General features: G+C 41.5%; 1 protein-coding gene across 7 annotated transcripts; it reads left to right on the top strand.

Annotated features, from left to right (window-relative positions):
- Nucleotides 1-53619: 53619 nt before the first annotated feature.
- On the top strand, nt 53620-215105 carry RBM47 (RNA binding motif protein 47). Of its 7 annotated transcripts, XM_060655177.3 has the most exons (7): nt 53620-53750; nt 53899-54057; nt 177164-177289; nt 202244-203400; nt 204269-204475; nt 207361-207557; nt 212511-215105. In XM_060655177.3, the coding sequence occupies exons 4-7, from the start codon at nt 202275-202277 to the stop codon at nt 212748-212750; spliced, it is 1770 nt and encodes a 589-aa protein (XP_060511160.3). In that variant the 5' UTR covers nt 53620-53750; nt 53899-54057; nt 177164-177289; nt 202244-202274; the 3' UTR covers nt 212751-215105. The 7 variants fall into 7 exon arrangements, with proteins under 7 accessions (XP_060511160.3, XP_060511163.3, XP_078302303.2 ...); XM_060655180.3 differs by lacking the exon at nt 177164-177289; XM_078446177.2 differs by lacking the exons at nt 53620-53750; nt 53899-54057 and adding an exon at nt 54445-54577.
- Nucleotides 215106-265203: the final 50098 nt, after the last annotated feature.

Here is a 265203-nt window from a genome sequence, read left to right as displayed (position 1 = left end):
GGAGAGAGAGACAATCCCAAGCAGGCTCCACACTGCCAGCACAGAGCCCAACTCGGGGCTCAATTCCATGAACCGTGAGATCACGACCTGAGCCAAAATTAAGAGTCAAATGCCTAACCGACTGAGCCACCCAGGTGCCCCAAGATTTTATTTTTAAGTAATCTCTGCACCCAGCATGGGGCTCCAACTCATGACCCTGAGATCAAAAGTCACATGTTCTACCAGCCAGGTGCCCCTTAGAATTTTTAAATTTAAAGCCACATGTATGGGTAGGGTAACATATTAAACAGCACAACTGCAGAATTTAAAAAGGCATCAACAAAGAATTAGGCAAAATAAAATAGTTCTGGTAACGTAGAAAGATGAGCCTCTCAGATTGTTAATAAGATACCCAAATGGGGAAATCCATAATAAATCAAGAGCCACACTACAATTTATGACAAGTCTTTATTTAACAAGATGTTTCATGTAATTTACTGTGCTGCAATGATGTACAAAGGTGAATTAGAATGATAACATCTAGGAAATGTATTCCAAAATGTGAGCATGTAATTTATTAATATCCATATATTTACTCCCAAGTATATTCATATAATCTTAAATAATACTGAATGGGGCACCCCGCTGGCTCAGTCGGGTAGGGGGGGACAGGCAACTCTTGATCTCAGGGTTGTGAGTTCAAGCCCCACATTGGAGGGGTTGAGATTACTTAAATAAATAAAACTTGATAAAATAATAGTGAATCAAATTTCCATTATAGTGAATCCTGGGCTTACTTCCAAAACAGAAGTAACTCCAAACAGTGGCTTCAGAGGTGACTTCATTTTTTTTAGTGCCACATTTGATTGGTGAACGAACTAATCCAACAAATTTCTGGAGCACAGGATACGTGAGGATGAACCACGCAGAGATAGGGAGAACATATTAAGAAGAAGAACGAATCTGGGGGAAGGCCTTGAACTAGAAGGAACTGAAAGAGAACCACTGCAGAGGAAGAGGAAGACAGAGCAGAGCACATGAGGAGAGAGGTGGGTGAGTACTCAATCCTTTGGGACCTTTCGTGCCAGCAGATGGAGTTTGAACTTTCCCCTGAGTGCAAGTGAAAGCCATCGGAAAGTTTTAAGTTGGGGGGTGAAAAGGGATAATGAGAAGATCAGACTATTATAAAGAATCCGATGATTGAAAATAAAATAAATGATGAAAACCTGTCTAGAGAGAAGCATAGTAAACAATCTGAAAACGTGAAGGCAATTGAGTAATACACAAGGTCTTTTAAGAATGAAATAGATTTTCATCATGTTCCATGGCATAACCCCAAGATGTGTTCCAACAGAACAGCCAGAAGGATACTTTAAAAAGTCAGATCCTATCATTTCCCTGCTCAAAACCCTCCCGTGCGTCCCGGTCTCACTCAAGTTTAACACTGGCCTGCAAGACCCCGTATGGCCTGGGCCCCACCATCTCTCTGACCACATCTACAATTTCTACCCTCATGCCACTCCAACCCCATTTGCATCCCAGCTGTTCCTTAAACATGCCAACCATTCTCTTTAGGAGAGCCGTTGCACTTGCCGTCTCCCCTGCCTGGAATTCTCTTTCCATCACATATCCCCATGACTTCTTCCCTCATTTTCTTCAAGTCTCTGTTTAAATGTCATTATCAGTCCCTGACCAACATACATAAGATAGTATCTCCTGTCCCCCACGAGAGTCCCTCTTCCTCTTAGCTGGTTTTCCTGTTCTCCGCAGCATGTATCACCAGCTGATGCTCTGCTTATTTATTTGGTTGCTGTTTCTCTCCCCACGAAAACGTGAGCTCTGTGAGGGCAGGGACTGTGATTTGTTGCCTACTATATCCTCCACACTGTAGGTGTTCAATGGTTATTTGTGGAATGAACAGGTGAGTGAATGAGGGAGGCGTGGACTTGAAGGCCTCTCCAACTCCTTCCTTAACTCACTGACTATAGTTTGGGGAGCCAGGAGCGGCACCCCATGGTCTGCTACTTTATGCAAAAGCTTCCTGTCACCTTCTCTTGAGGAAAGTTTCAGGAATTGTGGCCGATCTCTCCCATCTTCTGTTTCTGTCCCCACCTCAAGTATCTGCAAGGAACTGTGCCAACCCTTTGCCCAGTACCAACTCTTTCCAGTGCCAACCTCCTTCTCCCCTACTCTCCTGCTGTGCCGAGGATGAGGGAGGCGACAGGATGGCTGGGAGCCATGAGGTAGATTGGGCGGGGTGGGGGCAGCATTTGGTGGCTGCAGCCCCACTGCAGAGCTTTGGAGCTCCTCCAAGCATGCGCACAGGGCAGCCACCATAAAATTGTCCCCCACATCCTTCATCCCGCCCGTTCAATGCATAACTGCCAGTCCTCTGGATAAGCGTCCCTACGTTAGTTGTAACACAGAGGCGTCACGTGTCAAATTCACCTGGTGAGCTCTTTCTTTTTTTTAGATTTTAAAGGAGGAACCAAGCAAATAAGATTTTTAGTCTGTCTCAAAAGCACCAGTATTTTTTTTTAATTTTTATTTATTTACTTATGTATTTATTTTAGCACAAAGTAAAGAAAAGAGTGTGGATGAGGACTCAGAAGGTCTGGATTTGAATCTCAGGTTGTGACTTGGCGCGTCCCATAGTCTCAGGCAAGTAACTTAAACTCTACAGGCTTCAGCTTCCCTTCTGTGAATAGAAATAAATATTTGTGCTCTGCCCAACCCCAAGGATCTTGTGAGGACCAGGAGACAATAATAGGTGCATACTCTGCGGACTATATAATACTCTTCCCACATAGAGATTGTTATGAACAGAAACATAATGGCGGCATCTCTCAAATGCCTGACAAAATGATAGAGTGATCTCTCTTCATCCAGTAATGAAAGGAAAGTTCAACAGAGGTGAGGAAAGGAACTTCAATGCATTTTTGGACTTTGCATTTCTATGGAAACCATCAGCACACTATTGTCTGTAGAGAGATGCTCAATTATCAATGTGTTTTTATGGGATGACAAACTGACTACCTTTAGTCATTTAAATTATCTTAGCCAAAGAAGGATGGATTCACACAGTCGTGGTGACTAGTTTAAATTATGGCTCTCAAAAGAAATTTACTTTTTAAAACCGTTTGCTCTGGTTTTGTATAGACATGTGTGTATGTGTGTATAAGCATATAAATAATGCTTATTTTAAACCTGTGCATCCAGAAATGCTTTTAAATGTACTTCACATATTTTTAACCCAAGCAAGCAAATAGCTTAATTAAGATTGACGTACACAGTTCAATGTTATGAAGGAAAATGTCATCATCTGTTGAAGAGTATGAGGGAGACTTGAACCTGGTGTTCGTTTGTCGTTTGCAAGCATGAGACTTCTGTGCAGGTTAAGAGACATGGTAAGACTGGTCTACTATTTCTGGAGGAAAGAGTAGGTAGGCACAGGTGAAAACCCAAATGAAAACTCTATAGCTGGGCACCTGGCTGGCTTAGTTGGTAGAGCATGTGACTCTTGATCTCCAGGTTGTGGGTTTGAGCCTACATTGGGTGTGGAGATTACTTACAAACAGAATCTTGGGACACCTGGGTGGCTCAGTCTGTTAAGTGTCCGACTCTTGATTTCAGCTCAGGTCATGATCTTGTGGTTCATGGACTCGAGCCCCCTGTTGTGCTCTATGCTGACAGTGTAGAGCCTGCTTGGGATTCTCTGTCTCCCTTTCTCTCTGTCCCTCCCCTGCCTGGGTGTGTTGTCTCTCTCTCTCTCACTCTCTCTCTCTCTCTCTCAAAATAAATAAATAAATAAATAAAATCTAAAAAAACCCCAAAAAACTCTATAGCAAGTAGAATTAAATGAGCTATATCTGTCTCTCCTGTACAGTAAAAGGACTTGAGACTTACCAAAGAAAAAAATCTGAAACAGCCTTGGGTGGTTGATTCTGAGAATTAGGCAAATCTGCTGTGCTGTGTGATGCCATGATGAAGCCTTCTTACTGTACTCCAGTGGTCAGTTCCCAAAGGGTTATCGTCCAGTTTGGGAGTGGGCCCCAGCCTTGGCATCTTTATTCACACACTTCATGATTCCATAGTTCATCTGCAGGATGGGGATGGGGAAGAGCACTGAATCCTGCCTACAGTGTGGGCCTTGGTTACTATGGTGCTTTGGTGACCGATCAGTGCTAAATTGTTGAAATAAGGGTTTGGAATTTTATCTATGAATTTCAAGTGTCTGTAACATTCCTATTGGCATAGCATGGAAGGCTAATGTGGCGTATCCTGCAAAAACTGGCACATTTGTAAGGGTTTCTGAGCAACTACCTGGGTTTCTCCTATTTTGCTAGTTAATGTTTGCTCTGTTTCCGAAGGGATCCGGGTGTGTCTGGTGGTTCTGCCTAAGGTGGTGTCACCTAAGGTCGTCATTCTGTCCTCTCAGGAGCTGAAAACATCACACTTCAAACCTGCACCTTGACTCCCGGTTGTTCATTATGTTTGGCAGCCTATAGACCCCATTGTCTAACGTGCACGTTTTCATCTTGCAACACATGAAGCATGTGAAATGGAATATCCACATAATATAAATTACAATAATCAGCTCTTGACAGATTTCTGCAAAATGTTTGTGGATAACTTCCTCGAATGTCCTGAGACATTCTACAAAGAATCATTGTCAATGTTTCAGAGAGAAAGAAAAACGAGATTGCTATCTATACTATTTCTTCATTCTAGTATTGCATGTGCTTGGAGGCCAACCAGATTTCTAACAGGGTCTACAATGTCAGCCAGAATGTACTGAATATATAGTAAAGGCTAAGATTGAATTTCCTTTGGCTGACTTAGATAAGCTGGGCTTGGTGTTAGTCTGGGGGGAGGGAAGGAGTCACCGGCCTAATAATATAATTCACTGCCCTTGAATAAATCTTTTCTTACTTTCCTCTTCAATTTGTGCCCATCTGAGCTTTTTATCATTCCAGACAGTTAGGCAATATTCAAGTGTATTAAATGGCATCTTGTTTGAATATGTTCTAAGAAAAATTACCACGAACAAAAAATGAGTCGTTAAATCACACAAACTTCTCTATACCATGAGAAAATGAAGCAATTTAAACAATTCCTTTATACTCTCCCTAAATTGTACAAAGGTGCGGAGTTTCCCCAATGAGACTTAATTTTCTTATATCAGTCCCCAGATAACATTACTTTGTTTGAAATTCAGACAGACAAGGATATTTTCTGTTTGATGAAAAACAATTTCTACTCGTAAGTTGCAAACAAAGCTGCAGGTTCCCATGTCATTCCCAGACCCAGTTGAGCATACCTGGAAATACTCTCAATTCGGCCCAGCATGTCAAGAAGCACGGGCTTCTGGGACATTTCTTGGGCCACGTCTAAGGTGAGAAGGACTCTTCAGAGCTCTCTGCACCTATCTCCTGGCTGCTACTGGCAGAGGCAGAGCCACTATTGCTGACACTCTAAACTCTTCTTTTTTTTTTTAAGTTGATTTATTTTTATTTATTTTTTTAATATTTATTTATTTTTGAGAGAGAGAGACAGAGACAGAGAGACAGAGAGAGACAGAGTGCAAGCAGGGGACTGGGAGAGAGAGTGGGGACGCAGAATCCAAAGCAGACTCCAGGCTCTGAGATGTCAGCACAGAGCCCAATGCGGGGCCCGAACTCACGGACCGCGAGATCATGACCTGAGCCACAGTCAGACACTCAACCAACTGAGCCACCCAGGTGCCCCAAAGTTGATTTGTTTTTGAGAGAGAGAGAGAGAGAGAGAGAGCAAGTGGGGGAGGGACAGGGAGAGAAGGAGACACAGAATCTGAAGCACGCTCCAGGCTCCAGCTGTCAGCACAGAGCCCAACTCAGGGCTGGAACTCACGAACCGTGGAATCATGACCTGAGCAGAAGTTGTATGATGAACTGACTGAGCCACTCGGGTGCCCCATCTTTCTTTTTAAACAATGACTGTTGGCAATATCCAGGCTCTTTCTCTTCTGCCATGGAACCTTTCTTAATGTCCAGGAACTGCCAGTGGTCACCGGCCCAGCCCCCCTCCCTTAGCATGGGCTCCAGGATTGGAATCTTGCCACCAAAGAATTCATGTTTCCTCAGTTCATGGTAAACAATCACCATGATCGTGTGCTTTTAACTGTTTAGGAATTCCAACTACCTTCTTATATACACACCTTACAGGGACAAATTTTATATGTGATTGAGGTGCTATGACTTTACCATTATACCTTGGACCTAGACAATTACAGTTTATTGTTTAATTCATGAAACTAAAATGATATATGTTTCATGAGTATAGACACCTGGGTCTGGATGGGGTACTCAAGGTAAGTCTTCAGTCTCAAACCAGAAACGTACGTTAGTTACCTTTCAAAGATAGTGTCTGTCTGTCCTTACCAATCTTGGAAAAAATATAAACAAAAAAATTGGCCTCATTTTTTTTGTATTAGTCTGACTTTCCCTATGCATTCCCTATCCCAGTGGCCCTCCTTGAGAAATGAGGAGGCAGTGACCTAAATCTTATCAGCATTCCTTCTCTTGGTTGAAGACTTTCCCTAAAGATAATTTAGTCTGATCACACCCCTTGCTAGAGATGAGGGAATGAAGCCCAGAAAATCTCAAGGAGTTACAAGTGTTTTATGGAGAACCAAGAGTGAAACCTCAGTTTCCCTAACCCTGTGCTTTTAGAATCATGTTATCATATCTGTGTGTCATAAAATCACCTTGGGCACATGGGCAAAATTTTACATAGAGCAATTGTAGCCATTCCTAACCACCCTCTGGAGTGTTGTCCTTGTGCTAAAATAGCATCTGTCTCTCTTCTACTGCTTGCACAAGGCCAGTGCATGTAGACAAGCCATACTTTCCCTGGAGACTGCATTCTGTTTCTGCACTCTGAGGAAGGCTGTGGCCAGGAAAGATGTGGAATAGGGCAGTGGTCTTCAAGCATTCACACCATGGTAAGAAGTACATTTCGTATTGTAGCCCAAGTCCCAAATAATATGACTATGAAGATGCAGGTATGTGTATAAAATACACCTGAAATAAATTCCTCAGAAAAACACCTGCCCTTACTAATTCATTGCATCATGTTGTATTCATTAAATAGATATAGATATAGATATAGATATAGATATAGATATAGACAGATAGTTTGTGACCCACTGAATTGATTTTTATGTGCTTTTTATGAATGGGCATGATTCTGTGGCTTTACTCAATGGGGACGTGCCTGGCTTGCCTCGTCATGTTATTCCTGCCCAAAATACAGCCAAGCATATTTCTTAACGTGGGACCCAGCCACACCCTATAAAACATTTCATTGGGAGTAATCTTGGTTGGTAGTCAGCATGATCAAAGGATTCTCCTGTGGGCATATCCATGGGTGTGTCCCAAGCGAGCAGATGTTGTTTGAGGACCAACCTTTTGTCTCCTTTTTCAAGCTGTTTAATTGTCTTTTGAGTGTATCCCCCCTGCCAATCTCCCTAACCCAGCAGGAGCGATCAAGAAATGGTTGCACACCAACCTGTTCTGTCTATGCTGGGACCTTGAGCGAGTCACTTAAACCCTTTGATCCTCAATCCCCTGATCCATAAAAGGAAAAAACTAATTCTACCTCACAAGGCTGTTGTGAAAGGTGAATGATACATTAAGTGTGAAACTGCCTTCTCAACTTTAAAGTAAATGTTAGGTATAATTATAATTTCACCTGTAACACTGTAGGCCATGACGCATTAGAATTGCATGTACAAATGACACACAAACCGAAGCTCTGGGTGGGTTCCTGATGCTTCTACAACTCTGATATTTAATAAACTAAGAAACACAATAATACATTCTAAAAGCAGATCATTAAAGCTGTCCGTATCTCCCTGAAGTTATATGTTGCTACCTTAAAACCTATTGACTTAAATTCCTAGAGACAGAAGGTAGAACAGCAGTTACCAGGAGCTGGAAGGAGGGAGGAATAGTGTTTCATGGGGACAGAGTTTCAGTCTGATATGATGAAAAAGTCCTGGGCGTGAATGGTGCTTTGGTTGCACACCAGTGTGAATTCACTACGTACCACAGAATTATACACTTAAAATGGTTAAAATGGTAGATTTTATGTTATATATACTTCACCACAATAAAAAAGAAACAGTGACTTAAAACCACACCTTTTTTAAAAAAAAGTGTCCTTTATTTATTTACTTTGAATTGTTTATTTTTGAGAGAGAGAGAGCATGAACAGGGGAGGGGCAGAGAGAGAGGGAGACAGAGGATCTGAAATGGGCTCCGTGCTGACAGCAGAGAGCCTGATGCGGGGCTTGAACTCACAAACCATGAGATCATGACCTGAACCGAAGTCGGACACTCAACCGATTGAGCCACTGGGGTGCTCCCAAACCACACCCTTTTAGAGTTAGGATTTAGGCCGGGCTCTACAGGTTCAGCCCATCTTTGCCCTACGTGGTGTCTCCTGGGACAGTTCAGCTGGGACTAAAGGATCCAAGATGGCTCCATTTACCACTTTGGTGCTGGCTCTTAGCTGAGGTGCCTCTGTTCTTCTCCACATGGCCCCTCAGCCTCCAAGTCTTCTCTCTACATGTGTCCTCTCTACAGGAAGACAGACTGTACTTTTTTACAAGGCAGTAAAGAGAAAGCAGTAAAGTGAGAGAGAAAGCAGATGCTCCAGACCTCTTCAGGCCCGGGTTTGGAGTCCCAGAAAGTTGTTTCCATCACATGCTGTTGGTCAGGCAAGTCCCTGGGATGGCACAGACTCAACGTGAAAGGAGACTACGTCTAAGCATAGATTCAGGGAGGCTTGGAGCATTTAGGGTCATTTTGTAACAATCTATGACAGCCTCCATGCCAAATTGCTATCATTTCTAGCATTTCTCTGTGTTCTGCCTTATACTGAATACTGTTCTGGTGCGATACCTACAGATTCGCAGATGGGGTAGTGGTTGAGAGGATGGGCTTTGGCATAAGGCTTCAAATGTTGGCTCTGCCATTTATGGATTGTGTGATCTTTGGCAAGTTAGTCATCCCGTATCTCAGTTTTCTTACCTGTAAAATGGGGATAGCAATACTATTTATCTCAACATGTTGCATCAGATGAGTGAACATGAGTAAAAACCTTAATGACAGTGCCTGCCGTAAAGTAAGAACCACGTAAGAATTTGCTGTTATTGTTTTTGTCTCTTTTGTCGGAAAGAAAAAAAAAGAGTTCATTTGGTGGGGAGGGAATATTTAGGGCAAAATAAGACAGAAAAGCTGGAAACACTTGCTTGGGTACACAGGACCTCCCTGCCTCACAGAGTTCTCACTTACATCTAAATCCCTTGCTGACATCTAAGCCTCTTTTCTTTTGTTCTGCCCACAGGAGCCTTGGAGAACAGCTGATCAACATCTCCCCATAATAATCCCCTGAACACCTGAAGACAGCTGTGAGAGCTTAAAGAATTGCTGAGGCTAATCTGAGCATAGGTAATTGAGTTGATGATATGTTCAAATGCATGTAAATCTATGCTTGGGCACAGTTAGTGAGTTATAGTCACCTCACACTTTTCACCCCCTTAGGAGGCTGGAGCATGGATCTTGTCTTCCCTGAATGCAGTTAGGGAGCAAGGCTTCTGAGCAGATGCCTGGGAAGATACCTGCTGAGCTCACCAGTGGCCCTCATACCTGATAGGCACTTTTCAACCCCCAGCTTCCTGGGCATCCCGGTAACATTGGTCATCCTCTCCTATTTTGGAATGAAGCAGAACATTGTGATGTTTTTGAGTATTGGAGACAGAAGTCCTGGATTCAAATCCTGCCCTGCCATTTACCAGCTGGATGACATTATGCAAGTTACTTCACTGATCAGTTTCTTCATCTTCATTCTCATCCTCATCTATAAAATGGGATTGATAACTGTACTGTATTACTGGGTTGCTTGAAATATATTAAAAAATTTTTTTTGGTAAACCTCTTAGCACATGGGGGAGAATAGTAAGAATTTGAAATACTTAAAAAAATTTTTTTTACATTTATTTATTTTTGAGAGAAAGTGAAACAGAGCATGGATGGGGGAGGAGCAGAGAGAGAGGGAGACACAGAATCCAAAGCAGGCTCCAGTCTCCAAGTTGTCAGCACAGAGCCCCATGTGGGGCTCAAACCCATGAACCATGAGATCATGACCTGAGCCAAAGTCGGATGCTCAACAAACTGAGCCACCCAGGTGCCCCCCTCCCCTAATTTTTTTTTTTTAGAACTCTTTTCCATTGACTTCCAGGACATAGTTCTTCTTCTGCCTCTTGTACTACTCCCTCTATGCCTCTTTTCCAACCCTCTTCCACTCACCCATGAAAAATTGGCAGTTCCCCAAGATTCTATCTCTGACTCTCTACTTTTCTGATTTTGTATAACCTCCTATGTGATTCATGCCCTTGGTCTCAGTTACTATCTACACGCGGATACCTTGCAAAACTTTATCTCTAGGGTAACTTTTTGTTGTTGATATCTCTCTCTGGATAGTCCAACACTCCTTAAATTCAAAAGATCTAAAACCAGGACTCCCACCCCTGTCTATGATGGAGTAGAAACTGGTACCAGGTTAGCCACCCAGTGTTGTTTAAAAAATACTAAACTGGACAAAATATATGAGTCAACTGTTCCAGGCAGCACAACTCTGTGGTCCCTAAGTGAAGAGAAACTCAAGACACGAGCCCCAGAATCACTCTGGCCCTTTATCTGAGGGCAATTTCCCAACCAGGAAGCAGTGAGGTAGAGAACTATCTGAGTTGAGCAGGCAGAGATCAGAGTTTGGGAGTTTGGGGCAGCTGCACAGCTGGAATCTGTAAGGTAGAACACTGGACAGGAGGGAGCTTTGTAGAGGGAGGGCTCTAAAAATCTTGGCAGGGGGGGTCTTCTGTGAGTACTTGGCTAACATCTGTTTGCACATGTGTCGGGTGAGACAATGCTAGGATTACCAGATTCCAGCTTCTGTGAGGTTGAAGGCTGAGCAGGGATATTAGAGTTTGAGCAGTTAATAGGGGTCATCAGAGTTTGGGCTTAGCCCAACTGGAAAGCCAGATTAATAACACCTTAGGCATCCAGCTAAGATACCAGAAAATACACATTTTAAAAATAACGACCATATTCTAGAGCAATAGTTCTCAGATTGCTGTCCCCTGACCAGCAGCAACAGCAGAACCTAGAAGTTTGCTAGATAGTCTGTTGGAAATGCACATTCTGGGTCCCACCTCTGATCTACTGGATCAGAAACTCAGGGGAAGAAGCCTAGAAATTTGTGTTTTAACAAGCTCTTTAGATGATTCTGATACATGCTAAAGTTCAAGAATCACTGCCCTAGAGGAAGACCTGCACTAGACCTGCCCTGACAATGCCTGAAACTGAGCCTTCACAAGAGCCACAGGGGAAACAGATTGAAGATTGAACACATTAAATTAGAGGAGCTTGGGAAGATATCTTGGGCTTTCTGAATATCTACACTAACAAAGTGGGGGGAGGGGGGAGAAAAAAAGAAAAACCTACACAAGTGCAAAGTGGCCAGTCAATAATTGAATTACCTACTAGAACAAAAATTAAAACTTTTCAAAGGAAGATAGCAGAATCCAGAGTCTAAAATTTCTACAATTTATCACCTGTTTCTTCCAGTATTACCATTAAAAAATTATTATACACCCCAAAAAATAAGAAAAATAGAAAATAGAAATTGACCCTAAAATTACTCAGATTTAGTAAACTTACTTGGATTTAGTAAACAAAGACATTAAGCAGCTATTATAGAAATGTTCAAAGAATTAAAGGCAAATATGTTCAAAATAAAGGAAAATGTGATCTTAATGAGTAAATAAATAGGGGTTAGGGGATCTCAGCGGAGAAATAGGAACTATAAAAAATAAGCCAATGAGGGGTGCCTGGGTGGCTCCGTTGGTTAAGCGCCCGACTCTTGATTTCTGCTCAAGTCACCGTCTCATGGTCCTGGGACCCAGCCTTGCGTCAGGCTCCGTGCTGAGCCTGCTTGGGATTCTTTCTCTCCCTCTTTTCTGCCCCTCCTCCACTCTCACTTTCTCTCTCTCTCAAAATAAATAAACATTTTTTAAAACAATAAACAAATGAGAGGTGTCTGGATGGCTCAGTTGGTTAAACATCTGACTCTGGATCTCTGCTCAGGTCTTGATCTCAAGGTGGTGAGTTCAAGCCCCATGTTGGGCTCCATACTGGGTGTGGAACCTACTTAAAAAAATAATAATAAGCAAATGCAAATTGTAGAACTTTTCAAAATAAAATAAAATTACAAAATTTACTAAAGTTTTTAACAGGAGGGATGCCTAGGTGGGTCAGTCAGTTGAGCATCTGACTCTTGATTTTGGTTCAGGTCATGATCTCACAGTTCGTGGGTTCGAGCCCCATGTCAGGCTCTGTGCTGACAGCACAAAACCTGCTTGGGATCCTCCCCCTCTCCTGCCCCTCCCCTGCTGCATGCACGTGCTCTCTCTTTCTCAAAAATAAATAAATAAATAAATAAACATTAAAAATAAATAAATGGGGGAACCTGGGGGTTCTGTTGGTTAAGCGTCTGACTTCGGCTCAGGTCATGATATCGTGGTTTGTGAGTTCAAGCCCTGCATCGGGCTCTGTGCTGACAGCTTGGAGCCTGGAGCCTGCTTCAGATTCTGTGTCTTCCTCTCTCTCTGCCCCTTCCCCACTTGCACTGTCTCTATCTCTCTCAAAGATAAATAAATGTTAAAAAAAATTTTTTTAAATAAAAAAATAAAAAATAAAATAAATAAATAACGGTTTTGAAAGGAGAACGAAGATGACAGAAGAATCAGTAAACTGAAAGATCAATTGATAGAAAAATTATCCAATGTGAAGAACAGAAAAAAAATTGAAGAAAATGAATAGATCATCAGAGACCAGTGGGACAGTATCAGACATTTATGTAATTGGTGGCCCAAAGGAGAAGACAATGAGGATGGGACAGAAAAATAATTAAAGAAATGATGGCCAAAAATATCCCAAAGTTGATGAAAATGTCAAGATAGCAAATCCAAAAATTGAGCCTCAGGCAATATAAATATAAAGAAAGACATACGTAGGTCCATCATTGTCAGATCTCCAGAATATAAAAGAATAAAAATGAAAGCAGCCAGAGAAAAATGACACATAACATATAAGGCAATAACTATGTGGAGATGACCAACTTCCTGTCAGAAACCAAAGAGAACAGAAGACAATGGCACGATAGCTTCAAAGTGCTGAAAGAGTGTAATTCCAAATTTAATACCCTCCCACTCCTCAATTGTTCATCAATCTCTATTCTCCATTTGAATTACTGGTCACCATCCATTTGCTTTTCCAAGTCAGAAAACTGGGAATCATTCTAGATACCTCTTTTTCTTTCCCATCCTTAATCATCCAGCAAATCTTGACACTGCTTTTAAAACGTCACTACACTAGTCCCACCTGTTAATCCCCACTTTCATTGCTCTAAGTCAGGTTCTTGCTAGCTATAGCTTGAAGCTCAGTTTCAGAAGTCGGATTGCCTGGGTTTGAATGTTGGCTTTATATCACCTGTGAGGTGCAACTTTGGACACATCCTTTGACTTTTCTGAGTGTCGTTTTCTTGATCTGTAAAACAGGAATAATAATAATAATAATAATAATAATAATAAATCTATCTCTGTGAAAACTTTTAAGGATGCTAGTTACAGGGCATCTGAGTAGCTCAGTCGGTTAAGCGTCTGACTTGATTTCGGCTCAGGTCATGATCTCACAATTTGTGGGATTGAACTCTGAGTCAGGCTTTGCACTGACAACACAGAGCCTACTTGGGATTTTCTCCCTCTCTCTCTGCCCCTTCCCCACTTGTGCACCTGCTCTCTTTCTCTCTCTCAAAATAAATAAACTAAAAAAAAAAAAAAAAGAATGCTACAGTTACAAACATCCTTCAAATCTCAGTCACCAACAACTGCAACTCATACTGTATGCCCACTGGAAGTCAATAGGGGCTCTGCTATCTGTTTTTCGTGCCCTGGAACCCAGACTAACGGAGCAGCCACTATCGGGAACTTTGCCAGTTGCCATGGCAGAGGAAAAGCAAGAATCTGACAAATTATATTCTAGTTCTTAGTTCTGAAAGACCCCTAGCTCTGGAAGCTTCCACCATTTCATTGGCTGCACTAGGTCACACGGTCACATTAAAAGAAGGTCAGATATGTGCAATTTTACTCTGTACTCGGAACTAGGATATTGTAGTAACTGGTGCTAGTGTCGAAATATTCCTGGTTCTCCTTTTGAGCACATGGCGCTCAAGGATGGCGCTTCCTTGCCTCCCTGAAGTTGGCTGTCGCTGTGTAACACTTGGGCAGAAGCTTCCAGAGCCCAGAGACAATGAGTCACATTCACTTCTCACAGTTGTGAAGATCTCTTCTCATTGCTCTGAGGTATATATTGAAACGAAACCTCCATTATCCTGGGTTTCTATGTGACTATGAGGAGAATTGCCCCCAGCCAACCTACATGGGACATATGGCATGAGCAAAGTATTTTGGTTGGTTTATTTTGTTTAATTATTTGGAGATTGTTTCTCATCGCAGTGTAATCTAACCCGTCCTGACTAATACGTTACCTTTATAGGATCGTTGTGAGTATTAAATTAGAAAACATATTTCAAGTGCCTGACACATGGTTAGCACCCAGTATGTGTTAGTGATCACCATTCTTGCTCGAAGCCTTGGAGTAACGTCTTGACCCCTGGTCTCCCACCCTGCCCCGTTTACTCCAACTGCATGGCTACCAAAGCCATCTTCCTAAAGTGCGAATCTGATCATTCCACTCCCTTATTTAAAATCCTTCACTGTCTCCTGACTTTGATAAAGCCTAAATTCCCTAGCAGGGCTCAGGACCTTCCATGGCCTGGACCCTGCCTGCCTCTTCAGTCTCATCTCCCACTAATCTCCCAAAGACCCCTTGGGATCCAGCTACATTAAGCAACTATTGTTGCCTGTTCTTGTTATTCTCTTTCTCACATTCATATCACCGCGAATACTGTTTTTCTGTCTGGAGTACCCTTCCTTCTCTTGCCCATCAGGCAAACTGCTTCTCATTTAAGACAGCTCAAAAATAATCTACCCTGATACTCTCAGAAAGAATTAGTTACAGTCCTCTATTGTGCAATAATTATTTGCTTGTCTATTTTCTTTTTTAATTTAAATTTTTAAAAAATGTTTATCTACTTTGAGAGCGAGACTATGTGTGCATGTGAGGGCAGGCAGAGAGAGAGAGAAAGAGAATCCCAAGCAGGCTCTGCACTGTCAGTGCAGAGTGCAACTCGGGGATTAATCCCACAAACCATGAGATCATGACCTGAGCCGAAATCAAGAGTCAGATGCTTTACCAGCTGAGGCCCCAGGTGCCCCTTGCTTCTCCATTTTCATTAGATTGTGGCGCTCAATGGGAAAGACTGTGCCCACTTCATCGTTGTAGCCCCAGTGACTAGCACTGTGTCTGGCATGAGCCAAGTGTGTACCTAATGCCTCTTTATTGAAAGAATGAATAAATGAATGTTTATTATATTTATTGAAATTCTGTTTCCGATATAATTCATTCATTGGGACATACCAAGGTGGGCAAAGTTTCCAATTTTTCTTCTTAGATATGGCAGAATCTAAATAGAGAAAATGTGGGGCACCTGGGTGGCTCAGTCGGTTAAGCATCTGACTTTGGCTCAGGTCATGATCTCAAAGTGAGTGGGTTCGATCCCCGTATTGGGCTCTGTGCTGACAGCTCGGAGCCTGAAGCCTGCTTTGGATTCTGTGTCTCCCTCTCTTTGTTCCTCCCCCGCTGACACTCTGTCTCTCTCTCTCTTTCTCAAAAATAAATAAAGATTAAAAAAAATTTTTTAGGGGCACCTGGGTGGCTCAGTCGGTTAAGTGTCTGACTTCAGCTCAGGTCATGATCTCATGGTTCATGGGTTCGATCCCCATGTCAGGCTCTGTGCTAACAGCTCAGAGCCTGGAGCCTGCTTTGGATTCTGTGTCTCCCTCTTCTATGCTCCTCGCCTGCTCATACTCTGTGTCCCTCTCTCTCAAAAATAAATAAACATAAAAAATTTTTTTTTAAATAGAGAAAATGTTTCTAAAATAAAAGCAGTGCAAACTAATTTGCAATTCAATATTTTTTATTATGAAGATTTCACTACTGATCCCCAAATTCAGTAATGTGGTTGCCACATAAGTGATAGCCTAATATAATAAGTAGAGTTAATAACTGTTGCATAAAATGCTTATTTTTTTTGACATTTTGACTACCTGAGATACTTTATATGACTATATCTATATATTTTAAGTAGGCCCAACATGGGGCTTGAATTCACAACCCTGAGATCAAGAGTTGGATATTCTACCCACCAAGCCAGCCAGATACCCCAACAATATTTTTTTTTTTTTTCAACGTTTTTTATTTATTTTTGGGACAGAGAGAGACAGAGCATGAACGGGGGAGGGGCAGAGAGAGAGGGAGACACAGAATCGGAAACAGGCTCCAGGCTCCGAGCCATCAGCCCAGAGCCTGACGCGGGGCTCGAACTCACGGACCGCGAGATCGTGACCTGGCTGAAGTCGGACGCTTAACCGACTGCGCCACCCAGGCGCCCCAATATTTTTTATGTAATGAAAAAAATGAATCATCAGTGGATAAAACATCTCAGGAATATAGCTCTTATTTGTATTTTCTGGATGTACTTTTACAGATTGTGGCATTCATAGCCTTGAATATCTGCAGTGACTTTTCTGGAAGGAATGCTGCCCTTTCTATGGCATATTTGCACTATTCTTTTAATCGCGGTTTTCCTGAAAGCTCTTTGTCTCTCCTGCTGAGAATGGTAGCCTTTTTCTTTCTTTCTTTCTTTTTTTAATGTTTATTTATTTATTTTTGAGAGAGAGAGAGAGTGTGTGTGTGTGTGCGAGCTTGAGAGAGCAGGGCAGGGGCAGAAAGAGGGATACGGAGAATCTGAAGCAGGCTCACAATGTCAGTGCAGAACCTGACATGGGGCTCAAACCCTTGAACCATGAGATCATGATCTGAGCCAAAGTCAGACGCTTAACCAACTGAGCCACCCAAGTGCCCCAAACAGTAGCCTTTTCCTGTTGAGTTTTCAGAACCTTTTACTTCTACCTCTACCATAAAGTCCATAACCATTGTGAAAGGTAGAGACTGAGATTTTTCCAACAGAGCTCTCCCTTTGTAAGTCCATGATTTGATGTCTGTGGACCAAAATAAATTCCAGAACCCTTATGTTGCCTGCTGCTATCAAACTAACATGGTTCTACAAGGTGGACATATCCCATAGCAAGGTGTCTGAATAAGAGAACTCTAAAATCCTAAGAAATATATTTTCAAAGATTTATAAAGATCAGATGGAGCAGAGATTGAGGGGAAAAGGACATGCAATAATTAACATGAAAAGGAACCTTGAAATCTGGGTATAAACTGACCTGTGTACGTCATGTGGAGTAGAGTACAGGGACCCAGAGTGACTTGGAGAAGGTATTCACACACCAAATTCTCTGTGCAGGTTAAGTCTTCAGAAAAAAGAAAACGTGGCTAATGAAGAGATAAGTGTAGCTCCCAGTTAAGGAAAGTCGTGACTCAACTTTAAAACTTCTGAGAAAGAACTGTGGCACCACCCACGTGAGCTAGCCCTCAGATCTGCGAGGCAGGGTGACTGCACTTAGCAGAGGGGAGGAAAGAGAAGAACAGAAACCCTAGTTCTGGGAAGGGAAAAGGACATCTCCCAAAATATTCTCTCTTCTCATACACCAAGACAAAAATGGCTTCGGCCATAGTTGATGATTTCCAAAAAGGAAATTGAAAATTCCCCAAAAGAAAGAGTTTGAGCAATAGCACGGCCATGTCAACATTATTTGGAAGACAAATTATGTGAGGTGCTAATCCACTGACATTTTAGGTTTAAATAGTCTGTGGCATTATCAAGGGGACCTGTCCAGTGTTCAGTATTCTGTGTCTATAAGAAAACATGCTCCCAGCTGAAAACAAGGCTGGAGTATAGGCTGTTTTTCAGTTGTGGTGGCTCGTGCACCTCTTTCAAGTGCATAATACCTTTAGCAGAATCTGTCTAGCCACACAGCAAAGAGGGACTGGTACATTAAACATTTCATGATCAATGAACAGAAATGTCCATTTTTATTTTTATAAAGAAACAAACTGAATATATACAAAGGAACAACAAAAGGAACATAGTTCCTGAGGTGAGTTCTTTCTTGGATGGTGTCTCAAACCCTGAACATATGAATTGTTTATTGTTAGCAATGTACTTTATAGAGAGGCCATATCAGATCACATAACAAAATTAAATCTTAATTAGCAAGGTGTTCCCAATGTTGATCAGTCCAGATTGATATAGTAGTTGTCAGTCTTCCATTCTTTTTTCTTTTTCTTTTTTTTTTTAATTTTTTTTTTTTTTAACGTTTATTTATTTTTGAGACAGAGAGAGACAGAGCATGAACGGGGGAGGGTCAGAGAGAGAGGGAGACACAGAATCTGAAACAGGCTCCAGGCTCTGAGCAGTCAGCACAGAGCCTGATGTGGGGCTCGAACCCACGGACCGCAAGATCATGACCTGAGCCGAAGTCGGATGCTTAACCGACTGAGCCATCCAGGCGCCCCTTTCATTTTCTTTTTAAAAATTATTATTATTACTATTATTATTATTATTATTATTTAGAGAAAGAGAGTGTGAGTGGGGGAGAGGAGCAGAAGTAGAGAGAGAGAATCCCAAGCAGACTCCTCACTCAGCCCAAAGCCCAATGCAGGGCTTGATTCCACAACCCTGGGATCATGACTGAGGTGAAATCAAGAGTTGGTTGCTCAACTGACTGAGCCACCCACATGCCCCTGGTCTTTCATTCTCTAAACTTGTTTCAGGTAATAGACAAGGGGATATGATTACTATATTATTTCAGATAAAAAATGAACAAAAGTAGAAATGATGGTCTCTGCGGAAGTGTCTGCGGATATTAAGTTAGGATTTCAGAGATTGGAAGTGTTCTCTCACCGTGATTGGTACTGTTCTAGCAGTTGCTTCTGTGGTAGCTTGAGAAACAAATCAAATATTTGGTCTAGACATTCATTTCTCCAGCTGAGTATTTTTGCGTTTTCAAGTTAAAACCTGAACAACTTTTTCAATTTTAGAAAGAGTTAAAAGGCCGCCTTCATTTTGAGTAGTAATATTTGAAAATAGCAGTTTTTTCCAACAACAAAGAATTCCCCAATTGTTTCAGAGAATGTCTGAAACACCAAAATCTGGAACCACTGGATTAGTTTGGGGTTTAGGAGTCCTCTGTGACAGAGAACTAGGCCGAGTTGAAATTTTGTTTGCACAAAAGACCAGAGATAAAGGAAATACATCTTCAAAATACACTTGAAAAACATTATGCCTTAAGAGCATGCCAACATAAGGAGTCAGCAGTTTGGTGAGACTGAGGATTAACAGCTATACAGCATGGTTTCTATGATTGCTTAGTAATGTTCCTGAATTCAGAGTGTATTTTGTCTCTGATTCGTGTGGGTCGAGCAGAGGGCAGTGTAGGGGTAGGGGTAGGGGTAGGGATGGCGGTATGTGGCCGTTAATACCATATTCCAAAAATATTGTTGACTTTACAAACTTTTATGATAATGCATAATTTGTCATAAAACTGAAAATAATCTTAAAGCAGGATGTAAGTTTTTAAAAAAATGTTTATTTATTTTGACAGAGGGGAGAGAGAGTACACGAGCAGGGGAGGGGCAGAGAGAGAGAGAGAGAGAGAGAGAAAGAGTCTCCTAAGCAGGTTCCGCACTGTGGGCACAGAGCCCAATGCAGGACTCAATCCCGTGAACCGTGTAATAGTGACCTGAGCCGAAATCGGGAGTTGGGTGCTCAGCTGACTGAGCCCCCCGCCCAGGCGCCCCAAGATGTGAGATTTTTATGTTGATTCAACAGATGTGTTGGTTAAAATGTACCGCATGTTGCATGACAACCATTGGGGTCCCTCTAGACTACTTTTTTGAAGGAATCCAGGGCAGGCCTTTTAAATTGATAGATCCCAATTCGTAATAATTAAAATCATTTATAACTACAACCTCAAGAGAAATGATAAAATTGAAACCTTCCCATCGAACCACTAGTCACTCTCAATTCTTACTCTACAATGATGTCTGCTCTCTCTTCCAAGTATCCACCTTTGTTAGCAGCAAAAGGGACATAGCCAACCTATCCCGTGGTCCTTTTCTATGGGACGGTAAAGTCTGCCTGCTTTCAAAGTAGTGGCTACTATACCACCACACACTGTAACCGTGATCAGAAGGAAGCGTGAGCAGAATAAGCTCCCAGAACACGTAAACCCTCTTAGGAAGTGCTCTGCTGGTGCATAGACCCTTTTAAGTAGATTGAACAACCCCTGCAACAGCTTATCTGAATCCTCCACTCAAAGCTTACCCTGGACGGTAGGGTCAGATTGAGAGGTCAGTTTTAGAAATGCGTCTGCGAGAATATCTGCCCCACACTTCCCCTGAGCCAATAAAGTTGCTCTGGTTAGATCACTAGACTTTGAGCAGGTACCAGTGACTTTCTGCCTCAAATACATGCCCCTCAATCCTTTAGATTTCATTGCCATGACTTCACAAAGAGGCCCATTATATTATCAGAAAGCTCTAGATCAGTGGTTCCCAACCTTTTCTTTAATAGAATCTCCTTATTAACATGAGTACATTTTTCCTGGAAAATAAAGGAAAAGAAAGAAAAAAACTTTCAGACAGAGTTCTAGCAAACTTCCAACCAACTTGGACTAAGATTCAAAACAAATATATGAACTCTAAGCTCAAAGACAAATTTTCCAAAAATCAGTAAGTCCTTATCAGGCAAGGCTGAGGTACAAAAAGATCTAAATTATCGCTGTACGTAATTCTAATATGTAAGCTCTTTAATTCAAACTGTATTACTTAAAAAAAAAAAAGGTAACATTTCATCTAGGCTTGCTGTTTCCCTCCCCTCTAATTATGTGCCCAAATAAACAAAATTGTTCATATTCTTGTATATAAAATCACTTTTGCAGTATTATATGCTGTTATTATTCATTATCACATGAATAATATCATAGAGTGTAATATTACCAGGATTGAGTGGCTTTAAGTTTTAGTCCAAGGAAGAAAACCTCTTTAACTAGCTAAATATATTGGCAGCCCCTGGCCCCTCCTGGACACAGACACAGGCTGTTTCTCAGCAGGAAACAGTCCCCCAGGTACCATATTGTTGAATACAGATAGTTATTCACTGACTCCAGCATTTTCCTGGTCGACTGCACACTGTTGATAGGCAATGCTCAAGCAATTTGGTGTTGTCATTGCTCTGGCTTCTGACCACAAAGAGCTCTGTCATATCTGTTGAGAGCCATCTCTGGAAGGAGAGGGCCCAAAGTCCATGATCGAAAATAGCAAGCGCTCTACCATTTACATGTCCCAATATCATGTGAACCTCAGGGGACCCACATTAAGCAACCAGAACAGCAAGTATATTGTTTGAATATGGAAGATCTTTTCAATCTTAGCTGAATGTCCTCATAAAGTCCTTGTAGTGACTGCTAACCTTGTTACCACAGAGAATGGGACAGAAGCCAGATTTAGCCTTTGCCTTAAAGAATCCTGGTTTCCAGAGGTCCATCTCTCTTCACTACCATGACTAAGAATAAGAACATCCCTAATTATGTCCGCTGCTACAGTTGTTAGTAAATGTGAATGACCATATTGATACCAGAGTGTCAAAGCCAAGCTTAAAGTAAACAAACAGAATGTTTGTTATCTCTCTCTTTGTTTATCTGACAAAGATAAAAAGTTTAGAATGACGTACTCTTCTGGGGAAAGAGTGGGAAAACAGGCACTCCTATACTGTTGGAAGGAATGTAAATATGTACAACTTCCACGGAAGACAACTTGGCAATAGGTGTCAACACTGCACCTACTTTTTTTTTTTTTTTTTTTTGGTACATACTTTTTAGCCAAGCAATCCCACTTCTAGAAAAGTATCCTGCAGGGGCACCTGGGTGGCTCAGTCAGTTAAGCAACCAACTTCAGCTCAGGTCGTGATCTCCTGGTTCACGAGTTCAAGCCCCACGTCGGGCTCTGCGCTGACAGCTCAGAGCCTGGAGCCTGCTTCGGATTCTGTGTGTCTCTCTCTCTGCCCCTCCCCTGCTTGCGCTGTTTCTCTCTCTCTCTCTCTCTCTCAAAAATAAATAAAAGCATTAAAAAAATTTTTTTTAAAGAAAAGTATCTTGCAGATAGCCCCATAGACATGTAAAATGACATGTGTACGAAGGTATTAATCACAGTATTATTTGTAATAGGAAAGTTTGAAAACTAAATGTTCATCAACAGGGAACCGGTTAAATAAATGTGGTGCTTCCACCCAGTGGAATGCTCTACAGCCATCAAAAAGAATGAGACAGCTCTCTATGGGATAACATGGAAGGCTCTCCAAGAGACATTGCTGAGGGGAGAAAAGCAAGGTGCTGAACAGAATACAATATTATCATCTATGTGAAAAACATATCTGTGAAAAATGTTTATGTGACATATTATTATATAAGTATTTATACTATAGTTTTGTATAGACTATCCAGGAAGATATATAAGAGACTAGTATCAGGGATTGCTTCTGGGATCTCAGTATTTGGATGCCTAAGGTGAGAGGAAAACACTTTTTATCTTTTTTTTTTTGTACCCTTTTAAGTTTTGTAGGATTGCTAATTCGGTAAATAAAAAAAAAAAAAAAAAAAAACCACAATTTGAAAAATCCATGCCACTGTCTTATGAGAGAGTTAGTTCAGCCAGGGAAGAAGAAAGAAGCCTTAAGTGGCTCACTTTTGCTACTTCTTAGCAGCTCTGATGAAAGAGGAGATGGGGAAATTTTTTTTGCTTACCAAACACTTAATATAGTGCTTCTCTGTACCAGGTCCTGTTGTGAGCACTTTACAAATATTTAATTCAATCCTCACAACAACCCTATGAAATAGATGCAGAAAACCAAGCATAGAGAGATTAAGGCCACACAGAAAGCAAGTGTCAGAGATGGGATTTGAACCCTAGCAGTGTGGCTCTATAAAGATGCTCCTGTGTATCATGGTATCATGGTGTGAAAACTAAGTGATGTCATAAATGTGAAAAACGTGGCCTTGATCATCTTTAATATAGTCAACAAAAATAGTCATATCTGAATTAATTCAGAGCCCCGCCCCATTGTGGGTGTAATGTGCAGAGCCCATTCCTTCCCCCATTTTAAGGTGACAGGACTTGAGCCAATTCCCAGCATTCAGCTGGTGTCTATACTATAAAACCTGAGCTTAAAGTCCTATGGTGATGAACTTCACCAAATTACATGTGAAGGAAGAGGAATGGGCAGCTTTGCCAAAATGAGTTGATAAGGCAGAGAGATGTAGTGAACTCAGAAGAAAAAGGAGGAACTCAAATCTTTGTCCCGTTAAATTAGGTCAAATAGAACTTCCAAATCAAGTCATCAAATCAATGCTCCAGTTAAAACAGAGATCAGTCATTATGTTCAAAATACTATTTTAACATTTATAAATATGAGAAAGATAATAAATATTTACCATAGACAATTTAGAGTCTTGTCTTATACTTGGTTCACTCAGTAGCTCAGAAACTTATCTCTTCCTTCCTCCAACGGGCTCCTTAACAGTAGGTAGATCGTCTAGTATTTTACACATATACATTATCTCTAATCCTCAAGGAAGTTTTCTGAGGAAGGCATTTGTTGTAGGCAAAAATTTTAAGATGGCCCCCAAAGGTGTCTCACCTTAATCCCTGGCACCTGTCAATATGATGCGATTCTACTCCGGTGATTATCCTAGGTTCTATGGCACAGTTGACCTTAAGAAATGGAGATTATCTGACCGAGCCTGGCCAAAAAACATGAGCTCTGAAAAGCAGATAACCCTTAAACAGCTAAGAATAGAAGTCCCAGACACTCCAAGGGGTGTGAGAAGGACTTGATGTGTAAAGTCCTAGTTTGAAGACAGAAGGGCCACGGGAAAAGGAATGTGGCAGTCTGAAAGAGCTGAGAGGGACCCCGGGCTGACAACCAGCAAGGAAACAGGGACGCAAGCCTTACAACTAACAGCAAGGAACTGAGCCAAGAACAGGAATGCACTTAGAAGAGGAACCTGACCTCTGGGTGAGAACAGAGTCGAAATACCTGATTTCGGCCGGGGAGTCTCTGACCCAGTCACACCATCTGGGACTTCTGACCTGCACAATTGTGAGGGAATAAATGGGTGTTGTCCCAATCCTCTAGATGTGTGCTAATTTGTTACACAGCAGTAGGAAAACCTAATACATCAGAAAAACTAATACATTAATGCCCCCCTTTTATAGGAGGAAACCGAAGCTTAGAGAAGTTTTAAGTAAATTGGTTAAAACTACCTCTCGTATGTGGCGAGGGCAGGATGTGATAACTTAGGCCTGACTTGAGGGCCAATTCGCTTTTTTCCTCTCACTGCAGAACCACCTCTGACAACCTACCCAGAAGGGCTGCTAAGGAATGAGTTAACCAACCAGGAGCCGCAGGGGAAAAGGAATAAAGCTCTCTCTGCCTGAGGAAAGGATGAGTCAGATCCTTACTTATTTTTAGAAACCAAGACGAAACTTTGAACAATCTCTTGGGTTTCTGCAATAATCTGGACCCAAGGGAGTGGCCCCTACTACCTGCTTGCTTGGTCACCTGAGATGTATTGGTGGGTCTCCTGCTTAACCCACAAGCACTAGGTGACTGATTTCCAAACAACCGAAGCTGAATGGATTTAGACAGATTAACATTCTAACAAGCAGGACGCAGTTAGGGGGAGAAAAAGCAAATCCTGTGGCGCTTGTTAACATATTGAAACACACATACACAAACGCTTTCAATAAAACCCCTCTCTCCAAGGCCTGGCTTTGTAAATATTAGCTTTATAAAGGCAAGTCCGTTTAAAAAGGAGGACTTTTGAAGAGCAGTTACCATCAGGATCTGGCCCCAGCTCCCTGTGTGACCTTTCCTTCCTCTTTCCAGTTTATGCCACTCCAACCACAAGGCCCCAGGGCATTCTCTTGAATGTGCCACACCCCGCACTGCCTCAGGGCCATTGCACTTCTGTTCCCCCTGGCCTAAAACATTCTTCCTCTAGTGACTGCCCTTAATTCACTCAGATCACTGCTGGAATGGCATCTTACTAGAGTGTCTTTACCTGATCATCTTATTTGAAGTAGCTATGTCCCCCAGCTTGTCACTCGTTCTTTCCCCTGCTTTATTTTTCTTTGTTTGCTATCATCTGTCTCTCACATTAGAATGTAAGCTCTAGGAGGGCAGAGAGACTTTGTTTTATTTGTTGCATTCCCAGTGTCCAGAACAACTCATGGCACGTAGCGGGGGCTCAAATATTTGTTGGATGAATTAATGAATCAGGAACAAAAGCATTGCATTTGTTTAAATAATTTGTCACTCCTGAAGTTTCCCTGCATCCAATTTTTTTTCTCTTTTTTTATAGCATTTGCTAACCTGTTCAATATGGAAAAAATATTTGATCGTATGGTTGTACAAAGACCAGAATGAAAACCTAGAGACAAAGGGGCACCAGGCTGGCTCAGTCAGTACAGCATGTGACTCTTGATGTCAGCCCTACGTTAGGTATAGAGATTACCTAAAAATAAAATCTTTGAATGAATGAATGGATGGATGGATGGATGAATAAAACTAGAAACAGAGTCGTCTGCGCTCACCCGATGGGGAACTCGAACTTTTATGAACTATGAGATCATGACCTGAGCTGAAGTCAGATACTTAACCAACTGAGCCACCCAGACGCCCAGGAAATACCAGTTTTAACCCTGCCAATATTAAATGTAAACTGAGTGTGTAACTTAGGGCAAGTCCTTTAACCTCTCTAGGCCTCCAAGAAACCAAAATTTCTTTGAGGTCCTTTTAAGGTCAGGCCTCAGTCACTGGCAGCGGTGGGGGCTGGGAAAGAGCTGGGTCAACCAGATGTTCTGGTGTTTGCAAGATCTTAATCTCTGTCCCTACAGGGCCTTGGTCCACCTGTTGTTTGGTAGGGGGGAGGCTCAAGAAATTTTGGTTCAGCAAATATTTTCTGAGCACTTGCCATGAGCTATGTGCTCTGGGAGACCACAGGAGCATTGCAGACAAGGTCCTTGCCCTCTTACATTCTAATGGTAAGAAACATAAATAGATAAATGGAAAATGAATCAAGACTCATGATGATTGCTAGGAAGGAAGTAGAAGAATGCTCTAAGAGAATAGCAGTTAGGAACTATTGAGTTAACTTGGATCAAGGAAGACCTTTCTGGAGTATTTAAGCTGGGCCTTAAAGGATGAGAAAAATGCAGTCACATCTAGGCCAAGGGAAAGGCAAGCACAGCCATCAAGGCCTGAGAATGGGAGGGGTTATGATGTTCTATAACCTGACAAAGGACATTGTGCAAAGGGTGTAGTGTTTGTGGGGACAGTGGCTTGAGATGAGGCCATGAGGCAGACACCCTTAACGTGACATGAGACCATATACGCCATAGTTAGGGTAACCGATTGTACCTGTTTGCCCAGAACTGAGGAGTTTCCTGGGATGTGGACTTTCAGTGCTTAAATCAGGAAAGTCTTAGGCAAGAGAGGATAAGTTGGTCACCTTGGCCACAGTGGGGGGTTATACTTTACCCTGTCTGCAGTAAGCAGTCACCGAAAGGAAAACCTAAAAATTTTTAAATTGGGAAATGATATGTCTTGATTTCTGTTTTCAGAAGTCACTCTTGGCTTTTGTGTGGTGAATGCACTGGAGAGGAACAAGATGGAAAAGGAGGAGGTCAATTAGCCAGTTATCGAAATCTTCCATGCGAGGGGGCATGGTGGGTCGAAGTAGACGGGCAGCATTGAGGCTGGAGAGATGTGGGTGGGTAGAAGACACACTCTGAAGGTAGAGCCAACCAGACTTGGGCTTGTAGGTGGTAAAGGAAAAGGAATTAGAGGTGACTCCCGGACTTCTGGTTGTAGTAACCAGGTGACTAGTTTTGCCAACAGAGGGAGATCTAAAAAGGACCGGGTGTGGAAGTTGGGGTATGTAGAGGTCAGTTGGGAGGAAAATGTGACGCCAGAGTGAAGACACTCTGATTGTTATATGTCCAAAGCATTTTGTAAGCAGTAGCTAATTAGTTCTCATAACAGTTGTTCTGAGTTGTTAATTACCTGAACCCCATTTTACAGGCTCTGCAGAAGCACAAGTGTCTGTAATTTGCCTAAGGCTAAAGTAAATTATAGAACTAACAGCAGCACCAATTAATTCCTGGTAGTCCAATGCTCTGCCAATCTTTCAAAGAGTAACTCTTTTGGTTAGGATGAGTACATCAAATGGTATTTTGGAAGACTAAGGCATGGATTTTTGAGGTCAACAGACCTGGAGTCATGTGTTGGTTTCCCCACTTATTACCTGTGTGACATGACCACGTACATTAAATAATATCCTCGAGCCTTCAGTTTCCTGTGAAACAATATTTATCAAGTCAAATATTAGACATGTTCTGACTTTCTGCTGTATCCTCTGTCCAGAAACAATTTTGCCCAGAAAACCAACTGTCATCCTATTGGAGAGACCATCTCTGATCACTCTATAATGAATTGGGTGTCCCCTACCCAAAGACACTCTCCCCTTTAGCCTGGTTCGATTTCTCTTTATAGCACTTATTTCCACCTGAAATATATTATATTATATATTCATTTCCATAAGGTCAACAATTTTGTCTGTCTTGTTCCCTGCTACATTCCCAGAGTCTGGAATGATTCCTGGCACAAGTGAATGTTCACTAATATCTATTGAATGAGTGAATAAATTAAGTGACATTATACATATAAAATAGCACATGATATGGACACATGGTAGGAACTTAAGCAGTTACTATATCAGCATAGGAACTGAGGCAGCACCTGGGTGGCTCCATCAGTTGAGAGTCAGACTTTGGCTCAGGTCATGAACTTGTGGTTTGTGGGTTTAAGCCCCACGTTGAGCTCGCCGTTGCCAGCCCGGCAGCACGGAGCCCGCTTCAGATCCTCTGTCTCCCTCTCTCTGCCCCTCCCCTGCTTGCACTTTCCCCAAAATAAATAAATATTAAAAAAAAAAAAAGAATAGGAATTGAGCAACATATTCACTTTTATATATTCCTTCTCTAAGAAGCTGTTTTAGCAGTGCTTCTTTATGTACTGATATTAAAAACAAGTTGGTATGCCTGTCTGGCTCGGCGGGTAGAGCATGTGACTCATGAGTTTGGGTGGTGAGTTCATAGATCCTACCTGAAAAAAAATTAAAACAAGTCTTCAGCTATTATTGAAAAGGTATTTACCGATTTTATATTTCAGTTGACTCATGAACAGAAAGGCAGTCTTTGCTAGTCTGTGGTGATTCCCATTATCATCTTGTGGATTACAATTATGTGGTCATGAGAACAAACTACTTAATCACGCTCATGAAAAGTGTGTGTAAGAACAAACAAAACTGACTGAGAGTCCAAAGTATGCCACCACCACTTAGGGATGGAAATCAGACTTTAAATTATTTTTAAAATTTATTTTAGTTTAGTTTCTGGGGAGAAGCAGAGGGAGAGGGAGAGAGAGGGAAAGAGAGAGAATCCCAAGTAGGCTCTACACTGTCAACACAGGGCCCAACACAAGGCTGGATCTCATGAACCGCGAGACCATGACTTCAGCCAAAACCAAGAGCCAGATCACTCAACCAAATGAACCACTCAGGCACCCCTGGACATCGGATTTTTAAGCAACTGAGATGAAATTTGAGTTATAGATGTTTTGTTATCTGTCAGACCTCTCAGGAAAGAATGGACAAGCTACAAATAACGTTTCCTCTATAAAAATACTCAACCTCGGGGCACCTGGGTGGCTTAGTCAGTTAAGCATCCGACTTCGGCTCAGGTCATGATCTCACTGTTCATGAGTTCAAGCCCCACATCCAGCTCTGTGCTGACAGCTCAGAGCCCGGAGCCTGCTTCAGATTCTGTGTCTCCCTCTCTCTCTGCCCCTCCCTGCTTGCTTGCACTCTCTCTCTCTCTTAAAAATAAAAATAAACATTAACAAAATAAAAAAAAATAATAACCTCAAAAAAAAAAAAAAAACAAAAAACCTGAACCTCTCAGTAGTAATTTTATTGCAAAACATTCATTCTTAATTTCTGTAACCCAGGAATAAATATGGTTCTTACCATTTTTCTTTTTTTTTTTTTTTTTTTTGGTTCTTACCATTCTTATTACTATCTTTCTTTTAACCCCATCTCCTTTAAATATTGGCTCAATGCCACCCTGTAGGTGAGACCTATCCAGCCCCCAAACCTCATGGTCTCACTTACATCTACTCTCTTTTTTGAAACCACAGCACTTGCCACCTTAAAGCTGTTATATAATTTCCTTGTTTATGATATTTATTGTTTCTATTCCCTTTGTTAAAATGTAAGGTTCACGAAGGCAGGAATTTTTATCTGTTTTGTTCAGTTAGGTATCCCTGGGGCCTAGAACATACCCTACCACCTCATTGATGAGTGAGCAAGACTTACTTCCGCTCCAAGGCTTAACCAAACGTCAGGTTGTTGGGGGTTGGGGCAGTCTCTAGTCTCAAGTCACATCGGATGGGTGTCGCAGCATGGCTCCTGCGCAGTGCTGGTGTGACGTCCAGGCACAACAGCAGCAAGGCTGTCACTGCCTTGGTTCACTCCGATGTGTGCTTTCTGTCTCTCCCTCCCACTCCCCAGCATCAGTCTCTACTTGGTCCCTAGCCCTCAGCTTCGTTATTTTCCCAGCCATTTCCACTAATTAACTGTCTCTTGCCCCATCTTCCCTTCCCCTAAGAATAGGAGAATAAATGAATGAGCTATCAACCAATGGACCAGTCAACAAGAATTTACTATCTGCTACATGTTTAGCACCAGCAGGCATAGAGTCTAGTCTAGCAGTTGAGCCAACAGTGTTGGGATCGGACAGACTTTGGTGGAAACCCTGCCTTTGCCTCCTACTAGCTGGTTGGTTAGCTCCAGTTTCCTCAGCTGTGAAATGAGGAGGATGAGAGTGTGTGCCTCAGAGGCTGCTCTAAGAAATGAATGAAATAATGAGTATGAAATACTTAGAATATTGTCAGATACAAATGAAGCAGTCATAACTATTAACACTTTTTTTTTCTTTTTTCTTTAATTTATTTTTTTAATTTACATCCGTGTTAGTTAGCATACAATGCAAAATGATTTCAGGCGTAGATTCCTTAATGCCCCTTACCCATTTAGCCCATCCCCACCCCCAACTCCCTCCAGTAACCCTCTGTTTGTTCTCCATATTTAAGAATCTCTTCTGTTTTGTCCCCCTCCCTGTTTTTATATTATTTTTGCTTCCTTTCCCTTATGTTCATCTGTTTTGTCTCTTAAAGTCCTCATATGAGTGAAGTCATATGATATTTGTGTTTCTCTGACTAATTTCGTTTAGCATGATACCATCTAGTTCCACCCACGTAGTTGCAAATGGCTATTAACTCTTTTTTTAATAAATATATATATATATTTTTTAATTTTTATTTTATAGAGAAAGCATGCATGGGAGAGGGGCAGAGGGAGAGAGAGAGAGAGAGGGAGAGAGAATCCCAAGCAGGCACCACACTGTCAATGCAGAGTCCTACACAGGGCTAAAACTCACAAACAGTGAGATCATGACCTGAGCAGAAATCAAGAGCCAGATAGATGCCTAACCAACTGAACCACCAGGGTGCCTCAACTATTTTTTAAAAAATTCTGAAGTTTATTTAGAATCCCAAGCAGGCTCTGTCAGCACGAATCCCGATGTGGGGCTCAAATTCATGAATTGCGAGATTATGACCTGAGCTGAAACCAAGAGTTGGACGCTTAACTGACTGAACCATCCAGGCCAGGTGCCCCAAATATGAATTCTTAAGATTAATTCTGTCTTAGGGCTCTGCGAGGAATAGGCTATATGTCTAAGACTTGATCCTCGTCTCCCTACAACTTCCCAACCCGTGAGTCAATTAGCAAACAATCCAGGGCTGGACATATGACCTAGTACTAATGTGTGTGGGTTAGACTGTGTAAAGATCTAAGGATGTTGGGAAAAAAGAAAAAAAAGCCAGTGCCAGAGATACCGATTCGTGGTATGTTTAAGAGGCAGAAAAAACACATATTATTAGATTTGCGGTACATTAAAAAAATTTTTTATATATAGTATATTTAAAATATATATCCTAGATTCATAATGTATTTAAGAGGAAGAAAAATGTATGAATTGCAAGGGTTATTAGCCTATAGAGGCTCAATGTATCGTAGCCGTCAAGAACTTTGGTTCTCTGGAGTCACACAACCTGGTTCAGCTCCCAGCTCTACCCTTATTAGCTGTGTGATGTTGGTCAAAGTCATTTAATCTCTCTGTGCCTGTTTCCCCATTTGTAAAATGGAGGTGATGATAAGAGTAACTATGTCCTAAGATTCTCATGAAAATGAGATTAATTAACATACGCAAAGTACTGTGAACACTGCCTCGCATTGATGGCAAGTACCCAAGTGTCAGCTACTATCATCCCACATTTCTTTTCTTTTTCTCCTTAAGTCTTCACTAGAGAGGAATAGTTTAAAATGCCAAACGTGGGTTCTTCCATTATTTACTCCAATATTAAGTATGTGTTTCTTTAACTTGAGTTACTTATAGTATGTCGGTAGCAAACAAAACAAAACAAAGAAAACACAACCGTCCTTAAGAGTAGCCTTGCGGCGCTTGGGTGGCTCAGACGGCTGAGCATCTGACTTTGGCTCAAGTCATGATCTTGCAGTTCGTGGGTTTGAGCCCCGTGTCAGGCTCTATGCTGACAGCTCTGAGCCTGGAGCCTGCTTCAGAATCTCTGTCTCCCTCCCTCTCTCTCTCCCCCCCTCCACTTGCGCTCTGTCTCTCTCTCTCAAGAATAAACATTAGGAAAAAAGTCGTCTTAATGCAATGATGCCAAATCAGGATTCTGTGGTCTGCAGAATTCAATTCTTAAATTCTGAAAATGAACTGGGCTGTGTGTGAAGATGGCATGGGCTTAGATTATGTATTAAGTGGGGGGGGGGGGGCTATGATATTGCCTCATATACCCAAAATATTAAGCTCTGAACCTTTTGCATTTATAGTATAACTCTTCTTCCTTATGGATTCTCAAACTTTTTCACTGGCTTAATTTTTTTTTTCCACCCAAAGAATTACCATTTAATGCATATATGTGGCACATACCTAAAGCATGGGCCTTATTAATCTTTTTTTCTTGTCTCATATGTTCATCACAATATACATTTTTTATGCATGTTATCTTAAGTTTACAACATTGTTCCATTGGTCTACTACTCCTGATGGTTTTAGACTCTATTTGAATGAGCATTGCAGAGAAGTAACCAAAATAATTTTTCATATGAGCTGCTACTCAAACGGTATTTAAAGTAGTTCTGTCTCTCTCACTTCAAATAATCAAGTGCATAGAGATGTTGGGTAACATGTATAAAATCTTTCATAGATAAAGATGCAAATGCAAAGCACTATTATAGATTCTGGCAGGTCAAAAAAATCTTCCTTTATTTTGAGGTTACTAACAGTTATCTTCTGTTCTGAAAAATAGGTATAACTTTGCAATAGAGAAAACTTAACCAAGTAATCAAGGTTAATATAATCACTAAAAAAGTATATCAGCATCCTCCTTCCCCTGAAGTGACGCACCAGGGACACATCACTTCTGTGATTCTCCTGCCAAAAGGGCAAACGTTAGTCTAATCATGAGTAAACATCAGACAAACTCAACTGTGAGACATTCTATAAAATAATTAGCTGGTATTCATCAATAGTATCAAGGTCATGAAAGAAATGCAAATCCTGGGACACCTAGGTGGCTCAGTTATTTAAGCATCTGACTCCTGATTTCGGCTCAGATCATGATCTCATGGTTGGTGAGATCAAGCCTCACATCTGTACTCTCCTTGCAGAGCCTGCTCAGGATCCTCTCTCTGTCTCTCTCTCTCCCTTTCTGTCACGCATGCACACTCTCTCTCTTTCTCAAAATAAATAAATAAACATTAAAAAAAAAAAAAAGAAAGAAAGCAAAAGCTGAGCAATTGTTCCTCCAACCATTGCGGGTTGGAGGAAACCAAAGAGACAGCAACTAAGTGCAATTGATGTAAGAGCCCATGTTGGGTCCTGTGTTTAGTGGGAAACTAATGAAATTCAAATAAGGTTTATAGTTTAGTTCATAGACTTGTATCTATGTTAACTTTCTGGCTTTAATAATTGTACTATAGACGTGAAAGATGACGTCATGGGAAGCTGGGTGAAGGGTAGCCATGAACTCTCTGTACGAGTTTTGCTACCTTTCTCTAAGTCTTCAATTCTTTAAAAACGAAAAGTTAGACAAACAAAAGAACTGTGTCTGACTTTAAAACCCAGACTCTTAACCACTAGAATGTAGTTAGATTTCTAGCTCCAAGCTGTATAGGGATAGTTTGATATTTGGCTTCTGGAGCTCCATTGCAAGACACCTGCCTGGTCTCTCAGAGGCTGGTCCTGTGTTGAGGGTACCAGGGAATAAATAAATAGGAAAAAGAATAAATCATATTTCAGCTTCAATTAACCTATGCACAAATTTTCAATCCCAGAACAATTAGAAAACATGTCAGCATCCAGATAATAGCCAGTACTTATATGGCACTTACTATGTATCAGGTTCTTCTCTAAGCATGTTGCAAATTTTAATATGTTTAATCCTCATACCAACCCTAGGACGTTAGGTAGTATTACTTGTCCCTAGACTACAGATGATGAGATTGAGACAGATTTTAAGCGACTTGCCCAAGGTTACAAATCTAATAAATGGGAAAGCCAGAATTCAAACCCAAGCTTCCTAGCTCTAGAGTCTGTGTACTTACCCAAGATTCCACACTGCCCTCCGTGTAGATTTTGTGCTATTGGAAGTTTAATTTTGAATTACCTGTGATTTGAGGAGTACCAATGTCCGTCAGTGTTTAGGGGCTTGAGGCCTGGACCCCTTAGGCCCTAAACCATGTCCAATCACGACAGCTCAAACCCAGTGTCCAGGGTTGGCAGAGAGGGCACCGAGGTCTCAGGCAGTCTAGCAGTCTCTGGCTCATCTAGCTTTGCTCCAGAAACCTGAAGAGAAAGAATTCTCCACCCAGACCCTGGGCTCAGTTCTCCATTTTAGCAGTGGGTTTCATTTTGTCTACACAAAAACATAGTCAAATTTATGCTGCACAATGAATGAGTGTGCCAAGCAAGAATTCCATCTCTCTCTGATATTATCAGAACTGAGCATGCAAGCCAACAGGTTCCCAAAACAATTGGTGGATCCATGCAACTAGAACAACAGAAAACATGCTAATTAGCATGGTTGGGCCAGAGAGGGTGGAAGAAAGCTAAATTTCTGTTCATAAAGTCTGATTCATTTAGAAAAAGACAAAGTCACATGCCACCAGATTGGGATTTGTGTTCCCTGCGCCAAGGAGAAGTACAGAGCCTTCATACTCTCAGAGGTGACTAAGCCATTATTTCACTGGGAACACCCAGAGCTGTGGCTTTGCACACCCCCCTCATTGTAATTAGCTCTTGCAAACGGGATGAAGAATCGAACACGAGGCGGTGTGCCAAGCACTCAGAATTGCTTGTTTTCTTTTCTTTAAGGAAACAGAGAAGAGGGCCATGTCTAATAGCCTGTTTCTTCACGGGCCCTGGCGCTCCGTGCAACGAGAAGGTAGTTACGCACTCTTCTGTTTGAGAGCGATGGGAGGGTCCTTCCAGGAGACCTGGATGGCACATGCTCGTTTGAGCCGGCGTTGGCGGGGTGAATGTTTAAAATCCAGTTTTGGGGCACGTTGAAGGCTGATTTGTAGTGTTTGCCGATTTCTATAGTGTAAATACTTCTACCCTGGCCGATTTCAAGCTACTAATCTGACATCGAATGAGGAGTTGGGAAGAGATATGTATAGCGCCCCACTGTGTATTCTTTCCAACCATCCTAGTGCAATTGATGTAAATAGCCTTAAAAAGAGATGATAGTAAAATGTAATGAAATAATTAGGAAGTAGTAAATTTTGAGAATTTACTTCATTTTTATTTATTTTGAAAGTTTTTTAAAAAAATGCTTATTTTTGAGAGAGAGAGAGAGAGAGAGAGCACGAGAGAGCACGTGTGTGCAGGAGTGGGGGAGGGGCAGAGAGAGAAGGAAACAGAGGATCCGAAGCAGGCTCTGTGCTGACAGCAGCGAGCCTGATGCGGGGCTCAAACCCACGAACCATGAGATCATGACCTGAGCCTAAGTCAGATGCTCAACCGACTGAGTCACCCAAGTACTTGTTACTTCATTTTAAATGTAGTTTATTTCATTTAAGTTTGTATCATTTAATTGTAATAATGGCTGTATTTAGCAACTGGCTTACCCTTTGTGAGAGCCAGGACAAGGCGGCCCCAGCACCACTTTGAGCCCTGCGGCAGGGCCGCTGTGGGGCGCAGAGGAGCTCCAATAGATCTGTCACTCGCCCATTCTCATCCAGGGGCTGCTATTTCTCGTTCTGGGAGAATAGTCATTCTAGCCCGCCTTGCCTTGCTTTACTCAGTGACAAAAGAGAGAGAGACGATCACCTCCGTTCTTGGTTACAGTGTCCATAGGTTATCTAATCCAAGCATCTGATTTTACAAAGGAGGAAGGTAGGTCTCAGAAGAGCCACATAATAGTAATAATAATAGCTGGTGCTGACTAAACTCTCACTGTCTGCCAGCTGCTGTGTGAGATACACTACAGGGCACGTCGTCTGAACCTCACAAAAATCATACAAAAGTGTCCCCGTGGCACCATTGGCATCATCGTTCACCAAAAAGCAGCTTCTTCCTTTTGACTTGGTGTTTGCATCACACAAGCTGCCTTCCATTTGTTCTCGAGACTTAAAGACTTTTTGAAGTCTTATGGCTTTATCATTTTTATATACCCCGCCATACCTTGCACAGAGCCTTCCGTACAATATGTGCACAATGCATGTTTATTGAATTTCAACATTGAGATATTTAGGCTCCAGACCCAAATATGCTGCTTGAACTCTTGGAAAACACTGCCTCCGTATTCCCTGTCCCTGCCAAAAAAAAGGCTTTTAGAATGTTGGTATTAAAATACACATATTATGAAATTTAGCATTTTAACCATTTTTAGACGTACACTTCAATGATATTAAGTCCATCCATATGCTGTATAACTTGCACCGTTATCCATTTTAGAAGTATTTAAAAAAGACATCCACCATAGTTTTTACTTTTTTGTTTGTTTATTGAACGAGTAACATATGCATGTGACAAAAATGTAAACAGTCTGTGAGAGTTTGCAGGACAAAGAAAGTCTTCCCACTCTAGACCCCATTGCCCGCCATTTCTCCTCTCTAGAAGCAATCAGTAACATTTTCTGTACGTCTTTATATGAGATGAAAACGTGAACCCTAGAGCTAGCTGGCCTGGGTTTAAATCCCAGCTTTACCACTGACTAGCCATGTGACCTTGGGCAAAGAATTTAACCTCTCTGTGTCTCTGTGAAATAGAGATACTAATAGTACTTACCTCCTGGCGTTATTTTAAGGACTCACGAATTCATCATACATTTAAAGGGCTTAGAATCGACTGACTCCTAAGAATAATTCTCTGGCATTATTATCCTCCCAAAGACCTTAGCGCGTATGCGAGTGACATACAAGTGGGTATGTGTCAAAAGTCAGTGTGAGAGCACTGAAGGGTGAAGGATGGGGTGAGTCAGCATTTTCCACCAGGAGAGCATTGTAGGGAAGGTAGGAGATTCGTGGACTGCCTGTGGGGCTGAGCAGCTTCCAAACCTTCAGACTTTACCTCTCTGGGCTTTTGTTTCCTCACCTGTGAAATGAGAACATTTTACCAGACGAGTTCTAAGGTCCCTCGCATGTTTAGCATTCTGTATCTGTCTCTAAAAGTTTTGCATAGGGGCGCCTGGGTGGCTCAGTCGGTTAAGCGTCCGACTTCAGCTCAGGTCACGATCTCGCGGTCCGCGAGTTCGAGCCCTGCGTCGGGCTCTGGGCTGATGGCTCAGAGCCTGGAGCCTGCTTCCGATTCTGTGTCTCCCTCTCTCTCTGCCCCTCCCCCGTTCATGCCCTGTCTCTCTCTGTCTCAAAAATAAATAAACGTTAAAAAAAAAAAATTAAAAAAAAAAAATAAATAAAAGTTTTGCATAGTGCCAGCACTCTCTCAGGGAGCTGAAGAAGTAGTTAATAGGTGGGGAAAAGAGTTCCTCAGACAGGCATTGATAGCTCAGTGGGACCAAGACTCCCGGGTCAACTGTGCCACCTGCTTGAGTCATCTGGTTTCCCACATCCTCTTTTAAAGGAGCTCTGCGCTGTCCCTCCACACTAAGGTTCAATTTCAAGCTAACTTGGCCCCTTTTTAAAAGGCCCGAGGGATTCTTTGTTGGCCTTGATGACTCATAGGGACGGTTCGCCACCTATTATATTCTGACTACGATCCAGAATTTCTGCACTGGTAGAGTATTGAGTCTTTTGCTTGTTTTTTTTAAAAGGTAAAATTTACCAGCTGGTAATCTGTGGTTACTTTCTGGAATGCTTGGCCAGATGGCACTTTCAGTGATAAAACTGTGTCGCACAAAGAGGTTTCGCTGCGTTCTAGATCTTCTCCGCACTGTTTCTCAGATATCAACATTTCTGCTCAGTTTCTGAACCCAGAAACTTAGACATTCAATAATGAAGACTGACAAGGGAGGCTCCCAGGGTCTGATTAGCCTGGAGTCATCATTTAGACCCTTTTTGACTAGACAGTCAAATAAGATTATACAGATTTCTATTTGTATACTTACTTTGGGAACATGTAAAAACTCACCATTACTGCTGTTTTTACTATTGCCTTATTACCATTATTATTGTATTGATAATGAATGTTATAGAGGAATTTGTATATTGTCATTTGCAAAGTTTATTTATTTATTTATTTATTTATATTGATTTATTTTGGAGAGAGAGCAAGTGGGGAAGGGGTAGAGAGAGGGGCACAGAGAATCCGAAGCGGGCTCTGAGCCGACAGGCTGACAGCAGTGAGTCCGATGTGGGGCTTGAACATAGGAACCACAAGATCAAGACCTGAGCCAAAGTCAGAGGCTCAACTGACTGAGCCACCCAGGGGTCCCAAAGTGTATTTAAACTATTACCTTATTTTGTCTGTATTATTATCCTTTGGGGAGGTTTGGGAGAGTAGATAAGAGAATAAGCTTCGGAGTTGTACCAAATTGGGTTTGAATCCCAGCTCTGCTCTTAGATTTCATTAGACTCCATCTCTGTATCTGTATATAAATCAGGGATAGCCATACCCAATTTATATGGTATAAAGTTGGTACATTCGGTGACATAACACAAAGAGCCCAGCTCAGTGCCTGGCACCTAAAGTAGCCGATAAGTGGTAGCTGTTCCTACTGTTGTTTGAAGTAGTCCTTTTTTTCTGCACAAGGCAACTGAGGCTCAGAAAGATAAAGCTCTGTTTTAATCGTAGGTCTTCTAGATTCAAAACCCATCTGTGTGCTCTCCACAGTGTGACATTGCCACTCAGAACTCTCCTCTTATGCTAAGAGTGCCTCGCTTAGTTATTCAACTTGTTGGAAAGGTAGTTGTTGGGTTTTTCCTTGTTTTGTTTTTTTTCCTTTTTTTCTGACTACCATTTGATAGTTCCCCGCCCCCGCCACTCTTTCTCTTTCATTTCATAGAACCCAAATAAGGAATTGGAAATGAAGAGCAAATAGAAACAGTCCTTGGGTTGGTTTCTGACTCATCGTCTTCTACACAAACAGCTCCCAATTACATTCAATGGCCTACCTCTTTGAAGCCTCTGAATGTTCCCTTAGATCTTTGGAGCTGGAAGTTCTCTACTGTGTCATTTAGTACAGGTCCTCCGTGAATGCCGAGAGCAAAGTACCCAGGAAAAGTCACTGCGGGAATTTCAAACTGGTGAAGGAGCCACAACTAGAACCCACATGTCCGGGATTCCAATCCAGGTTTCTTCCTTCTTCTTCTTCTTATTTATTTATTTATTTTTACATTTATTTATTTTTCAGAGAGAGACAGAGACAGAGAGACAGAAACAGAGACAGAGTACGAGTGGGGAGGGGCAGAAAGAGAGGGAGACACAGACTCTGAAGCAGGCTCCAGGCTCTGAACTGACAGCACAGAGCCCCATTCGGGACTCGAACTCACAAACCGCGAGATCACGACCTGAGCTGAAGTCACAAGCTTAACCGACTGAGCTACCCAGGCGCCTTTCTTCTCTCTTCATTTTGCTCTTCAAGGAGAGTTCTCTCTCCTCTAACCTTTTACTCAACTAATGCATGTTATTTGCATAATCCCATATGATAGACTCCAGGATCATTTTAAAAATCAGCAGGTTACACAATTGTGACACTTGAGACATCACAGTCATAAGACTAACTAGGTTTCTTTGGAAATCATGCTGTCAAGATGAGAGTCTCCTCCCAAAGGTTTTGTTCTGGTCTTAGGGTGTAACAAGAGGCTTTCTCGTGACAAACCTAAGCCTTCCTGCTTGGGGCTGAATTGAAAGTAGGACAGCACTTGCCAATCCTGTGGTGTTTCTGTCTCCCTATGGTCCTGACCAATGTTAGGAAGCGTGAAAATTAATCCTATACTTGTAGCCTGCCTCCTTCCCTCCCTCCCTCCCACTCTCCTTCCCTCCTCCTTTCCCTCCCACCCTCCCTCCCTCTCTCCCTCCCTCTTTCCCTTCCTTCTTCCTTCCTTCCTTCCTTTCTTTTTAAGCCAAGCACACTGCTAAACCCAAATTTGGAGGGTTTCCAGAAGTTAGGCCTCTTTAAACTCAATCCTCTAAAAGATCCTTTCCCTTCTTTCTCCCACAGTCATAGTGCCTACCTCGCAATGCACCCAGAGGCAGTGAATTTACACATTCACGAACGAGGCACACAATTTTGAGTTATGGTTCCTGACAATTTTGACCACAATGACCTAAACCAAACAGCAATGGTCATCAGGGGTTTGAACTGGATAGAAATTATTATTTTTCATTATTTTTTTTTAACATTTATTCATTTTTGAGAGACACAGAGGGAGAGACAGAGCACAAGCGGGGGAGGGGCAGAGAGAGAGGGAGACACAGAATCCGAAGCAGGCTCCAGGCTCTGAGCCATTAGCATGGACCCCAACACAGGGCTCAAACCCAAGAATGGGGAGATCATGACCTGAGCTGAAGTTGGATGCTTAATCCACTGAGCCACCGGGGGGCCCCTGGGTAGGAATTATTTTAAACACTTCTTGGCGTTTAAACCTAGATTTCATTCCTTACCATTTGTGAGACCTTGAGCAAGTCACTTAACTTCTCTGAGCTTCTGTTTGTCCATCTGCAGACTGGCAACAGTAATAGCTCAAAGCTATGGAGCTCAAGTTTGTAATAATCATCATCATAATATAATAACAGGTCAAATGTCTCTGATGTGAAAAATAAATATGTGCTACCTGCCTGGCACATGACAACCCTTAAGCACTGCTGACACCCCTTCCTTCCTTGCTTACTGAGTCCTCTACGGCCCTTTGCTCATTATTGCCCCCTTCTCCTCCTCTTCAAATCCTCCTTGGTTCTTTCCTGATTTCCACATACAACATGGTGGATGGCTTCATTTTCCTGTGCCAACTCCCATTTCTTACACTTCAGGATGCTTAGTTCATTTCCATTTCTGCTCAGCAGGGAAGACCAACTTTCCTTCTCGTGGCTCTGGAATTTGTGTTTCTGTTTGTTTGTTTGAAGTCTAACATCATAGGGGATCAGCCCGCGCCTTCTATCCCTGCTAGGCCTGGTTCTTCGGAGGGGTCGGGTCTTCCTTGGCAGTGAGATTTTAAAATAACACTGCTGGCCAAGCATAGAAAATCAGCTGAAACCAGCCTTCCCCAAAGACCAGCTATCTGCTCATCCAACAGTTTGGGATTCCTCTCTGGGATTATATCTCCTTTTGGGAGCCCCCAGCTTACTGCAGGGCTGGCTTTTACCCTGTGATAAAAACTACAAAGATAGCAGCTTTCTTAGGGACTGATGGCATCTTTGAGTTGCCCCGGGCTTATCTGCAGCAATTTTTATGTGGCCATCGCACCAGCCTTCAGGCCCCTCAGTCACTGGTTTTTCACACCCTTGGAATTTGCTCCATAGATTCCTAATGCCCTGGACAAGTCTGCCTGGAGACTCGCCCAGCATGGACAGGGAGCCCCTTCTTTGCAATAAGATCATAACCAGAGTAAGTACCTGGGAGGGTTAAGGAAAGGTTTCCTAACCTCTTCTCAAGGCAATTATTCCCCCTTACCCAGGAGTGCTGGGTCAGGAACATGGCTTCCAACTTCTTGCTGTGTACACAAGGATTATAGCCAGGAACCCACAGCACATGGGTCATGTATTCATTCATCAGATATTTGTTGGGCTTCTTCTCTGGATAAATCACTCTGCTAGGGCCTGAGTTGACTAAGAAGGAAGTGTGGTTCCTGGTGAGCAAAGTAAAATATGCCTACACAGAATTACAAGGCCGCATGATGCAAATCATAAGAGACATCTGTGTAAAGGACCAAGGATCTCAGGGGAAGGAGGCCCTCACCCTGTAGGTGGTGGAAAGTGGTGGAAGGAAATGGCATCACAGAGGAGGTGACTGTCCAGCAGAACCTTGAAGAGGAGGAGCTCAACCAACTGCAGACATGTGGCTTAAGGGTCGAGACGGGGAAAGACTGAAGACACTGTTTGGTATCCATCCTTTCAGAGGTAGGACTGCAGACAAGGACTTGAATACAATAGCTAATCTGGGAGATGATTCCAGGAAACAGCAATAGGGGAATGGGGAATGCAACAAGGGATAGAAGGGAGGTGTGTTATCAGGACAGTTGCCATTGTGGAGAGCTAGAGCTCAATCCCTTTTGGGCAGCTCTGGAATTCAGCGTAGTGTAAAGCAGAGTTATCACAACAGAAGGCAAAGAAGCTGAGGGGCGACTGGGTGGCTCAGTCGGTTAAGCATCTGACTCTTGATTTCAGCTCAAGTCATGATGTCACAGTTCATGAGTTTCAGCCCCACGTTGGGCTCTGTGCTGAGAACTTGGAGCCTGCTTGGGATTTTCTATCTCCCTCTCTCTCTGCCCCTCTCCCCACTCACACACACACTCTCTCTCAAAAATATATAAATAAACTTAAAAAAAACCAAACAAACAGGAAGGCAAAGAAACTGAGATGGAGGGAAAGGTTTCCAGGAACAGGTCCTGCTTGCCCTGTCTGGGGTGTTCCCACAATCAAGGAAAAGCTACAGAATGAGAGATGCTGGTATTTGCAGCAACTTTTTATCGACAGGTAAATATGGCCTGATGTGGGTGAGGTCCCCATAGCGTCTGCCATAGGAGACCAAAGGCATATGGAAAGAGCATCATGCATTATAGACCATTCAGTGAAGAGATAAAACTGAAAAGGAAAGTGGGAGTCAAATTGTATACCTTGCTGGGGGGGGGGGGGTGGATCTTTTCTTTTTTTAATTTTTTAAATGTTTATTTATTATTGAGAGACAAAGAACATGAGCATGGGAGGAGCAGAAAGAGAGGGAGACATGGACTCTGAAGCAGGCTCCAGGCTCCGAACTGACAACACAGAGCCCGATGGGGGGCTCGAACTTACGAACGGTGAGATCATGACCTGAGTCCAAGTCGGGCGCTTAACCGACTGAGCCACCCAGGCGCCTCTGGATCTTTCTTTAATAGGGGATGGGAGTCACTGAGGGATCTGGGCAGCAGAAGCTCTGACAGATGAGCCACGTGCCCCGTCAGCAGGACAGGTTGGGTATGAGAAGACAGAGTCACACAGACACAGCCCTGCCAGCACATAGGCGGATGAGTCTGCAGCACTTACAGGGATATGAATAAATTGTTCCCTTTTCTGTGTTCCCAGGCAAAGCAGGGTCCTTATGCTATTGTAATGACTAGCTGTATACGTCTATGCTTACACAACCAGACCCTCGGCCTATGGGTTGTGATTTCTTTACTATCTTGAGCCCAACAGCGAGTGCAGGTCTATATGGCAAAGACTCAAAGTATTTGATTGATGGACGACCAGGTTGCTTTATATTCATAGCTCTACCCAGAGCCATTCATTGTGCTTGTAGCAGGATTGTCTTGGGTCCCAAAGGCTCCAGATTATCTCTTGCATGCATTCAGGAAGTAGACCGGAAAGGTGGTGCTAACGCGGTGTTCTGGAGTATTTTAGAACTCCTTCCGTATAAACCCAGAGCTGGCCACAGAAGATGCTTCCTTCTAATCTTTGCTGCTCCATCAAGGCCTTGGTGGAACTTTGTCTAATTGTCACTTCCACGGAAGACATTTTGCCACAGTCCCAGTATCATCACAGGAGGCTGGACTTTCCCTCTGACTTTGGCCAACTAAGTGGTGTAGGCCCTGCTTTCTGCCTACATCTGACAGCAGTGGCTTCTGGTTGCCAACCAGAGAAAGAGGCTATCATTGTCATTCAACAGGAGGATAGTTTTCTGAAGTGGCTGTGTGACCTTTTCAGAAAATCCCCACGGAAAAGGGAAGTATCCTAATGGTAAACAAGAGGAAAACAGAAAGAATTCAGTAGCCAAAATCATTTCTGGAATGGCACTCTGCACCCAGTGATTCTGACCCAGATCTTAAGGTAGAGGAGAATTAATAGGATCCCACCATCACAGAATTCACAAAGAACCTCTAGAGGTCACATTCAGTCCACCCCCTTGCTGTAAGTACGACCAAAATACATTCATTAAAGGGCTGTACTTCAAACATTTTAGGAAAGAAAATGCTGTATCTTTTTCCACTAAGGATCCCAAAAATATTTTATGGGTAATAAGCCCTTTGAAGAAGTAATAGAATCTATGACCTGAAAACTCATTTCATAGCTGAGGAAACTGAAGCAGAGCCAGTACTGAAACATTGTCCCTTGATTCCCAGTTTGGAAACTTCCTTCAATCCCTCATCAAGTATTCCTTGAGTGCCTACTGTGAGGACCTCTACTCAGACCTGGAAAACACAGCTTAACAAGATAGTTTCTACATCCCAAGGAGGGGACTGCCAATCTAATAAGAACAGAAATATTTGCATTTAATTAACCATAACTAAATGTCACAAATGTTAAAATAAAGACACGTTCAAATGCATCTTGAAGTCTTACCAGGGGTCTTTTTTTGTTTAAAAAAAAGTGGGTGCTAATATTTATAACACATTGCTCAAGTTTCTACTTTCCAAACCTTGTGTCCATTAAGAAACATATTCACTTAGGCTCGCATTAATGACAATTGTGTAAATCCCTGCATTTTATTTTAAAAACAGAACACATATGTTCCCACCTCAAATTTGCAGTGTCATGCTGTTATTTTTCCAAAGAGTTCAAAGGAGTTGAGCTGAGGTCCATTTACATTTCTACTACCTACAACCTTGGAAACATGGCCACTGTGCTAAAGAGAATGGAATCAGGGGCGCCTGGGTGGCTCAGATGGATAAGACACTGACTCTCCATTTCAGCTCAGGTCATGATTTCACGGTTCGTGAGTTTGAGTCCTGCATCAGGCTCTGCACTGACAGCACGGAGCCTACTTGGGATTCTCTCTCTCCTTCTTTCTCTGCCCCTCCCCTGCTCACATTCTCTCTCTCTCAAAATAAATAAACTTAAAAAAAAAACCTATAATAAAAATAAATAAATAAATAAAAAAATATATATATATAAATGGAATCAGCTGCTAAAAAAAAATCTTACTACTTGTCCAGATCTGTTGTAAAAAAAACCACAATGAAATACTTAATATGAATGGAGGAATAATATGGGTCACTATCTCATGGGCTGGTTGTCATTGCCAAAGTAATGGGTTGAGGTTAGAATGTGATTTCATCTGAGCAATACTGTGTCAATTAGGCCCCGAAAGAAAGATATTGGTAGACTATATTGGTACTTACAATTCTAGAAAGAAAATGTTTACTTGTCTTACCAAAGTTAAGAAAGGAGATACTGCCAAGAAGAGAGCTTTCTGAATAGTAAACCATAAGAGAGAAAATGCTGCTAGGGACAGATAGGTACGTGTATGAATTTCACTAACTCCACCATTGGTATTTTATATGACTCTTCATTCAAGAATTGAACTTGAAAAAAAAAAAAAAGAATTGAACTTGAAGGTGTGGGTCAGTGATGCATTGTAGTAAACATCCACTGAGGTTCTGAAATTCAATCTCCTTCCACTCCCCTATTAATGCAGTCAGTAATGACCTGGTTTCAACTGTCTGCCCCATAGCTGGATTCTGTGGAGCATCTGTTCTAGTCAATTTGTGAGATGGCCCACTCTCCTACCTGCAGATCTCCAACTCTCCCCACAAATCCCTATTTTGATTGATGGCAACATGAAGCTAGAAACCTTGGAAGTTGTTGCTTCCTGTCTCCCTCTCACTGCCATCCACTCCCTTCTTCCTTACCACATTTAATAGGTCATCAGATTCTTTCAGTTCCATTTACTCAACAAATCAGCAGGGTCAACGGCAGTCAAAACACTCTGGCTGTTTTAAGCAGAAAGGGATTTAATATATGCAATTAAGTGCTTACACAATTGTTGGAAGAGTAGGCACTCAGCTGGACCTTGAGGTAGGACTTCCACAGGAACACTGCAGAACTGACCTGCCAGGGAAACTACTGCATGTGCCACAATCAGGAAGGTGGGGAATCAGAAGACCACCACTGGCACTGTTGAGTTCAGGGACACACCAATTTTGTTGCAATGAGGGATCAGAAAGCTACCACTGCCATGTATGCAACAGAGCCATGCTATGTCTGCTAGTTCCACACCAGCAAAAATAGTGCCTGTACCCTGTGCTGTGTGCTCTAGCTACAAAGCTAGAACGGCACCCTGGGATGTTGCCACAAGAACACTTCACATGTTTATGACTGTGCTTGCTGTGAATTGGCCTCTTCCTCACTTCCACCTTTCAAATCTTGCACAAATGGATCTGTTTGTCAGACCTCACATTCCATTTGGAACTTTAACTGCAAAGGAGTCTGGGAAATACAACTTTAGTTTCCTAGCCTCTCAGTACAGGAAGGCATATACTGGAAAGAGAGTGAAATGAGATAATCCACCGTATACACCACATCCAATATCTCTTGAACAACCATTGCCCTATGGACCTTGTCATCTCCTACCTGAACTATTGCAATTTTCTCATTACTAGTCTCTCTGTTTTCAAGTTGTCCCCCCTTCAATCCATCCTCTGTGGACATGGTGATCATGTCCATTTCCTGCTCAAAATCTTGTCATTCATAATAAAGGCCATTTTCCTGTTGAGTCTCTCTCTCTCTCTTTCTCTCTCTTTTTTTAAAGATTTGCTTTTTTAAGTAATCTTTGCATTCAAATGGGAGTTGAGCTCACAACCCTGAGATCAAGAGTCCCATGCTCCACTGACTGAGCCAGCCAGGTGCCCCTCCTTTCATGTCTCTTAGCCATCTGGCCCCAACCCTCCTTGCCAGCTGTAACTCCTGCCACCTCACTGCACCTCCAGGCTTCTGTCACACCAGATGCTAAATGTTTTCACCACCCCTCCCCCATCTTACCGTTGTTCATGAAGTTCCCCTTCATTTTCTTATTTTTAATTCAAATGTTACCATGTCTAGGAAGTTGCCCTTACTCTCCTCCTCCACACACAGAAATAATGGGTTCTTCCTGGTATTTTGCATACACCTCTATTGCCCTCCTCCCTTTGTATTTCATATAGTTATATACATATCTCTCTTTCCAGTGCAAGGGAGTGGACCATGTTTTTATTCGTCTATGTGTCTCAGGTGCATGACTCTTGGTAGATGTTCAGTAAATACTCGTTGAACAAGTCTAAGTGAGACTGCCACTAACTCCCCGGGCTCACACATGGTAAGGCCATCATCTGGTGGCCTTACCTGTTGCTATGAAATGTTAGTTCCTTGAAGATAAGGACCATATCTCATTTATTATTCTATATTTAGCTGGACACACAGAACCTGACACATAGTAGATACTTGATAAATATTTGTTAGATAAAACAATGGATGGATGGTTGGATGAATAATTGTAACAGAATACTGATATGGGGCTGTTTCCAGCACCCCATTTGCAGTAACATATGGAATCTTCCAAACACTTCTAATGAGGTGAGCACTGATGAGGGGTATTAAGCCTCTGAACAGTCAAGTTGTTTGCCCACAGTCACAAAGTAAGTGGCAGAAACAGGATTCAGACTCAGGCATCAGGTTCCAGACTGTGTTCTTTTATTTATTTATTTATTTACTTACTTACTTACTTATTTAGCACAAGAGCAGAGGAGGGTCAGAGAAAGAGGGAGAAAGAGAATCCCCAGCAGTCTCCACACTGTCAGCACAGAGCCTGATGTGGGACTTGATCTCACAAACTGTGAGATCATAACCTGAGCCAAAATCAAGAGTCAGACACTTAATTGATTGAGCCACACAGGCACCCTCAGACTGTGTTCTTTTTTTTTTTTTTTAATTTTGCCTGACACGGGGCTCGACCTCAAGAAACCATGAGATCATGACCTGAGTTGAAGTCAGATGCTTACCTGACTGAACCACCCAGGCGCACTCCCAGACTGTGTTCTTAATTACATGCTTATACTGGTGATGGGTGGATGAATGGATGGATATATAGGGGTATTCCAAGCAGAGAAACAATAGAAACAGAGGGAAGAATATTCATTTTATTTTTATGTGGCTTTTACAGTCAGTAAATTTAGCCACACCTGCAATTAATTCTGTCCCATAAAATACTCATCCCCTACAGTATATGTCAAATTAAAACTTTATATATACACATATATATGTGTATATATATACATATGTATATATATGTGTATATATATAATTACAGTTATATATAGTGCATATATAACTATATAACTACATATATATATATATATATATATATACATATACACATTTATTTTTTTAAGTAAGCTCCATGCCCAACGTGGGGCTTGAACTCACAATCCTGACATCAAGAATTGCACGCTCTACCAACTAAGGCAGCCAGGCGTCCCTAATCATGTTTTTGAAAACTTCCTTGCATCCACTCTCTAATATGACCCTAAATCTCAGATTCTAGATGAGTTAAACCCTACCTCTTTTGACATACATCTACTTCTAAATATTGATGATAACCTTCAAATGTATATTCACATTTACCCATTCATTCAAGAAACGCTTCTTGAGTGCCTACCTTGTGCCAGGCGCTGTCTTTAGGCTGGGACTACCACTACCAGAATGCACGCATATAGAATATGATCATCATAGACATATATAGAATCTTTTGCGAGGCCATAGAATGTAATGGTGAGAGTCACAGGCTCTGCCGCTGTCTTGTGGTGGGATTTCAGCAGGATCTCATACCTGTTTTGTGGGTTGGTCTCTTCATCTACGAAGTGGGCCTAACAACCGTCTTTATGTCATGGAGTCCTTGTGAGGATTAAATAGTTAATACATGGAAAGTGCTGGCAAATATGCTTGTAAGCACTTACTAACTGTTAGTAATTTTATGTTGACAATTTTTTCTGCTAAGTTATTGCTGAATGACTGAGCTTCTTGTGGGAGGCTGTTTCCCATGATAAAATAAAAAGAAGTCTAAAGGTCTCTGGTGGGGAATACGTCTTAAAGGGATATAAAGGAATTAACAGCATCTGTTGCCATAACAAAATCATGTCTTGGTCTCGAGTGGGCCTTTAAGGGCCTATAATTTACATCAGTGTTCCTTCCATCACAGCGGGCAGGTGGGGGCGGGGAAAACCTTCCTTCTAAGCAGGCGGCTCCGCTCTGGCAGAGCTATTTGTGCAGGAAGGACGAAGGTCAAGGGGCTCCTTGTATTGAAGGTCTTTCTCAAAATGAAGGATTTGGCTTCCAAGATTAATGTGTGGAGTGAACCCCTGCTATACTTAATTCCCTTTTTTGTGAACTCAGTACATTTTTAAAATTCAGTTAGGGGCCCTCCCGTAGTGTGGCATGGAAACCACGAAGCCAGATGCTCTTCTGACCGAGTTCTCAGTGGCCCTCTCTCATCCTTTGACCTACACGCTGATGACTGTGCTCTACACTTAGTGGCTAGGCCAAATCATTTGCATTAAAGAGTGCCCAGGATCCAGTGTGGATTTGATATAAAAATCAAAGAAAAGACTCAACAGTCTTCTGTGAGGTAGCCAGTGGCCACCACACGAGGCAAGGAGAGGGTAAGGAAACTGCAGGCATGAGAGATCTCTCCGGGTCGAGTTGCATGTTCTGGATCAAAAGAGGGTTTATTTTCTGAATAATTTCTGTTGGGTAAACTATCAGCAGCCCATAGAAAGTTTGGGTTCAGGTTGGTGACTTTATCCTATCCGGCAATAATTTTTCTGTTTCAGGTAAAATTAGGGAAAATGAAGGAAACAGAAAGTAAAACCATTGAGAAGACATTACCCTTTTTCATACTGTAAGAGGGTACCTAGAAGGTCAGCTCTTACAAGAAAGAGATAACAGAAGCTTCTCTCTCCCAAAAAGTCAATTCCTTACTATGACCTCACCATGGTTCCAAGGAATTGCTTTGTGAAGAAATAATAATAATAGCAATAACAGCAAAGACTTAAACAGCAATCACTACATGCTTATTCTAAGCTCTTTGCATTTATTTATTCCATGCATTACTTAGGCCTCACCTGTACTGTGTTAGTACAGTCTTCAGTCTTTAAGAAACACATATTGAGGGGTGCCTGGATAGCTCAGTTGGTTAAGTGTCCGAGTCTTGATTTTGACTCAGGTCATGATCTCACAGTTTGTGAGATTGAGCCCCGCCTCGGGCTTTGTGGCTCACAGCCTGCTAGGGAGCCTGCTAGGGATTCTCTCTCTCTCTCTCTCTCTCTCTCTCTCTCCCACTCGCTTGCCCTCTCTCTCAAAATAAATAAATAAACATAAAACAAAAGAAACACATATTGGAAACTGAAGAGTGTTTTTCAGCCCTGTGCTTTTATGTGTATGATCTCATGTAATCCTCAAGATGGCCCTATAATTAGGTATTGCCATCAGCAGGAACCTGAGGCTTAGGGACACAAGTAACTTGCCCAGGAGCACATAACTGCCAGGACACAAACTTTGATCTCACAGACTTCAAGCCCAACCTGTTCATGTTGCTGCCCTTTGGTGTCTCACAGAATTGGAGTCTGTAGGGTCAGCATATTTCGCTTTCATAGGGCACAGATCTTTGATGGGATTCATTATGGGTTTCCATGCCTCCAAAATGGGAAGTGTCCAGGACCTCTGGTCAGAATCTCCTGGCCCTCTCCCCATAACTGTGAGCTAAAACCGTCTTCTGGAACTTCTTGATTCTGCTCCCTAACTGGGTATAAGAATAATTTAATCAGAATTCTAGTGGTAGGGAATAGTAAAAAGCAGTAAAAATCCTAACTCTGCTACTTGCTAGTAGCTTGAAACAACTCTTAAGAACCTCAGTTTCCTGGGGCGCCTGGGTGGCTCAGTTGGTTGGGCATCTGATTTCGGCTGAGGTCATGATCTTGTAGTTGGTAAGTTCGAGCCCCACGTGAGGCTCTGTGCTGAAAGTTCAGAGCCTGGAGCCTGCTTCAGATTCTGTGTGTGTGTGTGTGTGTGTGTGTGTGTGTCTGCCCTTCCCCTGCCCGGTCTCTGTCTCTGTCTCTGTCTCTGTCTCAAAAATAAACATTAAAAAAAGAAAAAAAAGACCCCCAGTTTCCTAATCTGAGCAATAGGGCAATACAAATGACTTGTACTTTACTCATACTAATCTCATGCGGTTGTGACCGTCAAAGATGGTAATGCATCACTGGAGGGGCAATGGGGATGAGTGGCTATTATTACACCTTCGGTTTGCCTCTGTTGACGAGGATGTCTTGGAATAGTGTTATTTGATCTAAGATTTAAATATGGGAAGGAAGATTCTTTGTGAGCTGTGAAGTAGTTTTTTGGGGGTACAAAAGGAAATGCCATTTTTTGAGTACCCTCCATGTGCCCAGAATTGTGCTGAGATTTCATTTCTCACTTAACTCTCAAAGAAATCTGGAGAGGTAGGTGCTGTTATTTTATAAATGAAGATACCGTGAAGCTCAGAGCAGCTAAGCAATTTGCCTAGCATCACATAGCTGAGATAAAACTGGGATTCGAACTCACAGCTGTGGGATACCCAACTCTATGCTGTTTGTGCTCACTCTAGCACACTGCCTTATAGGCAGAAGGCAAAGAAGGAAGCAGAAAGCAAAGCACAGGGGTCTGCAGACTTAAAATGCCTTAAGATCATGGGATTTTCCTGAGAATTAAAATAATAATAATAATAATAACAAGAAGAAGAAGAATAACAGGCATCAAGGCTCAGCCACAAAGAAGAAATGATGAGAAAGCTGATATTTCTTTTGTTATGGCCTGCTGCTTAAAAAGTTAGTTTATTTTCACATATTCCTGGGGAGGACAGTGCAAAGGAGTTAGGAACAAATATTATAACCGTTTAATGGGTGGCACTGGGCAAAACTGAGAAAGAAGCAGAAGTGCCTGGCTACATTTTAGAGAAAGTAATGGACTAAGAACTCCACAAGGACTTGCTTCCAGGGACTTGTGCCTCCTCAAGAGCCATCTTCTCTGACCCCAGCCCCAGTTCACCTGGAGTCCGTGATCTCTACACTTGCATACTCACTGGTATTCTTCCTGGTCTTAATCCCCAGGCTTTGGCCCAGTGTTTCCTATGGAAAATCCTGTTTTCAGGTGGAAAAATCAGTAAGCCTGAGAATATCCTCTCTTGAATCCTTTAACTCAAAGCATCCCTAACAGTGAAAGGTTCTTGAGACCACATTCCAGATACTTCTGGAAAAGAAAAGAAAAAATCCAGGCTAATGTAGAGCTGGAGTTTTTATATTATATTAAGGTTTTGGAGCCCTTGTTCATGCCTGGCCGCATCAACCCTTAGATACGGTAAGAGAACCCTGGAGTAGTCTCACTGCCTGCTGTTGATAGTTCATTCTCACCTGTATTGACAGGGAATAAACCTAAACCCAGAAAATGTTAAAAAAATTTGTTAATGTTTATTTATTTTTGAGAGAGAGAGAAAGAAGAGAGAGAAAGCGGGGGAAGGGCAGACAGCGACGGGGGAGACACAGAATCCGAAGCAGGCTCCAGGCTCTGAGCTGTCAGCACAGAGCCCGATGCAGGGCTTGAACCACAAACTGTGAGATCATGGCCTGAGCCGAAGTCAGATGCTTAACCAACTGAGCCACACAGGCTCCCCTATGACCCAGAAAATGTTTAATTGATCGGAGTTAAATCTTACCCCATAGGGAAGATAAAAATCCCAAAGGGATCTAAAATGTTTCAGAATTCTTTGCTGGTTTTTGGAATCATTTTTCCTAAAGGCGGCAAATGCTGCTTTTAGATTTAACTAGAACTGGGAACGAGTCCCCGCCTCACTAGGCAGTGAAACCTGGAACTAATTGACCTGAGTGTCTTCATCTGCAAAATGGGGATAAAGTAGCTCACAGGATTGATTTGTAAGATCAGATAAGATGAAGTGGGTGAAAGTGTTTGGTAAAGTACAAAGGGCCTCATGAATGTAAAAGGGATTGTGATTTCTTTCTTTCAAGGTGAAGCTAAGTGGAGGAAAAAGGGTGTCCTGTTGGCACTGATCACATTTTTTAGCCTCCAGTAATCCCCTTTTAATATTTATGAGGAGTGTAAAAATTATTTCCCCCTATTTCACACTGTTTTTCAAATAGCAAAGACTATTATTTGGCCAGCAGCAGCTTCTAACTGAATAGGGTAAGTAACTTTCCCAGGGTCAGACAGCAAATCAAGGGCCTAAATTCAAATTAGAATGAAGCACACATCTAGGGTTGATTGCTGGTCCTGAGTTTTCTACTAGTGAACTTCACAGAATGCACAGGCCAATTTATCTCCATGTGTTTTGTCAATCTTGCAACTTTTAAGTGAGATGAAAATCAGTTGGACACTCCTTTACAGGAACTTTACTTTCCACTGTATGCAAGACTGTCTACAATGTAAACTGTGAGCAAAAATCTCATCACTGGAATCTTCCAGAAGCTGGGAGAAGTTTAAAAAAAACCCTGCTCATGGCCCTACAGCTAGCAAATAGCAGGGCTGCGTCTAGAGCCAACTTCTAACTCTGATTATGCCCTTGAAAAAATCCATAGTACAAAAACTACTACCAGTACTACTGCTAATAGCTGCTAAATATGTGCCAGGCACTGTTCTAAGCTCTTCTATGTATTAACTCATTTAACCAGCAAAAAAACCCCCCTTTTTTTGGACTAGTCTTTCACTAAAATAGCCCAATGACAAACAGTCCTTTTTTTTTTTTCTCAGTTGGTGACACTGCAACCCGAAATCACAACTCCGTTTTAGGTTCCTGGTGGTGCCTGCTTCCTCTTCTAGTTTGTTTAGTCACAGAATTCGATTCCTGTTGGCCGGTTACGCGCCTACAAACAGGCTTAGCGCTCTATTGAAATGCGTGAGGCTCCTTAACTCTTGTATAAACAGGTAATGCGAAGGGGTGGGGCACAGATTGCGGGTTTCTTTGGGATGGGGATGAGGTGGGGGTTAGAGCCAACTCCCCAGAGATCAGGCAAGGTTAAGGGAGGGCTTGGCTGCTGTTTTTAAATGCAGTGTTTTTTTGTTCCCTTTCTAGAAACCAGCTGTAACTTTAGGTCAGAGCGCATTAAAATGAGCCACTTCTGAACGAGCAGCGCCCAGGCCCCAGGCCCTGCTGCGAAGGCCCCGGCAAAGGTCAGGGTTTCGGCCGCGTGACGTTCCTTCCTGCGCGCGTCCAAGCGGTGCTGTGCCTCAGGTAAGGACACTCTGGGAGGTCCCCCCCTTCCTTTAGGCCCGCCGCGGGGCTCGCTGTGATCCTACCTGGTTAAACGACTTTTTGTACCAGGGGGAAGAACGGGGGTGGGGTGGTACTGTTCGGCTCGTGATTCAGCAGCAGGTTCCTTATTCCTCAAACATGGTTCTGCTTGATTTCTCTGAACAACCCGAAGGGGGCCAGACGTCTGAGGACACATGTCCTCAGGTGGAGCAGGTGCCACTTGTGGGGCCGTTTCTGGGTGTCTGACTTGGATGTGACTTTTTGAGCGCGGGGAGAAATCTGTCTGGTGGAGTCCCCAAATCTCTCCCATCCAGGCAGGTTTTTTTTTTTTGTTTTTTTTTTTGTTTTTTTTTTTTTAACCTTCAGCAAAGGTATCTGCGCTCCTAAAACAACAGGAATGTTGCACTGGCCTTTAGCCAGCGGTGGCTCAGCGAGCAGGATAAAATTTCAGTGCAGATTTACGGGAAGTTGCCGGTGTCGGGAGTAAAAATCTGGTTTGGTGAGTTTAAGGGAAGGGAGTAGACGAGAGACAACCTTGCTACTGTGAGGCGAATGGCCTCGGCTGGGGGAGGGCTGCGGGAGGAGGGAGGAGGGAACAGGGAAGAGCTCGGAGAGCAGACACGGAGCGCTCCCCGTGCGCAGCGCCGGACGCAGCCGGGCTCTCGGGGCCACTCGTCTCCCCCGGGTGCGGACCCGGCGCCGCTCGGCCAGTGGAATCGCCGCGCTTTCAAGTTCTCTCGCTCCCGCCAGGAATTTAGCCCCCGAGAGCTGCCTTCTGGTTATCGCTCCTGCTTCCCACTTTGGAATGTGCAGTTTGGGACAGTGAGAAGCCGGGGCTTAGGGAGTTGTCCTCGTTGAGAGTTTCTCTCCGCAGGTTTCCAAGGTTAAGAAATTCTGACAAACTGGAATTCCCAGAGTCTGGGAGTTGAGCCTAAAACGATCTGTTGCTTTAAGCGGCGCAGTGGGGAGTAGCTGGACACTCCTTATTTTGGTTTTACATTAAAAAGAGGGAGGCCGAGAAGATGTTGTAGGTTACTTCCTAGCTGTGTAAATTGCTACCGGGCTGTGAATGGTGTTAATTTCTGAAGTGGGCGACTCCAAATACATAACAAAGGTAAGGTGGTTTTTTGGCAATCCTTCTAACTACCTTCCCTTAATCTTACATTTGGGTCCCAATTTTGAATTTTTTTTTCCCTTTTTCTTCTCTCTTCAGCCCTGATCTCTCTCATTGTACCACTCTCCCTTCAACCCTGGTATATTTAGTGGGAAAGAAACGGTTTATAAAAAGATTTTAAAAGTGCCAGCTTCAGGAAAAGCAGAAAATCCTATATAGCCCCATCATGTTTCCTCTGATGGAACCTTTGATGAAGCCTTTTTCATACAAGAAACGTTTTGTTTTTTTTTTTTTCATCCTTGAAAACACACTATTGGGCCATCCAGTGGCACAGGTGACTTTTAGAATCTGATTCTTAACTTGCGATTGAGGAAATATTCATGACAGGCATCTATCTCATTGAAGTGTTAAGGTTGGGGGGTGGGGATGGGGGGAATGCCTTCCTGCAGTAGTTTACCTCCAAAGGTAGCACTGAGTGGAGGCTTAGTTGTTTAAAGTTACAAATTCATTCTGCATAAAAGTGTAGGGCTGATGAATTATGACAGCCGACAAATCACCAGTCACCGGATATTTAGGAAATCAGTTAGAATAAATGACGTGGAATTTTGCAAATAAATGATTCATTTTTTAATTAGTTAAGAGTCCATCCACTCTTGGGTACTGTCCCAAGGCATTTGAGGATGTGGCTTCTTTCCTGAGGCTTATCAAAATGATAGAAAGATAGTGTCTTCAAGGTACTTACAGGCCATACTGGTTTGTACGGAAAAATCAAGCAATTTCTTTCTGGTGGCATCCGAATGACTCACTCCGTTGTCTTTAGCAGGAATGCAGATTAGAAATGTTTCTTTCAAAGTTCTTTAAAAGTTTTAATGCTGGAGTCACACACATTTTTCAGGGGAGAGAAAGCAAAGGGTTGGCCACACAAACATGAAGAAGTTGCCGCAGTTTTAAGCACAACTGCACTTAGATCAAGAATGTTTGAGAACTGCAGGTGCCGATTCTGAAAGGTGAAAGGTTGTCAGTGGCGTAAAACACAATCTCTAGACAAGGCAGTGAGATAGCCCTTTGTAGGAATTTGTGTTGCCATTAATTTAAACAATAATCTTTGTCAGACTGATGATCTGAAATCTTAGAGGGAAACAAAACCAACTCAGTCTGAAAGGGAAACAGGAGGAGGAAAAGAAAGAAATGGGGGTTTTTGTATCCTTTCTTGCCTACCTTATCCTTCATTCACCCTGTTCTGATAACACATACCGTTGGCCTCTTTGTCTTAATAACTGCGTACCGAGAGAATGAGGAATCAGAAATTTCACAAAAGTCTAGCTTCATTATTAATGTTCAGTATTTGTTAAATGAAGAAATAACCTGACAAAAACAAAGCGTAGCTAGCCTACCTGTCATACTTCTTTACCTGACGAGGCTACTCTTAAATTCATCTGTTCGAGGGTCTTTTTGAACGTATGCCGAAAATAATCAAATTTTGAGGATATTTTGGCTTCCTCTTGGTTACTGAGTTTTCTGAAGCTTGTAGGATTGAAAATCTGGCACCGTCATTATATTCCAATCTCTATAGTTTTAATAGTCAACATATTTGTTTTTGATTCCCAACTGCGCTTGCTGCTCTAGGTTAAATTTTGAAAGGATTCCACCCAAAACAGTTGGTGACACTGAAGATAGACTCGAGATAGAAAGCAACAAAACTGTGCTTCTGGACACATGTCCTAGATACTTGCTGTAACTAATGTTTAAGACTACTCACATTTTTTTCACCTCACATGATAAGAACATTTAGATTAGACTGTTCTCTTTGGTTTGTTAGTAATGGAACTTGCTCTAGGTAATCTAAACAAAGATTAGAAGGTTAAAGTAGAAGAAATTATTATTATTATTTTTTTTACAAAATACCTTTGCTTTCCAAATCCTACTCTTGATCTGAAGATTAAAAGTAAATCATGTCCCAAATGATTGAGTTTTGGCTGCTATAGGAAAGTATTTGCTTGTTTCAGACAGGATTCCGCCTCTGCATTTCTAGTGTCTTCTGATTGTTTAGGAATAGGCAGAGGAATAGATGTAGGGGTGCTGGTAGGAGGACAGAGATCTTATAATTGGACTGGGGTTCAAGTGAAATTGTGATCAGGTTTTCCCAGAGGATGCATAATTCTAGGAAAAAACTCACTCTGAAGAGGGCTTAAGTCTGGGATTCATTAGATTTAGGAAAAGGATATATTTCGCCTGAATCTAGAATTTGTGTGCTAAACATTAAAGTTACGATGAAGATATGAATGCAGCTTAAAAAATGGTTGTTAGGAGGGGCGCCTGGGTGGCTCAGTCGGTAAAGTGTCCGACTTCAGCTCCGGTCATGATCTCACAGTCTGTGGGTTCCAGCCCTGCGTCAGGCTCTGTGCTGACAGCTGAGAGCCTGGACCCTCCTTGGGTTTCCGTGTTTCCCTCTCTCTCTGCCCCTCCCCTGCTCATGCTCTATCTCTCAAAAATAAATAAACATTAAAAAAATTAAAAAAAAAAAGTGGTTGTCAGGGGCTCCTGGATGCCTCAGTAGGTTAAGTGTCTGACACTTGATTTTGGCTCAGGTCATGATCCCAGGGTCATGGGATTGAGCCCCGTGTCGGCACTGAGCGTGAAGCCTGCTTGGGATTCTCTCTCCCTCCCTTTGTCCCCCTCCCCCATGCACTCTCTTTCTCTCTCTAAAGTAAAAATACATAAATAAATAATAAAAAAAAGTGGTTGTCAGAATAATTCCAAGTTAAAAGTTATATTGGGACGTTTCAACCACTGGCCTGATGAAGACATGTATTTCACCTCTTAGGCGCAGTTTCTGTGTCTTATGATGGTGTCGATTTTCTGGTTTAGTGTTGTAAGAGCTATGTGTTAGTCCAAACAACCACCCGCTCAGAGTAATGGCTTCGAAGAACAACTGAAAAAGGATTTTCAAGAAGGGCAACGCAGGAATGACTTGGGTTATGAGGTGGGAGGCCTTTAGATCCTCCAGAAAAGAACTGTCGTGGAAATGGCAATAAGTAATTGTTCGGCTGGATCCTCAGGTTGTAGGAAACATCTCAGGTTAGAGGGATTTAGGGGGAAATGGCACCCTGCCACTTTTTGTGTGTGGTCTGAATCGTCTTGTCAGTAAAACTCTCCTCAAGTGGTCTGCACTTGATTTCTGATGGTTTCTGCTTCTCTCGTAGTTGCCTCTTCCTCTATTCTGTCAGCATCTGCATGGGGAAGAGGGGAGGGACAAGATGTTCTCCCCTTGAAGTCAGTGTGCCCCTTCTTTTCAGAAACTTTGTATATTTTGCCCTGGAAAAGGTGAGGGAGGAATTTTCCAGTAGAAGGAGAAAGATGTCTGGTGGAGGAAATGGCCAAGAGACAGGTGAGTTCCAATACTGTTAGTAACGTAGAACTCACCAGAAAGCTCACATGGAGGTTTATCAGTGCCCTCAAACTATTGCAGGGGAACTGGCAACTGTAGGGATTTGAGGCTCATCCCCACCCCCTTTTGTAATTCCAATGTTCCTTGCACACTGCAATAGATGCCTAGTTTGAAAGGGTTCAAGATATCATCCCTGGGTAGGACCATAAGTCAACTGATTACAAAAGGAAGACTCTCAACTGTGTTCCACTCTTCCTCTACTTTCTGTGGTGGTTTAAGACTCCTGATTTCTTAGCCTCCTGAAAGAAAAAAAATCACAGTTCAGTTGATGGAACTTATGTGTATAATATGAGCATTCTGTTTTGTTGTTGTGAATATCCCGTTGTTGTCGTCAGAGGAACTTAATTTATGTAAAATGATTTGTAGGTATGTTTAGACATACGTGTACAGTTTATATGTTTGTAAAATACAAAACATTAGGTAAACTGACACTCACTATTCCAGAAATGATTGACTGTAGTCTATAGTTGCTCTCTTGGTAAACTCTGTCATGTTGTAAGAGTGGAGTCGTTTTAGAAATCAAAAGTACAATCTCTACCTTTCTGAAGGCTATTTAAGAAAGATGACGTCAGGAGAAGGCAAAGTGCTAGTGTAATCCTGAAAACCCTTTGTGATTTGGGGAAAATGTCAATCCTTTGGCCTCAGCAGATTCCTGGTAGTGCAATATATATATATTTTATTTATGAGTCACAGCCATTCACATCGATCAAGAAAATAAGCTCCAAGTCTCCTCAAATCATGATATTTGTCTTTGGGGATACTGTAGTTTTGTGGTTCTTAGGAACATGGTGGCCCAGTGCCCAGATCATGGGAGGTGCTCAGTGGGTATACGTTGAGTGAAAGAGGAGTTTCTGATTTTTTAGCCTCCGGATCGTGCTTTGCTTTCGCTAATAGTCAATTTTGCTCATATTCCTTGAGTTTCCACCATGTGGGGAGAAAGACAATTTGATCCCAGAAGCTATGGATAATCCACAGGTGGGTGAGCAAGAGTTAACTCCATGTGCCAATGGGCAGTGGGTGGGGAACAATGAATGTGGTGCATTGTGCACTGAAACAGGAACAGGATGCCTCTACCTGACCAAGGAAATGCCAACCTGTGAGAATTATAATAAAAATATTTACCTTTCAGAGCACTGAGACCTGGCTCAATCATTTTTGTGACGCATTTCACATCATGCCAAAAGAAAAAAAAAAAAGTAATAAAACAAAGGAGATTTTTTTTTTCCAGGTGCTACTTACTTCTCTTAGATCAGTTGATTGCCATCCTGAAAATGTATATTTGGGCCTTTCAAGATCAAGTCAAATATTCATGTTTCTAAAAGTAGGGATCCATGTCAATGGCGATAACAGCACCGCGAGTTTTGAAAAGACAGCTTAACTAATATTTGTTGTCACTTATTTTTAAAAATAATAACATGGTCCTCAAAGCCCTTGCCAAGATTAGGCCCATCTTCTCAGTAGCCTTCCCAAGACAAAGTTGCCTTTGTGTAACTGGAACTGGGAGGATTTGGTGGCACAGAAAACTCAATGGGGCACTGCAACTTATTATTACCAGAAAATTCAGTGGCCTGGTGTGTGTGTGTGTTTATCAGCTGATATCTCTGATCTGTTTCTCCATGCAGATGATCTCACTGTTTTAGACTTCCCAGGCGAGCATGTAGTGCGCGGGAATTTAGTGCGCGGGAGTTTAGTTAGATTATAGAAGGGAAAAGCTGCAGCATGCTGGTGCAGAGCGGAGCTCGCCTCTGTGGGTGGACTAGTTTGTTCTCAGGGTAGTCAGCAAGATTTTGGTCACACGTGGAGAGAAAGAAAAGGTGGTTAGCCAGAGTGAAAATGACAGTTTGGGGGAAAGGAATGACTACTGTGCCTAATTCAACCTTCTTGGCAGAGTGGCTAAAAGCATGGACTGCCTTGGTTCGAATCCTGGCTGTGCCACTTATGAACTGGGGGGACGTTAGGCAGGTTACCTAAAAAAAACCACAAAAAACACAAAACAAAACTGTCCATGATTCAACATCCCCAACTGTTGTTGTTATAGGGTTACTCTACAGGGTTGTTATAAGGATTAAATAAATTAATAAAGGATTAAATAAATTAATTACTGTATGAGCAGAGGTTAGAACAGCGCTGGGCGCATGGTCAATATACTATGGTCCGTAGTCAAAGTGATATGTACATGTGTCATGTTTGGGTGCATTTGTGTTTGAATTCTTATCTCATGACCCTACTCCATGTAAGAGTTTTCTTTCATGACCTCTTGCTGGTTGGATCCAGGATTCTCTTCCTAACCTCATTGTTTGGCTTTGATCAAGTGACCATTGCCATTGTAGATAGGCACTTTTTGGCTAAGTTTCTTTTGGTTTTTGTGTCTTAGTTGTATGGAGAAAATGTTACTTAGAATCACCAAGGTACACTTTTTTTTTTCCCTTCTCTCTTTTGGTAAGCTATAAGATGTTGATTAGGAACAAAAGGGATAATACTGTTATATCTGTTGGTGAGAGACTGCCGAGCGCCCTGCTGAAAACCGAATATAGGTTCTTAGAGATGGCTAATGCAAAATAGGAATATTCTGTGTAAAAAAAAAAAAAAAAACCTTAAGTACATCGAACTTAAATAATTCCTGTTGCAACTTTTGTTGGTTAGTATTAATTCATTATAATCATAATATATACTCTGGGACTTTCTTAGAACTGCCATAATGCCTTATCTGCCTTACAAGGCATTTTATATCATTTCTTACTTTTGTGCATTCACTATTTTCTCTACCAAACCCAAATTAAGTTCCTTGGAGATAGGATTTGTGTCTGAATAATGTCTGTATACCTCAATGTCTCTAGTTTATAGTTGAGAGCCCAATAAATAAGAATTTCTTTGCCCAGATATATTACCATCTAAAATAATGGCATTTCTGCATTCCATGGGTATGTATTATACATTTTTTTTAAGGTAAGCTCTAGGCCCAGTGTGGGGCTTGAACTCACGACCCTGAGATCAAGAGTTGCATGGTCTACCAACTGAGCTAGCAAGACACCCCTGTATTATACACATTTATTTGAGTAACTTCTTTTTTTTTCCCCACAAATTTACCAAAAATTGTTACATAGAGGAAATATGGTGGAGCTGTACTGAACTCAGACAGGACTGAGCAAGAACAGAAGCCCCATCCACAGCCCAGCCTCCTTTTTTTTTTTTTTTTTAAAGTTTTTAAATTTATTTTGAGAGAGAGAGAGAGAGACAGAATCCCAGGCAGGCTCCATGCTGTTAGCGCAGAGCCCCACACGGGGCTCGAACCCACAAACCCTGAGATCATGACCTGAGCTGAGATCAAAAGTGACACTGAAGCGACTGAGCCACCCAAGTGCCCCTCACAGCCCAGCCTCTGAAAGCATGGCAGGATGAGAGAGGCCAGGGGTAGGCAGGGGGTGAAGTTTTACAGTGCATTGTTTAAAGTTTATACCTCTTTTTTCCCTCTTGCTCTTTAATTAACATCCTTTAAAAAGCTCAGACTTGTTACTAGGTAACTCTGAAATAGGGGAGAAAATGCATTTTCTTAAAATTAGGAGGAATTTATTAATCATCGTTAGGAAAAAGCACATTTTCCCCAAATTAGAGAAAGTGAACAAAGAGATCCGAGAGAGGAAATAATGTCAGGTGAACACACATCTGTGAACCACAAAGGTATGGTTTTGTCAGTGGGCTGGTGCTATACTCTTGGCTAAGGAAAAGTGGTGAGGAAGGAGGACAGATGATCCCCAACTGTTGAGAGATTGCCTCTAGTGAAAATCCTATTTGCAGAGCAAAGGGAATCCAGTAACAAGTAAACTCTTCCCACTTGGTGCAAACAATAGTTTGGCTCAGGGACCTCCTTTGCTCTTTGCCCTTCATTGTGGGTTCCGGGATCTACTTCAAGTTATATGTAGATTTGCCAGTGAGTAAACAGAAACTACCAGCTCAGATGGTACTAATGAGCCCTGGGATTTGTGCCTTACATTTGCATTTGCTCTGCCTGCATAGACAGCACTCTCAGTGCGGACACCAAGCCTGGGAAGGCAGGGATCTTGGAATATTTTCCCAGCACCCTTCCCAGAGTGGAACCTAGGGGTCATTCCCCTAGTAATTTGTCATGGGTCTTGCCCTTTTCTTTCTTTCTTTTCTTTTCTTTTTTCTTTCTTTCTTTCTTTCTCTCTCTTTCTTTCTCTTTCTTTCTCTTTCTTTCTCTTTCTTTCTTTCTTTCTTTCTTTCTTTCTTTCTATTTTTGAGAGAGAGAGAGAACGCGCATGACTGAATGGAGGAGGGGCAGAGAGAGAGAGAGGTAGACACAGAATCCAAACCAAGCTCCAGGCTCTGAGCTGTCAGATGCAGGCCTTGAACCCATGAACCATGAAATCGACCTGAGCTGAAGTTGGACGCTTAACCAACTGAGCCACCCAGGCATCCCTCGATTGAACCTTTTTCCACTGACTAGAACTAGTCAGTGAACTAGTCATTGGAACTGCAGAATCTGCTTTTCTGTTCTCCTTGTTTTCACCTTTGCCCTCACCCATACACTGTTCTTGACACATTGCCTAGAAGGATTATTTTAAAATAGAAGTCAGATCATGTCAGTCTCCTGCTGAGATGTCCCTGTCCATCTCACTTAAAAGCCAGTGAGGCACTATACTTCTTTACCTCTGTAATTTCATCTCCTATCACTCTTCCTTACTCTGTTTTAGTCACAGTTTCATGCCTCAGGGCCTTTGCACTGGCTGCTCCCTCTCCCTGAACCATTTTCCCCAAATATCTGCATGACTCACTTTTTCACCTTCTTCAGCTCTTTGTTCTTCCTCCTTTTATCTAAAAAAGCACTTCCTCCTTCCTGTTGGCACTATCTCCGTACCCTGCTCTATTTTTTTATTTGGTACTTTTTAGTTCATTGTCTCTTCCCCACTACAGTGTCTGTTTCATTTATTGATGTATCCCAAGTACCTTAGAGTGGAGTCTGCCACAGAGTAGGTGCTCAGTAAATATTTGTTGAATGAATGAATAAAACACACAGGCTTATACACAGCACGAGTATGACAGCAAGTGTAGTATAACTTGAGTTAGAGTTCTACTCAAGATACAACCATGAATACATCTTTCTGAATAAACATGAATTTTCTCCCAGATTTCCTCTGTGAAGCTGCCATATTTTCTCTGGTTTCACTCTTTTCTGTGTCACCAGGAGCATTTGATGGAGGCTGATGACTAAGTAAAGAGCAAGGCAAGGCTGAGTGTGGGGATGGCGCAATCATTTCACCGTTTCCAAATCAAAGCCTCGTCTTTGGCAATCTTTTTGTGATTTCCATCTGATTCTTACAGCCCTGTTTTGAACCAGTCTTGTGAATTGCATGCCCTACAGATAATTACACTTGTCTAACTCATGTTGCTGTGCTGTTTATTGCTTTTTCTATTGTCATTTAATTATAATGAATGATTGTTCTGAAAGTAACTGTCAAGTTTGTTGTTTTTTAACTGTCTCTTTTGACCTTTGAAATTTTGCCAAATGCCAATTGCCGCTACAGGATTCCATCTAGATTTTTCTTGGTTGCAGAGCTTGCAAAGGTACTTTGCCTTGACATGGCCTGCAACAAGAGTGGTAGTGTCATTGTTTGCGTCTTTGATATTTCCCCAGAACCTTTGCACAAAACCTCGGTCTTGCCTTTTACTGAGTGGCATAACAACTCTCTGACCTGTTGTACTTGTTTGCTGGCCCCAGCTTCACTGTCTCCTTTTGCACGGTGACCTTGGTTTGGCAAAACTGCATTTCTTGGTCCTTGGTGGTACAGCTCCCTCTGTGTGTCCTCATGCCTTTTTTAGAGCTATACTTGGACCGGAAAGAGCTTATCCCATGGCTGATAGAATCCTGTGGCTACTAGGGTTGGAAACATTAGAACTGGCCCTTGAAGGTGAGTACACCCTCCAGCAAGGTTCTTCGCATTAAAGAAACAAAACAAAACCATAGTATATAAATTCTGCTGAAGGTACGTGAAGATCCTGGATTTAGTTGCTTTTGACTGGTGTTGATCCTGGCTTGTGGCTGAGTTAGAATTATTTGGATTTTTTTCACTTCCAAGTTGATTTGGAAGCACTCATCACAATTGATAGTGACTGGACAATTTGTTGAGCGATTGCAAAAAACTAAATACACCTAATAAACAGCTAATAATTAATAGTACTTTCTGAAAGTCATTTTTTATTTACTATATGTACTGAATGGGACATTAAAAATGAACAGCACATAAATGTTACATTAGACTTATCTTAACAATGGCCTACGTAGACAGCTGCTGGTCATTATTTATGAGTTAGAAAAATTTATCAAAATATAGACCCAGTAAGTAGGTACACTTGAAAAAAAAGATGAATATGAATTAAACTGGTTTAAACCAGGCAATTTTTCTTTTCATTTCTTTTCTTTTCTTTCTTTCTTTCTTTCTTTCTTTCTTTCTTTCTTTCTTTAATATAATTTATTGTCAAGTTGGCTAACATACAGTGTATACAGTGTGCTCGTGGTTTTGGGGTAGATTCCCGTGATTCATCACTTACATACAACACCCAGTGCTCATCCCAACAAGTGCCCTCCCTCCTCAATGCCCATCACCCATTTTCTGCTCTCCCCTGCTCCCCACCCCCCCATCAACCCTCAGTTTGTTCTCTGTATTTAAGAGTCTCTTAATCGTTTGCCTCCCTCCCTCTCTGTTTGTAAACTATTTTTTCCCCTTCCCTTCCCCCATGGAAAGACCAATTTTTCTTATGTAGACACAGACTCAGCTATTATTTATTGAGTAGCTGCTATGTGCCAGACACAGGGTATCAGGTATGCTGTGGAGAATAATAGTCCTCTGCCCTCTTAGGGCTTTCTTTGGGCATGGAGATGGGATTCAGTACTCTGAAGGAATTACCAGGAACTATAAAGATGATAGGTGGGATTCTCCTAGCCAGGTGGTTCAAAAGAAGGCTCCTCCGGGGAGGTGGATGCTGGAAGGCGTCTGACGGACAGAAAGATCCTTGCTGGATGGAGTAGCGTTTATGAAAGTCCTAAGGTTGCTTCAGAAAGCTTGGCATGTCGGGGTCATAAAGAAGGCCGATGTTGCTGCAGTGGTGCAGTGAAGGGCAGGGGATCATGAGGTAGTTTGGGGGTTACTGAGACCTGGAGTATGTAGGCCCTTCAAGACCATGGGAGAAGAGTTTGCGCTTTGTTACTCTTGAGCCCAGTGGGAAGCCATGAAAGACAATTTGCTAGTTAAAAGATAACTGGCAGCTGGGAGAAGACTGGATTGAAGGGAGGCAAGAAAGGTTGGCCCTGGAGGTGGAGGGAAGCGGGTTGACTGCCTGCGATTCTTCTGTGCCTGTTCCTGCCCTCTCGAAGTCTGTGTTTGGCAGTGGCAGGAGTTCACCAACTGGCGGAAATAGCAGTATTTGGTGATGGCCCGGATGTAGGGGTGAGGGAAGGAATGAGGATTCTGGCGTGAATTCCCAGGTCGATGAGGAGACTGAGGGAGAGCAGGTTTGAGGGGGGCAGAGAGAATCAAGCATTCTGGTTTGGGCATGTTTACTGAGACACCTGTTAAACCCGCCCAGGGAGATGTTGAAAGTTTCCCTTTGTATCGGATGCCGCCAGCAAAGCAGGAGGCACCTCTTCTAGGCAACTATTTTGCATTTTACTAGTTCTCTCCTTCTCACTATGGCCAGATTTGCAGATACAGGTTAGGTGTATGACCTGTATTTATATATTACAAATGACAGAATATTATTTTGCAGATACAGGTTAGGTGTATGACCTTTATTTATATATTACAAATGACAAAATAATATTCTAACACTGAGTATCTATTGTGTATAGAAAACTGGTGGAGGGATGGGTTAACATTAAAAAATCTAGGGGTGCCTGGCTGGCTGTGTTGGTAGAGCCAACAAATCTTGGGTTGTGAGCTGGAGCCCCATGTTGAGTATAGAGATTACTTAAAAAAAATCTTTAAAAAACATTAAAAAATCTTAAGTATAGTTTCAGCTATCAAAAATCTTCTAATTCAAATTAATCCTATATGTATTTAATATTTCAATATTGAATATACGTTTGACATTTGCTTTATATATTTAACATTATATGTCAATATATAATAAATATAAATGCCGATATAATTGAATATGACATGCTTAATATAGAAAAGATATTTAATGTGCATTATGTACTAGTCTATATTTAATAACATTTAATATTGAAAGCTAAGTGTAAATCGTGCATGAACAAAGAGTTCATCCCATATTATAGAAGATAAAAATATTGCAGGATGTAACTGGATTTCCTTGTGAGTTACAACCATTTAGGGGCATGCAAATTCATGCTCTAAATGTCAACATATAAAAATGGATCCATTAAAAAAATGGATCCTCTCTCTCTCTCTCTCTCTCTCTCTCAAAAATGAAATAAAAACGTTTAAAAAAAAGGGGGTGGCGCGCCTGGGTGGCTCAGTTGGTTAAGGGTCCGACTGCAGCTCAGGTCACAATCTCACGGTTCGTGGGTTTGAGCCCCACATCGGGCTCTGTGCTGACAGCTCAGAGCCTGGAGCCTGCTTCAGGTTCTGTGTCTCCTGTTCTCTTTGCCCCTCCCCTGCTCATGCTCTGTCTCTGTCTCTTTGTCTGTCTCTCTCAAAAATAAAATAAAAACATTAAAAACAATTTTTTTAATGGATCCATTTAGAACATGCAAATATTATTTCTTGTCTTTCTCTACCTAACTTTCCAAAGGGTCCTCTGTACTTCTGCTTATTATGTGAGTGGAAACTGGAAGCCAATACAGACACACTTTATTCATTTTTAAAGTTTATTTCTTTATTTTGAGAGAGAGAGAGGGAGGGAGAAAGTGAGTGGAGGAGGGGCGGGGGGGGGGGGGCGGAGAGAGAATCCCAAGCAGGCTCCAGGCTGTCCATGCAGATCCTTACATGGGCCTTGATCCTGTGAAATGTGAGGTCATGACCTGAGCTGAAACCAAGAGTTGGACACTTAACCTACTGAGCCACCCAGTTACCCCAGACACACTTGAACGTATATTGTGAAAGGCTGATTTGTATCTAGCAAACCCGAGTTTTGAATTTGTAGAGCGAGCACTCAGAGTATGATTACAAATAAGGCATACGGCTTTTGGAGCTTAGAGGAATGGAAGCTTTATCTGTTTCAGTTCCACCGCTGCAAGCCCTCCTCCCCCACCAGTGGTTTCTCTAGAAAGAAAAAAAAAAAAAAGACTGAGTGTATATTTTTAAATTTGTAGGACTAGAATGCTATTTAAAAATACTGGAAGACTTCCGTCTAAAAGTAATGTTTTAAAAAAACATGTTTTAAAAAACTGTTTTAGAAAAGTAATGTTTTAAAAAGTCATCAACTATTAGGGGTGGTGGGTGGAGGTGGGAGAAGAGGTTACAATGGACAGTGTTTTGTAATCATGGCGTAGAAACTGTCAACGGCTGCAGCCTTGCATTCTGGTGTGTCAACAGCCGTGGAGCCCCTGAGGCGTAATCAAATTTATTATTGCTTAATTGGGCCAAGTGGTGTGGTTTGGATTTGTGCATAAGATGGGTCACTTACCAAAAGGATATGTAGGTTTCACATTCATTTAAATTGTGTTTTTGATAAGAAAGTTACTCTGGTGAGGAGCTGCTATAATGTGTACCCTCAATAATCACAAAGAGTAAGAGGGAGGAGGCGCCTGGGTGGCTCAGTTGGTTGAGCGTCCGACTTCGGCTCAGGTCATGATCTTACAGTCTGTGAGTTCGAGCCCGGCGTCAGGCTGTGTGCTGACAGCTCAGAGCCTGGAGACTGCTTCAGATTCTGTGTCTCCCTCTCTCTCTGCCCCTCGCCTGCTCATGCTCTGTCTCTCTGTCTCAAAAATAAATAAAAACATTAAAAAAAAAAATTAAAAAAAAAGTAAGAGGGAGGCTTGTGTTTGAGTAATTGCTGAGCTATTTGGAATTGAAAGTTAAAACCAGAAAGTAATAGTGGCTAATAACGGCTGACATTGAATGAGCACTTACTGTATGCCAGGCATGACCTCATTTGATTAACGGAACTACCCCTAAGAAGTAGATCCTACTATTATTATTATCTTCATTTGGCAAAGGTGAAAATGAGGCACTGATGGGTTAAGCAACTTGCTTGGTAAGTAGTGGTCAGGATCCAGATTCTTGTAAAGCTTCGTAAACGAGGTCAGGTTTGGGAAAATCCCTGCACTAGGACCAGTCTTTTTATCAAGATCTGCCACTGACTTAGCAGATAAGTGACCTTGGATATGGCACTTCACCTTACTGGCTTTCCATTTCCTTGCCTTTAAGACTGGATAGATAACATTAACAACTCAGGCAACAACAGATGTTGGCGAGGATGCAGAGAAAGAGCATCTCTTTTGCATTGTTGGTGGCAATGCAAGCTGGTGCAGCCACTCTGGAAAACAGTGGAGTTTCCTCAAAAAATTAAAAATAGAACTACCCTACAACCCAGCAATTGCACTACTAGGTATTTATCCAAGGGATACAGGTGTGCTCCCCCATGTTTATAGCAGCACAATCAACAATAGCCAAAGTATGGAAAGAGCCCAGATGTCCATAGATGGATGAATGGATAAAGAAAATGTGGTGTATATATATATATATATATATACACACACATATTCACAATGGAGTATTACTCGGCAATCAAAAGAATGAAATCTTGCCATTTGCAACTACGTGGATGGAACTAGAGGGTATTATGCTAAGCAAAATTAGTCAGAGAAAGACAAATATCATATGACTTCACTCATATGAGGACCTTAAGATACAAAACAGATGAACATAAAGGAAGGGAAGCAAAAATAATATAAAAACAGGGAGGGGGACAAAAACATAAGAGATTCTTAAATATGGAGAACAGAGGGTTGAAATTAAATAAAATTTTTAAAAAACTGGATAGAAAGGAGGGAGGATTCGGGACTAGACATGCTTTGCACACCCCAAATTTCTCTAAGTCCTTTTACTTTCACAGTTCAAATATGTAAGAGGTTTCTCCTAGGATATCTAAAGGGAAGATCAGGGTGATAGGAGTAAATGGAGGGGAAGGGGGATGAATTACAAGGGCAGTTACTTTGGCATTGAATCATAGGAAGAAAACTAGGTTTTCTAGGTTGGATGGCTTGTCCATATCTTGCAAAATTCTTATAGACTTGATTCTTGATTGCTATCCCATTTGGGATAGATAATATTGTGGGCATATAGGGTGATTCTAGACCAGTGCTTCTCTTCTGGGGAGGATTGTCCTCCCAGGGGACTTTTGGCAGTGTCTGGGGATATTATTGGGTTGCCACAGTCTGGGAGGGATGGGGTGCTATTGGCATCTACAGGCAGAGGCCAGGGATGGGGCTAAACAACCTGCAGTGCACTGGACAGCCTCTCACAACAAAGAATTATCTGTCCCCAAATGTCAGTGGTGCCCAGGTTGAGAAACCCTATTGTAGACTAGTCTTTGCTCTCCACAACCTCTGCAGTCCTATACAACTTGAGCAAATAGTGTTTCTTCCTTTAGTTTTTAACACCCATCTCTTTGCTGAAGATTCAGGGTCAGAGAATGAGTTTGGGCGACAAGGTCAGGACAAAGTTGAACTGAACTCAGTTCTTTAAAAAAATTTTTTAATCTTAAGTTTATTTATTTTGAGAGAGAAAGAGAGAGCAAGCCCAAGTGGGGAGGGGCAGAGAGAGAGGGAGAGAGAGAATCCCAGGTAGGCTCCACGCTCAGCAAGGAGCCCAACTCGGGGCTCGATCTCACAACCACTAGATCACAACCTGAGCCAACATCAAGAGTCAGACACCCAACCAACTGAGCCACCCAGGTGCCCCAGAGCTGAACTTCGTTCTTAGGATGCAAGTGTTTGCCAGCACCCCAATTAAGTTTGAAAAAATCCCCAATTAACAGTTTATTTTTCTCTTTGCCACAGGTTCAGTGCTTAATGTCAGTCACTGCACCCCCTTCTCAGGTTCTGAGAATTTTTCCTTAGTACCTACTCATCACCAAAACACTCACAAAATTTTGCTATGCTTTCTTTTCTTTCTTTCTTTTTTTTTTTAAGAGGCATCTTGGCATTTATAAATTTCTAACAGAGCTGGGTTTTGAGAAAGTTTGTTAGAATCTTTTCAGACTGAAAGGTACCTTCAGTTGAAAGCTTTAGATTAAATCCTATGTTTTATCAAGTCTGTATTTTAAATTCATTTAAAATGAAAAATCCTTATACATTGCTTTAAACTGAGAGAAGATCTATGTTAAATAAATACATGCTGGTATACAGGCACATTTAGAAAGACAGCAAACGTTAAAGGATGGTTAGAAATGAACTCCATGTACTAGGCTGACATTTTCCTTTGAAGAAACATTTGTGTTACTATTTGATGTCCTGGAGATTTGGGGAAGAAAGATAACTGCATTTAGGTTTGCAGTTGTTCTTAGCTGAGGGAAGCTTAGTTTATGGTTTATGTAGTTATTATAAGAAATTATTTACAATCATGGAATACCCTTTGTGTTATGCCAGGTCAGGTCATGTAAGGTAATTCCTGGAATTTCTAGTTACAGTTTGAATGTCAGTTAGGTTCAGGACCCTAGATACCATTATCTCTACACACACACACACACACACACACACACACACACACACCATTATCTCTACACACACACACACACACACACACACACACACACGTTACTGATCCGTTGAGTGAATTACATGATGAATGAGTGAATTCATTCAGATTCTGGGGAGCTTATCTCCACTCTCCTGCCTTCTATCTTTAGGGACAACTGGTTCTACCATTTACTACCCTTATGTAAAGCTAACTTTTAGGCTTCTAGTTGTAGCTAATTTAATTGAGCCCTGGCTCTCTTGTCCCTTCATGCTTTTGACATTTGAGTTCTCTTTTATCTCAGTCTTCATCTTTCTGTTCTGAAAAGGTATACATCTTATATGGAGAACTAATATCCCAAGTTTGATTATTTTAGTTGCTTCTCTCATGATTGTTTTATATATATATATATATATATATATATATATATATATATATATACACACACACACACATATATACACACACACACACATATATATATATATATATATATATATATATATATATATATTCATGATTATCTTTGTGTTGGACAAATTAATCTAAGATGCCATATGGTTTTTCTCAAGTCTTGAATAATGCTTTTGACTTGACTTGCAAAACTATTCTTGAAAATGCAGTGTGTTTTGTTGGCCTGTTTGGTAGTAATAGCTCTAGCCATTTATTCATTGGGTGCATGTAGGTTCTGTACCAGGCATTGGAGATGCAAAATGGATTAGAAATACTCTCAGTTCTTTTATTTTTTTCTTTTTTAATGTTTATTTATTTTCGAGAGAGAGACAGAGAGAGACAGAGCGTGAACAGGGGAGGGGCAGAGAGAAAGAGGGAGAGACAGAATCTGGAGCAGGCTCCGGGCTCTGAGCTGTCAGCACAGAGCCCGACGTGGGGCTCGAACCCATGGACCGTGAGATCATGACCTAAGCTGAAGTCGAAGGCTTAACTGACTGAGCCACCCAGGCGCCCCAGAAATACTCTGGGTTCTTCAGGAGCTCACAGACAAGGTGAGACATGTAAACCAACAAACAAAAAAGTTCTTTTGTTCTTTCTAGAATAGAGGTGTTTGTTTATTTGTTCATTGATTCGCTGAAAACTCTTTGTTTTGTGCCTACATTTATCTTCTAGGAATAAGAATAGATCTGCTTTAAAGGAGTTTGTGGTCTGGTACAGACAGACAGACATGTTAAAAATGAAATATTCTAGATGCTACTGGAATCAATAGCATCAGTTTAACCTGAAGGGGAGTAGCAGGGCAAAAGGGAGATTTTAGGGTCCTCATAAAAATAAGACCCTTAATATATCTAACATTTACATAACATGTCTTAAGTGCCTAGTCCTATTCTAAGCACTTTACAAAGATTAACTCATTTAATCCGCATAAAGCCACTATGAGGTACATACAATTATTATCCTCATTCCACAGACCAGAACCTTTCTGAAGTACAGAGAGGTTAAGTAACTTGCCTCGGGTTACATAGCTTGGTAAGGACGGAGCCAGAGTTTGAAACCGGGAAGTTCAGCTCCCGAATTAGAGGTGATTCTTGAATGAGCCTTGATAGAGGCTCAGAGATATGGAAACAGGTAGGTAGTTGCTATTTAGGGGGGAATCCCTGAGCCTGGCAAGACATGAGGCGAAGATGTGGGAAGAAAACAGATCACAAGGACTTTGTCTCATGGGCAAAGCGTGTACTTTACTTCATAGAAAGTTAAAAAAAAAAAAGGAAACTAAAATGGAAGAAAAATTACCAGAGTTCTACTTAAATTTTGTGCTCTTTTCCTTTAGGGTCTTTTGTAATGTGTTTGAGCCTCTTTTTTTTTTTTTTTTTTTTCACGTAGTTGTCCTACACCACCCTGCAATTCTGTCTATGACCGTCCCTCACTTTAGCTCACGTAATCTACACACCAGCCCTGCGCTATCCGTGGTCCCCATCTTACAGAGGTGGGCACCGAGGCTCCGTGAGAGGACTGCTGAGCTCACGTGGGACCCACAGTTTAATCCAGGCATTGTAAATTGAAGTTCTCATTCTCTCGTGTCTTTCTGTTTCACACCCGCCTCCCCAAACAATGTGGATATAAAAAGGATAGAAGTGTATCCAAACACTGCAGATAGCTCACATGTTTCGTGTCATCTTGTTTTTCCAAATCAGCGATGACAGCGGGATTAGCAGGCTGACTCTGAGGAACGTACGGATAAGACGCTCACCTTCATTCGATAGCGCCACGGTTGTGGGATTTCTGCTGCTTCCAGTTACTGCATAACATGTGCGCGCCCAGAGTGTTGCTTCCATGCCAGCGTTCAATTGTACCTGTTTCTCTAACAGTGGCTTTGGCAGGCCAGCGATTATCAGAGCAGAGACTCTTAGTGCTCCAACAATCTCTAAATTCAGGATTTGCATGTTTGCCCAGCACAAACAAGCCTAGTTGACAGGAGAGAGAAAGAAATCCAAGTCTAAGCTTGTTTCAATCTCGATGGCGAAAGAAAGGGCTTTTTATGCTATTTTGTACACACTCTTTAATACTTGGCAGGGTTGGGCCCCTGTGCAGGGGCATGAGACCTTTTGCTACTGGGTTGGAACTTCAGAGCCTACACCCTTGAGGAAATTACTCTTCAAACCTGCTCTTCCCTCAGGTGGTAATGAATGTTCTGCTTACTATATCGATGAGCATTTACTGGAGCAACTACTGGGTTTGGGTCATTCTGCTAAATTCTGGGGCATTGTAGGCGAGCAGGGCAGTTTTCCTTTCCTCCTGTTCACACCCCACTGGGGATAACTGTCTTACGCTAAAGTACTGTGCTATAACAAGGCATGTGATCTGAACAGGGGAGCCCAGAGGAAAAGGGCAATCAGAGAGGGGAGATGGTCTTTTAGCTGGATTGCTTGTTTGTTTGTTTCGGAGAGAATTCACGTACCATAAATTTCACCATTTTGAAGTGTAATTCAGTGGTTTTTAGTGTATTTGCAAAGTTGTGTAACCATTACCACTATCTAATTCCAGAATATTTTCATTACCCCAAAAAGAAATCCCATGTCAGGTAAGCAGTCACTCCCCGTTTCCCTCTCCCCTAGCTCCTGGCAACCACTAACCTACTTTCTGTCTCCATGGGTCTGCTTATTCCGCACGTTTCTTATCAACAGAATCAGACAATATGTGGCCTTTGTATCCGGCTCGTTTCACTTAGCATATATGTTTTCAAGGTCTGTCCATGTCGTAACATGTATCTGCTCTGCATTCCTGTTTATGGCCGGAACTATTTCACTGTGTGGACATACCACATTTTCTTTATATATTCATCAGTTGATGGCCATTTGGTTTCAACTGAATTTTGAATAAACAGAAAGGTTTTGCAAGACATACGAGGGAGCGTGGATTTTAGGGTGGATAAGACCCATTATTTTCACGAACACGTACGTGTGTAGCACAGGACTTGCTGACTGTCAGGCACGTTTGGAACCCTTTACAAATACCGACTTTTTGAGTTCTTTGGGTTGTAACCCGGTGAGCTGGCATATGGAACGACGATGCACAACAGTGTACCCAAATTACCGGCCAGTAAGTGGCGAGCTGGGGTCCAAATCCAGGCATTCTGGCTCCAGAATTCGTTGCCCAACCACCACCTAGCTATGCTACAAAGGCGCATGGTCGCGGGGCAAAGCAAGCCCAGTCTGTGGAACTGTCCAGGTGGGATTAAAGGGCAAGCGGGTGCAGGAGAGAGTGATAGATGCAGCCAGACACCTGGGTGTCCTCCACCAGCCGTGTCCTCGTGAAAGACTCATCGGATGTGTCATTCTTCTATTTGAAAACTGCTCCTTGTTCTCTGTCTTTCTATATTAGTTCCCCAATACCAACCATTTCCTACCACCTTTGCAATTCTTCCCATGCCTATATTTCACCTATATCATTGTTTAATTAACGTTCTTCTTTAAATCAGCTCACTTTTGTTTTGCTTCAATGCATTTACTTAAAGTGGAACATTATCTCACTACCTTAAAAGAAAACCCAGTACTTTTCTAATGTGCGTTTAAGTAAACCACACCGCTAAAATGAAATGCCTTGGAGTGCCTGGGTGGCTCAGTCAGCTAACTCCTGATTTTGGCTCAGGTCATGATCTCACAGTTCATGAGTTCGAGTTGCATGTCAGGCCCTTTGCTGACAGCACGGAGCCTGCTTGGGATTCTCTCTTTCTGCCTCTCTGCCTCTCTCTCTCTCTATCTCAAATAAATAAATGTTAAAACAATTTTTTTAATTAAAAAGATAAAATGAAATGCCTTAACTCATTAGCACCTAAAGCAACATGCACACCAGCAGGTGTTTCATATTGATTGAGAAATTGGGGCTTGTAGGATAAGGTTCAAAGGCTGTACTGGGCCTTCAAAACTCAGTTTCAGCCAACATTCCAGCCCCTTATCTAGCACTGATGCCCCATGTGGCTGTCACGTCAACCATGCTTCCCTCCTCCCTGGACTCATCATGCTTTTTCATTATAATATATTCTTCCTTTGACTGTCTCTCTTGCTCTCCTCTGTCTTCTTCCATCTTCCTTTCTTAGGACTAACTCAAATAATTCCTCCTCTCTAAATCTTTTCAGGTCGTCTGTGTTCCTGCAGAACTTGGCTCTGAGATGTCTTGTATAATATTTGCTATTACTTGTTTAGTATGTCTCTACCAGATTGTAAGTGCCTCAAGGTTGGGAATATTATTTGTTGAATGAATAAATGATTGGTGAGGGCCAAGGAGTAAAGACCTTGAATGTGATAGTATCATGAACTACAGCATTCCTAAATCATAGATTGTTTTGAAACAAACCGTGTGATCAGCACTCTTTTTAACAAAGCTAAGTGGGTTTGGTTGTGTGTGGAAGTCAAATGAAGGGGTGAGATCCTGGAAGCAGGGAGAGAAATATAAATTAAAATAAAATATAAAATACTTGGTGCCAAAAAGGGGATCTACTAAATCTGAAAATATATATACCTTATGAACCAGTGATTCTACTCCCAGATATATTCCCAACAGAAAAGTGTATGTATGCGCACCAAAAGAGAAGTTTAACAATGTCCTTAGCATATTAAAAATATTTCCAAACTGGAAGCAACCCAGATATCCGTCCATAGCAGAATGAATTTAAAAACCGTGATCTATTCATTCAATGGGATACTATGTGTAATGAGAAAGAACACCTGTTACTGGATGTACGAACATGCTGAAAGCTCACAAACACAATGGTGAAAGACGCCAGACCCCCCCAAAATGTATACTGTAAGATCCCCTTTTACATAAAGCTCAAGAACAGACAAACTAATCTGTGGTGTTAGAAGTCAGGATAGCAGTACAGCCTGGGATGGATGGTGACCAGAAGGGGCCACGAGGGGCACTTCTGGTGTGTTGGTGACACAGATGTGTTCGGTGTGTGAAAGTTCATTGAGAAGTACTCTTAACCTGTACGTTTCCTTGGAGTGTGTTGTTTTTCAACCAAGAGTCTATATTTTAAGAAATGGAAAGAAGATAAAAGCAATTAGCAAAAAAAATTTTTTTTTAAATAAAAAGCCTTCTTCCAAAAAGAAATAAACAGCAGTTATGAAAAATAAGCAGAGAAACTAGTGGCAAATCTAGGATCCTGAGCGGCTTCTCTCAGTTTTCATTTGGCTCAGTTGCCTTAGGATTTATTATTGGCATGTTGTGACTGGGAGAGTAATAACTATTAACAATTGCGTTTTGTTTTACAACATTTGAATACTGTAGGGTCATTATTCCTTTCCATCTTTAGAACATCTTTATGAGGGTTCATTATCATCTCCATTCTCCAGATGGGGAAACTGAGGTCCAGAGAGATTTCTTAATTTGTCCTAAGTCACAGAGTTGGTAAGTGACTGAACAGAAACGATTTCCTCTGAGTCCCGTTCATGACTTTGGGCCACCTGCAGTTGGCAGTTGTACTTGGACTTTGAGTCTCCAGGAATGCTAAATGAGGGGAGAGTGGTGAACGATCTACATGATAAATCCACAATGGAAGCTTTGTAATTAATTATGTCAAGCCAACAAACAAGCAGGCAAAGCTTTTTTGACATGTGAGTTCAATCCATTGTTCTTTTGCTGCTTTTCTGCTTAAATAATTAGGGGTCTTAAGTACAAATTAAACGACCTCAAGGTAACAAAAAGAGCATGCCGTCGATTTGATTGAGTTGTAACTGAAAATGTTTTTGGCTGCTTTCATTTAGCTTTCAGCAAACACAAACTTTCCGTGAGTGGTCATGGAATCCTCTAGCCTGTTTTCAGTTGGACAGGACCACAGGGGCTTTCTGGTTCAGCATTCCATCCAATGCAGAAATGCTTCTGCAGCGTTAGTGATAATCGTGATCTGATAAATGTGTGCACCAAGAGCTTTCCATGCGCCAGGCACCCATTACGGTTCTCTGAGGTTGCTGTTATTAATATCCCTGTTTGACAGATGAGCAAATAGACTGAGGGAGGTTAAGCAATTTGCCCTAAAACACACAGGTAATTACAGCAAAACAGGTCCAGATACAGGTCTTCCTGATTCCAAACTTGGAGGGTTTTGTTGCTGTGTTACTTCACTGCTTCCATTCTTTGCCTTGAATTCCTTCAGTGATCAGTGCATCCTTACTTCCGGGAGATACTGTAGGCTGGGAATGGAAAACCCTGCTGGGAAGTTCTTTCTTATACTTAGGTGGAGTCTTCTTTCTGTTAACTTTCATCTATGGGCCCTAGTTTTGCTCTCAAGAGTAATAACCATTTAAGATCCCTCCTTTCCAGAAAGCCATACCTCCAGCAATTAAAGGCGTGAGGGGTTACACTAGTTCTGGAATGATGAAAGGGCTCCAATTATCTCTTGGTGTACAACCAACTCCCCCATATCTTAGTAAGTCAAATAACCACCAGCCAGTACCTGTCATCTCTCATGATTGGGCATGACTTGGGCAGGGCTCAGCTGGAAGATTCTTCTGCTGTGTCTGCATCAACAGGGATCTGTTGGTGGTATTCAACTTGTACCTAGTGTGGTCCTAGAATCCAAGATGGCTTCACTCCGGTCTGGCACCTTGGCAGGGACAGGCTCAAGCCTCTCCATCAAGTCTCTCCTGCAAGTTAGCTGGATTTCTTACGTGTCAGCTAAGCACTCCAAGGGTGAATGTTCCAAGAAAGGACATCAAAGCTGCCAGTCTTTTCAGGCCGGGGTTTGGAAGTTGGAACAAGTCTCACTTTCAGGTCAAAGCAAGCACAGGGCCCACTCAAGTTCAAGTGGAGGGACGAAAACTCCACCTGTCAATGGGAGGACTGTTGTCAAAGGTTTTGCAGCCATTTTTAATCTGCCATACTGAGGATCAGCTGCATTCAATCCCCGTTTTCCTGGGTTGGAGGTGGTACTGCCTGTTTGGGTTTGAAGGTTCCCCTGCTGAAATTACTATTTTCCCTATTTTGGGGCATTTGAACTTTAAGGACTTCTTTTTCTAATAATTATTTTAGTTATATGGCATAGTCTTTATCAGTACTAATTATTTGCTGAACTTAAAGATGGTGAGCCCATTAATATTCCAGTACTACAAGGACAGACCCTCCTTCAGGCTGGCAGACAAAGGACTTTCTGAAAGAATTCATTTGCAGTTTAAATATATGTGAGTAGAGGACAGAAGGCTGCTAGAGATTGGGTAGAAAAAGAATGTAGAAATCCTAAATCTAAAGAGTTTTCATAACTGGCTCGATTTATACTCTTATCCTATTACATCATTTCCTGTCTTTCATTTCTGCAGAGCATTTGCGTGATGTTTTGATTCTCGGAAACAGCATTTCAAAGTTCTGTAACTTTGGTCAATGACATGCATACTTTGTTCTCCGTTGGAAATTGAGGCAAAATTAAATGGTTGTTCCTCTACCTATATTAGCAGAAGGAATTAATTGAAATTGTTTCTAATCTTTTGATCCTTGTCACACTACTCTGCTATGCAATAATACACTAAAGAATTTCCAGAAAGCAACTGGGGACCTAGCATAGCTCTCTGCCTAAAAAATATGCTGTTTGTAGAGTTGTGCTACCAGCTGGTATGCTAGCTTGATCGAAAGGTGCTGTTACAGAACACAGAAAATGCTTTATGCAGAAAGAAAATCAATATGCTTTGGATAAGAGATGGGAATTTTTGTCTCCTGGTGCCTTGTTCTTTATTGCTTGAGATCCTAAGGAAAATCTTGTATGAAGATTCAAAAACTGAAATAATAGGCTTTTCGTGGACAAATGTTAATTTCTTTTTTTACTGACGTAATCGTTACTGCAGGAATAGAAATGAGTTTGGACACACATTTGATGAGTCTACTTTGTTTTATTGAAGCATTTCAGACCTACTGAAAGTTACAAGGAATGGTATACCAAATACCCCTGTGTCCACATCCCAACATAAGGATGACCACATTAGAGAGACATGTGAAGCCCCCATGTGAACTTCACCCCATCCTCTTCCTCTCTTCACAGCAGTGGCCTCTACCCTAACTGCAGGATTACCATTTCTTGGCATGACTATCTTGCCTTTACTGTATATCGTATATACACATAAATAATACTTAGACTTTTACATTCTTTTTTTTTTTTTTTAATTTTTTTAATTTGTTTTTGAGAGAGAGGGAGGCAGAGGATCCAAAGTGGTCTCAGCGCTGACAGCCGCTAGCCCGATGCAGGGGCTCGAACTCACCAACCGTGAGATCGTGACCTGAGCCCAAGTCGGGCACTTAACCTACTGAGCCACCCAGGTGCCCCGACATTCTTAATATTTGGGGGAAAAAAAGTCAAAAGAAGAACAATCTTTTGTGACACTTGAAAATTACATAAAATTCACATTTTGGTGTCCATAAATAGTTTTATTGGCATTCAGCATAAAGATGCATCCTCCATGGCTGCTTTTGGGTCAAGTAGCAGATTTGAGTAGTTGGAAATGAAACTGTATGGCCTACAATGCCTAAAATATTTACTATTTGGCCCTTTACAAAAAAAAATGTTTGCTGACCCTAAAAAAGTGTTTGCTGATGCTATATTCACAAACACAGAGTAAATAATCTGACTGGGGAAAGATTGATATGTAGGTATATGTGCCTTGGCCAGGAGCAGACTAAAATGGACAAAAGGCTTAAAAAAAATTTTTTTTTTAATAACCTAGAACCTTTTTTTTTCTCTTGTCTCAGGAGACCAGCAATGATTGACCTTTCCCCCTCCCAGCCCACTGAATGATTATATCTTATTCCTTTGCTTTAAGCTTTTCCCCTCACTCTCACTTTTCCCACTCTCATGCCTACAAAACCAGCAAATTCCATTTGTCCTGTGACAGAAAGAACAGCTTCAAGGATAGTCACCTCCCCCCCTCCTAGAATTTCTCAGTTTAGCAATGCGCTTTGCCTGTGTCTCTGATTTGGCACATTGTGTTCCCTTGCACTTCCCTTGTCTTCTGACTCTTAGAATTCTGCTTACCGCACACCAGGAGATCACATCTACGCTGGCTGCAGATAGATAGGTGAAAGTCAGCAAAGAGTGACTGCACAAATGATCGTTTAAACATAAACTATGTGAAGAGTTGATGAGGATGTTTCCACTTCTTTTGTAGAGAGAAAAATGGTAGTAACGATACCTCTTCCCTGTTTCTTTAATAGTGGATCTTCCCCTTTCCCAAGCCAGAATTATGCAGATAATTGTCCCAACTGATGATTTTCTCTAGTAGTAGCTGAATAGTGCTCAATAGTGCAGTGCTGAGTTTCACGGGCTTTGAAGTCAGGCAGTCTGTCTGTTGGTTGAGAGACCTTGGAGTTCTCTTTGCAAAGGACAGGCGGATGGTGATCTGTGGTGACTGTCAATACGGGTAGAATACAAAGAGTAAGGATACTTCAGTCTCAAGGTGCTTTTAAGAGAGTTAGTGGATTAAAAATGAATGATAGAAAATGATAAATACTACAGGGTAAAAAATCAAACCAGAGTATCACAAAGGCTGTGTAAGAGAGGTACAGAAAAGGGATTAGAATGGGAAGACAGGAGAGGTGGTTTCCCTCTGGGGACAGTCTGACGGGCTTCTTGAAGGAGGTGGCAGGGACAGAAGGATTTGGATCAATGGAGTTTAGAGGAAGAATATTCTAGGCCACAGGGACAGCATGAACAAAAGCACTGAGACAGAGATAATCAGGTGACAAGTAGAGAACGGGAACTAGTTCAGTTTGCCCACGTATGAAGGGAGGGAGAGGGAGGGATGAGAATGGACGTGAATATTAAGGTCTGGCTAGGCAAGGCCTTGAATGCCAAGGAGAGGAGTTTGGCAGTAATGACAACTGGTATACTCCTGTATGTGTGCCCGTGTAATGGTAGTTTTTGAGTCCGAGCTCTGTCTCAGCTCTAAGAAGACTGCCGTCCTGCAAGGCCTTGACTTTTCCTATCTCGGTCCAATGTCACTCCATGCATATTTGCTATCTCAGTACAAAAAATGTGAAAGACACTGGAACATGTTGTTTTATAAAACATCTCTGAAAGAACCAATCTGAGAAGCGTTGCGCAATGGCCCTCATCTCTCCATTATCGCTCTCAAATCAGGAGAAATATCTCTGACTATAGCAGAATATGCTGTCTCTTGTGTTCCTGACTCTTCCATGGTCTGGCTGAGAAAAGAGGCCAGAGTGGAAATTTTCATATTTGAAGTGGGTGGAGGAGGGGAGGAGAGACAAAATGATTTTCTAAACTATTCCTTTGGATCAGTAGGGATGTACACTTAGCAGAGTTTCAGGTACATCTCAAAGTGGCCTTCCGTGGGCCTCTTTGCTTTAGTCAGATATTATTTAAGGTTCCCGTTTATGAAGATGGGTCATGAATGAAAAAATTATTTAATGCTTTTCTTTTTTTTTTTTTTTTTTTTTTTTTTTTTTAACGTTTTTTATTTATTTTTGAGACAGGGAGAGACAGAGCATGAACAGGGGAGGGTCAGAGAGAGGGAGACACAGAATCTGAAACAGGCTCCAGGCTCTGAGCTGTCAGCACAGAGCCCGACGCGGGGCTCGAACTCACGGACCGCGAGATCATGACCCGAGCTGAAGTCAGACGCTTAACCGACTGAGCCACCCAGGCGCCCCAATGCTTTTCTAATAAAGTGTGTCCCACATTGTTTTAATTGAAGTTAAATTGGGTAGGGAGGTTAGTGAACCAAACTGAAGTTCAGAATGCCATTTCAATGTTGACGTGAAGGGGCAAGGACTCTCGAGTGTGTGCAGCCCGAGTCGTGCACCAGAGTCACTCTGGGTGTGAACCTGGGCATCTGCATTGTAACCACCACCTGAAAAGAAAGATGGTTTGAAAAAATTTTTTTATTGTGGCAAAATACTCACAATGTGAACTTTACCACTTTTACTGTCTCTGGAACTTTTTCATTTTTTCTCCAAACTGAAACTCATTAAACCGTAACATCCCGTTCTCCTTTCTTCAGTGCCTGGCAACCACCATCTTACTTTCTGTCTCTGTGAATTTGACTCGCGTGGGTACCTCAGAAAAATGGAATTGCAGGCTATTTGTCTTTTTTGTGACTGGCTTGTTTCATTTAGTATAATGTCCTCAAGGTTCATGCATGTTGTAGCACGTGTCCGGATTTCCTTCCTTTTTAAGACTGAATGATATTCCATTGCCTGTATATGCCACGTTTGGGTTATCTACTTATCGGCTGACGAACACTTGGCCTGATGACCCTTTTGGCTATTGTGAATAATGCTACTAGGAATATTGGTGTGCAAATATCTATTGAACCCCTGCTTTCAGTTTTTTTGGGGGGGTATATCCCTAGGACTGGTGTGTTGAACTTTTGGAGGAACTGCCATATTGTTTTCCCCAGCAACGGCACCATTTTACATTCCCACCAAAGGTGCGTGTTCCAGTTTCACCACATCCTCACCAGCACTTGTTATTTCCTGTTATTTTTTTTTTATTTTTTAATTTTTTTTGGTAATAATAGCCGGTCTCATGGAAGTGAAGTGATTTGATTGAGATTATTCTTTTTTGTACCAAGTTCTGTAAGAGAATATTAATTCACAAAGTTGTAAAAGTTACCTCACAAATGCCAATGAACAGTCAGAAAACCACCTTGAAGGACACAATCCAGCTGTGCATTACCAACGAGTTACTTAAAAGTGAGTGATACAGATCATGGATGAGGAAAATAAACTGGTTATTGAAATCATGCCTTCCCCGTATTCCACATTGATGCTAGATTTTGCAGAGTCCCTGCACCTGAAATCTAAGTCTGAGGGAGAGTCAAGAAAAGGGAGAAAAGAAGATTAAGTTTTTTGGTGGGGGGGGGGGGGGGAATTGGACTTTTATTTTTTAAATATTTATTTGTTTTGAGAGAGAAAAAGAGTGAGAGAGCAGGGGAGGGGCAGAAAGAGAGGGAGAGAGAGAATCCCAAGCAGGTTTGGTGCTGACATGGGGCTCTATCCCATGAACTGAACCATGAGACCATGGCCTGAACTGAAATTAAGAGTTGGACACTCAACCCACTGAGCCACCCAGGCGCCCCTGGACTTTTAAAGCAAAGGTCAAAGATTCTGCATTTGAAATCTGAGTGGGAAATGATGGAGGTGAGGAGGCACTATTAAGAACAAGTATAGCACGACTTTTTATTAACAGGCACTTTTCCTGAGTTGAAACATATTTTTAGAAGTGATTCCCCCCGGGATTACCATAATGAATCTCTCCTAGGCATTCCCCTCCTCCCCAAAATATATATGTATATAAACTTAGATTCAGTTTCCACACACATTTACTAAACACTAAATTCTTGCCAGTCCCTGAACACTGTGTGCTCCTTCCGCCATATGTCTTCACATGGGGTGTGTCTCCTACCTAGAGAGCTCCCTCCAGTGTCTCTCCATTGGGGAGCCCTTGTGGAGTCACAGGTAGAACCCATCACCTGCCGAGGTAATTGTGAAATTTCCTCCCACATCTGCCACTCCTTGATTTTCTTACCCAGATGCTGTTGCTTTTTTTTTTTTTTTTTTATAATTGAGATGACTTTCATATAACATAAAATTAACCTTTTTAAAGGACACAATTCAGTGGCATTTGGTACATTCTCAATGTTTTGCAACCATTACTTCTATCTAGTTCCAAAACATTTTCATCACCCTAAAAAGACCCCATATCCATTTAAGAAATCACTCCCATTCCCTCCTCCTCTTGTCTCTGCAAACCACTAATCTGCCTTCTGCCTCTCTGGATTTAACCTATTCTGGATATTTCCTATCAGTGGAATATACAGTGGTCTCTTGTGTCTGGTTTTTTTCAGGTAGCACAATGTATTTGAAGTCTATCCATGTTGTAACATGTATGAGCCCTTCATTCCCTTTTAAGACTGAATAATATTCCGTTGTATGGCTATACCACGTTTTGTTTATCCATTCATCTGTTGATGGACATGTGGGTTGTTTCTACCCTTTGGACTATTGCTTTTTTTTTCTTTTTTTAATGTTTGTTTATTTTTGAGAGAGAGAGAGGCAGAGAGAGGGGGGGACAGAGGATCTGAAGTGGGCACTGCACTGACAGCAGCGAGCCTGATGCAGGGCTTGCACTCACCAACCATGAGATCATGACCCGAGCCAAAGCTGGATGGTCACTCAATTGACTGAGCCACGAGACGCCCCTGGGGTGATGCTTTTTAAGGTAATCACAGCTAAGCTCAGTGGTAATCACCAGCTGAGGCAGTGTATCTTCAGTCTGGAAACCAGGGCCCTTGTCCAGAAAAGAGGGACCTCTACTAGGACTGCTTAGTGACCCCAGATGAGAGGTTGCAAATGGGCAGGTCTCAGGCAAAATGCGGCCTTGAAGATGTGTTTGATTTCACATGCACTGTTATCCTGTTCTGTATTTAAACCTTGAATCAGTTGTCCACACTACATTTAAAAGATTCCCACCCCTCCCCCACCTCCCTCTCCCTTCCTCTTTCTTTGTTTTTCTCTCTCACACACACCTGAAGATTTATTTTTTTCCTCGATTTTTTTCTTAAAAAAATTTTTTTTAAATGTTTATTTATTTTTGAGAGAGGCAGAGCATGAGCAGGGGAGGGACAGAGAGAGAGGGAGACACAGAATCCAAAGCAGGCTCCAGGCTCTGAGCTGTCGGCACAGAGCTCCATATGGGGCTTTAACTCACGAACTGCGAGATCATGACCCAAGCTGAGATCAGATGCTTAACCGACTGAGCCACCCAGGTGCCCCTAGATTTTTTTTTCTTTTTAAGCCATTTCTACATCCATTGTGGGGCCCAAACTCACAATCCCAAGATCAAGCATTGCCTGCTCCACCGACTGAGCCAGTTAGGCACCTCCTGAATGTCTGTCTTGTTAGAAAAACAAAAGCAAAACAAAGCTTTGTCAGTACCTGAACTCTATCCACCTGGCAACTGCCAGCTGGAGTTGGATGTGGGCTACCCCCTTGTGCCCTTGTACTTGGGAAAGTCGTCTCTAGTTTGTCACAGGCCTGGCCCTTAGTGAGGCCAAAGGTCAGGACATTTGAGTTGCTGTTTTTCTCTAATAACAGAGTTGGAGGAATGTAAAAGATGGGCTCATGTCTCTATCAAAAAATGCAATTCATTTGAAAAGAAGATAAAAGTGGCTGCTCCCTCCACTGTCTTTCTTGACCCTGTAGGTACTTAGAATCATGTCCTCCATTTTACCAGGTATTCATCATCTTCCTAATAACAGAATTTTTTTTTAATTTTTTTTTTAAACGTTTATTTATTTTTGAGACAGAGACAGAGCATGAACGGGGGAGGGTCAGAGAGAGAGGGAGACACAGAATCGGAAGCAGGCTCCAGGCTCTGAGCCATCAGCCCAGTGCCCGATGCGGGGCTCGAACTCATGGACCGCGAGATCGTGACCTGAGCTGAAGTCGGACGCTCAACCGACTGAGCCACCCAGGCGCCCCCCTAATAACAGAATTTTAAAAACCTGTTTTATTGAGATATAATTCATGGTTCCATATAATTCACCCATTTGAAGTGTGCAGTTCAGCGGATTTTAGTATATCCAGGATACATACAACCATTGTCACAATTTTGGAACATTTAAATAAAACTGTCATTTAACATTAAATAGTGACTTTATCACAGTCAATTTAGAACATGTTCATCATCTCAAAAAAAGAAACGCTTTGGTTATTACCCTGCTATCCCCTCTATCCCCCTTCCCCTCAGACCTAAGCATCCACAAATCAAATATCAGAAAAAATTTTTTTAAGTTTATTTATTTATTTTGAGAAAGAGAGAGAGCACACGCTTGCCTGCACCTGCTTGTGAGAGAAGGAGGAGACAGAGAGAGAGAGAGAGAGAGAGAGAGAGAGAGAAAATCTCAAACAGGTTCCATGTTGTCATTGCAGAACCTGACGTGGGCTTGATCTCATGAACTGTGAGATCATGACCTGAACTGAAATCAAGAATTGGACACTTAGCCAACTGAGCCACCCAGGCATCCCTCAAATACCAGAATTTTTGATGGCACACCTAGAAGGGATTGGAAGGGAACATAACACCAAACATGTCAGCCAGAATTCCAACTCAACTGCTGTTGCATATGGTGGTTGTTAGAGTATGATGATGTCTCTCATTGCCAATGAGAGAGAGAGAGAGAGAGAGAGAGAGAGAGGTATTGAGAGATTATAGCACTTCATTCTTGCTTCTCCTTGTCACCTGGAAGCCCTGGTTTCTGCCCTGCTCACTCTTTTTTTATAAATTAATGATGCAATCTTCTCCCTTGGGCCAGTGAATGCAGGATCTTTCTTTGGAGTTGTAATTGTAGCACAATAATTTATACTTGTAAGCAGCTCATCATTGCATTCCAAGACCAACCCAGGCAGCTGTCTCTGACCAACAGCCGAGAAAATAGACATAGTTGGAGCAAAAATAATTTTGCCCTTTTTTTTTTTTTTTTTTATTTATTTTTGGGACAGAGAGAGACAGAGCATGAATGGGGGAGGGGCAGAGAGAGAGGGAGACACAGAATCGGAAACAGGCTCCAGGCTCCGAGCCATCAGCCCAGAGCCTGACGCGGGGCTCGAACTCACGGACCGTGAGATCGTGACCTGGCTGAAGTCGGACGCTTAACCGACTGCGCCACCCAGGCGCCCCTTGCCTTTTTGATCAAAGTCTGGCAGTTGTCACAAAGCTGCTTCTAGGCTCTCGTTCCAGCCGGTGAATTTCAGGAACAAAATCATTAGGTTTTTTATGTTTTAGTGCTTTTTTTTTTTTTTTTAATGTTTATTTACTTTTGAGAGAAAGAGAGAAACAGAGAGCAAGCAAGGGAGGGGCAGAAAGAGAGAGAGACACAGAATCCAAAGCGGGCTCCAGGCTCCGAGCTGTCAGCACAGAGCCCAACACGGGGCTCAAACTCACGTATTGTGAGATCATGACCTGAGCTGAAATCCTGAGTTAGAAGCTTAACAACTGACTGAGCCACTCAGGCACCCCCTGGCATATGGTCTTAATACATGTTTATTGGCGGGTGAATGTTTGGAACCATGGAGAAAGGTGAGCGAAGTCAGGACCTCTGGTCTCTTCCATTGTGTCACCCCCACCCCAACCTCACCTTGAGCACTGCCTGTGGCCCCTCCATCTCAGCCCCTAACCCCTTAGTACCCTCTTCCTAACTCAGCAGTGAGGATTTCCCCACTTGCCATGAGTATTCCCATTCATTCTGCTCTTCCCTTTGCCCCTTTCCCACTGCTTGTCTGTCCTGATGCCTGCATCCTCTTTATCCTCACTCCCAGTTCAAGACCTGCCCCCTCCACAAAGCCCTTTCCAACCTCCCCAGTGCAGGTAGAAGCCTCCCTTCTCAGCTCTTCAAGTGCTTGGTGTATATCACACGTTTTAGTACTTAGGATGGCAGCTCATGTCAGAGTAGGAAATTCCCTTTGGTTATATTCAGTCCAGACCCCTCATTTTGTGGATGAGGACACTGAAGCCCAAGGGAGCCTTGTGACATGGCCAAGGTCACACCTTTATCTGAAATATTCATTCGTTGCCTAATGCACAGCCATTCTGAAACCTGCTTCCCTCCCCATCATCTCGTATTTACCTGCAGTGAGGGTGTATGCACTGTCTTCTATAAGGAAACCCACAAAGCACCCTTAAGAGGGAACACAGATCTTCCAAGATGGCAATGGAGGGAGTCACCAGTGAAGAGGAATGCCTGGGCCTCCTAGCTGTGACTTTTATTTCCAAGGACCACCTTCTTGGCTCATCAATGACATTACCTCCACCCGGCTTTTCTCAGGAGCACCATTCTGACTTTAAAACTTGAGTGTAAGCTGGATATAGGATGCCTGAGGAATAAATGCAGAAAGTTACATGCAACTAGGTATTCTGGTTAATGAGATAAGACTTTTTCACTGTTGCTGATGGCTGGACCTCTACGCCCAGCTCCTTCCCTCTCATTTCCATGAAATAGGGGTTGCCATTAGTCCAGTTATCCAGGAGCACCCTCCAAAAGCCTGACTCTGCACCCAAGGGACAACCTCAGATGGCAGGTTCTGTTCCTGGTGATCAAAGTCTCATCTTCCAGATTCTTTTCTGGTTTGAGAAGCCTCTTATGTTTCAGGGTGTGTAACATTAGGAATAGTCACATTCTTTAGGGAAGATGACCACCATCCCCACTACACAGCAAGGTTCTTTATCCCAAACCTCAACAGGACAACCTGCCTGATTACAACACGGCTATCTTCACATTCAGCACATTCTGCAGAGGAGTGGGAGGTGGGGGTAGGCCATTTATGGCACTTCCCTAACGTGTAGTCTCTAAGACGTATACCCTCTCTTCTCTTTCTTACGGCTTTCTGTCTCACGGCATTTAGCACAGTGCTGGGCATTTAGTGAACCCTTGTTGAACTGAGTGGATTTGACACATCAGGTATACTTTAGGGAAGGAGCTTGGCGTGGGGGTGAAGAGGCCAGAGGCCAGAGATGTGGGTCGCGTGGGAAGGGATAAAGGATGCCATCCTGCTTACCAACCTTCCAGACTATCAAAGAATGCCTCCGCTTTTGTCCCCCAGAATGTATTCATTCATTCACTCATTCAGCAAATATTTCTAGAGTGCCTCCTATTTGCCAGCCATTATAGTTGGTGCTGGGGATCAGCAGTGAATAAAAATAGCCTCTGTGTCTGCCCTAAAGAGCTAAGTTTTTTTTTTTGCCTAGTGCTTGATGGGTGACCTGTCATGATCTCATTAGTTACAGTAGGAGCATAGTTAAGAAACTGCGCTTGGTCATGTGGTGAGATACCTCTGTCTTCTGGAGATGCCTGGATTTGCTTGGATTTCATTGCGAAGTATGAATGCTAAGATGGATTTTGCCCCAGAAGCCCCACCGATGCGGTTATTCCGGTTAACCAAGAATGCCAGAATGAGGCAAGGAAATAATAGGCAGTTGTGTAATGTATGCACTTTTTCTTTACCCAAGACCTTTAAAGATCAGTTTATTAGAGCCTAATGAAACAATTAGGTATATATATGGGGTAATTTAATTGCTTCTTTACTTCTGCAATAAAAGTCGCAATTCCTGATGATTGCAGACTTGCTCTGAGGCTCTGAAATGAGAAGGATACGTAAGAATTAGGCTCAAAGGAACTTGATCTTATTTTCCCCCTTTCATTTTTATTTGGCACATGAATTTCATTCCATACAATTTTTTATTTTTTATTTTTTTTGTCTGTGCACATTAAAGTTTTAAAATAAACAGCAGCAACTCTGTTTTCCTAGTTTAGCTGACATGGAAACACCTAATCCTCTTAGTTTTCTTGATTTTGCAAACAAGGATTTGTTGGGATAAGATCTTTAAGTAGTCCAGTCACATGGGCTAGGTATTCATTTAATGACCCCAAGTACGACCTGTTAGAAAAGCAAAGTAATGAATTAATAATGTGCCTCGCAGTTATTTTGTCTGCCTTATTTTTCAACCACAGGTTGCACGACATGAACAGAAGTAGTGAATGGTAAGGTATTCACCCTGTAAGTAGGGAATAGTCACTTCACATGATAGCCTGCGCTCCTTTCAGCTTTCTGACCTTTCCATTTTGAGCATGGGGAAAAAACCTCCAACCAGCCCCAAGATCGATAACTGTGCGGTCCAACACACAGCTCCTGGTGGCTACCGAAAAGTGGCTAGGGTGACTGAGCTGAATTTTTTATTTTCATTCAAACTAAAAACGGAAGCAATGTAAAGTATTTTTTTTTGTTAAATGCAATTTTATTGGGAAGCTTGTAAATATGTTTGGAGCAGCTTCGGTGTGTAGATCTACTTTTTCAACTGTAAATTTTAGGTTAGTAGGGATTATTTCTCATGAAAATTTCGCATTCAAATTGGGATGTGCTATAAGCGTAAAATACCCAAATTTTGAAGACTTTGTGAAAAAGTGAATGTGAAATATATCATTTAGTAATTCATACTTATACATACATATTTTAAAGTTTTTTTTTTTTTTTTAAGTGATCTCTATACCCAACCTGGGGCTTGAACTCACAACCCCGAGATCAAGAGCCACATGTTCCACCGACTGAGTCAGCCAGGTGCCCCTTAATAATTGTTTATCTTGATTACATGTTGAAATGATAATGTTTTGGATATGTTGGGTTGAAGAAAATATATTAAAATTAATGTTGCCTGGTTTTGCACTTTTTAAATGTGGTTACCATCGGGGCACCTGGGTGGCTCAGTCGGTTGAGTGTCCGACTTCAGCTCAGGTCATGATCTCACAGCTCGTGGGTTCGAGCCCCGTATCAGGCTCTGTGCAGACAGTTCAGAGCCTGGAGCCTGCTTCTGGATTCTGTTTCTCCCTGTCTCTGCCCCTCCCCCTGGTCATGCTCTGTCTCTCTCTCTCTCTCAAAAATAAATAAACATCAGAAAAAGTTTAAATGTGGCTACCATAAAATTTAAAACATAAGTGTCTTGCAGATATTAATACAGATCAGCATTGGTCTGTTGCATTGGAACGAAAGGTTCCATGTCATGGTCCACAGGGCTCTTACCAGTTTACCTTGTGAGAACATCACAATGAGCTCGGTTAAAAACATGAACAACAAATTCTGTGCCATAGCAAATCACAAAATATATTTAGTATTTCTTTTTTTTTGTTTGTTTGTTTGTTTTTTTTTAAGCTTGTCAAACCCAGGTGGTCTTTGGTACTTTTTGACTGCAAAACTCCATCACATATTTAATTCCACGCACTCACTGTGGGGGAAATCTCATAATCTAAACTTTGCAATTTTAAACAACTCAGCTGGTTAAGAGAGCCACTCAACAGTATGGTTTAATCAATCTAGTTATAGATAACTCTATAAAGCATTTAAATAATATGCTATAAGCAGCATAGCGATTGTGGTTGAAAGCTCCAGGCGGACCTGGGCTTGAATTCTAGATCTGCATTTTCTAGTTGTGTGACCTTGGACTAGTATTTTAATGCTAAACCTTGGTTTCCTTATCTATAAAATGAGACAATAATGGCCCCTACATGATAGCATTGTTATGAGGATTAAAAGATATAACCCATGCAAAGTGCCGGACACATGAGATGTGTTCAGTTTTTGATTAAGTCTTGTTGATTATGAAGTTCTGTTATGGTTGTTGTTGTTGTTGTTACTATTGTCCTTATAAAGTAGCCACCATTGTCCTCAAAGAACCCTACCTGCCATCTTGCTGTTGGGGCCTGGAAGGCTGTGTCACACCTGCCGTTCACTTGCAAGCAGTGTTTTGTGAAAATTACTTGCTCTACCTGCTTTCCTTGTGCTCATTCTTGACCTTACCTTGTTCTTTTCTCCTTTTTTGTTCTTTGCCCCCTATCAGCCTTTGATCCTGAAGCTTCTCTTCTCTTTGTGTATTCTGTACTTGGCACACTGCGCATCTCTACTAAGGTTTTATTAAAGAGTATGTATTGAGCACTTACTGTGTGCCAAGTTCTCTGGTGGGTGCTGGGGATACAAAGGCTCCTGCCTTCAAGGCACTTACTAAATAGTCAGGGAGAGAGCTTACAAATCAGGATAACAAATGTCACAAGGCACCTTGATAGAAGTTGACAGAGAGGCTTCTTGTGTGCACAGGGGCAGTAATGAGATGGGTGCTACCAGGGTGATGATTAGGAAAGACTGAAGTGACATACGATTTGTCGGTAAGTGAGCAGATATCGAGAGTAGGGCCTCAGGTTGGAGAAGAATCAGGCAGAGGGCCTGGGATAGACACACGAAACAGCCTGCAGCCAGAACAGTATGTTCTGGAGATGTCAGTAGCTTAGAAGGAATAGTCGGGTCACCGCACAGAAGGATGAGGTTGAGACATCAGCCTGGAGAAGGGGCGGAGACCTGGTCCCGGAGGACTTGCTGTGCTTTGCTAACTAGTTGGTGTTAAGTATGACACAACCGTGATCCCAGTTTTGGAAAGATCACCTCAGCAAGCAGGACTGGAGTCAGGGGTGGAATCCTGTCAGGAAGCTACTCTGAGAGTCCGAGTGAGGACCCAGTGCCAAGAGGTTGACTTCGGGGTAGAGAGGAGGGTCCAGATCTGCAAAGTCAGGGTAACGCTGCGGTGGTGGTGGAAGTTAACCAGACTTACGGTGGTGATCATTTCGTAATGTATGCAAATATCAAATCACTGTGCTGTACACGCTAAACTAATACAATGTTCTATGTCAACTATCTCTCAGTTTAAAAATATTAACTAGGGGCGGCTGGGTGGCTCAGTCAGTTAAGCGGCCGACTTCGGCTCAGGTCATGATCTCGCAGTCCGTGGGTTCGAGCCCCGCGTCGGGCTCTGTGCTGACAGCTCAGAGCCTGGAGCCTGTTTCAGATTCTGTATCTCCCTCTTTCTCTGACCCTCCCCTGTTCATGCTCTCTCTCTGTCTCAAAAATAAATAAGTGTTAAAAAAATTTTTTTTAAAAAATATTAACTAGTTTCTCTAAAAAAAAAAAAAAAAAAAAAAAAAAAAAGACCATGTCTGGGAGTGGGGAGCGGGCTCAGAAGCTTTGGTGACTGACTGGGTGGAGAAGGCAGGGAGGGAATAGCAATCTGATGCCAGCTGGAATTCCTGCACGGTGGCTTGAGGGATGGCGACCCACTTGCTAAGGTGGGCACAGGGGGAGGGAAGCAGGCCTGGGGGATAAAGAATGAGGTCCGTGTGGGGTATAGTGAGGGCAGTTGCTCTGCAAAGCAGGGCTGGGGAGGGAGGCTGGGCCCAGGGCTCCGGTGCAGCTGCTGCTGCTTCCTCTTGTGCTTTTCCTTCCTGCGAGACCGTTACCACTGATGCCACCAGCAACCCTCCCCACCCGCACACACACTCAGCATGCCTTCAGGGTTATCTTTTAAAGCACTTTCTTTCGGGAGCGCCCGGGTGGCTCAGTCGGTTAAGCATCCAACTCTTGGTTTCGGTTCAGGTCATGATCTCACGGTTCGTGAGTTCGAGCCATGTTCAGGCTCTGTGCTGGCAGTGGGGAGCCTGCTTGGGATTCTCTCTCCCCCCTCTTTCTGTCCCTCCCCTGCTCACGTGCTCTCTCTCTCTCCTCTCAAAATGAATAAATAAACTTAAAAACTTGCTGTCAGGGTTGTGGGCTCTCTTCTGACAGGGGACAGCTTAATCTCACTGACCCCATCCTTATCCTCTCACAAGCAGATTGTACCAACCAGGGAGAAGTCTTCCTCCAGGACAGAACCACCTCTGTGTGATGCTCTCTAATTCTTCATCTCCCCAAATATCCCTCTGCAAAGCTCAACACTCTCTAGTGGCATCTTCTTGTATTTAGAATAAAACCCAAACTCCCTACCATGGCCCGTGAGCCCTTTGCTGTGGGATCCCTGGCCACTTTCCCCATTTTGGCTGCCTCAGCTCCCCACCTCCATCACCAGACTCCAGCTACAGACTCCTGTTCCTGGGCTTACAAACAAAACAAACAAACAAATGTAATTGTTCCTTTTGCAGGACATTCGCACTTGTTTGTGCCTAGAATGTTCTTTCCTCAGATCTCCACTAGTCCCCCTCCTTTTCTTCATTCAACTCTCAGTGCTGATATCTCAGGCTCACCTTCTCAGACTCCTCCCTGTTCATTTCCATCCATTGCCCTGCTCTCTTGACTTCACACAACTTCCGCTGCCTGAAGTGATAATATTTGATTACTTAGGTGTAGTCGTCTCTTCCTGATAGTATGTAAGCTCTTGGTTTCCGCTGTTCCCAATACCTAGCACTGTGCTTCCACATAGCAGGTGCTTATTAGGTATTCATTCCAAGAGCTTGAAATCTGGGCAGAACATCCCTAAATTAAGGTGTTCCCCCTTCACCCCATTGCCCCCCGGGGGGGCCGCCATTTCCAATAAGTTGTTTTGAAACACACTCCAGTTTCTAGAGTGATTTCGTCTCTTGTGGGAGGAAGGGGAGACAGCGACCCCAGTCAGATTCCCAGTAGGAAACAGATGTACACTCAACGGGATAATTGAGGAGAAATTAATAAAGGGATTATCAGGGCTTAGGGAAACCAACAAGAGATTGTAAAGTACTGCCAAGAACCCAAGGAAAATAGTTAAATGAAGGAGGCCCTGTCAGGAGCCGTGGTAAAGAGCTGTAGCCACCCTTTCATCACCCAGAAGGGAGAGAATGAATACCTTGCTCTATTCCCAGGCTCTTGTCTTCTGTCTGTGCCTCCATTGGCTTAATTCAGTGGGGTAGCAGAGGGTAAGGGGCTCTGGTCCACATGGATCAGCCTCCGGGGACACAAAATGGTATTGGAAAAAGGGTGCCGAGTACATGTGGAGGGGCAAAAACAAAAAATCATATAATGTTCCTGCCATTTACTTTGTCACTTAATCAAACACTGTTTCGTTCTGCTCTTTAATTATTTTATACACTTCCAATGATGTCAGTGAGAGAAAAGTATTGGAAAACAGAGAACATGCTTACAACTCCTTTTAACGTGATGCATCATTTATGGCCACAATCCTAGGACTACATTTGCTTTCTCAGGCAGAAAAAGTAGGGAAAGGGACAATTGGTGAATCTTCCAGAGCACTTTCTTTATCTCAGCTTACTCTGTTCTGGGCTGATAATATGACTAAAGCAATGGTGATGCTATGTTGTCCTGCCAAGGAATATATTTTGGAAGCAAAATTTAAAAAAAGTTACTTAATTTGCGTTAAAAAGGCAAAGTGAAGTTCTAACATAATCTGTCCTTTGCCATTTGTTGAGAGCTTCTAATGTAGATCACAAGTCCCAAAATATAACAAAAAATAATAGCTGCTACCCCTTTTGAGCTCCTACTGTGTATCAGGCACTGGGCTATTTGACATGACATCAACAGTCTCATGGGGTTGGTATAATTAATGCAGTTTTGTATTTGAGATGGACTTAAAGTCATCAGCAAGAAAGGTCAGATCAGGAAGCTAAGGGCCAGGTTCTTGCTGCATGCATGGATAGACAGCCTCAGAGTTGGGCTGTTGGGGCTGTCATTTGAAGTGGAATAAGCATGGGACTATGGAGCTGGTCAACTGGGAGGATAGGACTGAGGGTGGTCATGGGTCATTCTGCCAGGCTGTGCCATGGGAAGTAAGCCACTACAGAGAAAGATGAGAGAAATATGTGGGAAAGGCAAGCGATGGCAGCTGACACCATCAGGGAATGCCAGTGAATGCAGCCCCCAATTGGTGACTCACTGGGGGATGTTGGCTGCCATGATTTCAAGACCCTTCTCCATCCAACTGGAGATCAACTGTCACTCTGCTTATGGTCATAGGGCCTCCACCATGTGCCTGAGGTTCCTCATTTGGTATCCAAAAGGTTAATCTGCAGTGTTCTGAGGAACTCTTTCAGATGAGGAACTATTTCACATGTTACACTGTTTAACTATCTTCAATAACTAAGAGATTGTATTAGAAAATTAAAGAAGGAAAATGAGGAAGAGAAAAGGATTCAGGCACACAGATAAGTGACCTGGATCCTAAGATTTATTTTATTTTATTTTATTTTGTTTTATTTTATTTTATTTTATTTTATTTATTTTTTAAATTAAATTTATTTATTTTTTAATTTACATTTAAGTTAGTTAGCATATAGCGCAACAATGATTTCAGGAATAGATTCCAGTGATTCATCCCCTATGTATAACACCCAGTGCTCATCCCAACAAGTGTCTTCCTTAATGCCCCTTGGCCATTTGGCCCATCCCCCACCCACAACCCCTCCAGCAAATCTCAGTTTGTTTTCTGCATTTAATTAAGTCTCTTATGTTTTGTCCCCTTCCCTGTTTTTATATTATTTTTGCTTTCCTTCAAGCCTCATGTTCATCTGTTTTGTATCTTAAATACCACATATGAGTGAAGTCATATGATATTTGTCTTTCTCTGACTGACTAATTTTACTTAGCATAATACCATCTAGTTCCATCCACGTAGTTGCAAATGACAAGATTTCATTCTTTTTGATTGCCGAGTAATACTCCATTGTATATATATACCACGTCTTCTTTATCCATTCATCTGTCGATGGACATTTGGGCTCCTTCCATACTTTGTTGTCAATAGTGCTGCTATAAACATGGGGGTGCATGTGCCCCTTTGAAACAGCGCATCTGTATCCCGTGGATAAATGCCTAGTAGTGCAATTGCTGGGTCATAGGGTAATACTGTTTTCCAGAGTAGTTGCACCAGTTTGCATTCCCACCCGCAGTGCAAAAGAGATCCCTTCTCCACATCCTCGCCAACATCTGTTGTTGCCTGAGTTAATTTTAGCCATTCTGACTGATGTGAGATGGTATCTCATTGTGGTTTTGATTTGTATTTCCCTGATGATGAGTGATGTTGAGCATTTTTTCATGTGTCTGTTAGCCATCTGCATGTCTTCTTTGGAGAGTGTCTATTCATGTCTTTTGCCCATTTCTTTACTGGGTTATTTGTTTTTTGGGTGTTGAGTTTGATAAATTCTTTATAGATTTTGTGTACTAACCCTTTATCTGATATGTCACTTGCAAATATCTTCTCCCATTCCATTGGTTGCCTTTTAGTTTTGCTGATTGTTTCTTTCGATGTGCAGAAGCTTTTTATCTTGATGAGGTCCCAATAGTTCATTTTCCCTTTTGTTTCCCTTGCCTCCGGAGTGGGAAGTTGCTGTGACAAGATTTTTTTTTTTTTAAGTGGAAGTAAACACATTTCGAAAATATCCTTAAGGTGGAATTATTTGATTTCACTCACTAATTAGTTGGAGAAAGATTTCATAGTAGAGAGAGGCCTGTGATATTTGGTGTATTAGAGTTTGAATTAGAATTAGAATTTGCTAGTGCTCTAAAAGTATTTCTGGTTTCAAAAAAAAAGAAAAAATTGAATTTGCATAAGATTTTCTGTAATGGTCAGTATGGGAGAAAATGCTCCGTATTTCTGCTCGTCAATAATTGCCCTAACATCCACTTTCCCAATACAGTTAACTCCAAGACCATTGGAGAATATGGCAGCAAAGAAGGATCCCCAGGGAAAATTGCTTCAGAGGTTTTCCCCAGAGCCTCCTGTTAATGTGGCTCTACACACATGTGTGGTGAAGTACTCTGATCTGAAAGGCCTCCTCAGAGTGGCCCAGTGAATTCCTGAGTTCTTCCTGAAGTCAGAGCTTAGTTTTTATAATTACTTCTATGTTTTAAACAGAACTTTACCTACGTAGACAATCTGAACGAGTAGATTGTGTTTAATCGAGGGTTTTTGTTCATTGATTGCGGCAATTGTGTTTTGAGGGCCTACTGTGTACCAGGCATTGTGCCAAGTACTTTATGAACATTACCTTCATCAATCCTCACAGCGAGTACTGTTCTAGCGCTGTTTCCGGATGGAGGAACTGAAGCACAGACAAGTCAGTCTCTTGTTCTCTTGATATAGTCTAAATAATATGATAACTCGAGAAGTCAAGGTGAAAGAGAAAATTCTAGAACAGGCTAACAAAGGTAAGCTCTCAGATGTAAGAACGATGAAATGTAAGTAAGCTCTGACACGAGGTAAGGGTATAGAAAGAAAAAGCTGAGGAAACTGAAAATGAATAAAAGTAGAAAATGGCATCAGGGAGATCATTTGTTGAATAGCTGTCATTTATTGATCAGGGAGAGAATTAGTGTGTGTGTGTTGGTTTCTTTACCAGGTAATAACACAGTGGCCCTACCTCTGATGATAAGATTTGTGCTGAAGTAGGAGAAAACTGTCCCCCCCCCCCCCCCCCGCCACGTCCCCTCCCCAAGTTTGAAGGTGTCTGTGATAAGGCAGAGATCTGGGGCTTTTGGTTTCTTGTTTGGCTGCATTCCTGTCTCTTTGTAACTATCAGGTTATCCCATACATCTTTTTTTTTAAAGCATGGAACACCATAGAGAGGACCAGGGAAGGGAACACGGGATTTTTTTTAAAAAATTGGGAAGCAGAAAGAGAGAATAAATGGTCGAGAGGAACATCTTTATTTTTTCATGGAAGCTGACCAGGTGCCTATTATACCGTCTGCATTTGTTTGGACTGACACCTGAGCTGTTTCCAGAACTGTCTTCATGTAACTCTTAACTTTGTGGTCTTTCTGAAGCTGATGGCAAAGGTGGTTAATCTGCAAACCTGCTGTTGGCCAAGGACCCTTGTGAGTAGGCGTTTCCCGGTTTGAGGAAGTCCCTGTGGCCAGTGTGAGACGGAGGTCACTAGCACGCAGAGAGCTGGAGTTTGGTCGCAGTGATTGGCTAGATGGCATTTAGCCTTTTTTCCCAGAACTGAAACTGGTCCCAATCCATTTGTTGGCTCAGCACTCGAGGAAGGCTATTTCAGGAAGTGAACCCAGGAGGAACTAAGAACACAGTCATGTGTTCATGAGTGACTCACTTAGGGTTTCTACTCCAGCATGTGACCTTCGGGCCAGCAAATGCTTGGAGTGGGCTGAAAGTTAACGATTCGTTGTGGGAGGGGGAAAGCCCTTTATTTGAGCAACTCCCTTCTGTTTCCTGGAATGACTTGAGTGACAGGTAGCATCCAGTGTGAACTTTGGAGCCAGCCTGTCTGAATCTGATCTCTCAGTGCCACCAGCTCTGTGATCCTGGGAAAGTCATTTAATATCATCCAACCTCAGTTTCTTCATCTGTAAAATGGGCATCATCATAATGATACTTCGTAGGATTATGAATGTTATGTAAGATAACACATAGTGCTTATAGCAGTGCCTGCCACATGATAATTATAAAGGTTTAGCAAGAAAGGGAAACAACCAGCAATTGCTAACCTCAAACACAAATGATTTCTCATTGTGACGTTGATGTTACATTTATTTTGTATTTTACAGTTTGTGAAAAGCCTTCATATATATTATGTCCGTTGATCAGAGAGGATACATCAGAGGACAGTAGTTAAAATGTTTCACATTTATAAGTAAGAGGCTGATGAGAGCATGCTCTAGGAAAGATAAGGAGAAAGGAATTCATTCCGTTGCCTGCTGTTCACCCCAGGAGGAGTTGAGGAAAGGTGGCCCCACCAATGCTGATTGCATACCCTGCCTCTTAGCAAGCTCTGTGGGCCTCCAGGGTAAGAGTGTTTCCCTAAGACTCCTCCTATTCAGAGGAGAGCCTGGACCACTGATCTGGGTGGGGGTAAAATGAGATGAACTATTGACAACCACAGACTCTGAGAAGCTCTCTCCTTCCCACTGGGGCTGTTTGCCAAGAGGCAGCCGCCAGGCACACAGAGCATCGGAGAGGTCACACCCTTTCTTTCCTTCCTGGATCCAGGCCATGGAAGCTTGTTATGTGTGAGAAAAGGCGCAGAGAAAACCATGAAGAAACCAGCTTTTTCTCCTCAAAAGAGAAAAATTCCAAATGGCCAAAAAGGCACTGTGCCCTTGGCCAACAGGGTAGCTTCCCTTGTCTTCTGAGTACTAAAACCAGGACAGTCCCGGGCAAACCCGCAGGGGTTGGTCACCCTTGGCGCACAGTAGGCCCGGATCAAAGTGGCCCAAGGGGGATTAAGGACAAAGCTATAACTCAAATTTCAAAGCCGGGTAATTTGGTGAGATTCCTTTGTAGATAGCCACTCAGCTGATACTTCCTTATAGGTAGCTATGGTAATAATATTCCCTTTGTGAATGATATTGTTTGTTGAGTGGTTGTGTGAGGCCAGTAGCCTGCCCCCAGGTTAGGGTTTCTCAACCCTTGGCACAATTGATATTTTGGATTATTGTGGGATGTTGTCCTGTGCGTTGTAGGATGTTTAGCAGCGTCCCTGGCCTCTACCCACTAGACGCCACCAAAGATATCTTCAGGCTTCGTCAGATAACCTCTGGCGTGGGGGTGGGGGGCACGGTGGCGCCAGCCGAGAATCATTTTGCTCCAAGGTTCATAATAGCTCCCACGTATTGGGAAAGGGACCACCTGATTATCTTTGTAAACTGTCTTTTCATTTTTTGTTCTTTCCTCCCGTTTTGCCCCTGTTTATTTTTATTTTTGAGACAGAGACAGAGTGTGAGTGGGGGAGGGGGAGAGAGAGAGAGAGACAGAATCTGAAGCAGAATCCAGGCTCTGAGATGTCAGCACAGGGCCCTCTGTGGAGCTCGAACTCATGAACTGCCAGATACGACCTGAGCCGAAGTCAGACACTTAATTGACTGAGCCACCCAGGTGCTCCTGCCCCTCCTAATATTTTGATAGCTGCCTCACTCTTCTTGCTCCTATCGGTCACGATCATGTGATGACTTCTGGAATTCTAAAACATACCTATAGAACACAAGTTGGTCTAATAGTCTGGAAGAAGTCATTTTGTTAAGATTTTTTAGAATCGGTGGAAATTCTTCCTTGCCTCAGCTTCTTCATTTGTCTCAGAAGGGTATCCTCTGAGGTTCACTGGAATCAAGCAAATAAAAGTCTTCTTAGCAAAACCATAATTAAATTTGATCTTCTTACTGGAAAGCTTGTTTCCTTTCATGGTGCCAGCTTTGCTCAGGTGGCTTCTGAAATAATGAAAGTATAATCTGTGTAAAAGTTTTTAAAAGGAGCTCCTTACCTTCTTGGAGAAAATTTAAAATCTTGAAAGTCCTGGGGCGCCTGGGTAACTCAGTAGGTTGAGTGTCCGACTTGGGATTTCAGCTCAGGTCATGATCCCAGGGTCATGGGATCAAGCCCCTTGTCTGGCTTTGCACTGAGCGTGGAGCCTGCTTGAGATTCTCTCCCCTTCTCCCTTTCCCCCCACCCCTGCCCCGACCCTCCCCTACTCACACATGCACATGCATGCATGTGCTCTCTCTCTCTAAAATAAATAAAATGAGAAAAAAAATTTAAATCTTAAGTCTAATGACCCAGAACACCTGCAGAGAGGCTACAAAACTAAAGACCGTTTGCACAGCCTAGACTCTTCCACCTGTCCAGTCAGGTCCTTTCTTTCTAACTACTTAAATGAACAAATATTCCAAACACTGTTCTCCAGTTGCTATAACACCTCTGTGGCAAAAGATATCTGATCCACCTTTTGGCCTTTAAAAAATGAATACTTAAACCAAAGATGTCTTGGGGTGCCGGGATGGCTCAGTCGGTTAAGCATCCCACTTTAGCTCAGGTCATGACCTCGTGGTCCGTGGGTTCGAGCCCCGCGTCGGGTTCTGTGCTGACAGCTCAGAGCCTGAAGCCTGCTTCGGATTCTGTGTTTCCTCTCTCTCTGCCTTTCCCCTGCTCGCACTCTGTCTCTCTCTCAAAAATAAATAAAACATTAAACCAAAGATGTCTAATACTATTTATAAAGTTTTGCAGAAATGGAAATTTCAGTTATCTTTATTAGTAAACTGTTCCAGTTTTTGCTTACCCTCAAATTCAAAGTTTCTTCCTTTTCTTCCCCATTGAAGACAATTTCGTCTTCATGATGTGTGTTTTATTAGAACAAAATTTAATCTCTTATAAAAATAACACAGGCCACGAGAGGAGAAAAACACAAAAGGAGAGAATAAAAATCATGTGTAAAGCCACAACCCAGAGATAATGCAGATAATGTTTTTGGAATTACACATCTTTAAAAAATGCTTGTAATACATGCGTATCGCATTAACTTTTCTCCTGTTCGGTTCTCACTAGGGGTAGAAAACACTTCCACAATTTTGTAGTGAATTTTAATATATTGTACTTTTAAATGAATGAACAAGGAGTTTCGTAGGAGAATTAAATTGACACAGAATGCATAACGATGAAGACAGAACTTTTTCACTATTAAATTGTTTTATCCAAATAAACTAGGTATGGATATCAGCCATTCTTAGTTTCTTCAGGAATTTCTTTATTCTGTGCAAGTAAGTATATTTATAGCTTCTATTCCCCTCTCCCTTTTTCCACAAAAAGTAGACTATTAGGAGAATTGTTTTGAACTTGTGTTTCTTCACTTAGCAATACATTTTGGAGATCTCTCCATCTCAGTACATCCAGGACTTCCACATTGACATTAAAAAAAAAAATAGCCACATAGTATTCCATTGTATGGATTTACCGTAATTTATTTAACTAGTCCCCTGTTGATGGACATTTGTTTGTTTTCCAGTTTTTTGCTATTAAAAATGGTGCTGAAATAAATTATCATGTATACATGTCATAGCATAAGGATAAAATATATCTGTAGGATAAATTCTCTAAAGTAGAATTGCTAGATAAATGAGCGTATGCAATAGTAATTATAATAGATAAATGGATGTATAATACGGTAATTAACAGATATATAATATAATATGGATAAGTGTCCTCCATAGGGGTTGTACCAAGATATACTCGTATTGGAAATGTATGAAAATACCAGTTTCCCCACAGCCTTCCAATATATTATGCTAATATGTTGGTCTCAGACTTTTGGATTTTTGCCAGTCTGATAGTGAGAAATATTTCATTGTATTTTCAATTTGCATATTTTCTGAAAGTAAAGATTATTTGTACTTTGTCAACTGATCATTTCCTATGCCCATTTTTCTATTGCTGTATTGAGCACTTTAAAAAAATGTTTATTTCTTTATTTTGCGAGAGCCTCATGCAGGGCTCAATTTCACGAACCATGAGATCGTGACCTGAGCCACCCAGGCACCTATGTTGATCATTTTTTCATTGATTTGTATAAGCACTTTATATATTACCAAAATGAGCCCCTTGTGATCTAAATTTTGGATATTTTCCTTTAGCTTTTGATTTTGCTTGTGGCTTAAAGATTTTTTGTATGTAGTTGAATATATCAATCTTTTCTTATGGCCTTTGGTTTATGAGTCATAGTAGAAATATCTTTCTCATTTCAAGGTTATGAAAGAATCTTCCCATGTTTTCTCATAGAACTTTTGTGGTTTAGTGTTTCACATTTATATATTTGATCCATTCGACATTTTTCCTGGAATGAGATAGGAGGTGGATATTCAACTTTGTTTTTTCTAAATGAATATCAAGATGTCCCTGGATATTCCCTGGCTCTACTGCCATGATATTCCTCTTCTACTGTCTCCTAATTTTCCATGTGTTCTTGGATATATTTCTGGATTACCTGTTCCATTCTATTACTCTGACTACTTATGTGCCAGTATTTGATTTTTCCATAGAGGTCTCTATTTTATCATTCCATTTATCCCTCTATTGATTTACAATTCTGTTTTTATCTATTTATTTATTTTAAATGTCCGCTTATTTTTGAGAGAGAGAGAGCAGAGGAGGTGGGGCAGAGAGAGAGGGGGACAGAGGATCCGAAGCAGGCTCTGTGCTGACAGCAGATGTGGGGCTCGAACTCACAAACCATGAGATCCTGACCTGAGCCGAAGTTGGACACTTAACCAACTGAGCCACCCAGGCACCCTGCATTTACCCTATTTATGATTAGACTGCCTGTAAGTCCATTATCCCCTCTCTGACTTTATGCTACTCTTTATAGCATTTAAAATTTCTTAAATATTTTTTTAATATTAAAACCCCGAAGACATTATGATTGTTTGATATAAACAGTGTTTATTTAAATTTGCCGTTTTTCTTGTTCTTCGTTCTAACCTGCATTCTCTGGCTTTTCATTTTGGCATCCTTTAGTGGCCGTCTACTTGCAACAGACTCTATTTGAACATGTCATTACTCATTTTTGAAAGGTATTTTCAATGAAAATAGCATTCTCAGTTTATAGTTTTGGTTTGTTTTCCAGTGCACTGACATTCTGCTGTTTTCTGGCTTCCATTGTGGTGGATGCTACGAAGGCAGTTGTTAGTCTCAAGTATTAATCCTTTGAGGATAACTGCGTTTTGTAAAACAGGCATAGTTGATGTTCTGATAACTTCCATAGCTGGAGTCTGTGTGAATTTAGTTTTGTTTCCTGTATTTCTGCGGGTTCTCACTCTTGTTGTCTTGATGCACCTGTTTCTTTTTGATTGGATGCTGGATCTTATATTTGAAACCGTAGTTGTAGAAATAGTTTGAGGTGTAGCATATTAGTTATGATCACACTTGATCACACTGTTTATTTATTAAGGCTTTATACTGTGTTGCACTATCTGATAGTACTATTTGTCCTTCTGTCAGAATTTTCCTGATTATGAACCTTAGGATCAACCTGTCAACTTAGTTCTAAACCTTCCCTCCTTAAAAAAACACTCCAGGGGCGCCTGGGTGGCTCAGTCGGTTAAGCAGCCGACTTCAGCTCAGGTCACGATCTCGTGGTCCGTGAGTTCGAGCCCCGCGTTGGGCTCTGTGCTGACAGCTCAGAGCCTGGAGCCTGTTTCGGATTCTGTGTCTCCCTCTCTCTGACCCTCCCCCGTTCATGCTCTGTCCCTCTCTGTCTCAAAAATAACGTTAAAAAAAAAAAATTAAAAAAAACAAAAACAAAAAACCCCACTCCATTATTACTCATTAAAGGGGAACATGTTAAATTTATGCATTGATTCAGAATGACATCTTATAATGCTACATATTCTCATCCAAGAATATGTAGAGATAGCACTTAAAAAATGGTGTTGGTATTTTTGGGCATTTTATTCATTTTGGGACTTCAGAACTCTTCTTTGAGATTGGAACAGAAGTCAGTGTTAAGGTATGGTTTAATATATAAATAACCATTTTAGATTGCCTTATGTATAAAGCATGATAACTTTATAATTGATACTACGATATTAGACTTGTGGCCTCTTGATTCTCTAGCATTAGCTTTTATTTTCGTACCTCTCTCATCTTGCCCCATACTGAGTCATGTTAGACAACCCAAATCTCTGACTTTATCTTAATTCTGTTAGGCTAGCCTGCATTTCTTTGATTTTGTCAGACACTGGATTGCAATCCTTTCTTCAGATGTCTTTGCTGTGCTATTCACAATTTTATGTGTTACCCAACAAGCATGCTTGCTATGCTTTTACAGTCTTGGAGTCTGAGACAATAGAGCACAGTGCTTAAGACAGCAGGATGTGATGTGTCACTGGCCTGGCCTGAAGTCTTGACCGGGCATCCTCTAGCTTTGTGAACTTGGGCTAGATACTTAACCTTTCAAAGATCTCAAACCGTGAGATCATGACCTGAGCTGAAGTCGGACGCTTAACCGACAGAGCCACCCAGGAGCCCCTCTCTGCGCCTCTTCTTGGATATGGCTACTTTTCCAAGCCTGTTGTGCGACTCCCCACCACCCCCCCCGGCCCCTCTGGACCTGCCCATAAGCCAGCAAGTAAAAGGTTAATTCCTACTCTAGCAGGGGCATCGAGGGGCATCGAGGGGCCTGCTCCAGCACCAAGCTGGCTGGTGGATGTGTGTCAGTGCCCTTGAGGTACTCCTGCTCTGAACCACACTACCGTGTAGATAAGTGTCATGCTGAGCACTGCTTACCATCACAGAGGCCGCTCAGGATGAATGAGAAAATAACTTCACAGCTCATTAATGAAACTGCCATTTGGTATCACATCAGAAACACTGTGGAGGCTTAGCTGAATCCATTGCCCCCTTTGACAAAGTACAGAATGAGGAATGTTGCCTCTGTGGACAAATGGAAGACTGAGGTTTCTAGAGGAAGGGTTTCCAGCCCCTGCCCAGTCTCACTCCCAGTGCCCGACCTACCCAAGCCACCCGTGCCGGGGTCCTTCTTCTAGGCATTCGGCTCCTGGGGCCCTTGCTTGGAAGCTCTTCTGCCCCTTCCCAAGCGTCCTCTGCCTGCTGAGGATCCTCAGACCTCAGAGGCCCACAAGCCGGGTGCTACTTTTAGAATACTTTCCGTTGCACTTGGGCAAAAAAGATTTTTTAGTAGGGCTTTTGAACATCATTCCTAACATTCTTTCTTTGGAACGGGCATTCTGTGTTTCAAAAAGCAACTTATGAGCAAAGTTTTCTAAAAAGCAAGAGAGAGATTTTTCTTGCATTCTAGAAGGAAACTAAGTATGGTATATTTTACTCTTCCCCAGGTGCTGTTGATTCCTTCCTGTTGTTTTGAGGTTGATGGTAAACTCATAGACATATTACCTGTGCTGTTTATTTCTCCTCCTTTAAAGCCACACTGTTTCCAATCTTCAGAGGTTCCCTGTATACTCGTTAGGATAGTCTAAATAGCAGTAGCATATAGACCCCGAACGTCGGTGGCTCACTCAATAGAAATATATTTCTTGCAGTCGTGGTATGTGTGCAGGTTGCCAGGGTGGCTCACCGCCATGAACTCAGTTGAAGATTCAGACTGAGAGTGGCTTTGTGTTTTCCAACATGTGATGTCCAGAGTTGCCTGGGCATTGCCCAGTCAGCCAGATGCGGAAGGAGCCTAGAAGAGAGGGTGTGGTAGATTTGAGGGCCGGGCACCATGGTGTACGTCATTTCCTCTCCATCCATTGGCTCGAGCTCGGTCAGATGGTCACTTGTAACTGCCTTGCTGTGGTCCGTAGAAGGGAGCGACCTCCATACCTTGTATTTTTTATAGCGTCCAAATATGTCAGGTAGTTCCAATTGTGAATGTGCCCTCCTGGAGGATGTGCGTAGGGGACGTGCCCCTGCAATGCCATCCCTCTTTTGTTTTAACTTCAAGAAGTAGCCTTGGGGTGGGCTAGAGAGGATAATGTTACGCAGTGCATGTCCGTCAGAGAAAGACCAATACCATGTGATTTCACTCATATGTGGAATTTAAGACACAAAACAAATGGACAAAAGAAAAAAGAGAGAGAGAGGCAAACCAAGAAACAGACTCTTAACCACAGAGACCATTCTGATGGTTACCAGAGGGGAGGTGTGGTGGGATGGGTGAAATAGATGATGGGGATTAAGGAGGGCACTTGTGATGAGCAGTAGGCGGTGTATGGAATTGTTGAAGCACCGTGTTGTACACCTGAAACTAATAGAACACCGTGTGCTAACTATACCGGAATTAAAATAAAAACTTAATAAATTTTTTTAAGAAGGAAAGGAAAACAACCCAAGTAGCCTTGGTTAACAAAGCCACACTGGGAGGCGTGTTTATTACCTTTCGGGATTAAGCAAGTCCAAAGAGTGGACCACGTGGAAGGTTAGCACGTGGGCAAGTCCACCTGGGGTTCTGCCTGCTGGACACCATCTTCTCTGAGTCCCATCATACATGCAGTGGGTGAGGCCTCCGTTCTGTGCCCAGCGGAGCATTGACTGGCCATGTGACTTTGGGCAAGTCTCCTGCCTAAATCTCAGTTTTCCTATCTAGATCAGCTAGTAGATATCTGAGGTATTTCACTGGTTTATTTCACTGGTTTAAGATGGCATAATTCTAAGAATTTGGCCTCTGGAGATCCTGCAGAATAATTACAGCAAGCCACAAAGTTTAGGCAGAATTTTATAGCTGTTATAGCCAGTCAGTCATGAAAAAAAAAAAAAAGCCAAAGAAGAGGAAAGTACCACAGATCATCAGAGCAGTCGTTGTTTAAAAGCTTATGAAGCTTTAAATGCTTGTGAATGCTTAAATGTTTATGAAGCAAATGGATTTATTTGGAGTCAGCCTCATTGAGTGGTGAACAGCTCAGAGGTCAGCAGTCACATTAAAATGTACTTTTGATTTTAGAAAGGGCTAAGGAATGCCAGTCTAATATAACACATGGACCCGTTCACTGGATAATTTTAAACTACCTGCTTATGCTGCCTTAACATTGAACTTCACCTTCTTTGGAATATGGCATTTGGACATTCACACCCACCAAATATGACTCGCACCCCTTGCAGTGAATTCTTCATTGATGTTGTCTTGTCTATAAATAATATCACTTCTGAGCAGTCCTGTATATTGAGCCAATACTATTCCATATGGAAAAAAACATATCAGTGAAACCAGTGTTAGTTTCTAGGGAGTAGTCATAAGTAGAAAGGAGGTGTTTTGTGGGTGATTTATATGTCTGTGTATATGTTAATCATCATATTGTAAGGAACACCGTATTGCGCACATGAAAACTTCTGTACACTCTGGCCTGGAAAGGGCCATCCTGGCTGTTGAAAATATTGAGAGTTCATTTGCTTAAAGCAATGGTCTAAGAGTCATGGTAGCATTCAGAACATTACCATTAGCTTGGGCTACGTGACATTAGCTGATCTGAGTATTATGTCATGTGGGATTTCATTGGGACGGGATATAAGCTTCTGGGACTATACCTGGTAGGATTTGGGGCAAAGGAATGAAGAAAAAGGGACATTGGTTATAATAAAAGCTGTTGTACTATTATTTCTCAAGACATTTTTTTAAACTCTGAATCCCCAGTATATCACATTGCATTGAATATATTGCCTCTTATTGGGCCCACGCTCACAACAGGCTAAATAAATTGCCAAAGAACTGTGGTCAACAAACTTGCCCAGTGAGTAGAATTCCTCGAACAGTGGTTAAAAATGAGAGACTTCCAGACCCTTCCTTTGGTGGGGCAGATGCGGGAAGTCCAAACAACCCCAGGAATCTGATTTGGACAAGTTCTTCCTGTGACGGGCAAGCTTGAGAAACACTGTGGCAGGTCCCCCACCTTTCAGGAGAGGGCGCTACCATGGGGATGAGAAGTTCTCCCAGCGTAATGAAAATAAGGTTACTTTTGGGAAATGAATATGTTCTCTCTCAACCTGAGGTGTACAAGGAGAGGCAGATCATGTCAGAAGAGCATGGAATTAGAGCTGGAGGAGAGGGATCTAAAATTTAATGGCACCCACCTCCTTGATGTGGTGCAACCTCAGTCTGTTTCACAGTTGGCTGATGTTATCATTGGGACTGGGGACCTTCTAAAGTCCAGTGACTTTAGAAGTTCCTCTCCTGATCTGTGTGCCAGTAAGCCCTGTCAACTTTTACCTGTCCAGCTTTTTCTGGGCTTCCAAAGGAGGACCACTCCTCCCTCTGATCGGCACAATTTTTCTTTAATTATGTTAATCTTACAGCTGTGGAGCCAGGCAGACCATGTCTTTAAAGACTTTGCATGTCTTTAAACCTGGTAGATTTTGAAGATTGTCCCTCAGGGGGCTTGCTCCCTGCATTGTAATCTGTACAGATTGTAAAACATGAAATTGATTTAATAATAGCTTAAAAAATTTTTTTTAAGTTAATTTATTTATTTTGAGAGAGAGAGAGGGCACAAGCTGGGGAGGGGCAGAGAGAAGGAGAGACAGAATCCCAAGTAGGCCTCACGCTGTCAGCACAGAGCCTAATGTGGGGCTTGAACTTACAGACTGTGAGATCATGACCTGAGTCGAGGTCAAGAGTTGGACACTTAACCGACTGCGCCACCCAGGCACCCTAATAATAAATAGCTTTTAAAGGGAGTAAATATACACACTGGCTATTTGAGAGATGTTAAAATGTAAAATTTGCTGTGTGGTAGAGTGGAAGAAACAGGTTTCAAGTTATTGAGTTGATCATGCACTGTGGACCTCTAAGAAGTGTTACTGACTAGATGGATGAATGAATGGATGCAAGACAGAGATTTCTGATCTCCTAGTGGATCTCTCATTTTAAGACAATGAAATAATGCCAGAATGACCAAGCTTTAAGGCTCACCCTACCCCTGGGAAGCCTTTTTTAAACAAAATACTCTCTCTGAGCCTCAGTTTCCTTCACTGAAATTAGGCCTCACAGTTCCTACCTCGCTTGGTTGTTGAGAGGATTAAAACCAGACACATGGTCTCTTTTAATGCAGCGTCCAGCACATAGCAGGTGTTAAAAATATGGCAAATAATGAGAGAAAAGGGAACCGTGTCAACTTTTGATTTGTTATGGTGGTCAGCAGAGAGGACATAGATCGATACAATGCACAGAATATATTCAGACTTGAGATGCGTGGCTGGGGGTGGGGGGAGGCGATGGGGCCACCCCCAGGCTGCACTGGGAGCAGGAAGAGGCAGGGCGCATGTCGTTCTACTTGAGGAATTGTAAGCTCCTATCCGGTTTAAAAATTCAACCCAGCAAGAACACTTTGAGCTCTGTGGGTCATCCGAGGGTGGGAAGAAAGTGCTGGGCCATGCAAAATCTCATGCCTCTGCTGGAACACCTGTGCCCTGGGAAAGTGGAGACCGCCACAGTGCAGAATTTCCATGCCCTTTCATTTTCAAGTCTGACCTTACCGCTTGACACATTTTAAAGGGGGGGAATTCTGCACTTTTCATGGAGGCGATTCAAATTCTGCAGGGGATGTTGGTGAAACCTTTCACTGTCAGTGACCCTGGCCATGGTAGGAAATTGCTGGCAACTCTGAAAATTCTGAGTGGTTGGCTATGTTTTGACAGCATCGTTTCAGCTGACTGGCCTGGTTCTTAACTGGTGTGCTTCTAGGAGAGTCGGGGGTAGAAAATGAGAACAAGGTACTTACTGCCTGGAAGTGAGTGCCTGGCTATGGGTGAATGATTCACAGACCCACTTGCTAATCCACCTAACATCTATTATAAATTTGACCAGAAAAAAGTAAACATTAAAAGTAAAAAGTATGCTTAAAAGACAGTTGACTCTGGAACAACACGGGTTTGAACTGCAGGGGCCCGCTTGTACATTAAGTTTTACCATAACACAGTACAGAACTGTAAATATATCTTCTTTTCCTTACGATCATCTTAACATCTTCTTCTCTCTAGCCTTCTTTATTGTAAGAGTACAGTCTATAAGGTATATAACATACAAAATATGTGCTAATTGACTGTTTATGGTATCCGTGAGTTTCAGGTCAACAGTATACTGTTAGTAGTTAAGTTCTTGGGGAGTTAAAAGTTATATGTGGATTTTTGGCTGTGTAGGGGGTCAGCACCTCTAACCCCCACGTCGTTCAAGGGTCAGCTGAAGGAACACTGAGTTATCTATTTCATTTGTGCTGCTAGCAGGAATGAGGAATTGAGAAATCAGGAACAAGTGTTCTTTCTACCCAGTAATGAAGGGCTGACTTAGCAAAACAACAAAAATCCAACTTTTGCGCCACCAAGAGCCTTCCCAATTTGGGTGGGACCTGAAGGATGGCAGAGGGGATATTTCACGAAACTAAAAAGAACTTTGCTGAACTAAGATTTTCTCTGCCCTTGTGTTGGTCACTCGCATGAGCAAAGTTAGAATCTGTATTTTATATTTAAACAACTCAGTCTTTCTTCCTGGGCACTCTTGACTCATTAAAAAAGTTTTTTTAGGGGCACCTGGGTGGCTCAGTCGGTTAAGTGTCCGACTCGATTTCAGCTCAGGTCATGATCTCACAGTTTGTGGGTTCAAACCCTGCATCGGGCTCTGTGCTGACAGCATGGAACCTGCTTGGGAATTCTCTCTCTCCTGCTCTCTCTGTCCCTCCCCTGTTTGCTCTCTCTCTCTCACTCTCTTTCTCTCTCTCAAAAATAAAAACATTAAAAAAAAGTTTTTTTAGATAAAGTCTCCAATGTTCGGTTCAGATAGTCTTACTTGACTCTCTCCTGCACTTTGGAGCTTCAGTGTAACCTTTTAAACAGTTTAAAAGTTCAATAAGAATAAAAAAGAGAGGTAACAGCTCAAACCCAGAGAGAGAACATGTCATAGGGCAGCGTATAATGAATTGCCAAATAGATTTGCCCAGGCAATAAGGCATTCACAGTGCAGAGGTGAGAGAAGACCTTGCGTATATCTGCTGGGGAGGTGCTGGCCAATTCCTAGTTTTCTGTTGTGAAATTCAAGACTCATTCATTCATTCAGCAAATATTTATTGAGCTACAAGGATGTGTCAGGTGCCGTGCTGCATGCTAGGGATACGTAAGTGAGCACACAGGCAAGGGTCCTGCCCTCATGGAGATCACAGTCTGGTGGGGGACAGCCAGACGGTGAACACATAAACCCACCAGTATTTATGTATGGATCACGATGAGGGCTACAAGGGAAAGCTTACACCAAGTAAGTGAATTGGGTGGGGGGAGAATAATCCAGTTGGGCATGTTGGGGAAGGCTCCCCTGAAGAAGCAGTATTTGAACTGAGCTCTGAAGACTGGAGTTTACCTCAAGTACTCGTTGAAGTAAGAATACCGCTGGCCCAAATTAAGTAGCATCTTTTATTTCCATAAATAGTGAGTTTTGCAGGGAGGAATAAAAGCCAAAACACAATTTATACTTGTTTCATGTTGCGGACTTCAGGATAAAGTCAGTTTGCAATGAGCGTATTGTGTCCATGCCTGCACAAACACACACACCCTGTCTACTTACACACTGTCCTGCTCACACCCCACCCACAGCTCTCCCATCCCACTTCACAGGGTAATTTTATAAAAGAGTGTGGGAAAATCACCCCAGGTCTACCTCAGCATTTCTCAGAAGCTCTTGGGGAGGCTTTTAGAGAGGTGAAATTTGTTTTTTAATTTTATTTTTTATTTTTTAAAAAATTTACATCCAAATCGGTTAGCAGATAGTGCAACCATGATTTCAGGAGTAGATTCCTTAGTGCCCCTTACCCATTTAGCCCATCCTCCCTCCCACAACCCCTCCCGTAACCCTTAGTTTGTTCTCCATATTTAAGAGTCTCTTGTTTTGTACCCCTCCCTGTGTTTATATTATTTCTGTTTCCCTTCCCTTATGTTCATCTGTTTTGTCTCTTGAAGTCCTCATATGAGTGAAGTCATATGATTTTTGTCTTTCTCTGACTAATTTCACGTAGCATAATACCCTCCAGTTCCATCCACGTCATTGCAAATGGCAAGATTTCATTCTTTTTGATTGCCGAGTAATACTCCATTGTGTACGTATGTATGTATGTATATGTACATACATACGTACATATGAATGGATAAAGAAGATGTGGTATATATATACATATACATACCACATCTTCTTTATCCATTCATCCATCGATGGACATTTGGGCTCTTTCCATACGTTAGCTGTTGTTGATAGTGCTGCTATAAACATGGGGGTGCGTGTGTCCCTTCGAAATAGCACATCTGTATCCCGTGGATAAATGCCTAGTAGTGCAATTGCTGGGTCGTAGGGTAGCTCTATTTTTAGTTTTTTGAGGAACCTCCATACTGTTTTCCAGAGTGGCTGCATTAGCTTGCATTCCCAAAGAGGTGAAAGTTTTGATGGCCAGAAGTTTTCAATGCTCTCTGCCTGAATGTGGCCATGGCTTCCTAAGATGTCCATTGTGCTCCGGTTACTGTCTGTCCCTGAGCCCTCATTAGATGGGGTCTTTGCTAGTCCAAGTCAGACTTCATGGGTGACGTCGCCAGCTCACTTTGGCCATTTGCCTCGCCGAAACCTGTTTCCTGGAGCCATATCAGGAAATAGTTGAGGTAATAATTACTTTTCAGCTCACACTGACATCACAGATTAGAGACAGGATGATATGGTGGCCGCAAGCCAGGGACTGCCTGGGTTGGAATCCGACTTTGCCACTGCCTACCTATGTGGCTGTGGACAGCTCACTTCTCGTCATTAGTGTAAGTCTGAACCATCCTTGCCTGAAACGCACTGGGTTAGATGTGGTTTTGGCATCAAGAATATTTCAGATTTTAGAAAGGTAATGTGTTGCACGTACTCTACATTGCTTAATTCTGCCAGCTCGGTCTGGTCGGGGGCAACATCGTGTGATCAAACACATCACTATTTCTTCAGCAAAGCGTGTGGCTACTCGGACACATTGGAAGAAAGGAAGTCTGCAGAGTCTCGTTAGAGTCTGGGGAGCCTAGGTTTGGTAGCTAAAATGACTTCTGAAAAGTACTCGGTTTTCAGAGTCGTAGTATCTTCCTTCCAGGTGAGGTGAGGTGTCTGTCTCGGGAGGACTCAGTGAGAAGACAGAGGTAAAGTGCTGAGAACAAAAGGCACCATGCAAGTGTGAGATGTTTTATAAAGTAAATTCATCTGTTATTACAGAGCCATTGTAGACCGACAATGAATTCAGTCTACAGTGTCATTTTCTTCTCTTTTCCCTCCCAACAAATGGGCCTTGACTATATGACAGGCATACTGGTAGGTGCTACAAGAAAACAAATGGGAACCAGAGAGGGCCCTTGCTTTACACTACCGTCATGGCACCTGTGGCCAGATGCACTGCCTGCTTTCTTTTTTTTTCCCCCATGATTGCTTTGCATAGCCCATTTTTTCTTAGGTATTTTCCATGCTGGGCTATTTGAATTCTGTTAGAATCAAACCATCCCCAGACACACTGTTGTGCTTGGTATGTTGTCACATGGCATCTTATTTATTTATTTATTATAGATTTTATTTTGAAGGAATCTCTACACCCAACGTGGGGCTCAAACTCACAACCCCGAGATCAAGAGTTGGATGCTCCACCAAGTGAGCCAGCCAGGTGCCCCTCAAACTGCATTTTAAAACGAGAGAGGATAGGAAATTGTGACATATGACACAAGTAACTGGAAATGATTCTCAGACAGGAAGTTATAGTTGAGACACCATGAGCGGAAGTATAGTTCTGTTGAATGAGCCCTGATGGCAGGATTAAGGGCAGTCGTTACTCAGGCACACTTCTGCTGGGCTCATTCCACGGGCCTGGCACCGTGCTGGGTCCTGAGATGATGGAAACGGATAAGGCACGCCCTGTGCATCCTTTAAGTGATCTGGTGTTTGCTGATGTTCACGCTCTCTGTGTGAGCCTGGAGAAGCCAGCCAACCCCTCTGACCCTGTCTCCTGACCTTCAAAACAAAAAAGCTAGAGTAGGTTATAAGTTTTTTGTTTTTTGTTTTTTTTTAAGGCTCCATTTTACCTTCAAAAGTCTGGTCCTAAAGAATTATTGAACTGGTTTCTTGGTCAACCACTGCCCATCACTCTGGGATTCAAGGAAAGGATATGGACTTCTGTTGCAATAAGAGAGGCTTCATTCAGGGAGACCTTAAGAAGGATTTGTTGAAGTGACAGAGTGTTGGAACATGTTTCGTTGGGGTTTATTATCTCTGCAAGCAGGGATATTTCACTTCTCAAATAATGAGTGTTGACAAGTTTACCAGACTCTGTTTTAGGAGGGAAAGCCTTTCTTTCATGGAGCTTATATTTCATTAAGGCAGAGAGATAATAAAAAATGATTATAGAAATGAATACATAATGTAATTTCAGATAATTATAAGTGCAAAGAAGAAGAAATAAAGATAGGAAAAAGGAGAGAGAGAGCGAGCGAGCAGGGTTGGTGATTGGAGGGTTGTTTTCTAAGAGTGGTCAGGGAAGACTTCTAGGAAGAGGTGATATTCGAGCAGATATCTGAATCCAGTCAGAGAGAAAGCCAGACAGGGAAGGCTGGGAAAGGAACTTCCAGGCGTGGGCGACCCTGAGTGCTGAGGCAGGGAGGTGAGAAAGAGTTGGCAAGTTGGAGGAACAGCCAGGAGGCTGGTGGTGTGCCCCAGAGGGTGTGAGGGAGTGGGAGAGAAGCAGAAGGGAAGCAGAGAGGGCCTTGCAGACTTCTTGGGGGAGAGAAGTCCTGGGAAGGACTTTGGATTTTATTCCAAATTAAGGAGAAGCCATTGGAAGGTTTTGAGAAGGGAAGTGACATATATGATTTAAAAAGAAATATCACTCTGCTGGAATACGGATTCAATAGTCATTTATCAGGAATTAGTAAAACCCTTAAGTTAATTTAGTCCAGCCTGATATTACTGTATGTGGGCTAGATGAATTTTTAAGTAGATATTGAAATAGAACATCTATATCCTTACCTTTTTTTCTCTATATTTCTTTAACAAAATGTCTTCTTTGAAGATGGATTGCTTTCTAAAGGGAAAATGTTGCCATTTTTGAGTTAATGCTTGTGCTCTCTTTTATCTTTTTTAGTGCAACTTTTGAAAAGGTATGCTATTCAGTCCTCCCTTCCTTTCTTCTTTCTTCCCTTCTTGTCCACTTCTTTCTTCTCTCCCTCCTTTCTTTTGAACAAATGCTTACCATTTCATAAGACGTCTAGATTCCCGACATGCCACTGTTAATAAAAGCCAGTGTTTGGGTCGGGTTGCTTGGGGGTGGCCGTGGCGGTGGTGGTTTTCTTTGTGCAAAGATACCTCGGAACATTGTACAAAGATGGTGGAATTGCGATTTTCAGTTCTGTTTTCTTGACACCCATCACGTCTGAGACACATGCTTGCTTCTGGTACACTGATTGCATGTTGCAAAAGTGAAAGCGAGTACTAGATAGAGTATGTTAAAATGAAGCAACAATTTAAATGGCGATAAACCATCTTTTGAACTTGCCAGCCTCAAACCATATATGCATTTTGTGGTAACCCTCTTTTCTTAGTTATTTAAAGCGTGGCTGTGACGCAAGCTTGTGGTGGAAGCCGCCTACACGCGCACCCTCAGCCCCCTTGAGAAATGTCTGTGGGCAGGCTGGGATTGCTACCTGAATAGCTTCACAACTGTCCACTTTGTGCTCCGGAAATACATATCAGAGCCACAAGAGGGCAGCTTGTGCAGTGAATCTAGGGGTAGAAAGTGCTGCTCTGTAGACTTAGGATACAACGGCGAAGACTTCTGAATTTTTCAAAATGTTTCTGGCATAGGGAAACTTTTTTATACTACTAGCCAACTTTCTCTATTCAAAGAGGCGATGTTTTTGGAAATTAAAAGATTTAAGGCAAGTTCTTTCACACAAATCTATTTTCTCCTCTTCGGAATAAGTATCCCTTTCCCCTCAAATGCCCCTTTTCCCGGCCTTCCGGTCCTCTGTCTTTACTGAAATATAATTTCCATTTAATAAAATTCACACATTTTTAATTATATGTGGAATATATACAGCCCTGGAACCACTGTCTCAATTAAGATAAAGAAGTTCCATTTCTCAGGGCACCTGGGTGGCTCAGTGGGTTAATCGTCTGACTTCAGCTCCAGTCATGATCTCACAGTTGATTGCATTGACAGTGCAAAGCCTGGAGCCTGCTTCCGATTCTCTCTCTCTCTCTCTCTCTCTCTCTCTCTCTCTCTCTCCCTCTCCCTCTCTCTCTCTCTCCCTCCCTCCCTCTCTCCCTCCCTCCCTCCCTCTTCCTCTCCCTCTCCCCCGCCACTCCCCTGTCCTGCTTGTGCGCTTGCTCTCTCTTTCTCTCTCTCTCTCAAAAATAAATAAACATTTAAGGAGCGCCTGGGTGGCTCAGTGGGTTAAGCGCCCACTCTTGGATTTGGCTTAGGTCATGATCTCACTGTTCATGAGTTCAAGCCCTGCATAAGGCTCCACACCGACAGTGTAGAGCCTGCTTGGGATTCTCTCTCTCTCTCTCTCTCTCTCTCTCTCTCTGTCTGCTACGCCCCTGCTGTGCTCCTCTCTCTCAAAATAAATAAACTAAAAAAAAAAAAAAAAGAAATGTCCATTCTCTCTAGAAAGTTCTCTTGTGCCACTTTGCAGTCAGTCTCCTTTTGCAGGCCTCACATCCCCTTGAATCTTTAATGTTTGAAAATTTTTACCTGAGACAAATCATTTTGTAAATAAAGTAATGGTCATGTACAAATAGTAGGGCTTTTCTAAGGTGAGAGTTCTGGAGAGACCAAGGGAATCAGAAGCAGTTCCTTTCTGTATTTCTCTCTCTCTTTTGTGTGAGCAGGGGCGAGAGAGGAAGAGAGAGAGAGAGAATCTTTAGCAGGTTCCATGTTCAGTGCAAAGTCCAATGCGGGGCTCAGTCCCACAACCCTGGGTAATGACCTGAGCCGAAATCAAGAGCGCTCCATCAACTGAACCATCCAGGCATCCCCGAAGCAGTTCCTTTCCAAGGCAATTACATAAGTTTTTACTCTGCGGTTGTGGTTGTTGTTTTAATGTGGCTAATATTCACTGAGAGGGAGGACTGTCATTAATTGCACAGGCATTAATTATCCATTTGTTCTCTAAAGTTTATTTATGCTTTCATAATAGCTAACACTTAACTGCACTTAAATACTTACTTATATTAATGAGCTCAAGGAAACCTCCCAATAACGGAAGTGCCATTATTACCCATATTTACAGATGGGAAACTGAGGGACAGTCCATGTGTGGCTTTGATGGATTAAAAAAAAAAAAAACCAGTGGAGTTAATTTCCTGATGTGAATTGTAAGATAAATGAAATTCAAAACGTCTTATGAAATGCATGTTCTCATTGATCAAAGCAGTGCCTGGCTTGAGAAAAAAAAAACAAAACAGCGCTTTTCTTTATGTACATAATGTCCCTGGACAGTGTCACCCATGGCCACGATTGGACACCGTGTTGATTCCAATTTTGCATCCCTGACCTTCACCACCAAGCATCCCTATGTCTGTTTCTTGGTTCCTGCCTTGATGGGTCACCCTGCCTTGAGCCTCTTCTGCATTGTGGTCAGAGCGATCTCTCTAACATGCGGTTCTGGTAATGTCACATTCCTGATTAAAATTCTCCAGTGGTTCACTGTGTGCTAAAATGTGAACTCCTGGTTCCTTGCCTTGTTCAGCTGTACACCCTCCTGCTCTCCGTGGCCCATCCTCAGTCCAGCTAGTTGTCATTCTTCCAAGATGCTGTGCTCTCTCATGTCCCCACACCCAGGGACTGGCTGTTCCTTCTGTCTGGAAAATGCCCTCTCCTCGTCAATCATCCCTGTCTGCCAGGCAAACTGTTATTCATCCTTCAGAACTTGGCTGCCACCTTCCTCAATTAACCTTGACAGAGTTGGGATCGTCTTCTTCTCCACTTACCTTGCCCCTTGCGTATTATAGCCAGTGTCCCATTATTTGATAATGATCTCCCCTGACCTCTGTGCATTTCTAGCCTAGCTCAGTACCTAGACTCCCCATCCAGACCACCCTGTACCGTACAGGCAGAGAAGACATCTATTTTATTCACTGCTGCTACGCCTGGTGTCTGGCCTAGAGCTTGACCTGTAGTGGGTGCTCAACTAATCATTTACTGCAGGCATGAAGCGTGGATGTTTTTAAAGGTCAGAGGGCAGTGGGTTAGCCCAGGGATTGCAAACTGAAGGGTCACCAGCATTATCAAGCCATGGACCTATTTTGTGTGGCCTCATAGTATTTTTGATACCTGTAGACAGAGCATGCGGTCCCTGTTTACTGTCCACCCTATACCTATTTCTTGCTCGTAGTCTACTTCCCTTATTTGTTACCTGCCTGGTCCCGGGACATAAGGCTGAGGGGTGTGGAAAGGGGAGCAGTGGATTAGTTTGCTAGGGCTGTTACAACAAAACGCCACGGACTGGGTGGCTCAAGCAACAGAAATTTATTTTCTCACAGTTCTAGAATTGTGGAGGCTGGAAGTCCAAGATCAAGGTGCCAACATGTATGATTTCTTCTGAGGTCTCTCTTCGTGGCCTGCAGACAGCTGCCTTCTTGCCGTGTCCTCACATGGCCGTCCCTTGGTCTATGTGAATGTATCCTAATCTGCTCTTATAAGGACACCCATCATAGGACATTAGGGTCTACCCATATGAACTCATTTAGCCTTAATTACCTCTTTAAGGGCCCTGTCTCCAAATACAGTCACATTCTGAAAGGCTGGGGGTCAGGACTTCAAATGAATTTGGGTGGGGGGACACCATTCATGTCATAACAGGCAGATGGAAACACAAACTCTCAAGTACCGTGGTCTTTGCCTGGTGTCTGAGGCATGTTTTATAACAAGTCGATAAAGGCAAAGGCAGGAACCATCAGAGAGCAGTTTGCTCACCGAGGCAGAATCTGGACAGACGTATCACACACCTGCTCAGGTCTCCACTATGATCACTTTGACCTTGGGACCATATTCATGTTTCTTAAATAACTGATATTCAGTGAAAACAACAAGTAGAATTTAGGTGCTTTTCAGTTTGGAAATATCTGTTCTTTCATTCTGTTCACTCCACAAACTGACATCCAGGCTGCAAACTTTGTCTTTGCTGCGGGTTCAACGGACAGTAGAGGTAAAAGCCGTATAATGTCACAGCACCGCCTCCGTTTGCTGTGAGCAAACAGCCAGGCCCTTTATTACCCTTGAAACCAGCGCTCGTGACACAGGTTGCACTCAGAGAAGCAAGCCGAACGCCAAGTTTCTGTGGGTCAAAGTTCTGTCAAACACTGTATGTTAATCAAAAGCTCAACCTTAGTTAATTAGGCCATTTTGTCGGGAAGAACTTTGGAACAAGTGATTACTGAGTTGCATGGCAGGAGTTAGCAGAACTCAGTATTTTGTTTCCCAGCACTCGGCTGTGGACTCGTGGTCTTTCTTGGAGGGGACGGGAGTGAGACCTGTTGGGTTTTATTCATTCTTGGTGGAGTGGTAGCATAATAAAACCTGCCGTACAGAGCTTAGGTGATCGAATGTATTTACTTAAAGATGAAGTCGAACTTTTAAAATACTAACAGCTCACTATGCTTTAAAATTTTTTGAGTGTTTGGTGATTTACCCTAAAAGAGCACAAGCTAGTGTGCCTCTGCAGAAAGTAACTTGTAAATGCTAGTAATCATAGCTGTCTTTCACGGAGTGTTTTCTTTCATATGGGGCCCTAAGGGCTTCATAGCTATTGTCTTATTTATTGTCGCAATGTCCTTAATAGGTGAGTAATGTTAGGCCCATATCAGATGAACAAAGGAAAGCTCAGAGAGGTTGAGTAAAATGCTTAGTGTCACCCAGCCAGTAGGCAGTGGATCTGAGATTTGAGCACATGGGCAAACCTTTGAGCTTCCCTTCCCTGTTAACACTCCCTCTCTGTGCATTTCCCCCTTCTCCTCAGAGTCCAGTTTTCTTCCTTGAATGTCTTTTTAGCTAATGTGAACCCGAATAGCCTTACAGAATTGGCAAAAGTACATGTCCTATTTTCTCTGTGTATTTGGGTGAGTGGAAATTTCCTATATGGTCCGGTTATGTGGCTTTCCTTGTACCATGCACACACAAAGGTCATGGGATGATAGTAAAACACAGTATTTCTGGGGCTCCTGGGTGGCTCAGTCAGTTAAGCGTCCGACTTCGGCTCAGGTCATGATCTCGCGGTCCGTGGGTTCGAGCCCCGCGTCCGGCTCTGTGCTGACCGCTCAGAGCCTGGAGCCTGTTTCAGATTCTGTGTCTCCCTCTTTCTCTGACCCTCCCCTGTTCATGTTCTCTCTCTCTCTGTCTCAAAAATAAATAAATGTTAAAAAAAAAATTAAAAACAAAAAACACAGTATTTCTTCTTACCCGCTCTTCCTCCAATCCACTTGGCGGCCACTAGTTCCATGCTCCTCATTAGCCATCTCTGGGGCAATAGTGTTACCCTTTCCATTTCACAGTTCAGGTAACAGGCATTTGGGGGACACCTTACATCGGGTCACCCAAAGGAGATCAGCCCCTCCTGGGGCTCACTGAAGAGGTTTGGTAAGTCGGGCTGGTTTCATTTTCACCATGGCTCAAATGAACATAATCCAGGGGTGGGGAAAAAGTTGGCGAACATTGCATAGTGACATTCAAATGCTAGTCCCTTATTATTATTTTTAAAACCAGCACATACTGTTTTTGCCTCTGGAGGTTTGCTTAGTTTAACTAGGTCAGAGTGCTCTGTATGTGTACAAGCACGAATATCCCAGAGGGCTCCCACAATCGCAAAGAATGGCAGAAGCTACATTTCAATGACTTTGTCGAGAAACTCTTTTAATACCCATTTTTTCCTGTAGTTTTTACTGCATTTCATCCACTCTAGAATGCATTTTCCCTTCACAATTTAACATGTCTGAAATTGGGATGCATCTTATGGAGACTTAGATTCAGTGAAATCCAGCATTACTCTGAATAATCCCCAAATTGCCAACATTAAGTGTTCTCTACCTCCTATTTTTCATCGAATACACATTTTTTTGGTTTTGGTTTTTGTTTTGTTTTTGTTTTTTAGGGTAGGGAATGAATATTTTCCTGTTAATGAGCAAATCAATAAGAACTTTGTATCTCTTGGGGCACCTGGATGACTCAGTCGGTTGAGTATATTGGCTCAGGTCATACGTCATCTTGCATTTTGTGGGTTCGAGCCCCGCGTCGGGCTCTGTGCTGACAGCTCAGAGCCTGGAGCCTGCTTCTGATTCTGTGTCTCCCTCTGTCTCTGCCCCTCCCCTACTGACGCTCTGTCTCCTTCTCTCTCAAAAATAAATAAACATTAAAAAATTTAAAAAAATAAAAAGAGAACTTTGTATTTCCCAAAGAGAAAGATTATGATTCTAACCCTGAAAGAAAAGCTAACTGTTTTGAGATTAGTAGCCCTGGGACTTCATATGCAGTGGTGTTGGCCCTCAGGACAGCCCAAGTGAGCTCATGGAACAGCCTCCCGGTCAGCCAGTCCCTCAATTGGACGCTCCAGGGTCTCCTCCAGCAATCCAACATCCTAGGATTTGCAACTAATACTTCTTGCTGGGCTCCCGAATGATTTGTCAGCATCCATTTATCTGTGAACGAATCCAAACTCACATTCATGTTAAATGCGTGGGAAAATAGAGTCGGTGTCACAGAATGAGCAGGATTCCTCAAGCACATGGATGTGGCTTATATGGGCTTTAAGATTTGTAGAACCTCCACCTTATCGGGCCCCATGAGTGATAGTACACTAATCCTGAAATCAGGAGGATACAGGTAAATTGGTTAACAAACATTTTCTGAGCACCTACTATGTGCCATGCTCTGTGCTAGGTATTGGGTAATTAGGAGATTAAGACAGAAAGATTAGATTTCTGCTCCCAGGAAGCTGGTCTAGTAGTAAAACATTAAATGCAAAAAGAGGAATGAGTGAGTCGAAGGACTGTTAAGTTCAGGGAGGACCTAACTTACTTGTCAGTAGGAGGTGTGGCCACCAGGGAAGGTTTCTTGGGATCTAAGTGGTGTTGTAACTGAGTCCCAAAGAAGAAAGAATGGTTTGTTTGGCGGAGGAAGCTTGGGGGCAGGTGGTAGCGACTATACCAAATGAGGAACGATGTTTGTGAGGGTCTCAACACAGGGGAGTGTCAGGTTCAAGGAGTAAGCATGACCTGATGGGGCAAGAGGCAGAGGGAGAGTGGTTTCAGATGACTAGGTGTCTGTTGTAAAATAAGGACTTAGTTCAATTTCTGGAAGGATCTTTAAAACCCCTTAGAGATTGCTTTCAAACTGATCAGGTTTTTTGTTTTTGTGGTTCAGACATAAATCCTTCCTTCTCTATCAGCCTTATTTCCTAGAGCTGGATCCCAAGTCCTGTTTTCTTGCCAGTCCTTTGAATTCTCTCCAAATCTATGTTCTTAATTTCCCTCACCACCTTCCCACAGGAAGGTGATCAGCTTTTAGTAAGAGTTTGTTTTTCTCAACGAACGTGTCTACTTCTCTTTTTCTCTGCTTCCTTGGTGGCGTCAGGAAGGGTGATCATTGGCATTCTGTGTGATCCCCCCCCACCCAAAGGCCAGATTAAAAAAAAAAGAGAGAGAGAGAGCGAGAGAGAGAGCGATAGAGAGAGAGTTTAAATAGAGCAGACAGAAGCCAGCTACTTGACCCTACTTCCACTTTTGGACGATTGTGAGATTCTCAGGTTTCAAATCACAGTGACATTTTCTATCAAGAGTACTGCTGAGCTGAGGTACTTTGACCAGTAACTAAATGGCAGATTCAGGAACTCATACATGTATATGTACACACACACACACACACATATGTACACACACAGAACCCTAATTCCACTGAATCGGCCATATCAAATTTGCCCATTTCTTAATCAGGGTGAGTTTGAGGTCGTCATTTTTTGAGAGGTCCGCTTAGCATAGGGGGTGACTAGAGCTAGACAGATCTTTTTAATAGGCTTATAATCTTTTTTGGAGATTTGTTTGTTTGTTTTTTACCTCTGTCTGAGATAAAATGGGCCTCTTTTCTCCATACAGAAGGAAAGAGAACCACTGGCCATGATTGATATGAAGAAATTTGGACTTTTAGTATGAACTTTTGCTGACCTCTTTGGCCAAACCTCTTAAAAAGTTAATGTCTAGATCATTACCTGATTTTTCTCAAGCCACAGGAAGTTTGTGCTTCCCCCTCAAGATACAGGCACCAGAAGTTAGGCGACAGAGATCCCCAGGAAAGGCAAAGAGGAAAAAATTATGGAGTTCCTGATGGAAATGTTATTATTTTTTAAATTTTAAAAAATGTTGAGAGAAAAGGCGGGGAGGGAGGGTGGACAGAGGATCCGAAGTAGGCTCCACGCTGACAGCAGTGGGCCCGATGCAGGGCTCGAATTCACAAACCGTGAGATCATGACCTGAGCCAAAGTTGGATGCTTAACCGACTGAGCCACCCAGGCACCCCTCCTGATGGAAACTTAAAAAAAGTAGTAAGACATTTTGAGTGCTGACCCTTTCCTGAACATCTTGGCCTAGATTCCCCTTCCAAGTAAGTTAATAAATTAAGAAGTGTTTGGGGCGACTGGGTGGCTCAGTCAGTTAAACATGTGACTCTTGATTTTGGCTCAGGTCATGAGGTGGAGCCCTGAGTGGGCTTTCTGGGCGTTGGAGCCTGCTTAAGCTTCTCTCTCTCTTCTTTTCCTCTGCCCCTCCCTCATGCACTTTCCCTCTCTCTTTCTCTCTCTCAAGAAAAGTGGGTATTGTTTAACCTACAACTTGAAAATTGCAAGTTGCTTTTGAAAAGGAGGAAGAGGTAGGCATCATCAGACAGTGTTTTCTGTAGTAACATGTTGTTCATGTTTCTGAATTATACCTCTCATTTAGATTACAGATTTCCTAGAAACTACTGTTCCAAAGTCCCTGAAAATGACCAGAAGGTGTACCTTTTGGAAAATGATCTTCCCATCTCCACCCCCCCGCCTCCATCCCCAAAAGACAGGCTATAACTCAAATAGAACATAGGTAAGTTTCCAACTGTTGCACAACTCATGTGATCCATAGGAAGGAAACTTGCTGAAGAACATATATACACAAAGGTCCCACAAGTGAGTTGAAAGAGATTCTCTTTTATCTAGTCAGCTACTGATAGGGACCTGTCACACAATGACCCCGTGCAGCTCAAGGCAATCCTTAACACACAACTTTTCTGCTTCCTCAACTGAAAATGAAGGGATGTTTTCCTATAAGATACTGCTTCATACTATTTGCTTTGTGCCGTATGACTTACTACTACACGGGGTTGGCGGGGGGGGGGGGGGGGCGCGCGGGGGGGCGGGGGGAAAGACCTGTAATTTAATTTGCTTCTGATTAATAAACCCACAAAGGACACCCATAAGAAAGATACCGGGGCAGGTTCATGAGGGATACAAAACATGATCAGATGTGATCCTTGGTCCAGAAGAGTTTAAGAATGAAAGTTTAGGGGCACTGGCTGGCTCGCTCAGTAGATGCAACTCTTGGTCTCATGGTCATGAGTTCAAGCCCCATTGGGTGTAGAGCTTCCTGAAGAAAAAAAAAAGTGTAAACATTTAGTGAAGAAGAAATATTAACAATAAAACAAGGGTGAACAAGCAACATCATAATTCAAATGTTTAATGGTGTTTTTGAAAACACAGTAGAAATTTAGTGATTCTCTTTTCTCACCTATATCCAGATTTACCAGAGTAAACTCACCACCTTCTTGTCTGGACCTCTTACTTTCTTTTCCTTTTGTTTGATCTGACCCAGTTCAGCGTTAGTGCTAGTTCAGGTATGAGGCCCACCGGTGTTGAGAACTTAGGCAAAAGTAGCCCTGAAGTCCTATAGTTTATAATGATCAGTATGTAGTTACCGTGATCATAGAAGCTGAAGACCTTTCTGAGACTTGGTGTCAGAGTTAATTGGGCCCAACTCATGCTTAGTCTGTTGTGGATACAGTCAGTCAGGGACTTCATAACAAGGCATTCCTGTAAGCAAGATGATACTGAGTTAGTTCTGTTTTCTGGACCCAAATGAACATATGTTTGGAAAAACTGGTTTTCAAAGGGAAAACTGGTTTCCACAGGGAGTGTGTGGTTAATCCCAAACTGGAAGATTTGCCCTTTTCAAATGATTTCATTCATACAGGCCAAGGTTTCATAGAGCCAGTGCTCCTTTAGCAACCTGCTCCTAGAAAACTTGCTGTTTGCAAAACAAAGTGACCTGTTTTCAAAACTGAAAAGATAGAAAGGGGATGTGGGCTGTGACTCAACCAATAACATACAGCAGACAAGCGGGTATCTGCCTACAAAAGGAGGACTGTCTTCCTAAAGGGAAGAGGTTCGTTCCCACCATCGACAAGGAAAAAGAAAGCTGTGGACTTCAACCAGATGTGTGTGTCTTTTGGCAGAATAACAGATCAATGGTGGCAATTACGCTTTGTAGGAGGGTATTTGGTGCTCTGGAAAGCAGAGAGAATGAATACTCCAAGGTTGTGAGGCTGGCATCTGTGGCTAATGACAGCATCGAACCCTTAGGCAAATTTTATGGGTGACACTCAAATGTCAGCGCTGAGTTTCCAAGAACAAGTTCTTCAAACCAGTCATTAGACACGCATCACAGGTCTGTGGAGTTGGAGGCTCGTGAGAGGCTGCACATTGACTCAAACAGGTTTTACCCAGGTGTGTCAACAGTTCCTATAGCAAGGACGGGGGGATCCTCCTATAGAGGGAAGATCTTCCTATAGAAGATCTGACGTTCACTTCAGCTGCACTCGTGGGTGTCTGTGGTACCAAAAAAATAACAGTAATGGAACAACTACATTTCTTGCATCAGGAATGGCAAAATTTCGGGGCGCCCTGTGTGGCTCAGTTGGTTAAGCATCTGACTCTTGATTTCAGCTCTGATGCACGATCTCACGGTTTGTGGGTGCGAGCCCCGTGTCAGGGCTCTGTTCTGATGGTGTGGAGCCTGCTTGGGATTCTCCCTCTTTCCCTCTCTCTCTGCCTATACTCTTCTCTGAAAATAAAATAAATAAACTTAAAAAAAGTTAAAAAAAAAAAAAGAGACTGGCAAAATTTCTGTGTCTGCAAAATAAATGAGGTTCTTTGAAACTAAGATCAAGATCAGCAAAATACAAGGGACATCTCAAGCAAAGTCAGGCTGGCATGAAAGGGGGCTTAACACAGACCAAGTCTTTAAAGCTAGGTATGTCGGTACCTACTGATCTTTGTTCATTTCCATTTGTGCAGTTACCAAGTGATTCTTTAAAAAAAATTTTTTTTAAATATTCATTTTTGAGACAGAGAGAGACAGAGCATAAGTGGGGGATGGGCAGAGAGAGGGAGACACAGAATCTGAAGCAGGCTCCAGGCTCTGAGCTGTCAGCACAGAGCCCGAACCAGGGCTTGAACTCGCAAACCACGAGATCATGACCTGAGCCGAAGTTGGACGCTTAACTGACTGAGCCACCCAGGCGCCCCCAAGTGATTCTTAAGATCATAAGAAAGACATTGTAGTTAGAAAGAACCCTAGAGGTGATGATGAAAATAATGACAATTAACATTTATCGAGTGCTTACGTGTGCTCCACACACCAAAGAAGTCTTTTACTTACATTGTCTGTTGCTTGTATGGCCTCATTTAATTGACAAAAATACCGTCAAGAACGTGTCGGGATTCCTATTTGGCAAACTGAGGTTTGAGGGAGAACATGCAACTTGCACAGGATCACACGGTTAAGCATATGGCAGAGCTCGCACGCACGCCCAGGTGGTCTAGTAGCTCATCGGAGGGCTGAGGGATCGGCAGAAAAAGGCATGCTCGTTGGCCAGAGGTCATTGAGCAGCCAGAGTCCCCGGGACTTCTCTGACACATGCTGAAGTGAAAATGACAAAGGGATGTATTCAGAATGACAGATTGTATACTCTGAAACAGAAACTGTGTAGAGTTTACTATGCAAATTATGGCCACTCTGATGGCCTCCATGTCCCCCCTCATTAAGGAACTGGCTGTAATTCTTCACCAGGGTTAAGAGCACAGTCGGTCAGATCTGGATTCCAGACTGTTCCTGTGTGCCCCTTGAACTGTTTTGTTTTGTTTTTTTTGTTTTTTGTTTTTTTTTGCTCTGAGACATCTGCATGTCCTTCATTTCAGTCGTTTTAAGAACTCAGAAAAAACAAAACAAAACCCAGACACCAGTGCATGGGTCCCATTCACCAAGACTCTGATTCAGTTGCTCTGAGGAAGAGCCCAGCCACCAGTACTTTTTTGGAAAAATTTGCAGTTGATTCTCATGTATGTCCTGTGTGGTCAGGCTCTCGTTTAGGCTTTGCTTCTTAACCTGGCAAGTGGTGGTATATTACTTTTTCCAGAGAAAATCATTTGTGCTCTCTAGCAGCTGTTTTTGTTTTTATTTTTCCTGTGGTCTGTGAAGATGGATGGGGCCTTAAAATCCTTTGGTTCCTTGCAAGACAGATGTCGCTGCTTGGGGCAGTCCTACCTGCGAATTGATCCCCTGTCTGTAACACCCCTACGTGTCTTGTGAACCACACCTGTACATCCTCCCTGCAACACTGCTCAGAATATATGTTTAATAACGTTACACCTAAAATCTTATAGATTGCAGCAGGCTGCCTGCTGTTGGTACAGTTGAAAGAGCAAAGGAGCATTTTTGTCTTAGGACAACTCCCACCATCTGTATGTGATAGCCACTTAAAATACACCCAAACAAACATATATATATTTTAGTTCCATTTTATATCTGGGCGAGGTTCTCAAAAATCTCATCTGACCCTTAATGAGATACGAATAGGAATGGACTAAGAGGTTGATTTGACCAGTATCTTGATTCTAAAGTGAGGAAATCAAGTCTAGGGTTTGAGAGAGAGGAGGCCCATTGAAATAGCCAGGCCTAGAACTCAGGTCCCTTGATGCTAATGGTCTGTCCTCGGCATCTTGCTGCCTCACTTAAAACTTCCTTCTGTAGGGGCATCTGGGTGGCTCAATTGGTTGGGCTTCCAACTTTGGCTCGGGTCATGATCTCGTGGTCCCTGACTTTGAGCCCCACATCGGGCTCTGTGCTTACAGCTCTGTGGAGTCTGCTTTGGATTTTGTGTCTCCCTCTTTCTTCTGCCTTCTCTCTCTCTCTCTCTCTCTTTCTCTGTCTCTCTGTCTCTCAAAAATAAACATTAAAACAAAATTAAAAAGAAAACCTTTCTTCTGTAGCCTTTCCTCTTCACTCATACTACCACCTTCCTAGTACTAGTCATAACCAGCTACTGCATAACTAGTTATGCAATAATTATTGCAATGGCCATGGAAGGATCAAAACCAAGTATTTCCTAAAGGAAAACCAAAACCATTAGAGGGATAGCCTTCTCACTAGTCTCTGAATGTATATATCCAGTATGCAACCTATTCTCTGGCTTGCTGTCAGATTTGCCTTCCTAAAACATGTTTTTCTCCAGTCATTATTATTCTGCTTAAACCATTAGGTGCTCCTGTTATTCTTGAGAAAGTCCAAACTCCCGGAATCCAAAGGTCTTCTCGTCTAGCCCCACCCTCTCCCTGTCCCCTTATCTCCCACCACACCCAACACAGTCCTTTCTTCTTGCTGGGCCAGCAGCCTCCCTGTCCTAGAACCAGGAGAGCTCTGTCCAGTTCCTCTAGTCTTGCTGTTGTCTGTGGAGCTCACACTCTGTGTCCTTTCCTCTTTACGTGTCCCAGTGCTATCTTTCTAGACTCAGCCCAAGTACTTCCTCCTCCAGCTCACCTTTGTCACCCTATCTGTATCAGGAGTGACAAATAGGTTTTATTATACATTACCAGGTGCAGGCAGTTGAAGATATGTTGCATGGAGAATGTGGGGGGCCGTCTGTACTCAGAGGGAAAGAGCTCTATGATCAGTCATGGTTCTTGTCCTGGACACAAGAGGGAAAAGTGACAGGATGTATGTTACAGGTTTTCCATCCAGACCTAGAACCTTTCTTTTAGACCTGTGATGTCCAGTTGAGTGGCCCCTAGCCACACGTGGCTGTTTAAATTTTAGGTTAATTAAAATTAAGTACAGTTAAAAGTTCAGTTTCTTAGTCCTATTACCTACATTTCAGGGGCTCAATAGCCACATGTGACTACTGGCTATCATACTGAGCAGCAAATGTTTTACCCATATAGTTATATAACAGTGTAAGACAGAATATTATTTGTTTCATGTGTGTACTTTGTTTTCTCAATGATATTGAAAGCCTTTTATGGGCAGGAATCCTCTCGTCTACTTCTTTTGTATTTCTAGAGCACGTAGCTAGTGCTGGGCACATTGGAAATACATTGTAAGTATTGGTTGACTTGAATTTTTAGTACTGATTTGGCAATGTGCTGAGTAGAGTAGTGAAAAGAGAACTAATTCGGAAATCAGGAAAGTTTCTGGCCCCAGTTCTTCTGCCAATTAGTATGTGACTTGGAATATCTCATTTAATGTGGAAGTAGGTCATAGTTTCCTCAAGTATAAACAGTTAAAGACTAGGCTATCCCGGAGGATGTTCCAGGCTTGCAATTTTATAATACATATGGTGTGTTCACTTTTAAACAGAATGTATGTATATATGTACACACACACACACACACACACACTGAGAATGAAAACTTTTAAAATATTCTAGCTTATTTTAAAACTTGTTTATCTCATTTTGCAAATATAGAAGACTAGCATTTCAGGGTTTAATTCCCTGCCAGATCTACAGCTGAATTCTTTGAAGAGAATTACAGCAAAGGCGAGATGACCCCACAAGTAGAGAATGTCAGACATGGGCAAGTGCGACGGAGAATAAGATAGCCTTTGTCAGCAAGATGTCAGACAGACATCTACATTTTGACATAACGTTTGACACTGTACTCGACCAAACTGTGTGCAGAAGTCACCAGTTGACCCCGCCTGCCCTTTGCCATTGCTCTAAGTGAGGAACCAGCAAACTGTGGCCCAGTCCACCGTCCGATTTTATGTTTTGTATGTAACTAAGAATGGTTTTTACATTTTAAGGGTGAGAGAGAGAGAAACAAACATAATAAAAGAAAACTGTATGACCTGCAGAGCCTAAAATATTTACTATCTGGCCACACTCACGGACCAGTCACCTTCACACACAGATCCGACCACTTTTCAAAGCCTGTGTCTCAAACAAAAAGGGAAAAAACTTCCATGTTCTCTGTGCTTTAGAGAACCCTGAAGAGGAGGAAAGGCAGCCAGGCTGCTGGAGAGTAGGCAGACCCCTCAGCTCTGTCCCCTTTTGTGTCTGAAGCAGGCAGGACACTGTCCTGAAGGTGGAAAGCCAGTCTTCGGAGGCAGTCTTCCAGTCCTGAGTTTGGAAGTTTGATGAGTCACGGTTTCTGGCTGTGTCCTCCTTGACAGTCAGCATTCACAAGAATGAATTCTGAAGACACCTTAAAGGGGAAAGCTTTGAGAATCTACCTCCTAAGCTTATCTAGGAGAGAGCCCAGGCTTGCCTCTCCTGCCCGGCTCCTTTCAGCGCTGGGGTGGGGGTGGAGATCTAGATGGAGTGAGCAGATAAAGGGACTGAACTGGGGAGGCAGATCTTGCCAGCAGGGCTTTGGGCAGGGTTGGGCCAGTGTCTGAATTCAGACAGCAGCCTTGGCAGGTGGGCCTGAGGCGAACTGCAAAGTGGACAGCTTTAAAAGTAAAATAATGACTTTTAATGACCTCTTTCCTTTGGATACCCCACGGCCAGATGTTGGGGCCTTTGGTTTCCCAAAACCTTTCCACCTAGGCCTGTTCTCTAGGCTTTCACTAAGTCTTGGTTTCTAAAATGCGCCTCTTCTTAATTATCTAACATTGCATTGGGGGTGTTTTTTCATTTCTGATCTACCCAATTTTTCTCCTCCCCTGTCCCATTCTCTCCTCTAGGCTTATTTTCAGAGCTCTATCACCCTTGGCTTCTGTATACACAACGGCCCCTAGAATAACCCAGTGGGCTTCACATCTAATAAAAATCCAAATTTACAAAACAAAATTTGCAAAACAAAAAAGATCTGAAACGTAAACCTTCCCTTTGTTAAAGAAATTTCCCCCATATGAAAGACTGGTATTTCTCTCCCTCTCTTATGTTTACCACTTTCTCCATTACTATGTCATAGCTATTGGTGATTAGGGGAAGGCCCCTAGTTGGCCGCAGGCAAATTCAATTTTGTATTTACAGATCCTGTGGCACAGTTAGCACATACTCTTGCCCCCATGCTGGATCATAAGAAAATTTACTTTCCAGTTTGTTTACTGTCGAGCCTGAGCTCATTAAATATATCCAGTGGCCTGGGTCATGATCGTACAAAAAACAGGACCTTGGCTTACTTACAACAATGGTTGCATTTGCTTCAGTTAATACAGGTTCATTTGGAGAAATTCCCAATTTATTCTCAAGGATGATTCTAGCTCCGCACCAATCTCCCAGTGGCTTCCAATTATGGAGTGATGAGCAGTGCCTATGCGCTGCTGCCCTATTCTAGAATTCCCAGCTCCTACAATGCTGCTGTCATGCCCAAGGGGAGCAACCATTAGGAAAGTTGGCTCTGTGTCAAAGTGCTGATGGCCAATTCTGGATAGAACTCCTGACTTGCAGCCTTGGGTTTCACCATTGCTGTGATAGAACACACAGCTCTGTGTGTGTGTGTGTGTGTGTGTGTGTGTGTGTGTGTAAGGGAGAGAGAGAGAAGATAAGTATCAGAAATAAAATTGCAAATATGTAGAAAAACCATCATTTTTGGGAATCTCTCATTTAGAGTTCACTGTAAGCCCAATAGTTACAAGCTGAGTGGGTGGGTTCCAGTCTTACCTTCCACCAGTAATTAGCTTCACTTGACTTCTTTGGGTTTCTCTGTTTCCTCACTGTAAACTAGGGATTGTAAGAGTACATGCCACATAAGATCTGGGGGAAACAGAAGAGATAGTGTATGTCAAGAGGTTACCACTGGATCGTGTATACAGCGGGTGCCTAATATTGGTATTAATGTTTTAGCACAGATGTGAGGGGCATGGTCTGGTGCAGTGTTTCTCAAACTTCTGGGGCTCAGTACGTCTTAATAGGCAAAGAACACTTTAAAATGCTCAATTAACTTCAAATAAACACCAGGTAAGCAATAAGTGATTTTTAAATTATAAGTATGTCCCAAATATTTCATGGATACTTTTACGAAATTACCATCTGTTACTTACCTGAAACTCAAACTTAAGTGGGCACCCTGCATTTTTTGTTTGCTAAATCTGGCGGACCTACCTTTGCATTCTTAAAAATTATTGGGGAACCCCAAGTGCTCTTCTTTTGTGGGTTGTACCTGTTGCTGTTGACCACACTAGAAATTCAAACTGAGAAATTAAAAATATGTATTTAATTCCTTCAAAGATAACAATAGTCAACTCTTATGTTAAAAACACCAATAATACTTTCATGGGAAAAAACTGTTATTTCCAAAAACAAGTAAATGGTGAGAAAAGTACATTGTATGTACTTTTGCAGACATCTTTCATGACTGGCTTGACAGAAATGAGCTATATTCTTTTTTTTTTTTGTCTCCCAAAATATTATGGTTTTCTTTATTTTTTTAATTTAATTTTTTTTTAAAATTTACATCCAAATAAGTTAGCAGATAGTGTAACAATGATTTCAAGAGTAGATTCCTTAGTGCCCCTTACCATTTAGCCCATCCCCCCTCCCTCACCCCCTTCAGTAACCCTCTGTTTGTTCTCCATATTTATGAGTCTCTTCTGTTTTGTCCCCCTCCCTGTTTTTATATTATTTTTGTTTCCCTTCCCTTATGTTCATCTGTTTTGTCTCTTAAAGTCCTCATATATGAGTGAAGTCATATGATATTTGTCTTTCTCTAATTTCACTTAGCATAATTCCCTCTAGTTCCATCCACATAGTTGCAAATGGCAAGATTTCATTCTTTTTGATTGCCAAGTAATACTCCATTGTATATATATACCACATCTTCTTTATCTGTTCATCCATCGATGGACATTTGGGCTCTTTCCATACTTGGGCTATTGTCAATAGGGCTGCTATAAACATGGGGGTGCATGTGGCCCTTCAAAACAGCACACCTGCATCCCGTGGATAAATGCCTAGTAGTGCAATTGCTGGGTCGTAGGGTAGCTCTATTTTTAGTTTTTTGGGGAACCTCCATCCTGTTTTTCCAGAGTGGGTGCACCAGTTTACATTCACACCAGCAGTGCAAAAGAGATCCTCTTTCTCTGCATCCTCGCCAACATCTATTGTTGCCTGAGTTGTTAATGTGAGCCATTCTGACAGGTGTGAGGTGGTATCCCATTGTGGTTTTGATTTGTATTTCCCTGATGATGAGTGATGTTGGACGTTTTTTCATGTGTTGGTTGACCATCTGGATAGAAATGAGCTATATTCTGCCCTCATTCTGTTGATACATGTTATTTTTATAAAATTATATAAAGAAAATTCAGCCTCATAAAGATATGTAGCTAGAAAAAGGAAGAGTATTTTTGTAGCCTTTTTCAGATCATCATAAACATTCTTCTTTGATACTAAATACAAACTCTTAAGAGATGGTTTCTTACGGGCACCTGGGTGGCTCAGTGTCTGACTTCTTAGTTTCAGTTCAGGTTGTGATCTCACGGTTCATGTGTTCGAACCCCGAACCAGGCTCTGCGCTGACAGTGAGGAGCCTGCTTGGGATTCTCTCTCTCCCTTTCTCTCTGCCTCTTCCCAGCTTGTACTCTCTCTCTCAAAATAAATAAATAAACCTAAAAAAAAAAAAGATTTCTTAAAACAGATGGTTTCTTAAAAGTTAGTTGCAGGGGTGCCTGGGTGGCTCAGTCAGTTGAGTGGCCGACTTCGGCTCAGGTCATAATCTCGCGGTCTGTGAGTTCAAGCCCCGCGTCGGGCTCTGTGCTGACAGCTCGGAGCCTGGAGTCTGTTTTGGATTCTGTGTCTCCCTCTCTCTGACCCTCCCCCGTTCATGCTCTGTCTCTCTCTGTCTCAAAAATAAATAAACGTTAAAAAAAAAAATTTAAAAAAAAAGTTAGTTGCAGTATAGAATCAGAAACAGTATCAATGAACTTTTCATACTCTATAACATTAAAATCCACTGGTTTATCTTGTACTTTGAATGGCTCTTTTACCCACGCATGATTCTGTAATATTATGAATTGGTCATTTGGAAAACACTGGTGTACTGAGTGGTGAAGATCTTCTAAATATGGACACATTTCATTATATGGCATTAAAAAAATCACATTTGTTAATATAGCAAATAATCTCATCAGAGAAACCTTTCATTATTGGCAAGCGGTCAAGTGCATAGTGGCAAGTGCGCTTCTGCAAAATTTGAACTTTTGGCTTGAAAGCTTGAAGTTGGAAACAAACGCTATCAGTTATGTTCTTTGACGTGACAAGCCCACTTCATTCATTTTCCAGAAAAAGTGTGCCAAATGTACAAGTGGGAACAACCATGGTTTTATCTATCGGTCAACCATGGTTTTATCTATCAGTCATTCGTTCGGGTAAAAATGGTGTTCTATAAGACAAAAGCAGCTATCATTCACTCTGTACCCCACAAAAGTGATTTTCCTTGAGACTATCATCATAGTTGGTATGCAGCAAGAGAGCCATGTGCGTATTTCCCATCTCCTCACACAGAATATTACAAAGATGTACACTCGAGAGCCAAGATATAGTAAAATTAATCTTTTCCTGCATCATCAGGTACATTCTTGAGGATAGTGGGCTTTAAAAACAAACTTTTGAGTGCCCAGCGGTGAAAAATGTTGTGATTACTAGTACACTTTGTTGTCTGTGCCTGATTTTGTGCTGCCTTACCCGCCTTTGCTTTTACACCGTTAGTGCAAATGTTAACTCAGTGAAAGAGGCACAAATATTAAAATTATTATGAAAATAGTTATGGCCTTACAGACTTCTGCAAGAGCCTTAGGGTTCTTCGGGGTGTTCAGAGACCTCAATTTGAGAACTGCTGGTCTAGTGGTTGATGTCCTAGTGAAAGACAGTGTTGGACAGAGAAGACTCCTCATGTGTTCTCCTCACTTGTTCCAACCTCTCCTTCCTTGGGCAACTTGGGAAAACACCCAGGGCCGTTGTGACACCTTCCTTGGGTGTCTGAGTTTAAGCTGGAGTGGGGGGTGAACAGTTGCTGAGGCCACACTTGCAAGGTCCAGAGAACTGAAGAAGCTTGAGTGATTCAGGGGAGTGCCAGGTCTTTGGCAGGGTCTGAGCGACTTAGCAGCTCCAAATAAAATCTCCACCTTCTGCTGATTCTTCTCTCCTATAACCTAGTATCCAAGGGAACTCAAAATCCCTTCCAGAATCTGGAACCATCCTGCAGAACAAATATATGCTAGACTCAAGGATATATATCCAAGCTGGAAGGGAGCCTCTAGAACTGACAGATGCTTTGCAAGCAGCCCAGGGCAAGAGAGTAGCACTTGCCAGAGTTAGATTCTTCTGCCCTATTGGAACTTTGCAGTTAAAAATTTCAGGGGTGGGGTGCCTGGTGGCTCAGTCGGTTAAGTGTCCAACTCTTGGTTTTGGCTCAGGTCATGATTTCACTGTTTGTGAGTTCGAGCCCCACGTTGGGCTTTGCACTGACAGCTGCGGAGCCTGCTTGGGATTCTCTGTCTCCCTCTCTCTCTGCCCCTTCCTCGCTGTATCTCTCTCTTTCAAAAATAAATAAATAAACTTTATTATTTTTTTTATTAAAAAAAACACAGAACTTCAGGGGTATACCTGCACACTGACATAAAAAAAATAGAGCAAAAACTCAACTTAGAAGTGTATGGCTGGAGGGGCACCTGGGTGGCTCAGTCGGTTAAGCGTCCGACCTCAGCTCAGGTCATGATCTCATGGTCTGTGAGTTTGAGCCCCACGTCAGGCTCTGTGCTGACAGCTCAGAGCCTGGAGCCTGCTTTGGATTCTGTGTCTTCCTCTGTCTCTGCCTCTCCCCTGCTCATGCTCTGTCTCTCTCTGTTTCAAAAATAAATAAAAACATTAAAAAAACTTTTAAATAAAAAAAAAAAAGAAGTGTATGGCTGGAAATGGGGAAATCTTATTATAAACATTTATTTTGTACAGAAGGCATGGTTCTTTCTCAGGGACACAGAGTTTTAGTCTCTGAGCACCATGAAATATAATATTTGAATATAATAGCACACACACCAAGTGCTATCTATATAGAACAGGGAATTTTAACACAGCCTGCCGTGTTTAAAATCAAATATCAAATTTGCAGCCACAGAAGACATGACTATAAACGGCTTCCTTAAGTGGGGCAATCCATACTGTCTATTTGGTTTTGTGGTCAAACGAGGGCCCCTGTATTCGAGTTTGCCAATAGATTTCCAAGTGAACAGGACAGATTGTCTTTGGGATAAGAAGCAAAGGTGGCCGGAGGAAGGTGGAGAGGACAAGGAAAAGGCGTAGAGTAGAAAAACAGGGTCAAGCAGGTTCTGAGCAGAACACAGAGTGGCAGAAAACACCCGCAGGTGGCTCTTGATTGGGGCAACAGGCACGTCCCTGGAGTGAGCAGGCTGCAGTGTGCTTGTGTCACATGAGGACAGCTCAGGCAAAGGGCAAGGATGGAGACCTCTGATTTTCACTTCTGTCCTTATCAGTTGCCTGCCCATGGGCAGTCTCTCCGAGTCTGTCTCTTCCTGTGCGATTACATTAAATGAGGTAACATGTATCAAGTACTGGGTAATTGCAGACATTTAGTAAATGATGCTTGTTTCATGGCACAATTTGATGGTTAGCTTATTTGCTACCTTGTCTTTATAACCCACTTTTCTTATCCTTGTTTGAATATATATATATATATATATATATATATATATATATATACACACACACACACACACACATTATATATTATATATAATATATATATATAATGTATAATGTATAATGTATAAATATATACATTAATACAGTAATACATAATAATGTATATATATACATTATATAATGTATAACGTATAAATATATATATATAATGTAATATATATATATATATTTTATATATATATATATATATATATAAAAAAGTGCAAAGCAGCTACATCAAAACCCCAAACTCAGGCCTTTGCTTATACCTGAAGTTTACTCCATCAGGGCACTGCTTTAGATTCAGATACTATGTCCTCACATTTTTTTCATCAAAATTCCAGTATGTTCCTTAGTCCTAAGCCCTGGGCTCCATGCATGGGTGCAGAAGTGGGTACTCTGGTGGTCTAGAAAGCAGTTGACGTACACACAAAGAGTGGGGTGCCGGGTGACATGGGATACGTGACCCAAGAAGGGCACTGATAAAGAAAGCCTCCTAGGAACTGGATAATTTTCCCCCAAACATACAGGTTTGTCATTTGGTGGAGATTTGCTCCTGTTGGGTTTGCCTAAAGAAAGGCACACAATGGGGCACCTGAGTGGTTCAGGTCATGATCTTGTTCAAGTTCAAGCCCTGCGTCAGGCTCTGTGCTGACAGCTCAGAGCCTGGAGCCTGCTTCGGATTCTGTGTCTCCCTCTCTCTCTGCCCCTCCCCACCCCCTTGTGCTCTCTCTCTCTCTCTCTCTCTCTCTCAAAAAGCAAATAAACATTAAAAAAAAAAAAAAAGGCACACAGGGATAGCGGTCGTCAAAAGTGAGTTATAGGGGTTGAGTGAGATAGATCCTAAAAACAGAATAAGAGGAAGACCAGCCAAGACAGAAGAAGGAAGGAGATGAGGAGATGAGCGATCCCAGGGGAGAATATGCCACAATTGGCAGGTAGAATTGACTAGAACAGGTGGGGACATTGGGGCACTGAGGTACATTTTAGGCCCGGGCTGAGCTGAGGCAACCCTGGCCTGTCAGGAAAGCCAAGCTGCAGGACGCCGTCTGCAATTGCCCTGAGACCAGCTGAATCTCTGCGTCTCGGGTTCCCGCCAGTAGAATCTGGATGATAGACTAACATCCGACTTCCCTCCCTCCCCAGAGTGTTTGATATGACACATGAAATAATGGAAGAAATGGGATGAGGAGGATAATTACTCTCTGCCACATTTCCATCATCTGTCTCTCAGGGAGGTCAGGCAGAAAGGGAAGGAGGGAAGGAAGGGAAAAAGAAAAATGAGAAAGGAGAGAAGGAAAGGGAAAGTGAGGTTGTGTTCAAGGGCGGGTGGATTCATGAAGAGGAGAAATGTAAAATCAGAAGGACTCAGGCCGCTGGCTGGGAGGCCCCTCACGGTGCCCCTTGGGAGGCAGACACCCACCCTGCGATACAAAAGACAAAAGAGAAGTGAAGTCACTTGCCTTTAGTCACAGCACTAACCTGAGGCATCTATAATAGGAGGAAATGGAAAATAAAATGGGACCTATAACTGTAACGTAAGGGGACAAAACAATTTGCAACAACCCTTAAGATTTGGAAATCTTGAGTTTTGAAAATGTGCCATTTTCTAGGCTCTGAGATTGGGAGAGCTCTCAGTTCTTTGGGATATCTTTCCTGGTTCTAGACATTTTATTTTATAGATGAGACATTTTTATTTTATAGGCTCAAAGAGGTTAAATGATTTGCTCAAGGTCACACAGCTAGTGTGTGGAAAAGCCATGATCTCAGTCCTATGTTTGGTTTTCTTTCTACTCCACTAGACATCCTAAAGATATGAAATACAGAATTTTGAGTATCCCTGGAGACTGGGGTAGGGGGTGGGGACAAGAGAATGGGGTTTTCTTATTTGCCTAACCTGGCTGTGTGTGTGATTTCAGAGCGAAAGTCGATTCTTTATCTTCTCCTCTAGACGGCCTTGGGTTCCTTTTAGCGAGTAGGCTTGACACTTGCTAAATAATTCTACTTTCTCGTTTCTCAGATGTCCCACTCAGAGCTCCAAGAGCAGGTAGATGTGTGTTGCCCACATGGGCCCCAGACTCCAGCCATCTCCGTATGTGGTTTCTGTAAAACCAGGCAGCTGATCCCTGAGCACCTTCTCTTTATCGTGTTAACCCTGGTGGTACCAAGAGGCACCTGACATTCTGGGTATGCTAATAATTCAGTGCCAGCAAGTTTCTGTTATCCTCCAGTTGTAATTGTTAACTTGAATGGAATGCAAAACTTCTGGTTCAGAGCAGAGGTTGGCTTTTAACTGTGAGTTACTTGAGGGATATGGAAAACGGGGAGTACATTTTGTTGATTGTGCAAGAAGGGTTAGAGAGGCTTTTTTGAGTTGTATTTTCTCTAATAAATAGAGAGAGGTGGTAAATGTACAGTTGCTACTGTGTCTACAGACTCACTGGTGAACTCTACCCTTTATTAGCTCTTGCCTTGGACGCTTTTTCAGGTTAGCAAGCCAAGACTTGCTCGGAGATGAGAACAATGAGCGCAGTATCGTAATGCCGTTTTAACACACACACGTACACGCACACACAACTTGTAATGCTTCTAGTGTCAAGGTTTATTTCTGCAAGCCCTTCCTGCCGGCCTACCCCCACCCCTCACAGGTTTGGAATTTTTTTTTTCCCCCTTAAGGGGAAGTGTAGAAATAGAGCCTGCCTATTCATTTGCATCATTGTACATCACACGATATCTTTGCAACCATTATATTGTGTTCTCTCAATGGTGTTTGCTCTGAGGGTGGGACACAAGGCTGTTTAGTGTCTCGTAAAACATTTACCAAAAGCACTGAGCCATGGTTTTGAAGGGCATTCCGTTGCCAGAGTGTGGGAGGAGAGAGCAAGCAGAGGAAAGAGAGCTCCAGGTGTTTGGCAGGTACTTGTTTCATACTTTGTTATTTATAAATATCTAAATTTTCAGATTACATACAATTTGGTTTGCCTTCGGCTGAACGGGCGGGAACGGGGAGGGGAGGAAGGGGCAAAAATAATTTCTTTGCAAACTGTATCTCGGAGTCCCCGGATAATTGTAATCTTCACTTTCAGTCAAATGGTGTTTTCGGTTTTACTAGAGGGACTTAAATGTCATGGAGAGTGAGGTAAAATCTTCCTGTGCTTGAGGTTTTCCAGTGATCTGAATGAGATGTTAGTGAGCATTTGCTTTAGTAAAGAATTTGGAACCAGGTGTGGTGTTTCTAGGAGGCGACGTGTAACCTTGTGATTTGCACTTCGGTGTGCCCCGTGACTCATGCCATTAAAAGCTTTTGCTAAATGGTGGTTCTGGTTTCATGAAAATACTTTGAAGCTTTCTTTCCTCCTTACCTTTTCTGTTAAGTTTGGACAAGATAGCAAATTAAAGGTCAGCTTGAAAGACTGCTTCTTATCCTCGAATCTGTGTTTTTAGAACATTCTAGGAATGACTATATGCAGTTCATAGATTAATTTTGGAGAACTAATGACTGAATACTTCTTGGAAACACTAAGTATTTATATTCTAGCTTTTTTTTGGTAAAAAAAATATGAGTATATATGATAAAACTAGAGCCTTAACCAAATATTTACATTTGATCAATTTTTATTTTTGGTAAAAAAAGTACGAGTATATATGATAAAACTAGAGCCTTAGCCAAATGTTTACATTTGATCAAATTTAATAACAATTGCAGATACCTGGGGACATGTTAATAGTGGCTAAAACCCAAACAATAAATAGGAAAAATGTAGGAAAAGAATAGCTTCAGAAGATTTCTGTAATGCTCGAGTTCTCAGGGAAAGGAATCGCAGTGTAATGTATTCACTATAATAAACACGGGATCTTTGGCCTGTTTGCCCTTTTAGTGGGAGACGAAAGTATGAAGACAGTACTGAAGTTAAGAGGCCATTGATTTTGGAAAAACATGATTTGCCTCGTGACACTGATAGTAAGGAGCCAAGAGTCTTTCTCCTGACAGGTTCCCAGTCCATTGCAAAATGGCTGGAAGAAACGATTGTTTCAAAATTAGAGGAAACCTCCTTCATGGGGAAAACTTCACTGTGGCTTTGTGTATTTAGGCAAATAGGACTGAAAGTAACAGCCGTGGAGGTCAAAAGACATCGCATTCACCTGAAGGATAGCAGATTTGATTATTTGTATATGCGTGTCAGAAAATCAGGTTTAACAGCCAGCAGTTTCACTACCCTGACTACCGAAAGTTTATGTGACTTTTGACAAGCGGATTAACTTTTTCTTACCACTCTGAAGATTTCGAAAGAGAGGGAAGAATGCTTGCTCTCTACTTGTCTGTCCCTTGGTTGCACTTAGATGATGAATAGTCTGTGAAACTTTTCACCATGTATGATGCCACATAAATCCAAACTAGAGTTTAACCAGTGGAGGAGCTCATGTGTTAATTCTACTGTAGCTGAACTAGAGGGATGAAGTTTTATGTGTGAAATCTTAACAGATGAACAGAAAGACTCTGGGGAAGAAGTCTAAAAATACACCCTTTCCAGATGCTTGTCATTCCTTGTTTCCCTTTATGTCATTGGGAAAATCCTTATTCAGTGTAGCTCCTTTGTTTAGCTTTTTCAGATATTGAGTCCCAAAGATCTACACGGAATTGTAAGAAGCTATGATCACCAAAGGCTATGTTTGTACCTCTTGCTCTCCCTTACATGATAGTTTGTTAATGGGCCAACTCATAGGTCAGATTAAGTCCTGAATACATTGACTCCTAGCTCTGTCATTTTAAACTTTGCTGCTATGTGATATGATAATAATGTTTCTATATCAGGTTTGCTTTAAAAGGCAGATAATTGGATAGTCTCTCCACAAAGGTTGTTGTCGTCTGTTCCTTTTTTCCTTAGAATGCAAGTTCTTGATTTGTATATGTCATGAAGGTGAACGCTTCAGGGACAATAATAGGCCCCAAATTAGGTGGCAGTTTGCAACATTCAGTACTGCCCGAGAAGTTGGGGCTGCTTTGGCTTGCTTGGACAGAGTTGTCACACAGAAGCGTGGGTGGGTGACAGCTACCTTTGCAGATAATTTTGGGTAACTATACCAGGAAAGTCACATTCATAGGAGCTAGGGGTCAGAACTATGCAGGCAAGATAGAGGAATCATCGTAAAGATTTGGGCTGTTTGGGGCTGGTTTTGTGTTGGTAGCATGAAATGAAAACTGAATACATATAGTTAGCTGAACAATGAGTAAAAATTCTTCATTTGTCAAGTAACTCAGTGTCTTAAAGCAGAATATAGTCCTCATCGCCACCAAAATTCATGTCATTAAGTTCATCAGGGCCTCACTGAATGCCTGTTGACTCTTGATTTAGGCATCTTTCGATAATTCAGAACTCTGTTGGCTAATGATCACTCATGCATTCATTCTCATTCAGCAAATACTAAGGTCTCACTCTGGACTTGGTTTTCATTTCTCATTGCTTAAATGGCACTTCTTTGAAGTGACCTCCTGAATTAGGTCCTATGCTTTCCCCTTTATGATAGTCATCACATTTGTTTTATACTGTTTTTTTTTAATTATTTTTTAAAATTTATTTTGAGAGAGAGAAAGATGGAGTGTAAGCGGGGGAGGGGCAGAGACAGAGGGAGACACAGAATCCAAAGCAGGCTCCAGGCTCCAAGCTATCAGCACAGAGCCCTACTCAGGGCTTGAACCCACGAACTGTGAGATCATGACCTGAGCTGCAGTCGGATGCTTCACTGACTGAGCTACCCAGGTGCCCCAGCATTATAAGTTTCAAGTGTACAACAGAATGATCCAACATTTGTGTATGTTGCAAAATGATTTTATACTTGACTCCTCTGCTAAAATCTAGATCCCCTTAGGTCATGGATAATGAGTGTCTTCTTTGCTACAATTATCTCCAGTGCTTAGTACATACTAGGCATGCAAAAGATAGGCACCAACCCTACAAATAAATGCATGGGAGAAAGCAAATGAGAAGGACCGGGATCCTCAGAGACAGGCAGGTGACAGAAAGCAGTAGCCACAGATAACAGAGAAGGGGCAAAAGCTACCGTCATCAGTATAGAAGCAATAGCTCCTGAAGTTATAGCTCAGTCTCAGCCCAGCTTGACGATATAAGTTTCTAAGGATAACCTTGGTTCACCAAGAGGAATGTACTCAATATTGTCTGTTTAAAATGATAGTGAAGACTGTAAATCATTTCATAAAGATTTTCATCGAAGAAAGTAATGGTTTCCTTACTTAAGTAACCTTTGCTTACTTAAGTGGATGCAATTATTTGGAAAATTTCATATATGAGTAATTCTTTATTTCTACAATTATGAGGTACCAATGAACACATTTATCATGTACATATATATGTAAATGTAAAAAGAGCCTGGAAGAATGCACAAGAGAGAAACTTCCATATAATAAGACTAAGTCCAATAAATGCTTTGAAAAAAATATTATTTTAAGGGCACCTTGGCTGGCTCAGTTGGTGGAGTGTGCAAACTCTTGATCTTGGGATTGTGGGTGTGAGCCCCATGTTGGCTGTAGAAATTATTTAAAAAATGAAATCTGTTAAAAACATTATTTTAAACATTATTTTTAATTAAAATAATTTAATAATAATATTTAATAATTACAATAATTTAAAAATATTTAAAATATTATTTGAAACATTATTGAGGTGTAACAAAGGCAGTAAAGTGCACAACTCTTAAGTGTACAGCTTGATGAATTTTTACATACGTACGCACCTGTGTAACAACCACTCAGATCAAGGTACAGAACATTTTCAGTGTCCAGAAGGTTCCTTTGTGCTTCTCCTCTCTGTCACCCCGTGGCTCAAGATGATCATTATTTTGATTTGTCCTACCATGGAAGCAGTATTTGTAAAATAAGTAGCTTTGGCTGTTCTTGAACATAAAAATGAAACCATATGTGCTTTTTTGTACCTGGTATCTTTCATTCAATATTGTGTCTGTGGCATTTGTCCACATTGTGTCATGTAGCTGGAATTTATTCCTTCATTGCTGCCTAGTGTTCCTTTGTAAGAATAGACCACCATTTAATATGTTTGGGGGATTGAAAAACGTGGCTATATGGGCTGAAAATCATTCCCTGTGTGTGCCAGTGCTTTAAAGTTAAGTGATCTCAGAAAGGGTGTGGTTGGAAGTGTTATCACCCGGAGGGGTGGAGAGAGAAAAGTCTGTTTCTGGGAGTATATTTACTAAGTAAGTGCTCTGTGTAGGGTGTTTACTTAACTGACTCCATCCCCCTGGGAGGCGACTGCCACTTTTTTACAGATGAGGAAACTGAGCTTGAGAAAAGTTTCATGACTTAACAGTTGATCCGACCTAAACACGCAAGCTGTTGATTACACCAGGGGCAATCTGGTCCTGGCAAAGACCATGCCAGAGGCCACTTCGTTATCGAAGACTTCACTTTCTTTTTTTTTTTTTTTTTTAGCATTTATTTTTTATTTTTGAGACAGAGAGCGAGAGCGAGAGCATGAGCAGGGGAGGGGCAGAGAGAGACAGAGACACAGAATCTGAAACAGGCTCCAGGCTCTGAGCTGTCAGCACAGAGCCCGACACGGGGCTTGAACTCACGGACTGTGAGATCATGACCTGAGCCGAAGTCGGACGCTCAACCGACTGAGCCACCCAGGCACCCCGAAGACTTCACTTTCATGCAGCAGTGCAGGAAAGCTGGCTGTTGACCTGACTTCACTCAGGCCATTTTCTCTCTCTTTCCCCTCGAAGTTGGTTTCATTATGAAAACGGGCTCCCTTATGTAGTTTTCATTCACTGAACCTTTGCTTATGAATCATTATTTTTGCTTATGAATAGTTATTATTTTCAGATGCACATGGTATTCTAACATCTATATATAGCAAGTTTTGAGAGTTCTTTTTTAAGATCAGGTTTTAATATTTATGGGTAAAGAAATATTCAGTAAGAAAGGTAGGTGTAAGTTTCAAGTCAGACTTGCTGCGAAATTTCCTGGGAGACAAAGGTCGTGTCTTTCACAATGGGGTTAGAAGAGCTTCAAATTCTAACTCACACAAAGCTCTGGGTGCTGATCCCATGGGTGTCAAAGTCCGACTCAACTGAATATCTTAGAGATGAATAAGTTTCTAAATTTCCTTCTCACTACTACCTACCTCAACTTCCCAGCCTACAAATATGTGCATTCACAAATATTCCATTCTAACTTCAAAAGTTACTGGAGACTTGCTCAGAATGTCCTTCCCTTAGAATAACAAAAGGAGGCATATGACCTTTAAATTTCTTTACGGTGGTGGATGAGAGGGGTTATGTTTTTAAATTTGCATTAATATTCTGGGCTCTTTGGTGCAGTCAGGTCATTTCAGCAAGGCACCCTTGCCCAATGGAAGACAAGGAAGCATCTGGATAGTGTCTCAGTCGAAATTCTACGTCACTTTTAGAAACAGCAGTCAGTACATGCAAAGATTTTTTGCTTTATTATTTGCACAGGTAATGACAGCCCCTTTCTTATGGGATGCTTGAGAACAGTCATCAAAGATTTGATTCTTTTTAAATTTATGAACAAGCACAGGAAGAATATCTTAGATTTGTATACTTCCTTTTTTTTTCTTTTTAAACATTTGTGTTTTTAAAATATTTATTATTTATTTGGGTGGGGGGAGGAGCAGAGAGGGAGAAAGAGAATCCCTCGCAGGTTCCACACTGTCTGTGCAGAGCCCAACATAGGACTCCATCTCATGAACCGTGAGATCACGACCTGAGCTGAAATCAAGAATCAGATGCTTAACCACCTGAGCCACTCAGGTGCCCCCATTTGTATACTTCTTAAAATACTTTTTGAATTTTGTTTACCTTTTATAGAAAATTTTTGAGTTGTAAAATATGCCCGTTTTGTATGTGAGAAAGCTGAAATAGAGAGGCCAAGATCATACACCTGGTTAGTGAAGGAGCTGACATCCAGATTTTCTACCTCCACTGTTCCCAGTTCTTCCCACTGGCCCACACTGCCAACCACACAGTGTTTGGTGAGCTGTGTCAGCCATTAAAGACAGCACTTCTTCAACAACACTCTTTGGTCTACGATGGCTTCTCAGGTCATACTATTTGGGTACTTACTATGCGTCAGTCATTGTACCAGGTGCTTACAATCTTATAAAGGCTCTACTGGCTAGGGATCATTAACACCTTTTACAAATGGGGAAACTGAGGCACTGAGCGCTCAGGGCCTTGAACAAAGCCACATCATTTAGTAAATGCTGGAGTTTACCTTTACCCTCAGATTAGTTTTAGTATAGGAGCACTAAAAAAATTGTTGAATCTTAACTTACCTCAATACACCCTCCTGACAAATGGGCATTTTCTTTAGAACTAAACAAAAACATGTCCTGGGTTAGACTCAGTTTAAAAATAATTATTTTTTAACTCTTGGAGCTATAGGAAAACCAGATTAGATTGCCATGGGGTCAAGATGTGTGTAGAGGGTCCTATCCATCAGTGAGATTGTGGGAACCTCAGAGATGGGGGTGCTGGAGAAAGGGCAACTATCTGGAACAGAGATGAGTCCAGGTGAGGTAGCCTTTCCCCCTGAGTCTTGCACTGCCATTGTCCTTGCTTATTTATATATTCATTCAACAAGTATTTACTGAGGACCATTGTCCAGGATGGTTGTAAAGCTTAGAGATGATGTATGTAAGGTGCTTAGTTCAGGCTGATACTCTGTAAAGGCTTTGTAACTGATAACGTAATCATCTGTGGAAGAGAAAGAATGAGAATACCCTAGGCTTTGTTGGTAGCCATTTTGGTTACAGCCAAAACAACCCAGAACATTGCAATGGTTGGAGAAAGATTTTGTCTGGATGTCTGTATAAATTAATGGAATTTGACCTTGGCTACATACTAGAATTACCTGGAGGAGCTTTAAAAACTACCAAGGCCCAGGACCCTACAAAAATTCTAGTTGTTGTGATGGCTGGTTTGTTGTTGTTGTTGTTGTTTCTTTGTTTTTAATTTGTTTTAGTTCCACAAGCAGGGTTGGTATATAATAGTTTAGACTGAATGATGGTTTGGAAGCCATCCTTCCTGCTGGTAGCCCTGCTTTGCACTGTACATAAACAGATTTATGGATGAGCCACTGCTTAGCCCTCACAGGCACTGATCTGGGTCAGCCCTGGTCAAAAATTCTCTTAACGGATTTTCCATGGCTTCCTGTAAAAGTTGCCTCCCGGTAGGTTTTGTTCTTTATTCTTAATCTACACTCTTTTTCTAAGAGGGAAGTAGGAGAAGGCAGATAAAATAAAAGGAAAGAGAAAAATACGGATGATCAATTGTTTTTTGAATTCTTTGAGCAATCCTAGTTAACACTGCTCAGGACAGCAGACACAGATGTAGGATAGACAGGCCTTTTATTGGGGGCTGCACTTCATGGCATTCTGTTGTAATCATTGCAAAAAGGCTCTCTCCATGAATGAGAGAATTTTTTGTAAGATTCTACTACACAGAGAGAGAGATCTGACCACTTTTCAGAAGTTAAACATAAGAAACTTCTAGGAGGAGCCCTCTTTCATCGGAATGTCCTTTGTTGATTTTCTGTTTGAATTCTAGCACTTCTCTTCAAAGATACGTTAGATTCACACCATTCTTCCATTATACCAAAAATGATGAAATGCCCTTTCAATAAGGGTGAAGAGGCATAGAGTAAAATTTTACTGAAGGAATTAAGGAGGGAAGATGGTGGCTTTCTCTGGCACCTGGAGAGTACGTTTGCTGAACTGGAAAAAGGAATGGAAAGAGGGGATGGGTCAGGTGTGATTACTCTGTGACCTTCTTGGTTACCCCCACCCCCATAATAATATACACTGAGGAAGAGCAGTGCAGTGAGACCCTTTCTAATTAGGACTCTTTTGGTTGTAAGTGTCAGAATTCCAATCCCAAGTAGCTTAAGGAATCAATCAACAAACAAATCTATCAAATTTAATTCTATACATGAAGTTACATGTATACATATATATTTACATAACTGGGAATTCCAAAGGGTGACACATGGCTGGATCAAAGGAGTCAAAACAGGTCATCAGGATTGTTTTTCTATCTCCCAGCCTGTTGTCCTCTGCATTGGTTTTATTTTGGCAACTTCAGGCTTACATTGTTCTTACAACTTTCATTCCTAAGGAAAACCCCACAGCTTTCTCATCCCCAGATGGACTGTGATTTACCTGCATGGACCTATCTCTGATTTACGGGAGGTGGAGGGGTCTTTACCAGGGAACACGGGAAGGTGGATGGGCAGGAGAAAGTAGGGATCTGCTATATCCTTAGTGCAGGTGCTGCGTTGATCTCTGGTTTAGGAATCCCCACATCGTATGCCACAGACTCCAAAGTTGAGTTACACGCACCACGTGCCTTGTACTACCGTAGATTTACTGACTCTCAAGGTTGTTTATCTGCACAGCTAAGCCTCTTGATAACCAGTGGAGGTTTTATCATTTCAGCAAGATTTTGCTCTGAGAACATTGAGTACTTGACTTGTCTCTAGTGAGAAACTTTATCATATCTTTTTTATCACCAAGGGGAAGCCCATTTCCAAATATCTATTTCTCAAAATTAGAATAGAGGTACAGGTCTGATCAGGAAGGAACCATTATTATCAATATTAACTCCCTGCTTTGTTTCAAGAGCAAGTAAACCTCCTGAGCAATTATTGTGAGGGAATAAAAACAACACGTTGTTCTGCCCTGTGTTACAATTATTAAAGTCTTGTTTTATCTGCCCTAGTCATTTCTAAGCTTGTCATAAGTAATTTTATGTCTCTGTTGCCTGGTGCCACATAATGGGGAGGGGGGTGGTCAGTAAATGCATATGTATTGGCTGAAGAAAGAGTTAAGAATTTTTGGGGGGGCCATTTTACTTGACATTCTAATTTGGCAAAGTTAGAATTATAGGTTAAAATACACAATATTAAACCCAGGACATCTGCATTTATATCTTTCTAGTTAGTATATTTATGGGCAGGAAGAAATAAAAAAAGTGATGCCCAGTTTTCTTTAGTTGAATTAGCTCTTAATAATAACTCTGACCAGAGCAGTGAACAGTCCTTTCCAGGTTCTTACCTCCCTTGCCCAAACTTATTTTTTTCTTCTTCTGAATTCCTAGGGCCCTTGGTGGGGCAAGAACTTCACACTCTCTGAGCACTTGCTACGCGCCAAGGGTTCTATGGACACATTGTCTTAGCAAAGTCTCACAGCCACGCCATGAAGCCTTCTTCCTTCTTTTCCACTGTTAAGAGAATCAATCCCTCCCTCCTTTATGATACTATCTATCATGGCATTTATCGCACTGCATTGTAATAATTATTTGTGTATATTTCTATGTCTCCTACTAGACCATGAATTTTTTTACCTAAGAGTCTGTGTCTTACTCAGGTGTGTATTCTCAGTACCCAACACATAGTGGAAACTCTAGAAATATTTTTTAACGGTTTGGATACTGTGTGATATGCATTTTACAAACTTGACATCTGAGGCTTGCCCAAGGTTACTAAGTGGAAAGGAATAAGGTTAGTTTTTGGGCTCTTGCCTACCAGATTCTAAAGCTTGTTTTCTTTCTGCTAAACCATTCTGAGATGTTGGAAAGCAAAGTTGACTGGAATGAAGACGATTCAGGAGGAAGATACAAGGGGAAGGAAAATCATCATTTGCTGGGGCTGAGAAGGGAGGTTACTTACACATCGCTCAGTTTAGCAGTGCTCTGGCCCACAGACTCCCATCTCCAGCAAAGCATGTATGCACATGCGTGTACACACAGACACCATCGGGGACTTTCGTCACAGGGGGAGTGCTGATTGAGTGGGGACCAGAGAGCATTTTCTTGGAAAGCAATTCACTGTGAATAAGAAGCTGGAGTACTAAGCCATCCACCAGGACATAAAATATTGCCCTGACCTTCTCTGTAATGTTTCTCTGTGGTGAGATTTTACCTATACAGTTCTAGTCTGAAATGAAATTAGGGGTAACATGTAACATGAACATCACAGCTACCACAGCTGCATACCCAGCTTTTGCCACTTGGGCATGATGGTTGGAATGGGAGAAATCTGGGGTAAGCCTTTGAAATCTATCCTTATGAAGTGGGCATGGTGAGTGTCAGCCTTTGCTGACTTCCACTCTGACATACTGGACACACACACACACACACACACACACACACACACACACTATAGAGATAGAGATATAGAGATAGAGATAAAGATAGAGATAGAGATAGATATAATAGCTTTATTTGGGATATAATTCACATAGTACATTTCACCTATTTAAAGTATACACACCACTGAGTTTTTAGTATGTTCACAGTTGTATAACCATCATTATAATCAGTTACAGAACATTTTCATCACCTCCCTAAAAAAATCCTCTGTACCCATTACCAGTCACTTCCATTTCTTTCCCACCTGCCACCCCCCATTGCCAGCCCTATACAACCACTAATCTACTTTCTGTCTTTATAGATTTGCCCATTATGAACATTTCATATAAATGGAATCAATACAAAATGTGGTCTTTTGTGACTGACTTCTTTCACCTACTTAATGTTTTCAAGATTCATCCATGTTATAGAAAGTATTAATACTTCATTCCTTTTTAGTGCTGAATATTGTTCTGTAGTATGAATATACCACATGAATATATGTAGTACATTCATACTACAGAACAGTATTCAGCACTAAAGTAGTGCTGAGTACATTTTTAATAGTATTTAAAAATGTTTATGTATTTATGTATTTATTGAGATTGAGAGAGAGAGAGAGAGAGAGAGAGAGACAGAGAGAGAGAGGGAGAGAGAGAATCCCAAGCAGGCTCCACATTGTCAGCATGGAGCCTGACACGGGACTCAAGCTCCTGAACCATGAGATCATGACCTGAGTCGAAACCAAGAGTTGGATGCTTAATTGACTAAACCACCCAGGTGCCCTGAATATGCCACATTTTATTTGTCTATTTATTTATTCATCAATTGATGATATCTGTGTTGTCTCTACTTGGGCTATTATAATACTGCTATGATTATTTATGTGCAAATTTTTGTGTGGTCCTAAGTATTCATTTCTCTCGGGCATATAGTTAGGAGTAGAATTGCTGGGTCATATGGTAAGTCTGTGTTCAACCCGAGGAACTGCCAGACGGTTTTCTAAAGTGGCTGCACCATTTTACTTTCCCACCAGCAGTATATGAGGGTTCCAGTTTTTTCATATGCATGTCAACCCTTGTTACCTTTTTTTTTTTTATTATAGCCTTCCTAGTGGGTGTGAAGTGGTATAGCCTTGTGGTTTTAATTTGCATTTCCCTGATGGCTAATTATGTTGAATGTTTTTCATGTGATTTTTTTTTTTTTTTTTTTTTGGCCATTTGTATACCTTCTTTGAAGAAATGTTTAGTTCAGATCCTTTGCCTGTTTTTTAACTGGGTTGTTTGTCTTTTTATTGAGTTGTAGGAGTTTTGTCAACACCGTTTTTCCAACAGCATTTGCTCACTTCACTCTCTTTGTGTCACATTTTGGTAATTCTCACAATATTTCAAACTTTCTCATTATATTTGTTATGGTGATCTGTTATTGGTGATCATTGGTATTACTATTATAATTGTTTGGGGGCATTATGAAGCACACCCATATAAGATGGCAAACTTTATCAATAAATTTTGTGTACATTCTGACTGCTTCACTGACTGGCCATTCCCCCATCTCTCTCCCTCTCCTTGGACCTCCCTTTTTCCTGAGACACTATATTGAAATTAGGCCAATAAATAATACTACAGTGGCCTCTGGGTGTTCTTGAGAAAGGAAGAGGCAATCGATCTGTCAAACTTCATTGTTGTCTTATTTTAAGAAATTGCCAGAGCCACCCCAGCCTTCAGCAACCACCACCCTGATCAGTCAGTGGGCATCAACATTGAGGCAAGACCCTCCTCCTGCAAAAAGATTTGGCTCGATGATAACTCAGATCACGGTTAGCATGTTTTAGCAATAAAGTATTTCTTAATTAAGGTACATAAATTGTTTTTTTAATTTTTTTTATTTTTATTAAAAAAAATTTTTTTTAATGTTTATTTATTTCTGAGGCAGAGAGAGACAGAGCATGAGTGGGGGAGGGTCAGAGAGAGAGGGAAACACAGAATCAGAAGCAGGCTCCAGGCTCTGAGCTGGCAGCACAGAGCCCGACGCAGGGCTCGAACTCACAAACCGTGAGATCGTGACCTGAGCCGAAGTCGGTCGCTCAACCGACTGAGCCACCCAGGTGCTCCATACATTGTTTTTTTAGACATAATGCTATTGCACACTTAATAGACTACAGTACAGTGTAAACATAATTTTTATATGCATTAGGAACACAAAAATACATTTGACTTGCTTTATTGTGACATTTGCTTTGTTGTGGTGGTCATGAACTGAGCCCACGGTATCTCCGAGGTGTGCCTGTAGTGATGTCCCCTCTTTTATTTCTGAGTTTGCTAAGTTGAGTCTTTTTTTAATTTTCTTGGCCATTCTAACTACAGGTTTGTCAATGTTGCCAATCTTTTCAAAGAACCAACTTTTGGTTTCATTCATTTTCTTTATTAGAACCAACTTTTGGTTTCATTCATTTTCTTTATTGTTTTTCTGTTCTCCATTTCTTTTACTTCCATTTGACTCTTTACTCTTACTGAACTCCATTCTTCCCTTAGGCTGTTTCAGGTTTCATTAGCTCTTTTTTAAACTGGGAGGTTAGGTTGTTTACTGCATTCTTTCTTTCTTTCTTTTTTTTTTTAAGTTTGTTTATTTTGAGAGAGAGAGAGAGGAGCGTGCATGGGGGTGGGGCAGAGAGAGAGAGAGGGAGGGAGAGAAAGAATCCCAAGTAGGCTCCCCACTGACAGCACAGAGCCTGACTAGGGGCTCAGTTCTATGAACAGTGAGATCATGACCTGAACCGAAATCAAGAGTCTTGATGCTTAACCATCTGAGCCATCCAGGCACTCCTGTTTACTTCATTCTAGCTATTGTCTTCATTCTTCATCCCACTAGACAGTTAGTTTGTAAGTGTGAGTGACCAATGCTGAAGCTGAGCCAGTGTGCTCGGACTTCCCCTCTGGGGACAGAGTGACAAGGCAGCTGAATCCATGAGGCAAGTACACAGCACGATTGATGAAGCACTGACCTTTCCGCTGGTGGGGTCTGTTTGGCATCATAGTTCTGGGGTCAAAACACGAGCTCTGGAGTCTAGCTGCCTGGTTGTGAATTCTGTCTCTCCCAGTTAGTGGCCGTGAGATTTGGGGCAACTTATTTCAGTTCTGTAAGCTTCAGGTTCCACATGCGTAAAATAAGCCTAACGATAGTTATTGCTGCTTAGTGTTGTTGAGAGGATGAGGTGAGCTACATGTGAAGAAGTACTTAGCTCAGAGTTGGTACATGGCCGATGCTCAGTAAAGGTTGGCTGGTCTCACTTTGTTATTGTTGTCTTTGGGTCAGATGGGCCTATGCTGGGCCAGTGCCATGTAAAGTAGCTACAGAGCTTGGAGTCGTGTTTCCATTAGCTTGTACTTCTTTGCCAATCATCCATGACCTTACCCGCATGTGCTCCTGGGATGAGCCTCACTTGTGTTTGCTACCAGGTGCTGAGTGAGACACATTTCCTACTGAGGTGTGGCCGCCCTAGATGTGACTTCCAAACAAGAGACCTTTCTTTCTCAAAAAGATGGCATACCTTACTTATTTGATCATCCATCCATATCATAGTGATGATATAAAAACGAAGGCAGGAAATGTATTTTTCTGAATAAATTTGAAACAAGCTCAGGATGGGAGTACCACAAATTATGCAAATGGTATCACTAAAAAGTTATAATTTAAGTTTAATAGTACCTCAAGTTCTCCTCTGGTGGTGGGGATAGAAATGCCTTTCTCTGAACTCCACAGAAGAGCTAATATTAAGTCCTGTTACCTGAGGCTCCATGGGGATAGCATGTTCAAGTTTACAGCTCCAAGGCACATAGTGTGGCTGCTGTTTATGTGACTAACAAACATTTCTCAGGGGTAAAAAAAAAATACATACATTGTTATTCTAATTCTTCAGTCAAAGAGTGGCCACTGGTTTTACAAGAAGAAAGGTATGGAGCAATCCTCATTATGAAACTTTCAGTTAGCATCCTTGAAAATGAAAATATAGCTAACCTCTAGTTATTTGTGAATGGTATTAGCAAAGATTATCCTAAAACCTTTAAGAAAAGTAAAACATTTTAATACAAATGTTTTATTAAGTATAGTAGATAATAGTTTTGGGTCATTACCATTTAAATATAAATATTAATATTTAATATTTAAAATAATAGGCAAGCAATATTTCAATAATATGTATTTCCCTGAAAATGCAGAACATTTTCATTCATGCTGTCTATATTTCCCCTCACAGCATCTCTGACATTATTATGGAGAAATAATTTCCACTTCACCTAGAAGAAGAAGAAATAAAATATTCTAAAGGAATTTTTCCAAAGATCTAATTAGTAGAATCAGTACAACCAGTACTCAGTTACTCAATTATTCTCCCTCCCTCTCTCTCCCTTTCCCTGTCTCTCTCTCTTTTCCTATTACACTTTTTTTTTTTTATCAAGAGTACCACTAAGTAGTAGAAAAGATGTAGACATTAAATAATTTTTAGAGTACCAAGTCATCAAGGCAAGGTGCACACTCTGAGGCACGTGCAAAGGTGTGTGTGTGTGTGTGTGTGTGTGTGTGTGTGTGAGTGTATTTATTATATATCAAATTTAGACACAGGAATTTTGATAGGAAGGAAATAGATGATATAGAGGTGAAATCACTCACATCATCAGATGATAGAGACCACAAGGCACATCTCAGTTCTTAAGACACTGATTTATTCTGTTTTCTTTTTTGTATTATTCAGTACCATCTGCCAGTCCTTTATAAAAGTCCCACTATGGTATAAAAGAGCTAACAGATGAGTCTTGACCATCCTAAGGTTGCTCATGGTATATCTCCCTTTTGGGGAGAAAACACAGAATAATTTTTGGTGGCTCTTGAAATCTTAGGACCCTTCCACTCCAGTGAGTGCTTAAAGAAATACTGGCATTTCTGGGATCCAAAATGGACCCGAATCCCTATTTGTTGTTTAGATTTCCATCTATTTAATTGAACAAAGTTCAGTTTGAATAAAGTTAAACATATTTTTATGTTTATTGGCCATAGAACTTTTTTTTTCCTGTGAGCTACTGGTTCATAAATTTGCTAATATTTATTGGGTTATATTGGGATTTGTAAGGGCTCCTGCATATTAAGGAAATCAATGCTTCATTATATATATTGTAATCCACCCCATTTGTAGTCTGTCTTTGATTTCATTTTAATAAATATTTCTAAATTCCATTTAATATTCAGTTATTGGTAGAAGGAAAAGTAATGACTGGGACCAATTTTTAGCTCAGTTTGAAATTTAGATAAATTATCAGTTTCCTCCTGAGCTATTATGTTTAGTTGTTTAATTCGCCAACCTAATTTCAATTATTAACTGATTTTTCTGCTGGTACATATGTATGTGCATATAAGGAGTCTGGTATGGAGATTTCTTGCATCATAATTTTTCCTTGTTCATTTATGAAAGAGAACTGGAGTACCATTAATGGTATTCTATTTTTTTTATCATTATTATTGTTTTATAATTTTACTTCCAATAAATGCATTAATTGACAACCATTCGTAAGATATTTAATAAGATGTTACTGTTAATCGTGTGTTTATATGTTTGAGGGATTTGTCTACTTTCTCTTCACAAGAGTAGTTTTTCACAGTAATGTGTTTTCTCAATTAAAAAGTTTGTCCAGGGGCGCCTGGGTGGCGCAGTCGGTTAAGCGTCCGACTTCAGCCAGGTCACGATCTCGCGGTCCGTGAGTTCGAGCCCCGCGTCAGGCTCTGGGCTGATGGCTCGGAGCCTGGAGCCTGTTTCCGATTCTGTGTCTCCCTCTCTCTCTGCCCCTCCCCCGTTCATGCTCTGTCTCTCTCTGTCCCAAAAATAAATAAAAAACGTTGAAAAAAAAAATTTAAAAAAAAAAAAAAAAAAAAAAAAAAGTTTGTCCATTCGAGTAACTATTAGGAGTCATGGCTGACACTATCATTTATATTAAGACTTAAGGTGGGGCGCCTGGGTGGCGCAGTCGGTTAAGCGTCCGACTTCAGCCAGGTCACGATCTCGCGGTCCGTGAGTTCGAGCCCCGCGTCAGGCTCTGGGCTGATGGCTCGGAGCCTGGAGCCTGTTTCCGATTCTGTGTCTCCCTCTCTCTCTGCCCCTCCCCCGTTCATGCTCTGTCTCTCTCTGTCCCAAAAATAAAAATAAAAAAAAAAAAAACGTTGGAAAAAAAAAAAAAAAGACTTAAGGTCAAAGTGATTCTCATGTAGTTCTTACCATTGTTTCACTTAGAATTGAGGAACTGGTCATTTCAGTGTTGGTATTTCTTTAAAAAAATTTTTTTTTAATATTTATTTATTTTTGAGAGAGGGAGACAGAGTGTGAGCAGGGGAGGGACAGAGAGAGAGAGAGGGAGACACAGAATCTGAAGCAGGCTCCAGGCTCTGAGCTGTCAGCACAGAGCCTGACGCGGGGCTTGAACCCACGAACTGTGAGATGGTGACCTGAGACAAAGTCGGATGCTTAACCGACTGAGCCACCCAGGCACCCCTCAGTGTTGGCATTTCTAAAAACATGCTGTGTTAAGCCACTCCATGGCCATTTCTTTGGTTTCCCTGTCTGTAAAACAGAGCTGGAGAAACGAGGTGTTTATCAAAGCACTGAGGTGTCAGGGACTCATGTGAAATAAATATGGTAGGAGGACGGATGTAGCAGCCACATGCATATTCTTGCTACTCAGAGACGACAGCCATTCATATGACTTTTATTCTTCCTGTCTCCATAGTTGTTCACCAAATAGCTAAAGAGATTGAGCTGTGAATTCTTTGTTTAAATGCCTTAGATATACTTTATAAGGAACTACCATCTTATTGTGCAAGTAGATGATATAAACAAACAACCTGACTACTGGTGTATCTCATTTTTCATAAGAGATGGTCTTAAGTTTTGTGTATAAGTTTTCATTTTCAAAAGTAGAATTATGGTTTATGTACACTAGAAGCATTTGCTATTTAGGCAATATTATGCTAAAACAGGAATTTCTTTGCATTTTGCAAGTCTGATTGCAAATGACAAACACAATTGCACAATGTATACTAAAAAAAGGGGTGCTGAAACAATGTGGTAGTAAACTCGTTTGGAGAAAAGTAGATATTGGATAAGAAGCCTTTCTAGATGATTCTAGAGACGAGTTAGGAAAGAAAACAACGGTATGTTACAGAAAGTAAAATGGTAGTCTTGGGAATTTTGCATGTGGGTGTGTTTATGTTGAGGTTGAGCAGAACAAAGGGAAATTATGCAATGGGTTGTAGTCAGAAGTTAACCAAAGATTTGCAGTTCATGATCAAAAGCTTGGAGTGTTATGGATGACCAAGGATCACATCAAATTCCCTTCATTAGGGGTAACATGATCCCAACCACTTAAGGTAGACCGTTTTTACTCCCGCTCTCAGGATGGTTAGCAGGGAACATGATTATCAGGGAGGGAAGCCAAGGGGTGGAGGTGGGAGGTCATGCATGGTTAGTGCTGAGTGAAAGCAGTGAGAAAGGAAAGGAAAAAAATGGGCAGAACTTAATGATGGGCTGAAAAGGGGAGAATGGGCTAGAAGCAAAGAGATTTATTTGATAAAATCATTTAAATTTTCCTGATGATCAAAGTTATATGTGTTAAAGATATATAACATAAATCTATGTGTGTATAATGTTAATATACAGAAGTATCTCAAAATGAAATTTAAAATAACCTCTATTCAGTACTCTTACTACCCAGAGACAAACCATCACCAGTGTTTTGTTACATGTGTCTAACTTTTATTTCCATAGTATCAGTCGAGATCATGCTGTATGTATGATTTTCCATACCGTCTATTTTCATAATTTCCATACTATCTATTTTTGAATCTCACATGTCATAAAGCTTTATTTGTGACAGTAAAATTCTTTATAAATATATTTTTAGTGATGTACAAGTAATATAATTTTTAGTTACAACTACAATATAATATAATTTTTATTTAATCATTTCTTCAAGGTCAAGTATTTTGGTAGTTTCTAAATATATTATAAAGAATTCTGAGATAAACATCTTTGTGTGTAAACTTCATTTTTACTTCTTTAGGATAAATTCCTAATGACAGATTGCTACGTGAAGAGAACGTACATTTTCAAGGTTTTTCATATAGATTATAAACTATTTTTTTAACTTTGTTTTAATGTTTTTATTTATTCTTGAGAGAGACAGAGAGACAGAGAGACAGCGTGAGCGAGGGAGGGGCAGAGTGAGAGAGGGACACAGAATCTGAAGCAGGCTTCAGGCTCTGAGCTGTCAACACAGAGTCCAACATGGGGCTCGAACTCATAAGCCATGAGATCATGACCTGAGCTGAAGTCAGACACCCAACGACTGAGCCACCCAGGTAACCCTTTAAAGAAAAGTTTTGATCAATTTATACTTGTCTTACTGAAGAATGACATTTTAGCTCTTACTCACTAAAAAGATCTGCTGATTTCATTGGCTAAAAGTGATATGGTTTACATATTTTTTCTTTCATTTAAATTTATTTGCTTACCAATGAGCTTGAACATTTTGTTGGGTTTTAGAGTCATTTGTAATTCCTAGAAGTGAGACATGAAAATATATATACCTTGCATATATGACATACAAGTTAATTGGCATACTTCACATTAGCTAAACAGGGTATCTGAATTGATGTATGATGTTATTTATTTGTTTATTTATTTATTTTGAGAGAGGGAGAGAAAGCACATGTATGAGCAGGGGAGAGGGGCAGAGGAAGAGAGAGAGAGAATCTTACACAGGCTCCATGCTCATCACAGAGCCTGATGTGGAGCTCAATCCCGTGACCCTGGGATCATGACCTGAGCCAAAATCAAGAGTTGGACACTCCACTGACTGAGACATCCAGACACCCCAGTACGATGGGTTTTTCGTTTTGTTTTGTTTTGTTTTGTTTTTTATAAACAGAAGAATGGAAAGCAAGGGCTAAGTGATGTAATTGTGAGGAGGGGATGTAGAAGGGCAAGATCATAGGTTGCAGTCAGTGCTGTTGGACATAGAGAAGTGAGGTCAATCATGTAAAATCTACAAAAGCAGATGGTAGTCATGAGTGGAACTAAGTAACAACAGGATCATGAAACCCAAGATGGAAAGAGTATGGAATTGTCAAAGAGCTTCAACTTCAGCTCAAGTGGAGTTGAAGGCGAGACAGTGGGCACAGGGGAAAGAGGTCTTGGAACTGGAGAATGAGGGTGTCTCCACTCTTTAGTCCCCCGACTCCACCATCTAAGAGGCCTTGGGAGCTTCCAAGAGTTTTCTAGGCAGGTGCTTGTTTATGCAATTCTTTGTTTCTCTGAAGTTTGGCAGAGTTTCTAGAGTATGGACCTTTTGTATACTCCCTCTCATCACCCACCCTAACCAGTGTGTTTCTTAAATTTGTGGTTTATTGCTTTTAATCATGGAGGTCACTGAGACCATTTTGTGTATTTTTTTGTTTCTTGGCCCTGAGGTCAGTTTTCCATAGTGCATACATTATTTTGAATTAAAGAACCATAAAAGTGCCAGAAAAAACTATAAACAGAGGACTGTAAAGGCCATGCCCAATATATTTAGCAGTGAAGTTAAGGACTGAGGGCGTTGGTTGGCTAAAACCTAGATTTTTAAAAATAATATTCCAATATGCTGCTTGATGATTAACAGCACTCACCCTATATATTTGTATTTTTACTGTTTACGACTGAATGCCATGCCATAAAAAAAAAAGTTTTACCCCATATTACTGACATGGCATCATGGTGCCACCCCTTTCTCAATTGCTCAGGCCGAAAGTGTTAGTCATCCTGGACCTGTCATCATACAGATCATCCATTAGCCAGTTCTGTCAACTCTGCCTTTCAGATACAACTCAAGGTCCACCTCTCTTCTAACCAGGATTACCACTCAGTCTAGTGTAAGCCACCATTATCCCATCCCTGGAGGACTGGAACAGTCTCCAGCCAGTCACTCTGCTTCCTCCTTTGCTCGCCTGTGATCTCTTCTCCACACCAGAGTGATCTTAAGGAAAAGAAAATCATATCATGTCACTTCTCTGCTTAGAATCCTCTATTAAGCCCAATAGAACCCACAATCCTTGTCTAAAAGGCCCTTATCTGACACTTAACCTGCTTTGCTCACCCTTTGTCAGCTACATTGCCCCTCTCTTGGTATTCTTCAGATACCCCAAGTCTGTTAGCCTCCTATAGCCTTTCCTTCTTTCTTCTGGAATGCTTTTTTTCTGGGTCTTCAAACCATTTTTCCCTTACTTCATCAGGTCTCTGCTCAAGAGAGAAAGGACTTCCCCGACCACCCTAAGCAACAGCCCCCCCTTCATTCCCCTGCTTTGTTCTTCCTCATTGCATTTATCTATGGCCTCTCCCGCAAACACACACACACACACACACACACACACACACACACACACACACGTGTGTGTGTGTGTGTGTGTGTGTGTGTGTGTATATATATATATATGTATATATATACGTATATATATATGTACGTATATATATACATGTTATATACAAAAGATTATTAGCTCTTAGTTAATAGAGACCACTTCAGGGTTCAGGTCTTTTTTTTCTTTTTTTAAGTTTATTTATTTATTTTGAGAGAGCAAGCAAGAGAGGGGCAGAGAGATAGAGGGAGAAGGAGAATCTCAAGTAGGCTTTATGCTGTCAGCACAGAGCTTGATGCAGGGCTCGAACTCATGAACCATGAGATCATGACCTGAGCTGAAATCAAGAGTCGGACACTTAACTGACTCAGCCACCCAGATGCTCCAGGGTTCGGGTCTTTGACCACAATTTGCCCCCTAATGCTTGAGTACATCTCAGTGTGTGTGTGTGTGTGTGTGTGTGTGTGTGTGTGTTTGCTAGTTTATTATGATTCCCCAATAAAGACGTTGTCTGTCTTGATCACCAGTCTATCACCAGGGTCTAGAATAAAGCCAGATAGGTGATCAGAAACCCTTTGTTGAATGATTCAGTGACTCATATAACCAATTCAAAATTGAGTGTTCTTGCAAGGTTAACCATTTGATCATAGAAAATGAGGCTCATTATGTCTAAACTATTTGCTTCAGTACTATTTTATGTTCTTTTTCTAGAACATACACTCCTTGCTAATTTTAGCATCCTATCTAAACTGGTCAGTCTTATAGTTGATCTTTTAAAGATGTCCCCATGTTTCTAATTAATGACTTAACCAGTGTTTATAGATCCACAACAGCCAGAGTTTTAATGTTAGATTTTTATTTTGTATGGTTTCTGTTATTTCTATAATTATTTTAAATTTCTTTAGGATATTTATTTTTATGCTCTCAAAAAGTAAGAGTTCCGGGGCGCCTGGGTGGCTTGGTTGGTTGAGTGTCCGACTTCGGCTCAGGTCATGATCTCACAGTCCGTGAGTTCGAGCCCCGCATCGGGCTCTGTGCTGACAGCTCAGAGCCTGGAGCCTGTTTCAGATTCTGTGTCTCCCTCTCTCTCTGCCCCTCCCCTGTTCATGCTCTGTCTCTCTCTGTCTCAAAAATAAATAAACGTTAAAAAAAATTAAAAAAAAAAAAAAAAAAAAAAAAAAAAGAAAAAAGTAAGAGTTCCTTTTAGAAAGTGTAGAAGAATATGTTGAACAGATAATTAAGCTTAAATACGAACTGATCCCAAAGGTCTTAAGAATAAGTCTTCTAAAGACAACATGTAGTATCTTTCCAGCTATTCAAGCCCCTGATCAGTTCAACCTGCTGGTCGATTAAGGTATCATACTTACAAAATGTATTGTGTTTGAGGTTAATACTAATAATGATAGTGCCCAATTCTTAAAATAAAAAAAATTCTTCAGGAAAGAGGTTTTGTTTTGTTTTGTTTTTAATCACAAAGTAAAGAGATGGAGAGAAGTGCATATTTTAAAGGTTTTTTAAAATTAATTATTATTATTTTTAGTAATCTCGACATCCCACATGGGGCTTGAACTCACGACCTGGAGATCAAGTTTCACATGCTTTTCCAACTAAGCCAGCCGGGCACCCCCTATTTTAAAGTTGTGGGGTTTGTGATTGCCTATGTTTCTAACCTAATATGACTAAATCAGACTACAGGCTACTGGCATCTCTCGCAGGAAGCTGTCCCCACGGACTCTGATCAACTTGACAATGACTCTCTACCTTACAACATGGCTCTTGGTGCCTAACAGCACATAGTGCCTTGTTTCGCCTTACATTGTATGTGTTCTAATTGTTTGACATTTAATTGTCGCTCCAAAAAAGATCATTACCTCCTACTTAATAGAGACCACATTAGGGTCCAGGTCTTTGACTGCAATCCCTCCTCTCCCCCAGCAGTACTTGAGTACATCCTGAAGTTTTACTGAAGGTGCTCCGGAAACACCTATTGAAATGGAAAAGCATAGTACTCCGTAAATCCAGAATGGTAGGGGATTTCTGCAGTAATTATGAGGATATTATTAAAACTGCATGTAATTATTAAAGAGCAAAACTCACATAATACTTGGCAAAACCATGTGCTTCCTGAGTTCTTGTTAACCTGACTGCACATTCTAAAAGGGGGTGGGAGGAATCTACTTTTTACATTATAACCTAATACAGCTTTGCTCCTCAATATGGCTTTTCTCTAGCAAAAGATAAACACAGGGCTTGGATTTTGCACATTATTTATGACTTTGTAACAGGTATCTTTTTTCCACCTGCATTCACTATTCATTCTGAACTTCCTCTTTTGAAAATAAAAAGTCTGTTAAAATGACCACAGGAAATATAGGGTAAAGACAGGTAATTTCTTGGCTTATGAGAAACCACAGAGAGGGGGCAGAATGGGATCACTATAAAATCTAGCAGGTTTTATGAATTAATGAAGAATGCTGCCCAGGACAGAGGCAGAAAATGCAAAGAGAATTTTCTTTAGATTTAAATGAGGTTCTGTGGCTTTTTTGTAAGTTTCGGTTTCACTCACCAACTATTAAAGGTTTCTCTGCCTGGCTTCAAAGATAGCATCTCTAAAATTCCAAAGCTTTTCCTGTTAGTACAGAAATGCCTGTCACTGACAGAGTAAGAGGGGCAAGGTGAAGGATGTATAGGTAGGTAGAGAGGCAGATGAGTAGGAAGAAAGAAAGAAGAAAGGGAGGGGAGGAAGGAATACTATCTGTTTATCCAGAAGTGGAAAATTTCAGTCTCTGCAAGCCAGAATGCCTGGGTTCAAATCCTCATTCCACTGTTGCCAACCTGTTTGTCTTGGGCAAGTTTTTTGTTCTTGTGCCTTAGTGTCCTCATCTGTAAAATGTGGATAATACTAGTCTGTAACCTCAAAATGTATTTATGAGGACCATATATGTTAGCACATGTGAAACACATACAACAGTGCCTGGTATATGGCAAGGGCTATAGAGAGGAGTTAGCTACGGTTATTTTATTACAGATGGAGGTGATGAATTTGAGTGAAAGTTGGACAGGAAATGCAACATACCTTGCTGTACCTCTTCATTGGCTGCCTCACCAGATGTCCTCTTGCCTGTAATAAACACAGGTGCTTGAAGTCTATGGGCTGTTCACTGCCCATTCAGGGAAGTAGAGAACACTAGAGTGGCTGTGCTTTTGTGACAAATTTAAAGTAAAAGTAATAAAAGAAATGTCCTCCGCTTGAGTAAAGCTTGGGAGGGAAGGAGTTGGCTGGATATGAGGTGGGGCTGTTTGATTTAATTTATTGGATAATTCTGTCATTCAAGTTGTCTGAGAAGTTACAGAGAGGCTCTATGACAGGTATAATGATGTATGATGTCACAGGCTCTTGAATGAACTCCATCAATGCAGGACCCTAGACTCTGAAGAGAAGGGAGCAGTCCTGATCCACTCCTACCTCTGTCGTCATCTTCTCTCTGAGTACTGTTCCTGTCACAGTGAACATTTCTGAGGGTTAGGGACTCAGTCGTGCACATCTGCAATCTGGGGGTGAAGGGGGTAGGAATGAGCCAGAGTGAGGGGGTGTGGAGATCTCCGAGCAGCCCAGCCTGGCCAATTAAACTCTTGGAAGTTCCCACTAAGCTGAGAAAGTAGCGCAAAGTTAGTTTTACTTCAAAACAATCCTCCAAAAGCATTACATTCCCTCTTGGATTTCTTTCCACAGTACCGCGTACTGGCACCTAGCTACTACATTTAAGATGTCTGCTGCCTTTCCTGTGTCCACATTAAATAGTTACTACCATGTGAACAGGAAGTACTTGACATACAATTGAAATGAGTTTAGATATATGCTTAGATTAAAGCGTATCCCACTAGAAATATAATAGAGTAACATGCTTAAATTTTATAAGTAATAAATAGTAAATTTTACTTGTAAGTCAGAAACCATGCAGGACACCCCCCCCATACGCACGCACGCACACACACACACACACACACACACACACACACACACTCCTATTCTCCCCTCCTGCTTTTTCTCCTTAGCTCTTTCACAATCTAACATACTATATATTTTACTGATTTATTCGTTAAATGTTTTTCCCCCATAGAACTAGAGGGCTCATGAGGGCAAGGATTTTTGTCTGTTTTGTTAACTGCTAATACCTTAGTACCTAGAACAGTGTCTGACACTTAGAAGGTACTTGACAAATATTGGTAGAGTGAAAGAAAATATACACATGTTAGTTACTATTATAATTTTACTCTTTAAAGCAATTGTACTGAGAGGACACCATTTTAAATTTAAAGCTTTTTCTAATGTCTAGATAAGTTAAACTCTTTATCCCAAATATGGCATTGTCTATTATTTAATTCTTCCTGTTGATACCATAACAGACTGTTTGCCAAATTAACCAAAAGGGAATACTATGGGGCTTAAAAAAAATTTTTTTTTGTTTATTTATTTTTGAGAGAGAGAGAGAGAAAGCAAGCACACACAAGTGGGGAAGGGGCAGAGAGAGAGGGAGACACAGAATTTGAAGCAGGCTCCAGGCTCAGAGCTGTCAGCACAAAGCCCAGGGCTCAAACCCACCAACCATGAGATCTTGACTTGAGCCAAAGTCAGATGCTCAACCAACAGAGCCACCAAGGTGCCCCTATGGTGCTTTTTATCATACACGTTTGTAGGAACCACTCTAAAAAAGTAGAGGAAGATTTTCTGGTCTACAGTGGTGGTAGGATAGGTCAGGTAAAGGGATTTTAACAATGCATAACTGAGGCCAAGTCCTTGTAGACGTTGTGTGTGTGTGTGGTAACTAAGAGCCATCTTGAAGGAATCAATCCTTCCTGTAATACTGCCTTTCTTATAGTGAGTTCTGTGTGTCACATGCATTCTTTAGAAGGACTCTCATATATGTACATGCATGCCCTTCTCTCTCTGTGCTTACTTTTCAATGCTGGTTAATTAGCTTCATGGCCAGTTGCTATGGGTGACACCACCAATGCAGTTATATGGCTTCCGTGCCAATGGTTGACACCTTATCAGATGGAAGCTAGTTCTTTAATGTGCGCATCTGTGTGTGGACAATTTCTTCTTTTTATGATTCAGCCATGCATTAATATAATGAACAATTTCAGCAAAGATTTCAAAATTCTAAATAGTGTAAAAATCTACTTCTGGGAAACTATATACTGTGATATACAAAACCAATATGCATTCATTTGATCTTTGTATCAGCTTTAGATAAATTAAAGCTAGATAAATTAAAGCTCTAGTAACAAGTAAAGAGGACTGTAATAGGTACTACCTATATTTAAAATAGCCCCACATAATAGTTCCTGGTTTCATATCACGTCTTCACCTGTGCTCTACTTCTTGTTCTCTCAGACCTGAGTCTCGTTTCTTGTTCCTTTTTCCAAATTACCTTAGAACTTGCCTTGTCTCAAGCTTCTATTTTGCATGTGTATTTTTTTTCTATTCTCTACAGTGTTGGACCTTAGATATGCCTGCTGTCACTCTACTCAGAAAACAAAGGTACTTGGTTGAGACAGAGATCACTCCTCCAGGGACGACTTAAGCTTGTTGCAAGCCGGATATATCAGAATTTAACACAGTGAATGTAGCACAATGTGTCCACTATGATGGCATCGACTTACAGTTTTATACATTTGCCTACATGGAGAACTATGCTAGTAGCAGTCAGTGTCAATGGCCGTAGAAGAATTGGTGACTTTTACTTTCTCTGTGTACTTTCCTATATTGTTTGAATGTGTTATAACTAGTGTGCATTGTTTTTACAAAGACCATAAATATCTGTGTGCATGTTTGACTAATTTTTTAAAATTAACTTTTTTCAAAGTAAAAGCAAGAAAAAATTTGCTTATTTTTTTGTTTAAGGCAGGTGTAATTGTAATTATTACATTCAGGTATTCAGTGAACAGCTGCCCTGTCCTTACTGCCTTACTTTTTAAGTGTATCTCTTTGAGATGGATTGTTTCCTAAGTCTTTGTGTTCTTGATAATGTTTGGTGTAAGAATGCATACACGCACATGTGCACACACAGGCATATGCACACACACGCGTGCGCGCACACACACACACACACACACACACCAAACCTCCAAACCAAAAATACTCTGCTTAAAGTGTACCACACACCCAGAATTTATCAAAATTCTTGAGTATAATACTCATATGAAAGGCAGACTTCCTGGGTCTTATTTGTAGTCAAGAGGAATTTAGTCCAAAATCAGTAGTTTTTTGGAAACACTGCCTTAGTGTTGTTGAGACATTGCCTCAGTTTTCCTCCATTTCAGAACCTGTCAACTTAGTTTTATAATCTAAGACTTGTTCTGGATTTTGGCCCTTTACTAACCTGCTGATATTTTCTAGTCTCTATTGATAGTTTTAGATTATTTAGGAGTAATAATGCTGTTTCTATTTTTTTAAAGAGGTAGATAAACAGATTTTCAAACTTTCTTGTCAGTCTGGTCTTTTTACTTCCCACCTTGGTGACGTCAAATTGCTAAGGTTTTATAGAATTCAGTAAGGTTAACATGACCACTAAAGGAAAACTGGAGACCACAGTTTTGAAATTATAGATTCATTTCTCTGTTTATATGCTGTGGAGCTGATTTTAATCCTTGTTCGAAAGACCTTGGGTCCCAGATGTTACCTCACTTTCAGGACCCTCCCCACAGTCCTCCTTCTGCTCCCTGCTCCCCTGATCTCTCCCAACCACCAGGACTAACAAACTCAACCTCCAGAGAGACTTTCAATGAGGTTCGTCTCTGACCTGCTTGAAAAGGAGTGTATTTACTCTGCCTAGGTGCTTTAGGTCCCTGACCCGTTGTTATGTACGAACTGTCTTCATTACCATGAATCATGTTTTACCACTCCCTTCTTTTTCTATGGCCCTTTCTATTTTTTCTCCACTTCTTACCAGTAAATCCATTTCCAGCTCCAAACTGGAAGTAAAATCAAATGAGAGTTTAATTCATGTGTAACTTTTGCCTGTATCTAAGCACTTACAAGTATCCATTCATTAAATCCCACAACAACCTGGATGAAGTAGCAATCACTGTTTTTCCCCGTCTGCATCAAGCAGTACAAAATAGCTGGCACCTCTCTTATTCCAGAAAGGTGGATTTCAAAGATCACGTGTTTACTTTTAGTCAGTAGTGGCGTGTAAGTAAAGGTTTCAGTTAAATTTCTTTTCTATGAAATGCCGGAGCTTTTGTCTTCTTGGGCCTTCCCCGAATCCATTTGTGACAGCGGGTTTTTCATTAAGTTTTCAGACTGCTGTTGAGCATTCTGTAGCTGGCCATTTTTGCACCTCCCTTCTTTCTGTACCACCCACTCAAAGCTCATTCCAGGTGCCCTTAGCAAATGACTCCCAAGGCATTTAAGTGGCCAAAGCTCATTGACCAATGAGGAGACGTGTGCCATGTAAAACAGAGTTACGCAGTTCCCCGGATCAGGAGCAGGGGTTGCTTAAGCAAAGCTTTTGTTACTATTAGCCTGTCGCATCCAGATTTCAAGACTGGAAAGGTAGGGGACACCTTATTTGTTTTAATTGGAAGAGAGGATGAGATGGTTGTGTTTGGTTCCAGTAATTTAGATCAGGTCAAATAAACAAATGTTCCCTTTTTTTAATCGAAGGCAAAAAAAAAAAAAAAAAAAAAATTGGAACTTGGTAGTAGTTTCAAATAGTGCACAGTTTGCCTTACCAGCAGCAAACCCAAAATTCTTAAGTTATAAACATTTTTAAAAATCAGTTCTTCCAGTAGATCTTCACTTTGCACACTTGAAAAAGCTAAGGTCTTCACAAAGTGATATTTTCATAGATTGCTGCTAGTTAAACTATGGGATCAAATAGCAGGAATTTATCAATAGTGTCCACCTTTGTTTTCCAAAGTCATTTTAGTAAGTCTTTAGAGATTTGTGATTTTAAGGTATGTGATAATGAAAAATAAGAAAAATAGGTGGGATTAGCATTATGATAGTTGCTACATAAAGTTAGCAATAGTGATGTTTCCTCTTTGGAAAAAGGTCTGGTATAAGAAGACTTCTCTTGCAGCACCATTGTTCCAAACCAGTAGTATTGGTTATGAAATGGACTTAGTTAAGTGGACGTTGTGTGCTTTAAAAACTACAAATAAGTTTCACTTTCGTTATAAAGAATAGTTTGGTTTTATTTTATGTGCTATATGAGATTTGTTCTAATAGGAACTCAAAGAAACCAGAGAAATACAGTCTTTATTTGCTGCTTTCTACCTGGCAATGGAGCAACTTGAACAACAGCATTTGAAGCTAACTCTCAAAAGAAAAACCTTCCTCTTAATGAATAAAATGTGCTGAATCGTGTTATGACAAAATGTATTAGAAACGTACGTTATTATACTTACTCATTCCTCTTCATCTAATGTTTAGTATCAGAAGCAAAGTTTGGGTTCAAAGAAAAGTATAACTGATTTCTCATGATTGCTTTTTCCCAGAGATGGTTTAATACGGGTTTGTATTTTGTATAGAAATTTGATAATATATATATTTTTTTAATTTAACATACAAGAGATGGCACTGTTTGGTAAAAAGTTTTAAGTATTAAAACCTTTATAAAGAGAATTTTTTTTAGTGTACATAGTATAAATGCCCGATAATTTAAGTGATCTCAGATTCCTCCCTTTTTGTTTTTATGTATTTATTCACAAAATTTGCATCCTGAAACTTTCTACTTTTATTAGATTTGTTCAAAATGCCATTGGATAAGAAGTCTACTCTCAAGATCTCCCTCCGAGTCCCTTACGCAAGTTGACTCTGTAGGGGAGGTCGATGGGATGTGGGTCGACCTACAGTCACAGAGTTAACTATTCACAGCAGAGAATAACTATTCACAGCAGAGAATACTTGCTAGCCATCTTCCCCAGTACAAGTAAATGCTGTTTCTCAGTTCCAAGCTGAGGTTCAAAGGTTTAGACTTACTTCACAGACCAGAGGTCAGGCACGAATTGCTGCAATTTGTAGTTCAATTCTGCCGATATGACAGAAATTCACAGCTATGATGATTGCTTTTTTCCACTTCTACACACAGGCCAGACTGGGCAGTTAACAGCGTAATTTGTACAAGTCAGCCCTTGGCACCCAAGTTTAATGAGTAACTAGCTGGTGCCTTAAGTTTCACTGGTGCAAGGTGCATATTATAAAAAGGGTCAAATGTCAATGCACAAAGACGGAGGGGGCTGGGGAGTGAAATCTCAATAACCACCACCCATGAATCATACATAAAGAATTAGTAATTTGTATTTATTTTAAAAATCATATTTCCATGGTGTGAATGTTAGTGTGTTCATTTTCTTTGCTACTAAAAGAGGTAGATAATTTTTTTAAATGTTAGCAAGAAAGAACAGTCAGATTAGAGATTGTCCACTGAGAAAGTGAAATTGCAGGCTGTTGATTCCTTTCCTGGAGTCTCTGGTTTCTCAAAAACTTTCCAACGTGTTATGCTTTCAAAAAGCATAACAGCCTTTCAAGAATCTAGGGAGCACATTGGAGAACCAGGTTTTTTGAGCCCATGATATTTATGAGTATCTGGCATTCTCTCCTCTTCATCCCAAAACTCTATACTTCTATCCTTATTTCTAACCCAGGTTGAGTATATCTTTTACTGTTTGAAGTTGAATATTGGAATATTGGAACTCTTGAAAAAATCCTTAGACAGTTGGCTTTGACAAATCACGGTTTTCCCTTCACAGTTTTGACTCATAGATGACTCTGAAGCTGCAATATAAATATATATAATGTCATTTTTGTTACAGCACAAATTTTAATTGTCTACTCTCCCAGACTAGGATGCGGTTGGAATTGGATTCTTCCATGGAGCAGAATAATTAAGAGTGCAGATTCTGATCTCAGGCCTCTTGGGTTTGAATTCCAGATTCAGCACTTACAGCTAAGGGACCTTCACCGATGGGCAGTCTCCCTATGTCTTAGTTCCCTCATCTCCAGGATGACTGTAACCAGAGAATTTGTTTCATGGGGTTGCAGTAGTAATTAAAGAAGACAGTGTACACAAAATGCTTAGCACAGTACCTGGTGCATAATAAGCACTTAATGAATGTTAACTGTTATTAACATTATTAATATTGTTAAGTAGCATAGCTCGTGAATAAGCCTCGCCTACCCCATACGTCATCCAGCTTTGGTTCAGATTGATCTTTGCTCTGTTCATTTCATGAGAGATGTAAGCTATGATATAGTTAGATAAGTTGATCTGGGAAGATTGTAGGATGCATTCCTTTTGAATATCGTGGGGACGTGTATTTTAAAATTCCTCAGTTTCAAGTCTAGCTCTCTTTTAGATGCTATCCTTTTCTCTCTAGCTGTTTGCTATCATGTGGCAAAAGCTGTAAAAAGAAATAAATCCAAATCATCTGCTTTCCTTTGAGAATTGTTTTCATTCTGCCCTTTGGTGAGAAACATTTGAGTGAAAAAAACACAAATCCATAAATGACATCACACCAGTGGGCTAAATTCTATCCCTCATGATGCATATTGTACATATTAGAATCCGTGTGTGCCTGAAATGCCAGAAATGGCAATCTTAAAAAATAATTTTTTTCATTCCATTTCTTCATTTTATTCCTATAGAACATAGAAGTACCATTTGAATAAAAGCATGGTTTTTACTACCAATGACAAGATACAAATTATGTGCTTAGCATGAAAAAGGTAGTAACAACATCTCACACACTAATTACACAGTTAAACACCTACTGTGTGCTAAGATTAGTTGTGAGGCACTGGGATTATAGTGGTGGATTCTGCCCTGGCAAAGTTTACAACTGACAGGGAAGGCCATTATTATACCCGTTGTTTTAAGGTAAAAGCATATAAATTTGCCAAGGTTCTATTGTTTTTGTCCTTCAAAATGGCAGCCTCCTATGATTTAGTATTATGAGGACTACAGTGAGAGATTGTGTGATGTTGTGGAAATATATCTTGGGATCTAAAGATGGCTTCTGAGGAGTGAAGTTAAGGATGAGAACAAGCTGGCTGGGTAGGGGGACTGGTGAGGAGGATTGAAGCGTCGGGAACAGCACGTATAAGGAGGAAAACGACCCAAGATGAGGTTGGAAGAGGAGCCAAAGTCTTCGTTATAGGCCTTCCTAAGGATATTGACTTTATTCTATGGGCATATTCTAAGAGAGGGTAGAGGTTCAAGCAGGAGGGTGACAAGACATGCTCAAATTATGTTTTGTTTTGTTTTGTTTTGTTGAGGTTTATTTTTTTTATTTAAGTAATCTCTACACCGAACATGGGGCTTGAACTCATGACCCTGAGAGATCACGAGTCACCTGCTCTTCCACCTGAGCCAGCCAGGTGCCCCTGTGGTTTTTTGTCTTTCTTTCCTTCTTCTTTTTTTTTTTAAATATCACTTTGCTTGCTGTGAGAGCTAGATTGATTGCAGTGGTCCAGAGTGTATAAAACAGTCAGTTGGAAGGATAATGTCCAGGCAGGAGATGACGGTTGACCGTTTACAAGATGCTTTCACATGAAGTGTCTTATTTTACCTTATAGCAACTCTCATGTGAGGTGTTTGTGTCCGCTTCAGTACATGGGTGAGGATGTTGAGGCCCAGAGAGTTAAGTGGCGTGCCCGTGGTCAAACCCTGCTAGTGGCAGAGTGAGGATTCTGTTATCTGAACTCTTACCTAACTCTTGCCCTCGTGGTCTCCTGGTAGCTTTAAGCCCATGTACTAACACCCCTGAGTATAGGCAACTGGTTTATCTTCAGAAAGGATGAGAAATTTTGTTTAGGTTTCTAATGGGGTTGAGAAGCAGAACGTGACAAGGCACTTGATATTAGGCTGGGGTGTCTTCTGGGGGAAAAATACATTTATTACTTTTATGTATTCATAATTCTGAAAGTGGGTTTGGAAAAGCTTTCAAAACTGCCCACGGTATGACAAGATAAAGAAGAAAGGGTAAAAATCAGTGTGAATAGAGATGGTGCCACAGGCATCATAAATCCAGCATAAGTCCAGCAAACATTTGCCCTCAGTCCCGCCATTGTTGAAGAGGAAGCAGCAACTCTAAGATTCACAGGCCTCCCCACCCCCACCCAGATGAAAACAAAACAAGCGTTCTGCTCCGAATAGCTTTCCTTTGTGGAATCTAGGAAGATTTCTCCATTAGGTCTTCACAAAAACTCCATGATATAGAAAGCAGTATCCATAGCTGTTTCATAGAATGAGGAGTGGGTGAGGAGGTTGAAGTGAATTAATTAACCCAGTTAATGTCTGGAAACCATTTCTTTTCTCTAGGAACTGCCTCGCAGATCTTATTAATATACATAGTTATGTGACCTTCAGTAAGATAGTTGCCTCCACACTAAAATCCGGCAACTGGGGACGTCTGGGTGGCTCATTCGGTTAAGTGTCTGACTTCGGCTCAGATCATGATCTCACAGTTCATGAGTTTGAGCCCCACATCTGGCTCTCCACTGTCAGCATGGAGCCTGCTTCTTATCTTCTGCCTGTCTCTCTGCACCTCTCCTGCTCGTGTGCTCACTCGCTCTCTCTCTCAAAAATAAGCATTTTAAAAAATATAGGGTGCCTGGGTGGTTCAGTCAGTTAAGTGTCTGACTTCTGCTCAGGTCATGATCTCACAGTTCATGAATTCGAGCCCCACGTTGGGCTGTGTGCTGACAGCTCAGAGCCTGGAGCCTGCTTTGGATTCTGTGTCTCCCTCTCTCTCTACCCTTCCCCGCTCATATTCTCACTCCCTCTCTCTCTCTCTCAAAACTAAGTAAACATTAAAAAAAATTTTTTTTAATGTATAAAGTAAATAAATAAATAAATAAAATCCAGGAATTGTACCAGAGATGGACTTTTCAAACTGGATGCCCTAAGGTAGTCAGTATTGTGTCAGGAGGAACGTGAAGCCACAGAACAAAAGTGACATGTGGGTTTTGCTTGAAGAGTTTTGTAAAACAATATTAAAATTTTTATGAAATGGGTTGTGTTTGGAGTCAGTCTGGAAAATCAGATTTTTCTGGAAATAAACAATTGAGCCTAAGTATTTTCTTTTGGAGAAATATTCTGTTATTTGAATAGCCTTGACAGGCACATTAAAAATCCTTCTTTTCTTTTACTCATTAATATATAACACAAACTATTTAAAGCCTACAATTTCATTTATATGTTAATAATTTGATTTCAATTCACAGAGTGTACATGTCCGTTAACATGACATTATTTTTTAAAGGAGGAAATTTTGCTGTAATAGAAAACTCACAATTCTGCATAAATAATATGCACCAGGAATGGTACTTTATATTCTGTATTTTTCATGCAGTCCTTCCTCTGTTCTCATACAATCCCTTGTTCTCCATAAAATCTCCACTTTATGGATAAGGAAACTGAGGCTCAAAAAAGTTGAATAAATTTGTCCGGAATCACTTAGTTAAGACATGAACAGTTCAGGAGACTGAATTTATTCTGTTGCCTCAACACGGTAGAATTAATTTCAGGACACACTTTGTAATTGCACATTTATTCTTATTTATCCAATACTGTGATGTTGATCATTAGGTATTATCCAGGATAAAGCATCTAGAAAATTGTCCTTACAGATTTGGGTAAGGATTATATGCTTTGACAACTAAATATTTTAACAGCTATTACTCTACGATTCACTTGAGAGTGTGGCCTTTCTTTTCTTTTCTTTCATAGATCATTGATAATAAGGATGAAAACTAGCTCATGGCTTAGTTTTATTACTTGTATTCCCATAAGGTTATGGATCTCACGGAAAGCTTTTTGCTAGTCTTTACAATATGTAATATAGTCAAGGCAGAATAATTTGGAACTGTAACTGACTTTAAGGGCCATTTAATTGGCGGGTTCCAAACTGTGCCCTCTGTAGTCCTACAGGTCCTATGGGGTCCCCACCCAGCCCTAGTGGACAACAGAGCAGAATGGATGGGGATCTCTCCCTATACCATCCATTATTTCCACTTCAGCCAGCTTCCTGTTTTATCAATTCTGTTTTTGCATCCAGGTAAATTTTTGGTGGAAGAAAGGGTGCTACATCTTAAAACAGAAACGAAAACACAAAGCAAACTACTGGTAATCCAACTCCCTTAATTTTCTTCAGAGGAGCAAACTTTCTATTTTTAGATGTGAAGTAAGGTAAAAGTTTTGTGCTCAGTATATATTTTGATGTCTCATCTGAAATATCCTTATCTTGAACTTAACTCTCTTTAATTTGAATGTTTTCTGTATTATGACTTTCAAGATTATCCTAGGACCCCAAATCCTGTACTACACACTTAGGGCAGAATAGCAAGTTGCCTTCATAGCAACTCTAATCAGTTGGTAGTGAATGGCTAGAGTTCTTGTTTCAGTGGTTTTTGAGACACTGCCTGGATTCAGCAGGAAGGAGGGCAATGACCCATTCATGATGTGTGGCATAAGCCCCCAAGTGGGGAGAGGCAGCCCATCAGCTAGAAGTTATCATCTCCATAAAGGACACCAATCTCTTCTTTTTAAGAGCCTATAAGCTTAAAATATAGGTTATATCTGTGTTTCTTCCTAAACATTGTATTGTTCATCTTGAAGTCATGGATGCTCCAACAAAGCCAGAGGGAAACATACAAAAAATGGAAGAAGTTGGACAGTTTCTTATTACTGGTCCCCGTTTCTTCAAGAATAGGAGGAAGAATAAATGGTTATGTTTCTTGGTTTGTAGAGAACACGACAGAGTAATGGTAGTTTCTTTCTTTCTTTCTTTCTTTCTTTCTTTCTTTCTTTCTTTCTTCCTTCCTTCCTTCCTTCCTTCCTTCCTTCCTTCCTTTCTTCCTTTCTTTCTTTCTTTCTTTCTTTCTTTCTTTCTTTCTTTCTTTCATTCAAGAAAATGGCCCATGGGGCACCTGGGTGGCTCAGTCAGTTAAGCGTCCAACTTCGGCTCAGGACATGATGTCACAGTTCATGAGTTCAAGCCCCACATTGGGTTCTATGCAGACAGCTCAGAGCCTGGAGCCTGCTTTGGATCTTGTGTCTCCCTCTCTTTGTCTGCCCCTCCTCTGCTGTGCTCTCTCTCTCACTCTCTCTCTAAAATAAATAAACATTTTTTTAAAAAAGAAAAAATAAAAAAAAGAAAATGGCCTCACATTTTTAACCCACTTATGAAAATGATATTTAAATAGAAGACATTTCTAGCAATTTTTTTTTTTTTTACCCCTTAGGATTTGCTTCAAAGGGCATGCCAAAAATTGAACTGAAAAATCCCAAGCAAGCTGCCTGAATTTCCCTGTATATTCTTGTTCTACATCCTATAAAAGGACCAGACAAACCAAATTAGTGGGGTTTTGGTGAGTACATTCCCAATGTCCTTTTCTTCTTCACTTAAATAAAACCTTAAATTTTCATTCCTATCAACCAAGATATCTGCTGCTTAGACAATATGTACCCGGTGTGTGTTTGTTATAACAACCTTGGTGGTTTATATAACATGGTAAGTCATTTTAAACCCACAATATAAGTCCTTATTTCTTTGTTTAGTTTACATCTTTGTGACCTAAGGAGGAAAAATTACTACTGCTATCTGTATGTGTGAGCATCTTTGGCATTAAAAGACAGGAATAATTATGTATTGCTTATAAATTGCCTCTTATACCACCCAAAAAAAGAGGTGAAGGGTATCTTATCAGAGTTGTCTTCCAAAAGTGTTGGACACAAGGAAGGGTCCTTTGCACAAGCTAGAAAAGACACTTGTGTGTTCTTGAACAATCCTCCCGCTGTCTCTAATTGCTGTTTCTTTACCTTCATAGAAGGTAAAAATAACTGTCATGTCAGACTCTCCAAATCTTGGCAATGTGGTGAATTACAACCCATGTAAATGCACTCTGACAAGGACATAATTCTCTACAGATAGAAGGTATTAGTATTATGTGGGTGACAGTCCTATGTATGCTATAGCAGGGACAGGGAGCATGAAAGAGGCTAAACCTTGGACAGACCCTCCGGCCCTCCGAAGCCACAGCCACAACCCTCACAAAGCTCCAATCCTTGTATGTCAGGGAGGAGCTGCTGGTGACACCGATATACCCAGCAACAGCCTCCAAGCCCTCACCCTCCCTCTCCCGCCCTCCCGCCGCACCCTTCTCCCCGCCCCTGCCAAAGTCCTTTGTTTTCATGTCCTCTAGGCTGGGTTCTGGACTTAGTCTACGGAATTCAGGGACTTGGAGAGCTAACTTTTTTTAAAATTATGATATTTTTAGAAAAGCATATTCATTAAAGGAAACCTATGAAATTGCTTATAATCTCAGAATCCACTGATAACCACAATTAACATTATATTTCTTCTTTTTTGTTTCTTTTAGATATTTCAGATATTTTCTAAATATTATTTAACAAGGTTCACATAGTTGAGAACATGAGATAAATATTTTATCCTACAACTATGCCATAATTTATTTAGCCATTTCTATACCATTGTACATTATGTTTGCTGCATTCACGTATAAGTAGGTGCTATTATGTTCATTGCATAATAAATACCACTGTAGTGAACATACTTACCTATATATTTCATTTGTGTGTCTGATTATTTTCTTGAGGTAAATTTCTATAAATGGAAGCATGGGCTAATGAAAATGAACTATTTTTAATGAACACTGCAAAGCTCTTGATATTGTCAAACTGTCTTTCAGAAATGACTCAAATTAACTTGCCCTCCCCTCTCTCCTCACCCATTATTATGACAATGTTCATTTTATGCACACGGGTAAAGATTGAGTTCTGTTACTTTAAGAAGGTTTAAAATCATAAATATTTCTACAGAAGCTCAGGAAATAAAAGCCTCTTCCCTCCTCCCAGCCTCCACTCCCCCGCCCCCCCACCCCCGCCAAGTCCTAACCAATATCAGGTCTAAAGTAGAAGATAATGTTATCCAGCTGACATGTGCTCCAACCTCAATCTCTTGGGTCTGTTGATGGGGGAATAGCATTTCTGAGGCTTGCATCCATTCACTTGGTATGTCTTGTCACCACTTTTGTTCATTTCTGTACTATGTGCTTCAGGAGAACGAAAGAAAATCTTTTCATTGTCTACATGAAGCCCAATTCAGTCGATGAGTCCAGACAAACAACAAACTCAAAAATACTTAACCATGGACAGGTCACTTAACTTCTCAAGGCCTGTTTCTTCTTTCTTTCTTTCCCTTTCTTTCTTTCTTTCTTTCTTTCTTTCTTTCTTTCTTTCTTTCCTTATTTATTTAAAAATTTTTTTTTATTGTTTATTTATTTTTGAGAAAGAGAGAGACAGAGCGTGAGCCGGAGAGGGGCAAAGAGAGAGAGAGGGAGACAGAATCTGAAGCAGGCTCCAGGCTCCAAGCTGACAGCACAGAGCCCGACGTGGGGCTCAGCCCCATGAACTGTGAGATCATGGCCTGAGCTGAAGTGGATGCGTAACCAACGGAGCCACGCAGGCACCCCTGTTTCTTCTTCTTTGAAGTGAGGGGCTCAACTTCTCTGTATCTATCTAACGAGCATCTGAGGTGGTTTTTTGAAGTTCAGTATGTAGATAGTCTAAATTTGACTGTGAACAACACGATGTGTTGCATAACTTCCATTATCTAACAATGAAAGCACATCTGTTCTTTAGGAGAGAAAACTTTCCCTGCATTTTTTTTTTTTTAACATTTATTTATTTTTGAGACAGAGAGAGACAGAGCATGAACAGGGGAGGGGCAGAGAGAGAGAGAGAGACAGAATCTGAAACAGGCTCCAGGCTCTGAGCAGTCAGCACAGAGCCTGACGCGGGGCTCGAACTCACGGACCGCGAGATCATGACCTGAGCTGAAGTCGGACGCTCAACCGACCGAGCCACCCAGGCGCCCCTTTCCCTGCATTTTAAATACTAGGAAAAAAATTTTCAAGTTAATCATTTTTTAATGTAAAAAAGTAAAATAACGGGAAACTCCTTCAACATGGCTTCTACATTTTCTTTCAGCTCTTACATCTATAATTCGTGAGTAATGAATAAAATACCAAAAGCTGAGGACCACCCCCCCAAAGCAAAGGAATGGTCAGTGGACCTCACAGAGAGCTTTCCAGAATCATGACTAGAATTTTAAAGTGATAGATTCTACTGATTAGTTCTGTCCAATCTTCATCCTCGCACTGGCACCAGTTGCCACCCCCCAACCCCCCAGCCAGGAAAAGTCTATACTTGCGCTGTTCAGGGATTTTTATTGGATTTTTCAAACTTTGGAACACACCAAAAAGGTTTCAGGAGTAACTAAGCTCATCATGAATATTTGGCTATCTTTCACCATTACCGGAAATGTTAAAATTGTGTGACACCGATACTGAGCAATTTCAGGAGGCTGAGCCCAAGCTTGGCAAAGAAGTCTGCCACTGGCCAGTCGATCTTGCTTTCTGAGGTAGACTGTCCCTTGCATATCAATATAGAGCAGACGCTTCACAAATATTTGTTGGGTTCCTCTCTATTCAGATTTTGTGCCACTTTGAAATACTGGTTTGTTTTGCACCTAAAAAAAATTATTTTTACATATACGTTGGAACAAAACTCCAAAATCTAAAAGCATGAAAAGATTATAATAGTACCTCAGGCTACCTCTAATCTTTATTATTATTATTATTATTATTATTATTATTATTATTAATGTTTATTTTTGAGAGAGAGAAAGAGTACGAGCAGGGGAGGGGCAGAGAGAGAGGGGAAGATACAGAGTCCGAAGTAGGCTCCAGGCTCCGAGCAGTCAGCACAGAGCCCGATGCGGGGTTCGAACTCACAAACCGTGAGATCATGATCTGAGCCGAAGTCGGATGCTTAACTGACAGCCACCCAGGCGCCCCAGGCTAGCTCTAATCCTAACCTTGGAACAAAGACACTTTTTGACTAAATTTCACACAGTTAAAAGTATCATTAGTTTATTTATATATATACATATATATGTGTGTGTGTGTGTGTATATATATATATATATATATATATCTTTGCATTTTGAATTGTGAACATGAAGAAAAAGCTGTGTAACCTAGAACATTTTTCTAATCATTTCCCCATTTTCTCTTAAAAATCTGCATTCCTTCCTCCTTTTTTCCCTTCTCTGTTTTTTTTTTATGGTGGTAAGGTATGCATAACAACCATTTTTCGGTGTGCATTTCAGAGACATCAAATACATTCACATTATTGTACAAATATCACTGTCCTCCATCTTCAGAACTTTCTCATCTTTCCAAACTGAAACTTTGTACCCCTTAAACAATAACTCCCGTTCCTCCTTCCCCACCAGCTCTTTTCTACTTTTCTGTCTCTATGGATTTAACTATTCTAGGTAACTCATGTAAGTAGAATTATATAATATTTGTCCTTTTGGGTCTGGCTTATTTCACTTAGCATAACGTCATTATGGTTCATCCATGTTATAGGATGTGCCAAAATTTCCTTCCTTTTTATGGCTCATAATATTCTGTTGTCTGTATATGCCACATTTTGTTTACCCATTCATACATCAGTGAACATTTGGGTTACCTTCACCTTTGAGCTATGTGAATAATACTGCCTTAATCATGGGTGTACCTTTCTCTGTTTGAACCCCTTCTTTCAATTCTTTTGGGTATATGCCCAGTAGTGGAATTGGTGGGTCATATGCTAATCCTATGTTTAAGCTTCTGAGGAACCACCATACTGCTTTCCACAGCAGCTGTATAATTTTACATTCCCATCAGCAATGTGCAAGGGTTCCAATTTCTCCATATTCTTGCAAACATTTATTTTCTGGGTGCTTTTTTTTTTTATAATAGCTATCTTAGTGGGCATGAAGTGATGTATCTTGTGGTTTTGATTTGAATTTCCCTAATGATTACTGATGTGGGAGCATCTTTTTATATGCTTATTGGCTATTTTTGTATCATCTTTGGAGAAATGCCTATTCAGCACTTTGCCCATTTTAAAATTGGTTGGTTTTGTTGTTGCTTTGTAGGAGTTCTTTATATCCTCTGGGTATTGATTCCTTAATATTTTAAGGGATCGTTTTCCCCCATTCCATCGGTTGCCTTTCCACTCTGCTAATTCATAAAAGTTTTCCATTTTGATGTAGTCTAATTTGTCTATTTTTTTCTTTTGTTGCCTGTGCTTTTCGTGTCACATCCAAGAAATTAATGCCAAATTAATGTCATGATTTTCTATTATTTTATAGAAATATAAAACTATATTATATATAGTTTTCTTCTAAGAGTTTTATAGTTTGGGCTCTAACATTTAGGTCTTTGATCCATTTTGAATCAATTTTTGTATATGGCGTATGGGAAAGGCCAGGGTTCTTTGAAAGAGGTAACTTTCAGTCCCATCAAGTCTCAGTAAAGATGTGTGTCAGCCCGTTAAGCAAACGACACACATAGTCACACCTAATACTCACCCTCACTTATTTTTCTTCCTAGTGTAGGCTTAGGTGGTTTCCCAACAGACAGGGGAGAGAAAGCTGAAGCAATTAGGGAACTAACAGCTCAGCTGGTTCAGCTCTCGTAACTAGGATACAACTGTGAGATGGTGGCTAGGATCAGCAAGCATGTTGATATAAACATGCTTGATGAAATCCCCAACAAAAGAACAGCAGAGCTAGATAGAGTTTTAGGCTAAGACAAAAAGGATGTAGGTATATGTATAGGTGTGTGTGTGTGTGTGTGTGTGTGTGTGTGTGTGTTTGACAGCAGAGGGAAAGAGAGGGGACACTCCACACTGAATGTGGCTGTGAACTGTGAGCTACAGTAAATATTTATTTTTGTACAAAAATAGATTTCTCTCCATGACGCTTTAGAGAAACAAAACTAGGCACAGTTACATGGGCAAACTCTGTTTCCAAACCATTATCCTAGTTCTCTTTTTTAGTGGATGGAACCTGGGTACGCTTACAATAGAAAATGTGAGGGTCTGCCTAGCCTTCACGTGCAGACTCTTGAGAAGTAAGAAGAAAGTACTAGGCTGTGTAAGCTGCCTCACCTAGTATCACTGGGACCAAAAGTCTGCACTGGACTCCCTGCTCTCTGACGGGCTTGGAGACAGGAGTGCCACACTGATGGAACTCATGGTTGCAGGTTTCTCCACATCAGTTAGATTCTTAGCACTAGAACATAGTTGGGTGTCCAGATCACAAATGAATTCATGTTAAATCTACTAAGGATCTGGCTTCAGGACCACCCTCTCTTGGTTTTCATGGAGACTGATTTATGAGGGATGAACAGTTTGCTGCTGTAGGACCTCATTTTCTCTTTGCTGTGAAAGGGGATTTGGAGAAAAAGGAAATAAACTAATTGAATTTTCTGATGTAGGGTAGAATAAGAGAAGCCACGCTTTCTAAAACAGTTTGCAAGACTGGTATACTGTTTTTCCCTTGAAGCATTAAAGTCATTTCACACTTTATTAACTCAAAGAATATCCAGTATTTCTCCTGAGACTGGGAATAAATGACCAGCTCAAATCAGGGGCGTTTTTACCAGTGTGTTCGTTTTTCAATTGATATATTACTTCCAAGCGCACACAATGAAATTATGGAATATGTGAAACATGAGTAGCAATTATGTCTACAAAAAGGATCCTAGGAGTTTAATATACCTGGAAAATCATAAGCTTCCTCACACTTGAACGTTTTATTCTAAATGCTCTAGGTTCAATAACACTCTGGATATATATTTTCTGTTCATTTCTATTTTTAAAATTTAAGTCTGTATTTTAGGAGTTTCTTTAACTAATCTGGTTCTGCTTCTATGGAACTTTTATAGTCTATGGAACTTTTATGTAAATATCCAACTAACTTAACTGCCTAGTTAAATTATAGAGACTGGGAAAACTGGTTCTCCTTCCTGTCCCTCTTTCTTTTCTTCCTTCTCTTAATAAATATCTTTCCTCAGAATAGAGCAGTGTTTTATCTTTTCAAACATCTACAAATTCTACCTCAGAAATTATAACTTTAGCATTTAAATAATTTCTAATTGACAAACTCTCTTCCCTTCCCTAGTTTTAAACCATATATTACTATATTTTGTTCAAATGGTGAATACTCATTAAAAAGTGGGGTGTGTGTGTGTTTGTGTATGTGTGTCTGTGTGTGTGTAACTTAAACAAGGATTAAAGCAGACAGCTAATCACACAGTAGCATTGCTCTATCCCTGTATGTTTCTCTGGGGTATTTATTAACCGAGGTGATTATACTTGAAAACCAGGGACATTAAATGAGAATTTGAGAATGAGAGACAAAATGATTTTAAACGTGAAGGAGGTATGACCAAGGAGGAACAATAGCAGGCAGTAGCCATTTTTCTTCCCCCACTAAAACTAGAGGCCCCCGTGCTGTTTCCCCACCTTTTCCCCTCTGCAGTGAGAGGTGTCCCTGTGTGGCACACTCTCATGGAAAGTAGAAAGTCAGATAAATGAGTGACATTATTGAGCCAAGAAACTTGGATTTCACATATGACGTTTGGGAACTTTGGTGGTACATTCACTATCAGATTGATTTGTGATCTGTTTTCCAATTCATCAAGACCCACTACTGTATGGCAGAGAACTGCCCAGGAGCAGAGGAATACCAGGGAGAAAAGGACCGTATCCTCAACCAGTCTTCATGAGCTCAAGCACTTTAATAACCAGCTTCTCAAAATACCTGCACATAAAGGAGCGTTTGGAAACTGCTTTCATGGCCAGGCGTGGTCTTGTGCCTATTTCCTTGTGGTGTAAAATCTCTACCAAGTCCCCGAAACAATGTAGTAGAAGCTAAGCATATCGACTAATGTAGAAAAAAAAGAGTCACTTAAGGTCTATAGCTGCCTGACCAAGAAGTTTCTAAGGAGGTTAACATTTACATCCGGTGTAGTCAATCAGTGGTCGGTGTAGCTTTTCTCCTTGACACTACTGTTGTCTAAGCTGTGTATTAGAAGTGCCAGCCCCAGGGGGGACTGGGTGACTCAGTTGGTTAAGCATCCGACCTTTGAGCTCGGCTCGGGTCATGATCTCACAGCTTGTGAGTTCAAGCCCCACATTGGGCTCGGCACTGAAGGCACAGAGCCTGTTTGGGATTCTGTCTCTCCTTCTCTCCCCTCCTTGTGCTCACTCTCTTGCTCCCTCTCCCAAAATAAATAAACTTAAAAAAAATTTTTTTAAATACCAGCCCCTGTATGTGCCAAGGTTGGCTTATCCATTCTTCAGTGGGCTCCTTTTGGTCACTGCACAATACTTGGTATGGCTGTTTGTACACAGTTCTGGATGTAGGTAAATCACAAAAGTTAAATATAGATGGAAAAAATGTCCAGAGCAATTTGCTGGTGATTATATATAATAAAATTCTCTTTGTAGCTTTGTCTTACCATGTTTGTCATAAAAGGCAGTGCTCATTCATTGGTTCTTTCATTCATTCATGCCTTTACATTGGGCTCTACACTGATAGCGTGGAGCCTGCTTGGGATTCTCTCTCTCCTTCTCTTTCTGCCCCTATCTCAGTCTCTCTTTCTCTCTCTCTCTCTCTCTCTCTTTCAGAATAAATAAACTTTTAAAAATGATAATAATTTCAAACACCACCAGAGGGAAAATGAAGCTAGAAAGCTGAGTAAAGGGGGAATAACATTAAACATTTAATGAATAAAAAGAAAAAAATATTTTAAAGACCCATTGTAATGCCTATTTTCTTTGTCTCCCAGTAGAAAGTTTACTTCTTTTTATATTTTTTCTCACAAAGACCCTATTATAGTCATATTGTCAAGAAACGTTGTGGTATTTGACAATATATATATTTTTTTAATGTTTAGTTTTGACGGGGGGGGGGGGGGGGGGGAGGGGCAGAGAGAGAGGGAGACACAGAATCTGAAACAGACTCCAGGCTCCCAGCTGTCAGCACAGAGCCCGACGCGGGGCTCAAACTCACAAACTGCGAGATCATGACCTGAGCCGAAGTCAGACGCTCAACTGACTGAGCCACACAGGCGCCCCTGACAATATTTTTAACTTCAAAAATGCCCCGCATTCAATTTAAACTTTGAGAAGACAGTAACCCCTGGCTTATTCAGTGTTGAGAGCATTCCTGGCCAGGTGCTCGTTCGCTGTAACTAATGCCTTAAAATACAGGTCAGTGAAATGCAAGGACATCAATATTAAACAGGATCTATTTTTTTCCATGGGAGCAGATACTGTTTTGTAGTCACAACCGAAATGACTAATGTTAACCAAATAAATCAGAAGGTCACACCTAAAATTGAAGCTAATGTTTGACTATGTCACTCTGTTTCACAGCTTTGTTTCGGGACAGGCCATGTGCCACCTTCCTTACAAAGAGACCTATGATGTTCCTGTATACCACCATTTGGCGTATCACCAGGGGTAATAAAAGAACATATCTTGTAGAGCATGTACTCTTGTATAATAGGACCTAGCAATAACAGACCATACTATTACTCTGTAACTCCGACCTGCAACCACCAATTTGCAGTTCGGGGGAAAGAATAACATTTACATATCATTTTAAAAACTGCATGAGTTTATATTTGGGAAAGTTCACTTTCTAAATCTGTTTTGAGAGAAATTCAAGAAACTAAACAGATGAAAAATATCCTTTACACACAAGTTTTAGAATGTTTTAAAAGCCATATATATATATATATATATATGGAACTCTACTGTATTTGGACTGTCAGGGTTTGCTTTAGTTTTAAATGTAAACAGACGACTATTGGCGCCTGGGTGGCTTAGTTGGTTAAGTGTCTGGCTTCAGCTCAAGTCGTGATCTCACAGTCCATGGGTTCGAGTCCCACATCGGGCTCTGTGCTGACAGCTCAGAGCTGTAGCCTGCTTAGGATTCTGTGTCCCCCACTCTCTCTCTCTCTCTGCCCCTCCCCCATTCACTCTCTCTCAGAAATAAAAATAAAACATTAAAAAAAATTAAAAGTAAACAGACTACTATTGAATAGAAGATAAACTAGAGATGGCTACCCCAAAGATAAAGCTTAAGATAAGACAGATATAATATATATATTATATTTTTTAAATTTTTTAAAAATTTTATATATTTTTTAAAAATAGATATAATATATATAATCCCAAATTTACCACTATCCTATTGTGATTTTGAGGTTAAGCACATGATCACCCTTGTTCTCAGTCTCTCCATCAAGAAAATGGGACTGATCCTTTAGCACAGTATTGTGGGTATATATAGATACAGAAAGGATATATATAGAGAGATCATTTTTCAGTAACTTCAATCATATACTAAATAACATAAGGGACTTCCTTTCTATAGGAACTCTATTATTAATCCTTTTGTGAATTAAACAATATTTTTATAATGAAAATGATCATCCCTTAAATTACCAGCTCATATATTCAAATACTGGCACATAAAGTTTTTCTGAGAATATTGTGCCTGGATTACTTTCTTAAACTTGTGTTCGTAATTTTAATATCCCATAGCTAACAAACAATATTTAATAGGGCCTACTACATTCAGTGAGTAGGTACAAGCGTTAGTATAGGTATACTCATTAGTAATCAAAAGAATCTAATATTTACACAACTGGACAACTATCAGAAAGAACATAATATTTACTTTTGCATTATCATTAGCTTTAAAAATGCATCATTGTAACCACATATTTCACATGTAGTGTCTTAAAGCACTTTTGCATATAAATACAGAAGGCAATATCTATATATAGGTTCCCTTCCAGTTTGTCCACAAAAATTTAGGAATAAAGTCCCTCAAATTCTTTAACTTTAAAAATTACATTGTCAAGCAGAAAATGTGTGGTTCTCAACTGTGGCTATGTAGGGGCGCCTGAGTGGCTCAATCAGCTAAGTCTCCAACTCTTGATTTCGGCTCAGCTCATGATCTCACAGTTCATGGGGTCCAGCCCCGCCATCAGACTCTTTGCTGAAAACACAAAACCTGTTTGGGATTCTCTCTCTGCCCTTCCCCTGCTCTCTCTCTCCCAAATAAATAAATAAATATAAAAAAAAAAATAAACTATGGCTATATAGTCCTCTACAAAGAGAACATCCTTGAAAAACACGTACTGTTTTGCTCAACCCAAACGATGATGGTGATGATGATGAAATTTGAGCATTTACCTGAGCTAAGTATCTTTTTTTTTTTTTTAATTTGTTTTTGAGAGAGCATGAACAAGAGAGGGGCAGAGAGAGAGGGAGACAGAGAATCCCATGCAGGCTCTGCACTGTCAGTGCAGAGCCCAATGCGAGGCTTGAACTCACGAACTGTGAGATCATGACCTGAGCCAAAATCAAGAGTCGGATGGATGCTTAACTGACTGAGCCACCTAGGTGCCCAGCTAAGTATCTTTCTAAGTGCTTTATATGTTTTATCTCTTTAATCCTCACGTCATCGTGAGGTATATTATCCCCATTTATTAGGTGGTGAGACTGAGGCTCAGGAAAACTAAGTGACCTGTGTGATGGCACTTGTTTCTCAAGTGGTGGAGCCCAGATATGAAGTCGGGCAGTCCGGCTCCAGAGCCTGGAGTGTAACCATCATCTCTACAGTCTCATCACAGCCCCATATTCTTTTCTAACTTTTCTAACTTTTTTTTTTTAGCGAGCTTGGAGAGGGGTGGGGGGGGTGGGAGGAGAGAGAGAGAAAGAGGGAATCCCATGCTGAGCGTGGAGCCTGACACGGGGCTTGATCCCACGACCCTGGGATCACGATGTGAGCCAAAATCAAAGAGTCGGATGCTCAACTGACTGAGCCACCCCAGCCCCCTAATTCAATACATTCTTAATTCTAGAAATACAATTTGAACATGTTAACTACTTCGCAAAGGGCCAGAAATAGGGTATGGAACAGACTGCAGGACTGAGAGCTCAGGAAAGGGGCGGGCAGGGTGGTGAGGTGTGCTGAGGCATACAGTGGAAAGGGCCTGTGCGTGGGCCTCCTTTAACCAATGTCCATTTTGCACTGGCCATGGGTTTACTCTGTTAACACTGGCTATAGCTAACCCTGCTATCACTAAGGAGAAAGCAAAGGCAGAGAAAATGGTAGAAAGAGTTTGGGTTTGTCATCAGCTAAGTTTCAGTTCTAAGTGATGTTTTTTATTTATTTTTAATTTAATTTTTTTTTTTTTTACATTTATTTATGTTTTAAGAGACATAGAGAGACAGAGCACAAGTTGGGGAGGGGCAGAGAGAGAAGGAGACACAGAATCCAAAGCAGGCTCCAGGCCTCCAGCTGTCAGCACAGAGCCTGATGCAGGGCTCAAACTCACAAACCGTGAGATCATGACCTGAGCCGAAATCAGACATTTAAACAACTGAGCCACCCAGGCACCCCTCTTTTTCAATTTTTAATGTGTATTTATTTATTTAGAGGGAGAGAACAAGCAGGGGAGAGGGGCAGAGAGAGAGAGAGACAGAATTCCAAGCATGCTCCACACTGCCAGAATACAGCCCGATGTGGGGCTCGATCTCATGAAACCATGAGATCATGACCTGACCTGAAACCTGAAACCAACAGTTGAACACTTAACTGAGTGAGCCACCCACGTGCCCTTCAATTCTGAGTGATCTTAGGTGAGGTACATGATCTGAGCCTCTGGCGCCTGATTATTTATTTATTTATTTATTTAAAATTAGTAATTTAAAATTTTAATTAAAATTATTTAAGTAATTTAAATTTATTTTTTAAGTTGAAAAAAAATTATGTCTATTTTTTGAGAGAGAGAGCGTGAGCAGGGGAGGGGCAGAGAGGGGGGGAGACACAGAATCCCAAGTAGGCTTCAGGCTCTGAGCTGTCAGCACAGAGCTTGACGTGGGACTCGAAGTCACAAACCATGAGATCATGACTTGAGCCCAAGTCGGACGCTTAACCGATTGAGCCACCCAGGCACCCATCAAGTGCCTGATCTTTAAAAGGGGGCAGTAACAGCTAACATTTAAATGTCTTACCATCATGCTACACAAGTATAGAGCTGGGGCTCAAACCCAGGAAATCTGACCCTAGAGCAGGGGACTTTTGCTGTAAAGAGGCAGACAATAAATATTTTAGGTTTTGCAGGCCATACATACTATCTCTGCTGCAGCAACTCAACTTTGCGTGAAAGCAGCCACAGACAATATGTTAACAGATGGGCATGGCTTTGTTCCAACAAAACTTGGTAAGAACAGCCACAGGATTGAATTTGGCTCATGGGCTGTACTTTGCTGATCCTCCCTGCTGTAGACTTCTCTCTAGATCTCTAGACTTGCTCTACAGCCCACATTTTGAATTTCAGTTCATAGGAATGTCACAAAAATTCAAATACCTTCCTTAAGGTGTATTATACGTGTAATAAATGCAAAAAAATTGAAGCTATCATTAACTCAAGAGTTTTTAAGGGGCGCCTGGGTGGCTCAGTCGGTTAAGCATCTGACTTTGGCTCAGGTCATGATCTCACAATTTGTGGGTTTGAGCTCCGTGTCAGGCTCTGTGTTGACAGCTCAGAGCCTGGAGCCTGCTTTAGATTCTGTGTCTCCCTTGCTCTCTGCCCCATCACCACTCATGCTCTGTCTCTGTCTCTCTCTCAAAAATAAATAAACATTAAAAATTTTTTAAATAATTTGTAACTTTAGGTTCAACCTATTACTGAGGATTTCCCCCCTTGTGCCTGTTTCAAAGATCTTTAAAAAAAAAAGTTTTTAAACACCAGTGAAACTCTGAGATATTATTTCTAGTCCATCTCTTTCCCTCTAGAGAAGACTACATTTAAGGCATTTTTCTCTTTTAGTGCTGCTGTCTTCTTAGCATGTAAGTGAAATTCACTCTACAGCCACTTGTCCAGAAACACTACACATGCTGTAGAGCAGTGTCCTTCTCTGAAATCATCTCACTGCGCAAAATGATGGCAGTCAGTAGAGTGTCTGTGTCACAGAGATGCTCAATAAAATGATTTTGATTTTTATGATTTTAATGAATTTATTCAATTATAATATCATTGCATATGTATTTGCAATAAGGCGATACATAATATATCAGTTCTAAGTGTAGGAGGATAAGGAGAGCTTCACTCTTGCAGAATTTCCCACTGTCTCTAAATATAATTAAACCAGATAAAGGCAGATTTTCAATCCTTGTCCACCCATTATAGCTAGTGACTCTTTGGGTGCTGTTTTGACCCATGGTCCTTGTTGCTTGTATACTTAATTAAGCCATTGTCGTAGCTTTGGCACTCAATAAAATGCTGAAAGGACATATGTGACCTTCTAGGGTTGAATAATCTTATGTAGCCGCCCATCTTTGCTCTTGGTTTCACTCTGTCCTCTTTCCGATCTTTCCTCCTTCGTCTATCCTTGGTAGGCTAGGAACTGCAATGGCTATGCAGTAGTGACCACTATATCCCCAAGACCTAGCACAGCCTGGCATACAGCAAGCATCCAATCATAGTTTGGATGGATGAGTGAATGAATGAATGAATGAATGCATACGTAAATATTGCCTTTTGCCTAAGGGGTACAGATGTTGATTGTAGTACCAATGAATTGACTGTGTTCCAGAAGAACATTTTTAGTGATTGTTTATGTCTTAAAAAAAAAAAAACAAAAACACCAAAACTCTGAATCTTATTTTTTTATGAAAATTTGCATTTTATTTTTATTTCTTAATATAATTTATTGTCAAATTGGCTAACATACAGTGTGTACAAAACTCTGAATCTTAAGCTTTCTACATTATGAAGGAAACCAGCAGTGACATTTCAGAAAGGCCCTCGTCTTAAAAACCAGAATGTCAGCAGTTTGCACGTGCCCATGTGGTAGAAAGGTCTGAATTTAAATGAGGTACTTCTAGAGCTTGGCAGATCCTCCGGTTGATTTCAAAGGTAGTGTTTCTGTGACCCAGACCCGTTGGTCTGCCTCTGATGACAAATCAGTTTGACAACAGAATCCGTCTGAGAGGGCTGTATGGTAGTAGTCGTCTGGTTTGAAAAATTAAATTGACAGAATTTCAAACATATTAAAATGAGTAGTTTGGTGTCAGAGATACACCGGACTTTTGAAAGGTGATGCCCATCTCTCAGTCTTGACAGCTGTGACAGTAAGAGCCAGATGAAGACGTCAAGCCCATGCCGGGAGTGGCAGGTATAAAATAACTTCTTTGGGGCACCTGATGGCTCAGTCAGTTAAGCAACTGACTTCGGCTCAGGTCATGATCTCACAGTTCGTGGGTTCGAGCCCTGCTTCGGGCTCTGTGCTGCCAGCTCAGAGCCTGGAGCCTGCTTCAGATTCTGTGTCTCCGTCTCTCTCTCTCTCTCTCTCTCTCTCTCTCTCTCTCTGCCCCTCCCCTGCTCGTTCTCTTTCTCTTCTGCCAAAAATAAATGTTGAAAAAAATAACAACTTCTCTTACTATTTAATTAATACCTGCCATGGGCAAGCATATAATCTGGTTATAGCTCTGGATAGTCAGACTCCATCAGTAATTCTCAACAGGGAGCAGTTCTGCATCCAGGAGACATTTTGGGTCATCACACATGGAGGGGATGGGCATCGAGTCGGTAGAGGTCAGGGGAACTATGACATCATCGTACAGCACACAGGACAGCGCCACGTGACAAAGAATTATCACATCCAAAAGGTCAATAGGGAACAAGGTTGAGAAATTCTGGATTAAATGATACCAAAGGTCCCTCTGCAGCTCAGAGTCTGGGATTTTATGAAATTAGATTATGTATGTTAAAGAAGTTTCTAAATTGCAAAACACTATATAAATTCAAGCTACTATTACATGGTACAAACCATTACTGCCTTCTTCCTTCTCTCTGTATCTTCTGGTAGCTCTTTCTGTCCCTTGCCAGATCCCTCAAAGGTTTGGATCAAAGGAGCCAAGATCATGGGTGAAACCAGAAGTCCCTTCTACCGCTTGTTTACAGGTTGGGAAAACATTAATCCAGGAGGCAGATGTGTGCCAAATTTGTGGGATTCATTTTTTTTTTTTTTTCAGCATTGCCCCATCAACCTGTTTAGAAAAAAATATAAGTATATATAATGCTTATTTAAAGGAAACCAGATAACAGATTCTTAACAGGGATTGTGTGTTGCCAAACATCCATAGAAAACTCACCCACCCCCACCCCAACTGGGCGGGTGGCTTTACCCCTCTCATGGTGTACAGACAGCTTCCCTGGGAACCCACAGCAAAATGCCTCATTTTCAGCCATGTGTTGATAGAAATGCCTGGGAACAGTGAGTCTCTTGGCTTTGTATCTGTTTATCAGACACAATCATTCATTGAATGATGTGCTTTGCCATAACAAAATCTGTACAAGCATCAACACAGTTTAAGACCCTTGGTGAGTTAACATCGTCTCAGATTAGCCAGGAGCTGACAGAGGGATGGCCCAGAATATCACTATGCCACTGCCTCTTTATCCTTTTGGGATTTCACCTAAAGAGAGTCCTGGAAGGATTTTATGTGTTGCAAGAGCCATGCCTTCAAATAGCATGAGGTTGCTGGGGGAGATAGGAAAAAAAAAAAAAAGAGTCAAGCTTCAATCTTCAGTTTATTGTTTGGGCCTCCAGGTAAACTCCAAGTATTCTGCTTCCATTTTGTGTAGAGCTCCTTTACCACTTTCCAAGCTCTGAGGTAACAGAAATGTCCCAGTGCCAGAGGCCTGCCTGGTGGTGGGAGTATTCTCTGCTGTTTACTCTAATGGGTGGTGGTAACCTGGCCAGAGGCAGTAAGATAACCACTCAGCGTGAGGCCAAATCTTGGAAACTTTTTGCAGAAGCTGGCCTTTGATGTTTTTTCCCCCTTGATTTGTGGCGTTAAATGTCACTTAATCCTGGAACCGGTCCTCTGAAACGGGTGCTAGAACCATCTGAAATCTATGGACATGACATGGAACGGAGGTAATTGCCTCCTGTGACAGTGACACATTCATGATTTGAACTTCTATTTCTTTGACTCCAAAGTCTTCCCTCTTCCAGTCTTCTAGTTTGGTATGTATTTTACTATATTGTACCATTTATTATACCTGTGTGCTAGGCCATACCTAAGAAGTGACGATTAGTAAAGACAAAATTTTTCTGGTATAAATAAGGGACATCAAAACAGAAATCTTACCACAGAGATAGAATTACCTCTTGGATAAATACATTCTAAAACCTTCCACTGACTTAAGTTCCTGCTGGTGCTGGAAGACACTACTGACCCCTGTATATTATCTTCAAATTGCAATGTGTCCTTTCATCTGCAAATAAAACTCTCCTGTGAATTCCACACTGCACATTAAATTTTTTTTTTTATTTTTTTTTAACTTTTTTTTTAAATTTATTTTTGAGACAGGGAGAGACAGCATGAACGGGGGAGGGTCAGAGAGAGGGAGACACAGAATCCGAAACAGGCTCCAGGCTCTGAGCTGTCAGCACAGAGCCCGACGCCGGGCTCGAACTCACTGACCGCGAGATCACGACCTAAGCTGAAGTCGGCCGCTCAACCGACTGAGCCACCCAGGCGCCCCCACACTGCACATTAGTCTCAAGTACCTGACATGCATGCACACACACACACACACATGCACACATGCATCCCTACAGCTGTGAACCAAAGTTAACTGGTAGTTTGGATAATTCTAGATTATATTCATGCTGTCTTTAATCCTAGGTAAAGCCTGGTTGGCAAACTTTGGAAATTTTTCCCAGTACAGTGGTATTCCGTGCCCTCTAAAATGTCCCAGTTCAAAGTTAAAATCCTACTGAAAGGTACTCTGAACCACTCCTAAGAAGAGATTTTAAATCCTGATTTAAGTCTGCTGTAGTCTGAGTTAGCCCTGAAATTTTCTTTTACCCTGACAAGCTCAAACTTGACCTAAAACACAGGCAACAAAAATTGCAGCTAATAGTTCAGAATAATAGCAGGATTTGAAAGTATGTTTTGCTCTGTTTTATATGCCAAACTGTGAATACATTTCAAAAATATTGCCACATTAGTAAGCTAGCAGTCTTTGGTGAAGCCATCTTTAATGTGTGCAAGGATGGTGTGGTGCTGGGGGGGTCCTGCCTCCGGGGACCTGGCATCCATGAGGATGACTGGACCTTTTGCATCCAGTGCAGCAAGTCTCTTCAGGTTCCTTCTGGAAAAGCCTCTGCAAACTGCTATAGCCAAAGTTTAGGTGAAAAACAGGCTTACACTTGGATGCCCGAGCCATATCGCCAATGCAGAATCACACTGCCAGACAACTTACCTGCTAAGAATGGAATCTGGGAGACTCTGGTATACCAGTCCATGCCAGAACTCACAGGCTAGGCTTCTCATACTGACTGGTTTGAGGTTGGCTGGGATAACCTCTTGTTTCCCTGTAAACAAACGAATCCTACATAGGAGCAAGATTCTCACCTCAAGTTCAAATATCTTTTTTTTTTTTTTAACATTCAGATTTCTTCTAACATTTTTTGAGCACTTAGTGCTAGGTTCTGCACTAGGAGCTTTGTGTGGATTTCATGCACTCCTCACCACAGCCCTGCAATAAGGATCACTTACAGGCAGCTGTGGTACAGACTCTAAGCCAGACTATCAGGGTTCAAATACCAGCTCTGATGCTCACGAACTGAGAATCTACTTAATCTCTCTGTGCCTCAGTTTCCTTATCGGTAAGATGGAGATCCTAATAATATCCCATACAGACTTTGTGAGGACTGGAGTGAGTTAATACATACGTAGAGTTTAGCACACTGCCTGGTACATAATGGGCATTCAATAAACATTAGCTCTTATTGTCACCATTTTAAAGATGAGAATATTGAGGCTTTAGGAGGTTAAGTGGTCTTTCCCAGGGTTCACAACTAGTAAGCAGAGGAGCCAAGTTTTGGCCCTAGGTCTCTGACTCCAGAGACTGTGCATTTATTCAGTAAATCAAGACTATTCAATCTATTTTATTATTCTTTTAAATTTTGTAATGTTTATTCATTTTTTGAGAGACAGAGAGAGAGCACGAACAGGGGAAGGGCAGAGAGAGAGGGAGACACAGAATCCAAAGCAGGCTCCAGGCTCTGAGCTTTCAGCCCAGAGCCCAATGAAGGGCTCGAATTCACGAACCACAAGATGGTGACCTGAACCAAAGTCAGACGCTTACCCGGCTGAGCCACTCAGGCACCCCTATCCAATCTACTTTAAACCTATCTTCTATTAAATGGATAATTGGGTGCCATTTATCCCAATATTTTGTTATTGTTTTATACTCACAGACAAGGTTCAACTTACGAAGTGTATTATTACTTATTGTGCCCACACCTCTACTACAAGAAGAATCTTGTCATTCAGAAGATAGTGTTTCTCACTACCTAGACACCCCTATCCCAAACACACACATGCATATATATACTCCCACCCTTCTAAAGAGTATTCTAAACTAATTTTTTAAAGCATAATAATGATGTGGCCGAGCTTTTAACTTGGGGAAGTATAGCCTTAATAGGAACAAGTTGTTAATATTAAGGTACAGCTCTTTTGAGGCAGTCTCTGGTCATTGAGCACGAATGCAGAATGCCTTCATTCTCAACTTTTTAGGATTTGAAGGACAATTCTCTAATTCCATTAACTATGAGGTAGGCTCCATGAAAATGAGGTCCACCATATCTGGCACATAGTAGGTGCTCAAAAAATATTTGTAGAATGAATGAATAAATGAGCACAAACACTTCTGTGTTGGTGTCTCTTAAGTTATTATTGTGCACATATTAAGTGTTAGAGGTTGAGCCAACCACCTTCACCAGATATCTCTTCTTTGGTCTCATACATTTGACCATGCACTTAAATGGCAAAGAATTTAGACTGAAGGGGGGAAAGATAGGTGAAGAAGACTGTCTTTAAAATATGTTAGAACTTGGGGCACATGGGTGGCTCAGGCAGTGAAGCGTCTGACTCTGGTTTCGGCTCAGGTTATGATCTCACGGTTTTGTGAGTGCAAGCCCCGCATCGGGCTCTGTGCTGGCAGCACGGAGCCTGCTTGGGATTCTCTCTCACCTTCTCTCTTTCTGTCCCTCCCCCACCTGTGCTGTCTCTCCCAAAATAAATAAATAAACTTAAAAAAAATAAAATAAAATGTTAGAACTTAAAAACTGGTCCTGAAATTAAGTCATTGTGCAGCATTGGAAACTGAGGAAAAAGTGACTATACTTAGCAATAGCAATCTATGCCACTTTGTCACATTGATGTTCTCTGCACATCTCCTAGAGCAGAGGCCGGCAAACTTTTTCTATACCAAGCCAGACAGTAAATATCTTAGGCTTTGCAGGCCATATATCTCTGAACTATTTGATTCTGCCATCATACCACAAAAGCAACCATAGATAATTTTTTTTTAAGGGTAATGGTTGTGTTCTGATAAAACTTTTATTTACAAAAACAAATGGCAGGCTGTATTTGGCCCGTGGCCATAGTTTGAAATAGTTCGGTCTAAAGTTTGTCTAATTGTGGGGCACCTGGGTGGCTCAGTCGGTTAAGCATCCAACTTCGGCTCAGGTCATGATCTCACGGTTTGTGAGTTCGAGCCCCGCATCCGGCTCTGTGCTGACAGCTCAGAGCCTGGAGCCTGCTTCAGATTCTGTGTCTCCCTCTCCCTCTGCCCCTCCCCTGCTCACTCTCTGACTCTCTCTGTCTTTCAATAATAAATAAACGTTAAAAAAAATTTTTTTTAATTAAAAAAAATAAAGTTTGTCTAATTGTAATAAGTTAGGTACTCTGTTACATTACTGACAGAAAGGTCATATTATTAGCTGTATGGTGCCCTTTTTAAAGGCATTAAATAAATCCTATATCTCTTTTGTATCTCTAAGCCTTTGGCCTTGAAAATTCACTGAGCAGCACACCATATAATTTATTTAACTCTCTAGTATATCAGACATGAAGATAAGGAGAATGGAGTTTATAAACCGTAAGATTTTCTTGAATGTGTTAAACCTACTCATTGTACCATTTTTTTTAATGACCTCTAGTGTGAAATCCCAATTTTATGGATCTTATTTTTGTCCTTTTTGTATCTCTGAGTTTTCTTACTTTCCAGGGTTTTTTTTTTTTAATTGTGGTAAAATATACACAACAAAATTAGCCATTTTAACTATTTTTAAGTATACAGGTCAGCGGCATTAAGTACATTCATATTGTTGTGTAACCATCACATTCATCCATCTCCAGAACTCTCTCATCATCCCTAAATGAAATTCCCTAAACACTAACACTCCATTTTCCCTGTCCCCATCTCCCAGCAACCATGACTCTTCTTTCTATCTCTATGAATTTGCCTATTCTAGGTACTTCATGTAAGTGTAATCATACAGTATTTGTCCTTTTGTATCTGGGTTCTTTTACTTCACCTAATGTCTTCCTGGTGCGTCCAAGTTGTAACATGTGTTAGAATTTCCTTCCTTTTTAAGGATGAATAGTATTCCACCCAGTATACATATCACATTTTGTTTGTCCTTTCATGCATCAATGGACATCTGAGTTGTTTCCACTTTTTGGCTACTGTGTGAATAATACTGTTGTGATCACTGGTGTACAAAGAGCTGTTTGAGTCCTTGTTTTCAGGTTTTTTGAGTATGTAACCAGTAGTGGAATTGGTGGATCATTTGAGAATTCTATGTTTAAGCTTCTGAGGAAGTACCATGCTGTTTCCCCAGTGGCTGCACCATTTTACATTCCTACTAGCAATGCTGAAGTGTTCCGATTTCTTCACATTCTTGCTAATGCTTATTTTGTGTTTTGTTTTATTTTTATAATAGCCATGCTAGTAAGCATGAAGTCGTATCTCACTGTGGTTCTCATTTGTTTTTATGTCAATGTTTGTAGTTAGTGTAAAAGACAGTTTATTTATTAGGTACTACATTAATCAATGTCTGGTGCAAATTAGATGTGTGTGTGTATGTGTGTACAGATGCATTTATTCCTTTCCTACCTCCAAAATTATGTGAGATGGCTTCCAGTGTGTGTGTGTGTGTGTGTGTGTGTGTGTGTGTGTACAGATGCATTTATTCCTTTCCTACCTCCAAAATTATGTGAGATGGCTTCCAGAAACATGTAAACAAGAAGATGAATAATATAAATAGCTAAATTCATGACATTGAGAATATAGAAGACTAAAAAAAATGAAACTATAGCCAAAATTAGATAAACTTGATACTAGACTAGACTTGTCTAGTATCTTAGACAATCACTAAAATCGAAGTGACAGACTTGATCCTGAACTTCCTAGTGGCCAAAGAAAAAAGGGAAAGAGGGCCAGTAACATAATTCAGTTCTTCCAGATGATCGAAGCTTACGAAAAAAGACTTTCCTTGGCTCGCAGATGTAAGAAATAAGCTATAACTTCTAAAAGAAGTGATTTTCTTTAAAAAAGAAGTAATTATATTACTGACACCAGCAGATTTCAGACAGAAAGCAAACAAAAATTTTGATAAAATTAATGGAGTTGCACCTGGAAATGACTCCCATAGCCTGACCACTACAAGACTTTTCTTGGTGTAAAATCATAATTTCAGAGTACAATTAGGAAAACACGAAGTCAACTCTGCATATCTCAGCAGAGCGATGAGGTCTCTTCCTTTGGATTTTAGTTAATATTTTATGTAGCACAACATGTAAGATTTTGAATTGCCACTTACGTGTTATATATGTCCTGGGGTTTCCTTTTCAAAGGCCACAAATTATAAATACGTATGTATTTGTACAAATAGTTTCCTTAAGAATATATCCTTATGTTCCTTTTGGAAGGAAGGGAAGAGCTTCATGTTCAAATCTGATATTGAAATTTCTGTTTCAGTGTGAAACTACAGGAACGAATGTATCATTTTCAAGTTGATACCAAAAAAGACTTCATGATAAGTGGATATGTTGTCAAACCAGTCTTAAGCAATTAAAGGGCAAAAGAAATAAAAAATAAGAATAGAAGCCATATGAAACCGATGTTTTTAAAGAACTGAGAAAGTGTCAAAATTACCCTAAAATGGAAAGAATTGGTCTGAAGTTTTACCCAGAAGTTTGGATTAAAGACAACAATAACAATGGACATTTCTTGAACGTTTACAGTGTTCTAGGCACAATTCAAAGTGCTTTGCTTGTATTAACTCACATATTCCTCTAAACTTAGTACTAACCTCATTATTCCCATTTTATAAAAAGAGAAACTGAGGCATGGAGCAGCTAAGTATCCTTGCTCCAGTTCATACAACTAGAAAGTGTTAGAGCTGGGATTTACACACAGTCACCCAGTCTGTCTCCCGTGGCCACTCACTTACCCACTATGCTGTACTGCCCCTTGATGTTATGGCAGATGAGCCAATGAAGAAATGCTTTAGCTGGCCAGCAAATAAACACCTCATATTTCTGTTGTGTCCCTATAATTTCTTTTGATTTTTTTTTTCTTTAGAAGATCAAACTTACCTTAATTATTCTTGAAATTCCCCTTAATATTCTTGTATACAATTCCTATTGGTAAATTTTTTAAACTAAGGCTCCTGATTCCAGTTGAATGATGAAACCTTATGCAGCTATTAAAAATTGTGTTTTTGCAAAGAGTGTTAAACATGTGGAGGAGGGGTGCCTAGGTGGCTCAGTTGCTTAAGCATCTGACTGTTGATTTTGGCTCAGGTCATAGTCTCATGGTTCATGAGTTCAAGCCCTGAGTCGGGCTCTGCACTGACAGCACAAAGCCTGCTTGGCTTTCTTTCTCTGTCTCTCTCTCTCTCTCTCTCTCTCTCTGCCCCTCCCCTGCTCGTGCTCTCTCTCTCTCTCTCTCAAAATAAATAAACTTTAAAAAAAAATGTGGGAGGAATGCTTATGAAGCAAAGCAGCGGTATGTAAATTTGTTGGAAGCCAAGTTCCACCCCCCACCCCACCCCCAAAAATAAAACTATTAAAAAAAAAAAAAAAGATGGGAAAGTTCAATTGTGGCTATCATTGGGTAGGAATAATAGGAATGATTTCTTTTCCTCCTTTTCTTAATTTTCCACGAAATTTACCCGAATACTTATATAGCCCAAAAAATGAAATAAACTTCATTTTTTAAAAGGCCAAGCAGAACCGTTCTTTACAAAAGCACAGTACAAAGCTCCTAATGATAATCCTATTGTATAATTTGAAATCATCTCCACAGAGCCCTGTGCTGTATAGGTAAAGGTAGCATGGTTTAGATTTGCACTATCATATGTAGCTATTTAATTTTAATTAAAATGAAATAAAATTTAAAACTCAGTTCAACAGTTACACTAGCCCCATTTTAAGTGCTCAGTAGCCAAAGTGGCTAGGGAACAGCTTTTCCATCCTCACAGAAAGTTCTATTGCACAGCACTGCTTCTGACGACAGAACCTGGAATCTGGAACTAAGCAACTTGGAATCAAGTCCTTCTAGGAGCTGACACTTGCTGTGTGAAATGGGCAATTTACTCAACCTCTCTGAGCCTATTTCCCCATAGACAAATTAGGAGTAATAATAATATCATTTTCCAGGTAAGGAGATTAGGAAGGTCAAATAAGATAATGCATGTAACAGTTTTCCAAAAACTGCAGTGTGGCTTACCAGGTGGTAGCCGCTTCACAGACCACCCCCCCCCCCCACCCCCCCCAACCCCCCCCCCCCCCCCCCCCCCCCGCCAAGTTTGAATGTAATCCAGCTCTTCGTGGACTGATTCCAAATCCTTTAATGGTTCCTACCAAGACTTTTGCCTAAATGACACCGTAAAATTCAGACTTACCAGCTCTTACCACAGTTCCTAGAACAAGTCCTTGGCAATGTGAATGTTCCATTTCTTTCTTGTAAAAAGCTTCAGATACACAGCTCTGTACCTATCTCTTATAATAACACCTCCTCAAAGTTTTCCTTAACGATGTAAGTACACTGCTCTACTTCTAAACGGAAAAGACTGTCTTAAAAAAAGAAAGCAAAGAGGCTTTGTCTACAAGATAAATGGGTTAAGATGCTATAACTAAAAGGAAATCAATATGAGTCGACAGTGCAGGAATTGAGCAAAAGATGTTGCCATTTGCTGCAAGAAGATGAGGTTTTCACTAACAATTACAACAGTTTCTCTGTGCTTCAAAGCTGTTGGGGTACTGATTAAGCGGAAGTACTTGCTCATTCTGATTTTTTTTTTTTCCCCGAGTCACTTCTGGTTTTTCCTGCAAAACAACCTGACTAATTTAGCTTCTTAGAGCTGCTGTATTTACTCCCCATCTAACCACCTGCTAGTGAAGCGTGGGTCTCGTGTGTCTTACAGGAATGAAGTAGGCAAGTTTTGGCTCAACGCGGTGCAGACTCCACACTCACCCTCCCTTCTGCCTCCCGCAGGTCTCCTCCAGCCGTGGATGCCTTTGACATTATGACCGCAGAGGATTCCACCGCAGCCATGAGCAGCGACTCGGCCGCCGCGTCCTCGGCCAAGGTGCCCGAGGGCGTGGCCGGCGCGCCCAACGAGGCGGCGCTGCTGGCGCTGATGGAGCGCACGGGCTACAGCATGGTGCAGGAGAACGGGCAGCGCAAGTACGGCGGCCCGCCGCCCGGCTGGGAGGGCCCGCACCCGCAGCGCGGCTGCGAGGTCTTCGTGGGCAAGATCCCGCGAGACGTGTACGAGGACGAGCTGGTGCCCGTGTTCGAGGCGGTGGGCCGCATCTACGAGCTGCGCCTCATGATGGACTTCGATGGCAAGAACCGCGGCTACGCCTTCGTCATGTACTGCCACAAGAACGAGGCCAAGCGCGCCGTGCGCGAGCTCAACAACTACGAGATCCGCCCGGGCCGCCTGCTCGGCGTGTGCTGCAGCGTGGACAACTGCCGCCTCTTCATCGGTGGCATCCCCAAGATGAAGAAGCGCGAGGAGATCCTGGAGGAGATCGCCAAGGTCACCGAGGGCGTGCTGGACGTGATCGTCTACGCCAGCGCGGCCGACAAGATGAAGAACCGCGGCTTCGCCTTTGTCGAGTACGAGAGCCACCGCGCGGCCGCCATGGCGCGCCGCAAGCTCATGCCCGGCCGCATCCAGCTGTGGGGCCACCAGATCGCCGTGGACTGGGCCGAGCCCGAGATCGACGTGGACGAGGACGTGATGGAGACCGTGAAGATCCTCTATGTGCGCAACCTCATGATCGAGACCACGGAGGACACCATCAAGAAGAGCTTCGGCCAGTTCAACCCGGGCTGCGTGGAGCGCGTCAAGAAGATCCGCGACTATGCCTTCGTGCACTTCGTCAGCCGGGAGGACGCCGTGCATGCCATGAACAACCTCAACGGCACTGAGCTGGAGGGCTCGTGCCTCGAGGTGACGCTGGCCAAGCCCGTGGACAAGGAGCAGTACTCCCGCTACCAGAAGGCGGCCAAGGGCGGCGGCGCGGCCGAGGCGGCGGTGCCGCAGCCCAGCTACGTGTACTCTTGCGACCCCTACACGCTGGCCTACTACGGCTACCCCTACAACGCGCTCATCGGGCCCAACAGAGACTACTTTGTGAAAGGTTAGTGGGGGCTGTACTGCTGGGGAGGCCCCCTACAGCCCTGTGGCCCTGGACAGAGTCAGGGGTGTTATGGCTGTAGTTTGCTGGGCTGGTAGACAGGCTCTTCCCCCCACCGACCCACCCTCTTTTGGGTGTCACTTCTGGGTGTTTTTGTTTTTGTTTTTGTTTTTTTGCTGGCACTTAGAGTGTTCACTTCCACAGCATTTTGGGAAATGTGGGTCATTCATGTGTGAGCGGTGAAATCACAGGGGCATAGAGGCACTTCTTGCATACTACCTTTCCAGGGTCTCCCCAATTTGGGGCTAGTCCACCTGTCTCTAGTTTAAAAGCTCCTTGTGAAATTAAATCTCTAGGATGTTGGCACACAAAGGACAATGTGGTGGTGGTGGTGGTGACGTTTAAATTATTGGCTAGCATGTAATGAAACCAACCAAGCATTATACTGGGAAACCAATACCTAGGTTCTGGGTCCTGCTGTCATCAGATTAACTGGCTCTGTGACTTTAATCAGTCCCTTTCACCTCCCTAGGCCAGTTTTCTCACGCATAAAATGAGGAAGGTGAACTAGCAGATCCCCTTCCAGATCTGACTTCTTTCTATTCTGTGAATGTTTTCCTGTATTAAGTTGCACTTGCAATCCTAGGAACTCATCGGCAAGTTCATCTCTTGTGTCGAGCAGGCATACTTTGGATGCAAATCTAGGATGGAGTAGCATGTCTGAAGCATCTTGCCAGCTCATTGAAGAGCAAAGGTGTAACCACCTGCAACTTATGGCAAACAACTAAATGGCCAAGAACCTTGAGTTGAGATCTGCTTCCTGTACGGTCACTGTTGGTTGCTCATCATTTTTTTGTGTTGTTATTATAAGCAGGCAGCGTAAGAGGCCGGGGTCGAGGTGCGGCTGGCAACAGAGCCCCAGGGCCCAGGGGTTCCTACCTCGGGGGATATTCGGCTGGCCGTGGTATATATAGCCGATATCATGAAGGGAAAGGAAAGCAGCAAGAAAAAGGATATGAACTTGTACCGAATTTGGAAATCTCTGCCGTCAATCCAGTTGCCATTAAACCTGGTACAGGTCAGTATGAACCAGAGATAGAATGCATCAGCCTAAACCCCCACCCTCTCTTTGAAGTGACTCCAGGCTTTCCTTGGGCTCTTTCATTGCACACGGGTTCTTTTTCTCATAGGCAGCCAGAGATTAGGCAAGAGTGTGGCCTCCTGAGCCTTCTTAATGTGGGACTTAAGGGGATGGTCTAGCTCTGACCATGTTCAAATCAAACCTTACAGTAGTGGGTTTTTCAAATGGGTGCCACTTAGTTGCTAGGCTTATTCTCAGTCTGTGACCCAGTAGGCAGAGTTGGAGTGGTGGGGAGGGACAGAGGAAGAAAATGGAAGATTAGGAGATTCTTCTGTATCTTCTACCAGCTCAAACCATCTTTTTCTCACTCAGGCCTATTGCTCCACTAGCTGTCAAAAAGCCAGAGGATACAGCTTATTGCCAGTTCTGAGAGTTGGTGGGAAGGGTAGGAAATCCCCCTTCGGGAGCAAAAAACACAACTTGTCCCTTGTCATGGTTTTATAACCAACCAGAATACCTGGGAACAAGGCAGTGGTGAAAGTTTTTGCAGCTGCTAATTTCCTGGATTCTCATTTCCAGCATTCATCTCCCCCTCTTGCTGGATCAATAGATTGCAGGTAGGGACACTCAAGTAATTCAAGCCAGAGACCTTGAACTTTGCTTTCACCTCCAGGCCCTACAAACCACTCTGCCAGTGTTATTAGTGCCCATTGGTCATCTGGCATGAGTCAGATCTTTCTGATCCTCACTTCTAAGGAATTCCATTGTGAGAGCATCATAGCACCAACTCCCTATTAGCACACACCACACAAATATCCACACATAAGGAAAATTCATTCGTGGAGAGTCAGAGCCATCCTCCTCCAGCTCTCTTCCTGGCTTCGCGGAGGGTAGACTGAAGAGTGCTTTGAGAGAATCCTCACCTTGAAGCCCAGCTCCTCTTGATTTTCTTCTGGTTGAGGACTGTACCTTCCACCCCCTAGCTAAAAGAGAGTCAACGAATCTGCATTTGGGGCATAGGTTTGCACTGCCACATAGGGCTTAGAACGCATTTTCCCAGCAGAGCTTCCTTTTGAAATAGTCCAGGGATAATTTTTTTGCCTAGGAAAAAAATGTTGCAGATTCCACAGTCAAATGACTCCTTAGTCTGGGTTTCCTTACAAATGCCATTGACACTATAAGCAATGTAAAACTGATCCCATAGCTCTCTGTAATGCCATAAAACAGAGCCTGGATACGATAGTTGTCACTTCTACTTGTTGGAAACTGGACTCCTGTTGGCAAGTGGCTACAGCTTAAGATTTAACTGGAGAAATGAACTCTTAAACCAATTTTAAGCGTATAGTCGTGTCCTACAGCCTGAGGTAGAAATTCCTGTGAGCGGACAGCCTAAACAATCCAGAATTACTTAGTACAACCCCAGTGTAGCTTAAACTCATAATCACCTCTGGTCCCCATCTTCTGGGCTCTCTTTCTGATTCATCCAGAAAATGGGAACTTTATATTTTAGGAGAAGCATCAGGGCAATGGTGGAGTATCTGGCCATAAGACCATATGATTGAAAGATTTCATTAAGGTTTTAGATGTATTATATTGAAAGGCCACACTGTTGTTTAGCCTGCAATCATTTGTCTCTGTACCTTATTTCAGATCAGTTTGCGTTAGAGTAAATATGCTTACAGTTGTAGGAAAAACATAAATGAAAGCATACTTTGTGTATGTATTTTATATTCTTGCTTACCCTTCAACACACACACACACACACACACACACACCACATACTTATACAAACTCCCCCAAAACCAGGGCTAATATTTTTTCCTTCTTACTTCTCTTTATCATACATTGGCATTCAGTAACTGCTGTCTGTTTGAACCCCTGCTTAAAATAGAGTCCTTTGGACTTTCCTCACAGAAACACATCTTCGAAGTGCTCATCATAAAAGCAATCACTCACTGCTTCACTACTATGAGCAGACATTAGCAAATGAGGGAATTTGCCATTTTTTTATTATGTGTTTTTCCTTGAATCAGTAATGCCGAAATCTGAAATAACAGAGTGAAGTGTACACAGACCTCTGAGTTCTCAGAAGGAAACCCTCTCCAGTGCCTGCTTCTTAAAATGTATAAATGAGGGGTGCCTGTGTGGCTCAGTCGGTTAAGCGTCTGACTCTTGATTTCGGTTCAGGTCGCTATCTCACATCATGGTTTGTAAGTTCAAGCCCCACATTGGGCCCTGCGCTGACAGTAAGGAGCCTCTTTGGTATTCCTTTCTTGCTCGCTGTCTCTGCCCTCCTCCCCTGCTCATTCTCTCCCTCTCTCTCTCTCTCTTTCACGCGCGCGCTCATTCCCTCTCTGTCTCTCTCTCTCTCTCAAAATAAATAAATTTAGAAAAAAAATTTTTTTAAAATGTGCAGGTGAAAGGGTGGCGAGTCTGGTAATGAGTGAGGTGAGTGATGAGGACCAACAGGCTCACTCTCCCACGCTGGAGGGCCTCTGATCTCACGTCTCGCCTTGAACCTGCTGTCTCAGTCAGAAGGCCCTTTCCTTTGCTGGACATTAAGAGTAAGATTCAAAATGAGATTTCTCTGTAGAAACGGTAGGAAAAATGTTGGTGCGGAACCCAACTCTGGACTCCCCTTGCGTGAGCATCTGTTGGGAGACCCCTCCGTACACACGTGGATCCTTTTGCAAGATGAACAGGGGGCCTGCCTGCCAGCAACCCTTTCTTCCTCTTGGGTAGCACCTTGTTACCTGTACTGAGAGACAACATTAATTAGCAGGGGAGGCCCGTGACCACTAAACTTGGTTTTGAAAAATACCAAGAAAGTGACACCTCTTTCTCGGGACTTTCAAGCCGTGTGCATTTCCTTTCTCTTACAGTGGCCATCCCTGCCATTGGGGCCCAGTATTCCGTATTTCAGGCCGCCCCAGCCCCTAAAATAATTGAAGATGGCAAAATCCACACAATGGAGCACATGATCAGCCCCATCGCGGTGCAGCCAGACCCAGCCAGCGCCGCAGCTGCCGCCGCCGCCGCCGCCGTCATTCCTGCTGTGTCAACGCCGCCACCTTTCCAGGTAGGGCCCTTGCTGTGGTCATTGTCATTTGTGTGTGAGGCCTCTGTTAATCACAGATTCACTGACGATTCAGCAGGAGAGTTTGCTGTGTGCCGAGCTCTCCGATGAAGTATGGGATTGGGTGAAGAAAAAATGTTTACTGTAAATCATGACAGGACGGAAAAGTTTGAAAGAATAATTATACTACCCTAATATTATCACTGTATTAAAGATGGGAGGCATGGTGCAGAAATGACACGTGTAATTCTTCATTGTGTCATAATATTGTGCATACAATATTGTGCATATAATATTGTGCATTCAATATTACGATGCTGGATAATTTTTAATTCATGTTCTTACTGTTAAGGGGCTGACTTGCAAAGTCCAGGGAGATCGCTCACATTTTCACTTGCCAAATTGCAGTTCAGTGATGATTTTTTAAGTTCTCTCCCCCTGCCCTTCCCCCCATAGCCCCCCTTCTGCTGGGTATGAATATTTACACCTGTGTATCCACACACAGGTGTGTAAGTGTGTGTGCATGGAGAGAGAAATATCTGTGGAGGGGCACCTGGGTGGCTCAGTCGGTTAAGTGTCTGACTCTTGATTTTAGCTCAGGTCATGATCTGGTTCATGGGTTCAAGCCCTGCATTGGGTTCCTCACTGGCAGCGTGGAGCCTGCTTGGGATATTCTCTCTGTCTCTGTCTCTCTGTCTCAAAATAAATAAATAAACTTAAAAAAATATGTATCTGTAGAAATGTAGATATATAATAATTTTACAGGGGCACCTGGGTGGCTCAGTCAGTTAAGCGTCTGACTTCGGCTCAGGTCACAATCTTGCAGTTCATGAGTTCAAGCCCCAATTCGGGCTCTGTGCTAACAGCTCAGAGCCTGGAGCCTGCTTTGGATTCTGTCTCCCTCTGTCTCTGCCCCTCCCACTCATTCTCTGTCTCTCTCTCAAAAATAAATTAAAATATTTTTTAAAATAATAGTAAAAAAATAAAACTTTGCAAAATCCACCCTTAATCCTCTTCTCCAACCTGATCCAGCTCTCCCCATTCCTCCTCCCTGTCCTGTCTTCCTGTTTCAGCCTCCTTCCCCACCTTTGCTCATAGCTTCTCTTCTCTGTGGTCTTTTCAGCCCCGAGTCTTCTGTAGAATCTTTCCCAACCACCTAGGCTTGGAAATCATCTCTCCTATGTTTCTCATTACCCACATTGTTACTTGGCATATGACTGCCAGTATGTTCTGTCTCCCCAACTGATGAAGCTCCTCTAGACCACAAGCTACATCTTACATTTCTTTTTATCTTCAGTGCATAGCACTTAGGGAATACCTATAGGTGATAATGTCATTCATTCAAAACAATAACAACAAAAACATCGTGTTAAAGCTACTTTTTGTGAGGCAGTGAATCTCAAATACCTTATCATTCCACAAGCACATATACTCAGACCTAGGGTCTCTTACCTAACTGGATAAGAATTATCCAGGGAGTATGTTTAAAAAGCAGATTCTTAGGAGCGCTTGGGTCACTCAGTCGGTTAAGCATCCGACTCTTGGTTTTGGCTCAAGTCGTTATCTCATAGTTCATGGGAGTAAGCCCTGCATCAGGCTCAGTGCTGTGAGTGCAAGATTCTCTGCTTGGGATTCTCTCTCTCCCTCTTTCCCTGCTCCTCCCCTGCTCGGGAGTGTGTGCAAACTCTCTCTCGTGCTCCAAACAAATAAATAAACTTAAAAACAAAAACAGATTTCTTAGACTCAAACCCCGGAAGATACCCAATGAGCAGAACTGGGCTGGGGTTCTAGAATCCGTGTTTTGTATAGGCTCCTCGGCAATGCTGAAATAGAGCCATGCTTGTGAGCCACTGCACTATGGTGCTATATATTTATTTGCTTTTGCCCTCCCTGTGCACCATTCTGGGCTGTGTTATTCAGAAAGGGTCACTCCAGCTGAAATTTATTCATTTACCAATGTATCATCAAGTAGTCGTCTAGTCTGGACTAACTAAAGCCAAGAAAAGGAATAGGTTGTAAATGACTCATACTGTAAGATGGCAGCTAAATGTAGCTACTTTTTGTGAACTCACTATAAATATCTAGAGTAACCTACAAACGACACTTAGTGGAATTCTGGTCATTTCTAATTTCTCGTTACTAAGAAACTCGTGAACTTTTGTCCTTGGTGCATAGTGTCCCAAATTCCAGTTCTTGGACTCACGCTCTAGATCACAGGCTGTTTCTGTCTTTTATCGGTCTGCACTGAATGTCGCCATCAGGGTCTTTGTTCAAAGTCTTTGCTTGTGACTTGGTTCAGTGTACAGTTGTTATCCGTTGATCCCAGGGCAGATTTTTTCCTTCCTTCAACATATCGTGCAAATTGCTTGTAGCTACTTACTTGTGAACCCCAGGAATGACTTCTTTGAGTGTGTGTGCTTCTTGGTGTTCACCCACTGATCTAGGTACTCGGGGACCTCCCTCTGAGTTCATTGACCTGAGTTCTCAAAATGTTCAGCTCTCTGCCTCACCCGTATTCTCTGCCAAGTTGCAGCAGAGGAAGGAGCGTTTTAAGCACTACTGATTGGTGAATAGAACACCTTTCTGAGTGAAGCCACACTAGAAATCAGTTCCCAGCATTAGTTCCAGAACCTTTCCGTGGAACACTTTCATTCATACTCCTCTGTCTTGCACGTGCTTAGGGATGTTCCTGTTTAGCCATTTTATAGCCTAAATTTCATATAGCCTTTATAAGTAATTTAAAAAAATGTTTGCTGGCATAGACAGTCACTTTTTCATATTTATTTCTCAAAGTGTCCCCAGTCTTCAGAAATCTTTGGGATAAGTAGAACAAGGATAACCGTTCCTCTTGATGGGGCCTTTTCCTCTCTTTCCCCATCCCCAACATCCGCTGCTCACCCCAGCCACACCCAGGTGTTGGGGACTGGACGGTAGTACATGAAAAGGTCTCTCTCAGATTTCTCCCTCCCTGCAGTTGTGTCCCTTTGTCACTAAATAAACGTCCATACGTTTGTAAAAACTTGCTTCTGTCTTGCTGCAAACCACAGGCTTCCCAGTTCTGAAGTTTCTGTCTGTGGTTATGAAGCAAAGCCAGTGAGGTAGTCATTGTTAACATGTTGTAGGAGACCAGATAATACAGGGCTAAAAGTGCTGGCTCCAGAGTCCTACATTCCATTGCTTAAAAGCTGTGTCACCTTGTGCAAGTCATTTAACACATCCTTTCTGTATAGTCACAGTACCGGCTTCATTGGTGGTTGTGATGATTCCATAACATCATACAAATAAGGTACTTAGAATAGTGCCTAGCGTATCGTAGTCTCTCAGTTATTATTATTGGTATAATTATCATTTTGGTTACAGTTGACAAAATGGCTCTCAGATGGTGAATTTCCTTTGAACATAATTTTGCGACTCTCATTTGGAGATTTTGTAAAGGAAAGATAACTAATTCCCTTATGGAAATCCAGGAAGAGAGAATTTTTAAAATAGAATCTTCCATTTCATCTCTCCTGAATTGTTTATTTTGAAGATGCACTAAACCATACAGGCCATAGCAGCATTGACTCCAGGACGTTCTCAGGAACATAAGGGGCACTAGATATTTCATTAAATGTGTGTTTTATTTGGCCACAAATCCCCTTTTCCATAAAGCATCTCGCAGAACTAGCTTGATAGCAAACCCTTTGGGAAATACTGAACCACAGTCTTCACTCTCTACCCCTGTCTGTTGTGAAAATAGTGTGTTACACTTCCAAGTAGAGAGGAGCGGGTAGCAGGGACTTTTATAGAGCTAGTGGTGGCATCGGCAGTGAGGCGGCTTTAGTTAGCTTGCCCTTCCCCACTTCTTCCTGTGGAAACTCCTCCTTATCATTCAGAACCCAGCTCAAGTGTCTCTACTTCTGGGATGCTTTCTCCAACTTCCCAAGTTCCTCAGTTCCTTTTCTAAGCCTCCACAATCATTTGGATACAGTTGGCCCTTGAACAACACAAAGGTTGGGTCTGCCAACCCCCCACGCAGTTGCAAATCCATAATTGGCTCTTGATTCCGCAAAATCACCACTACTAGCAGGCTACTGCTTGACCAGAAGGCTTACTGATAGCATAAACATATGTGTCAGTAAAACACATATTGTGTATGTTATATGTATTATGTTCTGTATTCTCACAATAAAGTAAGCTAAAGAAAAGAAAATATTATTAAGAAAATCATAGGGACGAGAAAATGCATTTACAGTACTGTGCTGAATATATTGGAAAAAATCCACATATAAGTGGACCCACTCAGTTCAAACCCATGTCGTTCAAGGGTCTACTGTATATATAGTGGTGTCATATCTTAGGTTGAAACCATCAGTAGCATTTGCTGAAAATTGTAGAGGGTTGCAGTTTTTTTTTTTTTTTAGATCACAGCTTAAAAAGCTGCCCCTTCGGAGATCTATATACTTGGTTCCATAACATTGTCACAGTCTGTTTTCCTCTCTGTTTTTGAAGCATCTTTTTCCTTCGGTTAAATTAGAGTTGAAGCAGCTGGTGTATACTTTAGGGAAAATATTTTTAATTACAATGAGATCATCTGAGCAAAGGGTAGATTACTCAACTCCCTTTGCTAGCCTGCTCATGCTGATTGAGAGGAATGGCAGGTAGAAGATTCCAGACTATTTAACTTGTAGCTCTACGGTTCTGTCACTTTGACCAGTGGAATTTGGATGCGCCTGGAGGATGAATTTCCAGCTTACCTTGATGGCTCTTTCCACCTTCCCTTACAGCAGTTATGTGCTTTACCCCTCTGCCCCCCTCCCCCAACCCCACCCTGAGAATGAAAACCTTCGCTTTTACCTCCTCCTACCCCCGACCCCCCGGGAACTGAAAGAACGAACGGAGCCTTGGAAGGAATGGGTGACTAAATGGAACAGGCACCTACGCGCAATGAGGATCCTTTCTGTCTCTCCTCCTCAGGGCCGCCCGATAACTCCAGTGTATACAGTGGCTCCAAACGTTCAGAGAATTCCCACTGCGGGGATCTACGGGGCCAGTTACGTTCCGTTTGCTGCTCCAGCCACGGCCACGATCGCCACACTACAGAAGAATGCGGCTGCCGCTGCTGCCGTCTATGGAGGATATGCGGGCTACATACCTCAGGCCTTCCCCACCGCTGCTATCCAGGTGCCCATCCACGACGTCTACCAGACATACTGACACTGGTGAGGAGAGTGGAGACAGACCACGAACTACCCCTGAAGGAACACTTTACTATTTATGAAGAAAGAACGTGCAGGATTAGCACACCTATGAAAGTGAAGAATGTTATCAAATGTCATACTGAAATATTTTATATTCATGATGAAGTTTTCACTAGTTTTTTTTTTAAGACTGTTTGCAATTTAGCAGCCTGTGTTCATACATTTCTAAGAGACTTGCAATGGTTCGTGCCTTAATACCATCTCTGAAAAATTTGTACGCTGTAGTACATTTGTATAGAGGTTTTTGTTTTTTGTATTTTTAAGGATATATTTTCAGTATGAAGGTTATTTTCTTAACTTCTGCACTCCAGAGATTTCTATTTTGTAGTACCTTCAATAATATATCAACTATATATTGAAAAGCACACTTGAGCAGCTAGGGAACTATTTTGAAAAATATATTCAATATTTAAAGACACAAACAATAGTGCTTTAAAATACTACATAAAATGTTATTTTAAAAGTTATACTGGAAAGTGCAATTTTAAAGTGAGTAAAATCTCTATTTTAGCTGGCATTAAGGGTTGACGGTGTTACCATCTGTTCTCTATGACAGTTCTTTTTTTTTTTTTTTTTTTTTTTAAGGAATTAAACACTCGATTTCTCCTTAAGCCCATGTTGACAAGACTTGTCACATATCTGAGTCCAAACACTGGAAAGCTCTCACCTGCCACCATCACCCTGGACTCTGTTCATTCTCCATTTGTCTTTCCCTCCCCACACCCCTACTCCTCCCTTCCTCCTTTCCCCAGCCCCACCTGTGAGTCTGGCAAGTCTAGGGCAAAATGAATTACTCTGAAAGAGAGAACATTGATGGCTTTTATACTTCTTCCTGGGTTTTTGTCGGGGGTGGGGGGTGTTTTGTTGTGGGTTTTTTTGTTCTGTTTTGGTTGGGAAGGTGTTTTCAATAGCAGAGTATGCATAAGCACAAGGTTTTCATAGTTTCCATAAGACATCTTTGCATAGCTATTTAATTGTCTTCTATAAAACCTTAATTCTTTTTCTAATGCTTTTATTTTATTCATTTTTTGAAGTATGAGTTTGTAGAGACAGTGAATGTCATTGTAGACAAGGCCCCCAAAGACTCTAGTCACAGAAAGTTAATGCTTCTAGTTGCTTTTATCATGTTTCAATGCGAGACGTCTTGGGCGGCAAGGGTGTTGGAAATATGTTTATTGAGCAGGGCTTTCCTCCGTAGCTGCGCACATGGCAGGTGTACTGAATGGGGACCTACACACCCAGGAGGAGGAGGAGAGACCTGGAGGAGTTAAAAGATAGTTTGTAAATAATCTCCTAATGCTGGCTTTTAGTTGTTTCATGTTTCAGAAGTTCATGGTGTATAGTTTAATGCAAAATGAAACCATTTTATTTCAATGTTATTAAAAATTGTTGTTTTATTAGGAAGTAAATGTATTGTTGCAGTGTTGTGCCTGTTTCAAGGCTTGTGTTTATCAGAGTGAATGTAAAATACAGTAAAATGTTAAGATTGTCATCTGCTTTAGGAAATACATCAACTTGGAACTTTTTTTAAAGGCTCCATCAAGGAATTGAGGTGTGCAATAGGTAGCAAGTACACAGTTGTGTTTTTATGTCACATTAGAGATCGGTAAAATCTTTCCACTCAGTTTTTGCTGATGGCTGAATTCGTATTTATGGATTAATAATAAGATCACGCCTTTAGCAACTATTGTAGTTTTGTTTTCAGTTTTAAATTAAGACATTCCCAAATGCCTCTTTTCCCCCTCATTTTAGGGTGGGATGAATTTTTTATATATAAGCAATATTTATTTAACTATTCTGTAAAATTATTGAGTGCCTGCCTGCAAAGGCCTTTAAACATTTCTAACATTTATTTCCCACCATTCTTGAATGACATAAATAATTGTGCAATGTTCCTGATGATGTACCCAGCAAGCTGCATCCAAACTCAAATCTGTTGGAATGAGTAATCCAACAAAATGCAATTTGGATCAGATCCTCATCCCTTGACTTTGTGTGAAAGAAGTACTGTCCTTCCAATGAAGAACTGTCACAGAGGTTCACTGGATGAGACTCTGACCCAGCGGTCTTACTGTATTTTACATATGCCTGTAAATTATTTGAAAAAAAAAAAAAAAAAAGTAATAAGAAAAGAAAAAAAATTGATATCTTAACATTGCAACTACCAAACTACCTTAAAAACAAATGTTGGTGAGCCTCCTATCTGGTCTGTCTGTTTCTGTTTCAAAACCATTTCAGATACACTACTGAGGTAAGTTTATAACTTGAAATGTGAACTTTTTTTTTTTTTTTTTTTAGGGTTAAGAACAAACTATATAAATGTTTAAAAAAAAAAGCTTTAGTGTTCTCTGTTTCAAACATGCTAGCAATTTAGTTTTTATCTTTAGTTGCTTTGTATTTGAAAAGCTTTTAAATTTATTTAGATCTTGCTCCATATACAATACATTCTTAGGATGTATGTAGTAAATAAAGCTTTCTTTAAAGCAATTTCCAGGCCTTATTTTAAATTGTGTTTTCTTTATACTGATTTTTTCCTAACAAAATTAGAAAGAGCTTTACAGTGTAGAAGGAAGCAATTGGTTTAGTATTTTGAGCTGGAGAAGCTGGCAAGTTACTGTCCTGTCTTTGCCTTGGAATTACCATCAAAGATGGGTTACATAGTAAAAATTGTGAATTATCAATATTTTCAAACTTGGGCTTAGGTGATTGAAGGTTAAGCACCCAAATTCTGCTCAACATCTAGACTGGAATAGGATTTGGCAACGCCTGTCACTGCTGTCAGCACTGAAGTTTATGATCCCAAGAGCTTTACACTCAGACCTCTAAATGGAGGCAACGTTGGGTTTGTCTGGTGGTCTTGTGAAAGCGCTGGATGACCTGAATGTCCGTCACTGCACTGGAAACCAAAGTCTTGTGTTCCTCATTTTCACAGCGCACAGCAAGGTTAGCAGAACACTTCCTTCCCTTTTCTCTGGAGAGCATCACTAACTTCAGACAATATCCAACAGCAGAGCCAATCAAATGATTCAAGGGAAAGTGATGGGCTGCCAATGGAAATACTTTTAAAATTTTCCCCACATGGCTTTGCCATTGATCAAGAATTTTACCGTCTTCGTCTTGAGCAGTCTGGGTTGTGGCGTCACTTCCCACCTTTCTTGAAACAGTAACTTCTTGCTTTCTCTTAAAAAGATAAAGGCCTTTTTTAGACGCAAGAGGGGCCAGGAGACTTACCAAGATGACAGATCATTAGGCAATATTTTCAAGGATCTGCTGATTCCTTTTCTAAGAGAAGAGTACAGATGTCCTTCAAACTGCAGAATCACAGAGTTTGATCTCATTAGAAAAAGAACAATTGTACAAAATAGGTATTATACCGCCACTAGGTGCCAGGGTCTGTTGTAGGTGCTACAAGCATGAACAAACCCACAAAATCTTGCACAAGTAGAGCTTACATTCTGGTGGGAGAACACAGTTTGAGCATATAAACAACATGTTGGGTAGGGACAAATGCTATGATTACGTGACTCGTTAGGCTCTTTGGCTCCCATAATCTCGGGTCAACCTCACAATAACTCATGAAGTAGGCAGGTCAGGCAATGTGACTGGCCAAGCTCACGTGGGCTGGTAAAAACCTGGACTGAAATCTGCGGTCAGATCCCAAGTCTCAGGTTTTTTCTAATAGCACACTGACCCTGGAAATGGGTAAAAACAGTCATCCAGCGACCTCCTTCAGAGCCTAGAATAAGAAAAGAAAAGCTTTTCTACAAGTGCAGTTTTTGGTTGGGTTCTAGTATGTTTCCCTATGCGACCTCTTTCCTCGGATGGGGACGAGAAAGCAGAATGGCTGAAAATGCCTATTCTCAGCCTGGAAGACCTAGTGTCTCTAAGTGGAGCTGCTAGAAATATACACGCTGGGAGGTTTAAGGAATTCTATCTGCAAGGCTGTCCCAGAGATGATAGAGAAGGCTAAAGAACTGTCGTGGGAAGTCACCTATACCCTTCTGATTCTTCACTAGGTAGGTGCCATTTTTTTATTCTGAAAAAAAATCTGTCATGACAATATAACATAGGTATTATTTAGTTGAAAGAATAGTTAGAAAACAAAGTTCTGGTTTTTCTTTTCTAGTGAAGGAAAACCCCATGACAGTCCAACGTTCATTGGATGCTGTTACTGGCACACACTGTGCTGGGTGTGTTTCGTTAGCTATAACTGACCTTACTGGCTTACCGAACTCTGTCTTAAGGATATTAGGGTGCTTGACTATTTAACAGAAATGTATAGTATATTACCTCAGTTATTATGTGATAGTATCTTTGTTATAAAGCCTTCGGGGCACTCGGCTTCTCTCAGAGTTAAAACACGAAATGTGACATTTTGGCATGGCTGTTTTGATGAAATGACATTTTGACCTCATGACCCTTAAAAAAAATACGTCTTCAGCCTTTAAAAAAACTACTAGGTAGGATGATACAGATGTATTCACTTTATGCCTACCCTACCACTTTCTTCACACATTCCCCATCTCTGACCACCCAAGGTCAAGGGCATGATTAGGTTTAAATACAAAATGAGGCTCAGGAAACATCCACAAAGTGTTTTGCTTCAATTCCAAGCTCTAAGCTGTTGGACTGGATACAGCCTTTTCTTTCCCCTCATTTCCCTCTTTAGACATCCCTTTCTAGATATAGTATTCCCCTGTTTCCTAACATCTCACACCAATATACCTGGAAAAAAATTTGCCCAAAGACTTACCTCTGTGGACAAGCACTGTGACCTAGTGGAACAAGGCTGGGTTTGTAGTCCACATGCCTGGGGGGTAAAACCCCAGCTTTGCTACTGACCAGACATGTGATTTTGGAACAGACGCCTCACCTCTCTGAGCTCAAGTTTCTTAATTGTAAAATAGAAATAACAATCCTGACTTCACAAGGTTATTGTGAAAATCAGATGAATTAATGAATCTAAAAAAGCCTGGTATGTTGTAGGCACTCAAGAAACAGATTTCCTTTCTCTTCCCCTGCAGTGTGAATGCATTCTGCTACATTAACTCTTTTAAGCCTTTCCATTTTACCCCTTTTTATTCGTTTTGTTTTCATTTGTTCAGTAAACATTTATCGAATGCCAACTCGAGGCACTGGAGAGACAACAATCAACAAAATTGACCCTCTCTGCTCTCTAGAAACTCCCAGGCTTGATAGGACAGTGTTGCAAGTGCTCTGAAATGGGAGGTGGCAGCCATGCAGGCTTGTGCAGGGGGTTAAGGAGGATTTGGGGAGCAAAGTGGCATCTGAGCAAAGATCTATAGAATGAGTAGGGATTAAGGCAGGTAAGCAGAGAAAAGAGGGAATAGGAGGTGGCCAAGTCCAGAAGAAAAACCTTGGAATAGTCAGGGACCTGGAATAAGCTGTCTCAGAGAAAAAGGGTGTGGAGTGAAGAAACTCAACCATAGTTCCGTTCAGCATTAAACATGGTTCATGGACCTGTGCTAACTATAGAAGGAAGAGAGTTGGTCCCTATAACAAGGAAGTGGGAAGAGCCGTAAATCATTCTTCCTTAGGACTTTGAATTCCAGAAAATGGTGGAGACCTGCTTTTATTAAACTACAGAAACTGAGGGCTTTCTTTCAATCAACAGGATGGTGCATTTGAGCACTCCCCCTAGTGGGCAACTCCCACCTTTCTGTCTTCATTGCCCCAAGTGATGCCCATCAACCTTGATCTCGTGGGGGAGAGTTTGTAGGGACACCCAAGGCTCTTAGTGTTCTCCGCCCTTTCCTTCCTTAGATCCAGTTTCCAGCCTCTGGAACCTTCCTTTTCTCTTGGAGATCATACTGCAGCTATATGTGCTGGCCAGATGTCCCCACTCTCCCTCTGGAAGCCCTACAGATGCAGGGCTTCTCAGCAAAGATGAGGGAGGCCTATAGTCCTCCAGATAACTGAGGGCACAGGGTTCCAAGTAAAATCTTCAGAGACTCACTGGCTTCCTCAATGGGATTATATTTCCCTGTGACTCCATTCCACACAATTATACTCACAATCAAATGCAACACCAAACCCTGCATTTGCAAGAAATATGACCTTTGCTGAGCTAATTTTTAGCCATCCTTTTTTCTTGGCTTGCTCTACTTTGTTTATCAAAAATCTTCATTAATGATTAACTAACCACGAGGTTTAAATAGGCCTTAGTCATTCTGAGGCAGGTAAGACAAGTTGCTAAAGCCCAGTTGTTTCTGAGATGACCTTGCTGGGGGCGCTGGGTCAAGACATTTTGAGCTTACAGTATTATGATAACACTCGGCTATGGCAGTGTTTTTGTGGGGATTTTTCCTCTCTGTTTTCAGGACCTCTGTTCTAAACTGTGGTGGCACCAGGAAATGGTGTTTCTATCAGCCTGGCCAGCTTCACCACAACCCTGATTCAAATATGGCCGCTTGACATTTTCTCAATCTTCCACAAAGTGCTAAGCAAACTCAGCTCCTGACAGGCCCCTAATCTCTTCTTTACAAATAAGATGCTCACCTAAGAGGAGAAATTCTGGGAGGGTGACTGAGTCTAACTGTGCTGTAGTATTTCTAGAAAGAAGCATTTAAAACATTAGAGACAATAGCGAAAAGAATCTATTTAGCATAATTTCCTGACACCTAAGTGTGAATATTCCCTGACCTCATCTTATTCCCTATTTTTCTTACGCTTAGGAATAAGCCTTAGAGGGTGATCACTCAGCAGGAGATAAGAATAATGGCCAACAGTAACTTATTCTATGCTGATTGAATACTTACTACGTGTCAAGTTGTTTACATGGATTTTGTTAAAAACTTTTTATTAAAAATAATGTAGATATAGAATTGTACACATATCATATTTTTAGAGATCGAATACATCCCTGTCACCAGCACCCAGATGAAAAACATGACCACCATGCCAGAAGCTTACCTATGGCCTTGTCCAGTCACTACCTCCTCACCAAGGGTAACCACCACTCTGATCTCTAACGACATAGTTTTGCATGCGTCATTTTTGTCATACTTGAGATAGCTGCTACTATTATCCCTTTTCCAGGAAAAAAGCAAGGAGGCAGAAAGAGGTTTAATAACTTCCCTAAGGTCACGTAGCTAGTAAGTGAAAGAGCCTGAATTTGAACCCAGCTTATCTAACTCCAGTGTTGGGAACAACTGTGGGTGAGTACTGGTAGGGGGTAATTATAATACCCATTTTGTAAGGACTCAAAGTCATTTGTTTCTTCTAGAAGTTTACACTGATCTCCTAACAGTCACTTCACAATAAAGGTTATTGGAAAGTAGAGATAAAAACCCAGCATCCACGGCTGAGCAAGGGGCACAAAACTTTTGAAGTGTCCAGGCCCTGTGGGATTGCCCTTCTACATTTTTTTTATTCCTTGTGGCTTCCAAATCTCTTGCATGCTAGCATACCCTTTATCAAACTCCACTCTCGGGAAGGGGAGAAATGAGTTAATTCCTATGGAGTTAGAAGTATTTCACTAAACGCAAATCCCTTGTTCAGTATACTGAGGAATAAAGCTCTAATTTTGACATTTAAGATTATACCCAGTACAATACAGAGAATAACTTCAAGGATCAGGAGGTCCTCCACATGCCCTCACCACGTATTACAGCCCAGTCTAGGGAGCTTGGCCTAAGACTTCTGAGTTGCCAGGGGTCACATAATTAGACCCTTGGAGAGTTAATTGAATAATGTTAAGGACCAGTAGCCAAAATATGAGACATACTGAATAAAATCTTGGAAAAATATGCCAATCAAGGCACTTCTTTATTCTAAAATGCTAATATTATTATTAGCTTACCTTTGAATAGCATTTCACTGTCCACAGAAGGCTTTCTTCAGCTCTACCTCACTTGAGCCTCAGGACAATTGTTAAGACAATTACAAAAGATATTCTTCTCCTTTCCCTTCTCCTCATTCATTCATTTGTTTATTCAACAAATGGTTTTTTGGGGAGGGTTTTGGGGTTTTGTTGTTGTCTGAGCATCTGTTGTGTGCTAGGCGTTGTGCTGGGACCTTAAGAAACAATGGTGAACATTATTATCTCCATTTTATCAAGGAAGAAATTGAAGATGTCACCCAAGATGACAGTGATACTCTACATAATATAGTGTGACTGTTTGCACTGTGCCAAAGACTTTAAACACAGCATCTCATTAAGACCTCATGACAACTGTATGAGGCAATTACCATTATTTTAAGTCCCATTTCGCGAACGTAGAAACTGAGGGGCAGAGAGAAGTTAAATGGCCACTGAGGCCTCACAGCTGTGTGGATGGAAGAGCCGGCATCCACACCCTTGTTGGGTCTGACTCTGAAAATGAGAGCATAAGCATGACCTTACAGATTCAGTAACCAACGTCCCATTTGGGCCCTAACTCACAGGAGCTTTGACTCTCAGGCAAGCAATAGAAGGATAAGAGCTCTATGGTTCTGTGGGATACTGGAAAGGGACTTGGTTGAGCCCTACTTCTTGGGCAAAACAGGTATTTCAATGGATCTCTCAGAACAGCTTTTTCACCCAAATGTTAAATATGGCCATTCAAATGGAACTTGGAATTTGAACTTTTAAAAAAACATACTACAATATCTTGATGCTTTCATTCACTCTGCCCTGAATAGAACTAGGTTATCCCACTGACAGAAGGGAGACTGGCCTTTGAAGACTTCACTTCAGCTTTTTAGAACGTTCCCCCTCATAACCTGTTTCTGTACCTCATTCCCCCCAAGGTTGGTCTCACTAAGGTTAATCACATGACGTAGTGTCTGGCTCCTTGTGTTTTCAGATTTCAGTGAGAAGAGACAGCATCCCATTTTTTTTTGTATGGAGCACCAGCAACACCCTAGTACTGTGCTGCAATAAGAACACTGGCACAGGCAGCCTCCTCAGGGGTCTCCTTGCCTCCATTCTTACTCCCTTTCCATTTTCTATGCATCCTCCACACGGAAGCCAGAGTGATCTTCCTAAAATCAAACTGGAATGATACATCAGAAGTCAGTGGCATCTCCGTGTTGACTGCACAAAGTTCAGACACTAGCTTACAATACACATCGCCCTCTATAACTTGGCCTCTGTGCAGCCTTCTAGAATTATTTCCTGCTTGTCACATACAGGCAGAACTGACATTCAGGCGATATGCCCCAATATGGTCATTCTAGCCATTTACCTCCAGTGTCCCCTCTCACTGACCAGAGCCTGCGCTGGTGGCTGAAGATTTTGACTCTGTTGCTTTCACCTGGTTACCATTCTTTCCAATTACAACAATCTTCAGTTCTTTGTTCAATTCATTCATTTTTTGAACATCAAGTATAGAGTAAGCATTGTGCTAGGTGCTCAAGATAGAGAGCTAAAAGTCCTGCTCTCAAGAAAGTTCTGGTCCAGTGGGAGAGCTGTTAGGACAGAAAGATATTCGAGTGCTTGTGAGGCACTGAGGAAGGACACTTAGGCCAGACTTGGTGTTCAGGGAGCTGTTCCTGGAAAGGGGGAAACCATTTATGCTGGGTTCTGAAGGCTGAGAATGGGCAGAAAGAATCTTGATAAAGGGAGCAATTGACCTGTAAACAGCACCAAAGAAATAAAGGGTAAATAGAGATGAGACTAGTGATATAAGATTGAGGAGAGAGGCTGCTAGTGTGTGTGTGTGTGTGTGTGTGTGTGTGTCTGATGGGAGAAGATGCATTCAGTACAGAGCTGGCCATTCAGGAGCATGATTCCATCCTGACCACAGTGGGGAATCGATAATTGATTGTCATCAAAGAAGTGACTTGATCAGAACCACATTTTAGAGAGAATGCTCTGGTCACATCATGTAGAATAGACTGGAAGGGAAGAACAAAAGGAAGGAGATCAGGAGGCTGTTGCAGGAAACAGTTTAGAGATGAGAGTAGGCTGGATTAAGGCACTAGCAAATGGGTTACTGACAGAATGGACTCGAGAGGTGTTACGTTAAAGTCAACTAGTCTGGTGACTAGTAATGGGGCAATGGGAAATGAAAAATAACTCCCAAGTATATGGCCTGGGTAATTGGGTAGTGGCACAGTCTTATATAGCTAACATCATAGAGCACTGTGTTAAGCACTTAACATAAATTGACCCATTTAATCCTCTTAACAACTCCATGACATATTATTCTTGTTGTTGTTGTTGTTGTTGTTGTTGTTAGGGTTAGGGTTAGGATATGTGCCTGGTATTCTGCAGTTCTGAGACCTCTCCAGAGAATAAAACCCCAGACTTCTGCTGAGGTGACAGTAGACATAGCAGCCATCTACCCAGCTGAGGCAAGGAGGGGATTTGGAGCTCTAAATGCTCTTTAAATAGAAATTCAATTGGTCCTTCTGTTTTTACATGAGATATTATTCTTACCTCCATTTTAGAAACAGGGAACCTGAGTCACAGAGGGGTTAAGTTGTCCACTGTCACATAGCTAGTGACAGAATCAGGATTTAGACACAACAGATGATCTGAGTACAGAATCCACATTCTTAACCAGACCACTGGATTTCAATTTATTTAATTGAAGGGTATAGAGGAAGTAGCAAATTTGGCCAAGCACATGACAAGCTCATTCTGGGGATGTGTTGAGCTTGAGACACCTGTAGAGACTCCAGGCAAGGTCCAGAAGGTAATTGGCTATATAAAGTTGGGTTAAAACCATGGGTTTTAAAAAGATGACTCTTGGGGCGCCTGGGTGGCTCAGTCAGTTAAGCGTCCAACTTCGGCTCAGGTCACGATCTCGCACTCCGTGAGTTCGAGCCCCGCATCCGGCTCTGGGTTGACAGCTCAGAGCCTGGAGCCTGCTTCAGATTCTGTGTCTCTCTCTCTCTCTGGCCCTCCCCTGCTCACGCTCTGTCTCACTCTCTCTCTTAAAAATAAATGAACATTAAAAAAAAAAAAAGATGACTATAACAAAATATTATTTCTGGAAAATTTCAATGAATGCATTTTTTACTTGATTTAAATCATAGTGCTCTGGGACTCCTCATACATGGGATCAAGGGGATTCAATGATTCAAAGAGTGAGATGCCAGTCAGTTTCTTTTCAGTCCATTGTTAAGACTAGTTTTAAGAGTCAGGTATTATCAAAAGAGAAACAGAATTTCTGAATTGTGACAACTCCCTTTTCAAGGGCCAGTTCTGTCAAGTCAGACCATTGATCACTGTCAGGATTGTTCACCTGACAGCACAGTCAATATCCACTCTGATTGACCAGAATCCACTGTGATCCGTGGATTCTGTGTTATACCCACCCAACAGGAAGGGAGGGGGAGGGGGCAAAATGTAAGAGAAGGATAGGAATCAGTGGCAAAAGTTCCAAACCAGAGTCAAAAAAAAAAAAAAAACAAAAAAACTTGTTAAAAGGAAGAGCCTGGATTTTTAAAATATCTTGGTGCAGAGAAGCAGGATGAGATAACCCAAATACAATAGGGACCCAGACATGTCCAAAGAAAGTCAAAGAATATTGCAGCCAGTACTCTACTTCTCTGTCAAATTCAACACGGCCTAAGAAGCAGAATAATGTTTTGGAGCCAGGTGACTGAATAGATATTTCCAAGATAGTGCTACAGGTTCTAGGTTCTTCACAATCTTATTATGATGTTTTCCCACATGCTCCCACATGTCTCCAACTCCCCACCCCTACCATGCCCCACTTGCCCAGTGGGGAAGGGAACATACCAGAGTGACCATAGCAAAGGTTGCCATGGACACCCAAGGCAAAGGGATGGCAGAGGATGTGACTGAGACTCCAAGGGTTTGCAGCTCCAGCATCATGGAATGCTGTGGTGAGCCAGATAAAGCTTTACTCCTATGCGTGGCCAAGAAAGTCAAGCACAGCTTCACGGGCCACAGACTTCATTGGTTAGTACCAGGACTAAACCCTCAGAGATCAGATTTAACAGCTCACTGCATCAGAAACCAGCAAACACCCACAGACCAGCCTGAAGATCCAGAGCTTCTCACCTCCTGCTATGATGTTACATGAGCTCCTAGCAAATAGCAAGCGCCATTTTGAAGGAGAAGCCAGAGGAGCAAAAGAACTCTGGAAGGGAGGTGAACTTTAAATAATTGAATATTGACTGAAAAAGACTTTTTAATCTAAAATAGATTATTGTAAACCAAAAGAGACTTTTTAATCTAAAATAGATTATTGTAAACCAAAAGAGCCTGAGGTACCTTTACTGCAAGACCAGCCGTTGCAGTTATTGTGTCTACTCAGGAAAACAAAGGTGCAAACTATTGTATTGAACTGAGAAAACTATTTTTCTACATCTGAGTGCATATTTTAACTGAGGAAAATGTCATCCCTTCTCCTGATGTTTCTCTTTATGTGTAGAGAGTTCAATGAACAGAACTCTTTGCCCCACTTTTCTTTTTACTCCCGGAATGATAGCTTCACATGTGATTGATCAATTTGGGGAAAATCCTGCATTCTGGGCTCAGTTCCCTCCTCCTCTTGGGAGGGAACCTAACGGTAGATGAGTTCCTCTCCGTTCCTCCTCTCCTAAATCCTCCCAGACCCGGGGCTGCCTGTGACTGGGTAGGATAAGTCTGCCTAATTCAGGAGTTTATTTAATAGATCTGGTTTATGCCAAGCCAAGTCCCCGAGCATCCTCTAGTCTTCTCCATCAGTAGTAAACATGATACACCTCTATTTTAAGTTTATTTACTTCTGAGAGAGTGCACGCACATGAGCGGGAGAAAGGCAGGTAGAAAGGGGAGAGAGAGGATCCCAAGCAGGCTCCATATTGTCAGTGCTGAGCCAGATGTGGGGCTCGAATTCACAAACCATGAGATCATGACCTGAGCCAAAATCCAGAGTTGGACGCTTAAGCAACCGAGCTACCCAGGTGCCCCTATTTTTTTTTAATTGAGGATAAAACTACCATAATACTCACCATTTTAATTATTTTAAAGCATATAATTCAGCTGCATTTATTATATTCACAATGTTGTGTAACTATCACCACCACATAGTTCCAGAACATTTTCATCACTACCCACCCCCCCAAGAAAACCCATCCCCATTAAGCAGTCACTCCAACCCCCCTGCAACCTCTACCTGCCTGCTGTCTCTACGAACTTGTCTATTTTGGACATTTCATATAAATGGAATCATATCGTACGTGGCCATTTATGTATGACTGGCTTCCTTCACTTAGGATATCTTGAAGGTTCGTCTATCTTGTTGCCTGTATCAGTACTTCACTTCTTTTTATGCTTCAATAATATTCCCCTGTATGGAGATGCCACATTTTGTTTGTCCATTCAATTATTGATGGACATTTGTTTCTAGTTTTGGGCTATTATGAATAATGCTGCTTTGAATATTCATGTACAGCTTTTGTTTGAACACTTGTCTTCATTCCTCTTGGGGATATACCTAACTAGGAGTACAATTGCTGGGTCATATATTAATTCTATGTTTGAGGACCCACCAAACTTTTTTTGTACAATAAAGGCACCATTTTACATTCCCAACAGCAATATATGAGAGTTAACAATTTCTCCATATCGTTACCAATACTTTTCCTTTCTTTTTCTCCCTTTTTTCTTTTCTTTCTTTCTTTCTCTTTCTATCTCTATCTTCCTTCTTTCCTTCCTTCCTTTTTTTTAAAAATTTTTTGATGTTTATTTATCTTAAAAGAGAGACAGACAGAGACAGCGTGTGAGTGGGGGAGGGTCAGAGAGAGAGGGAGACACAGAATCTGAAGCAGGCTCCAGGCTCTGAGCTGTCAGCACACAGCCTGACTCGTGGCTCAAACTCACAAACTGTGAGGTCGTGACCTGAGCCTAAGTCAGAAGCTTAACTGACTGAGCCACCCAGGCGCCCCTTTTCTTTTTTTATTATAGCCATCCTAGTGGGTGTGAAGTGGTATCTCATTGTGGTTTTGAGTTGCATTTTCCTAATGATTAATGGTGCTGAGAATGTTTTTATATGTTTATTGGCTACCTCTACATCTTCTTTGGAGAAATATGTATTCAAGTTATTTACTCAATTTTAATTGGGTTGTCTTTTTGTTGCTGAGTTGTAAAAGTTCTTTATATATTCTGAATACCAAACCCATTTCTTTTTTTTTTATTTTTTTTAATGTTTATTTTTGAGAGAGAGAGACAGAGTGCAAGTGGGGGAGGGGCAGAGAGAGAGGGAGACACAGAATCTGAATCAGGTTTCAGGCTCTGAGCTGTCAGCACGGAGCCCAATACAGGGCTCGAACTCATGAACAGCGAGATCATGACCTGAGCTGAGGTCAGCCACTCCACCGACTGAGCTACCCAGGTGCCCCCCAAACCCATTTCAAATACATAATTTGCAAATATTTTCTCCCATTCTGTGGGTCATCCTTTCACTTCCTTGGTAGTGTCTTTTGATGAAAAAGTTTTTAATTTTGATGAAGTCTAATTTATCTATTTTTTTTTTCTTTTGCTGCTTGTGCCTTTGGTGTCATACTTACGAATCCATTGCCAAATCCAAGGTCCTGAAGGTTTTTCCCTGTTTTTTTTGGGGGGGGGGGGTGCTATCACCAGATGCAGAATTGGGAGGAAGGTGCAATTATCTAGCAGCTTTTAGCATTTCCACCACACAGATAAATAGATACAAATAACCTTATGCGAGTGTTGAGTATTTATTACCTTTTTAAATATAATTTATTTTGTTATAAGTTTATATAATTTGATTTTTAATAATGGCCCTATTTAACAATTTGTTCACAAAATTCCTGAAAATTAAACAATCAGCTCTCATGAGCGAGCACAGGCCAGCTCCAGCCTGGGCTGGAGACATGCTTTGACCTAAGGGACACATGTCTCCACATAAACGAAAGAGCATAGGCAATGAGGTCAGATGGACCTCTCTCAGACTTACTTCTTGTGAGAATTTGGGCAAGTCACTGAATCTCAGCTTCTTCATCAATAAGATGAGATGATAATGTTAATCTCTCAGGTTTGTGATAAAGATCAGAGGTAAATACATAGAGTCTGATCCATAAGAGGTGTTCAAAAATGCTAGTTTAATATTCTTTTGCCATAGCTTTAAGCATACCTTCAACTTTTCTTTGTCCTCAGAGAGACACCTGAGAGTCCCCCAGGGTACAATTGGGAGTTACCAAGACCCACATTAGGTATAGCATTTGCATGAGGACACAGATGCAAATACGTTTCACTTATTATACACTTGGCATGGCCAGAGCCTTGGAAATCTTGTCTCTGGGAGTTTGGGAGGAGGGGAAGCAGAGTGTCAGGCTCATGGCAACCCTAGAAATTGGAGAATCCGATTATGATTATGTGACTCCCTGTAAGGCCTTCGTGCTCCTCAAATAGATTTCTGACAAGACTGCTCAGAAACTTACCAGTTCTACCCTTTACCTTTCAAACGTGTCACCTAAAGGGAACAAGGGTTGGCCCTGCACACATCATAGGGATCAGCTTATCAGCCAGCCTAGAGGGCAGAGAGCAGGGCCCCAGGGAAATGTCACGCAGGCAGGTATGTCTTTATGTCTTTATGGAACGGAGGGAGGGAGGAATGGGGCAAAGTTTCTGGCATAGAGGAAGGCTTTGCAGGGGGCAAATGAAGGATATGAAGAAAAGAAAAGATACCAAGCAGTGGTGAGAAGGGAAGGGGCAAGAAGAGACACAAAACCTGTTCTCCCCCACCTCCCAGAGCTGCACGTAACCTCCGCTTTCACACCCCCCTGTGAGAAAGCTCACAATCTCTTTGCTTTTTGTGTTCTCAACTGCAAGTGCCAGGGATACAGTTAATCAGGAAGTAAATGCACAGTGGCTGGCGCTTGATCCAACTTCAACTCGTTTGTCAACATTTCACAGCCTCTTTAGAGAGGCTGGTGGAAAGATGACCTGAGAAGTATAATCCTTTCGCCCTGGGGAGGCCAGGTGCTTTTCCCCTTCATTACTGGCCACTTACAAAATAGCAGTTGCCACCTGTCAGTCATTGTTTAGGAATGGAACATCCAGCATGCTGACAGCCACCAACAGCAGGGTCTTCATTCAGAGAATGGTGGCCAAGAGTGTACAGGGAACCCTGGCTTTGTGCTCAGCCAGAGGACCCTGCATAAATCACCTGCCTTCTCTAGGCTTCCTTATCCTTTCTGTAACTTAGAGATAATAGTACCTACCTTGCAAGGTTGTTGTGGGAGACATAACTGGAGTAAAATGCTTTGCCCAACGGTAGGTGATGTAATGTGCATTCAATAAATGGGAGCAGCTGGTATTATTACTACTGCCTGTGTGATCTTGGGCAAACTATTTCATCTTTGTGGGTCTTAGTTTCTTCATTTGTGTATTGTGGAATCTGGCTCTATCTACAGCAAGAGATTAGACCATTGGCTTTTTGCTATTGCAGTGCTCAGATAGCAAAGAACTAAGACAGCAGAGAAGGCGTGTTCACCCCTCCCTCTGAATGGAGTTTTAAGGCTCTGGCACAAGAGCAAAGTGGGGTGTTTCTCCAACCACAGGATTAGAAAAGGGGATATGGTGCTAGGCAGTGGGACCTGGGTGTATTAAAACAATCACCCTTAAAATGCTGCCAGGAGCGGGGAATAGATGTGCTCTCTGGCCGAGGTCATGACAGACATGTCAACATTTGCTTAGGTGCCAGGATTCTACTCCCCAAATAGGTGGTGACAGAGTGGGGATGAGACACCTCTACAATTTCAGAAGAAAATTCCCCCTCTGGGCTCTGGTTGAATGAGGCAAAGCTTTCCTTTTCTGAATGGGGCCCTGTGAATAATTATAATAAAGAGAGACAGAGACAGAGAGGGGTGGGTGAAGTCAAAGCTGTGTCTCTAGGTTGGAGGGGATGAAGGGGTAGGTTGAAGGACAGTGGAACCCTATCAATTCTCTTAGTCTTGCCTAGTATTTTGAGTTGTCCTAATGTCCTTAATTCAGGCACATAATGGAATAAAGATTGATGTTCTTGGATACAGAGCAGAGGAACAGGCGTCTTTTCCTCAGACCTGGGCCCCTAGGGCAGGATGCTAAAGACTTCGGGCTTACTTATTCCCAGCATATCTTGGGTCAACCCCATCTCCATAAAAAAGAAAAGACAAGAAAAACAAAACAAAACAAAACATATGATTATATGCAGGGCACATTTTCTACAATCTGCATTTTCCCAGAGCTTCATTTATTTCACTTATTTTGCTCCCCCCCCCCCCCATTTCCATTAGTGATTTCCGGATGTGCATTAAGGAGAGCTGTTTTCCAGCTGGTAGAAAGCATTGCTCATTAACAACATTCACAAGACCCCAGGCCTTTGGATGACAAGTCCCAGGATTCCTGTCACCCTCCCAGCTGGAAGGTCTCTGCTAAATGGCAAACTTCCTGAAGTTTTTCCCTACACATCTTGTACTGTGATAAACTTTCAAGATCATACTTTGGTTTTTTACACTGTCTTGAATTCTGTGCCACTAATTCCATGTCTCCCCATCAGGATCAAAGAAGCATCTGTCACAGAAGAGTGACTTGAGTGGGCCAGGAGCACCCAGCTGCCATCTGTGTGTGTGTCTGGCACTCTGTCTCCTACCTGGACCCAGAAGGCTGAGAGCTGTTAAGTCCTCTCAGAGATCGTGTATTCTCATTTATACCAGCCTGCTCACTGATCCATCATACCATGGCCACACTGTTATGCTAAATGATGTCAATATATTCTCCAAGGCCTCAGAACAGGACCCCCATTTTAACTGAATCACCTCTTTATAAGACTTATCTCCACATATAGTCTTCTTCTGAGGTACTGGGGGCTAAGGCTTCAACATATGAATGGGGGGGACACATTTCAGCTCATAAGAGCTTCCGTTTTTGGTGTTGTTGCTGATGTTGATGAAAAGGAGGAGAAGGAGAACATACTCCAGAATTTCAGAGGAATATAAAAGTTCAGGAAGTGTCCAAAGGTTAGCAACTAGAACCAAGAATGTGAAATTAGAAGGAAAGTGAAGAAACCCTCAAATCACTGGACCTGAAATAGAAAAGGCTGATTTTCTTTTATTGAAATGTAGGGTGGCAGGCTTAAATACGGATGTGCAGGGAAAATGTTTTCTTTTTGTTGTCATCCTATTTGTTGTTATTTGCTAGGTAAAGAGGAGAAATATAATTGAATGCCCAATCCAGCTTAAAACTTAGTTCAAATCAATCTTTTAACTGGTCTCTTTTGGGCCTTGCTGAGGGTCTCTGATTTCTGCTGGCCCCTCCCCCATTCTCCCTGAGAGGGTTTCTGAGCCTTTGGCCCATGGCATTGTTGGGGGGCGGGAGAAAGAAGGCATCTTGGCTTTATGGAGGCCCTTAGGTGTGTGCTTGTCTCTGGAGGTTCAGCTGGTGCCCTATTAATGTCTACAACTAGCATACCTCCTGGTCGGTGCTCCCTTGTCCCCAGTACCTCACCTCACCTCAGCTCCTGAAGCTCTGGACCCTTTAGAGCTCAGCCCCAGCCTTCCTCTGCCATTCTGGTACAGTGGGCATCGAGGCTGGCTTGCAGGTTTACCAATGGGAATGGAGGAAGGTTTGGGACTGTAGAGTAAGCAGTAGGTGCTCTGTCTCTACCTGCTCAATATGCGGCCTGCCTTTTGTACCACCTTGGACTGCCCGCTTCTACCTTTGGCCCTTATCCCAGACCACATCCTGCTACTAGAGATCTCCTTCCACAGTACTAAACAAACAGTGAGTGGAGAAGAAACCTGTCTTCTAGGTGCCTCTCAGTTTGTCGAACATACTTTTTAAAGGGACATCAGAGGATGTATCTCGCCATTTCTCTGCTTAACTAGGCTTCTGGTCATGGCATCCTCTTCCCACAATGCTCTGAGACAAGAAGACACATCCAACTCATTTCCTTTCTCTGCTTATAGCTTCCTGACTTGAACCTAAACATAACCTACAGACTGCCAGTTAAACCCAAACTGTTAACAGCATTATCTTCTCTGTCCTATGAGAGAAACTCTGTGATCCTGACCAACTGGGAGCTGAAGTTATTTAGAAAAATCCTTTCTCTCATTCCAAACCTAACTTTCAAGTTACTGTCTTTCTGTGAAATCTTATTTTGAATGTCAGAAACTGAATACTACCACTCTTTCACTTTGAATTCCTTTAGGAACCATTCTCATCACTTCTCTAGATAAACAGATTCCTCTAGCCAGTAGCAAGAAAGCAAAAAAGAAAAGCACATTAATTCCCCCAATTATGACTCTCATTACAACAATGTGTGTACTCCTTGGTGGGTAAAGGTAACTTCCCCCAAAGCACTTGCTTAATGGTTTTTTTTAAGGAAGGGAAAAGAAGGAAATTAATATTTTGAAGATAATAATTAATTTCCCCCTGTTTTGATAAGATAGAACAAGGAAAATTTGAGTTCAATCAAAATGAAAACTGTTTTGAGCAGTCTGAGAGAGGCTGAGCATGTAACCATACTTGGAAATTGGAGTAAGGAAGGGTAATTTTGCCAAAGATGAAGAGGTGAACTAAATGACCTGTGCAAATCTCTCCTAGATTGTATGCCCACTCGTCTAAATCCCAAGAAGACCCGGAGTTGATATCAGAGACTTCTTTTCTCGAGTGTAGTGTATGTGCATGGCCAAAGGGGCCACATCCATCATGGTGACCTCTATGAGAGCTAGTACATTATGGGACCAGGAAGTCTTTGGTTCTACAGTGTGTAAATCCTTCCCAGCCAGGGGAATGAAACTCTGTACACTTTAGGGGACTCAAAGGCTTCTGGCAAGAAGCACATCAGAAAAGCAGCAGAGATTTCTTTACCCCTGGATATTGGGAAGCTGAGGGGACTTTGGGGAGCATGAACCAGCCCCACCAGAGGGCCTGCTTGTTGACTCTATGCAGGCTGCTTTTAAATAGGGCTCTTGAGAAAAATGTCATTTGGTTTCTCTAAGCCCCAGTTTCCTCATCCATGGAAAGAGGGTACTGGTACCTACCTCCTATACTTACTGAACGAGTTACATGAGATAACATAGATCCAGCTCCTAGCCCAGGGCCTGGCACATAGCAAGTTGTCAGTAAATGGTAGTTGCTTTTATGACTACCATTCTTTTTAGTGAAACTCTGAAAACAAAACATAGGCAAGGCAGAGTAGAAAAACCTGCATGAGGATCCTCTGGTATACAAAATAAACAAAACATGATTTGTATGAATTTTTCCCCTCCTTCTTGGGTAAAATCAAGGAGCAAAGAGATGATTCTAAACTTGTAGCCCATGTTGTCAAAAAAGAACCTAATGTGACTCGGATCATGTGGGTTACTGAGAAAATGAAAAGTATATTAGACTCCACCCTGCAGGGTAAGGGTCAAATGCTGAGAACTCAGTCCCTGTACTGTTCTCTCGTGACCCCAGAAAAGCCAGAATCCTCAGGCTGAGTGATTTGGGGCAATGTATGCATGATACTGAGTGGGAGGACTCTGGGTGGAGTAAAGAATGGAAAATTCCCATTTTTTATTGTGCTTCATAACTGGTGGGTTAAAAATGAACAAAAGGAATAAAAATGATGCCAACCAGAATTAGGGGTGAGAGAACCAGGGAAATCAGAAACCCATGAAGCAAAATCAACAACAACAAAAAAGATACTCGATTTAGAACCATAATCATCATGATTCAGCAGCTCCAGAAATCTTTACCATCACCACCCCCATGATTTTCCAGATAAGGAAACTGAGGCTCATAGAGTTAGATTACTTGTCTGAGTCCACAGTGAACAAATCTGGGTCTCTTGGCTTCGACTTAGCACTCTTTCCACATCCAGGGATTATAGAGAAGACCCTGAGAGAGGAAGAGCCACTAAGGAAAAAAACAGGTTATTTCTAGCCAAGTCCCAAGATCTATGATTGGTTAACTGGCAGCTTGCAGCTTCATGAAAGGAAACTTGACTCCAAGAACCGCAGCCAGAGAAGGCCCTGGGGATGGAGGCCCAATGTTAAAACAGCAAGAAGTCAGAGTTGAGCAACAGATGGCAGGACTCCAGTCCCCAGAAGGGAGCACATGCACCTGTTCAGGTACTGGAGCATGACAGGACTTGGGCAGGCCTGACCCCAGCAGAAGGGGAGCTGGAACAGGGCAGAGCAAAGGGCCTGGTTGAAAAGCTCATTTTACAACACTCTCCACATTTCTGGCATGTTGGTGGCCATTCTCTCTCTCTCTCTCTCTCTCTCTCTCTCTCTCTCTCTATCTTCCTCTCTCTCCCTTTCTTTCTTCTTTCTTTCTTTCTTTCTTTCTTTTTTTCTTTTCTCTTTCCTTCTTCCTTCCTTCTTTCATTTCCTGCCCAGCATCTAAATCCCCCTTCTTAATTTTGAGGACCCCCCCCCCCACCCACTGTAAGTCAGAGCTGGTGTCCCTTGCACCAGCATCTCCAGAGTCAACCAGAAGTTACGAACATACTGTAACTATGCTAGAACTCCCAGTTGCTAGCCAATGTGTGTGTGGTACAGAAGTGAAAAAACAGAAATCCTGTCCTTGTTCTCGACCGCCAAAGGAACCACACAGGTTCTAGGACCCCACCACCCAGGACTTTGAACTATGTGAAGTCACAGAAACGGTGGTGTTGGATCCATGATGGCAGCTGAGGTGGTCTTGCATTAAGATTCATATCCAAGGATAGTGACCATGGTTGGCAATGATGGTGGCATCCTGGCCACATTGGGTCTGCTGCCCGGCCTCCTTGGTTTCCAGGCCTGCTTCTCCAAACTTCTTACAGATTCTGTGAGCAGGCTTCCATGAGTTCATTTTCCACCATTGTTGGCCAGCATTCAACTACAGATACCTGGCTGACACAGGCACTATTCCTCACCTGTAACAGCAGAAGCCAAAGAGTTTTAGAAGGCTAGGACTCAGCTCAATTGTGACTCTTATAAAGGCAGATGTGAGAGCATGATGGCAGATAAAAATGTTCACAGTGGAACACATGCTGCAGGAACACATTTGCAAAACCGTCTGTTATCCTTGCCAAAACCACTTACGTGATGCTGGGAGAGAGTTTGGCCTAATAGTCCTGTCACTGCTGCTTTCCATTAGGAACCAATCCACGTTCAAGTCTGAGGCCTAAAAATTCACCCAGGGTCACACATGTAGCCAAGGGACAGAACGCATGGAAGCTTTTGGGTTCAACTGAGCTTTGAAATAAATGTCAGGAAGAAAAGAAACTTTGGCTCCTTCTTAAAGAGGCATTAGATGCTAAAGGTCTGGTCTGGGTTATACAATCTGCACCAAGGACTTCCTTAGCTCCATAAACAATGAAGTATTGACTGAGGGAGAAAGGGAGTTGAGAACCGTTTCCTGATTGGAACAAGGAAGACAGTCCCACGTTTTGTAAGCCACACTGAGAAAGTTACATTGCCACACTATGTCCCTGCTTTTCCATGCTGTTCCTAAAAGAGGAAGAAGGAAAAAATCCATGCTGGATTTGGGGAAATGCCCTCTACTCTTCCATTAGGCTTTCATTTTCTAGGCTCATGCCCTAGGCTCCTCTTTCCTTCTTTTGCAAGAAGCCCCAGGAACTTACTCTGTTTCCATTTCCCACTTGCTCTGTTCTCTGGAGTTCTTATCACTCCTCCACCCCATCCCAAAATGGCTACAGAAGAACAGCATCTCATTCCAGCTGCCTCCAAAGACAAATTCAAGCCCTGATTCTCTTCAGGATTTTCTTCCTAAGAATTCAGGACAAACAGGCAACAACAACAACAACAAAAACCCACAGAGTCAGTTCCAAAAGCTTAAAAATCTTACAAGGCTCAATAGTCGCGGTTCCTGCATACTGAGCAGAAACAATACTAACCATAGCTAACCATAGCTAACATGTACCAGGTATTTATTATTCACCAGGCACTGGGCTGTTCCAATAGGTGTTATCCACTCTATATTCCCAACCCCCCTTGGCATGTTATTAATGGGACCGAAGCTGACAGAGATTAAATAACTTTTCCAAGGTCAATTGGTAGCTAGCTGCAGAATTGGAATTTGAACTTGTCTGTCTGACTCTAGCTGCTGCTTTTCTTTTACATTTTGTTTTAGTTTTAAAATGCTCACCTCGATCTTTGTCCTTTTTTCCCAGCCTCCTTCCCCCTTATAAATTATTTCTGTTCATTTCTGACTTATCTTTGTAATATTTTGTTTTGAGACTATATGTACGCACGCACACACACACACACACACGGGTTAAAATTGGTACTCTTTATACCATTCCCAGTCTGTCTTTTTTAAAAAATCAATTTAATCAGAAGGAAAGGATTTTCCAGAGCCAAATAAGAGGGGAATTGGAGGAAGTGAATGCTGCTTTTAGATAGTTGAAAACAGACACTCAAGAATTTTCCAACATTGCCCCAAACCCCCCAGATAGTTTTTTTTTTTAATTTTTCAAAAATGTTTATTTATTTTTGAGACAGAGACAGAGCATGAACAGGGGAGGGGCAGAGAGAGAGGGAGACACAGAATCTGAACCCAGATAGTTTTTTTACAGTGTCTCAGCAACAAGATTAGCATTTGGATATCAGAAACAAAAGTGTGAATGAACTGGAAGTATGCCTAACATAAAATAGAAATCAGCTATAATCCAATAAGAGCAAGGTGCCCATGTGGCTGAATCTGTGCACGGAGCCACAAATCAGGACGCAGACTACTGTAAGCAAGAGTAATAAAAACTGAATTTCAGTCTTCACTCAAATCCTTCAAAGAATAGCAACAGAAATCGGATGCCTAAGCCTCAGCAAATTTCTCAAATCCAAATTCCCTCCAGTATTCAGTCCATGATATTTTTTCTTCCTCCCCACCACCTTTCTCCCTCTCCCCTAGCTCTTGAGTATGCAGATCACCTTACTTTCTTTTTTTTTTTAATTTTTTTTTTTAACGTTTATTTATTTTTGAGACAGAGCATGAACAGGGGAGGGTCAGAGAGAGGGAGACACAGAATCTGAAACAGGCTCCAGGCTCTGAGCTGTCAGCACAGAGCCCGACGCGGGGCTCGAACTCACGGACTGCGAGATCATGACCTGAGCCGAAGTCAGCCACTTAACTGACTGAGCCACCCAGGCACCCCAATCACCTTACTTTCTTGTGCTCAGTTGTGCTAAGTCTTCTGCGCTTTCTTCCCACTTCTTATATCCGGCCTCTTCTACCTATTTATTCCTTCCAGAATCTAGGAAATTGAACTGGCAATGATTCTTTTTCAGTGGCAGGAGAAGGACTACTTTAAAGAATCCTTATGTGCTGATAAAGCAATTTCATGTACACCGCACAGTAACTCATCATTGGTAATAGATGCAATTTAGTGGAGAAACATATCAGATATGCCTCTGGTAAGGAGAAAGAAATTACATCAATTACGTGAATAAAGAAACTTCACAATAAAGAAGTGTTGACTAGTAAAAGGTGATTAACTACTGAAAGGAGGAAGAGAGGCCCACAAGGGGTTCAGCAGTAGCCAGTGTGATGAAAAGAAGCTTCTACCTTTAGGCTGAAAGAGCCTGGACAAAGAAGGGACTAAGGGCTTGGGAGACTTCTTCAGAGAGGATGTGGCTGCTTCAAGAACACCAGCTGGATGTGGCAAAGGCACTTAGCAGAGAGCACAGGCTAGAGCTGTCTCTGGAAGCTTCCTCTACTGTCAGAGGTTGTGGGCGGATCAAAGCTGCTTAAAAGTCACAGTAGGGAGAGCAAGCTGTTAGGGTGCAGCTGAAACTTGTCCACATGGACTGTTTGTTGGGCAGTCATATTGACTAATAACAATGGCGGGAACTAGAACGAGTAGCAACTAGAAAGGAGGGAACTAGAACAAGTAGCAACTAGAAGGGAACTCTTTCTGTGGCTATGCCCTTGCACTGTCACTCCAGCACCTTCTTGAAGAAACCCACCATTCTGTCAGCTGGCAAAGGAGAAATGTTTACAGGCTCCAGCTCTGCTATCACCAGGCTGTGTAAAGAAGGTTGAACTTAGAACAGAAAGACAATAAATTGATCAAAGGCACAGGCCCTGGCCAGTCACAGTGGATGCCAGTGGCAAACAACCAGTATAGATTACTGGTTCATTTCAGGTAAGTACCCTGAGTTGTGCAAAGATGTCATATTTCTCTAGACTCTGTTTCAGCTTTCTGCCGTATCCCTAGAGATTGCATGGTAGAAAAGCCTGAGATACAGGATATCTTGTTCTCAAAAATCAGAAATGTCCAACATGAACAGGGCAGGTGATGGGGGGCAGGGTATCCAAAGGCTAATTTTTATGGAAGACATTTATAAAGTACCAATTGTGAGCTAGACATTGTACTTGAAAATTTATAAGAATTATCTAATTTAGAGCTTATAACAATCTTGGAAGGCTGGTGTTATTCCTGTCTTTTAGGTGAGAACCCTGAGCTTTGCAGAGGCTAGGTAACTTTATGGAGTCCACACAGCTAGTAAGCGGTGGAAAAGGGGTATGAGCTGAGGTCAGCATAATCGCCACCAAAGCCTGTTTGATCTATCTTTTCTTAGAGGGATGTGTTAAGTTGCTATAGTTCTGTAAGTTGTTGCTTTACATATCTTGAGGCTATCTTCTTAGGGGCATATTTGTTAATAATTGTTGATAAAGGTCTTATAACCATCATATAATGTCCTCCTTTTCCGCTTATGATGATTTTCAACTTAGATTCTATTTTATCCATTATTGAAATTGCTATCCCACCTTTCCTTTGGCTTCCTCGTTTGTGCTTTTTCATTCCTTATTTTTAAATTCTCCATGTCCTTTTACTTTAAATATGTCTCTACAGACAACATAATACTGGATGGAGGAGAGGAGAATGTTTTGTTGTTACCATTTTAAAAATTCAATCTAAGAGTCTGTCCCTTTTTATCTTTGATTCTAAAGTCTGTGTACTTTATTTTTTTATGTTTTTATTTTATTTTTGAGAGAGAGAGAAACAGAGTACCAGCAGGGGAGGGGCAGAGAGAGAGGGAGACACAGAATCTGAAGCAGGTTTCAGGCTCTGAGCTGTCAGCACAGAGCCTGACGCTGGGCTTGAGACTGTAAGATCATGACCTGAGCCGAAGTCACACACTTAACCGACTGAGCCACCCAGGTGCCCCTAAAGTCTGTGCACTTTAGATCAAAGCACACACAATATATCTCCTCAGAATAAGCTGGCAGGCAGCTGGGAAGATTCAGAAGCAAAGACAAAAAAAACCCAGCCATGAGACCAGTGGTAAGTGTGTGGGTGCCAAGCCCTGCAAGGCCTGTGAGGAATGGACCAGATAGGACCTCAGTTTTCAGAGAAATACAATAACAAACAGAAAAATGATGTAGAACCACAGACCTCTTCTTAGAATAGGCAGTGCAGGTTGGGAGTCTGACCACAGAGTCACACGAAAGGTTAGGGTTATCAGAGCTGGGAACAAGCCAAATGAAGTACAGAATATGAAAAGACATGGTGTTTACAAATATGAAAATACTTATGATTCCATATCCCAAGATCACGTGGACTTTTTTAAGCAGGTGTGCTAAGTGACTTTTCCCAACAGTGCATTCTGAAAAAATTGCTTCCTTCTCTCAGCGTTTGTTTTCCCATCTCTGTTGTTGTAGTGGTTGTATTTGAGGGTAAATCAAATTCCTTTAAAACAATTGAACAAATGATTTCCAACACAATGTAAATCTGGCAATTAGTCTTTTACTGAAAGATTGAATTACTTAACCACCTTTCTCTTCCCATTCTGTGCCTACTCCCTGCCATCAAAGCACTCATCCGCAAAAGGAAATGAAGTCATCGAACACCATACTTCTAGATCTATTCATCACAGAAAAAGAAGCAGAAAGATTGTCAATGGGACAGTCCCAAAGGGTCACCCATTTGACTCATTTATTACTTTCCTGTGATAGTCACTCAGATTATTCAATGTCCCAGAAATTGAAAGTTTGGAGTTCTATTGACTCTCACTTTGGTTCACTAACTATGGAAAAGTTATCTTGCATCATTTGACCTGTGGATGCAATCCCTTACACCCAGGGAGCATTTTCCAGGTGTGAAACACTTCCACCTTGATCATTTCTTTTAAGACCTCCCATTGCTCAGTAAACAGGCTGAGAATGCAGGATGATGTTTTAAAGGTGAGTGACTGAACTGGGCCTCAAATCAAGTTAGTTCTCTTTTCACTTTTCATAGTTTCCTCCTCTCCTTCAATGATTTTATTCTCTGTTCTGCCTCAGCCATCGCCATGGTCATACCTGAGACCTTGTCATTACTAATAACCTACTTACAATGTTAGTTTTAAGTATCTCAACTACCACCAACTTTTATTTTTCCAGCTCATTCCCTCTTGACACTGACCTCAACATTTCTTTGATCCCACCAGGACCTGTAATCCATTAGTCCTGCCTCTTCAACGTTCCCAGCTCAGATTCTGTGGTATATCTTTGTCATCATCCCTTTTATGTACATCTTCAGCTCCCTCGCCCCCGTGTCCTTCCTGGTAAAATCTCATTTGCCACCAACTTGGCAATTGTCCCAGGCAGCTGAATGTTGCCAAACACACACATCTGCATACACACACACACACACACACACACACACACACATACGCCCACACGTGCACACACACACATACCACAGATTCATTTTCAGTCTCTGAGGTTTTCCTTCAATAAATAGCACCCCTCTTCCCCATCCACGTTCTCAACAAGTTGAGAAATAATGCAAAATAAATGGGGAGGCCAAAAATCGCCTTTATTACTAATAAAGACCAGAGTAGAGGATAGGTCAGTTGGTCAAGGTGCTAAGTCCCAGTACCCATCCAGCTCCAGCAGCAGCAGCAGCAGCACTGAACTAGGGCTCCACCTTATTTCCATAATCCAGCCCCTCCTCAACATCTAATCACTACCCCCACAGCCCGGGCCACCATCAACTCTCCCCTGGTACTTCAGTAGCCTCCTAAGTGTCTCCATCCATCCATCCTTACCCCCACTCCTCTTTTCTCATCAAAACAGCCAGAGTGAGGCTTTTAAATCAGTAGCTCTCTACCTTGGCTTGACATTAAAATCACCTGGGGAAGTTTTAAAAGTCTTGATGCCCAGTCCTCACCAATTAATTCAGAGTTGGGGGTGAGACTCAGGCATCATGATTTTTTAAAGCTTCCCAGGAGATCCACTGTGAAGCCAAGGTTGAAAACCTGTGCAGTCAGATCTGTCATTCTTCTGTTCTAACCACCTCCATATGACTTCCCTTTTCACCCAGAGTAAAAAGTAAAGCCCTTTAAAAGGCCTGCAGAGCTGCACATGAGCTGACTTTCCTATAAGTCTCTAACGTCATCTCCAACCCCACTGGCCTTCTCACTAATCCTCAAACATGCTAAGCGAGCTCTTCCCGGAGGTCTTTACACTTGCTGTTTTTCTCGCTGTCTGGAGAGCTTGTCCTCAAGAGAGCCACATGCCCCACTCCACTTCCTGTACATCTCTGTTCAAAGATTTCTTATTAAGAGGCCTGTTCCAAGTACTCAATCTATAGAAACACACACACACACTTCATCCCATCAGTCTCTGTCTCCATTACTCTGCTTAATTTCTCTTCACGGCACTGTTGACTCTTGCCCCTACTGGAATGGAAGCTCCTTCAAGGCAGAAATTTCTCCAGTTTGTTCACAGACATATTCCCAGCACCAGGAACAGGGCAGGACATAGTGGGGGAACTTAATATATAAATAAATATCTGTGAACAAATGAATGAATGAATGAACTTCCCTTTGCAGAATGTTGGCTCCACCACACTGTCTTCTTTAGGTGTATGAAACTAAACAGTTACCATCAGCCAAGATATATCCAACTGAGGATACCAGGCCTGACTCTTAACTTGCTAAAGAAAAATATGAGTGGATAGGAAAAATACCCTCTCTCCCTTCTCCTTTCCATTTCCCCAGCCCTACCAGCACCTTTGAAACAACATGAACTCTCAGCAAAGCATGCTGAAGTAAGCGTGAGGGTCCCCGCTGGTGAGGTGCCCTGCCCAGTTCGGCTGTGATGATAAGCAGTGTGGCAGGGTGTCTGTGGATCAGTGCCATTGAAAGACCCCTCCTGCAGAGCTCCATCCATTTTGGAGGACAGCCATACGATCACAGTCCAAAGCCAACAGCAAAATCAACAAAGGAAGACAGGAGGATCAAAAACAAAATCCACAATGGGTCATCCAGTGCCTGTCATTAACAGAATAAGTAGGATTTGGGTTCAAAAAGGGAGGGAGGCAGAGGAGGAATGGAAAGGAGGAAATAGATTTTGGTCTAATGCATTTATTTTTAAATACATTTTTCTTACAAGTAAATATTGGAGAAATCTAAGAAAATCTTAAAACAAATAACAAATTTTCATAATCCCACTACGCAGATATAACAAGTGCTCAAATTTTATGAGTTTCTTTACAGTCTCCTTCCTATGTGCTTTCTGCCTCTCATGTAAACAACATAACGACATCCCTTTCATTGCTGATCATTTCTATAGGATACTGCTCCAATGTTTGCACCCGAACAGATGATAATTAAAATTTTTTTTAATTCAAGTATAATTAACACACAGTGTTATACTAGTTTCAGGTGTACAATATAATGACTCAATAATTCTATACATTGCTCAGTGCTCATCATGATAAGTGTACTCTTAATCCCCTTCATCTTTTTCACCCAGCCTCCCACCCACTTCCCCTCTGGCAACCACCATTTTTATTTCTATAGTTAAGAGTCTGTTATTTTGTTTGTCTTTTTCTCTTTGTTCATTTGTCTAGTTTTTTAAGGTCCACATATGCATGAAACCATATGATATTGTCTTTCTCTGACTTATTTCACTTAGCATTATACCCTCTAGATCCATCCATGTGGTTGCAAATGGCAAGATTTTATTCTTTTGTTTGATGGCTGCATATTATTACATTGTATATATACTCCATTTCTTATTTATCCAACAGATGATCTTTTTTTTTCAAAATATTTTTTTAATATTTATTTTTGAGGGAGAGAGACAGAGTGCGAGTGGGAGAGGGGCAGAGAGAGATGAGACACACAATCTGAAGCAGGCTCAAGGCACAGAGCCCGACTTGGGGCTCAAACTCATGAACTGTGAGATCTTGACCTGAGCCGAAGTCAGATGCTTAACCGGCTGAGCCACCCAGCTGCCCCACAGATGATCTTTTTTTTTTTTTTTTTAAGTTTATTTATTTTGAGAGAGAAAGAGAAAGAGAGAGAGAGTGCCAGGGAAAGGCAGAGAGAGAGGAAGAGAGAGAATCCTAAGCAGACTCTGCACTATTAGTACAGAGCCGGACACAGGGCATGATCCCACGAACTGTGAGATCATGACCTGAGCTGAAGCTAAGAGTCAAACAACCTACTGAGCCACCCAGGCATCCCTCCAACGGGTGATCATTTTTAAGACCTTTGAGATGCATTGCCTAGTAGCTTTCTTTTTTTTAAATGTTCATTTATTTGAGAGAGAGAGAGGGAGTGAGGGAGGGGCAGAGAGAGGAGACACAGAATCCAAAGAAGGCTCCAGGCTCTGAGCTGTCAGCACAGACCCCGACACTGGGTTCAAACTCATGAGCTGTGAGATCTTGACCTGAGTAGAAGTAGGACACCTAACCGGCTGAGCCATCCAGGTGGCCCCATAGTAGATTTCCAAAGAGTTTTACTAATTTACATTCCTTCCAGCAGGGCATGAGAATACATACCTCACTTGGCTTCACCTGGCCTAACCTGGATCTCATCTCACCAGTGCTGACCAAAATCACCTTGAAAACATTTGAATCATGACACTGTGTAAAAGATGCAATCAATGGGAAACTGCCTTCTGACTTTGCAGAGAAGCAGTGAAAAGGCAAGGGATCAAACCTGATAGGTTGAGGTGCCCTCTTGCTCTAAAAACAAAAGTGCTGCTTGCCCCCTGCCTCGGTCTTTTATAACCACGATTAACTGCCTCCCAGTTCTCTTTTCAGATCTATGGCCAATCAAATCCTTGCCTCCAGGACTTCTCTTCTCCCATAATGTCATATTAAGCTTTTTTTTTTTTTTTTTGGTAATTTCCCTGCTTTAACTCCCTATGAGTCTCCTGAGCTCAGAGCCCATGGCCCTGCCCACAGCAACTTTCTCAATAGCTCTCACCTGTGTCCTCTCTCCTTCCGGGTTTGCCCGTGGCTTCTCTTTCTGTCATTTGGAGATTAGGAGTATACATGCCAGTATCCCTAACCTGGATTTTTCTTCTGTCGGGTGTGTATGTACATGCATGTGTTTAAGGACTCAAAATACTTCAGAGATCATGGTGATGAGATCATGCTCTCTGCAGCAATGCCTGGCCTTGGCTGAACATTCCGCTCACTGTGCTCAGCGACTGGATACATGTGTCTTCGTAACCCTCACAGCTCCCCTATGGGGTGGGCACTATTATTACACCCATTTTACAGATTAAGGAGATTTAGGGAAAGAGGTTTGATTTAGATCACTTAACCTGTAAATAGCAGAGCTATGTCTAGAGTCCCATCTCAGACCAAAGATGGTGTTCTTAAATCTTCCCCTGGGTTTTTTGGGGCGCCTGAGTGACTCACTTGGTTGAGCATCAGATTTCTGCTGGGGTCATGATCTCGCGGTTGGAGCACTCCAGCCCCGCAACCGGCTCTCTGCTGTCAGTGCGGAGCCCATTTGGGATCCTTTGTCCCCTTCTCTCTCTGCCCTCTCCTGCTCATACGTGCTCGCTCTCTCTCTCAAAAATAAACATTAAAAAAAAAAAAAAAAAAAAAAGCATGACCTTAAAAAACAATCATCCCCTGGGTTTTCAACCTATCCATGCCAAGCATTCACAACGTTTTCACTCAGCTACTTCTTTCATAACGTAATAACAACAATAATAACAATATCTTGAAATCACATCTTCTATATGTGTAGGAAGTCTCTTTCCCTTCCAAAGATTTCTCAAGATCTTGGGGAATGGGGAACACTGTCACCCTCAGTACCGACAGCTGCTCCAGGCTGCTTGGTCGATTGTTCCTGCCGTCTCTCTTTGCTTTTCTCCAGGCAGCCGTTCGCCTTAAACACTGCTTCTTTCCCCTCTGCCCTCTCCCTTCATGACTACACTACATCCAGAGTTGAATACAGATCGCTTTGCTGAAGAATTGGGAGGAACAGGAGATTACTGAACAGAACCGGAGGGATTAAAATTGGCTCTCAGGGGGCGTCTGGGTGGCTTGGTCGGTTGAGCGTCCGACTTAGGCTCAGGTCATGATCTCACAGTCCGTGAGTTCAAGCCCCACATCGGGCTCTGTGCTGACAGCTCAGAGCCTGGAGCCTGTTTCAGATTCTGTGTCTCCCTCTCTCTCTGCCCCTCTCCTGTTCATGCTCTGTCTCTCTCTGTCTCAAAAATAAATAAATGTTAAAAAAAAATTAAAAAAAAAAAAAATTGGCTCTCAGACTTGATTGCTGAAAAGCCTGGTGATGAGACGGCGTAGTAGAGTGTGTCCCAGAGTAGAGGCTCTGGAGCCCAAGTCCTGGCTCTACCACGAAAGAGCGAGTTCTCAGTGATGGAGCCGTCCTCGTTGTTTACAGTGGATTCAGTTCTGATTGGTTAGAATTCATTCTGGCGTCTGTTCTGATTGGCCAGTTTCTACTGCTGTCTATTCTGAGTTATTTGCTATCAACATCAGGTTGGTCATTAAACGTTTTTAATATCACTCTTTTACTCGGTGTATAAAATTGAGCCCATTACTTAAGCATTTTTGTGCCTCAGTTCCCTCATCTTTTTGCCAGAGGCCACAAAGCCCCTGGGAGATGGCTAGAAGGAAGCTTAGAAAATGAGAGAGCTCTGCACATTGGTGCCGACATAGACCATCATCCATATAATTTAAGGCCTATGAGTGGGACTGGGCCCTGGATGGCACCATAAAAAAATCCTATGCTGGCACGACTGTTTGCTGGCCATTACAAACAGTGCAAAACACTTTTGTGGTTATTACTATAAAAACTCCTTACAGTCTCCTCTTGCATAAAAACAGCTCACTGTCATCTGCCCCAGGTGAGCAAGTTTCAGATAAATGAGCTTCAGAGGGCTCTCTGGAATAAGATAAGGGGAGATTTCCCGGGAAACTGACAGAATTATGAAAAACTGCTGCTTTGAGGCTAAGCTTGCATCAGAAGAATTCACAATAGATTTAACTACTATAAAAATGTAAATTGTTTAAAAATATAAAAAGACTAACCACAAATTAAAAATATATGTTACAGCACATGGCAAAGAGTTTAATCCCTTTTATACATAACTTGTACCCGTAACAGTTAAAGGAGAGATAGTATAGCAATATGGAGAAAACATTGTTGGACCTTAATTTTTAAAATGGCCAAAGAAAATAAAAATAAAAATGGCCAAAGAACGTGAGTAGATAAAACATAGAGAAGTAAACATAAATGACTAAAAACCTTTTGGAAAAAATATTCTCCAACTTTCATAACTAAGTAAATTTTAATTAAAAAATACTTCGCCTGTCAATAATTTATTCATATCATTGTATATTTGAAAGTTGTAAGGGAATAGATCTTCAAAGTTCTCATCACAAGGAAAAAAAAACTGTAACTGTGTGAGGTGATGGATGTTAACTAGATTTATTACGGTGAACATTTTGCATTGTATACAAATATCAAATCATTATGTTATACACCTGAAACTAATATAATGTTATATGTCAATTATATCTCAATTAAAAATTATATATTCATTCATTCAATGATAAACATGAGCATGAACAACCAGGAAAATGGAGTTCCTGGTTATTAATGGGAGAAGATATAAATGTGAGTGGAGGGGGCGGGTGTGATAGCAAAATCTCCATTTGGTATTTAGACATGTTAAGCTTGAAATACATATCAGACATCCAAGTAGAGCGGTGGTGTAAGTAGTTGGATCTACGAGTCTGAAGTTCAGAGGAAAGATCAAGGTGCACATAAACATTGTTGGAGTTAATAATTTTTAAAGTCTTGAGACTCTGTGAGGTCACCAAGAAAGTAAGTAGATAGAAAACAGTAAATTATTGTCAGTGGAATTCAAATACACTGCTGATAGGCATCCAAAGCACCTTGGCAATATGTATCCAGAATCTTAAAAATAGTTTGGGCTGGTGTTCATCCTTCCTTTGACCACCTAGCATCTGAACCCTCTTCCTTATAAAATGGAATCTAGTGCCCATCAAAGAAGTAAAATTTGCCAAATACTTCCTTTCCTGGTCTCCCTCGTAGCGCATGATGGAGGCTTCCCCTATTAGATATACTGGCACAGACCTGGAACCAGTGTCACGAATGTATAAAAGTGGAGACTTTATGGAACACCTGCTGTCAAACAAGGCAGCAACAGAAGTTAGTTCCAGGGCCTGTGTCCACTGTCCAAGCTCTGTGGCATCTGTGCTACAAACTGCAGAATCTGTGCCCTGCAGGAATGGCCATGTTGAACTTCTATTGTCAGCACTCTAGTATAATTTGAGGCATTGTTCCCATCTGGGAGCTCTGAGCCTGGTTCTCTTGTCCCAGAGATTCTGTGTGTTTGACACACTGGTCTTTCAAGAAAGTAAAATTAGTTAAGGGGGTTGGTGGGGGGCAAAATGCGTGAAAGGTATCAAGAGATACAAACTTCCAGTTATAAAATAATTAAGTCATGGGGATGTATTGTATAGCAAGGGGAATATTGTCAATAATATTGTATTAATTTTGTATGGTGACAGATGGTAACTAGACTTATTGTGGTGATCAATTCGCAACGTGTACAAACGTCAAGTCATTATTCTGTATACATGAAACTAATAGAATATTGTAGGTCCATTATACAACAATTAAAAAAGTAAAATTATTTTGTTAATTAATTCTGCATAAATGAATCCAAGTTGGAGTTTTGGGCTACAACTAAGAACTCTGATACAAGTCATTTTTTAAAAATCAGATCTTTTTTGTGGTGATTCTACCCTACGAATCATAATAAAACTGTAGAAAATTCCAACTGAGATTTCTTTTTCTGTTCCACTTATTACCTTCTAACATACCAAGTATTTGACTTTTCCCACAAAAATGTAAGCTGCACAAAGTTAGGGGTTATCTGTTTTGTCCACTGCTATATCCATGTGTAGGAAGCAGATTGTAAAATGTCCCCCAATTACCCCACAGTCTGGTATTCTGCCCTTGGTAATCCCATTTCTTGAGTGTGGGCGGGATTTATTGACTTGCTTCTAACAAATAGAATACAGCAGAAGTGTCATTTTGACATTAAGTTATTAAAAGGTTTGTGACTTTTTTTTTTTTTTTTTTTTTTTGGGACAGAGAGAGACAGAGCATGAACGGGGGAGGGGCAGAGAGAGAGGGAGACACAGAATCGGAAACAGGCTCCAGGCTCCGAGCCATCAGCCCAGAGCCTGACGCGGGGCTCGAACTCACGGAGCGCGAGATCGTGACCTGGCTGACGTCGGACGCTCAACCGACTGCGCCACCCAGGCGCCCCAAAAGGTTTGTGACTTTTGTCTTGGGTATTTCTCTTTCTCTCTCTTGGACCACTTGCTCTGAGAGAAGTCAACTGCCATGTTGTGAGGCAGCCTGATGAAGACATCCAAGTAGCAAGAAAGTGAAGGAGGCCTCCAGCCAAGAGCTAGCAAGGAACTGAGGTTCTCAGTCCAACAACTATGAGGAATAGAGGCCCATGTGAGTGAGCTTAAAAACAGATATTTTCCTAATTGAGTCTTCTGATGAAACTGTAGCCTATTGTGGGTACAACCTCGTGAGACACCTTAAATCAGAGGCACCTAAGTATGCCATGCCCGGATTTCTAACTCACAGAAATTGTGAGATAATAAATGCTTGTTGATTTAAGCTGCTATGTTTTGGAGTAATTTCTTACTCAACAATAGATAATAATAATAATAATAATCCCAGCACTTAAAATAGTGCCGTGTAAATACTGGTTGAATGAATAAGTGAATAGCAAATACACATAGAGAGGAAAAAAGAAAGAAAACACCCAAAATCATTGATGGTGATTGTCTCTGGATAAATCTGTAGGCTCAACAGTGATTATTTCTATTTTTTATTTTTTAGGGTGATTATTTTTATTTTTATTTTTTAAAAAAAATTTTTTAACGTTTATTTATTTTTGAGACAGAGAGAGACACAGCATGAACGGGGGAGGGGCAGAGAGAGAGGGAGACACAGAATCGGAAGCAGGCTCCAGGCTCAGCTCGGAGCCCAACACGGGCTGCAAGATCATGACCTGAGCCAAAATCAAGAGGTGGACACTCAATTGACTGAGGCACCCAGGCACCCCAGTCCCACCTTTTTATTATGAAATATAACACAAAGATGTAAAGTTTCATAAACAAACAGCCTGATGGAATGTTACAAAATCAGCACCTATGTAACCAGGTGAAAGACTAGAATCCTGCCTACACCCCATAATCATGAATTCTTTTTAAAAACATTATTTTCTGCATAGAACCCTCCTATCCATGTATTGTTTATATCTTTCTTTTTTTCCATTTTTTATTGTGGTAAATGACACATAACATACAATTTATCATTTTAACCATTTTTAAGTGTACAGTTCAGTAGCATTAAGTACATTCACATTACTGTACAACCATCACCATCATATCTCTAGGACATTTTTCATCTTTCCAGACTGAAACTCTGAACCCATTAAACACTCCATCCCTCTCCCTTCCAGCCCCTGGCAACTGCCATTCTACTTTCTGTCTCTATGAATTTGAGTACTCCACGTAGCTCATATAAAAGTTAAATCATATAGTATTTGTCCTTTTTATGCATTACTTCTTAAATTAAAAAAGACTGTACATTTATAAGATTAAACTCGTGAGAACCAGTTCAACTTGGTTGAAACCCCATGATTCATCATCAACAGTTCAAACATGGCTTAAACAGCTTACTGAATGTCACAGCATGACAAGACTTAGCAGTTTCTGGGCAAAGACATATTTTTGCTATGTTTCTACTATTTCCAAGTTTCCTCAAACCACTTTGGGTGGGAGTGAAGCAGAAGCTAAAGAACAGGGGGATGTTTGGGAATGCCAAAGCGTCATCACAGTATGCCTGCCACCTCACCCCAAATGACCCTTGGCCTGGAAATGTTCACAGCAAAACAACAACTACAATAGGACTATTAATAATTAATTATACCAGCTGCCACCTATTAAATACTTACTGCGGGTTAGGCCCCATTTTATTTACTTTATATGCATTAACACATTCCATCCTCACAGCAGCTCTATGAGACAGATATCACCATTATCCTCATTTTGCAGATGAGGAAATTGAGGCATAGGGGAAGTTGAGCAACTTGCTCAAGAGGAAGTCAAAGTAGTTTCAACACCAGCAGTCTGGACCATCGCCTTTGCTCTTCACGAGTGGTTCTCAAATGTGAATGCACATCAGACTCCTAGGCTCTTAAAACCCTGATTGCTGGGCCCATCCCTGAGTCTCTGATTCAGCAGTTCTAGGATGGAATGCAGAATTTGCATGTTGAATACATTCCTGAGTATGCTATGCTGCTGGCCCGAGGACCACACATTGAAAACCACGGTTTCTAACAGGGAGGTGAAGGTGACCTACCATGTCCCGAATCAGGCGCTTGACAAGAACAGCAGTACGGGAAGAGGTTGTTCCCATTTTAGAGCAAGCATGTGAGAGTCAACAAGATTGAGAACCTGCTCACATTCATGGACGTAGAAACGCTGCAGCCCTGCGTTCAAGACCAGCTTTCGGAAAGCCAAAGCTCCTGTCTTACTTCCCACTGTCTTACTGACAGAAGCAGACTAGGTGCTTTGACAGGGTAATGATTGGGCACCTCTTCAAAGCAGTGTTCAGTAAATATTTATTGTTGATTTGAGGGGAGGCAAGAGATATAGCTTTTCTTTTAATAGAATTATACATATGACACATAATAGCTTTTGTGTTAAAAAATAGAATTAATTCCCTGTGCTGAACATCTCCTAACATTTTAACCTCTGTGGCAGTGTCCTTCATTTTATATTATTTCTGTCACTCATAACTATTATTTGGTCATTTATAGTCATTAAGGATGATTTAATGGATATAGTTTTTTTCTAATATATTTTTTTAATGTTTATTTATTTTTGAGAGAGAGACAGACAGACAGACCATGAGTAGAGTAAGGGCAGAGAGAGGGAGACACAGAATCCAAAACAGGCTCCAGGCTCTGAGCTGTCAGCACAGAGCCTGATGTAGGGCTCAAATTCATGAACTGTGAGATCATGACCTGAGCTGAAGTAAGACACTTAACTGACTGAGCCACCCAGGCGCCCCTTAATGGATGTAGTTTTAAAGTCTTGTTCAACATTTAAGTTTGCTTCTTTCTTCTTTTCTAATTTTCATATTGGGATAATATTTCTTTTATTTCTAAAGCTCTTTTTCAATTTATCAAACCAGACAAATTCTGAGTAAACCTAGTGAAGGGTTTAAGTTTCAGAATGTCGATTGGCTAGGAACCAACTTTATATTATTATCAGCTGATTGTTCTCAGAGTTGGTGGGGTCTGTAGTTGGGCTATTTGCAACATACATGGGCCCAGAGACGAGATTTTGCTTCTCATTCAAGGTCGCCATCTACTTTGACAAGATAGGAACAAATTTATATTTGCACTATTATGTAAAGAGTGGCATATAGATATCTGGACTAATGTTCCCAATGTTGTTGTGGGTCCACACTATTGGCTACCCAACCAAAATCTTCCTGCAAAAGAGCCCTTTTGTTGTTCAGGTAGTAGGAGTGGAACAAAGTCATGAGAAAAAGTGGGCCCCTTCCACAGCCCCAGAGAATAAATCTGATTGTTTTAAAACCAGTCATGCAAAGGTGTGGCCTAACCTTTGTCAATGATTGGTCTAGGGATGTGCATGTGACCAAGTTCTAGCCAATGAGATGCAGAAGGAACACTGCTGGGCTTCTGGGAAAATTTTTGCTCCCCGGGAAAAGTTGGGAAAGCTCTTCCACTTCTTATTCTTTCTCATTGCAAGTCTTTTTTTATAGCACTTGTTCCATGCACGGAACGTCTTTAGAATAGCGTAAGTTACTATGGCTTCTCCTCCTTTTGGCTAAGATCAAGTGTAGAATAGTATAAGTTACTAATTTTCTTAGAAAGAGTTGAACCAAATGGTAGAGCTGCTCTCCGTAAAGAGACAGAACACCTGGAGTTCAGTAGCCTTGACCCAACAGAAGTTGCCCAAGACGGGGCAGGAATTGGAATGCTGAGTCCACTCTCAGGGACAAAAAACACCTGGATGTCAGCCAGTTTTCTGCCTGCTAGCCGGTCTCTGGACCTTGGCCCAGTAATCTGATGTGAGAATCTCAATTACTGTATGTTTTACAGCTAAATTACATACGAAGGCTCAGACAGTCTTATGGCTTAAATAACTTCCCACAAAACCAGCCCCTAAGAATTCAACGTAGCTGGTGCAGAACAAGACAAATCTGTATCTATAGGTTGATTTTCTGGATTTTCAGGGACACCTGTGGGCTACATCTAGATCCTTGCAACTGCTACTTTCACCACTAATTAATTGAATTAATTAAGAAAACAAGGACTATAACATCAGTTTTGGCCTGGAATTGATTTCAACCCAGCCCAAGACTGTCAAGGGTAGGGAAGAGACCCGCTTCAAATTTCCAAGATCTTGAAACAAGGCAGTTCGCTTGGCTTTGGGTATATATTTTATCCATCTAAGGTGGGACCTCCAAGTGCAGTTACTAGTCTGTAAATGACTGAAGTCAACAGGCTCCAACCACAGTCTTCATGACAGGGACTGGCAATGCAAGCCTTTCCTTCACTTATAGCCAGAAAGGGGATCTTGCAGCCAGACTTTGTCAAAATGCTGTTCCCCTCAAACTCAAAAAAGAATCAGACTTTCCCTGTCCCTGTAAAAATACTGAACTGTTTGCCAGTTCATGATTCTGCATTAGGTTTCTTGTCTCTTCTTGCCTAGTGTTTCTCAACCTTGTTTTTCTTTTTTAAACTCAGACCCCCTTCAAAGCTTTCTCACGCTGAAATCTTTATACCCCTGCCAGGCCAGATTTAGTCAGTTTTGCTTCCTATAGTCTGATTAATGAAAACAATAGCCTTGTGGAATAAATGTTTTTGAACTGAAGACTCTTCTTCATTCTCCTGGGTGTCCTGGAGTTCTCTTCCCCAATTTGAGAATGTGTGTCCTAATCTTACACATTGTGTCCTGATCCTTGCACTTTAAACTTGTGGTGAGTCATTTATTTCTAAATGTGATTAAGGTACATACTGCATCAAGTAGAAATTGTATTATAATTAAGTTTCTGTGACCCGGATAAGGAAACATGTACAAAAGAAAGAGCTCTTTTATTATATCTCTCACAATCCCCATCCTCTTTCTTACTTTTCTCATATTTACTTATTTTTATTACTTCCTCGTCAATTGGCATAAATTATTGTCTACAAATCATGTACACTTCGCTTTTACTACACTGCCCCTTAGATTACTAAAACATTATTGCTTGTTCCATGAATTTTTCTTTCACTATGAAGACTCTATGACTAGAATTAAATTGAAAAATCACTTTACACACGTCTCCTACATGTCTCTTTTGGGGTGACTCATGTCCCCCCAAAAGATATGTTGAAATCCTAACCCTCAAACCTGTGAATGTGACCTTATTTGGAAACGAGGTCTTTGCAGATATAATCAAGTTAAAATGAGATCATACTGTAGTGTGGTGGGCCCTAAATTCAAAGACTGGTGTTCTTATGAGAAGTGAGAAATTTGGATAGAGACAGAGATGCATGGAGAGAACGCAAATGGAGCCAGAGATTGGAGTGCTACAATTTCAAGCCAAGGAACGCCAATGACCATGGGAACCACCAGAACCTGGAAGAGATAAGGAAGCAATCTCCCTTAGAAAGTTCAGAGAAGAGGTGCCTGGGTGGCTCAGTCAGTTAAGCATCTGACTTCAGCTCATGTCATGATCTCACAGTTCATGGGTTTGAGCCCTGCATCTGGCTCTGTGCTGACAGCTCAGAGCCTGGAGCCTGCTTCAGATTCTGTCTCCCTCTCTGTCTCTGCTCCTCCCCCACTTGTGCTCTGTCTCTCAAAAATAAGTAAAGGTTAAAAAAAAAATTTTTTTTTTTTAAAAAGAAACTTCAGAGAGCATGACCTTATAGATACCTTGACTCTGGGCTTGTAGCCTCTGAAATGTAAGACAATAAATTTCGATTGTTTTAAGCCACCCAGTTTGTCGGATCTTTACTTATTTTTATTTTATTTTATTTTATTTATTTTATCTTTTTATTACTTCCTCGCCAATTGGCATAAATTATTGTCTACAAATCATGTACACTTCGCTTTTACTACACTTCCCTTAGATCACTGAAACATTATTGCTTGTTTCATGAATTTTTCTTTCACTATGAAGACATGAATACAATGCTCAACTTGACAATGAGACATGAAGATAAATAAGAGATGAATCTTGTCATCAGGGCCCTCACAATCCAAGAGAGGACACAGCTGTGGACATTTTTCTTTTTGGACATTTTTAAATTACAACTTTTTGGTGTGTTTTAAATGAATATATAAATCCGTACACGTTATAGAGACAACACAATGAAGGCAGTAATTAGCAAACTGAAAGTACAGAAGAAGCTTTGCAAGAAAATATGAATTTTTTAATTCTTAAATTTTTTTTTCTTTAAGGGCGCCTGGGTGGCTCAGCCACCTCTGATTTCAGCTCAAGTCATGATCTCACAGTTCAAGAGTTCGAGCCCTGCGTCGGCCTCTGTGCTGACATATTGGAGCCTGGAGCCTGATTCAGATTCTGTGTCTCCCTCTCTGCCCCTCCCCTGCTTGCACTCTGTCTCTCTCTCAAAAATAAATAAACATTTAAAAAAAATTTTTTTAAATTGTTTTCTTTATATATAAAAGCACTGTACTTTTTAAAAAATTTTTTTTAATTTATCAATTTTTTAAAATTTACATCCAAGTTAGTTAGCATATAGTGCAATAATGATTTCCGGAGTAGAATTCAGTGATTCATCCCCTACATATAACACCCAGTGCTCATCCCAACAAGTATCTTCCTCAATGCCCCTTGGCCATTTAGCCCATCCCCTCACCCAAAACCACTCCAGCAATCCTCAGTTTGTTCTCCGTATTTAAGAGTCTCTTAGGGCTTGTCCCCTTCTTTGTTTTTATATTATCTTTGTTCCCTTCCCTTATGTTTTGTATCTTAAATGCCACATATGAGTGAAGTCATATGATACTTGTCTTTCTCAACGTTTTTTTTTTTGTTTTTTTTTTTTTTTTTTTATTTTTGGGACAGAGAGAGACAGAGCATGAACGGGGGAGGGGCAGAGAGAGAGGGAGACACAGAATCGGAAACAGCCTCCAGGCTCCGAGCCATCAGCCCAGAGCCTGACGCGGGGCTCGAACTCATGGACGGTGAGATCGTGACCTGGCTGAAGTCGGACACTTAACCGACTGCGCCACCCAGGTGCCCCTGATACTTGTCTTTCTGACTAAATTTGCTTAGCATAATACACTCTAGTTCCATGCACATTGGTGCAAATGGCAAGATTTCATTCTTTTTTGATCGCCAAGTAATATTCCATTGTGTATATATATCACATCTTCTTTATTCATCAGTCGATGGACACTTGGGCTCTTTCCATACTTTGGCTATTGTTGATAGTGTTGCTATAAACATGGGGGTGCATGTGCCCCTATGAATCAGCACTCCTGTATCCTTTAGATAAATACCTAGTAGTACAATTGCTGGGTCGTAGGGTGGTTCTACTTTTAATTTTTTGAGGAACGTCTGTACTGTTTTCCATAGTGGCTGCACCAGTTTGCATTCCCACCAGCAGTGCAAAAGGGTTCCTCTCCCTCCGCATCCTCGCCAACATCTGTTGTTGCCTGAGTTGTTAATGTTAGCTACCTGACAGGTGAAAAGCACTGGCCTTTTTACGTAAATCGATTCTCCCTTTTTTGTTTAGCTCCATTCCCTCTCTCCTCTCCTTTAGATGTGTATCAACCAGCACACTTTGGTTAATCTTGTTAATTCTCTTATTTATTTTTCCATATTTTTCTCCAAGCTTAGGTAATTAATCATATTCATATACATGTATATGTTGTCATTACTCATTTTACAAAAATGTGATCATATCATAGATATTTTCTGTATTTTTCTTTCTTTGGCAAAACCTTGTAGAAAATTCTACATTTCCATTGATATTGCCCTAAATTATTCCTTTTTTTGACTGCATAATATTCCATCCTGTAAGTGTACCGTATTTTAACCGTTTCCCTTTTGATGGGTATTACAAGCATTGTTGCAATAGATATCTCTGGACATAATTTTCTTGCCTGCTGCTGCTTCTGTTTCTATGGGCTAGATTCCCAGGAGTGGGATTTTTTGGGGCAATAGACTTTCTTTTAATATTTTATTTTTAAGTGCTCATGTGCTTTTATTTTTTAAAGTTTATTTTTGAGAGAGAGAGAGCGAGAGCAGGAGAGGGGCAGAGAGAGAGAGGAAGAGAGAGGATCCCAAGCAGTCTCTGAACTGAGTGCAGAGCCCAGCATGGGGCTCAAACTCATAAACCATGAGATCACGAACCTGAACCAAAAACAAGAGCCAGCACTTAACCGACTGAGCCACCCAGGTGCATTTAATATTTCAATATTTTACTTTTAATATTTTAAAAATGTTTTCAGTGTGCTTTTCAAAAATACTACAACACTTCACATTTTCACTTGTGTATGAGAATAGACCTTCCTTCCCCCACCCATTCTCACCAGCCATAGATGTCAAGATCTTTTAATATTTACCAATAAGCTGGGTAAAAAAAAAAAAAAAAAAATGAGATAGCATTAATTTGCATCTCCTGATCTATTTGTGTATTTTTGCAACTTTTAATATGTTTTTAGCCATATCAATTTGTTTTTCTATGAGTCGTCTTTTCATATTGTTTGTTCTCTGTTTTCTGTTGGATTTAGTCTTTTGATCAGTTTGTAAGAATGTTTTGAATATTAGCACTATTACTGGTATATTTATCATTTATCATTTGACTTTTTCATTGACTATGTTCATTATATCTTTTGTCATAAATTTTTTAGTTTTTATGTAATCAAATATGTTTATCTTTTGGTTTATAGCTTCTGATTTCTAATTTATGTTCAGAAGATCCCCATAAATAATTTATGGGGCTACAATGTACAGTATGGTGACTATAGTTAATAGTACTGTATTGCATTTTTGAAAGTTGCTAAAAGAGATCTTAAAAGTTCTCACCGCAAGAAAAAAAAATTTTTGTAACTGTGTGAGGTGATGGATGTTAACTAGACTTATTGTGGTGATCATTTCACAGTATATAAATATCAAATCACAATGTTGTACACCTGAAACCAATAAAATGCTATATGTCAGTTATACTTAAATTTTATTTATTTAAAAAAATTTTTTTTAACATTTATTTATTTTTGAGACAGAGAGAGAGCATGAACAGGGGAGGGTCAGAGAAAGGGAGACACAGAATCTGAAACATGCTCCAGGCTCTGAGCTGTCAGCACAGAGCCCGACGCAGGGCTCAAACCCACAGACCGCGAGATCATGACCTGAGCTGAAGTCAGACGCTCAATCGACTGAGCCACCCAGGCGCCCCATGCCTAAATTTTAAAAAGTCTCCTTTTCTGCTTACAGGTAGTTTCCTAAATTTTTTTTCTCTTTTTTCCCCCAGTTTTACTGAGGTATGATTGACAAATGAAAATTATACATATTTAGATAGTACAACATGATTTTTTAATGTGTAACAAGTGATGATTTAATATATGTACACATTGCGCAATGATTACCACAATCAAGTTAATTAACACATCCATCACCTCACATAGTTACCATTTGTGTGTGTGTGTCGTAGTGAGAACACTTAAGATGAAGATTTTAATCCTTCATTTTGTTAATTATAGTATATCATGTTTATTGATTTGTATCCCAGGGATAAATCCCACCTGATCATGGTGTATGATCTTTATAATGTGCTGTTGAATATAGTTTGCTAGTATTTTGTTGAGGATTATTGCATCTATGTTCTTCAGGGATATTGCTCAGTAATTTTCTTTTCTTGTAGTGTCCTTATCTGGTTTGGTATGAAGGTAATGCTGGCCTTGTAAAATGAGTTTGGAAGTGTCCTCTCCTCTTCAGTTTTTGGAAGAGTTTAAGAAGGATTGGTATTAATCCTTTAATTTTTTTTTTTTTTTTTTTAGTTTATTGATTTTTGAGAGAGAAAGTACATGCACGCACGGGGCAGAGAGAGATGGAGACAGAGAATCCCAAGCAGGCTCCCCACTGTCAGTGCAGAGCCTGATGTGGGGCTTTGAGCTTACAAACCGTGAGATCATGACCTGAGCCAAAATCAAGAGAGTTGGATGCTTAACTGACTGAGCCACCCAGGTGCCCCTTTTAATTCTTTAAATGTTTGGTAAATTTACCAGTGCAGTCATCTGGTCCTAGGCTTTTCTTTGTGGGAAGCTTTTGATTTACTGATCATATCCCCTTATTTGTTATTGATCATTTCAGATTATCTATTTCTTCAAGATTGGTCTTGGAAGGTTATATGTTTCAAAGAATTTATTCATTTCTTCTAGGTTATCCAATTTGTTGGTGTCTCATTGTTTATGGTAGTCTCTTATAATCCTTTGCATTTCTGCGGTATCAGCTGTAATGTCTCTTTCATTTATAATTTTATTTATTTCAGTCCTCTCTTTTTTTCTTGGTTAATCTAGCTAAAAGTCTGTCAGTTTGTTTATATTTTCCAAAAAAATTCTTAGTTTCAGTGATCTTTTCTATTGTCTTTCTAGTCTCTATTTCATTTATTTCTGCTCTAATCTTTGTTGTTTCCTTCCTTCTGCTAACTTTGGACTTAGTTTATTCTTTTTTTTTCTAGTTCCTTGAAATGTAAAGTTATTTACAGTCTTTCTTTTTTCTTAATGTAGGCATTTATTGCAATAAACTGCTTTTACTGCATCTCATAAGATTTGATATGTTGTGTTTCCATTTTTTGTTTGTCTCAAAGTATACTTCGGTTTCCTTTTTGATTTATTCTTTGACCTACTTGGTTTTCAGGAATTATTGTTTAATTTCCACATATTTTTAAATTTTCCAATTTTCCTCCTATTATTTCTAGTTTTGTATCATTGTGGTCATAGAAGATACTTGATATGATTTCAGTCTTCTTAAATGTGTTAAGACTTGCTTCATGGCCCAACACATGCACTATACTTGAGACTGTTCCCTGTGTACTTTAGAAGAATTTGTTTTGTATTGCTGTTAGATGGAATGTTCTGTATATGTCTGTTAGGTTCATTTGATCTAGAGTGTTATTCATGTCCACTGTTTCCTTATTGATTTTCTTTCTGGAAAATCTATTCATCAATGGGGGTATTGAAATCCCCTACTATTATTGTATTGTTGTCTAGTTTTCCCTTCAGTTCTGTTAATATCTACCTTATATATTTAGATACTCCAGTATGGGTTGCACATATGTTTACAGCTGTTATTCCTCTTGATGAATTGACCACTTTATCATTATATAGGGATCTTCTCTATTTCTTGTGACTGATATTGACTTGATAATCTATTTTGTCTGATATAAATATAATCATTCCTGCTTTCTTTAGGTTACCATTTGTGAAATATCTTTTCCCATCACTGTGTTTCAGTCAATGTGTGTCTTAAAAGTTAAGGTGAGTCTCTTATAGGCAGCATATTGCTGGATTCTGTTTTAAAATTTTTTCCAGTCTCTCTGTGTCTTTAATTAGGTAATTTATTCCATTTACATATAAAGTAATTATTGATAGGTAAGGACTTGCTATTGCTATTTTGTTCATTGTTTTCTAATTCCTTTATTCTTTTCCTCCTCTCTTGCTGTCTCCCTTTGTGATTTGTTTAATTTTTTTTTTTTTTTTGTACTGGTATTCCTTGATTTCTTTCTCTTTACCTTTTGTGTATCTAATAGAGATTTCTTCTTTATGGTTACTATGAGGTTTACCTGAAACATCTTTGTTATAATAGTCTATTTTAAGATGATAACAACTTAACTTCAATCACATACAAAATCTCTACACTTTTACTTCTCCTCTACACCCACATTTTATGTTATTATGTCACACTTTACGTCTTTTTTATATTGTGTATCCATTAACAAATTATTGTAGTTATTTCAAATACTTTTGTCTTTTAACTTTTACACTAGAGTTAAAAATGCTTTGCACACCATCAATACAGTATTTGAGTATTCTGAATTTGACTATATATACCTTTACCAGTAAATTTTATACTTTCATATGTTTTTATACTGCTACTTAGCCTCCTTTCAACTTGAAAAATCCATCTAGCATTTCTTGTAAAGCAGGTCTAGAGTGATGGACTCCTTCAGCTTTTATTTGTCTCTCCTTCAGTTCTGGAAGACAGCTTTTTCAGACATGGTATTCTTGGTTGGTAGGTTGTTTTTTTTTTTTCTTTCAGCACTTTGAATATAACTTCCCATTGCCTTCTGTCCTGCAAGATTTATATGGAGAAATCTGGTAGTAGCCCATAGGTGGTCCCCTATATGTCACAAGTCTCTTTTACTGCTTTCAAAATTCTCTTTCTCTTTCATTTTTGACACCTTGATTATAATGTGTCTTGAGGTAATGTTCCTTGGGTTGATCTTACTTGGGATATTTGAGTTTCATGGATCTGGATGCCCATATACCTCCCAACATTTGGGACATTTTCAACCATTATTTTTTTAAAAAGACTTTCTGCCCCCTTCTTTCCCATAATGCATATATTCATTATTTTGATGGTATGCCATAAGTTCTGTATGCTTTATTTACTTTTTTACCATGTTTTTTTCTTTTTTGTTCTCTTTCAAATGGCTTATCTTCAAGTTTGCTTGATTCTTTTTTCATCATGATCCAGTCTGTGTTGAGCTGTCTTGAATTTTTCAGTTCTGTCATTATAGTCTTCAGCTCTATGATTTGGATAGGTGTTTTTGTTTTATATTTTTGTGTGTGCATGTTTTCTATGGGTTCTATTTCTCTATTAAATGTCTCATTTTTTTCATGCATTGTTTCTGATTTTGTTTAGTTTTCTATCTGTATTCTCTTACATTTCATTGAGCTTCTTTAAGATGATTATTTTGAATAATTTGTCAGGAAATTTATACATCTCCATTTCTTTGGGGGTCAGTTACTGGTGCTTTATTAGTTTCCTTTGGTGGTGTCTGAATTTTTATGGCCCATGTACCCTTACATTGGTATCTGTACGTTTGAAGAAGCAAATACCTCTTCCAGGCCTGATAGACTGGCTTTGGCAAGTAAAGCACTCTGTCTCAGGTCCCTGGACTGATGATATTGCCTCCTGGATTGCAGTTGAGTGGAGTTGGAGCTGGGTCATGTGGTTCCTGCTGGATCTGCCATGGGGTTCACAGTTGGCAGCCCAGTTACCAGGAGTTTGGGCAGGTGTGGATTGCCTGGTCTCTTGGGCAGGTGTAAATTCTGTCTGGTTCCTGGGTTGACAAGATTGCCTCTAGAACCTTGGTCAATAAGCTGTCACTGGGACAAGGATCTTCTTCAGGACCCTTAGATGATAGGCTTGTTACTAGCATGTGGATAAATGTGGCTCCTTCTGCGTCATTAGAAGAGCTCCCAACTGGTCACTGAAGAGAAGGGATCCGTGGGAAGATAGAGTTGGTTCCAGACCACAGATGAGAGGAACTGGAACCAAGTCGCAGAGCTGCTTTAGAATCCAAAGTTGGGCCAAGATTGTTGGGCCTGCCTTTGGAAACATGAGAAGCATATCTCCTACTGGGTTCCTGACCTGGATTGCAATTGACCCTGCTCCTGGATTGCAATTGAAAGGAGATAGAACTCAGTCATAAATCCGCTTTAAGGTACTGGTGAGACTGAGGTCAGTGGGCCTACCTCTGGAAGCATGGTTGGGTATGTCTCCTTGTGAGTCCTTGGGTGGACAGAAATATTCCTGGCCCATGGCTGAGAGGAGTTGAAGCCCAGTTGCAGGGCCATTTCAGGATATAAAGTCAAACTAAGGTTGGCAGTTTACCTCTGGGGATATAGATGGGCATGTCTCCTTCTGGGTCCCTTGGCAGATGGTGCTGGTGTAGGTCCAAAGCCAAATGGGCTGTAGCCAAGTCACAGGGACTGTTTCCAGGTCTGTACCACAACTGGTGAGTCTGCTACCTGGACGTGTGCCCACCTTCTCAAAATGACTTTCCTCAGTCTTGGGCTCCATTGGGGTTTCACAATCTTCTATCTGGATCTCACAGTACTCCCACAAAGGCACTTTTATCTGTGAATGGCTGCCAAATTGTCATTGCTGAGTGGGGGATATGAGGGGACCTCTTAGTCCACCGTCTTGTTGAAGTCCTCCTAGATTTTCTTACAGATTTGCTCGTTTGATTTTGTTTAATCCATGTTAAATTAGGACTTGTATCTTACTTAAGACAGAAGTGCAATTTTTTTTAACATAGTTTTTCCCCACTGTTTTGAACTACATTCACTGACATATATTTTTTTTTAATTTTTTTTTTTAACATTTATTTATTTTTGAGACAGAGAGAGACAGAGGGTCAGAGAGAGGGAGACACAGAATCTGAAACAGGCTCCAGGCTCTGAGCTGTCAGCACAGAGCCCGACGCGGGGCTTGAACTCACTGACCATGAGATCATGACCTGAGCCGAAGTCGGTCGCTTAACCGACTGAGCCACCCAGGCGCCCCTCACTGACATATATTAAATTCCCACACATGCTGAGGTCAATTTCTGGATTCTCATTTCATTTCCACTGGTTTTATTTGCTTTTGTCTATTTCTAACCTAATCCTAATTTGATTTATTTATCATGACCTCCAATATCCCCTTAGGCAAGTACCTTTCTTTCACCCTCTTACTTTGCATATTTTTCTTGGCTGTCAATATTTAGTATATACTTTAAGATCAAGGTCTCAAGTGAAAGTGTATGTCTAGCTCAGCCTGAGTCACATGCACAGGGTAGGAAGTAAGCTTTGCAACTCCTTTTTATTTTTTTATTTTTATTTTTTAAATGTTTATTTATTTTTGAAGGAGAGAAAGAGTCAGAGCACGAGCAGGGAGGGGCAGAAAGAAAGGGAGACACAGAGTCTGAAGCAGGCTCCAGGCTCTGAACTGTCAACACAGAGCCCAACACGGGACTCGAACTCACGAACTAAGATCATGACCTGAGCTGAAGTCAGACGTTCAGCAGACTGAGCCATCCAGGCACCCCTGCAACTCCTTTTTAAATCATCAAACACCTAAGATGTTATTTCTAAAACCCCTCTCATAATGAAGACCCTAATTACTCCTGGGGTCTCAGACTCTCACAACAAAAACAGATCTGATTGCTTCTCTTTCAAGAGATAGTAGAGTGGTTACTTTCTATGCCAGAAAGACAATTTATATTCCCAGGGTGAACAAAGGAACACCTCTTACTAGAGAAGCAGAAAAGAAAACACATATACACACATTTTTAATTGCTGCTATATCATATTAAGGAAGTTGGACTTTACCCAACTTGTAGGTATGTAGTTAGCCATTTAAAAGTTTTAGGTGGGAAAATCACAAGACCAAGTTTGGCTGCAGCAAAGAAGATGAAATAGAAGGGGAAGAAACTAAAGACAGGGGGCCCAGTTAAGGTACTACTGCAAAAAAAAAAAGTAGTACCACAGTAGTCCAGGCAAATATGACAAAGACTTTAAATAAAACAACCACCAGAGGCATAGAGAAAAAACGACAGTTTTGAAACCATGTAGCAGGTAGAACTGATAGGATCAAGGATTGATTTGATGTCGAGTTAGATAAGAATCCAGAATAACTGCCTGATTTTTAGTGTAGGTGATAGCATTGACGGTGGTAAGCTAAATGACACAGAAATACAGAGGAGGAGTAGACTTGGGTGAAATGTAGATAATGAGCTTAGTTTGGAACATGTTGAATTTGAAGGTCTGTGAGACATTTAAGTGGTGATACTCAGCTGACATGAAGATTATACTGGGTTTGGAAATAAAGGGAATACAAGATAAAATAAGTAGTTTTAGGAACCACTGGAATATATGTGGTAGTGAAAACCATGGAGGAAGAGAGCTAAGGATGGAACACTGAGGGATATCAACCTGTACCAGAAGAAGAGGAACTGGAACCAGCCAGAGGTTCTGAGGATTAGCCATTTAAGAAGCAGAAAGTGGTAACATAGAAAGTAAGAGAGAAGAGGTGTAAGAAGGAGGACGTGGTCAGTTGTGTTGAAGGCGGCAGAGAGGCCTCAGAGGTGTCCAGTGGATTGGGCAATCACTGAATGGTGAACTTTGCTAGAGCCGTTTGAGTTGAGCAGGGTGAAAAGAAGTCACGTTCAAAATGTAGAACGAAGTCACAGAGTGAGGGGACGTGTCAGATGCCTCCCCTTTGTCCCTCCAGATCCATGCTCTACCCTCCACCACTCTGCTCTGTGTCCTAGATAAACAGCAACATCAACAGGATACCATTGGGTGACTCCATTGAGTTTGGCCAATAGTGAGCCCTGAGAGGAGATTGGAGGGAAGAAGGAGTGAGGCAGGTATATATAGTCTTCCAATTCCCTCCTTACGGAGTCTGCTGCATTCACTCAACCAAAGGTCACAACCTTCTCCAGCTTGGTTCAGGTGACCACCTTCTCCTGGCTTCTTTCAGGCCCTAGAGTGGTAATAGCTCTGCTTTGCTAGTCCTGGTGTTCTCTACCCACCCCACCCCCTTGTTTCCTCTACATCCTGCCCACATTTCTATAGTCTTTTATTAAGCCTTCCACGAATTATCTTAATTTGAGCACACTATCTGTGTCCTGCTGGAACCCCGAATAATGCAAGGAGGAACCCTGACTAGAAAGAGCAAACAGATAGAAATATGTCAAGATAAGGAAGGTTTTGTCACGGGGCTTATTTTGTAAAGGTTGGAGAGGTTTGGCTATGTTGACAAGTTCATGAAGTTTCAACAGTGAGGCCTATTTCAGCGGTGTGATCTGATAGGAAGGAAGAAATGGGCAGAGAGCTCTCGCACTTGCTTCTGGAGTTGACGACATTATTGGTGGCCTCACCACTGTTTAAGACTTTCTAGAACCTGTGTTTCCAGTTTGACCAAGACAGCCCATTTGCCAGGTTTGCCCATGGCTGTGTTGGCAAGTACTGGTCTGAGTAATGAGCTCATGGAAAAGTAGACACAGAGACTAAAGAAGAAGAAAGAACAAAGGTCAGGACCTTACCAAACGCAGTGCACTAAGGCAGTCAGACGATAAAGTCATTGGTGTTTTTTTAAACTTTGCAAGGCTCTGTACGAACCAGCCTCCTCCTCTTGCCAATCTC

Source organism: Panthera onca, chromosome B1, assembly GCF_046562875.1.
Source record: "Panthera onca isolate mPanOnc1 chromosome B1, mPanOnc1 haplotype 2, whole genome shotgun sequence".
Taxonomy (NCBI): domain Eukaryota; kingdom Metazoa; phylum Chordata; class Mammalia; order Carnivora; family Felidae; genus Panthera; species Panthera onca.
The sequence above is the reverse complement of the archived record's forward strand: the minus strand, read 5'-3'. Positions and strand labels throughout refer to the sequence as shown.

Bases quoted from the DNA above. Each gene is read 5' to 3' on its own strand.
- RBM47 (XM_060655174.3), top strand. From the start codon at position 141,125: ATGGTTTTGAAGGGCATTCCGTTGCCAGAGTGTGGGAGGAGAGAGCAA. The intron at 203,401-204,268 runs GTTAGTGGGGGC...TGTTATTATAAG, and splicing joins CAGAGACTACTTTGTGAAAG to CAGGCAGCGTAAGAGGCCGG. The intron at 204,476-207,360 runs GTCAGTATGAAC...TTTCTCTTACAG, and splicing joins TGCCATTAAACCTGGTACAG to TGGCCATCCCTGCCATTGGG.